Source organism: Thunnus albacares, chromosome 3 (assembly GCF_914725855.1).
Source record: "Thunnus albacares chromosome 3, fThuAlb1.1, whole genome shotgun sequence".
Taxonomy (NCBI): Eukaryota; Metazoa; Chordata; class Actinopteri; order Scombriformes; family Scombridae; genus Thunnus; species Thunnus albacares.
Genome location: NC_058108.1, coordinates 14,354,862 through 14,643,219, shown reverse-complemented (window position 1 = coordinate 14,643,219; position 288,358 = coordinate 14,354,862). Strand labels below are relative to the sequence as shown.

Genomic DNA, 288,358 nt, shown 5'->3' with positions numbered 1-288,358 from the left:
TTGAACTGGGAGAATGAGTTTGGCTAGTGTTTGTGATGTAACATGGAGAATTAGGTGAGGTATGTTTGTAATGGGGACGACTAATGAATAATGGCAAAGAAAAGAGGGAAAGAGACAAGGTAGGGAGAATAATGAATAATAAAAATTCTAAGTAATAATGATGAAAATGGAGGATGTGAGTGCTTTTAGTCATGTGCAAAGCTCCTGGCCAGCATTCCTGGGAGGGGGTGAGGGGGACCAGTCGACAGGCTCCAGGGACAGCAGTAGAGGGCAGGAGAGCAGGGTCCATCCTGGAGGTATAATCCAGGGTAGGCCAGGGTGTTATTGTTTAAAAAATGGATGTGGGCGTTTTGTGGGAGTTGCTGCAGTGGGACACCCCCAGACCTGAAGGAGGGGACTGGTCCACTGCTGAACTTCCAACCCATGATTGCCCCCAGACCCGTAGGAGGGAGCTGGTCCAATGTTGGTTAGTGGTGGGTTTGTTATTTTTTGTTGTTGTTTTTTTTCAATTAGATTTCTCTGTCCGACCAGCCCAATCTTTGTCCTTATTATTTTATTTTATTTATTCCATTTCCACCTCTGGGTTAGGCAGTCATGCCTTCCTGCCTCAATGCCCGAAGGGGGGACTGTTTCTTGTTTTGTACATTGCTTATCAAAGCAGTGCACAGTGAACAGATGCTGATCTGAGATTAGTTGAGGAGGTTAGTTTTGCTGAATGCAATTACATGTCGACATTCCCTTATTATGTTTCCAGGGAGACGATACATCCTGATGTGGAGGAGACGTGTGTGGGAAATCAACACTCGTTCATATCCCCATCCTCTCTTCTTTGATGGTCAGTCATTGTTTGTTCCAATAATTGCTCATAAAGTGCTCATCTCAAAAAAACTAGAACTAGAAAAGTAAATATTATCCTCAGAGAAATCTCTAATGTTGCAAAGATCATTAGGATTACGTACTTGATGGATAATGGTTTTGCTAATGGAGTGGATTCAAATGAAGGCAAACTTTCTAATTGATAATTGATTGAGTGGTCATTAGGTGGGATGTAACAAAGGATGAGTTTCCAGCATCCAACTCCAGACACTATTATTGAACACATGCTGTGGTTCCCTCAAGAGGCTAATAGCACTGCAGTCCACCACACTGACAGCTCATTTAAATAGCCCAACCACTTGATGAACCCTTTGTGTCTACCTGGACGCTGCTTTGTCTTCCTTTTAGTGTGCCATTAAGTGCAGCAGTCAAGCTACTCGTATCAAAGAAGTGAGCCACGATCGCACCGACATCGGCAACAGCAATGTCGTCTGCTAAGGCTCAACTTCTTCCTCAAAGGCGGCAGACTGCTGCCATTGATAATTGGACTTAAGGTTCCCTCCTATTATGTGCTTGTCGAACAGCAATCTAATACTTTGCCATCTGTTTGTGTTAGTGTTAATCATATCTATTCTCCAATGTTATTGTTCCAGATGGCTTCCATAATTGCATTGTTTCTTCTGCAGATGTTTTATGGTGTGGTTCAGGAGTGCAGCCAGCTCTGGGTTGATAAAACACTGGAACAGTTAATGGGAAAATAACCGTTTTCACAGGCAGGTTCCAAGTTTTTGTCACTATTCACACAAACAGTGTAATTGCCACTAATGGGCCAGGGTAACCATTGGACAACTGGGGGCCATAATAGCATAGTTCCACAAAACGAAGGAGGAATCCAAATTTAGATTGTGGCAGTGTCTGGATCCACCATGGTGTGAAAAAAATGAAACTCTTGGCAGTCGGAATGTAGAAAGAGCTCCAAATGTACATTATGCAGGGTTTTCTCATTATTTCGGATGGAGGGAGAAAGCATATACTACAGCTGCAGTGATAGCAGCTGGAACAATAGCAGCAGGAGTTTCAGTTCCAGGGATTAAGTTCTTGTAGAGGTTCTCTGGCTGCTCTTTTTGTTTTACAATATATCAAGTTGCTGGAAATATCCAGAGCATACTAAATGAAACCAATTCACTCCTGTGACGGCAGTAGCACTCTGATAGTTGCCATACTTGGTAACAGATTTGCCATTAACTTGAAGAGTCACATAACCTTTAAGGCTTATGAGTAAAATACGAGACAGTGGCTGTATAGATGCCTCCACAGTGAGATGCTGAACCGCAGCCTATTTTCCCTAATCGCCTGTGTGAGCACAACACTGCTGATTCAATCTGAATTTGACAAATGTTGCTGACTAGAGGACAGCTCTGGCATCCTACATGGCAATTTTGAAAACGGCCTCATTTTCCTGCGCCATTGTCTGCATGGCAATAGTGTCTGCGATGAACTGGAATCACATTATCATGCAGATACCTGGGCATCAGCTGTGCTATTTGAGATGCCGCCAGGGGAAATGAGGGTCACTGAGACTCCCCCAGTCTCTGATTCATCTGCTCAGATGAGGCAAAGGTCAGATCATGATTCCAGCTTATCAGCAGAGCTCCGGCAACAGCCAATCAGCAGGAAAATTATTTTAGGAAAAGGTGTGAAACAGGTGTAGGAAAGCATGCAGAATATCAATTTCCACTTTAAAATCTAAAGTGTATATCATGCAATTATTATTCATCATTCATAATCAGGAATAATTAATTCTGTTTGTTGTGTAAATACTGTCACTGATGTCAAGTGGGCTTCTTTTGGGGGGCAGAGTAAACTATCAGCTCAAAATACTTGATGAGGATCACTGTGAATCAATAACAGTGGGTAATTTTTTGTTTTTTTTTATATATAGCAGCTGATTACTGCAACCAAAAAAAATGTTTGGAAGTTTCCACATTTTCCACATCCTCCTTTAGGGGCTAACTACTATCTTCAATAAAAGTTTGAATTCAGCACATTTCTCTGCTTACGACTCATTATTTAATGACAATGAAATTGTAGCTATTATTGTCCCATTCAAATAGCAGGCAGTGACAAAAGAAAGTGGCAATACAATGCTAATCTCACGGTGAAAAAGAGCAGTCATCTCGTGTTAGGAATCTCATTTCCTTTGTGCTCTCTGAATGAAACCCCGAATCTATTTAATTAAATCATGTATAATTCAGAACCTTACAGCCCCATGTGTTTGTGAGAGGCACAACTGCTGGAGTCGGCATTACACTACATACAAAGGCGGGTGTAAATGCCCATGTAGCAGATACAGTTTTCATTACATTACTAATGAAGCTGCAAATGTCTGTAGGATGAATGAAGCTGACAGTGAGGAGGCTGCATCAGCGTGGTCAACTGAACACTCACATGGCCCTGACCTGCGTGTTATACACTGTCCACACATAAGCACAGACATTACAAAAGGCCATCGATACTATGCAGGGAACAAAACACACAAATGTTGCCTCTGCCCACATGTTAACAGACTGTCATATTATTCATCTGCAGGGGAAGCAGTCTACTTACAGCCCCCCACGTCAAGGTTTCAGACCTTATCACAGAACGTGGCAGAATCATCTGCAGGCAAAAAAGCCAGTGAATAATAGCCAGGAGTAGCTTACATGAGATACAATGAAACATGAGGTGATCAGAGTGGGCTGAGGAAGGACAGTAAAATGAAGTGGTGCAATGAGGAGCTGAGTATCTGCGATGGTTCAGGGCACATGAAATGGAAAATAACTAATCATTGGCATCATAATAGCCCCTCAGAAAGCGTGTTTTGTCTCCATTTGGAGCAAAGCAGGTTGTTTAGGGGAGATTTAAACTCATGCAATGTGCTGTATTATCCATGAGTTACTGCTTGCAAATATAGGACAGACGAGCAGGGAGAAAATCCAAGGACTGAGCATAACATGATGCCTTACTCTTACAGAAATTTTAGGGGCCAGAGTGCTCTAATCTATTATACATGCCATTATGATTAGAGACAGTATTTTGGGAAATCACCAGCTGAACTCAGAGTATATTTCAGCCTCTGTGTGTGCCGAATGGCCATGTTTTTTTTCAGCCTTTCCTTTTAAAAATCAAAGATTTTTTTTTAATACCTTCACTGGATTTGTCCTGACTCAGCGTTTTGGTTTCAACAGCTCAATGACCTGCTGTATTTGCCTTTTCTTCCACCAATCAGATGAAAGAGCGAAACATGCTTACGGCACCGCTTTTAAATCACTTTATCGTACACTACTTTGAGAAATGTCAATACAATTGTTGTCAAAGTAATGTAGTTACATGCTTTTTGGCCTGGAAACAAGTGAGAACAAAGTAACACTAGGGACTAACATGAAACATATATTGTGTTTTTTTTGTTCCTATTGCTGTTGCTGCTGCTCAGCTTTCTGCTGAGGGAACATTCATTTTGAGTGATAGTGGTATGGGGGGTGAACTCAGGGTCAAACCTTTTTATTCATCACATTAGGTTAAAAGCAATAATGACAATTTTATAATTATTGCTCACAATGTTTGCCATAAATTTCTTGGAGGTAAAGACATTGGCACTTATTTGATGAATTATTAATAGAAATTAGAAATCCATCAATATAATTTTAGAATTAGTGCTGTCCTTTTCAGTTCACCAGTTGAGCCATTATGTGTTGAAAATGCCATCCATGTCTTGGAGACATCCTACAATCAAATTAAACTGTCTAATAGCGAAGATGAACCAAGATAAACACCGTCTATAACATAGTCTACAGATAGATTTGCTTGATTGGTCAAATAAATCATTCTAAATGTGATGTATGACTGGTTCCTCCCTGTAATATATTAGCTTTTGGAAGAATTTCTTTTTTTAAAACTATTTCACATTCATATTTACTGTTTATTGATCCACACTTTATTGATTGTTGCTAAACAGCTGAATTAGTTTAGGTTCTGTCAAAAAAAAAAAAAAAAGTTGTTGACTCACCATTCATTTGTAGGAGCACTCGCAATCGGATTAGTACTGACAAGGGAGAGGCCAAGTGTTTTAATGACAAAATATGGATTTTTTCAAATTGAGTTTACATAAATCAGTAGATTCTGTCAATGGCTTTAATATCATAGCTATGAGAATATTCCCTGTACCAGCTCAAAGTGCAGAGGAAGAAACAGCTTTGTAGTATGGAGGCTTTTATTCATACACTGAGAGCCTTAAGTCCCTGCATGACACTGAAAAGCTTCTGCTTTTCATAGCACACTTGCAGGACCTAGCAGTAAACACTAAAATTGATTGTTCCCACTTGATCATATTCAGATATTTTCCCACATTCAAGGCTGTAAGTCCTGTGTCGTCTCATGCACACATTGTCTTCATAACAGCATCTTCAGCTTTCCTTGTTAGTAGCTGCACTGTAACTGTGTAACTCAGATTTTTGCTAATACTCAGCCAGCTAACACTGACATTTGTTTAACTCCCGCTCCTGTAATGTTTCACAGGTCCTGTGCCATATTTAAAATGCATATTCACATAGAAAGAGATGGTGATACATGGAGAATCCACTATCTGAGAGGGTGAAATGTTGGCAGGTTCTAAATGAGATTATTAGCAGCGGGATCATTAGCATACACAAACATGGAGCCTTATTATAAGGCAGCTGGACCACTCGAAAAGTGTGAGACTTGGTCTGACCTCATTAGTGGGAGCATATGGGAGGCAGGCCTGCGTATCAGTGCAGTTATCCAAGTTTCAGTGTGAATGCCCAGCGTGATCTCCACACTACACTATATGGGCTCAGTCTAATGAATATGCATTACCAAAAAAAGGCTGGAAATGGGTCTTATTTGGCTCATCTACTCTGTTTAGCACTTCTCTAATCTGCAATAATAGCCCAGGGACAGGGGGCTATTTGTCACATAATGTCTGGATGCCCTATGTTAGATGCTTGTTTGTCTTGATGTCGGTTGTTTGTTATTTTGGCAATGTGGGAATTTAAAACTGCATTAATTGATTTCTTTGGCCACTTGCGGGCAGTGTAACAAACTAAAAACACAACATCTGACAAATGATCCCCTTATGAAATTGTTGTGGCTAATTTGTACACAACCAGCACACATGGAGCAAAATCAGCATTCATTTGGAGTTGTGTTTCTTGCCAAATATAAGTCTATAAATATTCACTCTTCTGTTACTGAAGCTCTGTTTTGGTCCTTGACAACTTTTGAGAAAGGTGTCTGGCTGTGTAACTGCTAAAGATTTACAAGCTCATTGCTAACTTTGTGTCTTTACATTTAAGTGCTGGACAGGTAGCGTAAAGTGGGTTTATTTGAGCTTTTACACTGAACTTTCATGCTGAGCTGGAAACAATAATAATGAGAGTGGAGTTGTTTTGTAGGCCAAAACAATGACCTAAGAGGCCAAAAGACTCTGTAGAGCTGAGGGGAACTGTAGAGTTGGTTGATCATTGTCTGTGGTATTGTCATGACGAGCAACACCTTATATACTAAATTTAATCCTATAATTTAATCCTTTTCTAATATAAAGAAAATATGGATTGGGGACTCTAAGAAAATTATTTGGAGGGTGGATGGTTCTGAAAATGGAAAGAGTTATGTACTTTTGTCTCTTCTCTTTTTTCTTTTTTTTTGGTTTACTTTTTTGAGAGAGCACTCATGTGGCTTTTATTCCCACCTTCCATTGTAGATTGTTATAACACAAGATCAAATAGTTTCAAATGATGGCTTTAATGGGTCATGAATTGGTGCTTTCCCATATACAGAGTACAACAGTTCTGTCTCTATCCAATCACAATGAACTAGCTACAGTACAGGACCAATAGGCCAGTTGGAGAAACACGGAATGTACTGGATTTTTATGGGTATTTGTGATGATAAATTATCTCTACCAACAGTCCCATCTCACGTAAAAGGGAGAAAAAAATGTCACATGAAGTTAGCCCATAATATAATTCAAGCTCAGCATCACACATTGCAAACTTTCTCTACTAATGGGTGAAATTAAACATGAACTGTTTACAGTCATGAATGAAACTAAGAGTTTACAGTGATCTGAACACTCACACTTCTTCTGTTTCTGCCACAGTTAGCTTATCTGTAACCAGTGCTGTTAGAGCTTTTTTTAAAAATATATAACCTTGTGCTTAAAAATACTTATCAGCCGCATATAAAAGAGCCCACCAGTATCATCGAGTGAGAGCATATGCTGCACAAAGCACTCTTGCTGTCTTCCGAACACTGCACTTTAATTTACCAACATTAATTAAGGGTTCAAGCCTGAAGGGCTGAAACTCTATTGTTTTTGTGCTGTTTTATTATTATTTTACTTCTGAAATGTTTGCACAAATTCCTGTGATCCAGTAAATATGAGAGACATGAGATTTTGTCCATTGATTGGGAGTTGTGTACAAGTGCTGTCCAAGAAATATGACCCCAATCGGCCAGATGGTGGCACTATAACAACAAATTTTACGTTTTGGCTTATAACTTTTGAACCATAAGTCTCACAAACAAAATTGTTCTTCACCTCGATTCTGTTGGTCCAGATGAATCTATCCATATAAGCCATGCCCACTTGCACCTAATATATTTTTTGCCATTTTGAATTTTTAAAAAAAACCATTTTTGACATCTCCTCCTATGCTGTAGGTCTGATTGCTGTCAAATTTTCTGTGGATCATTATTGGACCAAGTTTATCAAACTTTGCATAAAGATTGTTGATATCTTATTTAGTTTTTAAAATATTGACCAATGAACTTCAAAAGGGTGTGGTTCAGTACATAAATAGACCAAAGTCATTAACTATTTGGTCAGTCATTACAGAACTTGCAGGATATGACCTCACAAGAAACCTGAAACATACCCTGAAAATTTCATTCAAATCAACCACTAGGGGGTGCTACAAATGTAAAAAATGGCTGTGACATGACACAAATCAGACTATATATCAGAAATTGTTTGTCCAATCATTACAAAACCTGCAGGATAAATTTCATAACAATGTTGAACCACGTGTGTAAAACTATTTTGAAATCACTCAATAGGGGGCGACACCAGTTCCAAACACGTGCACGGGCCTGGTGCAAATTTGGCCATAAATCAATGACAGTTTGTCCAAACATCACCAAACTTGGTGGATATTTTTAATTAAGCTGTTGAAGCTTTCAACTTCTAATGGTCTGTGTTGGCTTGAACCCCAGAATCGCAGCTTGCCTCTATATTTAACATGTGTTTTGATGCTTAGAGGTGTGCTCTTTGAAAAACATCTGGATACTCGGGCATGTAATTTGTTTGATTATGAACAATTATGGACAATCAGACAACGGAGCTCATATACATCAGAAAATATTGATACTTTCTTCCAATGTGAAAGATAAGATTTAGCTTCCCTTCCTAGCCCAATAATATACATACAGTCCCTTAGCACAGCTGTAAATTCAGTTTATTGTTGCTGATTAAATCTACATGCACATATCTATGTAGCAGCTACTTATAGCTCCTCTGGTTAAATATTTACTTAAATATTTGCACCAGTATAATCTAAACTCCTACTGTGCACCTTCAATGTATCACAATTTAAGTGATCCTGGTCCATCTTTGTGCAGCAGAGATATAAAAAGCAGAGCACATGATGGTAAAGATGATAAACAAGGTCATCAGGGCCACACAGAGAAGTAAAAGAAATCCTAGTCCTATTGAAAACATGATATACGAGGCCCTTTCTGCTCTGCTCATCACATCACTAAAGTAGTCAAAAAAGAGTTACTGCTTGCCAGTCCAGTGTGTGTGTGTCCAGTCCTATATGTAATTCCAGTCTCATGATCCTCATGGGGTGCTGTTAGTTAGCCATATTACTGTCAGCTTACCTCTGACAGAAACCAAGAGAATGACATACAGGAAATAAGCCTTAGAGTAAAGGCAGGTCATTTGGGAAGCAAAATGGAACTCCTATTACTACCTGCAATGTTAAACTGGCAGACATTTCCAGAGCGATCATTGCCGGGGTGCATAGCCTGCAGAATATGGCACGAGGTGCTTCGATGTTAGAGATTTCACAGAAGGGCTTTGATGATGCCCAGGGCTGCAGTGCTGTCAAGAACCCCAGGGGAGCCAGACAGAGGTGGGAAGCTTTTCGAAAGGTCGAAAATTGCAGGGGAACTACTTTCAAGGTCCCTAAAAATCATCTGGTAGAGAGTGAGGCAGGGTGGAGCACAGAGCATTCATTATGTGGTGCAACAAGTGTGACATGAATACATTTTCGAGGCAACACTGGCTCTAGTGCATTTTTATAGCAAAAACTGCTTCTGCTGGCTTTGAAGCTTGACTCTGTCACAGATAAAAATATACAAAACTCAAATCCAGATGAATGTATAGTGAGATATTGATAAGAACAGTCTTAGATTAAATTAATTAAATACACATAGTAACAGGTGTGCTTCTCTATATCCCTTACTCTCTCCCTCACTTCCGTTCACCACTTTGCTGACACACACCATAGCTCATAGCTAATCATTTCCAAGGCCATGATTTATAAGCCCCTTTTGCTAATAAAGACTGAGTAACAAGCTGTCAATGAGAGCTCAAGGTTATTTATGTCTCCAGTTAAGGCAATGTTTCCTCCTCACCAGGACAATAAGACCCCCTTGCCAGTGATATTTGAATCCATGAAGCATGGATTGCTTACAGTTGGTGCAGCATGACAAGCATTTGTTTGCCCAGATAAGGATGATTCATTTCCAAATTCACCAGAAATGCCCAACTCAAAAAAGGCTGCATGTGTAGAAAATGGTCTCAAAGGCGCAATTATTATCATTTATTTCTGTGTTGAGAATGGTACACATTGAATTGGAGTCAGTGTTAATTACCTTACATTAAAATATGGTTTGTATGAGGAGACGGAAAATTTAATCTGCTGCTCATGTGGATATCATGTGTTGCTCTCTGTGGTCAGCCCCTGTTTCCTGTCACAGCAGTACTTTCACCTTTAATGTAGTAACAAAGCATGCGCTACAGGAATCAATGCACTTGTCATTCACAACTGTGGTCAGATCAGTAGAAAGGTCATGAAGCCCCAAAACGTCGATTCCCCATATAAAGTATGCAAACCATCCCCCCCCCCCCCCCCTCCCCCCCACCAGAGCAAGCCTGAGAATATAACCTCTCCGAAGCTTCCCATTATGAATTCAGAATATGTCATGTCACCTGTGTCGTTTCTGGCTTGGATACAGCTCTGATATTCATTACTTGTCATCTTTATGATTCCAGCAGTTAATAATAAAAAGGGTTGCTGTGGAAACGCGACCAAACAGTTTTGTGCCATTTAACAGCATACGAGATTTATTAGTATAATGAACCCTAAATGGCATGAATTCAATATTAGCATTCATCTTTCATTAAGTTATGGCTATGCTAAATGAACTAGCTAGGGGCAGTTGAGAATTCTCAACTAGACCTGCATTGTATTATTGTAATTAAATGCATTTCCATAAGGTACAAGGCTCGTTTTTTCATGATTGCAAGAAATTAATCATGAGTTATATTAATGGCTGTACAACAGGCGTCAAAGCGTCTAAGCAAGGTTTAAGGAAAATGATTCTCAGTTGAAAAAAGAACACGAAAAAGATACCATATGGCTGGAAGGACACTTGCAGTTCTCTATATTTGTGTGCTGTTTTATATCTCGTCACATATCCACACCACAGGAGAAGTCATACAAATAAAGGGAGGCCAGGCTAATGCATCATGTATTACTCTAATTCCTCAGTGATCATGCCATCAAGAATGTGTTGCACTGAAATCCACATCTATTCCCCCCTATAGATTATAATTGTTGAAGACTTCCCTGGTGGCCATTATTCATCCATAAGATAAACATTAGACTGGTGCAATCAAAGATAACAGTAAAAAGATTTAGATCTGACTCAGTCAGTGGGCAGATAAAGGAGTACACTTGCAGCTCACAGACTTCCTGCTCTGAATTCAGTTATATTCATTTGTGCGTGTGTTTGTGTGTGTGTGTGTGTGTGTGTGTGTGTGTGTGTGTGTGTGTGTGTGTGTGTGTGTGTGTGTGTGTGTGTGCACGCATGTTTTAAGTTTCAATGGAGATCTTGGAACAAACAAAAAACACAGCAGAGAGGGGAAGAGTGGAGGAAACATGACTGGAGGCCTCAGGACAGGAAAGAACAGCAGCATGTTAAGCTGCTACATCATCTTATTCCTAAAGGTCATGTTAGAGTCAGTGAGAGTCAGTGTGCACCATCTCCTCCATCACAGAGAGTTATCCTATGCAGAATCATGCTTCACAACAAAGCTAAGCTGTAGAACCATATTCTATCACATCCATCCAGATCATTAAATGCGACTAACAGGGTCTTTTATTTGACCACATTTGATTATCTGTAAAGATAGTTTGCTGATGTGCTAAAAAATCCCACAGTTTCTCTTTGCAAGAAATGTAAATTTAGAGCTTAACATATAATATAATTATGTTTTTTTAAAAGAGCAATTGTTATGTAGGAGCTTTGTTAAAGGTGCACTATGTGAGATTTGGACACCTGCACCAAACAAATAGTACTGGGTGCTACAACATTGTACTTGGATGCTACAATGACTCACTATTGCCCCTGAGGTAGAAAATGGTATTACAAGACAGGCCAGGGCTAGCTGGTTAGCATAACTTCATTAGATTTCTCTGCAACACAATACATAGACGTCTTTGACATAACATCAAAACAGTTATTTCTTCACATTATGTTAATTATGTATAATTTTAGTTATTTTTTTTAATGTTTTAACTAAAATTCTGGCCCAATCCTACATAGTGCACCATTAAAGTGCATTTAAAAAAACATGCAAACAAACAAACAAACAAAACAAAACAAAAAAACAATTATTATCTACCTCCTACAAATGGAAAGATGTACTTATAAGAAAAAACACACTCTTGCTCAATTCAATAGGCTGTAGTTTTGCTGCTACAACCTTACTTGGTCTGGAAGTTTATAGTGACCTTTTAAAAATCTATGTTTTAGCATAGATACAAATTTTAATTGTTTTATCAACAAGATAAAGTCAGTCAGTTGTTTAAAGACATGATCACAAATTGACCTGACAGAGTGACTGAAATGAGACCACAAGCAGGAAACAACAAACATGTCTACTTATTTTATTTTACCATTGAAATATTTATCTGGGTTACACTGAATACACTTAGTGTAACAATAGCACAAGTAGATAACAATCATAAAATCAGCAAACTGACTCTACAATAACAATTATACAGCAATATCTTTGTAAGAGATAATGTACAGCACTCATTTCGCAATAATGACCTGCTCACTGTACATTATCCTGCTTATTACACAGCTATTTACCAAAGACATCAATAATTTGACACAAAACATTGATTCAAAAATGATTTTATTGCTTCTGAAAAAAAAGTGTGTTAGATTCTACGGTTGGAACTGCCAACGTTAAACTGAACATTTCCATTGATGGTGTAGTGAGACAATGTGAATGGGACTACTTTGGGAATCTTGATATTGACGTTTCTGTCCTCATTCATCTCTACGTTTCCTTCTTGCCAGGGCTTTGCAGTTGACACACCTGGAAATACAATTGCTACTAATGTTACAACTGGTAACAATAATAATATTATCACTACCACTTATCACACTCCAGATCTGCTGCTCTCGCCTGGATTGGAGGACAGGATCATCCTCCACTTTTCCCTTTCTGTAGTGATTGGAGGCCAGTAATTGTTTTGCCACAGGGTGTTGCAAATGAGCTGTTGGCAGTTTGTAATTTTACCGGACTTGTTTATGTGGATTGATATGATTGGATGTAGTCCTCCATAGTCTATGATCAGAACTGTGTCCATAGCAGTTCAAAAATAACAGACTGTAGAAGGCCATGTAATAACTAAAGTTTGCTAACACTAGCTAACATTAGCCACCACAAGCTACTGGTCATACCAGACCAAGGCAAACTGTAACAGCCAAACCCCTGAGTGTATTGAACTGATTTCTAATGAATTCAAATTTTTATTTGTAGGAAGAAAAAACATGTTTTTCCTTCTTTCCATAGTTTCATAGTTTCACTTTAAGTCTGAGAGAATAACCCTAATAATATGATAGTGATGTCATCAGGGTTACCTTGAGTTGGGCTTGGATTCTTCAAATTTATGACAGAGTTGGCTTTTACAAATTTGGACACGGAGTTTGAAAGCAGATAAGGTCTAACAAAAACATGCTATTGGTTGCATTATGAGAAATGTAGGATCCAGCATTTATTGGGACCAGTGTTACTAGGGACAAAAACTTTATCAGCAGTATCTGCTGCTTCAATTTTGAACATTCTTTTCTTATTCTTTTTTTTTCTCATTGCATAAAATTGCAAGTTCTGAAAGTTGTTTTCAGAGCTGCATATGCCTTTTGTTTCATTCAGAGACATGTCTAGAGTTTCTTGAGTGGAGTCATTTAACATAAATAGCCAATTAGGTTTAACCATAGGCCAGTTCTTTTAGAGTTTTTCATTTGGGGGGCATTAACTGGTGCAGTGGAAACACAGGCCTATATGTTTTGTTTATTTCTTTTAATTCATTTAGAATTAATTTACATTGTTAAGAACTGTATCCAAGGGGAAAAAACGGCATCAACACACAATTTCTGTTCAACTGCCAACCATTTGTGTCTATGAAGAACAAATCTGTTATGGTTGCATGGGCTTAAATTGTGGAATTAAAACATTAAACTTTATTTCTGGTAGGTTTATTAAACCTAATTTCAGCACCATGCACTCTTCATATAGTATGGCACAACCATGGTGTGCCTGTCCTCATGTGGGGCCAGTATTAGATGTAACAAGAATATATTACATCAATAGGGATTTACAGGAGCCTTGTGTTTATCTTGTTATCTACAGCAGATTTGTAAAAAAAAAAAAAAAAAAAGATATCTATCTATCTATCTATCTATCTATCTATCTATCTATATATATATATATATATATATATATATATATATATATATATATATATATATATATATATATATATATATATATATATATGGTCGGATGGTATCGAAGAGAGGGAAGGTGATCAGGACCGAGGGGGTTGAGCTACCAGAAGGCAGCATTGCAGATGTTCAGGACAGCTACAAATACCTTGGGATCCCGCAGGCAAACGGGAACCTTGAGGAGGCCGCAAGGAAGTCAGCCACAGCCAAATACCTACACAGAGTAAGGCAAGTCCTGAAAAGTCGGCGCTGAATGGGAAGAACAAGATACGGGCCATCAACACATGCGCTCCTCCAGTCATCAGATACCCTGCTGGTATAATAAGCTGGCCAAAGGAGGAGATAGAGGCCACTGATATCAAGACAAGAAAGCTCCTCACAATGCATGGAGGGTTTCATCCCAAGTCCAGCACCCTGAGACTGTACACTAAGCGGAACGAGGGAGGCCGAGGACTGGTGAGTATCAGAGCCACTGTCCAGGACGGATCAACCAACATCCAGGAATACATCAGTGGTGCCAGTGGTAATTGGAGCACTGGGGGCTGTGACCCACAAACTGGGAGAGTGGCTCCAACAGATTCCGGATACAACATATGAGGTCTCTGTCCAGAAGAGCGCAGTCCTAGGAACAGCTAAGATACTGCGCAGAACCCTCAAACTCCCAGGCCTCTGGTAGAGGACCCGAGCTTGAGGAAGACATACCACCACCCCCCATGGGAGGAGGGTGAGACCACTATATGCCTACTACTGGTCTACATCTTCATAGTTGACTCATCGGTGAAACAACAGATAATAAGCTCTGCTATGACAGCAAAAACAACAGGTATGTGTAAGGATATTATCCAATTATCAAATATGACAGTGTCGTTAGAAAAAGCACTCTATATGCCCTGTGGAAATGAGCATGTTTTATGCTGCTCTTGCTTTATTAATATGATATCATCTATGTATTCTGATTAGACTAATGTAATCAGGATTTGATTAGGAACACTAACCACAGCTGGAGTGCCTATTAACAAGGCGTTAAATAAACATGAACATTAATGTCACACAGTTAATGTCATCATATTGGTGTGATTTAGTAAGATGTCAAGGAAAAAATTTTCAGCAGCTCTTTATTTAAATAACAGCATATATGCTAAGTGTTGTTCTAAGAGGAAGAATTGCATAATATCTTTCCACTCGGATGTTACACATTGTGCCATTGTCCAGGATACCAGCGGACCATGAAATTAATACACAGTGATAAATTATTCATCATTCCAGCCCCTTTTTATCTATTACATCTCAAAGGAATCCTTAAGTGCATTCATGTTGACAATGCAAAACTGGACACTGTGTGGTGGCGCTCGTTTGTTTTACTTTGAACACCAGCGTTAACAAGCTGAACGTGACATGTTAGATTAATTATGCTGTAGTGAAAATGACCCCCAGGGCTGTGTGTGTCATATCATACTTTCCGCTATGTCCTGAGGCCTTGAGATACAGGCTCCCTCTTTACCTGAGAGAGACATAACCGGATTACTACCCTCAGGCTGTCTTTTGTTCATCTCTCCACTTTGCAGAAACAAAGCCCTTAAGAGTGTGGGAGGTCACATAACTGATGTCTGTTTTATGGAGGCCAGTGGCACAGTGAGTTGTACCTCTAATGCAGAACTTACAATGGTAGTAGAAGTTTGGTTCTGGGGTAACGGTACTACTTTTCCTGTTTATCCAGAGTGAGACAAACTCTTGAATGCCTTTTTTTTTTATCCATGCTGGTAGCACATGTGACTCTATAGGGATAGGATTGTTGGTTGGATAGCAGTCCAACTTTTTGAAGAGTGAAATATCTTAACTGCACGGACTACTGTATCATAAAACTTTGTGCAGATTTTAATGGTCCCAAAGGATTAATAAAAGATAAAATAAAAATTAATAATGACTTTTGGCGTTCTTCTAACTTTATAATTTAGGGCCACCGACAGGTAAAAATTCCACTTGTCTAACACTTACGTTCATGACATGATGCCTCTCAGCTAGTGATAGTGAAATTAGACTTTCTGAAGCCCTGAGGCTTTCCAGCCATTTGTATTACCAATAGATTCATTACTCAAAGTCCATTCAACATAGTGCTCACTACTTACACCTACTGCTAATCATGATTCAAAACAGATGCTGCTGCTGTAGTGTTGTCCAAACATTACTGACACATAGTAGCAAATTGCAGTACTGCTGTAAAACAGGGCTGCCAACTTTTGACGTCAGCTTGGAGTGAGATTTGCTCCCAGGATTATGAGCTTTATTCTTGGTAAATTGACCGACTCAACCTCTCTGTGGTCCTATGAACCAACACCTTTTTCATAAGAGTTTTTCTTTGTGTTTAGTAGGTTGCATTTTTGACATACACTTCAGATATTACACATATTTTTCTTCAAAACATCGGATAAGAAAGATCTATGTTCCACACCAAGTCGCTCCCATCATCCGACAGTCCCCACTTTGGTCTCTCAGGTCTATCCAAATAGAAGTAATATCTGAATAAATTATCAGCTTCACCGGAATGCGCATTGCAATGATTTGTTGTTGCACCACACCAAAAGTGTGACCTGAACCTTGTCACACTCTGCGCCTCAGGCTGTCTGAACTTAATAATAAAAATAATAAAAAAAACTTCTGTTCCTTCACTTAAAAATAACAAATTTTCAGAGTAAGAGGAATGTCTTTGCTTTTAAAGGAAGTAAAGATGAAAAGTTAGTGTGAGAGAAGCCATGTGTGGGGTGAGATCATGAGATCTGTGTCAACTGTGTGAATCTCATGCCTCATAGATATCATGCACCACTCTTACATACTTCTCTGCCACTCCCAACTTCCTCATACAATACCACACCTCCTCTCTCAACATCCTATCATACGCTTCCTTTAGATCCACAAAACACAATACAATTCCTTCTGACTTACTCTATACTTCTCCATCAATATTCTCAAAGCAAATATCTCACCTGTAGTGTTCTTTCCTGGCATGAAACCATACTGCTGCTCACTTATCATCACCTCTCCTCTTAACGTAGCTTCCACCACTCTTTCCCATACCTTCATGCTATGGCTGATCAACTTTAATCCTCTGTAGTTACTACAGCTCTGAACATCACCCTTATTCTTAAAACTTGGTACCAGTACACTTCTTCTACACTCCTGACGAATGCTCTTGCTTTCCAAGATTGTGTTAAACAATCTAGTTAAGAACTCCACTGCCATCTCTCCTAAACATCTCCATGCCTCCACAGGTATGTCATCTGGACCAACTGCCTTTCCACTCTTCATCCTCTTCTTAGCTGCCCTCACTTCCTCCTTGCTAATTCACCACACTTCCCGATTCATTATCCCCCCATCATCCAACATTCTCTCTCTCATTTTCTTCATTCATCAGCCCCCTCAAGTACTCCTTCCACCTTCTCAACACACTCTCCTCGCTAGTCAGCACATTTCCATTTCTATCCTTCATCACCCTAACCTGCTGCACATCCATCCCAGCTCAGTCCCTCTGTCTTGCCAATCAGTACAAGTCCTTTTCTCTTTCCTTAGCGTCCAACCTCTCATACAACTCACCATACGCCTTTCCCTTAGCCTTCACCACCTATCTCTTCGCCTTTCCATCTGCATCTCCTTGTACTCTACTACTCTACTTTCTTTATCTCTCTGGCTGTCCCACTTCTTCGCCAACCTCTTCCTCCATATTCTCTCCCCACCAAGTCTCCTTGTCTTTCTTCCTCTGTCCAGATGACACACCAAGTACCTTTCTAGCGGTCTCCCTTACCACTTCTGTAGTAGTTACCCAGCCATCCGGCAACTCTTCACTGCCACCTAGCTCCTGTCTTAACTCCTCCCTGAACTCCACATAACATCTGTTCCTACCATAGACCATATAATAAAGTTGGACGTAGTGCGGTCTGACATCACCCGTTGGTTTCACTGGAACCCATTTGACACCTAAAGTTTCAGTTCATGGTTGGCACTATCTTTTCCATTTGAAGCCAGGACCTTCTACATAAGGAGTATGGGGTGTTGCCCTTCACGCTCTGGAAACGTCCCACTAACTCGGACCAAAGCTAATGCTAGCTTACTTGGAACACTGAGCACTGCACACTTGGGCTAATGTTAACTACTTTAGCTAAATTGTGCTAACAGGGCAGCTATCATAACAACTAACATTAAACTTAGTGAAATATTGCGATAATAGTCTGACTCAGTGCGAGTCCCGGAGCCAGGGAGAGCAGAAGGTGAGCCAACTTTCAATCACAGCTATCAATCAACGCCCACAAGATAGACATCAAAGCTATCATAAGTTTTTAAATCTTATTAACAAAGAAATAAGTTCCAAAATGACCACCAGGACACTTATTAGAGGGCCTGGATTTAGCAATTAAGACCAAAATGATTCATTGATAAAAATGATTGACTTTGAGTATTTCTAGAGAGAAGTCAAGGCTTTTGTATTGGGGTCAGTTGGAGTATCTAGTGGCCATCAGTGACACTTTAAGGTACTTCAACATTGGCTTCAGCCTCAAACTATGGCCGTTTGGTTCCTATTGATCTCATAGACATCCAAATCATCATTATTAACAACATTATCTCACTCTGGATAAAAAGAAAAACAGTAAATTTCCCCCCAAACTGAACTACCCCATTTCAGATAAAACTGACTAGAACTCAAACTCACATCTAAAACATCTTAAAATCCTGCTCATGAAAGACATGTGGCATGCAAAGAGGATCTTCAAGTTGTTTAGTCTTGAGCTTTATTTTAAGATTAGAGGCTGCATAGAGAGCATGAGAGAGAAAATACTTAGATTAGCTACTTTGTTGAGCATCCATCCACTGCACATCATCAGGATTTTATATGGTGTTGAGTCATATGTGTTATGAATTGCATGAAGACGTCTGCTGGAGCAGTGATCAAACAGAATAGACTTTCTGCATTACATATAGCCATAAAAAGAAATCATAAGTAAGAAAACTTTTCTTCCTCTTCTCAGTTCTGTATCAAACTCACATAGCCCCTCAAATCATTTCAAAAGGAATCTATCTAATGTATAAGTGTGGAAGTTTGATAAATTTTAGGTATTTGAATAATAGGACATATTTGTGAACATTGGCACCATAATGAAGACCTTCAGACCTGATATGGATAGAAATAATCACAGCTTTTTCCAGTAAATGGGTATGTGATGAGAGTAACTCTGTAATTTTAAGTCAAAATTGAAATTAATTTGTGAACTGAGAAATGCCAATACCCACATTTTACCATGTGCCATACAAATAAATTAATTTCAGTGGTACATGGTGCAGTCTCCAACAACAGTGAGTGGTGTGATGTCAGGTTTCAATTAAGAAAAGCCAGCTGTATCTCTCATTCTTCCTCCCTCCTCCATGTAAAACTCAAATTTGGGTTTACACTCTCTTTTTCTCCGCTCCAATTATTGCTCTGCCAAGTGAGCCACCAAAACATAGTCTTCTTTGTCATTACAACCAGAGTAGATAATTACAGGTTTGTTCTCCAAATTAAATTCTCGAAGGACAACGTATTTCTTTCACTCAAGAATCAGAGAAGGCTGACATATCAGATCCCTGTGTGATCCCTGTAGCTTATCTGATAAGATTCACACTGCAGTGTGTAGAGGACAAGCCTTGTGTCTGCTTGATTGTAAACAGCCCCACAAGCAATGGCTTGAACTTTTCACCTGGACAACACAATGCCCAGGACACTCTTTTCTAAGTGTGGCATTAGCTTTTACAGCTCACTTCAGTATTAGAAAGCAATTAATCTAGCCAAACATACCTGTGGGTGTGATTCATAGCCTGCCTGGCCTTGGATGGAAAATTGACCCTATAAAAAACCAACATGAAAGTCCTTAACTGTGATTAGATTCAACATGGCTGTCCACTCACTACACTCTGGAGGATTATTCACCTGTTGGCTGGAAAACATTTTTGGTAAATAACTATACTGTAATCGAAAGGTGCCTGGTTATTTTTCTGTTTTTGCAGTGATATGCCCATCTCTCGCCACTTGAAAAGTGTCAGAGGCTTAGGGGAGCTGTTTATTCAAAAATCTTTTTCCTCTTGGTTATGAACTTTAAAAGGGCCACAACTGGGAATTTGATTGAACTAACAGCTGCTTTTATGCTGCAAATAAAGATGTCTGTACACAATGGCAATGATGGACAAACCACTGGCCCAGACACTCGATTATCATTCAAGGATATCTTGCAGAACAGCATATTCAGTCTAGACAAAGTCATCATAAACTCCAAACCAAGGTTGTCCTAAAGTCAGTGGCAAGTCACTTTTGCTCGACAATCACTGCCAGCCTTAGCAAACAAAGTGTCTTATCCTGGCCTCATCTGAATGACATGGAGATAATTATCGAGGTGGGCCTCATCGGAATTCATTAGAAGCCCCTTTCTCTATGAGACAATGTGACTATTATGTCAAAATCCCTGTCAGCTATTTTTATCATATCTGCTGCAGATCTAGTTGTCAGTGAATTCATACGGAGGTAATTACCTCACACACTTTGGAAAAATAGGGTGGAGACTGACAGATGGAGGGATAGGAGGTTTGGCACAAACCAACACCCCAGGGTTGTCTGACAACAGGAGCGGTACGCAGGAAAAGAGTTAAAATGTATGAGATGAAATCAGGGAGACAAGGAAATTTATGATTACTGTGTCACCCTGAAGAGAGCTGTGGAAAGCTAAATGTCAGCAGCAGCAATGAGTTTGATTAACCATGTTCCCCGGAACAAAGCTCAAGGCAAACTGTGTGCCACTGCAATCCATGGTGCTACACCAGTCAAATAATTTATTACCAGCTTTGGAAGAAAAAAGTCAAACCTAATACAAGCTCCATGCAAGTTGCCCACAGGTGTGAATGTACTATAGTTGTCTGTCTGGTAACCTGTTGATAGACTGATGACCTGTCAACCATGGACGTATTATAACTGAACTCCAAGATGGCATCATCCATTCCAATGAAGGTTTCTCACCAAATACATATGGCAATAGAGTTTCTGTTTTGCTCCTGTATTGTGTGACCAACAATACATGTGAATTAGTGTTGCTTTCCTTAGCCTCATCCACTTGTCCATTGGACATTGGGATGACACCATATGCATAGACACAGCTTTTCTAACCTCTGAGAGCATTTTAATGTTAATATTAAACCTTAATTGTTTCTAAAATAAAGAGTAATAAATGACCTTGTTTTATGATGGAAAATGCTTTTTGGGGTGGCATGCATTTTTTTTTAAAAAACAGGATAAGTGATTAAGAAAGTGGATTGATGGATAGAAAAACAAACACAATAAGAGTTCTCAAGTATCATTTTGCCAATTATGGCTGAATATCTGACAAAATAATCTTCACATGTTAACATGCAAGCCTTTACTGGGGCTTTTGTGGCCTTCTTCGGCCCTCTGATATTTTATCTATATAGCACATATACAAAAAAGTAGCATACTATCTACTATGTACAAAAATGATGCAAACATTAAAAAAATAGCAGAAATAATTTGTTTTTAAAATAGAAATAAACAAATAAAAATAACCAAATAAATGACAATAACTGTATTGGCCGGTGGCCGATCACCAGTGTAAAAACGAGTGCTACACAGTGTTGCATTATGGGTTACTTATAGCATTATTGTTGCTCAGCTAGCGAGCTTCTTCAAGTCTATTTATAGTGTGTCTTTTAAGGTTACTCATCCCTAAAAGTGTTTTGTGAGCTCAGTTTAGCCTGCAGGAGTTTCTGAAGGTTTGTGTAAGCTGTTACTCTGCCATGAAGGAAATAAATTCATGACGAGAGGAAACGAGTCCAAAGCATCTTCCAACATCTTTACTGCAAAAAAAGGATCCTTAAGCCAAAAAATACTGCTGTCAGAGGTGATGAGGGGCTCAAAAAGACAAAGAAAACTAACTGCTGGAGAAAATAATTCAACCGCTCCCAAGAACCTGACAGGGGAGAGTGTGAGTGTGTGACTGATAGACATAAATGTGTGATTTATGTTCTGCTTTAATGGTATTATTTCACTTGCACAAGAGACAGACTTCAAGGATGAGGACCCTGTTCTCCTTGGATTAATATTATCTCAGGGAAATTTTCCCAACCAGATGAGTGTGAAAGTGTATTGTATCTTCAAGAAGTCTTTTTCCAAAAACAGGTGTTGGAAAAGAGGGCGTCGTCTTATAATCAGGGTCACCTCGTCCGTTAAGGTTATTTTGTCAAACCACAGTTGCCACAGTTAAAAATGAATGGTCAACTATGGATGAAAAATTTCATTTCTGGCTTGACCTATGTCATATAATGAATCCTCACTGAGCTTTCAAAATGTTAAAGTGAAACTGAATTTAATAAAGCAATACCAGATTGCTTCTGTTTGACCTCTGCTGACACTATGATTAGATTTTAGAATGTTATCAGTTGCACATTTGAACAATTTAGCATAGAACATCAGCACATTGATATTATTTCCCCTTAAAGCCACTATGTGCAGAATTTAGAAATGACTGACTTTGACACCCAGTAGTAGTAACAAAAAAGACCCAGGGACACTGAGATGAACGGGCTGAAAGCAACCATTTGCCTCATTTCTCTTCAACCAAAAAACATATGCCATCAGAATAGTTTGAAATATGTTATAATCACGTATAAAATTCTACATTAATGGCTTCAATGTTTTTTTTAGGATCTTGTGACACTACGCAGTGAAGGACAGAACAAAAATAATGGCCTTTTACATCAGTAACAGAGCAGCCAGAACTCAAATCTGCTGATTTTCATAACACGCGAGGGGAAGAATTGGTTATTCAGGTCTATTCCATCACATCCTTTCCATCACCAGTCAGGTGCGACAGACTTTTAATTAACCTGAGTGACATCGAATGATCACATTTATCATGTAGACATTCACCGTTCGCCCAAGTATTGTTTGAAATGGAGCGGTAGGACGAGGGGAGACGGCCGCTCATCTACTGTTGTATGTCTCAAAGCAGTGAGACGATAAGCTAATGCTAATGTTTATTACTTAACATATTACTTATCAGACATGCTTTAGAAATGCACTCTCTAGGATTCATGCATGAATTAGTTTGAATACCCTGTTACATCAATATCAGAAAGATGCATATAATCATGATCACATGGTCCCAGAGGGATCATGTAATATTTACAGAGATGTAAGAGTCATTCACAAAATGCCTGTGATTGTGATATATTTCACCAGAGCATAAGAAAATGGTTAATCGATAGGATTATAGTATGAAAAATTTCTTAATGCGCTTTCACATCAATATTATGCATAGAATTTGCTGTACGTACCAATCCACCCGGTGTAATCCCTCCACTCCCAAGACAGATACGAGTGCGTCCATTTAATCAACCGGTTGCAGAGTAGTCTCATCATAAACAGCCTCAGCTGCTCATCCCCCGGAGTGAACGATGCGTTCCGATCTCTCATGCCCAATCAAAGCATCTCGCTCTGGCTCAACGCCAGGTAAGATAGTAGCCCAGCCTGCCAGACAGCCAGCCACCCCAGCCTGCAGAAGCCCACCCGGTGTTAATTCAGTGCAGAGACCAGCCTGGCAGGAGCTCTGTTTGAGAGATTGATGATGCTGCTGTGTTTAATTACTTTTATTTGTGTTTTTGGCAAAGGGATGTCTTTGAACTTTTTTTTTTCATCGCCTTGTCAGAGAAAACCAATCACGGCAACAAGGATTTACAGACCTGAGTTTCATCTTGTCTCCCTCTCTTAACTACTCATCATTTGTGTATTAAGAAACTCTACACTGAAAGGAAAATTTCCTTAGAGAGCACTAGCAGATAGACAACCGGATAGACAGCCTAAGTGACCTTGCAGTGCATATTAGGGAAACTGTTTTTCAATTTCATTTTGTTTTTGAAGTGTTGTGTAGGGAAACCCACTAGCAAAACACACTAAAGACACCTTTAGGCTTCTTGGGGAAATGCCTGGAATTGTAAAGAGGCACTTTCTTTAAGCATCCCCTTGGCTTAATGGTATTTAACCTATGTAGCATTTATAAGCAGTACATAAACACCTAATAATTTATAACACAATATCAAACACTACAACACTACAATGATATAAAACACATTTTTCAGTGAAGCGGTATAAGTAGTTAATAAATGTGTGATAACAGTTTAACATAGCTGCAATCATATTATATGTAATGATTTATGATTACACATAGGAACAAATCCTCACAGTATAGGTTATAAAGCATGTATTAACTGTTTAAACATATGTTTAAATCTTTACTGTGCAATGTCCCGACATTCATTACTACTGGTGTTAAGTGAGCGATATACTATCAGGTGTTACTGGGTTTCACATACTGTACCATGTATACCAAGCAGCGCGCTGTTCAATGATTCATCACTCTTTAATCAATCAAGTTATCAAAAGACGGATCTTTATGTGGCTTGACTGCAGCTGAGAAAATTCTTATTGTGAGATGAAAACCTCAGCGAAGTTTATATATTAAACACTCTACACACGAGGCAACAGCTGCTATTAAGACTGCTACTGATTTAGTTAAATCTCATGTGTAAATCAATTAAGCCATATGCATACAATGTATCTAAGAGATGAATGTGACTGTTAATGTATAACTGTCAGGTTTTACAATTACATTGTGTTATCTAGCATCCATTAAAGAAATGAAAAAATGTATCTGCTTATAATTACATTATGATATCTTATAATGTGTTACAAACCATGTATTAATTGTTTATGTGCTGTTTATAAATTATAAATATTGGGCATTAAAATAAAATGTTATGAGTTTAACTTGTTTGTAGAAAAGAAATGCAACAACATGATGAAACAGATTGAAGACAGCTGTTTCCCAGTGGGATGGGTAGAGTTAAACTGAGAAGAGATATGGAACATGTAACTCATTTAACAGGAGATCTTTGACTTGATGTGAGTCTTTCTTTCCTGATGATAGACACATAGTAGTATTAGCAGTGATCAGTCAACAGTCTTACAAAGGCGCTGCCCAAAAAGTTGGACAGATGCCTCAAACTATCATCTTCAATCATTGTAATCTGAATTCCTTTCCATCCTGCCAATTTGAGTGAAGTTGTATGAGAGCCCTTCAAATATTCAGACCCTTCTTTGGATCTGATGCAGTTAGACATGTGGGCTCACTCGGGGTGAACGCTGCAATATTTCACCGAATCGATGTTCTGTTCCTCAGGTTATGATGCTCTCATCAGTTCTGAAGACAACAAGCAGAAACAAAAGGATTATAGTCTCACACACAGAGAGATAAATAAGATATTGCCCCTTTCTTTGGTGTTTATTTTTAGAGCAGAGGAGTCGACAGATTGCTTACTTCACATGAGAGTACTGGCGCCCCCGGGGTAGCTCGCTTCTTCTCTCACAGAGTTGCCATTTTAAACCAAGAGCAATCACTGTGAGATTCCACTGCAGTGTGCCACTGCTCATCCAGCTAGACTGGCACCGGAAAAATAAAAATCCAGAAATACCAGACTTGGACATGAATTATACCTTCTGATCCTCTCTTAAGATCAGATGAAGACCAGACTGAGTATCACTGTCCTTTAATGAAAGAGTGACATCGTACAGCAGGACTTTGAAAAAGTTGCTGGTAGCTGGTGGATAAGTAGTAGTGGATGTTCACTGATCTAAGTGGAAAAATTCATTTGAGCATAAAATATAATCTTAGCCTGAAAAGGTACAACTTAACATATTTTTTTCATACTTTATTAGTGCTGAATTTTCGGATAAATATTACATACTAATGGTCTTTTCACTATTGAACTTTTTTCACCCAATAGGATATATTTAGAATGCAACACTTCTTAATTTCTTAAGTAAAGGCGATTCACCTGTTCTCTTTGCTTCTTTGTTTTTGCTTTATTAAATCTGAGCGGAGCTTCTGATGCGATTCATCTCAGGCTTCTGAAGCTCCGTGTGTTTTCCCATGACAGGAGGCATCACCATCGCATCATCTCAGGAAACAACTCTTCAACCTGACGAATCCATGTGGTATTAAAGGTTGCTGTGTGCTTCATTCCTCAGTGAAGTGGATGGATGTCTACATCTTACACACACAGAGAGTGACAGACAGAGAGACAGTCGTTCAAACTCTGGCAACAAACAACCACCCACATAAACCTTCATGCCCGCAAGCAGTCTTCTTGCACACGCCCAAAACACATGCATTCCCAAACCCTCAAATTAACTAAGCATAAAAGAGAAAAGTGACTGATAATCCTCCTATGGAATGTATTTGAGCAAAATGGTGACTGATATATTCATCTAACTGCACTCATTATTGTTTACTAATTGTCTGGCAGGACAAATCATACCTCCCCCACAGTAACTGTTTGGAGTGTGTCTCAAGTGATCACAATGTCGTACGGTGACCTATTTCTCCGTCTTCTTGTGAGCATCATCCTGCAGTCTCTCACCAGTAATGAAATGCAGCAGAAGAGACAATTTGCAACAGATTTATACCTTGAGGGCACAGCCACCCAATTTCAACTCTATTGTTTTGTGCCCAGAATCAAGCCACTCTTTCCTTAGCTACCTAGCTTGACGTTGTTGAAGAGCTGAAGAGCTTGGAGCTTGATTGTAAAGAAGTGCAGGTCTGTTCTGGGAGTATACTTTCTCCCCTCTGTTGGTGATTGCCTGGCACAACCTAAAAGAAGTGAGAAATACAAGTTGAAATGTAATTCCAGTTGATGACTTCTGGTGCTTCACACTGTGTTCTTTTTCAAAAGACCAGCGCCGTCCCCACATCTACCCTTTATCTCTCCCCAATGGGAGAAGTCATCATTATCTCAACTTGTTTGTCTGTGAAAATACAAGAGCTGCTTGTTCTACAAATGGTGCTGTGGTCCAGCTAACATATGCAGTGACAATTCCTTGTATCTCCGTGACAGGAAAATGAGCGTATCTCCCGGTGCTGAATGCAAAATGTAAGCCTGCCTCCCTGCAACCCTGGCAAATCAACAGAGAGGGCATTTGATTTACAGCATCACGGCAGATGCACACATAATAGACACCATCAGCATGTACGGCATCACTGTGCGCCTGCAGCTACAAAACAGACAAATAAACAACACCATGAGCAGTGGCACTGTGTCCAGGCTCACAAATATGAGCAAATAAACAATCAGCACGAACGGCAGCATTATTTTGGCCCTACACGAGCTCCACCATGCTGACCACTGACACAAAAATACGGACAAGGAAAATTGAGGCACAGCGACATGAAGTCCAGTACTGAGCTCCAGGCAAGAGGGACATGGAAATATTCCACATACACGCAGCAGTGCCAGCACCTGCAGCACTGCTTCAGTGATGAGCTGACTTATTCATTTTTAACCAGCTTCTGATGTCAGCTTTGAATAAAGAAGTTACATCACAGGATTGCTTAAAGGAAACCTATTCTGCTCATTTCCAGCTCTATGTTTTTATTCTGGGAGTCCAATAGAGTAGCTTTGCGTGTTTCACAGCTCAAAGGCCTCCTTATTTGTCTCATACTGTCCCTTTATTTAGCCCCTCAGTTCAGCCTGTCTCTCTTAACAGGCAGTTTTAGCTCCTGTCTCTTTAAGGCCCCCTTCCTGATGAGCCCACTTTTTTGTGATTGGCCAGCTTTCTGGAAGCTGCCATGGGGCAGCATGTATCAGAGTGGTGTTAAGTTACCGCTGATGAAAACCCAACATTTCCTGCTTTTGCCGCTTCATATTAAAACCTTTTAAATGACTGAATTACAAGAGACTTTAATTGTGAAGAATTAAAAGGAATTCACTGAATTAGTAGAGCTTTGTTAGCGGTGCTAAAAACTGGTTGAAACAACAACATATGGAGATATTTGGAACTCTTTGTTAAGCAGATCAATTAGAAATAATGCAGGGCGGAAGGGTACAAGCAGAAATAGCCACAGTGATGATGATGTTTGATGAAGAGCTGCAGACGACCAGCACCCCACCAACAGGTAAGCTACTTATTTTACTTTGCTCTGCTGTATAATGGAAAAACACTCACAGCATGCCAGATCAACTCGAGACATGACTCGGCATGACTACCCCCAAAACAATGGAAAAACACCATAATGTTAGTGGAGCAGAGCAGTGAACTTCCATGCTGTGTGTGGAGCAGATGGCCATATAAAGAAACCCGTCACAATCAGACATCAGCTGGGGCTGAAAGTTGAGAAAAACACTGGAAACTGAGTGTTCAGAGCAGTCTGAAGCCAGTGCTTTTTGCTCAAAGGGATTACTTCTACATACTTAACCTCATTATTTGACACTTTGGCAACTTTTAACATGAACATCCAACATTGTTACATTATATTTATGACTAAAAATAAGGAAAAGCATAATAGGTCCCCTCTGAATACAAGATAGAGGGTTACACTCACAACCTGTTGAATGTGGCTAGGAAGTGCCAGCACCACTATAATGTGAAAGCACCAGACCTGGTCTTGCAGAGGGACTTTGTGTCAAAATCTCGTTTTCAGACATTAATTGTCTTAATTTAAATTGAGCTCATTTGTTGTAAAGCTGTGTTTTATCAAACTGCACAAACTGAGGGCAGGGTAGTATTATTCCATCATAGGAGTACTGTAAGGCTGTAACCAGCAATTATTTTCATTATCAATGGGTCTGACAGTTATTTTCTCAATTGATTATTCACTGTGCAATATGTAGAAAATAGTGAAGAATGCAGATCATTATTCCCTGAAGCCCATGTTAACATTCAGATGACTTTTTTGTCTGACCAACTGTCAAAAACCCAAAGATGTTGAGTTTACTACCATGGAAAACTGGGAAAACTAACAAATATTCACATGTGAGAAGCTGGTACCAATGAATGTTTGGCAAAAACTACTTAAACAATTAATCAGTTATCAAAATTGTTGCAAATTACTTTTCTGTCAATTGACTAATCAACTAATAATTTCAGCTCTCGAGTACTACCATATATAGTGGGGGTAAATAGGGGCCCAATAACAAACTTTTGTCCCATGACCCCAAATAGCGTTAACCTGCTCATGGTCTTTAAAGGTAGAGTCAGTGATTCTGGAGAAAGATTGTTCAATACATTTTTTTGTCAAATTCAGTGAATATCTCCTCACGGTCCACTAGCTGTCCCTTCTTTGTGTGTGCTGAAGAAAAATCCTGTGTTCATACACAGCACTGGCTCTGTAAATGGCAAACACAGTGGCTCGGAGTGAGCCACACAACACTAATCCAGCCAATCAGCAGCAGAGGGTGTGTATGCTCCTGCACAGAACAGGGGTAAGTCATCAGAGCAGCTGTCTGTGTGAGGACATGACAGTCTCCCATCTCCAGCACCTGCTGAATGGTGACAGCCAATTCACATAGAAAGTGTTTTCTCATGGAACAGATATGCTTCTGTTTTATTAAATGTATCAACCATTGACTGTATATAAAAATGGACATTATGACAGCTCCCAAAAGTGAAGCCAAAACATCTTTTTAGGTAGTTCTTGTCACGCTGATGTTCAGGTGCTCATTTCTCTGATAAGTTTCTTTTTAATTTAACAATTTAACATTTAACAATATAAAAAGGGTGTGTGACATCATGAGTGACAGCCGTGACACCTGCTCTCAAGCCTCCATCAGACAGTGGGAAGGCTGAGGGGGCGTGTCCTGCGAGCCATCATGCTGCCGCCCCACTCAACTGCACAGACTCTGGCTCCAAATGATGTCACACAAGCAAGATGGCAGCTCCTGGAAAGGAAATATTTTGGCTCCACTTTTGCATAGTGGTAGGTGGTGGAGACGTGTTGTCCATCTTTATATATAGTCAATGGTCTCAATCCACACTGAATCTGAGAGTGTCTCACAGAGACCCCCCACATTTTTTTTTACACTTTGAGTCTGTTTCTGTCATGTTTAGTGAAGCATAATCTGAGCGGGCAGCTGTTTAAATCACACAGATATCTTGCTGTAAATGTGTTTTCAACTTATTAACTATATCAATGAATCAATAAATACAAACACTGTAGATTTCTGCTCGTGGAGTCGACATGTAAACTATTTTGGTTCAATAAATTTCTGCTGTCAGTCAGCTTGGTGAAGGCAGTTTGGCTGGCCAGTGTCCTCTCAGCTCCCCAGGAGCTGCAGCTGACAGGCGACTGCCTCTGTGGACAGAGAAACAGAGAAGCTGAACACAGATCAAGTGAGAAGTGGGGAGGCTGTAAAGAGGTGAAGAATGTGGATGGACTGTTGTGCTCACGAGACATTTTTTTTTCTGCTTGTGATAAAGTGAGAGGAAGATAAAGTGAGTCTACAGCTGACACATCGCTCTGGATTCCACCATATTTCTCTTTTGGTCGTTGCCTTGACAATGCGCATCCATGAACTAGTAGGGCGGAGCTTCTGAAGGAGCATGAGGGGAGGGGTGTTCCCTTTAAAGAGGACCTATTATGCTTTTCCTTTTTTTCAGTCATATATCTCTCTATATAAAGCAAGGAATCTTTGTCTGTCTGTCTGTATGTAAGTTTGTCTTTCACATATCTTGAGAAGTGTTCATCAGATCTACTTCATACCTGGTGGGTGGATTGCTGGGAAAACGAGGAAGTGCAATGTCGATGTGTGAAGTTGTTCAGATGAGCGATTCTCAAGAAATATATAAAAATACCTCACAAACAACGTTCCTCACACATGGGAACTTTGTTTGTATGCTCAAGACATAGTGCAGGATGTCTCAGGCATGTTTTGAATGGGCACTACAGTTCATCCAATCAACTCCAGCTCAGTTCAAAATTGTGGTCCCCAGATATTCTGCATGTGAGGCATTTAGGAAGCATTGGTAAATTGTAGCGTCTACTGATTGGATGCATGTGAGGCATTTACTGAGCATGGGTAAATTTGACCATCTACTGATAGCCTGCATGTGAGGCATTTAGGGAACATCAGTAAATTGTAGTATCTACCGATAGTCTGCATGAAAGGTGTTTAGGGGCCGGACACAACTCTGTATATTGAGAAATTGGCCTGGTCTTGACAGGCACGTTTTGAATGGGCACTGCACTAGCATATTGTTACAATGTCGGACGTTCATGTTAAAAGTGGCCAAAGTGTCAAATAATGAGGAAAAGTATGTAGAAGTAATGTGAGCAAAAAGCACCAGCTTCAGACTGCTCTGAACGCTTGGTTTCCAACGTCTTTTTCTACTTTCAAACCGAGCCGATGTTAGCTTGTGACGGATTTCTTTACATGGTCATCTGCTCATTGCACAGCACACAAGGTCACTGCTCTGCTCCACTAACATTATGGCATTTTTCCATTGTTTTGGGGACAGTCACACTGAGCCATGACTCAAGTCGAGCTGTTACACTGTGAGTCTTTTTCCATTACACATCAGGGCAAAGCAAAATAATAAGTAATAAGTAGTTTACCTGTTGGAGGTGTACTGGTCGTCTGCAGCTCTTCATCAAACATCATCATCACTGTGGCTGTTTCTACTTATACTATTCCTCTCTGCATTATTTCTAACTGATCTGCTCAACAAACAACTCTAGATATTTTAAAATCTTGTTATCTTAACCTGTTTTATTGAAGAATAGTGGCTGCTAACAAAGCTCTGCTAATGTGGTGATGACTACATTTCATTTCCTCTAAATTTTTCACAATAAAAGTTATATTAGTTATCTAGTCATTTAAAAGCTTTTACAGTGGAAACTGCTGATAGTGATCATGTCCGTCCAGGTCAAAGTGATCACTATAAGCGGATAATAATTATAACCGATTTTTTATTCTTTTTCTTAATTTCTCATGCAGATTACCATCTAATTGATATTTGTATATTTATTACATGAATATTAAGTAATGTAAATGGGCAGCACTATTTACTGAATTTAACTGACTGTTTCAAAATACAGAACAACTGTTTAAACGCTTGTTTCGCTGCTGCATCTCATTGGCTTATTTCTGTCAGTCTGTCATAAGTTTCAAGGAGATTACGTTCAAGAATTCAATGTGTATGCGTCACCAGCCCCAGGTCACCAGCTGGCAGCAGATGGTTGTGCGTTGTGCGTGTAGACTGTGTGCAGGAGTGCCACAACAAGAAAGTTGAACCAGAATCAACTTTTGGAGAAATACAACCTGTAACGCTGTACAACCCTGCCATGAGGGAAGACAAAAACATTACTAAGAAGAGGGAAAGACATTTATAAAGGGCCAGTATAAGATAAATAAGGAGTATTTTGAATTGTGAGTCATGGAATAAAAATATAGAGCTCGAAATGAGCATAATAGGTCCCCTTCAAGTGTAAGCTGATATGATGCCAGACACTGGAGTAGGCGGTGGAGTAAAGTCAGCAGGAAGAAGATGGAAAATCTCAGATGATATCAGAATTTGTCAATGAAAGACACTTTGACAGTGTGGGATAGAGGAAGTGACAAGAAGGATCAGAGCAGGAAGATATAGCAGCAATATCCCCACAGAGGAATGAAGACAGAGTATCAGAAAAAAGCTACACTAATCAGTGTTTTTATATTTACAATAGGTAAAAACACTACAATAAGTATAATGTGAAAGATGTCGCTTGTAATTATCCACAGAGAATAATCACTTTAATCTACAGTTCCCTTCAGTTTAAACGAGTGTTTTAGATTATTTCAGCTCATTGTTTGGTGTAATTACCCACTTGCCTTTTTTCAGCATCAACAATCAACAATTTATTTCATACTGAAATCAAATATAATTCACATAACAGTTATCTCTTCCTGTTAGACAGACAAAAGAAAGAATTAATGCAGGTTTAAAGTCACTGTAAATGTTATGTGATCAAATTATTCTGTTGGAATATATTTTTGTTAATAGAGAATTAATACTTGTGAAATTGATGCAGATATGTGGCATTGCTATAAGCCACAGTGTCACAATGTACATATTCATGAACATTTTGACGCATTCTTAAAAAAAGTCTCAACCCAATGTAAATGTAACTCAAAATGTACATAATGTATTAAAAGTAAAGTAAATGTTGTAAAAATGATAAAGCCATGCACTGTTCTAATTCATGTATGATATGATCGTATACAATGGCTCAAGTCAGTTTTAGAGCGAAAATAAGGGCTGGTTTCAATCAGTCCAAAAGATAAACAGCAGGACACAGTGAAAGCAAGGTGAATCAATACGTCTAAAAGTGCCTTTGAGCAAGGCATCCAACCTCAACAGCACAACACAAAGACTTAGGGTGAAGGAGGCAGCTTGTGGGTGTAATTGAGTGAATGTGTGAAAGTGAGGCTGCACATATCCAGAAAACAGCAGAGGACTTTCTTACAATAAGAAAAGGTTAAAGGGAAAATATTAGTAAGACTTTTTCTGCCTCACAACACAAACAACCATGTTATATCTGTGGGAGATTGATAGCATTTGCTGATCAATAACAGTGACTCAACAATCACTTTGCCAGGTGCTGAGATTTCTGCCTTTCAACACTTTACCTTCATACTCCTGAGCTGCTTTAAACACACACTCATTCTGGCATTTTCAGTTTCTAATCAATGCAGGGTGGGGCTGTCAGTGTCAGGCCGGACATTACATCTACACCAGATAATAAGCCTTATTCTCAACCTGCAAAAAGCAGATTACATTGTAATATTGTTTATACTTTCCTTAGAGATATTACCTTTTTACTGCACATTTCTGTTGGAGCTGAGCTCTAATTAGCCTGTAGTTTCTCTGTTCTCACAGTGTACGTTTGTATCATTTACAAGCCACTGTGAGCCATGGAGGTTGGCCATGTATTCTTGCAAATAGTTCTGGTTGCATAGCAGGTTATCTTATGTCATGGATAGTTTAACAACAGTTGAAAATTTTGAAGGAAATAATAAAGTCCTACTTGAGTCAAATATGACTCCAATATTTATAAAATTTTTATTTTTTATTTATTTATATTTATAAAATATGAAAATAAATGATAATGCATTTTTTGGCATCAACCAAAGGATTTAAGGGGTTTTCATGGGCCTAATAGATAACAAAATTGTTATCTAAAATCTGCTGATGGAGAAGCCTGCAGTCTTTCAATTGTGGTGAAAGCATTAGAGTGATCAAAGATATTTAACTTTCATCTAACAGCAAGGATTTATTTTGATTGTATCTACTGTTGCTTTATGTAATGATACACTGTACCATTACATAACTATGGATTTTGATTGTGATCAGTTGCATTTGTGGAGTTTCGTTCGTATTTAGCTCTTGAGAACTACAGTAGGACATGGAGGACATTTTAACATGTGACAGTAGGAAAAGCACAGGTGTAAATGATAAGATGAATGACGGCTGATCTGTCATTTTTCACTGAGACACTTGAATAGAAGACATTGTTAATGTTATTAGTAACATCTGTGCTTTTCCTGCTATTACAACAAAATGTCTGCTGTGAAAAAGGCCTATAGTGAATTGCATTTCCTATGTGTACTTGCATTGCATAGCACAGATGTGCTTTATTTAATGCCTTTAATTCCCTTTTGTCAGATTTTTTGCACTGTTGAAGGTCTAGAGAATAAAATTTTGGGTTTATCATTAAGTACACCAACCAGTACCACTTTATTTTGGATTTGTCATTTCTGAATAAGTTTCCTGGAAAGAATTTGGTACTACTTATAAAGGAATAGAGACAGTATATAATTGGTTCATGTAACATGTAATACTCCTATTTTTCCACAGGACTGAGACATGGCAGGAGCAGGCATTGCAACATATATGCAGAATAAACAAATAATGAATGAATGTTTACATGGGTTTAAATTGATTTTTTCATTCAATGATATTCCTATCTTCCCTAGAATTTGTACCAAATGACATATTTTGAAGAAATGTCAGTGTTTTTTGTTTTTTTTTTTGCTTTTTCTTGCTTTTTTATTTGCCCTAAGCACTCAAAAGTATTCATAGAAAATTAAAATGTGATTAAGAATACTGTAATAACAGATGTAAAAGCGTAAAAAACCTAAGCAATAACCACTGATCCTACTCAGAGCTATTAAACACTCCATGCTACACAAACATAGTTAAACAAACTGGAGTGCAGCTGAAACTTTTCAGAATACCCCTTGCCAGATCTGTTTGCCATTCTGAGAAAATGTCAGCTTGTTGAGAATATGTTTACCCAATTGGGTTGCCCGTTACAAGCTGATTAATTAAAAGCATGTTTCTAAATCCCAGAGACTATGTTGTGATCGGTCAACAGGACTATTTAAGAGAGTTTGAGGGAAGAGGTCTTAAATTGTCAACGTGTCCTTGTCCCAGCCAATGGAGGGATTAAGCAGGGGGATCAGGGAGTGTGTCTGTGCATGAATCAAAGCCTTGTTCAAATACAGACGCACTGTTCTGATTTCAAATGAGACAGAAAGCACCAACTACTTTGATAGTATAACACACATCCCCCTTTTGTAGTTTTCCAAGGACCTTGTGGAAAGCCAGCCGTCACCAAGCAACAGCTAGTGCAAATGTAATATCTTGTCTTGTTTGAAAATGTAACTTCACAGATGATGAAGAAATAAAAAGATTCTGCCTCATCTAAATAAAAGATTGCTTTGATTCTGACAAGTCTGACACCACAAAAATAAAGTACAGCACTGGTCTGTTTTACCTGAATACCTAATTTCCCATAGGGCGATCGATAAAGTTTCATTGTACCCGTTATTCAGTGCCTCTGTATTTTAACCGTCTCACACATGTCAAGCATGCTCTTACTCCCACAGAGTGAAATACTGGTGCTGCGTTTAAATGGAGCACAATTTCAAGGGTCAATTATAAATCATTCAGTGAAGTATATAGAAACATTTTATCATAAAGGTATAGTATGCTGGTTTGCTCTATAGATCTACGTTACATTTAGTTAAATGTCTCACTACAATGCACTTGACGTCTGTGTTCTGTACTCCTACTCACCTACAACTTAGGCTGAGAGGAGCTCTTTTGTGAACATTGGACTGAATAATGAAAATATAGCTGTGGGCCACTAATTTCTGTTGTAATCATAAAACTATATAATATCACCCTGGAGTGGTGCTTTGCTGCAAAATCCAGTGAGCGTGCACTGAACTGAAACATACAAGACTGCCCACAAAACGATTCCTCAAATTGAAAGCGACACGGCGCTTGGTGGCCAATCAACTTCAAATGTTGTCTTATGATTCTTTTTGACAATTTGGTTGTGACAACTCACCATGATATCTGTTTTAGCACTCTGCCACCTGATTGGTTATTGACGTCTGGTGATTAAAATGTCCGGTCTAAGTCTCGTCTTCCTTTCTCAGGCTGTCATGTTGGTAGCGCCTGACCAGTGGCTCCTTCCTCCATACAAAATGGACCACGGCTTCTCGATCAATTAACCACCGCTTTTAAGGGCATTACATGTAATTGCATGTAAATTGGGTTCAATCCTATTTGATGGACACCCCATTCACCTGACCCATGTACATCTATATAAATGAAATCTAAATTCTATGGCTTTATTTGACACTTCTATTACCTGTGTGTATGAATCAATTACCAACTGAATGACCTTATACATACTGTATGGGCTCACACAGTGGGACGTCCACATGCATATTTAACTGTATGCTTTTATTGATGATACAACACATGCAGCAGAATCACCATTAAACCAGAGTGTTAGTACTCCTACTATATTGATCCTGGGCGATGTAACCTCATTGAACGGCTTAGTTAGGCATCTTAGAAAGTGTGAATCAGCAAAAAAAAACAAACAAAAAAAAAGGTGTTGTGGGAGAAAGTAATTGTACAGAGACGGCAGTTGGCCTGCTTCTCCGCCATGATTCTCACTTGTTTATGAATCCTCAGGGGTGTAAAGGTTAAGAACTGTCATCAGATTAGCCATTGATTTCAATTAGTGCTGCCTGCTACTAAACAACCTTTGTCTGTCTGCGATCACTGACTTGTATTGATCCTCAGGCTTGTTCCATTACATTTGATTGCCACTGGCCCACTGTCAGTTCTGCAACCCGATTACCAGTCCTCCTCCACTGCTCTCTGCATGCAGCCCAGCTCCAGCAGCACATCCAGTCAGATTCCTCAGGACTGAAAGTTTACACAGTAAAAGGCTGCTAATAAGGTTAGGCTATGCATGCTTTCATACAGGTCTCAGAAAGGTCAAATTGCGATGCTACTTCACGGGAATAAAAATGGGCAGAGGTGTGTTTCACTGCAAGTATCAGAAGACAAGGCAGGTTTGCACAAATAATACAGCTGCAAAGGCAGAGCTGTGAATAACAAATATTTTTATTGTTAGGATTAAATTATCTGTTTATTACAATTCATTAATTAGTTTTGTGGCTCCCTGAAACAATAATTTGACTTTTTTAAAATGTATAATATTAGTGTGTCCAGTTACATTTATTCAATTTGTATAAGTGTTTTGGTCAATTCATATTTTGGTTAAAATACTACTTTCCTGAAAGAAAATTTGGTGTACCTACCCTTTAAGAGGAAAGCACAATCCCAGAGACATGCTGTGTTTGGGCTAAAGGAGAAAGTGTGCCTGTAGTGAACAGTTGGCATTGTCCGATGTTTCAAACATAAAGATGAAGAAGTTCTTGGCCGTTCATTTTGATGGAACAATTATCGTTTAGTTAATTTTCAAATTGCAATATGGTGTCTGTAAATTGCCTGTTTTGTTCAGCCAACACCCCCCAACCCAAATACATTCAATTTACAATGACATAAAACAGATAAAAGCAATAAAGGTTCACCTTTAAAAAGCTGCAAACATTGAATGTTTGACATTTTTCCTTGACAAACACTACAGAAGTTAATAGTTAGAAATATCAAAAAACAGAAGAACACATTAACGAATGAGGGTTAAAAAGTATAAGTGAATAGTTTCTTGAAGGTTTTCTGAGATGATGTAATGAAATCTATAAAAACTTCCCAACAAGATTAAGTAAATCATTTGTGAATTCAACTGTAACACCAGACAAGTGCATCAAAATCACACAATTCTGATGAACGCTGGGCTATGTTCAATGCCAGTGTTTTCAAGATTCCTGTTTTCTGTAATATCTGCACATGGCAACTGCAGTGTTGTTAAGGTTAGAGAAAGAATGTTGTTATGGCAAATAAAAAAATAGCTAAGGTATGCATAAAAGACAGATGTGCTACACTACATCCACCACCCCAACCTCTTTGCTCTCTGCCTCTCTACATATAGAGAGGCTGCTTCCCGTGCTGGTATTGAACGATGGTATGGGACGTAAATTGTGAGTTGCATAATCATCCAACATGGATGTCATTCTTAGGGGCACTCGGCTGATGAATTTAACAAAATCTACGGGATTATCTGATCTAAAGTACAGTGTATTATGCAGATACTATTTATTGCCTGGCAGCAGCAGCCTTGCTAAATCAGACCACAGAATTACTCAAATACACAGAACACCACCATCCATTCTGACTTCAATGAAACGCAAAGAGGCAATTAATACCTTCAAAATGCCTGTTAACTGTGAGTCTTTGAGTTTATTGATTCGTTTAGAACCATGAAGTATTATTGTTTGTGAGGGTTTTGTAAAACAAAGTGCTGCTCTTCAGTCACAAGGAACCTTTTTGAGTTTTTGTCTTTTCTCTCAGTGTAGGACTATGGGCTACTTGAATGGCTGTCACATTATCAGTCATGTAAGGAGATCATGAATCATTCAGTCCATCTTGATTGAATTTAAGAAATGTCTAGTAGGGTTATATTGAGTGCCACTCAGGGACATTTTCAGGGTTTTAATCTTACTGGCACCCAGCCCGCTGAGGATGGGAGGAAGAGATGATAATTTCAGTTCCAGGAGCAGCTCTTCTCCTGTGAAGAGATTTCTAAACAATATAGAAACATGCTCATTCACATTGAAATTTGAATGGAAGGAAATTTGAACATTGAAAGGCCAGAGGAAACTTTACAGAGAAACTTTTGGTCTAAAAATGTCCAAAATAGTTCATACATTCAGTGGAACCAATTTGTTGGTGGGAGAATTTAAAGGCTCAGTTACTCAAAATATCAAAAACAAAACAATCTTTACAGACTTTTTTTTCAGTTCTAGCCATGAAGAGAGTTTAAGTAGATACAATACAATAGAGGTGAATGGATTTATATTATTTAAATGAGTTTATGCAAAATTATGTATATTATACATCTATTTTATTCTGAAATTGGTTATCATGTTTTCCATAATAATGGTGCCTTTACAGATAGTGACTTGATATTTCAAGATGCAGTACTCAATGTTTTTATGTGAACAAAGGACTGAATCACTATGTGTAATGAGAAAGTGGTCACTCATAGTGACAAAATGCTGAGCTTAAAGATGCTGAAAGCTCCATAAAGCTATCAGCATCTTTAAGCTCACTGTTTTGTTTTACTCTCACCGCTCTCATTAGCATAATTTTCTGATGCAGCTGGCAGCTGTTTTTAGCAACAAAGCTCTGATAACACCAATGTAAGCTACCTGCCCAACATCAAATGGCAAAAATACAAAGTTAGCAACTAGCTGGTGAACATATTAGAACATTTTAGCAGCTAAAGAGCCAGATATTTCCCTCAGGGGCTGGTGAAAACCAAACCAGAGACAGAACATAAAATTTACACAAAATTGACTGCAAATCAACTCTAATTTTGCTTCATATCAGCTGGATTGTGATTAGGCATCTGTTTGCTAAAACCTTCTCCAAATTACCTTTATAAGGTAAGAATATGTCAAAATTTACAGCGCTGGAAAATCTGCTAATGAAAATTTAATGGTGGATAATATTGTCTTTGCCACTATATTACAAAGACTGTACAGTAGTTCAGTGGTAGTTAATTCCTAAGTCTTGTCTTATTTAAGGCCCCAACAACCTCCTCGGATAAGAAGGTAGGGCAGCCTGTATATAGACTTTGTGAAGTGGACTACTATGGGTACACGGGAGGCAAAACTGGGATTGTGGAAAGTGAGGGAAATATGTATCCTTTACAGTGGGCTTTATATGATATTTGTCATATCAAGATGTGTTTACATTAGTAAGATGGACTGTGAGTATTTACAAGCTGGTATATCCGTGTGTGGAATAGTACTGGTGGGATCAAGAAGGAAAAATACAAAAAACTGTGAGATTTAACCTCACATCCACTTTTTTCCCACTTCCACAGATAACACAGAAGTAAAATCATAATCATGAGTAATTGTGTCCACTCACATTCAAACCTGAAATCTTAATTTATAAAATCAAGATGGTCCGTCCAGTAGCCATTTTTCAAGGCTGATGAAAACCATCCAGCAGTGCCCCTGCTGCAGCATCAAGAATGGGAACTCTGCGTGTTTTGCATATTTACAATAGGTAGATCTCAAAACACAAAACTGGTGGTTCTGACATTGGTCAAGCAATTTAAAGACAAAAACTGTAAACTTCACTCTGCAAAACAAAAGCATTACTGTCATGAATCCAAGTGTCCAAGCCTTTCTCCATCTCTGAGCAGAGAAGGATCAATGGAGAGTCACTAATTGGCTTGTATTTTTTGATGTCTTCCTCTGACATTTAGCTGCCGCACATCCTCTCTGCTTCGTTTATCAGTGCTGCAACGACAGATGTATCTGTGTCACTAGTTTAGCCGCATTGTCGGAGTACACACACACACACACACACACACACACACACACACACAGACACACATACAAAGCAATAAAATAATGAAATAAATGAATGCTACATATAAAAATAGCCACCCTACCTTAGTTATTTTCTGAGTGCTCATTTGAAGTAATTACTCATTAAAAGAAGGCTGGGTGAACCAGCGTAGAAATCAATTACAATATTTTTTAGCCTCTGCTTTTGTTCAGAAATACTACTAATGAGCTGCATGGATTCCTTCTGATTCCAGTCTAGGCCATGCAGGGCTTAGCTTACTCTCACTTTTCTCTTTTCTTGCTGCCTCTCTCCTCTCCTGCACATGCATTCTCACACACATTCACACACAAAACAGTTCAAAGCTGCAGGATTCAAAGCCATTTAACAGCCAGTTCCAATCCAGAGAAACCCCAGTATTTAAAAGCAGGATGGCTAATCAGGGTTTTTGACTTTGGAAATGAATACAGAGATGGTGTAAGTCACACCATACCTCCTTTATCCACCTTTTACAAAGTATAAAACACTGAGTGGATCCCACTTATCTACATTCTCATTAATAAAAATTCAATCATCAATACAAGGCTTTAATTAACCCTGCTTTGTTGTGAAACAGACATGCTCGGTATTCTGAGGAATCCTCCCTGGTGGCGCTGCAGCCAAAAGTGACAGAAAGTGTCTGCAGCTTTAGAGGACATCCTCAGTATGACTGTCCATTCAGTTCCACCAAATCGATATCCTCAATATCCTCATGCAACACACAAAAAAAGATGAATGTTTTCATCCATATTAAAGCCCTCTGAAAAGATCCCTTTGGGGGGAAATAGTTCACCTCTTCAACTCTGCTGGGGGAAAGTGGTTAGTATTCTCTGTGATAGATTATAGGCTCTATCATCTTCCCCTTGAAAGGCAGGCACACAGCATGGTAAGGCAAGGCAAGTTTATTTGTATAGCACATTTTCAACAACAAGGCAATTCACAGTGCTTTACATAGAACATAAAAGGGATCAAGACAAATATAAAAGCAACATAAGGCAAAATAAAAAGACATTAAAATACAATTAAAAAGAGTTAATTAAATATAATTAAATAAAATTAACCTAAAATAGAATAAGACAGGTATAAAATACAAGAATAAAAGTTAGTGTAAGAAATGAATAATTATTTGATTTAATAAAAGGCAGTAGCAAACAGAAATGTCTTCAGCCTTGATTTAAAAGAACTGAGAGTTGCTGCAACTGTCAATCGATATTTTAGAGAGACCTATAAAGATACCAGTACAGTAGTCAAGTCTACTGAAGACAAACACATGGACAAGTTTTTTCTCAAATCCTGCTGAGATAAAAGTCCTTTAATTCTTGATATATCATTCAGGTGATAGTAGGCTGATTTTGTAATTATCTTAACATGTATATTGAAAGGTCTGAGTCCATGACGACACCAAGATATCTGGCTTGGTTTGTGGTTTTTATCATTACCAACTGAAGCTGAGCGCTGACTTTTAATCATTTTTCCTGGGCTCCAAAAACAATAACTTCATTTTTATCTTTGTTTAATTGAATAGAATTTTGGCACATCCAGTCATTGATTTGTTCAATGCACTTACTCAGTGCTTGTATGGGATTACAGTCCCCTGGTGATATGGTTATGTAAATTTGTCGTTTGCATAATTATAGTAACATATTTTGTTGTTTTCCATAATATGAGCTAATGGGAGGATGTAGATGTTGAACAGAAGAGGCCCCAGGATGGAGCCTATGGGAACTCCACATCACATTTTTGTCCGCTCAGATGTGTATTTACCTATAGACACAAAATAGTCCCTGTCCTTTAAGTAGTGTTCAAACCAGTTTAGCACTTTAGTACTTTCCAGTCGCTCTGGTAATATGTTGTGGTGGACCGTGTCGAATGCAGATCTGAGATCCAATAATACCAAGACTGAAATTCTGCCACTGTCTGTTTAAGTGGATGTCATTGAAGACCTTAACAAGAGCAGTCTCAGTGCTGTAGTGTGGTCAAAATCCTGACTGTAAGATATCAAGACAGTTGTTTGTGCCAAGATGGGAGGTCTGATATGGGCCTATAATTGTTCATTGGTGAAGTGTCTAGATTGTTCTTTTTTTTAAGAGTGGCTTGATGATGACAGTTCTCAGGGCCAGTGGGAAGAAACCTGTGAGAAGAGACATGTTGACAATCTGTAATCTGAGGCCATGCAATTAGAAACATTTTTGAAAAAGCCTGTTAGCAGAATATCAAGGCAGCAGGATGAGGATTTCAGATGTTGTTTATTGTTCTCCAAGTTTTAATGGTTGATAGGATCAAATTGTGTCATGCTATTTGAATTGATTTTAAGTGGATACAAGGACAACATATATCCTGAGCCTGGTATGGAGGCACTGACTCTGAATTTTGTCAGTGAAGGAGGAGGCAAATTCATTGTAGGCCCTGGTGGATAGAGTTCAGGGGCTACTGACACAGGAGGGTTTGTTAGCCTGTCGACAGTAGCAAACAAGGCACAAGCATTATTATTGTTTTTGGCGGTAATGTCAGAGAAGTAGGACCACCTTGCATTTCTCAGTTCCAAATTATAAATGCAAAGTCTCTCTTTATAGATGTCATAATGAACCTGGAAATTTGTTTTTCACCACCTGCATTCAGCTTTTCAACACTCTTTTTTCTATTCTGACCAGTGTGGCATTTCCTCATGGAGATCTTTTCTTATCAGAGACAGACTTCACCTTAGTAGGTGCAATGACATCAATAACATTAATAATTTTAGAATTTAAACTATCTACAAGCTCATTGACTGAGACCCAAGAGATGGCAGGTGTGGAAGAGAAAGTCTGAAATATTTCACTGGTATTTTCAGTGATATACTATTTTGTAATTTCTTCTGTTTGAACATTTGAGTGCATGGAGATAGCACTCTCAAAGAAAACACAGGGATGATCAGTCACCATAACCTTAGAAATGTTCAGACCCTTGGAGATGATTAAGTCCAGAGTTTGCTCTTGTTGTGTGTGGGCTTCATCACATGCTGAGTCAGTACATAGTTATCCAGACCACAACACAAACAGTCCCTCTGTCCTGGGGGTTGTAAACATGGATGTCAAAACACAGATTATAGGCAGCAGTTCAGTGAGGTCATCAAAAAAGTTTGCACAGTATTTAGGTGGCCTGTAGATATTTAGAAATATAGCTTGAGAGGAGAAACTCAACTGAAGAGCCACATATCATCATCTTCCTAAAATAATGGCCCATGTCAGTTTTTGACAAAAATGATTTTTTTGCCTAAATCATCTCCTCATGATGCTGGCTACCTCTGGTAAAATCGCCTACATTCTCAGTTGAACAGATCATGTGATTCTACCCCTGCAGTATAATGGCCTATGTCAAGAGTGTGACTAAATCGTCATATTGCATAGTTATTTAGTCTTTTTAGTCAGCGTTTTAGTCAGCGAAATAGCTAAGTCCATGAAGCTAGCATTTAGCAAAGAGTGGAAAGGCTCCAGAATCTGTTGCTGTTACAAGTGATAGGCTTAGTGAAAATGACAAAGTATTACTTTGTGTTTTTATTTAATGAAAATCTCACCGGAACATAATATTAGTAATCATAACATCATTTGACCCGTATTATAGTATGCCTGTTGTGCAGTGTCTAGGCCGCTTGTGCACCCCTAGTGGTGCTTGATGATAAAATCATTGATTAAACATGTTTTTCCTGCCAAAGACCTGACATTTAATAAAGCTAAATTTAGTGTGTTAAAAGCATTATCTGCCCAATTTTTGCAACAGGCTGTGGCTGACAAGGAATAGATGCTAAATTTAGTAAATTTGCAGAATTGGTTGAGTGTTTATTGTTTATTAGCACATTCACCCTATTCACCCTGACATTGGTCCCTATGTGCACTATGATGTTTTTCACAGTTGGATGTGCAGTCACAATATGCAGGATTCTTGTAGATCTTGTAGATTTATTACCTGGTACACAGCCCTCCTGTTTCTTGGTTGTCTTGTTGGTGCTGTGTTAGCATGCTTTTGTCTACTGTTTTGAATCCATGGCAAAGCAGTGTTGTTGTCACATAGTCCATTCACTTCCACATTCACTTCTAACCAGTGAATTTTGGTTTCCAGCACCCTGCTAAGTTTGTGGAAGTTGACCGTGGAGGAGGGGGGCATCTCACTGCTTGTGCTGTTGGTAGGCCACACTCACATAGCAAGCAAGCAAGCAAAGATTATTTATATAGCACCTCTCACAAACACCAGTTACAAACTGCTTCACAGTCAAAGAAATAAAATAAAATAAAATCAGAATAAATAAAAACAAAGACACCGGATAAAATATACAAGGAGACCAGATAAAATAGACAAATTAAGATAAAATAGCACATACTACCTAAATGCCTGTCTGAACAAAAGAGTTTTTAGCTGCTTTTTAAAAGAGTCTACATTATTCAAGGACCTTGGAACTTGATGGAAGACTATTCCAAAGCTTACGGGCTGTCGACTGGAAAGCATGATCTTCCTGGGTCTTAAAATGTGTACGAGGTAGACTTAGAATGCCCTGGGTAGAGGATGTAAGAGCTCAACTGGTGGTGTAGGGGTGCAGAAGGTCCATAATGTACTGTGGAGCCTGGCCATGTAGGGCTCAATAAGTGAGCACCAAAATTTTAAAATTATTTCTAAAATTTACTGGAAGCCAGTGCAGTGAGATTAAAATAGGAGTTATATGTGACCATCTGTTGGACTGTGTTAAAAGCCTAGCAGCAGCATTTTGGACAGTTTGTAAGTGGTGAATGAAAGATTTATTAAGGCAGGTAAAAAGAAAGTTGCAGTAGTCCAAACGTGATGAAATAAAAGCATGAATTAACATCTCCATTTCATTTCTTGATACCGCAGACCACAGTTTGGCTATGTTTCTCAGGTGAAAGAAACATGATTGATTTAGCGTCTTAACATGCGCTTCAAAGCTCATAGATTCGTCGAAAATTACACCAAGATTGCGCAGGCAAGACCAGGAAGATAACACTGGGAAGATAGCATAGTACAGAGGAGGTCATAAAAGTGTTGAAAATATGGCAATAGCCTACTTTATCTAAATAAATTACAGTTCCAATGGTTTTTAAGTATCCAGGACCTGCTGCTCATAACTTCTAGCAGAAAAAAACAAGAATATCAGCAAAAGAATGCAAGCAGAAACGAGAGCAAGCACCAAAGCATCTGCACTGTAAGAAAGCAGGAAGTAGTGGTAGGGATGCCACAGTATTAGATAAAGGCTTCTTGCTGTCTGGAACAGTAGTTCTAATTTGAATGTGTTTAAAAGTGAGAGTGAGAATAGTCTGTGAGCTGGTTAATGAGCAGATTGGTAATGCATTTATTGCTGCTTACTGAATATGGTACATCTAGGCCTATTATTATGCATCAAGATCAACAGGGGCAGGCTTGTTATTCTATTAGTTGTTCATTATAAACTCCCTATGACATCACCGTCCTATTAAAATTGTTACCTGACATAACATATGCTAATCACTGTTACCCACAGCACCTTGCAGGACCATGAGTTCATGCATGGTTGACCACAGTTCAAGGTGAGCACCTCACCCCTGCCCCATGCGCCGCTGTTGTACCACCAACACAAACTTGAACTGACATAGCTGAAAGAGTTCAAACACACATAATAGGCTGCCATTTACGTTGCCATGCTAGGGTAAACATCCCTTTTTTGGAGGTCAATAAGGTCCGAGACTGCCCCTGTAGAAAGTTCAAGTATTAAACTCAGCTGTTCAGTAGCAAAGATTAGTCCAGCATATATGTCACAAGCTGCAGTAAGTTTGTGATTTTACATACTGAACAAGAGGAAAGTTTGATTCACACTCCCCCAAGTCTATCAAGAGATGTTTACGCCTGGTTGCTTTTAATACATCAGCAGTGTGGAGCTACAGTGGGAGGATTTTTGCAGGTGTAGGGGAGGTGTAGATTTATGGCTTATGCCTGCCACATTCAGTTCTTTCTCTAGGCCTGAGATTAACCAAGTTCTAATGTAACAGCTCAGACATGACTGCATCTGTATGGGATCAATATCTCATACTTTTGTGAAATTGAGTTTTGGGAGCACAGAGGCGAGGTGTGGAAGACTGAGGCACTGGAGAACTTAACTCCAGTGAAATTTCAACACAGAATTAAGAGTGCTGTTTTCTTTTTTCAGACTTTACAAATTGCTTATGTACAACATGCTTAGCATGCTAAGATGGTGATCACTGTTATAACACCAAACAAGCAAGATATACTATGTCTTTCATTACTACTTCCTAATAGTGCCGACTTTATAAAGGGTTTACAAGCTGAAATTAATAGCTTTGTTAATCGATAAATACTCATTTGGAGCAACGATTTTAAAAGTGTGGGGTTTCTAGAGGTGGGACATGAGCATAGCAACCTCCTGCCTTCGAACCCTGTTCCAGTCTCAACATGCCAAATCAAAATGAATGCCACGCATTTAGACAATTTTCTCTACTGTAGTCGTAACCACTGCCTCAGCTTACCATAAAATAATTACTGAGACCATATTAGTGTGACAACTCAGCAGAACTTATTTAGGGTCTGGTAGCAGTTTACTACTTACATACAGTTATTTGTATTAACTGCTGGACTGGAGCATAGCCATCCTTATTATACTTAAGATAATCACAGAGTATCTTTATCCTACTTCCTCATATACCTTATAGACATGAAACCAAAGGAAACTTAAACTTCTATCAAAATGAAATGGATCGTTATAGATGCATAACGAATTGAACCCTGGTAACAAATCAGTATCTTCAAATAATTGGCTTAATAACATTAACAATTACAGGTTCATCCTGAAAATGTATTATGATGCCCTTAAAACTTAAAAAGTCCTTTCTGAGTCCATGGACTAAAAAACACTGTCTCTTTTAGTAGGAATCCAAAGGGGTCCTTTAATTGTCTTTAACTGAGAAATTAAATACCTAAAGTTGTCCAAATACATACATATATGTACAAACTTCTTGCCAAAGTCCAGCTAGCATGGTGGCTAATTAGTGATTAGTAAACTCACGATTAGCGATTAGAATGCTAATAAACATTAATTTGATTGTTAAAACTTTACCATAAGACAGACAGATGTTAAACATCTTAAATATGAATGCTCACCTTTGTCTGTGACTATTTAAAAACCACAAAAGTAGTGACTTTACAAACCAAATTTGCCAGCTGTCTATTTATTTCATAGTCTATTTCATTTATATTCAATGACTAATGTTAGCTGAGCTGACACATCACATAACAAGACAAAGTTACAAAAAAAATTCTACATTACTTTCTAGTTAAATAGCCGTTTCATACCTCTGATCTGTTATTCTCTAATCTGTTATCACAGGAGCACCATTTCTGAATGCACAAACGTAACTTTACTATCAAGCCCCCAGGAATAGCACATAGTCATGTGACGCTATTGGGCCCAAAAAGACTTTTTTTCCATAGACTAACATTGTGAAAGAGACATCCGTAAATCAGCGGATACATTTTTTTGAGCATCACAACCCCCGCGAAATGACTCATCTCACTATCAGAATTTGATTCATTCGGTCTGATCACATTTCAAAAGCCTAAAAGAGCCACACAGTTGAATTGTTTTATCCCCATTCAAGTTAGCCGGAGGGCTAAACCGGAAGTAGCCAGCTCGGCCAATGAAAGCCACTACTGCACTTGCTCTATGGGCCCAATGATCCCGGAAGATCCGGGTAATTTTATACGTGGAAGTCAAACTTTTTTGGTTTCATGCGCCACCAGTTCTCTTTATACATCCATGTTTACTATACTTCAACTGTTTACTCATCTGACCTGGTGGGTTGGCTGTGATTGGCTGGATGGCTGTTCAATCAATCTAACATGACCAATTGGTTTTCATGTATGGGGAACTCAGTTTCATTTCATCAATGACTACCCCAGGAAAAATTGGGGTGGGGGTGGGGGGGTGGAATTATGTTTCTGTGAAAGTGCAGGTGTCACAACACCCATAACACCCACGGCTGTGACACGCCTGCTTTCTAGTCTGTAAACATCATTTTGCAACCATGGTCACATGAAAAAAAAAAAAAACTTGTAAAAAAAAAAAAAATTACTGTTATTGCAGAAGTGATCAGTAGGTTGAGATCATCTTCAAGATGGTTTGTGAGTTGAGACTGAGAAAAGGATAAATACTTGTTAAAACTTATTAAAGGTATTAGTTAAAGCTACTACTGTGCTTCACTGCATCAAGACAGCAAAAGAGCATCCTTACCTTCACAATAACTGTGTGGTATGGCAACACCTCAGATGGAGAGCTGGACTGCATCACCGATCATGGGCCAGGAGCTACAGTACCATCACTTGCTCAAATTTGACCTATTGGGCTCAAGCAGGTAGGTCCCGGTCTGAAAAGTGAAGTGCCTTAAACCTGCATTGTTTCTAGTGGCCAGCAGGGGGCGACTCCACTATGTCATGAGAAAATGACCCTGCTTCTCACTTGATTTATAAGCCCAGTAAACACTTTCCTAACAAGTTTATCTCTATCACTAGTCACTTATCACTAGTTTCAAGTCTTCTTCAATAAAGCATGATGTTCATTTTGTAAATTATGGTCCCATTTTAAATAAAATAGATGATAAAGTAGCATATGCTTTGGGCGTGGCTATCTTATGATTGACAAGTCAGTACCATGGTGACAACGTTGATTACATAACATAACCATGGCAAAACCCTAGATTCACAGAGTATATTTCACAGTGTGTTTTCAGATGACTAAAGTTAATTGTAACATTTTGGTCGCCTAAAAAAGTTGTTCAGCATTGGTAGTGATAAAAGACCCTTTAAGAGTTGGCTGTTCAGTTTTTCCAGCAAGTACATTTTGTTTTAATGGTTTTAGGTGATCCTGGCGCCAGAGGAAAGTATCTGGCCGGGTGTTTGGTTTTCGTGAGTGGGCCTCAACATCCCAGCCCTTTGCCTAATAAGTTCAAGTGCCATAAAGTCCTAATTGCCACAATAAAATGAATCACCAAAGTCCAAAAACAAAACTCATACAACACTGGCAAGTGAAGCCTGCATGCATCCTTCTGTCCACTCACAAGTGGGCAAGCATAAGAATATTGCATGAGTCAACCAATAACTGCAGGTATTACATTTTGTCCCTACTTTTAAAATGTCTTCCTCCTTGTTTTACGTGTGGCAGAGTCCTTGATAAGAGTGGTAAAAATCCAGGGCTCTAACATTGTCACTTCCCAATGATATGTTAAGTCAAGCATGATTCCATTTTAATTTAACTTGTTTTGATCGTTAGCCATGGCATGCTAACCTCAACTAGCCTCTTTCAAACCTCCTGCTCCAGTATTACACGCTGACAGTCAACAGCTGCTTGTCGGTTTCTGTTTCAGAGCAGAGATATAAATAGGAGGACAGATTTTTTACAGCCTACGTACTATTGTCTTTTCCTAACTGCTTTTCCTGGACTTAGACAGAAAACATCACAAGGTCAAGAAAAGATGTGAAGGAGAATTCATTAAGTACTTTGGAAAAGACAACTGCAGTGCTAAGAGAATCTGACTGCACTTACATTTGGCTTCATAATTATGCGACAGTGGATGTTATTGACGTGGGTCTGTTGTGGTGAAACTACAATGTTCCATAGATGCACTACAAAAAGCACATCTTAGATACTTCGTCCCGTGTGTTCTTATAGTGTTGTTTCATGCAGGCTATATAAACATGGACAACACATTGAAACAAGGGTGAAATCTTCAGTCAGTCTTTGGGGGGGACCATATGGGTATGAGGTATATCAAATTAAACACACATAGCCAAATTAATAATGTATGCTAATATTATACATATACTTTTTTTGTAGATTGGTGTGAATGTCCAGGTTTATACAGTGAAACAGTTTATTATAAAGCAGCCCTTCTCAGGATGAATCCTGAGCTTCATCACAGCTGTTCGGGCATTTTTATTTTAAATATCTAAAAGTCCAAACTCTCTCTCCTCTGCAGAGTTTCCTCTGTCCTGTCAAGTAATTACAGTTTTCAGTTTTGCTGTTTAACCGCACTGTCTGTTGTATCATTACTGTACTCATGGAAGCGTTTCCATACACTGAACGCACACTCTCTAATCATGAAAGTAAATCATTAAAGGAATAACATTTTGTTGTACAATAAGTTAGTTGTTGCCTGATTGGACAGATAAGCTTATTATTATACACAGACAGGAGTTTCAGTGTTAATGTGTTCGGGGACTTGAGGGTCAGTTCTTCACGGAGGTGAGCTTTTTAGTTCCTCAGATAGACCTGACATATGCTTTCATACCAGTCCATTTAAAGGGTCAGTTCAGCCTTAATCCCTCTCTTACCTCTGTTTTATTTGTCCAGGTTTGGAGATTTTTGTTTCTGGGATTTTTGCTTCAGTGTCAATACTGTGGCTCCTTAATGAACATTGTTAGTCAGGTTACTATAGGTGATCTCTGCAATTTTTATTATGGGTAAATCTCTGTGCTAAAACAGCACTGTTTGCTCCCTTAACTCCTGAATCACCAGAGGTGTTGTTATTAGTCTCATCCACAAGACATTGTAATGCTATGTACACAATGGTACAGTTCATACTTAGTTTACGGTGCTGAAAGCATCCCCATAAGAGTGCTTTTTTCATTTATTAATATCTTTATTTTTTAATGCATTGGGGTTTTATTGTTTGATTATGGTCATTTTATGTGTTTATCATTTGGTTTAACTGTATGTGTCTGAGTGGTAATGTTATGTCACCATGTTTGATAACAATGTATTTCATTTGTTCAACCAAAATATTAGATCTTGCAATAAATCCCACATGGATTTTAATGTTGTTGTGCTCTTGAGCAATGTGCTTCACCCCAAAACCTCTACAGGGGCGCTGCACTGCACTGTATAAAAACATCATTGTAAACAAGACAATTGATCAAACTCGTCCTTTCTACATTTTCTACATTTTAAACTTTGTCAACATCAAATGCAGTCAAGGCTGCAGACAAACATTTTCACTGCTGCTACTGCATGTCAACATTAATGAGAAGAGCTGTTCTGATTAAACATTTAACAATTTGTAAGAATACATCATCCAGATGGCCTCCACCTACAGCCCAAGCAGCAGCAGCAGCACCACCACCTCCATCCCCAGCAGCACCACCATCTCCATCCCCAGCAGCACCACCTCCACCTCCATCCCCAGCAGCACCGCTATCTCCATCCCCAGCAACACTGTTGTCAGCAGTAGGATTATGTGTCCACCAGCAAGTCAGGGTGGCTTGCACACACTGCGGCATTCAAATAGATAAAAGGAACTTGCTGGTTCACATTAACAGAAAACACAAGCAAAGAGTAACTGATGTTTCAGCAAAACAGCACCTACCAGGCCAATGCATTGACGCCAAAAATGGGTGCATGAGTGCAAGCATCTAAAATCATTGCTCCTCTACCACATCCATCACTTTGGAGGAGGAGTTCTGTCAGAAATGGTTGATATTTGGGGACACAAGGAAGCAGAATTGCTATGAACAAGGTTTGTGTCCAAAAACATGTTTGTTTTTTTTTTGTTTTTTTTGTTTGCAATTTCAAGGCAGAACCCCTTTGTGGTTTCACCAAATTACAACAACTGGGCACCTTGGATTGGACCGAAAACGAGAGAGGGGGGACACTGTTTTAAACACAGAACATGAAGGGTTTCATTTACCAAGGCAGCCATGGCTGATCTCCAAATGATGGAAGAGAGGCTCCAAGATGCACTAATTCATCTCAGGGTAATGCTCAAAAATGTGCCTTGTCCTAAGACTCCGGGAGGAAATGAAGAACAGGTTGTCTTACAACAAGATCTTGGAGAAGATCTTGGGAGCTTCAGGTAAGATACATGTCTTTTGCCAAACAGTTGCATCTTGTTACTGTACAGTGATGAAATAGTTCTTCAGCCAGAAGAATGTAATGTTTGTAGCATAATATGTTGTAGTCTGTTCTAACCATAACCCTAACCTTTAAAAGTAAGCGTACAGTATAGGTCAGCATTTGTCACAGGACTTAAATCAAGGACAATACTAAATAATACACAATGTAGCATACAAATTCATCTGTGGCAGTTATTTAACATAGTAAGTTGTACTATATCATTACCTCAGTTATGTGTTTTCCATAGGTGGTTAGGCAGTTGTTATGTGTCCCTGTGCAGTGATCTACTCAATAAAATTTAATTTAAGAGTAAAGAGTCCCAGAGACTATGCTGATATTTTGCTTAGCTGGAAGCACTTCCCAAACATTGCCATTTATGACTTTGCGAGGGAACTGGCAACACACACCAACTTGAGGGAGCTTGAAAGTTTGCCATTTAGTCCAAATGAGGGGCAGCTGGCTGAAGCAACTGCAGACAATCTGCAGTTGGTTGCTGATGGAAGACTAAAGGTCAATTTACCATGGCTCAAAAGCAAGAACATTGATACTGATCCAAACTGCCACCCGATCACTGCATCATCTGATCATTACACCCTGTACAATATTTTCCATGAGAAGAATACTAAGGATACTAAAGATGCATTTTACTTTTAAAGGATTGCACTTGTCCCAGATCTGGCTGGCTGGGTCAACAGCCAGTGTACTGAGCAATTATTTGCCGACATGAGGAAGAACAATTACTTTATGAATACCCTCACGCCATCTGAACACATCTTTATGATGCAGAACATATAACAAAAAATGCAATAACGAAACTAAGGCCAGTATCCAGAAAATGGTGGGCAAGGACATTCAACTTCAGTTAGATGACAATGGGTAGCTAGTAATGGGTAAATTAATTTGTCTGCATTCACATTTTCTCTCAATCATTTAACATTGAATGGTCATCAATATTATTCAATATTATTATTATTTTTTAAGGCACAGCTGTACAGCCACCACTGAAGCAGATGAAACACCACAACCCAGAGAGAAACAGAAATCAAAGTATAATGAAATGATGCCCTTGAATTTAACATTATGTAACTGCTTAATGTTGAGGAATATTTCTTGATAACTTCCACTGCTTTTCCCACTGCCGCCTTTTTCATGTCAAGACATGTAAAATTATTTCTTTTACTTGTGATTGTACACTACTTTCCTCACTATTTGCAGTGCAAGTTATGTGAAGACAGTAAAAATTATTTTATTGCCACATTAATATGGATCTCGTCCTCACACTTGTCTTAGCTCATCTGACCTAGTTCCAAGTGTAACAACAAGTCAGACAGATGAGCAAGCAAGCAGGAGGATATGGACTGTTGACCATCTCCCAGCACAACAGAATTTGGTGACATATACATATTACAATAATTTTCATAAATCATTCTACTGAATTACTGTTCATGTTTGTATGTTTTAATTAATTATTTCCCAATTTGTGTGTTTCCCTTTTTCATATAGCCAGAGATCTAAATAAGGATTGACTTCAATTGAGCTCAACCCAAACATTAACCAGAGGTGACTTCTGGTCTTTGGCCTTTGATGAGTTAGAGGCATTGGTAATGGTCCATTTCCATGCTTCACTCTGCTGTTGATGTGGGGTTGATGTGAATGCATCAGTTTTCATTAATATCCTTCCATTTCTTTAAAAGATTGCTAATCAATGCTTCCAACACATAGTTGTACTTGCAGCGTGACAGGTCAGTTTGGGAGTTTCTGTTGTGTTTGGTAATATGTAATACAACGATTATGAAAAATGTATAATGACCTAAACTGCACTATGTGTTTCTATCTTTTCAGGGCAAGGATGTCTTTGCTGTCAACAGTTACATGGTGGTGACCTGGTTGCCACCATTAAACAGTGATCCTCTGGCAGCTTTACCTGTTCATATCCTTTAAAATGTGTGGCACATACATTATAACGATTTGCTTTCTGAATTGTTAGTGCAGTGCACAGGAAATTAATCAAAATAATGATGGTTCACCATGATTCTCATTCCAACTCACAGGATGACGTTGCAACCAAGGACTTTATTTTCTCCCTTCATGGGAGTCAGGGCACTGGATTATATGTGTAAGATACCTATTTTTCAGGTGTAATGTATGTTGATGTAATATATTGAACTGGGGTGTCATATGCATTTATATGTTAACTTTGTATTTTTTCCCCTAGTGCTGTTTTTTTTTCTTTTTCTTTTTAGCTTGCCGTGCATATTGTAATATGTCGCTTGTAATGGAATGTCTTTTGTAAACTTATATTTTTTGGTTGTTATATCCATAATTAAAAAAGTGTGCATAATGGGCTCTCATTGTCCAGCTCCTAATGTCATGTTCTTTTACAGATCCTCAAGCCAAAGTCAAGGGAGGTTTTATTTCTAGACTCCATAAACCCTGTGGACTTTGGGCATGGGAGCTACATACAGATTTTCAGAACTGAAATCTAAAACCTTACAACAGAGTAGAAAATCATCATTGTTTGCATTGTAACAATGCAAATGTACGAAGGTAAGAAACCTCACATACTATGAAGAATTGACACAGAAAAAAAGAAGATTGATATGCTACAACATGCAGCAGACCCCAGATTACCCTCATATGATTTTCATTCGATTTCTCTTCATGATTACATACAACCTCAGGTATTGTAGAGCCCCAGCTACTTTGTTACTAAGTATCTTTCAAAATGCATCCTCATAGAAACTTCTGCGCACACAGCCTATCAAGCAAATTCAAACATCCATCCACTGATCATCAGTAAATGACTTGCTCTGTGATAGATGATGACCCCCACCTCCTTCTCCTCTTCCATTTTGTCTGTGTCCTCCTAATCCTGTTTATAAGGATCCATTACCTCTTCTACTCTTGCAGCATCCAACATTCCTCTCAAGGCCCCTGACAGTGATGGCTGATGATGAATCTATGACACATCTTGCTGTAACCTTCCAAATACAAGCAGCTTGCTGTACGTTTACAAAAATGGTTTCCTTTAACCCCCCTTCTTCAGTGAAACTTGTGGATGAGCAGGACAGGGTAGGCATTCCATACACATCGACAGCTCAAGCGTCCAATTTAAAGGGGAGGTCTGGGAGTTGAGTCTACAGCAAAGGGCCCATAATTGGCATCCTTCTTGTCTTATTAAGAGGGAAAGCACTGGGATGGATCCCCTAAGCCAGATCTTGGCCTTTATTAGAATCGTGTGTAAACACAACCTCACACAGAGACAGCTTAAGGCATTACTCATCACAGTATTTTGTTCTCAAGCAGCAAATTAAAATAATTAAGGATTGTAAATGAGACTTGTATTGGTTGCAGCATAATTCAGGTGAACATTATTTAATTTAAATTAATGGTATAAATCACTGATGTAAAATTGTGATGAGTAATTAGATTTTTTGATTGTATAATACACAATTTTTGTCATTTATGGTGAATAAAATATATATCTATAAAGTATTAATTATTTTTTTCATTCATGCTCAGCCCTGAAAGCACTTAATGCAGTAGTGTTTTGTGATGCCCCTGGACAAAGACAGGATTCATAGATTCACTGCTCCTATCCGCAGCCTCTTCTGGCTCAGTAAAGCGCGTTAGTTTAACAAGTTTGTGCCATTTTGATGCTCAAGGACTTAATCTCCCATGGGGAGACAACAAAGATCAGCTAAAAAAGTGTTCTCACTTCTCCTCACTGCTCCGTGATTCTCTTCACTTCCCTGCATTGTTCAGAGCCGTGCCGGTGGTGAAGATCTGCCGCCCCCGCTCAGCCTGCAGCTACCAGCAGTCCCACGGCCACCACAGTTCCACTCCACCTCTGTTACTGCTCTCGGCTGTGCTGGCAGCTTTTTTCCTCTTCATGAGCCCTATTTAGAATACGCTGACATGAGAACAAATTTGACAATTAGCAATTTGCTGTTTTATTAACTGTGCTGCAGTATCGGTGAGTTAATACTTCCTTCGCCAGCTACGAGGGTGGAGACCCTGAAAAGTCTCTGGAGAGGACTTGATGGAGATCGCACATGCACAATTCTCATGTTACCCCTGTGGTTTTTCTTAACAGCTTGTTTTTCAAATGGTGGCTGAATTAGCCCTATGAGCAAATTGTTGGGATCTCAATACTTATGTAATGTATACATCACCCACCACTCACCCACTCTGCAGTGTAGAAAAGCTTTCTGTTTCACCAGTAGTTTTATTATAGCCAGTGAAAGCATGAGATGTGTAAAAGTAGTGTAAATGTGTTACTATACCTTTATTCTTTTGTCCCTTGACACTGAGGATATTGTCTGAAGTATCTTCTAGTGATGTGGTGTCATTGTATTGTCTGAAACCACTTTTTGCATAATTCTGACAGTCAGGCCTGCAAAGGATGCCGGAAGACATTCAATTATCTAGCAGAGTGACTGTATGTGTTCATTGTGAGCCAGAAGAATGGACCGTGTTCTTTAGAGGAGAAATCCATCATAAGTAGGGATCTAATAGCTGAGTGTGTTTCCTGTGTGTCTGGGTGCTTGTTCTCTTCATAGAAATGCTGTAATTGACACTGTGAATATAAGAAATAATTGAAACTGCTCTTCAAAAGGAGTTTATTACAGTATTGTGCTGAATGAAAAATTCCTACATACCATGTAGCAAGTGATTCAAAAAGTGTAGTCAGTATGCATGACATTTATACGTTGGTCTAATATCAAATGAGATACTGGCATTATGGGCCATAAGGTGAAGCCGTTTTTCATTTAATCCTGTTTCCATATATGAGGCAATAAATAATTTTTATTTCATGATATAATGTGTTTACAATTACGCATGGTCAATGTTTATTCAGTACCTTCAACTATCATCTATCATAGTCATATACTGTATATTTAAGGTTAAGAAAGAGGCCTAGGGTCACACAGGTTCTGAGTGTCTTAGAAGAGAAAACAACACTCCTAAGGCATGTTAGTTGTTTTTTTAAGCTATAATGTATGGAATTGTGTGAAGGACCTTGTAGAAAACATATGTGCATCTGACACTATGCCGAATGGATGTATGGCAAGAACTCTGAGTGTTTTTCAAGATGTTGTGGGTGGACCGTTTACAAGGGATTACACCTTGTTTTCCTTTGTCTATCATTGCTTACTGTGTTCTGTATACTGTGACAATGATTAAACCATGCCTGATATAATAAATATTTGAATATACTTACTTGGTGGACCCCAAATTATTCTTTGGATGAGCAGAAATCACCTTCATTAATAACACTCCCTCACACTTCATTAAAAAGATGTATTGGTTTTGAGCGAGAAAATAAAAGTTTTCCATGTGTCATCCTGCAGTTTTTTAAACAAATTTTTATTAGTGTTTAAAGTTGGCAGTAGGTCTTTCCATGCGTACTCATATTTTGATCATGAGTAATGAGGCTTTACAGACCAATCATCACATGCTTCCTGCTAGACCAATCAGGTGGCCGCTTTTTGGAATGACATTTAAACCAGAATCCAAGATGTATGTGCCCTTGTTATCAACATTGAGTAGAAAAGAAGAGGAAATTATGGCCAGACCTCCTTCAAAAGTATGTTAAAGGGATTATAAACAATGCTATATGCATTGTGGGAAGGGTGAGAATCAGAGAATAGCAGAAACTTACAAACATTGTATAGAAATTGAGTTTTACAATGTTCCTGAAGGGTTTCACTCCACTTCTGGGCTGCAGTCAACCAAGGAAAATCTTTGTCAACTGAAATCGTACAATCTTCAATTAATTTCTCTATTTCTCTGTTTAGCGTCCTCAGGGTAGGCTAACCAATTGTTGCTAACTTTGGAGCTAACCCCCTTCACTTTTCCAGCAGTTGGGGAAACAACAGATGTGACTTTTCTTGGTCTTGAGAAGCTGCAGCATGTATTCACTGTTACACTGTCATTTGTACTGTACATTTACTGCCAGACTGACAACTTACTGCTAAACTTTTCCTCTGCTCTGCTCGCATTCACTATGACTTTTCTGCCACTCGCTCCTTCCCACTCGCTATGCACACATATTACACTCTGCTCTATTCCTTAACAGAGCTACGCTATCAGGAGTTTCTCAGGCAACAACACAGAGGTTGACTCACGTATTGGAACAGCGCCACACAGAGGCTCCCAAACACTATTGATTTCCAAATGAATGAATATTTGGCGTTAAAAAATATTGTTTTGGTCTGGCGGGAGTGCTCGTTATAATTATGGGAGAAACACTGATTCAGTAAATGCTCAGTAAACGTTGAGTACAGTTAGACCCAGCAGTCTCCATTAGTTTGGGTGAGTTCAAAGTTGTGAAAACAATGGCGGTGTTTTGAATACACCCCCGTTTTCACAGGTAATTTGTTAGTCTGTCCCTCCTGCCGCAGGAAATAATGGATAAATCCTGGAAGGCTATAGATGTAGTACTTTTCTCCTTATGAAAGTAACACAGCAATTATTCGACCAATGAGACTTTGGTTGGACAAGAGCATATTGACCAACTAATCGACCAGTTGACCAGGAGACTACAACCTTACTCAACTTACTACAGGCGTTTCATAGACAAAAAGTGCTTGGATGTGGCTGAGAAACGGGTCCCACAACATTCTGAAGCTCAAGATGTGCAATGAGGTGAGTCTGTCCTGTTGGGTAGAACCTCAACAAGTGAATGTCCAAGAAAGAAACATAGGTCCAGGACGGGCCTGCCAGTAGCTCGTGCTGGTCCTGTGCTTCCTGCCTTGTGCATAATTTGTAAGAAAATGGGCAAGTACAGGACAGGCAAATGCCAGAGGGATTGTCTGTCACAGGCAGAAACGTTGTCAGCAGGTAGGTAAAAAAACAAAAACAAATCGTATTATACATATTATTATATTGCATTATCAATTAATAATTACAGTAATAATTCCCTCACATTATTGCACATTTCAAAAGTAAAACATTGACCAGCTGCATAGTCTGTATATTGTCTGTCTGCAGACAAAATCTTGACTGCACAACTCTTGGCACAGTAACTCAATATGATAAAATGTGTAGTGGTGCATGAAGGTAGAAGAAACTAGAAATAATTTATTGCAAGGCAATAAATTCATCAGCCATTCGCAATTAGATGGATTTTCTTTCTGAAGAATAAATAAAAAAAATCCTCTCTAATTGCTTGGTCAATTGCTTTTAATTCAATTTGCTACTATTTATATTATATTTAAAATAAGAGGCATTGTCAAATAGTTATAGCACATAAAATATCTTTTCCATTTTTAATGTGTTTTCTTTTCAGAAATGAGCCAACCTTTGATGCCAGCTACAAGATCTTCTGCGAGAGGATCATCTGCTATAGAATCATTGTAAACCAACTGGTGCGGACAATGAACCAGCTGAGAAGATGCTTCAAACTACAGGTAATTTACTGCAAATACCATGAGTTTCTTTTGCAGCTTTGGAACAAATATTTATGCAGAACAACTTTTCATGTTAACTTTTTCTCACAAAAATGGCAAAATAATACAAAAAATATACAGATTTCACATTTCGGGACATTATGCAAATGGAAAAACAACCACAGATTCTGCACTGGCCCACGGCGCTCTGCTAAGGAAGTGTCAATGGCTTTACTGACTGCCTGCCTGACTGACTGATGACGATGCCTTGTGACACCATATATATTTATTTGTTGACATAAAATTGACTGTAAATATGTAAAAAAAAAAAAAAAAAAAAAAAGTTAAACCAATTGCTGATATTGCAAAGATGATCATGTTAGAAATTCAATCTGTTGGCATCAATATGGCTTCAACTCTGACCTTGGCCAGCTTGGCCAATTGCTTTGAAATTGCACAGGGTTATTTCAGACCCTGTAGTGGGTCTCTACCAAGTCCATTTAGTAGTCAGCTGAGCATGGACTTTTCAAGCATCATATCATATTTTATAACATGTAGAAGCTGATACATAGTGTATTTTAACTAAATTGGTTTTCAATGTGAATATCTTTGTGAATATCTGTCACTGTATTTTTATGTTGCAGGCAGGATAAATTGAAGAGAAGGTTGACCTGTGGTTTCATTCCCCCAACAAGTGCAACATGTGTGAGATGGTTTTTGTTGAGACACTATCTGCAGCTACGTTGATAGACAGGCTACCTCATCCATTAGGCACAGAAACAACAGTCAACTGAGGTAAACCAAACTGAAAGTGACAGCAAAAACACCCAAAGTACAACAGCTGGTCCACAAAGACCAACTTCAGGGGCCTCTATCAATACTACAGAGGACACCAGGACACTTTATAGTGCGGCACTGATATTAAAGATTCTTCTTTGTGACTCTCCCAGTATGACGTGCCCGTGGTTGCCCACTTCACATGATTTAAATATGACCCAAGCAAAATCTGCTGTGTCACTCAAACTGTACAGTGTTCTTTCGGGTTCCTGTGTTCACTCCATGTGTCTGTTAATTCCAGTTCTTCTTTATGGTTGTTGAGCCTGTTAAGTTTTCTGTCAGTATGGCTCTGTGTTCCTTGGTTGCTATTCTCCTCTGTTCCACCAGAGACCTCCTCCTCTTTCCCTGTTATGTTAAGAAGGCTTAATGGAGTTGTATCTCTGTAGGACTGTCTTGCATTATTAGTTAGCTTGTAGTGTTGTGTACTTGAGTTTATGTAATTCTGAGACAGTTTGATATATGCTGGGTTGTGATTATGTGGTATTGTGTTTTCCGGGTTTTGTTTTTCTCTGTTTTTCCCTCCTGTGTTCCTCCCCAGCCTGTTTTTTCCCTCCACACCTGCCCTGCATCTAGTCTTGTTAGCCCTGCCCTGCTCTGTGTTTTCCCCAAACCCGCCCTGTATCAGCCTTGTCAGCCCTGCCCTGCTCTCTGTGTTTTCCCCCATCAGTTCAGTTCAGTTCCTTGTCTGTTCTCCTGTTTCGTCACGTCCCTCCCCTCCCCTCCCCTGAGTTTCTCCACCCATCTCCCCACCTGCACCTCATCTCCTCGTTAGTTCAGTTAGTTTTTAAGTCCTGGTTTTCTGTTCAGTGGTTGTTGGATCATTTGTTTGGTTTGGTTGTCTGCCTGCACTTCTGTGTCCTTTCATGAATAAATACATTCTTCAGTGCCTTTTGCCTGCCAAGTCTCTGCATTTGGGTTCACCTGCTCTGCAAATCATGACATACAGTCTGATTTCCTGGATTATAGGTGCAACTGAGGAACCAACACTGGCTCACTGTGTTGATATTCCAGTTGATTTGAACCTAAAAGTGATGATATCTATTTGTCAAGACATTGTGTATCTGGCATCTAAGGGCCAGAGGCAGACACCTAAATCATTGTGTCTTGGTCTAACTAACAAAGCTAGTGTCTAGACTACTAGCCTTGCCAAAATTCAATTAGTAAAGAGCAGAGACAAAATACTAAAGGGATTCTCAAAGAAGGCTCCTACAATAGTAGTGTGGGACAATACTGACTTTGGGGAGGGGATGCTTTCAGGTCGTGGAATTACCAACCATACAAATGTGCAATGCTGCAAAGTTCTATAGTTCATCCTGTGTCAACAAAATGCAGACAACCACCACAGAAAGGGAAAGTGAAGGGAGGTGGGGTAGAATTTTGATTAATTTCAGTCATCTTTGGCCAAAGTGTGTGTGTGTTTTGTTTTTTGTTTTTTTTCTTCCTCTGATTACACAGTAGCTACTGAAAATGCTGATTACCATATAAAATATCAGTGTTTTGCAAAATTTACCATTTGTATGTTTAATTTTGCTTGGTGCCAATCACTGAAGTTCAAGCATATTTTCTGCAAATTTCATGGTCTAAACTCACACTTGATTATACTAATGCATCAATCCTTGTCTCAGATGTCTCAGCTACTGAAGAGACTTTCAGTAGCTATTAGATGTTGCGGTTTCTGACAAAAAAAAATACAACTTAATGTTTACTGAAATGGATTACCAATCTCCACCAATTTAAGTACTACAATAATTCAACTTTATATGCATGAGAGCAATGGTACCTATAAATAAATCACTAGAAATATTTGTAGTTGACTATATTCAACAAAAACACATGTAAGCTCCTGTAAAACTGCATTTACTGTGGGGACATGGAATTTTTACTCACTTATTCACTTCAGTTTGACATGCTTGTTACAAGCCGTTTAGACAACTGTAACTCCCTTTTCACTGGCTTACTTAAAAAGTCTATAAGAAAACTACAGCTAGTTCAGAATGCTGCAGCCAGAGTCTGGACTAAAACAAAGGAAATGGATCACATCACCCCACTGCTTAAGATACTGCACTGGCTACCTGTATCCCTTTTAGAACTGATTTTAAAGTTATTTTTTACTTGTTTATAAAGCTTTAAATAACCTTGCTCGTCCCTACATCAGATATTTTCCTTCATTTTATGTTCCAGCCAGATCACTGAGGTCCTCCACCACTTCTATTTTTTAAATGTTCCTTAGTGAGGTTGTCTTCTATTTTTATTGAACACACTGCCTCTGGATATTTGAATGGCAAGCTCTCTTAGTATTTTTAAAAGAAAATTAAATACCTATCTTTTTAAATCTGACTTTCAATTTTCATTTGGAGAAATGTTATAGTGTTAGCTATAGCTATATATAAATAAAGTTGACTTGTCATTTCAAAACAAAGCAATACCTGTAATTTATCAACGTTGTCATGAAATCTGTTTGACTACAGTCACATGCGTCTATGGATCTTACTTCCACCTCATCAAGCACTGTAACTGCTACATGCCTCTGAACATTTTGGAAATTATTAATCACCACTTTATTCTGTTTTTTTTTTTTTTAAAGCAACACGTGACTTTTTTTTTTCATGTTAGCCGATTTCTTTCTTTTTTTTTTATTGGTGCAATATAATATAACCAAAAGACATAGGGGCATAAGACAAGGCAGTATGAAAGTGTTAGAAAATACATTCATTAAAGTGGAGCTGATTTTTATTTTTGGACTCCACCAGAGTAGCTTTGCATGACTATGATGGCCCTTTATGCAGCCCCTCAGTTTGGCCCCCCTCCTGATAAGCCCACTTTGTTCTGATTGGCCAGCTTTCTGGACGCCTGCCAAAAGGCAACTGTATCAGAGTCCTGTTAAGTTACTGCTTATGCAAAACCAACATTTCCTTCTTCATATTAAACATTTTAAATGACTAAGTAACAGGAGACTTTTATTGTGAAGAATTTATAGGAAATGAAACATGTTCATCACTGAATTAGCAGAGCTTTGTAGCGATGCTATTCTTCCATGAAAACAGGTTGAGGCAACAAGATCTTGAAATATTTGGAGCAGTTTGTTCAGCGGATCAGTTAGAAATAATGCAGGGAGGAAGCAGAAACAGCCACAGTGATGATGATGATGTTTGAAGAGCTGCGGACAACCAGCACACCTCCAACAGGTCAACTGTTTATTTTACTTTGCTCTGCTGTGTAATGGAAAAACACACGTACACAGCGTACCAGTTTGACGCCAGTCATGGCTCAGTGTGACTAGCCCCAAAACAATGGAAAAAAGTTATGAAATAATGTTAGTGGAGTGGAGCAGTGAACTTGCGCGCTGTGCGTGGAGCAGATGACCATATAAAGTGAAAGTAGAAAAAACTGTTGGAAACCGAGCTATCAGAGCAGTCTGAAGCCAGTGCTTTTTGCTAACAGATTACTTTTACATACATTTACCTCATTATTTGACCTTTGGCCACATTTAAAACTAGAACCACCAAGGGGTTATTTTTACCTCCCTGGCATTTTCAAATGCATGTAACTGTTAAAATAAAACCCTTACATCTCTCAGTTCATCACTTTTCCTAAAATAGGTTTAGTAGTCATCTAGGGGGTGAAAATCATGTAGAAAAAAAATTATGATCATTTATACCTTGCACTGTTGGTGTCATTTTTACACCTCACAGAAACCACTGTATAATGCCATGCTCACGTTCGTGCCACATCTGGTTGTTTAGCAACATCCATTGTTTGGATTTCTTTTGAAAGGCATGCTGCCATATCATGAGCTAGAGCTAGCTAAATTTGATAGAGGAAGAATTGCTGTGTAAAATGCAAGTGCGCATAAAACAAAACAATGAAAATGTGCATGATGTGCCTACGTGCAGTGTGTGGGCAGTGCACTGTGACAGTCCACAGCGTGTGTGCCAATTGTGAGGAGTGTACATGTCTACGTTTTTTGTTGAAAGGGTTGGCAAGACACAATTTAATGACTTGATAAGAAAATACCTGTAAGTCTGTTGCTGTATACACCAAGAGCTTATTTGGGAGTTTTCCAGACACATTCCTTCATCATCTCCTTACAGTTTTCATACATAAACTTGACTCTGTTCTTGACTGTGTAGTTGCTGTGGCAGCTTTGACTTACATATTGGTGTTCAAGTTTGCTGTCTGTTATTGTTGCGATACCAAGTGAACAGAAATTTAAAACTGTATTTAGTTCAGGCTTATTTCATCTCAAATTATATATTGTCATATCTCCCAACCCTACTTATGAGCAGTTATTTTTATGCACAACGATAATTTGGCATTACTGCTCCATTAATGATCCATAGGTGAACAGATGAAGAATGCTGCCAAAGCACTGTGTGTGTGTGAGTGAGTGAGAGAGAGAGAGAGTGCTCTGTTTCTTTATTTCCAGTGTAAAATAACACTTTATTATCCAAAATTTGCAACAATTTCTGCAATAATTAAATTATTTAAATGTGTTAATTATTCTATTTTTGTTATAGTCTACAGTTCATTAATTTTTAAAATGTATTTGACCTTTTTGATCTGTAATGAAATAAATTGTAAAATGAATAAATAGCGAGCGCTCTGTTTCTTTTTTCCCTTAAGTGTAAAACATATTATCCAAAATTCATTTTTAAATTAATGTTCTTCTTTTACAGTAATTGACTTATTTAAATGTGTTAATTATTTTGTTGTTTGCTTGTTTGTAACCTACAGTCCATTGATGAATTTTAAAATGTTTGACCTTTTTGATCTGTAATGAAATAGCCTAAAGTAATTGTGATGAAATAAATAAACCCCATGAACTGAATTTTAGTTATTCTGTCAAATCTTACTTATTATTTAAAAAAAAATAGATGAAAATAAACACTTCACTGCTTCAAGAAATGGCATCTTTGCTGACGCTGTTGTGGCAGGGGGTAAAAATGACTACCCTGCAGTTCTAGTGTCAATATGAACATCTGACATTGTAAAATTTTATATATATGGGTGTATTGTGAGCATGTTTGTCAAGGGGAAGACTAATGAGTAATAACAAAGAAAAGAGAAAAAGAAACAAGGTAGAGAAAATAATAAATAAAGGTAATAATAATAATGAAAATGGAAGATGCAGGCGATTTGAGTCCTGTGGGGTCCACTCCAGAAGTATAGTGGGGCAGGTCTGGTCCGAAGTTTGTTGGTGGAGGTTTTATTTTTTCTTGTTTTTTTTTTAGTTTCTTCTTCCAACCAGCCCAATCTTTGTCCTTTTTTAAAAATGTATTAATTTATTAATCTCTTGTGGGTTAGGTGGTCATGCCTCCCTGCCCTCATGCAACCCCTGTTGGCCCAGCCTACAGTTGAACCCATGTCATGGGGTCTTTAAAACTAGTAAAGTCGGTAACTAAAAAATATGGAGCTTCTAAAAAATGATCAAATACAATAAAACTCTCGAAATTAATACAATTTTGTTATTCATTCCATAGAATGAGTGTCATTAAAATGATCTTTGCTGTTAATCATGAAAGTGGTTTGTCAACCAACCAGCATGTGCCAAATGTTGTAGTACACATTTGGGATTTGAAGTTTGTCCACCAGCTGTTTCCATGTTGGCAAGCTGCATCAGTGCTGCATATTACTTTTGGACATTAAAACTGTTATTATCTGCTGACATTTAATCTCTGTGGATCTTTATAAACTAGTGGAGAGGAAAAAGAGAGAGAGGTGACAGATACAGTAGATCAGGAGGGCAAGAGCAGGAGGGAGGGAGACAAACAGAGATGGCTGCTGGAGGAAGTGGATATGCAACGCCTTGGCCCCAGATTTTGATCTAGAGGACTCGTGTCAGAAGCAATGACATAAATGATGTATCTCTGCAGACCCATCAATAACACCCAAAGAGGGCCTAATGGAGGTATAAAACTCGACAGATAAGAAGATTCGCATGGAGCTTTCATAAATCAGCCACTCAGAATGACCTATATAAAAGTGAACAGCACTGACAGGCTGCATAAATTACAAATGGACGCTCTAGGAAGTATTACTGTTATTGTAATTATCATGAAGCTCTCAGACACCTTAAGCACATGTATTAAATATCCTGGTAAAAACCATGGGGTTTTACTGCACAGGGATACGATTCATTAATGATTTATAGTCTCACTGACGCATCTTTATAATACAGTAACAGACAGTCAGTTCGATGTATGAAGAGCTCCATTTCCTGTTATCACCTATTGTTTTCACTGAAATTAAGTTCTGCCAGGCTGATCAAACAGTAAATCGTATTATATGCATTACACATACTGTATACTATAGTTTTTTCCACCTGACTTGAAGCTGTATGTATTTGTGTGTCTGCGAGTGTGTGGGGGTGTTTGTGCTGTCCTTTGAGTTTGACCTTGACCTGGTAATGACTCTGAGCTAAATATCAGCAGAGTCCATTCCATTTTGGAACCTCCTGCCATTTAACATGGAGAACGATAATAGCACTAACCTCCTCAATCTAACCGGAAAATGACCTTTCAAAGCCCCACATGTTTCCACAAGAAACAAGAGGCTGATGATGAATTGCATAAGTGTGTACCCTGCCTTCATGTTGTATAGCTCTCAGTGCCTATTGCCTCAAGTCACCACTTATGCTACACTCCCACTATGTTGGCGTGAAAAAGAGGAATTGGAAACCCTCCTGTTAAACCACTCATGCAATATTCCAAGATGGAATAGCCATCTGGTCATGCCATATAGATGTAAATTGAACAATTTTTATTGTGTTTTATATATATGTATATATTTTAGTGCCTCATTAATACATGAAACCAGATAAACAAACAGCGTTAACTGTATTAGTGTTTAAAAGAGTACTCCACTTATTTAGCATTGCACCTCTATAACAGATATCATCTTTTTTATTCCATGCATTCTTCTTCCTTGGCAAAATCTGATATGCAACTCAACTGCTTTAAGTTTGGTCAGAGATTCTGGTGTGTTATGCTAGTAGTGGTTAATGCAGCCTTAAGAAGATAGCCTCAAGTAGAGATGAGGAGCGGGTTACAGAGCTCTTTCTAACTAACTTTTTAACTAACACAGAAAACAACAGGCAGTGCCCTTGGTGTATTCAAATCAGGGATGTTGCAGTTATGTGGCATGTGCTGCAACCATTTGGCTACCACTGCACTACCTAGTAACTTTTTAACCCATTTCTAACTCCATATAGCTATTTTTTTCATTGTCAAACTTGCACTCTTTAGGCCCAATCAATGTTTCCTCAAGTTACATCACTTAAGGCAATTTAGACTTTGCGTATGCAGCTAAATATTATATTCCATTTCTGCCAAGTCTGTTCCGCTAGATGCCACTTAAATTGTGAATTTAATGTTGTGCTAGTCCTCAAAGTGAGCATTGAATTTTAGACTTTTCTCATGCTTTTTCATTTAGTTTATTATTATTATTAATAACTTCTTTTCCTATTTTAATTTATTATCAATAACACTTGTAATCATTTTCTTGCAAGGATCCCAGGAAGATTAGCGGTAATTCAATCAACAGCTAATGGGGATCCTAATAAAACAATAAAAACAACAAATTCTATACACTGCACCTTTAAGAGTTCAACAAGTGCAGCTGAGTGAAACAAATCGCCTGCTAGCTATAAGTATTAACGGTGATGAAGCTGCTACTTCAAAGCCACAGTGTTGTCTGGAAATAAAAACCTCCAGCCATGACTCAGTGATCATAAAAAGTTACAATTAAACTACATTTTCACTGGATCAGGAGGGCATGGTTTTAGCTGAGCTGTGGCGTGTAGAGCCAAGCCAAGCCAAGCTGTGATCATCTGCATCACCCCCTGCAGCTCCCTCCCACTAGAGGATAACTGTGCTGACCAGTGATGTGCATCATGGTCTATGCCCTGGATGCCACAAAATATGTGGTAATGTTGGTGACTAGAGTCAATAGTAGACTTGCTATTTTCAGTTTTCAGTACTTTTTGTAGTTCTGGAGTAATATAATAAGTTGCTATGGTTTGAGTTTTATTTTCAGTACTACATTGCTGTTACTTTCATACACTGTTACTCTTGTGATCATCTCCTTTTGACCTGCTGCCAACTGTCATCGATTGTTTTAAATCTGCATTCATTTTTGTGGCCACTTTGGAGCAGCAAAACAAGCTATTAACATAATACTGAGTATCACTTATAATGTTGATATGGTGAAAGTGTTAGCAAACAGTGGTTTGTATACACATTAAGCAGACACTGAGCAGCATTATTTGCATTTATTTGGACTCATATTTGTGTCCACCTGGTGAATGTAAGTCTGAATTAAGTCTGAAACCCTAACCCTTTTAATAACAAATGATGTTCTTTAAGTAAAATTTCCTTAACAAAATATATTTTAAGATCCAACTGAAAATCAGCCCCAAAGATTATCACATGTACACACTGATAAAAAAAAAAACATGTTCTGGTGTTTCCACCATGTAACTACAAATTATTAATTTAATAATTAATTTAATAATTTCTCTTCTATATTATGAATATACATGATGTATAATGTCAGTTGACTGTGCATTAATTACAGTACTATGCTCACTTTCTTTATAAAAAATAATGATTTGTTTCTGTACATGCTATTGACATTAATCCATAAATACCTAATAGAATAGTTGTGCTTATATAAAAGGGACCAACAAATAAGAGCTTGCCTATGAAAGTTTGAGAGAGTAATGAAGGGGACATTAATTTAAAAAATTAAGACCAACTTATTTATTTAAACACAAAGTTGGGATAATATTCCAGATGCTATCTGGATCTTTTAGAAATATTTTGATCCAGTTAATTTTGATAATATGGTTGAATGAGGAAAAGTCCAAAATGTTAAGATGCCCCTGTGTTAGAGACATAGACATAACCCCCTTTTGTACCTTGTGTTGCTTATTTTTCTAAAGAAAGTTAAAAGGTCTAAACAAGAGGTTTTATGTTTGGTGACATCAAAGGAGGAAAAAACATAAGAGATTCTTGTATAATGGGCTGTTCAAGCGGCCATCTAAATGGTTACTTTCTCACCTGAAAAAATATTAAAAAATAAATGACATATTAACAGTCCTACAGCAAAATTTACAATAGCTCTGGCCTGGCTTCACCATTGCTGCCATTTGGTGCAAAATGTACTTGGCCGTCCCAAGCTTCAGCCGACCAATGGTGTGACTTTATCACTCAGCTACTCAGTCAGTGAATCAGTCAGTCATGGACAACTGTGGCAATGATGATGATGATAATAATAATAATGATAATAATAATAATAATAATAATAATAATAATAATAAACAACTTTATTTATACATCACTTTTCAATACAAAGTTACAAAGTGTTTACTTGGCTGAACCAGGATTAAAACATTTCAGGACTGAGGCAAATAAAATCAGGGAATTAAAATAATACAAAAATAACATGGAATAAAATCCCCAACAATAAAGATTAAAAAAGGGGGAAAAAGACAACAGTAATAATAAAACATGTTGGACATAAAAATGATGTGCTAGAATTAATAAAAGGCTTTTTAAAAAAAGATACATTTTGAGAAGTCATTTAAAAGATGTCACGAACCTGCAAGCCTCAGATTTTTGGGCAGGGAGTTCCAGAGCTGAGGGGCTCTGACTGCAAAAGCCCCGTTACCTTTAGTCAGAGCCCTGCCCAAGGATCTGAAGCCATACTCTGGCTCATAGGGGAGCAGCAATTCAGAAATGTACTGTAGCTGGGAGCTGATCCATGAAGTGCTTTGAATGTGATCAGTAAAATCTTAAAATCAATTCTTTAACTTAGTGGTAACCAGTAAAGAGAGGCTAAAACAGGGCTGGTGTGATCTTGTCTTCCACTATTTGTTAAAAGCCGAGCAGCTTCAGTATATGGCTGGCTCTGCTGTTATAGTCCAGCCAAAAACAGAGTTAATAGCAGAAATATCTCTCCATTTTTCTTTCAGTGTCTTCAGAAAATTCATTGAGATCCAGGATGTCCACAGTTCCACAAACTTTTAACTGTCTCTTTCAACTTTCTCTTTCCACTCATCATTCTTCCTTTCATATTTTTATATTTTTTTTCCTACAGTCCTTGTCTTGCACCTGCAGAGTTTCCGCTTCACTCCCTCTTTCAGTCTCATGAAGGTTCATGACCCTGTCAGACTGCTGAGAGACATGGTGGTGTACACCAAACAGGTAAGAAAAACAAAACTTACCTGAGAACAAACAGACACATTGGACTGATGTGAAAGTAAATGTGGACTGTGTGTGCTGTTGTTTTGAGTGTGTGTGTGTGTGTGTATATATATATGTGTGTGTGTGTGTGTGTGTGTGTAAAGCTAATTCTTATTAACCGTGTTCCTTCCTAGGGTGGCGGCTGCTACAGCCTTGTCAGTACTGTCATTAAAAAGAGGGGAGAATTAAAAAAGTTAAAAGAAAGTAAATACTTTCTCATATGGAGGATTTTATTGTTTGTATTTCTTTGACTCTCAGTATCAGTGCAAATGTTTTGGGTGGAAATGAGGGTCAGACTAACTTTTATGGTTATATATAAATTTGATTTGATTTAGTTCTTTTAATGTTAGACAACAAATTAAATGTGGTTTATTTACAGGCTGTTTTATATGAAGATATTTGTGGCCATTACAATTAAAGGAAATATATGCTCTTTCACAGATGTTTCCATCTCAGTGTGAAATAAACATGGACATATTCAAATAATATTCACTGTTTGCATAGCTCTACAGAGGGTCTTAATAATAGTAGTAGTAATAATATATAACACAAGGTTATTTAAATGGATGAATCAACGTTGAAACATTGTAAGACTAAAGGGTAAAAATAAATCTGGTAAAATAAGCCAATTTAAAAGTACAAAAATGAGAAAAAAAAACCCAATACACATACAACTAACTGATATTGTAGAACTGGAGAAGTAAAAAAACACAGACAAAAGTTGTGCCTAATATTTATCCAATCCAATCCAATACACTTTATTTATATAGCACAATTTTAACAAACACAAGGTTTCCAAAGTGCTGTACAGCGAGATAAAAAAAACACAATAAATTGCACAACAGAACACAATAAAATGATGAGGGACACAATAGGATAAAAGTAATAAAATAAGATAAAACAAATAAAATAAATAAAATAAAATAAATAAAGTGCACTGCTCACACAAGGTGCAACATGCTACATGGTGTCAAAAGCCAGAGAGAAGAGGTGGGTTTTAAGAAGAGATTTAAAATGAGACAGTGAGGAGGCCTGTCTAATGTGCAGTGGCAATCCATTCCACAGTTTTGGAGCTGCAACAGCAAATGCTCATTCACCTCTCAGCTTAAGCCTAGCTTTAGGCACTGTCAGGAGCAGCTGGTCAGCTGACCTGAGAGAGCGGCTGGGAGTGTAGGGGTGCAGCAGCTCAGAGAGGTAAGGTGGGGCTAGGCCATTCAAGGCTTTAAAAGCAAATAAAATAATTTTAAAATGAATCCTAAAATGGACGGGCAGCCAGTGGAGTGAAGCTTAAATAGGTGAAATGTGTTCATACTTGGTTGTGCCAGTTAAAAGACGTGCAGCAGCATTTTGCACCAGTTGCATTTAAAAAATGCTTTTAAAAAATTAGAGTTGGTTTAATAGGTGCTTAATAGGTCCTGAAACCTCAAATCTTCAGGCACGGAGTTCAAGAGCTGAAGAGGCCTGAGCAGGGGACCAGTTATTTAGCAATATGGTCAGGAATCAACTCATGATGCGCTTTAAATGTAATGTGTAAAATGTTGACATTAACTCTATAACTGATATGGTGAGATATGATCTTATACTCAATTTCAGAGGGAAACATTGTGCTTTGCTGTGCTGTGCCGTATTGGCAGACTGAGGTGATTAAACGGTTCAGTTGAAGAGAGACTGTACGATAACAATGGCATTGCTAAGCAGAGCACCTACTCCGATTGGCTAGAGGTGTGGCCCCCACCTTCACCCCAGCCAATCAGAATATGATCTTATGAATAATGCAAATTCCCTTACCTCCCATGAACCAGACCAGCACATACGGGTACTTCGCAAAACATCATGGCCGCACCCCTTTCATGGAGATAGAAAACCTCAGATCCTATAGATGTTAAAGCAATTTGATGAGTGTTTAACTGAGAATTTTGACAAGTTTGTATGCATTCATTTTGTGTTAAACAAACCTTTGTTTTATAGACATGTCTAGTAATTATTTTGCTACCTTACCTGAAACTGAGCGTTCACAATACCTTAATAAATTAAGGTTGATCAGTCAGCTATGCTGTTGCTTATCTGGACATCTACACGTGTTTTTTCAAAGTTTAGTACTAAGGCTTAACTAGCAAAAACTAATTATGTTACTTTCTAAGTTATAAAAGAATGACATTACGAGTTATTTAGTGTTTCCCACACACGTATACATGGGAACATACATGGGGACACTGGGTCCCAAAGCTCCCCCTCCTTATCTTGTCTCTGGATAGCTTAAAACCATAAAGCTCTCCTTTTTGGATACCTTTCTTTTCCAGAAAGAATGGGGAACAGGAGATCTAGATTTGTGTGTTTATTTGTTTTACAACCTGCTAAACAACAGCTTTTCGGCATTTTCCTGCTTCTCCTGTTATGTGAAAGTGTGATTCTTTTCCCCAAGAGGGGATGCAGCCTTGGTGCTTGATGACGCAATGCTGGTCTGGTCTATCTCAACATGGAATAATGGCTTCCACTGGACGTGTAAAACAGTATGTAGCAGTTTATGAACCAGAGTCTGATCCATGGATGTATAAAGAGAAATGGAGACAGCATTGAAGGCGGGCCCCGAAGCCAAAAAAGTTTGACCTCTTCCACATAGCTTCTGCATCTGTGGGGCCCATAGAGCAAGTGCACTAGTAACTTCCACTGGCCAAGGCGGCTACTACCGGTTTAGCTCTCCGGCTAACTTGAATGGGGATAAAACAATCCAGTTGTGCAGTTCCTCTAGACTTTACAAATGTTATGGGATGGAATGGATCAAATTCTGATAATAAAATGAATCATTTCTCTGGGGTTGTGACGCTCAAAAAAATGTATCTGCTGATTTACAGACCTCTCTTTCACAATGTTAAGTGTATGGGAAAAAAATTTTGTAACATCCTGTGACATTGTAATTACACTGTTTGGCCACTATGTCAAACTGGCTTCAAAGCCCAGGGCTGTTCTTGGGGTCTTGGTCTGATCCTGAATGAAGGGGAAAAACCTGCTGTTGCACAGTTTAGATTCCAACAGGATGTTTCAGAAAAGTAAGATTGTGTCTAATTTTCCTGACAAAGTAGCCAGAGATCACTAGCTTAGCTTTAGCACATTTCCAGTGTCCTGCTTTGCTCATCATCCAGCTGGGACGCAAACTCTGACTACAGAAGTTACGTACACACTCAGCATAGCACCGGGAGGTGGTGACTGTTGGATGTGACGTAGTAATGAGTTCAGCATCAACACGGCCAGCTCTTGAACCGCAAATTTCAAATAACTTAAAAAGACCAAGGAGATAGATGTGCCCACCAACACTCTAGTTCCCCCCAAAGCTCATTTTTCTTATTTTCCACAGTACCAGCTCTTTGACTTTGTTTCACAGTGCTCAAGTATTTTTTTAATTAAATTTTTGTAATCCTTCTTATTTTTTTTTGAATAGATGGAAAACATTCATTATCCCAAAAACCTCCCAGTTAGCTCACAGTGCAGAATTAGCTGTTAGCTTCAGAGACCTGGAAGAAACGCTTTGTTTAAGGTCAGACAGCTCCCCAGCACTCCAAAGACAGTAGAAAAATGTATCATTACAAATGAAATTATTACTTTTATGCATATATACATACACTGTATCATTTTAATTGTTATGTGTTCAAATTCGAAAAATGTGAGGTGCCACCTGCTGTATAACGGGTTAACCACAGTTAAATGCTGTAGCCAATCAAAATACATGTTCAACAGATATACATAAGTTGTGTGGCTTGTTCGTAAAGGAAGTGTGTGTGTGTTTGTGTGTGTGTGTTTAAACTTTAATAACAACCTTGTAATATACCAATACAATACAAATAATAGCACAAGGAGTATTGGAGAAAAAATAAAAATACACTAATCACAAAAACACAAGTAGAAATAAAATGTACAATGTAAAAACATATATAATACAGAAACAAAGGGAGACAAATAAATAAATGCAACTTATTTAAAAAAGTGAATAAGCAAAATTGCAAACCAACTTAAATCATCTGGCAATATTGTCCACAATGTTTCTCAAGAAATGAGATGTCTTTAAAGCTTTTTTTTGTTTTTAGATACTTAACAGACAGAATGTTAACTGCAATCTCACTCTCTGCCTTGTTATTATAGATAATAACATAACATGGTGTCAGAATTAAGCTTGCAGAAGATATGTGAAGTCACCCGAGGGGAGGAGAAGGATGCGCCTCCATAAGACAGTCATGGGAAAAAAAAGTCGACTGCAAGTCCTCCTGTGAGAACAACAGAATTAACGAGTGGCCAAATGGACTAAACAAGCTAGAGGTGTCACCAAAGCAAGGAAAGAGTAATTGTTGGCCAACCATAAAACAAGTGAAAGTAAGCCCAGCTGAAGATAAGTTGGGGAATTACACAGGAAACAGTTGTGTGAGGCTGTGGATAACTCAGACAAACATAAACGAGCAAATTAACAAAACTAAGTGACAGGCAGAAAAGATAAGCCTTCCAGCACATGCAGCAGCAGCAGCTCCAGCTAACAAGTGAACCCACCAGGCAAGTTTGATTTTAATAATGCAAGTGAATGCCCAAAGTGGAAGAGATGTTTCGAGCGTTTACCCCTGGATAAACAGACACAAGAATATCAAGAAAATACACTAATCTACACTTGAGGGGATGAAGCTGAGGACCTATTGAATGTCTTACCCTTAAATGATCAGAAAAAAGGAAGGAAGGACCATTATTTTTGAGTGTGCACAGTTCAAGAGGCGCTATTAAGAGCTAGGAAAAAGTACTGAAACATTTCTTATTGCTGTCCATAGCCTAGCTGAGCATTATGCATTTGGAGATCTAAGAGGAGAACTGACAGGATTATTGATGGCCTAAGAGATGTAAAAATTTCTGAGTCATTGCAGTTAGATCCTGAACACACATTAGTGAAAACTATAGCCAGAGTACATCACAGTTAGAAAATAAAGAAGCAGCAGCCCATACTACATGGCAGCTTACATGAGAGGCAGTAGGAGAACTTTGATGCAATAAGTGAAAGGTGACAGACCCAGAGGAGCATAAAAGGACAAAAATACAGCTCACAAACCAAGCCAGAAAATAAAAACAGAGCCACAGGTTGTGGAAGATGTGGAAATGCAACAAAGCACCAGAGGAGGGATTGCCCTGCCAAAGATGCAGAATGTTGCAAGTGCAAACAACAAGGACACTTTGCCCGGACATGTCAATCAGCTGTTGGAATCTGTGATATCATAGAAGATTCTGCAGACTATGGAGCAGAGGATGTCGCCTTTCTCGGAGAGGTGGTTATTGAGCTTGACAGTGTTGAACATGATCCAACTAAGTGTTTACTGTGGGATATGTTCAAAGTGTGTGTATGTATATTTCCATCGCTGTATATCGATCAGAAACAGGTTTGCACTGCAGTTTGCAGCGATGCATTTATTGATCAAACAGAAATAAACAAGAAACAGTAACTCAACCAATGACTAAGAGAATAATGAAAATTGATTGTGGCCAAACACCTAAGGTGATTTCAATTTTTTATTCAGATATAAGTGCAGGGAACAACTAGCAGAACTTCCATGGCGGACCAGAGTGAGTCAATGAAATGATTTATTATGTAGAACTTCAATTTGGGACAGTTGCTGTTAAGTCTGGGACAGTTGAAAGTAGAATTCAGGACAGTTGCAGGACACTGAGGAAAAAAGTTAATTTCGAGCCCTGCAGCTCCCTCAGTTACTGTGTGTTTAAGGCTGTTTAATGACGAGTGTGAGCGTTTGTGACTGTGATCAATGCTTTGGTGATTGCAGTGGTTATGCAAACTGAGCGTTTCAATGGAAAACGCATTTATAATTTTTCAGAGAAAGAAAATCCAACAGGTGTGCATAGTCTCTTGTGATGATCCTGTGTGGCTGATCAATATCGAATAATATACACCACAGTCCAGAATCTAGTATGAGGAAACAGCAGGATTTTCAGAATGCTAACATTGCAGATATAATGAGGCTTTCTGTCCTATGCCGCAGTCAAACAGCAGGAATTATATGCAAACGTTGCTTTTGTGAGGGGTGCTTCTGAGCTTTTAACCCATGCTGCTGGTTGATAGCTTGGGACACATTCAGTTAATTTCTCACTACCTGTAGAGGTAACTTTGTGTAGTCTGCGTTAGTGTTATCACTGCTACTAGCTACTGTTTCTCATTGGAATATGTGTCATGATAGCTAGCAAGAGCTAACAAATTGTGACAGTCAGAGTCTAGTGGTTCTACTGCAGTGTCGAATAGTGCCACAAGGTGGTGCCTCCCTTTGTTATGTTAAACAGAGACCAGGGGTCCGTTTCACAAAGCAGGTTCAACAAACTCTGAGTCTAATCCTGAACTCTGAGTTGATCTACTCTGAGATAGGAAACTCTGAGTTTCTGGTTCCAGAACAGCTGATTTGAGTCAGTTTAATCAACTCGGAGTAGTTTCACCTGGAGTTAAGCGCGTGCACCACAACTATAAAAAGCCAGCATCAATGGAGCCCCGATTCAACGAGTCACCATAGCAACGGGGAAGAGGAGGGCTGCGTTTTTCGCCCCACTAGAGCTAGAAATCTTAATTCGCTCATACGGCGAGTTTGAGCATGTTTTCAGAAAGAAGTGCAACACCGCAGCTGCAAAAGAGAGGGAGACGGCGTGGGAGAACATCGCTGCTCGGGTCAATGCGTAAGTTTAAATGTAGTCCTTTGCAATCACAATGATATTACAGAGGAAAACTGCTTGAATGGTCGCCTATTAATTTATTTCATTTAGGTGCAATGCCGCAGGGGAGAAGCGCACTTGGCAGCAGTTTAGGATGAAATATAAAAACATTGTTCAAAAAAGTAAAACCTCGACATAATCTCATGGGGGTACTTCATTTTGATCATGTTTTACATTGTAAAGTAAATATTAAGTGGCTGTTTGACTGTGCAGTTGTTTTATCCCCAACATAATGCTGGTTTCACACACATAAATGTCTTCTCATCTACATCACGTTCTGTTAAATAATTAAGCCTATTTAAACTAACACAGACTTCTATTCAGCCAACAGAAAGAAGGCAGATGCCTTCGGGTGGTGGCCCAGCACCGCCACCTCTAACGGAGGCAGAGGAGCTGGCCCTAAGCCAGAATTTAGGAAGGCCAGTGGCTGGCTCCGACATTGTACAAAAAACTTCCGTTTGCAAAGAAACGCAGCGCAACACACAATATCTGCTGCAATGTGAGAGCATGACTACGATTGGTAATGTTGCAAATGTAAGGACGGATTAGGTTTTGTATGTAGATGATGGACTGTGACATGAAACGGTACCGCTCAAAAAGATAATTGTCTGGAAATGCTATAACATCTATGCACGGTCTGATAACCATCTCTCGACGAATATTTAATTCTCTGCGCAGTAATGCTGCACCTTCATCCACGGGATCGTTATCAAAAGGACATGCCATGTTAGTGAAAAAGTCGCTACTTACTGTGCCTAATGGACTTCTAATATACTGACTCTGATTTTTTTTAATGATTTTTTTAAATGACAGACGGCATAACTAGGCTACGCCAAAACTCACCTGCTGACTGAATGAATGAGGAAATCAAATGGAGTGTGTGGCTCTGAAAGAGGGCGGAGACTGAGAGAAACTTGAGGTTCATTGAGAAAAACCTGGTCCCGACCAGGTTAGGTTCATAGAGTCTGTTACTACGGTAACTGACCGAGAGCTTAAGTTACCTCTCTCTCTGTGAAACAGGCTAGAGTTATCCCTCTTTCTCTGGTTTGAGTTACCTCCCTTTTTGAAACGGAAAACTCAGAGTTTCCCTCATTTCAGGGTTAACAGACTCTGAGTTTTCACTAAACCTGCTTTGTGAAACGGACCCCTGGTGTCTTAAAAAGTTGCAGTGTGGAAATCTCCATTCTGTTGTCTGTCGACTCTGTGCTAACCTGCTATTCTGTGGCTCCTGCTAACTAGCTACATACTGCTAGTTCTCTCCACCTATACTAGTCACGATACAAAATGTCTGTCAAAGGATGTGTGTATTTAAAAAAAAAAAAAAAAAAGTTTCAGAAATGCAGGGATGAGTTTATCATACAAATTCACTTCTAAACATCATTTTAATGGTTTCCAACAAGTTGCTTTATTTCTAAATATTGGAAATGTCCATGAGTAAGCTATCAGGATGCTATGGCGACGTATTCTTTGTACCCCCATCTAAAAAAGCCAAGTAGAAGGCAAGAACCTTTACCTGTGTATGACTTAACAGCCAATCCACGTAGAAAGCATTTTCAGGAGCCTTTTTGACATCCGTAATTTACACATCTCACATAACTACATGGAGATACATTTCCATTTTGTTACATGTCAATTCGCACAGACTCCAAGTAAGTCACCCCAAGACAACATTGTTTTTCAGTCTGTTTTTTCCCCTGGTGTGCTTAGTGAAGCATAATCTCCACAGACAGCTGTTTAAATTACATAAATCTCCCACTGTTTATGTGTTCTGAACTGATTAACAATATCTACATATATTGATTAATCAAGGCTACCAGTGTGGCTGAGTTTACCAGTTTCACATTCCCTCCGCCTGCTGCAGTAGAAATAAAATCAATAAATCAAAACAATTTTGATTTCTTCCTGTGGAGCCTACATGAAAAACTATTTTTATTCAGTAAATTTCTGCTGTCAGTTAGTCTGGTGAAGAAAGTTTGGCCGACAGCTGTCCTCTCAGCTCCTCAGGAGTTGCTGCTGACACACAGCTGGTTCTGTGGATGGTGTCAGCTCAACAGAAGTTGGAGTCGGTGTGGATTGAACCAAGGCCCAGGAAATGTGCCGGGCTGTGAAACCAATTTGACATAGTGGCCAAACTGTGTTATTACCAGGCCCAAAAATCTTTTTTCATATACAATCATGGGAAAAGGAGAAGTTGTAAGATGGCAGATAAATTCTTTTGAGCCTCACAACTCCTGTGAAATGACTTGTTTCACTATCAGAATGTGATCCATTCAGTCTGATCATAAAGTCTAGAAGAGCTGCACGATTTCTTTACAGTGAGAATTTGCTTTTTTGGCTTCATGCGCCATTGAGCAACTTTTGTAGGATTGAACGGCGCCCCAATTCCAAAGCTGTATCCAGTTCTTATTATACATCCATGGATTGAACATTCAGTAGCGCTTACACACTGCTCATGTGTCGCTTTTAATGTGGATTCCCAGTCAGAGTGTGAGGCTGTGGTCATGTCCTGGAAGCAGCACATACCAGTGCAGACCCATAAGTCTCAGTAAAAAAGATTTGTTTGTTAATTTTTTTCCAGCACTATGACAGTTTGGGTGAATAATCAACCTTCAACACTAATAAACCTTCAAAGGTGAGCAATACCTCTTAGCTGCCATACCACTCATGCCTGGATCATGGTTCCTCACGGTATACAACTGCGTGTACAGTATATACCAATCATATGGAAATTTGACATTAATGGTACTGTTATTTTGTTACATGTTGATACACTTTCACTTTACTGACAGTTTCAGCTGCTCAGGGATTTAAAATGTCAACTGTCTAGTCAGAGGCCAACTTCTTCAGCTACTGCTGCCTTATCGTCATTATCTCCCACAGTGGGTAATGCATCTTACTGCAGTATTCATTTTTAGCAGCACTGCTCATTTCCCAAAGAGGTTGGAAAAAAAAACTTTATGGACATGCCTGGAACTAGGGATGCACGATATTATCGGCAAGTCATCGGTATCGGCCGAGAAAACCTCTAAAATAAAATATTGGCATCGCTGAATTCTGCCGATTATGAGAGGCCAATATGTCGCCTTCCCCACCGCCACCTGACTGTGCTTCCCCCAATGGATTGTGTCACCCCGAAGGTCCCGGTGCTTCCTCTGCAGGCTTCACCTCACTCAGCTGCATGTCAGACCAGCTGCTTCTTCTCATTTTAACCTGAATAACAAACCAGGACTTGGTGCTCTGGTTGGATCCACATGGAGAGCCGAGGCTAACGTTAGCTGGGAGGCTAGTTGGCTGTGCTTCCCCCCGGTCATGCTGCGGCTAATGCTCCGCTAGCCTCTCAGGTAACGTTAGCCCTGGCTCTCCATGTGGATCCGACCGGAGCACCGAGCCGCGGTTTGTTGAGCCCCAGGGGGGGGGTTCCTTCGTTTTGGTTTATACTGGCGGTTGGCAACCAGCGTATTAGGTGCATTACCGCCACCTTCTGCTCCGGAGTGTGGAGCAGAGATTAACTCTTTAATCCTGTCTGTCTAATAAACTCAAAAGAAAACTCTACTGCTCCACCCACTTGGCAGATTCATTAAAGTTTCAATGCTGAGCTCCTGAACTCCAATCTTTCCAAGTTCTTCCTTCATATATTGTCTTTCTTGATACTTAGTACAATCTATGCTTGCATGCATAACAGTCTCCTCAGCCAGTTGGAAAAAAATATGTGCATATATTGGTATTGGCATTGGCAATCGGCCACAATGAGTTGGAAATATCGGCAGAAAATCCAATATCGTGTATCCCTACCTGGAACCCTTTTTCAATTAAAAAGCTTTTGCAAATGTACAAAAGTTTTTCTCTGTAAAGAATGCCACCTTGTATCTCCTCCTTGTCCTCTAACTTGAGCAATCAAGTGCAGCTGACTGGGAGAACAGTTTTGCCCTAAACTTCTAAGAGGAGAGAATGAAAGAGTTGTGCACTCATGACGGCCTGGCTAAGAAGTAGTTCGTCCAGCTCTGTAACAAGATCTGTCCATGCCTGAGCAATTGAAGAGGCAGATGTTCTTGACCAGTCAGAATGTGAACCATGGCTCTTTACACAGAGGAATTAGGAGTGATGGAGGGAGGAGAGGGGAAAGAAGGAAAAGGGAAAGAGATGTAATTAGGGAACAAGCCAGTGAGGGAGAAAGAAGAAACATCGATGGGGAGAGAGAACAGAGGAGGAGAGACAGAGAGACAGTTCGAGCTGAAAATCATTTAGCGCTAAGCTAAATGCCAACTAAGAATAGACTTTGAATCAATCAAGCCCAGCTATCTGGCTGGAGAATTAATATATCCCCTAGAAAGCATTGCCGTTCCCCTAAAGGCTGAAGGAGTGCATGTGTTTTCTAAAGCCTCACTGAAATTTCCAAACCATGCTTGTGTAGACAGATCACTTTCATGTTATGTGCTACAAAGATCAATGCTTTTAAAACAACATCTGATAAGAGAGTGACAATCAAATATACTTTTTAAGGCCACAGCAACCAAAAGAACCTTTTGATAAAAAATGAAAAAAAAGATGCATCAGCAAGAAAAGTACATTAAAAGCCAACTTGTATCCTCATAAGCGGAGCACTTGCTTTGATGCACTTCCTCCGCTACAGGTACTGTGCTTTCTCCGGAGGTTTGACAGCTTGGTTTGGTCCCTCTACATCTCTTCAGAGTTGGTCTGATCTCTTGTAAGGGAACGTAGTGACTGTGTGACAAACGCGGCCCCTATAGGCATCCGTCCTCAGCAACAAAGACTCCATTTGAACAATAGAAGGGAATACAGGGTCTGTCTGTTTCCCTTCATGCATAGCTGCATTTGTAGTTAGCCTCAGTTTCTTAGCTTATTATATGCAAAGAAATGTCAGCAGAGTTAAAAAAAAAAGAGAGAGAAAGAGAGAATCTAACAGATACCCATGCTGTCAACTGCCCCATGCATTTTGCATTAAGCTTCTGCGATAACTAGTTCACTTGTTAATTGACAGTATCTAGGTAAAAAACATTTGCACTTAGCGTTTTCATGCTTTTAAGAATGTGAGAAATTGTTGCCTAATTAGCTAAGAGATTTTTCCACTCAATGAAACATTCATCAGAGAGCTCTTATTATTGTCAACCCAGGTTTTTAAAGATAATGGCTTCAAAGACAATATTCTTTCTCCCAGCTTCAAAGACGCATACAGAAATGTGGCAAGAGTTTACATAGATTGCCACCATGTGCTTTGAAAAGCCTGTTTTTGCCATTGATGATATAATGGATGTCACGTGAAACTCTGTCCTGCAAAAATCCCATGTCCCCATTTATCACTCTTAATCATTTCCTGCAGATTTCTCAAGACCACATTTATTGAATGCATCTATCTTCCCCTCGTTGAGGCTGTGGACAAAGACGGATAGCCCCGGCCGCAGGATTTAAGGACTTCCCAAGCCCATCAGAGCACGGCTGACACTCCTTAATTATTCTAAATTCTAAAGCTGCTTTTCTCAAGCACATATTGTTCCAACCTGTGCACTCACATAACCATAGATACATATACTCCACAAGGGTTAAGTTTCGGGCGAAGGCAGGCTTAGGATTTGGAATTGAGAAAAAAGGCACCATGTTTATTGAGTTTCAGCTGGTATGTGGTAATATATCAACTCAGATAATAAGCGGCTTAAACGTGTAGTTTGACATTTTGGTAAATACGCTTATAAGTTTTCTTCCTGAGAATTAGATACAAAGATTGATACTGTTCTGAGGTCTGTACACTAAATACGAGTAAGCAGTTGGTTTACATTAGCATAAAACTGGGAAACAGGAAATTCTTGTCTGGCTCTGTTGAAAGGTAAAAAATAATCTGCCTGCCATCACCTCTAAAGCTAACTAATTAGCCTGTTATATCTCATTTGTTTAATCCATACAAAAACTAAGATGTAAAAAGAAGAAGTTGTGGTCTTATGGGGAGTTAGGTGCTAAGTAATTATTTCCTGGCTGGGTCAGTGACTTACTGGGCTCTTTGTGGTTGCCTGGCAACCAGTTCAGAAACACATTGTTAAACTGCAACCTTTTTTACATTTCCCTTTTGTATGGATAAACTATACATTAAGGCAAGGTCCTGCATCATTATCTGTCTTGTCAAAGTAAACATGATGCAGTGATACAGTAGATTTTTTTTTTTTTTTTGCCCAGGGGCCCCATAATGTCTCGATCAAAATCTGATGTACAGCTCAGAAATCATCTATACGTCCCCACTGCATCCACTGTACTGGAAATCTATCATTTAAATGTGGTTAACCTCATGTTTTAGATGTGTAGGGTCTCATACGCCCTCTATATACAAGACAGAGGCAGGCCTGCATGCAGTCATCAAGCCTGAAAACCTATAGGGACTTTTACAACCTGATAACAAAGAAACGGCATCAAGTTGAACAAAAGGAGTCCAAAACAGACTTCAATTCCCATCATGCTTTGCTCAACTCACACACAGGTGCAAAATCCAGCAGACTCAAACTCTTGGCTCCCATTGGACGAGACCCGCCAGAACCCACGAGGAGTCCCGCTCCTCGACCATGACGTCACCATATAAACACCTGAGACGCTTCCAAAACTATGATTCCATTTGTGGCTATCGCTACCATAGGAAGTACCCCGTATATATGTTAACTCTAACTAGGCTGCACAATCTCCACCTCACTGGGCGAGTAGGGATTCTCTTTGTGTTCAATTGAATATATTACTTGATCCGAAGAAGACCGCTGTACAACCTAACACTCTCACCCCTTCCTGCAAAAGTGAGGAAGGAAAACCCTGCTTTTCTTCAACTGAGTCTCCGCTGTTTCTTCGTAACCCTACCGAGGATTGTCTGTCATAAAACCCGCCAACAGAGTGAGAAGACGGCACCATCATCATCCAAGTTCCGAGGGACCAAGCTGGACCCGAAAGATGGACTGAAACACACTTTAGTCACTTCCTTAAGTGATACAAGTAAGAGGCTTAAGTCTGGGCAGAGACAGGTTTCTAAAGAGTGTGTTATTTTAAGCTTTATTGTTGTTGTTGTAAAGTTAACAGACTGTGAGTCCAGTTATTGTTGCTGCTAATACCATCAAAGTATTATTAATGCTTGCTGTTTGTTTTTGGTTGTGTTTATCACACAAAGTTGATTTGTGTTTTGTCCATCTTCATTGGACAACTTTGTGTTACTTTGCCACCATGTACGAAACCAGTAAATTGGGTTTTATCTGTTAAAAGGCCAGCAACCGCAGTGGACGGATCACAGTCCATTCACTGCATCTCTGAGTGATAAAAAGCAATTACTGTGTCTCCCCGTGGCTGCTAGGATGTCTCTATGCTTTTGGTGCTTTGACTCCTTTCTCCTCTTACTAACCACACATATACACACTCCTACACACACACACACACTCACATTTGGTCCCCAAGCTATCTTATTGTCAGAGACATGTTAAGCCATTAGCCATTGACTCTGTTGAAATCTCGCAGTCACCTACTCTGACTGGAAATCTTGCGTGATGTATTCCCCCACATGGGTCACATCCGCCATCTTGCTCCTCCTCTTCCTCTCTTGCACACACGCACCCACACACACACACACACATCTGCATGTGCCATATGTTTGCTTGTTGTTTATAGTTGCTTGTGTTTGATAGTAGATGGTAGTTGGATGATAGATGTTTATTGATTAAAGTCCTATTGTTTGTTAATTGATATTGCTAATGTTATACCTTAAAGAGAAGTTGTTTTGTTATTGTTTGTATGTATACTGTGGTGGAGGCTGGTTGAGAGAGTCAGTGCTCAGATTCAAACCTTCACTGTTCACCTTATCAAAGTTAATATCTCTCAGATATTGATATTTTTAAAGTAAACAACCCTTTTTGAGACTGCATCCACTGTTTAGTTATTGGTCCCTGACCCCACAGTGGTGCCCTATTATTAATTCTTAGTAATCATTTTTATTGGTGTTAATAATTAATAATTACCTTTGTTAGTCATTTATTATTGCTGATAACCAAACCTGCTCCTAGCCAAGCCCCAACAGACATGCTAAGAGATGTTAACAGCTCCACAGTCAAGAGTGCATCTGAACTGAGAATTTCAATTTATGAAATTGGCCTCAGATATTTTGTAGATTCAGATTTTACAGTACAGGTCTTCATCCAGATTGACCATTTAAAAAACGGTTCCACTGACACCACTAGTCATTGACCAAACCATCAAACTGAATACCCTCTGCGTAGTTTATAATGACTTCCACTCCATTATTCATGCATCATTCCCACGCTCCCTGTACACAAAAATCTTTTCCTGCTGCATGTGCTCAGCCAGAGGTCACGACCCTTGTTATAGGATGCAACTGAAAGACTTTTTTTGATGCCTTGTAGTGAATTAGAATATCTTTGAAAAGTTTTTTTTTTTTCCTTTAGAATGTTGGGAAGTCCTCTGCTGCCTTTGCCAGAGCACTGCTAATGCTGTGGAGAAATACTTTACTGTTTCGCCCGCAGTACCATTTCACTGTGTAATCACCTAGCTCATGAAAATTGCAAAGGTGGTGAATAATTTAAAGTGGCTGCGTTAAAAATTATGTGTTGTACGGTGTCATAACGATGGTGGTCCAGACACAGGGAGGAAGACAGTGAAGTAGATAAAAAGAAATGCGGGTGAAACATTTTTCTTTGTCGCTCATTTATAGTGTTCACATTACATATTCTTCTGTTTCCAACATTTCTTTATTGTTACTTGAGGGCATGTTTAAATTGCAATGAGGACCGACCTGCTGTTTAGTAGCAGAGGAGGGGAGTGCACCTTACCTATGGCATTATCCATTTTAATAGGCCATGTAATTGAGCACATGTTCTGCACTGGAGAGGAAACACAAAATGTTGCATGATTGACTCAAAGTACAACAAACAGCAGTTTTAAGTTAGACTGTTTGTCCTTGCTAGCTGTACAAAAAACCCAGTGAAGGACGGAATATTGAACTAAGCTGTTCAGCCACATGGGAGATCTGCAGTGATTTTATTTGATTAACTGCAATCATGAAATCCCAACTCACCAGGGTCTGCTCCAGCAAAGCCCTTCATGAAAAAAACACCAATAAATATTGCTTAGTCAGGGAGAGAATAAAGACTGTTATTGGTGCTGATGTGTTTGTCTCCATGCTGTTGTGTTGCATGTTAACTGAGCGAGTAATGAGTGATTTTACAGCAGTTTATGTAATGGGCCTATGCATGTGCAGATATCAAAAGCAGTGAGGCATTCCATAATAAAGGATTGATTAAAGGAAAATGTATTGAGCTTGTGAAGCATGGCTCAATCATCTTTATGCAGTCTAGTGGGTCTGAAATCTTCTTCATCTAAATCTAAGTCTGTCTAAATAAATCTAAATCTTCTACTGCCTGAGTAATGCATATGATTATGTACTTAGATCTCCTGGAACTGGTTTGCTTGCTGTTCCTAGAGTTAGAACAAACAAAATGGAGCTTTATTTAGTTACTGTTATGTGCCACACTTCAACAATTTATGAGATGATCTCAGGCATACATACTCAATAGATGGACTCCGGAAAGAATAACAATTTAATCTGGGTTGGGAACAACTTTTCACCGCAACCTGACCCGGACCACTTTTAATTAACACATCGCTATCAAATCATCTCATCTGTCATCATTCAGCCACACGCTAGTCATCACAGTTAGCAAGGCTGTTGTTGAATGTAGGAGATGCTAATAAAGTAAAATGGCTTATTCAAAACTAGCCAATACAAAAGGCAGGGTTGACAGTGAAAAACATGCGTTTTAAAAAACACGGAGGCAAGATCCACAAAACTGAACCAGTTAATGTCCATGTAAAGCAATAATAAATATGTGTTCTGTGTTTGTCACACTACAGAAAATGTGTAATTAACCACCCAGCAAAATATGAATGATTAAAAAATTTGCAAAGTATATAAAAAAGGCTTCAAAATTGTGGAAAAACAAGCAGTATTCTCCACTCTTAAATGCTGAGGGCGTGTCTGCTGAAGATGCTGAAAGCACAGCTCAGCTGAACAGCCTCTGAGTTAACAACGCTCATACCAAACTCCCATATAAAAATACACTATTTAAAATGGACCTTGTTTGTAGGTTTTAGGTAAGTGTAGTCAGGTTAAAAGATACATCATAAATATGATTAAAAATAGCTATTTTCTAAAATATTACAAGGTTCAGTGGAATAAATAAGTTTAAAAATATACAGATGTATAGTTATAAATATTTAATTTTATTTTGAAGAGTTCATGGAAGTAGTATTCCAGAGTAACTTTAATACTGGTCATTCATGGGTTGATGTGGGTGGGATCAGGAGTAGAGAGAGAGAGGAAGTAGAGTGTGAGTAAAAGTCATGTAACTTGACCATGGATGTATAATAAGAGCTGGATAGGGCGCCACCGGTCAGCCTTGCAGCCAGTTTTTCCCAGTGACCACTCGCGGTATTGCAGCGAAAAATCCTCCTGCGGCCCAAAAAGGATTTTCCCCATAGACCACCATTGTAAAAGAGAAGCCTATAAAACTGTTGACAGGACGCCTCGAACTCTTATGACTCAACTTATGACTCTTTCTATTATGAACGTTTAATCCATGGAGGTTTTATGTTTGTAAAACTTTCCTCAAGCCGAGAAAAGCAATTTAAAAATCCATGACGTCATCACAATGTGAAGTCCATGGGCCGAGTGTGAGCTCGCGGGCGGGGCCAGCGAGGGAAACACTACTGCGCATATTCAGTGGGCCGCACAACGCCGAAGCAAACCCGGAAGCCAGAAACTTTCTTTGGCGTATGCGCCAGGCGAGCAATTCCTATAGGACTGAATCTGAAAGGGCACCTTTTTTAGTCCGGTATCCAGCTCTTCTAATACATGTATGTATTAGCAGATGTATTAGATGTATGCGCAGTGTTAACAAACAAATGTGTAGCTTGTGTCTGAGATTATCTACCTGACAATCTATGCCGGGATACTCATGCTACATATTTTCTGCGAGCAGCTGAACATACTCCTACTCGAAGTTTGTTGTACAGTTGTTCAAGTTTGTTTGTTTATTAGCTCATTAGCCGAACGTGTGTTTGTTAGCATTCATTAGCAAAGTGAATGGACTCATAGCCACTATAACTAACACAAGAGTGATTTATTAGCATTCATTACCATAGTGATTGGACTTATAACCACTGTGTAGCTAACCCAGTTTATGCTAAATGCTTTTGTTCATCGTTTTCGACGTGGAAACCCTGAGGATTTACCGGACAGTGCTATGAGCTACTAAGTCATCGCTCAGAGAGACTTTTCACTATATGGGCCGGACCCGCCATCTTTGCACTTCAGTGTGTATCCTGTTCTTTCCCGGAGACCGAGGGCTGGTGTAAACTCCATCCTGTCCCTTACCGTAGACTGTGAGGCTGGTATAAACTGCATCCTGTTCCTTCCCAGAGACCGAGGCTGGGAGAAACTGTTGATTGGAGTCAGACTTCATGACCAAGGTACCACATTTTATTTTGTTGCTCTTTGAGTGAAGCGGCCAAATAGTTTTGGCTAGTATTCACAAGCATCGAATCAGGCCTGCAACGGGGGTTTATTTTATTTTATTTCAAATACCTGCCGGCTTGTGTGTGTGTGCTTGGTGAATGTGGGCCCACAAATTTTGATATAAATTTAAATCAGAGGAAATCTAAATTTCACTTTGAGAGTATTGTTTTACATTTGAAGAGAGCTATCGCCATAACTCAGTTATTGAAAGAGACAAAATATTATTTCCTTGTTTATATGGGAAATTTGCAAAAGTAAAAAAGAGAAGTTCATTATTTATAAAACTAGAAACTAGTTTTGTTTAAAGGAGTGATACACCTATTTCATGCAGTAGTCTAATTCATCAGGTAGATTACAGTGCATAGATTTAATACAAGGGTTGAATAAGAGTGAGCCTAATAAGTCTAATACAGTTCATTAGCAGTGAATAAAGGAACCCAAGACAAATGAAATAGTGTATATAAACAAAAGAGAAACATGTAAGCAGTATTTATTATACATTAAGTTGGCGAAAAGTTTTGAAGACAAGTTAATAGACCAAGTCTGCAATTACCCACATTTGTACAATGGTGTCATCGCTGCTGCACAGTGACAAATATGCTTGATGTGTTTAATTTAGGGGCCTTACATACCATCTCAGATCTCAGAATTAACAAAATAGTAGCCTCCTCGAGTGTCGCCATGTTTATTGTTTACATCATGCAAATTCCTTGGTGTGCCCTCTAGTGGAATCCTCCAGTAATATGCAAAGTACATAGACAAGTATGTCAACAATTCCGTTCATGACACAGCGTTTGTCTACACAAACACATGGTTGAAAAGAAGCTAAAAAAAAAAGTGAAAGTTTGACATTAGAAGAGAGCATGGATAATCATGGATAAGGGAGAAACACACTAACATATAATATGCATGCTGCTACACTGAGACACCTTTTACATTTTTTACATTCCAGTGACACTACACAGTATATATGTATATTATATCATGCAGTATAAACTGCAGGAGCACTTTTTAAATTTTCACATAGACAAACTCAAGAGGAGATTGCACTGAGGTGAATAAGCTAGTGAAACAGGGGCTAGCCCACAGGTGGGGTCAAGAATTTGGCTTTCAATGATTCTTTAAAGTCTTATAATGTTATATTTTTAAAATCACTTCTGTTATTCCTTTATATCTTTTTTTTTTTATCAGACTTGCCTTACATGTATATATGCTGTATGTCTGCGTGTAGGTTTGTTTCTTTTACATCCTCTTTAAAAGTCATTCTAATTATTTTTTCTATGTGAAGCTCTTTGACATTGTCTGTTATGTGAATTTGCCTTTGATTGTTTTGCTTTTGCTTCATTTTAAAGTTGTATGTTAAGCATGTAAAGCACTTTGAATCTGTCTGAGCGTAATGAGCTGTGCCTTGCCTACACAATAACACTTTAATTAATGAATGTTTCATATGTTAAACTTTTGGAAATGTACTTTTATACATGACTATTGTAATTGCTGTTGCTACGTGACATTATTTTCTACTTAAATACATAAAACATACTATTGATTGATATTATATATAGTCCTACTTACAAGGGGAGAAGTGGGTTAAAATCCCAGGCAAATTTATTAATTAAAACAGCCCCAAAGCCACAGTCAGGGTGTCTTTCAGCAACCTTATTGCTCAAGTGAAACTGCCCAGTGGCCAAGAGATGCTTGGCACTTGGCAGCCAGGTGTAAAAGTGTGTAACTGTGCGGAACTGAATGTGAAGCACAGCACTCCTCACAAAAAAAAGGACGCAGTCAGCAAAGCCCACAGCACAGTTTAAAAAAAAACACATCTGAAAGTCCTTAAACTCTCCCCATAACGTATAAAATCCACTGAGATGAATTTCTCAACTGTGTATCGTTGTATCACACACTAGTTTAGCAGCATAACAAGTGCTTCACAACAATTCAGAGTTATCTAATTAGATAATGACCTTTTAATGTTTCTTGCTATGCTGTGTTTTTCATGTGACGGTGTCATTGGGAGGTTTAGAGAGAAATCTTAGCAGACACTGCACTGCACTGATCCAGTCACTGTGCCAGGAGTTGTAAATGCCATCACATTAACAATACCTCCAGGGTATAGAAAGTCCCCTGCATCTCTATGCAGCATGTTTGTTAAACACTGAGTGGTCACATCACTGCTGTCTTGTGTTCCTGACTGCTCTGGTATCATATCCAGGGTGTTTAATAGTGTGATAGCCACAGCGTCACTTTAATTATTTTGCTGTAATGAACTCAAAGGATTGCCTCTTTATCAATTCACTACTCAACCAAGCCTGCTTAGATAGTGGATTTTTCCACTCAGTTCAGTGGCACATCACATCTGCACACTTTGATTAATTTGGCTTTTATAGCCATGAGACACCTGAAATATTGTCTCTGACATATTCTGTTTAAACAATGGCTTTTTTGTGATGTATGTCTCAATCAAAATAAATTATGGACCATTTCCTACTGAATATGAAGTGTGTGAGGGTGTTTTAAACAGTATTCATGCCATTATCATTTTTCAGAGCAGGTCCCCCAGACTCATTCATAAACATACAGGATTTTAAGTGCTTGTGTTTTATACTTAAAACTGCAAAATATCAAAACGCACTTGTCATTATCCTGAGAATGGACAACATGAGAGCTCTACCAGCAATCTTCTTTGCTCTTGTTTTCTTATATCCATTAATTTTAACCCAAGGTCATTATTTTCTCAGAAGTTTCAAAATGATAACTTTTCTATTTAATCTTTCTTCTACATTTGCCCTCTAGTGCGCACCTTCATCATTCATCTTACAGAAGCTAAAAGGTAACATTTCATTGCGTACAGAGTAACAATTCAAGGAAGGCATCTCTGTTTTTATCAAAAATAAGTAAATAAATAGAAAACGGTTGCTTGAGAAATGTCAGAACATGGACTTAAATTATTTCATATGTTCACTACACAACACTTTGGTAACAAACAATGTTGTGATGAGCTCACTAAAATATACATTTAAAGCCGCACTGATCTTTATATTGATTTTTATATCATCAATGGGTCAAATGGCTTAACGTAATGTGAAGGTGGTTGGTCATAGAGATATTCCCACCAAAACCAACTACCTGACTCTGGAATTCCCCTGAGCTCTATGGAGTCTTTTAGGCTTTGTTCAGACTGCAGGCAAATCAGATTTGTTTGTCAAATCAGATTTTTAAGACAGACTGTCCACACTGTTATTTGCAAGTGATCAGCTTGGGCTTTTGTGTCCAGACATCACCAACCTATCTGCATGGGTTGCTTTAGTAATGATGTAGGTGTGAGTAACTACATAAGCTGGTGACGCGGCTGGTCAATGCAGAAGCATGAGAAATGGAGATGCATCATCCTCCCAAAAGTGCCAGCAGACAATTTATTTTAGCATTTGTCCAAAGACTGTTGTTCTCTGTGTTGTCCTCCATACTGCTCTGTTAGTAGCTGCATAGATTCTGCTCAGCGGCTCTGATCCACTTCTGTCAGTCTGGATTTGACATCATCATTGTGTGTCGTGTTGCGAGTGATGCAAAAGACACTTTGAAATCTGATGCGAGCTGCCAGGACGTCCAGACTGAGATGCATCTGTAGAGATCCAATTGGAATTGCATTTCAAACCACCTCTAAATGTAGCGTGGATATAATTTGCAAAAATCGCATTTCATGTGCTTTTTGCTGCCCAGACTTTCTAAAATTGATCTGGATACAGGCTGGACATGACATAAAATGGACGTGGGCTGGCAGTCTGTTCTTGATATTGTTTTGGTTTTCCAGCCTGTAATCTCCAGTCTTATCAACCTAATTTCCAGCCGCCGCAGACAGCCGTTTTTAGTGAAAAGGTTTTGATGGTGTGATAGCTGCCCAGCACCAAACAAAGTTAGCAACTAACATGCGAACATTGTGGAGCGTTAAGCAGTTTAAGAGCTACATATTTCCTTCAGGAGTTGCTGGAGACCAAAACAAAGCTAAAAGGAGATGGGAGATTGGGATTCCTAAATTTCAAATGAATGCTAATATTGCTCAGTGTTAGCTGAAATAAAATAAAATAAAAATAAATAAATACAGAATAAAAACACAGTTTGTTTAGTCTATCATATCTCCCCCTCTTAACAACCTGTAAGCCCACACAACACTGTGGCACAGAAAAATAGTGACCTATAATAACATATGTGTAATGTTAGACAAAATACAAAAGTTACTATATAGGTATGGAGGTACAGTGCTTAACCACACTGGTCAATAACAAGACTTTCCTGGTTAAACCTGCGGTGCAGAACTTTTATATATACAGTGAATGAACATCCGTTACCCTTGCCAAACGAGTTCACACAATGCAGATTAAGCCAATCATGACCAGGTAAATCTCTCTGTATTTCACAGTATTCTAGAGTTTTTAAATCTGGTGTCGGGTTTGACATTCCCATGCTGGCCGGATGAATGCATACTGCGCGAACTCTACAGGCAGAGCTTGCGCACTAGAGACTTCTGCCAACCAAGCCAGCCAACTTCCAGTTAGCCCTCTGCTAACTTGTATGGGGATAGAATAATTTAATTGTGCGGCTCCTCTAGACTTCCAGACACTGATAGTGACACAAGTCATTTCGTGGGGGTTGTGTTATGCTAAAAACAATTAATTCACCGCTTTACAGCCTCAACAGTAGCAACGGAGTAGGCTATGGTGGAGCCTATGACATAAGCACATGTTGACAAGTCCCACACTCCAGCTTTAAGTTTTATGCCTATTGGGCCAGGGGCCCAACATGTCAGTGGACAGATGCACTCAGTACACCCTGATTGTTAGATCTGGCCATGTTTGCAAGGCTTCCTGCTTTTGAATATATAAGAATATCTTTATGAATGAGAACTCTCTCTTGTGTTCTCCTCCATTGATGCAGTCAGCTCTGATGCATTCTTACTGTGTATTTGGCTAATGGTGATCACTTCCTTCCTGTGGACTGTTTAGGGCCCTTGCCTACAAAAACATGATGTGTTGACCACGCAGCCAGTCTGCTGATATATCCTATTCTAATAGGAATGACAGATTGACTGTTTTGCTCGCTGAAGCCCTTTTATAAAGCCATAGATTGCAGAGTAGAGCCTCTGCCAAAGCCACAACTCTCACCAATAAATCCAGTGGCCGACAGGGTGCCTATTTAGTCATAAATATGCATGGTGGACTCAATTACTCAGCGTGTTATATACGCACAACTATCCTGTCCATAGTTAACTGTGAACCCCTTTCAGAAACAAGCATGTTATTTATTTGACTCAGGTGAAGGAATCTGAGGTGCAAGGGTAATTGTCACCAGTTTTGGAGTGATTTGTTTTCGTGTGGTTTCAGGGCAGTAATGGCTTGTGCCATCTTGGTGATTGAAAACAATCGATTCTACTTCATAGGACAAAACAGGACAACATGCACTTTCCCACCATCAGTGCATTCATTGAATCTTTTTTTTCACTGCTCTCTAAGTGAGTTTATGAAGAAAAGTATTGGCATAGAAATCCCCAGGAACACATAGAACAGATGTGTCCTAATATCCAGTCCAGCATACTTCCAGTAATTATGGCCAATATATCTGTTACAGCAAAGATGGAAGATGTTGGGGGTTGTCTAAGAACATGTCTTTTTACAGGAGACAGAAATTGTATTTCAACTGTTTAGCCAGAACTATACAAAGTGTATCCCTACAAACATTCAGCCTTCCCCTTTCTAAGAAGATGCAAAACGTACATGAATTTTAAAAAAGTTGCCCATAATCTGATCACCCATATCAAGCACTTGTTAACAAAGTAAATGCAGGTAAACAACAATTTATTCTTCTTCTCCAAAGACACCAGACATAAATCATAAACACAGTAAGATTCTGTTGCCTCTTCTGTCATTACTCAGCGACATCTCACATCAGGGAACAGATGCTAATAGCTGTTGAGAAGTGAGACAGACTGCTTATTAGGCATGCTCAAACTGAACTAAAAGACCACCCACTGTCTTGCAATTATTCTGCGGTCTCTGCCTCAAATTACAGCTTAATTGAACTTTTCACAATCATACCATTGCAAACTATTCCCCGGGTCAAAGTTGACTGGGTGGCGGAGGGTACTGAAACTTAAAGACATCATTAGCACGGCTCCTCTCATAATTATCCTCTTAGGCTGGTGGCTCTGCTCAGATGTGAGGTCAATTACAAATATACTTATTTGCATGGAGGTGCATGTTAGCGGGTGGTGTGCAATTTCAACCTCAGGAACAAAGGAATCACTCAGCCAACTGCAGTGAAAGAGAAGGTTCTCACAAAAATTAACAAATCTTGATCATTATTCTGCCAAAGGAGAGGGGAGAGTGTTCAATGTTAAAGTAGAAGTGATAACACAATCTTCCTCTAACAGTCAACTCACAAAACACACCCTTGTTCAGTTCAATACACTCAGGAGGTCTAGTCTGGCAAGCCTGGTCTCTTCAATCTGCATACAAATAACATGACTTTACATTTTCAAATTACGTGCAGTGCATCCGCCAAAGGCTGATTTTGTGTGCAGGTGATATGCCAATCCTTCCCAGTGAAGTGACGTCAATATAAAGCTATTTTCTTTTGTTTGTTTTTGTATGAAACAAATAGTCATATAAAACCCACTACTTTTGCTTTGCCAAATAATGTATTTGTATTCGGGCACACCCCTAGTATATAGTAACAAGATCCAAATGTTAGTATGAAAATACTGATTAAAGCAGCTTTAAAGCAAATAACTCAAGAGAATCTTGGGAAATTACTCAATGCGCCATTACCCTGTAATTGCCACTTGTAGCCACAATGGCCGCTCTTGAGAGAAAGTTACATAATCACACTTTAAAGTAGAATCGCTGTACCTGTGATAGATTTTTAGTGCACACTGGTCTAAGGTTTGAGGAGGAAACCATAAGTGTTCTTATGCTATTTGTAGTGGATTGTATACTTTAACGGTGCGTTTTCTCTTCAAGGACCTCATGCTTACTCAAACAACGTCTCTCTCTGTGACAGAGAAGTGATGTTGGCTGTTTGAAAGAATGTCCTTGCCTGAAGCATCAGTGAGTAAAAAAGAGCCTGATCAGTCTTTTCAAATAAAAGCTTGGGATCTTCTGGAATGACATAGTTTTCCACATGTTCATGAATAAGTCATCTAGAACACAACCACTTAGGTAAACAGATCACCAAGATGAGCTCCAACTGCAATAAGAGAATTGTAACAGATTGTTCATTTCTAGTCTACTGACTCCTTATAGAAGACGACGCTACGCATTGCTTTCCTTCTGAAGGTCGCAGGCATTGAACATCCAGCACAGTGGTCTGAAAATGAGATTCATTAATAATTATCGTTGCCTCACTCCAAGGATACTGGTAATGTTCCTGAGCAGCAAATATTAATATTTCAGACCCAGTAGGAAAGCTTTTAAAGCAGTCACTCATTTGGCCCTTCAAATGGATTAAGACAGATCTTGTTCTCCCTCTTACCTTGCTTTTCAGAAACTTTTTTCTTTTACATTTATGGCTGTTTTTGATATGAGAACTCAAGATGTTAGCAGGAAGCCACAGTGACAGCCCAAAAAAATGTGCTCCCACCACTCTGCTGGTTTTCTTCTGGAGGAAATGAATAGAAAAGCCAGCCTGATGAATAGAAGCTAATGGTTTATCTGTGGGTGAATAAAACCTAGTGAATAAACAGCAGGTGGATTCGGTTTCTGCTCCAAATATTAGAAGCACAGCTGATTATGTGTCCAATCACCAGCACTTTATGGAAGAGTCATTTCACCCCAGCATGCTGTTGAAAAGGAGGGAATGTCTAGGAGGGGAGAAAACATCTCAGAAGAATCTGAATGCTTCTGGTGAGAGCTGCCTTTGTGTATGAAATATGCACATTTCTTAAACCGCATGAATGAAGTCACTGTGTGGTGAAATGCCTGTTTCAATTGACAGAAAAATCCCTCCTTCTTCCGCTGTTGTTCACACACAATTACAATTTCAACCAGCCACAATGGCTGCTTCATTGGGCTATTAGGTATATTGCTAGAAAACATCAGTTGGAGGCACTTATATTTGCTCTAAGTGAATTAAGCAGAGTGCAATAAGGATTCTGATAAAGGATTGAGACTTGGCCCCAAAAGTGCCATTGGAAATTGTGCAGTGGGGCATAAACTGCTCTAAGATAAAGTCCAATGTGAGGGGAATGAATAAGAGCTACTCTTTGCTAACAAGTAATCTCTATAGAGAAGAAGTCAACTTCAAAGATGTGGTTAGGAAGTGCTGGACAGGAGGAGTTTCTCACAGGCTGCTCACACACGTCATGGAGACTCTTGTTTGAGATGACAGTATTACTCACGCACCATCCACATTCATTTTGGGAGATCCCTCACTGTCATAAGTTTAGGGTTTCGTCGCCATCTTAAAATGGATTATCCAATTACTGCTTTTCAAATGCCTCGAAAATACAAGGCAGAACTGTGGTCCGGCTCAACCAATTTGGGACACTGCTTGAAATTCAATTCATGAATTGGATATGGAGTCCTAACTAACCACTGGTCTATTTCTGTAGGCTGGGTTTTTTTCTTTTTGCTTTGTGGAGGATTGGCTTTGATTTAGGCTGCAGTCTGTATCTTAGAAACTCATATTGTTATGGGTGGACGGTTTGCAATTAATAGCAGGCTGAGACACAAACATGCCAAAAAGTGTTGGAAATTGAAGGATGCTGAACTCAGATGTTGAACCCCTATCCATGAGCTCACGGCAAACTGATTGCTCCTGACCCAATGTCTGCTCTCTGCTGTGGATGAATACCAATAAAGTATATGTTACTGGGAAACTTATTTATCTGGAGTAACTTTCCATTTGAGTCAAACACGGAAAAATATAAAAGAGCCATTTACTTAATCCCCCACAACCTCTCTCTCCCATTCTTTCTTGCTTTGGCTGCTGTTTTTCTTTGACTTCCTTCCTCCTTTCAGCTCTTACTTGTTCATCTAGAACCCTTAAAACACAAGCTTTTTGCCTCTACATTTATTGGGCTGCTTTTGTCTCTGGCTCTCTTGTTAGGAATGGGAACATTTTGGCTCAGGAAAAAAAAGCACATCGCTGTTTGTTCCACTGAGTCCAACTCTTGTTTGTGTTAATGCTCTAAAGCTTTTTACTGGGCTGAGGGTAACCCTGGGTGCTGAGCAAGGGAGGGGGAACAATGTTGTAAAACTTGTGAAAAAGAGACTTTATGAGTCAGTGTCATGGTTCCATCAAATGACTGAAATAATATGAACCAGTGGCTTTGGAGAAATAAGGTCAAACAAGGACTACATCTGAGAAGCTAGACAGGCCACAGACTCTAACTGCATTTTAAGAATGATCAATAAACATGTGCTGCAAGCATGCAAGTATATGTATGTGAAATAAAGACTGACTGAAACCAACGAACTGCCTCTGGAAAGGCTTTCAATTATGCACTTTTTACTATGTTAAGTTTCTGTGAAGCCAGAGGGCATATTCTCTGCCATCACTTTTGCATACAAGAACATTTTCCTGTGATTTCTGAAGCTTTACAGCCTTGTTGTGTATTCATAGTCCAACAGAGTACATACAAATCAGACAGCTCAGGCCTGCATATTGCCTTCTGCAACATCCTCAAAAAATCCATTTCTGCTATTGGCAGGACATTGATTCCCTGTGAATGGATGGTGAGTCCAGGCGAGGACAGGAGATGATGTGGTGTGAGATGGTTACCGCAGGAGACACACACACAGACACACACACTCACACCAGAGAACCGGTTGATAAGTGTCTGCGAGCCATGTGGGCCCTGTCCATTGCAGCACCATTAATCCAATACAATATGTCTGCTTAATGCCGTGTGCCGTGAGGAGAGGCAACACTTATCATCTTTAATGTCTCTGGGAGGACATGGCTGGGGAGGATCGTTCCCAAAAAAAGGGAGGGTGTAATCAGACTTCAGTTTAACAGCGTAATTTAAGGGGTCGTTTCACCCACATTACAAAAAAACATATTTTCTCACTTACCTCTAGTGGGATCTAGCCATCCAGATACTTTGGAGTCATTTGCCCAGATTTTGAGGTGTCTGTACGTAGCTGTAACAGCACAGTTAGAGGCAGCAGACTGTAGATTACAGATCTTCACAGGTCTCAGTTCCATCCCAAAATGGTCAAAATCTGGCTGGTTTCAAATGATATCAGTGTGAATTGAGTCAGCTCAGGTCCCCTGGTATTGCCTCAGTCTCAGGTCTGTGTGTCAGTGTGTCTCAAACACCCACAGATCTGATGGTGTTGTGCATCATAATAATCACAGGAGAAAACTGTGTTTGTGAAGTGACAAAGTAAGTGTGCACTGTGAAGTGTGAGGTAAAATGATATGTATTGCTAAAGAATTGTATTGTTGCAACTAAACAAGAAACACTACAGTCCATCAGGCTAGCTAAACTGACTTCTGTCACTGGACAGCACAGAAATAATAACTGTAATCTAGAAAAGCCAGACTAGAGGTGAACTCAAGAGCAACCAGAAAACATTAGCACAGAATATATATATAGTGTATCATAGGAAACACAACACTGTCTCCAGAAGAACTTAACTGGACAATTCCTCAAAATGCCACAAGTTCAATTACAATGTTTTCTTTTCCTTCATTACATCCAGTTACAATGGTTTTAAAAATCTTGCCTTCTCCAATATTTGCACAAGGTAATTGTGGTGTGGTTAAGGTTAGCCAATGTGGTAATGGCAAATTAGATTTGTTTAGTGAACACTTAAATTTAGAGAAAGATCATGGAAATGTTTAATAAAAAGTCAAATGTTAATTGCAGATCTGTGACTGAAGCCAACCTCCACACCCTTACTCTCCATCTTGCTACAAAGAGGACACACTACTTCCTGCATTAGGAATTGAAATTGTAATTGTAATTGGAGTTAAATTGTGGAATTGCCTACTGTGGATGTAATTCCTAAAGATTCAAGGCAACAGATAAAGTCAAGTAATTTGACATGGTTGGTCATTAGCTAGAACTTCCTGCTATTTTCTGCTGGCGGTAACCTCCCCCAGTGATGCGGACAGGAGGAGCTACAAGGTTAGCTTCATGAGCCGCTTACAACCACAGGATCAGGACCTTGGAGAGCACTTCTAGAGACATACAGACCTGCATGCTGACATTTCAGTATAATATAAGTGAACGGAATCTCATTTGTAGTTTTCAGTTTGGGTTGACTGACCCTTTAAACACTGATATCATAGCAAATACAAAGATGTCTCTGCTGACGTAATACAAATTATAATCAAACTCCAACAAAGCAGAATAATTTGAATTGTGAGCAAATGCATTTATTTCATTGACAACCTTAGTATACAATGAAATGACTTCAGTGTGATTTATATGAAGATGAAATGGTGGGAAAACTGAGATAAGGTTGATTTAGCCTCAGGAAATACTTGCATGTTTTAATTCTTGCAGAGGGAGACGGAATGAGGCAGAATAAGCAGTTTGTGCTGTAATCACCACAGATGGGTCATTATCAACATACGAGAGTCTGACAACCAGTGTTTTTATATTCAGCACACATGATCAGAACACATGATGCAACATGCGTTATGTGCAAACATTTGTCTAAAGAAGACATGAAAATCTTTAAACCAAATGTGTGACATTAATTCTATAAACTTAACTTGTTATAGCCTATAGATATTTTTCCTTGTGGTAAAATGAATCACCTTTTGATGCACAATCTGCCCATTTTATTCCCTCATGGCAGCATCCTCTGCTGTGAACTAGAAAGCAGCCAGCTGTTGTGGTAGTCTGTGGCCATTTGTGTATCCCTTTGTGCTACTAAGTGCTCATCAGCAATCACCATAACCTCCGATCATTAGACACAGAGAGCTGCAGGGCCGGTATCAAAGAGATGAACTTCCAGCCTTGTTGTTTCCACCAGTTACGATGATTCCTGTCGTGTTAGACACTCTGGATGCTTGTTGGGACAGAATTATACTGTTAAACATGATGTCTCTCTCTCTGTTTTTTTTTTGTTTGTTTTTTTAAGCAAAACATTTAAATATTCATGATCCAGGGCAGGCTGCATGTTTCACCTTACAGGTGATTCTCCATCTTGCCCTCAGCTGGTCTGTTGCATATAATAAATGCACAGCCATCATATTATCCTGTAGGATGTGAGACCAGCTGTAAAATGCATGCAGATAGAGACGTGTTGTGTAAAAATCTCATGTTCCTATGAGAGCTGTGGAATTTTTATTGCTGTTCAATAAGTCATAGAATCTGCTATCTCTGACATTGCACTTAATTGAGAACATATTAATATGTTCCAATTACCAGAAGCCCCTGTTGAGACCTTTAACGATTGGATCTAAACAGGTTCATCATAGGTAAAATAAGTCTGTTTCATTTGCAAAATTAAGCGATTTACTTTCCCTGAAGGGAGGTTGGGTGATAAAATCTGCATCAGAAAGGGGGGAAAAAGCTATGAGGAATAGCTTCTCAGAGGATGTGTCTGTGAGAGGAGAAATAAAAGAGCAGCAGAACAAAATGACTGTGTTACTGACTGCTTTAATTATAGCAGCCCATATGGTGGAAAATAACAAATATGGAGAAAGACAGCGGCAACATTACCCTCCATCTCTCAGTCTGGATCCTCAGCTCCTCCCCCTTGCGTGCGGGGCTTCATTTGATCAAATCCTTCAACTTGGACCACTTAGGCTCAGTGCACTTTTTACAACACTGCATTTGGGCAACGCCACAACTTGCGCAGCAGTTCCTTCTTCCACAGCCGAGCGGCAATTTACACCCCGAAGAGGCAGAGAAAAGAGTGGGGGGAAAAGGACTTCTTGCATCCACAGCATCCTGCTCTGCCGCCAGTAATGGAGAGGGAGGTCATATTTTGCCTAAAGTGGCACAGTGTGCTTTGCTTTTTGCTTTTGATGATGGTCTGTTTATTTCAAGCCGCTAAAGCTGAGATAACTTGCAGGTCATGCCAGCCTGGAAATAAGTGGCGTGCGCAGGAATTACTGCTGAAATTTGACACACATGAATCCGCAACAGGATTAAAAGGAGAAGTTTTTGGACATGAGGACGGGGCAGGGAGATCCGGGGCTGCAGGTGCCGAAACTCCGCGGCTCCGTTGCGCAGCTGGGTCCGCTGAATGCGCTCCAGATCGGGCGGAATACACTGAGCAGAGGCTGGAACGGAATACTGACAACCTGGGCGCAAAAGATGAAATCGGAGGAGAAGGCGAGTTTGCAAAGATGAAAGTTTCTCATGTCAAAATGAGTGGTCAGGACCAGACTAGTGATGATGCAGGTCGTGCCTCTGCCACCCGGTACAGAAGGCGCGCCAGGAGGAACAGTGATGATAGTAAAGTCAGATCCCCCGGTTCAGCCCAGAGTCAAGACCCGGGAGAGAGCATCAGCTCGGCGGCTGGACGCAGAGTGACGCGCTCTGAATTGCGTTGGAGCGGAGAAGAGCGGAGAGCCGCCGGCAAGCAGGAGGAGCTAAAACTTAACAGTTCTACATTCGCCTTGACTGGAGATTCATCTCACAACCAGGCTATGGTGCACTGGTCCGGCCAGAACAGCAGTGTAAGTGATTTATGTCCACTTTAAGCATTAAGGCCATATGCGCGAATCCACAGTGGAGGGACATGTGCGCTTGAATTAGCCGTCAGGTGGACGCACAGTCCGCCAGAGAAAGGAGCCAAAGCTCTGTCTGACGAGCCGCTTAAGATGAATGAATGTGTGTGTGTGTGTGTGTGTGTGTGTGTGAGAGAGAGAGAGAGAGAGAGAGAGTCCAAATAAGAGGTACAAGAAGCTCACAAACTCCCACCTCTTTAATTTAATTGCCATCTTCAAGTTATCAGCTGAAACTGCAGCTTGTCAGCTGTCTTTAATGAAACATTTCTCACATCTGTTTACAGTAAAGCACATAGTTAATACTTCACTAAAATCTGAGTGTATTTTAGTACAGAAAACCAATGTCTATGGTGTTATTCAATAATATCAACTGAGATTAGAGAAAGTACAATACGTTGTCGACATATTAAAGTTAGGCCTATGCAACAATGGTCTGGTTTTATGAGTTAGTTATAAGGGGGGGGGGGGATCATGAGCTGCCTCAGTTTGAGAGCAGCTGAATTGATGTGGGGATAAAGCTGTTCATGTTGAGCATGGTGCATCTCTGACCAGAGGGCAGGATTTTCAAGTAGCGCTGTAGGTTGTGAGAGAGGTTAAGCAATTTCAGCCGTGTCCTTCCTTTTCTGAAGCCAGCTTTCCTGAGCCACAGGCCTCAAGCGCCTGCAAAGTTTTGAGCTGAGAGAGGCCGCTCTTCTCAGCCTCTGTGCTTGTTGAGTTCAGATATTTTCATGTCATAGCAGGAATGAGACAGTCAAGGTTTTGTCAGTGAAGTTGTTCCCCATGAGGGAGGGAGGATATTTTCATGTTCTCCAGCCTCTGCAGCAGATAATAAGTTGCTCAATCATTTGCTCTGTATGTTGTGCTCAATATGAAGGTTGAGCACATTTCCAAATCAGATGACCAGCAGCAGCCGCACCAGGACTGGGTGTTGAACCTAAATACAATCTTAGGTATCGACTTGTCTGTAGCACCAAGTATTTAGCACTGTCATGGACAAAAAGCTGACATCGAATGTCAGATTTGTAGTCTTTCATCAACATTTCAGATTTGATGTTCGGGAACATTGATTTCATTTGAAAATTAAAAAAAAAAAAAAAAGTTTTGTAGGAAAATCAGGTTCATATTTCCCAAAGAAATGTGTTGCAGAAGGCGCTGTAGGATGCAATCAAGATCATTTTATTATAAATTAAACTACTGATTTTTTTTATTCATCAATTAATCACTTAGTCTATTAAATGTCAAAAACAATGAACAAATGCTTATCACAGTTTCTCAGAGCCCAAGGTGATATTTTAATGTAGCATTTTTTTGTCCATCCAAGAGTCTAAAATCCAAAGATATTCGGTTTACAATGATGTAAAACAGAAAAGTCACCAATCCCTATTGGAGTACGTTTGGCATTTGTGCTTGAAAAATGACTAATTGATAAATCAGATTGTTTCAATTATAAATTGTTGTTCAGGTATCAACTGAGACCGGAACTCAGCTCAGTATTAGTACACTAGTGTTGATAATTTTCAAATGATGTAGCCCTAAGCTGCACATGCATGGCCAAGGTTTTCTTTTAATGATTATCCACAGCACAATGTCAGCATTACCTACTTATGTGGGTGTTTTCACATTAGCGATGGGTGCTGCTTTTGTTCAGGTAAAAGATTAAATCAAACGTGTTCTTCATATGAAGTCGGCTCTTACAGGCACATGTGCGACGTGGGGTCACGCTCCTGGAATTTATTATAATTGTGCCAACAAAAACCCAACATGAGAAAAAAGGAGTAAAGTCGGTATTAGAATCCAACCAATGATGTCTAAAAATGTCATATGCCCGATTACTCAAAAAAACGTCCACTCAGTTTTGCAGAAATCTCTATGTGACTCCCTATGTCTCTGTGGAGTGTGTGCATATCTACCTATACACTGTGGCTGGCAGTGCCTATGGAAGTGTCATCCATAGTGCAACACATTTTATCACTTGTTTTACCAGCTGCCTTTTTATGCAGCATTTTTGTTCCTTATTTATGGACAACAAATTCTGGATGTAAAAGCAGAAAAAAAGCAGATGCTAATGCTTTGTCTTGTGCTGAATCTGAGCATGAATCAGAATACAAACAGGCTTTATGTTGTATCCCAAGTGATAATCTAAGCCTAAATGCATTTTTAGATTACTGCTTTAAACTTTAATTAACATGGGAAGAAGGAAAGTCTTTAGGCAGCTTAAGCAAAAAAAAAAAAGCACTGGAGCACAGTTCAAATGTATTCATTTGCTGCAAGGACTGATATCTCAACATGACTGCTTCTCTTTCAGAGTTTAAATATAATTAGCATGGACTGAGAATCGAAGGCAATACAACATAATAATCTTTTTTTTTTTACTCAAAATCTGCAGTCCTGTAAAAAAAAAAAAAAGTGCAAGTGTTTGTCCTCAAACTTCCATTCTTCCGTGAGTCGATGTCCCGACTGTTCCACAACTGCACAGCTCGGTGTTACACCCACACCACTTAGCCCTGTCTGTAACAAAACCAATTACAGTCAAACACGTATCACCAGCTCCCATGCCCTCCACTCGCTTCTGACTGAAATTCCATCCGATGCCTCAGGTGTTTCAGTGGGCTTGACAAACTACTGTAGCTCATGACAAAAAGTGACCTTACACCAGAAGCAAGAGGGGAAAAAGTCCTGAAAATATCAGAAACGCTTAAGAGGATTTTCTCCATTTTTCGTTGTTCTTTTTGCTTTTCTGCTTCTGCCAATTTGTGTTTACCCTTAAAACGAAGCAGTCATCACTATTTTGTTTGATTTTGTGATGTGAATAGATGCTACTTGTGTAACTATGAAAAATTTGCCCCTATTCTTTCAGTTGGTGCGAACGACTTACTCAAGACATGCAAGAATAGAGGGTCCCACATTAAATATGTAGAGTTGTTGCTATAAGCAGGAACAGACATCTTCGGTCTTTACAGTCGGAGCCGCTGTATAAATAAACAGATGAGTCAACAGCATGCCACGGAGCTAAAGTGAAAGGGATATAGATAAGGTCTCCACTGCTCTTAATATTTAACCTGTAAGGCATTTACATAGCTTGTCTTTTAACCATCCCACATTACTGGAAGCCTGGATGTCAGATTGGATTAACTTGGATTGAAATATGAGCAGCACTGTAAAAAAAATTAAAAAAAAAAAAGTGTGTTGTGTTTACATGCTGTTCCTTTTAGCCATGAAGGTTCTGAGTTCACTTTGGGCAAAGTTTACACTGTAAGACCACAAACTGAGCATGACCCAAGTTTTTAAAAACTGACTTACCTGTGAAGAAAATGTGACCCTTGGTTACACTTTATTTTATTTATTTATTTATTTATTTATTTTTTTACCAAACTGTATTGTTAAATGTATTCCAGGATTTCCTTTGTCTCTGCCTGCATCAATTAGTGATTTCCCTACATTTTCCAGAAAGACATTTGACAGCTCTCAGAGAACTGGAGTGAACATTCTGCGTTCAGCTGTGTAGGTGGACAGCATCTTATTCAAAACCAGGACTGTGAAATGGTAGATTTTTAAATCGCTTTAATATTTATCCAGAAATATCTGTCGCTTAAGTCACTGTAATAGTTATCCAACAATATCCATCGTTAATTTCAAGTAACTGAATATTTTATGACATGTAACTCAAAAACATACACTCTCACTGTGCTTTACACTACCAACATTTATTTATAACTGCAAGGAACACTGCAAACTAAAGAGAACCTCAATAGAATGAAAATAATAAAAATAAAAAAGACTTAATTGCACAAAAACAGGTTACTATGTATTGTCTGCTATTTTCATTATGTGCCTAAAAAAGTTGCTTTAAATACACATGAACCAACTTGAATAACTGTAATACTTGACATTTCATATAGAGGCTTTACTGTGCAAAAAAAATTGCAAATATGTAACATTATTTTGTTGTTTCATGGCATTACATTACTTTCTGGGTAGGTTAGCAAAATGAGCTTTTCTGCTAATCTAGCTATCTATGTAATGTGTGAGGGACTTTCTTTTCTTGTGCCTCCAAGGCAGTACTTCCTCTCTGGATCTCCAACAAGTTCATTACCTGGTAAAAGAAAAATACAGCTGCCCTAAAATTAAACCCAAATTGCGATAAACTGTAGTTTTCCTTAAACCGCATCATGTACTAAAAGGAGTCTAGCATGATTAAAAGGAATTTAAGATTATTATAGCTTCATTTCTTTAAAGCCACTATGTGTAGAAATCTATGTGATATAATTTCTCAGTTTATTTTGATGCCATAAGTGTAGATAAAATTAAAAATTCTGCTAAAATTTGGTGCAGTGGATATATTGTTTTCAGACCTTTATTCTCAGTGTTATTATTGTGTAATGCTGTCTGCCACAATGTCTTTTTTGACAGTACCAACAAAGTCAGACGTTTTTTAAAAAATTCTACACATGGTGGCTTTAAATTAAACCAATGCTTTTGCCAGACAGCAACTGTAAGCAAATCAAATCCCTAACTCATCATGTGTCAAGATTTTGATTAGTAATGCAAAGTCTATCTCTAATCATTGAACATTCAAAATGCAACGTTTTCATTTTTTCATCTGACCTTGATGGTGTCACCACACCACAACATTCCTAATTACAATCATGGAAACAGACAGAGAAAGAAAACTGATCAAACAAAAAGGTGCTGACTTCTTAGAACTGGCAGAGCAGCGTTGAGATTCTGAGAAAAAAGGTTACAGGAAAGCAGTCTCAACGTGGGGCCTGTGGCATATTGCTCAGATGGATGAAAAACATGCACCGGGACAGCATTATTTACATTATGAAATGTCAGGCATTAAGTACTTTGGTCTGTCACTCACATGGATTCAGGCTGACATATTGTCTATCAGCCTAAGAAGTTTACTCTTGAGCTTTGATAGCTTCCAGAGACGTAGGACATGTCCTATTGGAATTCGTCCAGTAAAAGCAAACAGAAGCAGATAAATTATAAAAATGGAACCCTACTGAGACAACAAGTGTGCCTCAGTTTTTCTTGCACAGACACACGAGTAATATATCAAAAGATTTTGTCACCAATTAATGAGGAGCTGATCACATGATGCTCTTTGAAGCGTTGTGAAAAACTCACTCACATATGCTGTCTCAGTTGACAGTCTCACATTACCTCTCTAGCTATTGAGGGAATTTATTTATGCTTGTGTATGCGTTCTAATAACCATGGCAACCCCTAATTTACCATCAACCCCCCGATTTGTTTCACCAAAGTCACATTTCTGCTGTGCGGTGGTATTCTCTCTACACCATCAAGCCTTCATAATTTGCTCAGTGTTAGAAATTTGAGGGCTGTCAACGCCACATGGAGTTGTAGGACGAGCAGTAAATTGAACACATTTACAACCTGCTCATTCAAGATGGCAGAAATCAAACATGCAATTTAGAACAGACATATGTTAAACTGACAAGGAGTTGTGCAGCATGGGAAAGTAGTTAGGATGGAGGACAGTACAACTCAATCTTTGATATGCAGTGCAGTATTATCTGATAGCTTGTGGAGTTTGTAAAATGTTTGACACTAAGTATAAAAACAGTTCATGTTGAAAAAAAGCCAGTGAATTGGACAATTACATTATTTTTCCATCTGATTTTTTTTAAACCACATGAATAGAGATGCAATGGCACGCAATGCATTATATATATATATATTTTTTTTTTGACCAAACTAACTCTAGTCAATATTAGCTAAAACTTGTCCGGAACTCATAAAACTGCCAATCAAACAGAAATTGCAAATACATTCCATTTTTATTCAGTTTTCTAAATAGATATTTGGTTGGCGTTCTCTCTGACCAACATTGTCAGTGAAGGTAAGGCAGCATTTTGTGTATGTTAATTATTGAAACTGATGAATTTCACAGCTGTAAATACAACTCTTCTACAGAAATAAACAGGAATCTGTTTACTGTTTACAGAGTAACTGACCTGTAAATTTCTTTGGCATTGAGTTTCTATTGGTTGTTGAGAGGACACACCAATCGTAGTTAAGGCCTGTCACTTTCAGTTAAAGGGAAAAAGAAACCTAGCAATATACACACATATATATATATATATGGATTTCAAAAATGCGATTTGTTGTGTTAACACCATGTAGATTGTGTTTTGCTTTTATTTTAAATATACATAATTATAGAAACTCATTTCTACAACTACTACCTCCTGAGCTCTTTCTTATTGCCTTTACTCTAAACCTCATACCATATTCTGAATGTGGTGACAAAATAAAGGAAATCCATTTGATGATAGCCAGACATAGAGTTCTCTTTAGAAATATTCCTTCATCACAACTGAGCAGCTTTCCTGAGACACCTGCTCATCTGTATGTGTTCATTTCTAACAGCACAGCCAATCATTTCTTCTTGAGGACTCTTCTTCTTCTGTTGAGGGGATGTAACATCGCTCTAAGTAGATTTAGTTACGTTTGATACATGTATGCATGTTCTACCGATATGCCAGTTCTCCATCTTGTGTGCTTTATTCTCTAAAATCTGTGTCCATGTTTCATTCTGCCACTTCCCCTCTCTCTCTCCCTCCACCTTGCTCACATGCACCTTGAGTCTTGACCACACTTATCCGGTGTAATGCTACAATCACAATGTGAGCTTCCAAATCAGGTTGTGAACATCCAATTGCAACGCGAGCAGAACCTAATCTGTGTGCTTTCAGACCTGTTACTTAGCACATCCTGCTGAGATGGGAGAGTAAAAAAAAAAAAAAGACAAAAAACACACATTGAAATAACAAACATACCAACAAACCGAAGCCAATGTGTGGGCTAAGCGATCCTTCGGGTACGTGCCTGCAAGTGATCAGGCAGGCGGACGCGTTCACGCTCCACTGAGCAGCATTTACTTGCCATCAGGCTGCATATGAACATGAACAAACTAGTTTCCCAGTCCCTCTCTCTTCATAGAAGCAAAAATCCCACATGAAACACTCACAAATAAGTCATTATTTCCTTTAGTCTGAAGTTTATAAGCTGTAAAAGTACTGTCTCTGGAGTCGTGCGAGTCTTCCTGTAGACAAGCACTTGACAAAAAAACAAAAAACAAAACAAAAAAAAAAAAACACTTTGTGGGTAATATGTCGGGGCACTCTCAGCCAAGCCTGTGAGGCCTCAGGAATGCACACTTTATTTCAGTAAGTGCCCTCAGGTGCTTCTGAGTGTATCGCTCCCATTGCTCCCGCCTTTCTGTTTCTCCCTCTCTTCCTCTTAAGTTTTTTCAATCATGCAACATGGTTTTCCGCTTGTGTTTTTTTTCACAGCCCACTCAATTTGTGGCCCCTTCAGTTTACAGTAAGCAGGGAGAATTTGACATGTAGCGTGGACTATAGAGGGCCTCATGAAGGAGGCTAGTGGTTTATGGGTTCCCTTGTTCTTCAGTTTCCTTTTTTATACATGGTGTACCTCCATTATGCAGTAATAGGTAATATTTTTTGTCTTACTCATGGCATTAATCATTTTGCTGAAGGGGTGGGGGAACAATAGAATGTTATCAAATCCAAATCCAGTAGCAAATACACTTATCAAATCAGGATCGTCTCAAAACATTGTTGAATCTATTTAAGTTTAGCTTTTTAATAACAAATGTTCTGAATAATTAAAACCCAAAAGAGTCAATGGATATCTGTAATCACATTTTGTTGGCTGAGAAGGCAGAACCACTGCAGTTTTGATTGGTTTCCACAGCATGCACCTGTACCACCTGTAAATGAGATAAACATCATAAGATATGACATGTTGATTGTCTGACAAATTGAAATCACAGGTGCAGCCTTCTTACTACCTTATTTTATTTGAGCTCCAAACACTGGATGCCCCAGTTCTGAACTATTAAGTTAATGAAGTTGATCTAATAATATGATACGTATGAAAGTTGAACCAGGAGATCCTGTCTAAAGAAACAAGAGGTAATGTGCTAGGTTGTCAGCTCAACTGCTTCGCTTGAGAGGACTTACCATTCTGTAGTTCAAGTGCAGTCCACTCGTGTGTAGAGTTAGGGCCTCTACACACAATCAGTAGTGGAAGAGAAACGTCTTTAAAGAGTTAAAACAGGAATAAGAGCGTTCCTCGCCACTGTGGATGTGCAGGAACGTGGGTTCATTTACAGCTTCGCTAGCTTGTTGTGCTACATATCAAAACCTCTTGACTTTGTACTGAAGTTCTTTGATAAATTTATAATGTAGCACAAAATCAAGAGGTTGTGATATGTAGCACAACAAGCTAGTGAAGCTGTAAACAGAACCACTTTCCCACTCATAGTGGTGGAGTTACTATCTTATCAATGTTTTTACTCTTTGGAGCTGCTTCTATACAAGCTATGGTAACCACTGTCTTCAGGAATGATGGAACATGTCACCCAGTGCAGCGGTGTGACTCATTGACGTGTTTTTAATAGTTTTTGGACAACAACAGAGGTCTACAGCACAGTGGAATAAGATATATCAGGCTTTGGATACACACAGAATACTCGTAAAGCTTCATTTATACTCTCAAGCGGATGCTACCCACAGACGGGCAGTTGCTCTGTTTATACTACCTTCTGGGATCCACTTGGAGGACGCATTCCACACATGCACAGTAGATCTCCTTCTACAGGAAGATAGTGTTGTGACTGGGCAGACTGGTGTGGACAGGTCCACATGGACACAACAAATTGCAGGTATGCATATGTCCACACAGAGCCTACGCATACACCCTCTGATGATGAAATTTGCGTCACACAGACCCTTGTGGACTCGCGAACGTGGAAATTATAATTTCAGTTTAAGTAGGATGAGTTCATTGTTGCTTCGGCTCTGCACATGAGATTTGTTGACAAAAAGAAAAAATAGAAAATCACCAGCCAAATCCTTTAAATAAGTAATATGAATTAGCTAAAGCTGCTATAATGTGCTCATGTCAATGTCATTTCAACCCGACAAAAGCCATTGTTAGCGAGAAACCTGCTACTTGAATGTTTTCTATATTGTACTTGGCCACTAAAAAAGAGCAAAGAAGGATAAAATGATTTGATAAAAGATTTTTTTTTAACACATCTGGGTATTTAACAAAATGGAACCCAACCTTAAACTTGAGCATATACACTGCATATGGCTGTGTGTGCATCTGTGTATACGTTAGCTACAGTATATGTACTATATACCGCAGTGCCATTATCTCTTCCCAAACATCAGTACACTGTATTTTCTGCAGTGGCCTGTGACATTACTGCAGCTGCCCCACTGCCCTGTCATGTGATTGACACTTTGATGTGAATGATGGTGATTGAGGTGATGGGTGTATGGGAGCGCAGCATGCTGCACACTATTAGGAAAGTACTGAAGCGCGGCACAGAGGCTGAACTGCAAGGTGCACGTTCACAGATCAGATTTCGTTTGGACATTGGTGACAGTTAGGTGAGCAAACGTAATTTATACACAACCCAGAGTGTATTAAGCAAGAGCAAAGAGTTAAATTTACTTTTGAAAATGTGAGAAAGTCAGATTTGCAGGATTGAGTTCATGGAAATATACCTGATAGCCTCTGACTGCAGATTTTCAGTCTGAGGCAAAAGGATTCAATTGCTGGTCATGGTGTTTATATGTTATCTGCTTCCTGTGAAACCTCTTCCTCCTTGTAGCAATTCAGATTGACAAGGATGATTCTCGCAGCTATTGCAAGGCAGTCAGAGGTCTTCTTTCAGGAGGCAGAGAGTCCCATCTCACCCGTTGATCAGGTTCAGAATTGCATGGGACATTTCTGTGCCACAAATTGAATCTCTGGCAATCTGTAAACTGCAGGAATGTGTCTGAAAGTGAAGATCAAAAAGGGCTTTTTCAAGAGCCAAGCACGTTGACTGAGAGAAGCAGATGAGATGGCCGGTCAAGTTAATTGACCAAGTGTGGTATAACATGGAGACACAGAAGGGTAGAAATAGGTCTGAAAGACCCTGAATTACACAAAGAAGAACAGGAATTGAATCTCTCTTTTTCCACATGCCGCGTGTTGTTTTTGATTAGCAGCTGCGTTTTTTCCTTTCCTTGTCTGCGTATGTCACAAAATAAGACTCAATAAGACCTTGTGTTGCCCACTCATGCTCTTGAAATTGACATGGTGCATACTGAATACTTTGCGCTCAAAGTGAAAACAACAGAGCCTTTTCCTTTTTCTTTGCCTTTACAACAGCCCACACACTTCCTGGCTCTGCATGTGCAGATGACCCAACATAGCAGTGCACAAATCTTTTAATGAGTCCCTATTCATTATGATCAATGCATTTCCCTGCTTCCTTTTACAAATGCGATTGCTTGAAAAAGTACAATGCAAGTAATGTTTGGTAGGACTTCTGCTGAAATGTGTTGTTAAGATGTTTTTTTCTGTTATCTTGCTGGGTGACGAAGCTCACACAGTGTTTATTTTCCTTGTAAGCTGCCAAGGTTCTTAAGGGCTGGTCTAGGGCATCCATTGTGGGTGCATGAGTGTGTATGTATATGTGTGTGTATGCTCTAGCAACAGCTACAGTACTGCAAAGTAATTTACTAACTCTCATCAGCCAAACAGTAAAACTAAAATGTGGAAATCACCTTTTTTTTTTAGTAAAGTCTGCTGTATTGAATATTCATAATCTGCATTCTATTAAGATCATTAGAAAAGTTACAAATAATTGTCTGTTACACAGTCTTTGTGGTCTCTTTTAATTAAGATCTGTGAAACATGACTGTAAATTCATCAAATGCATGACATTTAAAATGCTTATTTCAGTGTGTGACTAATAGCTCTGTTTAGTGGAAGTGCATAATGCCACATTAGTGCTGCAAATCAACACAATGAATTTTGATTGGTAATGTGAAAGTCAGAGTACAAAGTACAATCCAAAAAAGATACCTAAAGCTGATCCTGTAATTATGATGTCTGTTGATGGAAAGCTCAGACGGACAGTCTTCATAGGGGGGTTGATCAGTTTTACAGCTTTAATAGATATTCCCTGTTGATTGCAGAGATTCAGCACAGCTGAGTGTCTGAATGCACTTGACTGCTGGAAGAGAATCATCTGACAGCTTTAGTGTTTTACTCGGTGCACCATCTTGCTGGAGGTAAAACGAGCTAAGATAATGATGTCGGATGGAAGGAAAAACCCTATGAACCCTGGGCTATTTTCACTTCCTTTATGTACTGGCTTATGTTTTAGCTAGGCATGCCATATATTGGAGTTTTCAGGATCAGAATGGCAACACCAACCATTGGTATAATACTTGTTCAAGAGCACTTTATGAAAACAACAAACTGTATGCCAGTTTGAAATTGAAATGTATTGATAGTATAAAAAAAGAAACAAAGAAAAGAAACCTAATTTTCATGAATTTTTGTCACTCTTATTGTTCTGTCTTGTTTCTGTTTTGTCTCCACAGTAACCATCATGCCTTGAGGGGATGAAAGCAGGGTATAAAATTTTGCCATGCTAATTTCTGAGTATGCAGTTTGCTCACAGTGGAGAAATGACAAAATAAAGTATACCGTAATATACGCAATTATCCTTTTTCCTATGATGCATTGCACAAAGGAAATGGAGGAACTATTCACTCCTGCAAAAACCTTATTTGGATGGTGGTAAAATAGATCTGTGAACACAAACAAAAACATGTATTTAATCTTTACTGTCTATTTGTGAAGTTAAATTGGAAATGATCTTCCAACATACCAATGAGATTTGCATGCAATGGCTTATGTATTATATCATTTAGCAAAAACAGTATACAAAGACAATTAGTATGGAGTACATACCGTACACTGTCTGTATGTAGTATGAAATTCAGACCTGAACTCCCTCTTTTTTTTTTTAGTTTATTCACATTAGTGAATGTGTTCCACACAGAGTCATGCTGCATTAGCCACCAGCAGTTCCTGTTCGCTCTGTTACCATGGATGTTTAGACAACAATCACCTGGTCAACTAAATTTGATGATTTATGGGTCAGGTGCTAAAGGTCAAAAGCTTGTAATTACAAATGACCCCTTTCTCTTACTCTACAGTTTATAATAGTCACTAGTCTCTGCTTCCTTTGACAACAACTCAACAGCTTTGTGACAGGTTATGGTGGTCTGTATTTGACAATTTAGTAATTTATACATATTTATTTATGAATAAATATAATACATTGTGTGTGAATTATGAATAATTTATGTATAAATATATTTTTTAAAATGTATTTTGCTTAATTCTGCTTATATAAATGAACAGCTGAAAATGTGTTGACTGTTTCTCAAATTAAATTATATCATATTAAATTTGCTTGCTGGAAGTGTCCTCTTCACTCAGTGAAGTATTTGTTGAATAATTTATATTGTGCTGCCACACACGGACCCCAGCTCCTCCATGTCTATTGGTTGAGCTCAATGGGCCTCATGCATGAATGTTTTCTTATTTTTCTCTTATATTTGTTCTTGCACAAAGCAATAAGAGGAAAATAAGAAAATCCTACGTGGGATTCAACAACAACTCTCTTAACTGCCTGAACTTGTTGTAAATTGCTCGCTTCAGCCTGATGAATGTCACCTGTTCATGAGGAGGTGCACATACATAATATGGGATTATTAAAATAATCCATGCCCCTAAAATTATCATATAAGGCTCCATGTTCCGCTCTGTATGATGGCGAGTTTCATTCACAAAAAGTTCGTAAAGAGTAAAAACACAATTTATAGACCTGCTTTCAGGAATCACAAGACAAACACATAATAAATTCAGGAGTGACGGTAGGAGACCTGAAACAATTAAAAAATATGATTCCAGCCAACATGTCATCAGAGCAGCTCTGCACTGTGACAGAAATAAAGAAGGAATGATTTGACATGAAGTTAAATCTGAAGCAAAGCGCTCCATGATGGGAGGCGGTCATGTGACAGTCACAGAGATATTAGAGGAGAATATTATAGTCTACAGTAAGTGATGTTACACTGTCAGCTGCAACACAACATGATACTGGATGGAGACCTACAGAGAGACACAGAGGCAGCTGCTACAGTCAGAGAAGTTTCCAACAATTACTGAAATGTAGAGTTGTTGCTGCTCCAAAATATGGCTGTAAAAATCATATAATCTAAAAATCCTTTCAGTAAATTGGCTGGACCACTCATAAATTTTGTTCATACCTAAGAGAGAAATTTAAGTAACACAAATACCACAAATATTCTTAAATCACTTGCACATGCATTTTAAGAACAAATTTGTTCATACCAGTGCTTCTTGCATGAGGCCCATTGTTTTTTCACTTCTATGTTGTGCTGCCATCCCATCAAACCACTCTAAATATCATTCTGTGATATGTGATGGTAAAAAATAAAGCTGCATCTTCAGCAAGTCATACTTCATGAGGTGTCTTGTTACTCAGATTGTTTAGTTAAGGGTAGCTGAAGAGGATGTAATGAGATTGAACAACAGAGCTAATAGAGTTTGATAATAATATGGATGCATTAATTAGAAATCTGTGGAAAATGACACTGCTTCTATAAACTAAATACATTTTACAAACGAGACAAGCATTTCAATGACAGGTGTGAATATTTTTTAGTATAAAAACTGTGGGCAAATCAGCCTGTCCTACATTCCTGCTGGCTTTTGGCATCAGCTCTGCATGAACAGTCTTCAGCTCTTTTCTGCCATTGGCAATGCCCTGCAAGAGGTGTCCGTGTGTTTTATGAACCAAGAATACTTGCCTAGAAAAAGAAGTCACTTCCTTCTTTTTGGCAGGCCCCATCTGTGTATAGAGTCATCCTTGAAAAGACACACTGGGGACAGATGAAGACATCTGGAGATACAGTACCTGCCACATCTGCTAATGTCTAAATACATTTAACTCAACCCTGCCATTACCAAGTGAATTACCATGTATCCCTTGGATGACGCTTTGATCGGCCCTGCTCCTCGTGTCACAGCTCTTGAAGCCAGCATTCAGCCATCAAAGCCCATTAGACAGCAGCAAAGTAAGGCTGTTGACACTGCAGCTATAGTGGCAGCGCCGGATAAAAAAAATATCCATCTGCTATTAACAACTCAGAAAAACCTGCAGAGACATCTTTGCAAGGTAGTGCATCCAGTAAATTCTCAAATATAATAATGGGAAGCATTTAAATAATGGCCGGGGGTATGATAGGCACAAACAAATATAGTTCAGGTAAAAAGCAGTGAGGAGGGATGAAATTACCCACACAGTGAATGCAGCATAACATTTTCTTTATCACTAATTCTATCACTGCAACAACATGGTGGTGTCATACTCACCACTCCGCTGCTCTGAGTTTGTCTTTTTAACAGAAATACTGTTTTTATTCACTTTTTAATTCCACTCTCTTCAGCTTTTCCGTTCTTTTGATTGATATCAAGCTAACATCAGTAAAAGTCAACACTTCTTTCAGATGTTTCACATTAAAATCCTATTAGGAAAGGATGTCATTACATGCCATTTCAGCCCCTGGAAGGCTTTTAATGTGAAACATCTGTGAAGGAAGGATTTGGTTTTATTGACAGTTACTTAACAGCAAACCAAAAGCAAACAAACAGCAAAGTAGAAATGGCCATAGACATGCGACATGCATGTGAAGCATCACTGTTGTACTGATGGAATTAGTGCTGTGGAAATATACATTATGATGAATTTATAAACATAAACAAGAGGTAATGTAGACTTGATAATGATATTAATGTATATACTGGATATATCTACTATTAACAGCTCACAAAACGTGCAGAAAGAATATCACTTCTTTGCAAATTAGTAAATGCTGTAAGACCAGATAAAGGCTGTGGATGAAATAACTTGCACTCTATTTCTAAATTTAGCATAATGTACATTTCCACCCCAACTCCATCAGCACAAAAAACAGTCATCATTCTCATCAATCTGCTGCTCTGAGTTTCTTTTTTTAAAAGAAATACTGCCCTCATTCACTTATCAGCTCCAGTCCCTTCTACTTTATTGCTCTGTTGCTCACTGTAAAACTACTGTCAATTAAACTGAATCAAAATTTCTTACAAATGTTTCATATCAAAAGCCCAGTAGGAAAGGAATTTGCCTTTTGAGTTGCTGGAAGGGTTTTAGTGTGAAACATGTGTGCAGCAAGTGCTGAGTTACACTGACAGTAGCTTAACACTGGTTTAAAAAAAAACCCAGCAAAGTAGAACCAACTACAGTTATTAATCAGAGAATGAAAACAGTATTTCTGTTAAAAAGAGTGGTAGGTGTGACTGTACTGATGGAATTAGTGCTGTGTTCATGTATATGAAAATGCTGAAATGTACAAATCAAACAGGTAAACACAGAGGAAGTGTTGTTATTAACAGCAAAATTACAGCAGGAGACCATCAGAAAATGCTGACATGTTTGTTTTATTATACTTTATTAAAGGATGATAAAATATATTATTATTATTATGTAGATTCTAAGTTGGACCCACTGGATTTATAATCGCAGCATTATCATTTATCTTCCATCTATCAGATGCCATGTCCACAACCAAACATTCAATGGCCCTAAAATAAAATTTTGGAAAAAAAAAAAAAAAAATCAGGGTTGTCATTTTCATGTAAAGCAGTGGAGTTTAGATGGCAGGATGATAGATTAGAGAAGTATAACTGACTACATTAGGCATATTCGTATTTCATCTCTTCCTGGTGGACACTGGGAATAAAGCGATCAATTTGCATTCATCCACTCAGTGGTGAATGAGTCCAGGGGGCAGCGGGGACTTTATAAATGGGACTATATCATAACAGGAATCCTGTCCAGGGCTGAGATGGAGAGAAAAGAAATCAACCCACTGCAGATTCAAAAAAAAAGGGTGGCCGTTCCGCCTAATTGAGTTCTGTCTCCATGCGTCATACCTTTCATACTTCTTTTTGCTGTCAAGGTAATGCACACACGGTCAAAAAGACACCCAGAGTTCAACTGTGTGAGAAAGGGTGATACTTCATGTGATTATCATTGTGTGAGCGGTTGTAGGCACTTCACATCTTACTCACTGCTTGCCCGGGTGGTGTAATGTGGAGGTGTGTGAAAGTGGGAGGCAGATGAGAGGAGTAGTTTGGTGAATTCAGGACACTGCCTCTAATATTATGAGAATCTAAAGGAATTGCTTTGGCATAAACACAAATAACAAATCATTTATGACTACATAGATCTGCTAAATTTGAGCAAACGGCAACCATCAGTGGTGTTTTGAGGTGATTCAGTAGTTTAATCATCATAAGATTAGGTGTTACTACAGAAAAATAAAGTCAACACTTACCTAAGCATTCCCTGACTCAAACAGAACCTTGTCTTATCTGTGTTACACATACTGTGATAATTTTCTCTGGCATTTTGTCTGATTGTATCAGCTCATAGGAAGTGCTGAAATCATTTTGCAATACAAAAACAATTATTTATTCTTATCAGTGTATTTTCAGTTCAAAGCCTTTTCTGTTGGATGTGTGAATAGGAGCATTAGCCCCCTGTAAACACACAAACCCTTTAAAGGATGTCTGCTGATATTCTGTAATTATCTTAATGTCAATAAATCCCATGAAAAGACCAAAACCAACAATGAAGTGATCCTACTGACAAGTAAACTGTCAAGTTGACTCTGTATCTGAAGCCTGATATATCTTATTCTTCTGTGCCATAGAACCACATTGTTGTCCAAAAATGAACCCATCAATGAGCCACACTGTACACACACACACACACACACACACACACACACACACGCTGTAGTTTATTTTGAGTCAATCCCACATACACCATCCTACTGCTGTAAATACTCCCAAATGCAACATATACACAGTTTAAAATCATCCCCAACAAATGCACTATTTACTCCTGTTCAAATAATATTTGTGAAAATCTACAGTGCCCAGCTGTTTAAGGAGGTTTTTTTTTTAAGCCTTTTTTCAATATAAAATTGTGTAGTCATTACCTGTTTTTATAGTTTTACATCTTTAGCAGGAGCCAGTGGGCTTCAGTGCCACAGATGGGGCAGGGAAGTAGGAAAATAATGAGATGGCAAACACACACACACACCAATAAAATATAGAATATCGCCAACCTTATACTTAAAGTCCTCTAAAAAAAAAAAGCAGTTGACAGACAAGTACAGAAGCTTCATTGACCTGCATTTCCTGACCTATGGCCCATCACTGCCAAAATTCATACATTTTTATTTGAGGATTAATCCATTTATGCTTAATCTCTGAAAAGCTTCCCCTTTTTCAGTTACATGGATGAGTGTGAGATGCATATGAAGCTCCAACAGAGTTACCCTTTGAACTTCCTTTGCTCCATTTGGTAACCTTCCAGCCAGAGGGCCTCCATGCTGAGTGGGCCCATCCAAATCAAAGTGGTATCTTTCCATATCTGGCAAACTGCCAATGCATGTCTTGCCAGCTTTGCCAGGTGCCCGTGGCCCTGGCGTAGGGGCCAGAGTCAGGTAGGACTCCTCAGGCCAGATGGCCCTTCCATGGGGCTACATCACTCAGCCCTCCCCCTGAGCCCTTCTGGAGACCACAGGGCATGAAAATGAAGAAATCCTAAAAAGGCAAAAAATGTATGACTATCACCAGCATGAGATTAAAAAAACATGAATACATACTGTAGCTGTAGCAGTTGCAGATGTACCGCATATCCCTGACATTAGATATATTGCTCAGTAGAAATGTTTGGGCTTAAATCAATACAAGATGAATGAAAGTTCTCTGAACATAGATCCTTCTCAAAGCATATTATGGTTCGGCCAGGTTTGAAATGGAATGACAGCAATTCTTCACACAGTATGGTCTATCATGACAGATTTAAATTCCAAGTCCATCAATGCACTCTACCAGGCCATTGGCCATGTAGCCTTTTTCAACACTTCTGCTGTGCTTGATTGCTGTAAATCTAGAAAAGGAACAATCAATGGTCAAATGACAGACTGCATTGCAGCATAGCATGCTGAGAAAAGTTGGGGCTTAAAGCGAACTGGCCACTCTCTCCACACAATGAACACTTCCCCTGCAGGCCCATACAAGGTCAAGGTTACTGGCAGAAGAAACTGTACAAGCATATCTATTCACTTCATATCTGTAAAAAGCTGCTCACTCTGTGGCTCATATGAAACATCCCCGGGGCTGAGCACAGCCGAGCTGTTGATACAACATTATCTGTCTGTGGATGGAGATTGTGAGTCCTGATTGGAAGTTAGATGGTTTTAATACAAATTTAAAGATTTCTGAAGGTGGTAAAGAATATTAAAAGTCCCAAATGAATTAGCTGAATTCAAATGCTAGTATTAAGTATAAAAAAATATTCAGTTTTTTGCTTTTTTTCTATCTGTTAATAAAGTCGGAAGGTTTCTTCTATTTTTTGAAGTTTAAGTTTCAGTCTCAGTTGGTTAGCTTCTCACCAGATCAACAATAGCTTTCAACAATCAACATTATTCTGGTGCAACAAAAGTCAACCCTTAAAAATAAGCCACTACCCACAACATGGCACCTCTCACATTTTCTCAGTGGTGGAGAAAAGACAGGAACAGTATTTGCTTTGTGTTGGGGTACTTCCTTACATCTCCCTCTCTCCCGCCCTCCACTGCTTCTTTTTCCATCTCACTCTCTGCTGTCAGATGTTGACTGAATCAGGTTAGAGATGGGAGGTGCAGAAACAGAAGCATTGCTGATGAAAATGACAATGCATCTACCCTGTTTGGATATTGAGATGCACAAACTTGCTCCCTTCCCCAGGAAAACATGAGCTTATGTAACCTGTAAAAAAAAAAAAAAAAAAGGACCTGGAAATGTCTGCTGCAGGTGTGCAGGAGTAATTGGAAAGGGACACAGATTTACACATGGATTAAAAACTTACAAGCAATGACTATTAAATTATTTATGCAAGTCTGGAGAGATTCATTATCTCTAACACTTACTAAATCAAAGGATATTGTAGTATAAATGTTCTGATTTATAGGCAGCACCGAGACAAAAAGTAATAGCTTTGCAGATAGTGCTGCAGTGACGGAACGCTTTTATTTGATCTGACTGTGACATTTACTGATTTGTTATTCAAATAAAGTCTGACACAATGAGAACAGATAGTCTTGACATTAAGGAGCTCTATCTGTCTGCCTGTTGTCTTCAAGACACATTCCTCTACCTGTTTTCAGCAGTATGCTCACCTTATAGTTGGATCAGGCTTTATCACCTCTCAGAATAACATGATAATTATGTACAGTGCATAGCAGGTGGTGTGAGTAGCAATATAGCGAATGTTAGTGTTAAATATTCGTGGAAACATGAGCTGTAATCTGTTTTCTTCTGATTACTTCTCTCAAGGTTTTTAAAATTAATTTAACACCCATGGTCAGACAGTGTTTTATTAATCTATTTTAAGTAGTTTGGCTCTGGAGATGGCAACAGTCTGTTAGACTGAATATATCTTGACAATAACTTGCTATAAAATTTTACACAGACATTCATATTCAAATTTTGCAATAAGTATTCAATGGATTGCTGTGGAATTGGTTGCACAGATTCATGGTGTCCGGAGGAGGAATTGTAATAACTTTGATTTCTTGACTTTTTGTGTGGCTTGATCATCTGATGAATATTTCAATATGTATCAACATGCTAGCATTATCATTGAGAGCATGTTATCTATACCTATCTTACGCCGGCGCAAATGTCTTTGTTAGTTTAAGACCGACGCAGTTGTCATTTTCCCGTTCAGTGCTCACGTTGTTTAAATAGCAAATGCACTTGTGCCCATCAGAGCGCTGATGGGCATGTTGGTCTTAAAATGAGGTGTAGTCTGGCGCATTGTTGGCGCATTGCTATTTTGAGGCAGCAGAGAGCGATTGTGTGATTGACCGACAAAAATCTGGTCTGAAGTCAATGGCGCAATGTTTCACTGTTATGTTAATGGCACATTATCATTATACTAATGTGTACCCACATAGGCGGGAGGACAACACGTGTACACTGCTTGTTACACACACATGGACACACAGCAGCGCACAGACAAAAGATTACAAATAAAAGGATAACAATGTGAAAGATTATTATTGTGTACATTAACATATTTTTAAAAATACATGTCATAATGCTTAGTCATAATATTTAGGCTATCAGAATTAACTAATTGTAGTAATGACAGATAAAATAGTCTAATTATTTGACCAAATCGTGTTGATACATGTAGGTATTTAAACAGACAGACAACAATGGATCAGACACAGATCAACTCTCCTGCTGCATCAATACATGATGACATGAGGAACACATGAGGAAATAAATGAGATGAAAACAATGATTAAACTAAAGAAGGAAATAAATCTGCACAGCTTCTAGCTGCTGCCAGCAACAGGATCAGAACCTTAGAGAACTGATCAAGTCCTGATAACTGTGTTGATGATTCTTTACATGAATAAAATTAATGATTTAATTTTTGAACAATATTTAACCAATATTCTTTAACATTTTTGAGAGTACAGTGATCAGGTTTCCATACTTTCAGCAATTAAAACCCTGCTGATTTGACCTACTACTCCATGACTGAACAAAACGATTTTAAAGAAACAAAAGCTGTAATTAAAAAAATAAACCTTTTCAAAAACCAAATGAAAATACATTTGCAACAAATTAATGAACAGGATCTTAAAATAATGGTCTGGGGCTGACCACGGGAGGGTCCAGGAGCAGCAGAGGCCAGTGTACTCGTCATGGATTGTGAGCTTTCACTTTGCACATGAGCAGATCTGTGTCCTCTGCAGAGAAGCACTCCCTCTTACTACTTGGCACCTGGCTTTTTAAGGGAATGGGAGATGACACTCTGATTGGTTTATTTCATGTCACACCCATGATTAATTAGGAGGCTATAGACAACCCCTTTGAACCATGCGCCTGGCGCTGCGACCATTTTTTCCACCGTTAAAATAGCGAAAGTGGATTTGGACACACCCTAAATGCACTTACGCCATGCGCCTCAGACCGTTAGCTGTAGATCATGAAAATAGGGCCCTTAGTCTTGTAATCCCATTCAAGAGTCACAGAGGACATGAAGGGATGGAGGGTCCTGATGACAAACATATCTTAACTCACACCAGTTTAGTTTCTGACTGGTAGTAAACTCACACAAACATCAGGAGAATATGAAGCAGGAACAAAAAAAACAGGGCTGAGATTTGAACCCTGGAGTGTTTTGTTTTGAGGTGCTAATAGAGGCTGACCTCAAAGTATAGTACTTTTTCAGTAGAAACTAAATTATGTCTGTATCATCAAGTATCTAAAAGCTATTACATGTACATCTTTCAACTTATTCTGGCAACATATGTTTTTATTTGTGAAAATATTAGACACTCTGGTGAAAATTGGTGCAGACTCTGTGTTGCTTTCAGTCCATTCATGTCAGTGGTCCCTGGTTGGATCTGAGGTGTTAGTGTCTTCTTTGATGCTGGCGCTTGTACTAGTGCTAGTAGTAGCTTTGGTAGTAGCTTAAAAATTTTAAGTACCAAATATTAGCAACAAATGGTTGTTTAGATTCTTAAAGCTGCACCAACTAATAATTTTTATATTTAAAAAATAATCAAATACGCTACCTGCTCAGCACCAAACAGCTGACAGACAAAGTTAGCAACTAGCTAACTGAACATAGCGCAACATTTAGCTTGTAAAGGGATAGACATGTTGATATAGACCAAAACAAGGCTAAAAGACCTAACCATGATGGCTATGAAACATGACTATTAATGAATGCTAATGTTGCTTTGCTAACATGTTCACCCTGACAATTCATATGGTAATAAAATGTCAAATGTGTTCTCAGCTTGTTCTGTGGCCCAATGTGGCCAACAAAAAACAACGAATGTAGCTTTAAGTGTCATTTTCTGCAACATGCCACAAAATAATAAAGGGCAACATTAAACATTCAGGCATTTCATTATAGTCCATCTTTTTGAATAAAGAAAAGAGGAAAAGATATTATTCAGCCAAGAAATGAGTTTTAGGACCAAGACTATTACTAACCACCAAGCCTCCATACCTCCTCCAAGGTCAACCATGAGCACAGACATAATCAATCTTAAAAACATGGTCTTTGCTTTGTCAATCTAACTAGCTTATTCATACATCAAACTCTTAAATTCAGTGAGTCATGCTGGAGAGAGGTGAGCTTCATCTGGGTTTTGCATTTTTTATAAGTACATTTTTGGAGATGAAAGTGAGTGATTCATTGAAATATGAAAACAAAATTATAGTACATTAGTGCATTCTTATTCACACCATAAAGTCAAAACTAGTCTTCAAGATAGTTCCACCTGCATCGCTAGCAGCAGAGTTAACTCAGAGAGAGGTATCCTTCCTCAGCAAGCTCTGAACAAAGTCTAGACTTGTTTGAAGCCGTCTATTTTTATCTTGGGGAGGATTTTTTTTTCCTGTTATCTTCAGGAGACTTTTTTCTGTTTATATGTGCTTTGTATGCAGGAGCTTCCGTTTCTCCACCTGGGAATGTAAAATATTGCTGGTTTGAGCACTTTTACTTCATCTCATGGTGGGAAATTTGCAGCTCAGCAGCTTTTTTTTAAAGCGTCTGTTTCAGTGCCACCGAGGCACATCGATGTCTTTGTTTCTTCAGGTTGCTACTTTTTTTTTTTTTTTTTTTTTGACTGTCCTTAAACTTAACTGCTGGGATTCCTTAAGCTCGACATTGTGATGGGGCAGCCGGGTAGAAAAAGTATTGTGCCTAATGAGATTTCCTTGTGCTTTTCCCTCCGCCTGGGGGCTTCAAGAGCCCCGCTTAGTTCAAGTGGAGGTCTTATTACCGTATTCCTCAATCGAAGGACTCCTTCAGATTCACACCTCAAGCAAATTCCATCCTGTTTGATCCCTTAGCACTGCACTGATGACTTGATCTGAGAGGAAAAAATAAAAAATAAAAAGTGCTACACTCTCAAATGATGAAAGATGGAGGCATGCTGTGTCTACCAGCACTTTCCAGGTTTTTAATTGCTGGAGAAATGAGGATCAGGTCATAATGACGCAGGCATTGTGTCATTAGATAGAATAAGGAATTTTCTGTCTTGTCAACCAGAATCCATATGGAAAGGATAATTAGAGTAGCTTTAATTAGTATACCTTTCAATGACAGATGGCAGCGTCTTGCTATGTTGCTGATATCCAAAAGGTACATTTTTTAAAACTTGCAACTTGTCCTCCCAAGGTTTCATTTGTTCTATAATTAAGTCTCAGTTTTTGTTGCATTTTTATTTTGGCTTCTGGCTGTTTCATGGAGCACACAGACAGACAGCGGGTACAGCTTGATACATTTTGGGACATTTCCTCTATTTCTCTGACAGTTTGCTGTCTACATACAATATAACCCACATCAACATAGCTCCAGTTTCTGCATGACTTGTTAAGATTATAACGCTAATAAAACAGATATCTCCAGCATCCATGAGGGTGTTGAACTTGGCTAATGGAATTCACAGGGGAGGAGAGTTGAGGCAGTTTTTTCATTACCATCAATCATGGAATTGTTAATTTCAGTGATTAATGTTGGCTTCAGTCTCCTTTGCTATTTCTGCCTGTCTTTATACACATATTTAGCTCATGTGGATGGTTTCAGCCAAAGCAATGTCACAGCAAGGAGAAATTAATTTTTTTCATATAAATTAATGTTGCAGAAATAAATGTGTTTGAATAATTAGTGCAGAATTTTAAGCAGTCTTCATTAACAGGGCGTGATTTAAGACTTAATGATGAATACAAAATGAAATATCTGTGTAAACTCTAGTTTATTGGGATGAGTTACTGATGGGTAGGTTGTAAAACTGATTTTAAATTCAAACCCTTAATTTTCAATTCAAGATGTTTAACTTGATTTGTATCAGGGTCAATGGAATATACTAGTGAGTACAAGTGATGTAACCAAATACAAATACATTATTCAGAATAGTGAATAGATATTGCACTGTGACCAGCTTTTTAGTTTGTGAAATAATATATATATATATATATATATATATATATATATTTAATTGACCTTTCCCCTGCAGCTAACACAATGGCATGATAAACATCCACACATCAGCTTAGAAAGATTAAAAAAAGACACCTCTTATAACTTCAAACTTCGCCTTATCACCATCAGATTTGGATGTTTCTTAAGTATCTACATCAATCTAGTAATTGCTGTCTGTACATCCGTGGATATAGTTCGACTGATGTAGCACAGGTGTTATTTTTACTTCATGATAACATGTATAACAGTAGACGGGAAAATGACGAGCTGAAGATGGGAGCTATCTTAAAAGGTCATGCAAATGTATAAGAGCTTTTCAAATTATTGTCAATAGCTTGCTTTTTTGTGTTTGTGTGGGTTACTTCAAACCAAATTTATTTTCACATGGATCTCCTATTTTATTCACAATCTCCATTTATTTATTTATTCATCATAATGCAATATTGCCTGATGAGCTATTATATTTGATTTTCTTATGCTTTTTTATCATAGATATTTATTATATATATATTATTTTGTATATTCTGTGAGCAGCTAAAGTTATACATACTGTATCTTAAGAGTGTAAATAGCATAATAAACACACATATAGGTACAGATATTACTAGTGTAACCCTTTCACTACCAGCTCATTTTGTGTTAAATACTTAAGTGACAAAATGACAAAAAGATAACCCTTACATGCATAGGAATGACAATGAAAAAGACATTAACTACAGATAACAGCTTTAGGGTGCTTATGATTTGGTTAATACTGAAGATTTCTTCCAAAGGGATGGAAAATATAGCATTAAATGCAGAAATACCTCTGTGCAAAGATAACATTTCACAGCCACCGTAAATCAGACACCCAAGTACAAGTTTAAATTTCAGTGTGAAAATCAATGAACACCAAAATAAATTGGGCCCACAAAATGTGTATACAGTATGCGAGAGTCTATGTGGCATGTACATTGAAGCTCTAATGATTGAATCCATGCGGCCAGAGTTCCGTTACTTTCAGTGCAGCACCGTTCTGTCCAAAATAAATCCACAGTTGTATTGTTAAATATAGCCACAAGCAGCAATGAACAGCATCCAAGCACAAAGGGCAGTCTGCGACTTAATATGACCTTCAGAAGAATTTGAAAACATGCCACATGCAGGAATTGCCACATGGTTGGCAAGTTTGAATTGGAACCCTGGACCTTTGTATCCCCACAGAAGGTGACTTACTGTCTGCACCACTGAGTCATGGCTTCCCACTGCCCTTCTCACAACTTGAGACAATGATATCACACACGCAAAACTGGAGTATTTTTGTCAGTTTAAACTTAAAACGCTTACAATAGTGAAAATGTTGGAGGGAAAATTCTGAAAAAATCACATATCATCCCGCTGGTTTCGGGTGTATGGTCAAATATTTTAGTGAAATTTGTTTAAAAATTTGATGAAATAGAAAATGTTGTGCATACAGTATAAATTACATCAAGACATTGAATATCACTGTGGACTCACTGTTGAACTGATCTGAAAACCATTTGAAAACACTTGATATCTACCATCTAGAGAATGTCTGTGTTAATTTTGGTAGCAATCGAATGAATACTTGTGGAGATATAGATGTTAATTGATTTAGCATATTTTGAAAAATATATAGTGATGGACTTCTGAATTGACCAGGTTGCAGTGAGGCAAACCTTTGTCACAATTTAGTGAATGTACTGAACAAAATTCAGCTCTGTAGGACATATATTTAGATTTTTTGAAGTATGGAATGTGAAATGTCTGGAAATGTAGATTCATTGTAATAAGCCACACCTACTTTAATTGATCATTACGCATCACCCTAGATCATGAAAACTGAATTTTGTACAAATCCATTCAGCCGATTATGAGATATAAACTTTTTGCATTTGTGGTGCCCCCTAGTGACAGAATATCACAGGACTGTGTAGCAAAGCTTGTGCCTAGCATTTGAATATGTGGACCAAGCTTGGTTACAATAGCTTAAGCCAATTTTGATTTATGAGTGTATTTTTGACAGGTGTCAAAAATGTATAACTTCAAAATGGTATGGAATATCAAAAATCTGAAAAAGTACTTTTTCCAGTCTGGTCCAGATATGCTGTGTACCAAATTTGATGCTGATTGCTCAAAATTTGTAGGAGTAACAAAAAATTCAAAATGGTGTAAATGGGCGTGGCTTATAGGATAGATTCATCTGAGCCCAAAGAATCCAGGAAAAAAGAAAAACAAGAAAGAATTTTGTTTGTGAGACTTGCGGTTTAAAAGTTACAGGCCAAAACGTACAGTCTGTTGTTGTAGCGCCTATATCTGGCCAATCCTTATAATTTTCTTATTATACAGATTGGCCAGTAGGGGGTGTTGTTTTCAACCTATCTGTTGAGTTTAGGAACTGTGACTGTTTTTGAGACCCAGATACTTTTATGGTGGAAGAACGAGAAAAAAACCCAAAAACAATAATAATCCTAATAGATACAATAGAGTTCCAGCAATTAACCAAACCCCTCACTTTGTATGTTGCCATACCTACAGTTGACTTTTGTCAGCTGACTTTTTACTTTATCCGCTACCCACTTGTCCTCTTCACGCTACCATCTCTTCCTTCTAATGTATTCTTTTTTTTTTCTCCTCCTGGCCCCCACTATTGGCTGAAACCTACAGTAATTACCTTTGATTAAACTTGAGAATATTTATCTTTAAAGAAACAGAATAATTAAACCCCTTCTTAAAAAAACATTATAAACTACAACACAGTAAAGCAACACACTTTATAAAAGAAAAAGGCTGCATATTAGTTTTGACAGCTTTCAGAATTTAAGGAAAACATTTTTTTTAAATGCATATAAAGATATAAACAAAATGAAATAGTTGCATTGGAGGAAACACACATACATGGTCTTATACCAGCGTATTACACTAGTAAGTGCAAACTGTTTGCATCTCCCAACAAGTTCTATAAATTAAATGTATCAAATATTTTGTGTTACTGCCCTTTAAAACGACAGATAAAGGCATCAGATCAGAAAATGCTTCTATTAGCAGGACCGTATCACTGTTAAGAATGCATCTGTTTCATGATATGTCAACACTATTGTTAAAGATCCCCTTTAGATCTGTTTTAAGAATTACAAAAATACTCTGCGTGGAATAATTATAATAATAATTTGTATCTGATAGACACTAAAGGTTATCCACAAAGAGATCAGTTAGCTAGTTAAAATTTCTTAAAGTCACATCTACTTCAGCACATTCATCTAGTATATAGTATATAAATCGAGTATCGCAAATGTATCTTCTGTATGTTTTCATGCAGACCTGCTACATACCTTTTGTAAATAAACAGTATTTGTAGCTGTTGCTTCTCGTTCCCATTACTTGCAGGAGATGTAAGTATGGTCGAAAGCATGGCCTTGGCATATTTAAGTGACAACATAGAAGTTGGCTGATGTAGAACGATGTGATGTGAATTATGCATAAAAGCACTCTACCTGAACCCTCCGTCACCTAGTCATCGTTGTTTTCGTGTAATTACAGTGCAGCAATGCAAAGAAGTGTCACTGCAACATTTCCACGGCGCGGCCTGATATACTGTGCACTAATGTTTTCCAGCAGTTGTTTTTATCAGATGTAGACTGAGAAGTTGAAGTAGGAAGAGGCAGCTGTTATGATCTATCATCAAACTTCTCCTCCTCACACGCAAGCAGAGAAGTGTGATTAGCAGCGTCCTGTTTTGATTCACAATTAGACATTGTGTGTGACAAATCGAGAAATCGGATGAATTGGAGAATGAACAATTTGCAATCTAACTCCATTCAGCCACAAATTGGACAGTCATCTGTTTTCTTTTGCTTTATATTGGCAAGTTGCAGTTTTTTTTCACCCCTTCCCTTGCGTGGGGCTGATAATCCAGCTTTTTGCTGTCATTTGAATATCATGTTTGTACTGATCCCCGCAGTGTGCAACTATGTGATGCTACCCTCTGATCTCCCCCCAAGAGGACCATAACTCTCTTTATAATGTCAGTGGCATTTTTTATTCTGACTCCAGCCCGTCAGCCCCCGGAAGAGAGGACAGGTTGTGTATATCCATCAGTCATTGTGTGTAGTCATTACATCCAGCTAGACATCAAACAGGTAGGAGTTTCAGCTCTGATGTGCACCATATTGTAATTTGTAATTCTGTTTCACACCTTCTTGTTGCATCTGGGAAGATTAATGTTGCGCCATAGCTTGGTTTAGATTGCAGCTGTACTTACATGGAAACTCTTTTTTTTCACTCTCATTGCAGAATGATGAGAATCTTAGAAATTAAGTAGAAAACTTGGATGAAGTCAGCATATGACATATTTACCAAGTCACGGTCTAATATGCTGTGTCCCCAAATGGCTTTTTGTCATAAAATATTGACTGAATTATTGTTTTATTAAAGCTCTTGATAGAATTAAAGCAGTTTCGGTTATTCACTGCCTTTAAGCTCATGAGGAAATATAGCAGATTACAGTATGAGGAGGTCTAATTTGTGGTCTGAGCCTCACAGCATATGTGACAATGGGTTAAGAAAATGCATAAATGCACACACATCTGCAATCTTTAAATTAAAATGGTGAGACTTAAGACTACTTAGAATAAAGGCTGTTTCATTTCATCTACGGAAGGCATTTTCTTTGGGTCATGGTGGAAATGAGAAGAAAATGGTTTCATCTCTCTTCAGCTTGTATAAACAACATACAGTGTATCAGGGCCACAGGATAGAATGATGGACTGAATTAAGTATGTATCCATGTGCACGCTTTAGGAAACCACATATACAGATTAATAAACTACTCCTTCGATATGAGCGTCTGATCTTCAGAACAAAAACAGGGAATTTTAATTTTGTTTATTTATTTTTTATTACCATAAAATAAAAGTGTGTATTAACAACCATAAACATTTACTCAAGTGCTGTACTTAAGTACAGGATTTACGTACATCCATTTCTGTTTCATGTCATTTTGTAGTTCTATTTGAGGCAATAATGTACATTTTACTCCTAGATTACACATGCAAAACATATAACCAGCTTCTAAAATATGATGCCTTTTTAAAGATTTTCTTCTCTGAAAGTCTATTAAGTAGTTAAAATGTCCAAATGTCAGCTGCTCTAATTTTTATATTAACAATGGATCAAATGATTGTGGATAATATGAAAGGGGTCTGTTGTAGAGAATTATGACCTGGCTCTGCAGCCCCTCTCAGCCCTACATAATGTTTTAGCATCTTTCTGCTCATTGTTGTTCACTGTTCAGTCTTAGCCCTCTTATCAACATTGTTTCCATTTGCAGTTGAACACTACCGGCTCAGCAGACAGAAAAAGGTTACTAGCTAGTGAAGTATTTAATAAGTTAAAGAGCCAAATAATTTTTTCTCAAGAGATCCTGAAGACCAAAACACAGCTCAAAAGAGACTGAATATTGGACATTTTGGATTTTCAAGGTGGCTCAGAAACATGACTTCAAATGAATCCTGCTGTTGCTCTGTGTCTACTTTATGTGTAAATAGAAAGTTGGTTGCTAACATGTTGTCCATAACAATTCTAAAAGGTGATAATGAAATATGTTGATCTGAATGCATGTTGCAGAATGTAATGTTTCCACCTCATGGCACTATTACTTCCAATTTAGCAAAGGCCTACCAAATGCCTTAATAAGTGCTCCTACACATACTGTAATAGATTGACAATCAGCTGGCCAAGGTTTATATTAGACACTGTGCAATGTGAGAACGTAATAAATAATGCTTGTGAGTTAGAGTCAAGAAAAAGATAGATAAAAGCACCTGAAGAAAAATCTTGTGTCTACATCTTAGAAAAAAGGTTTGAAATGGTCTAAGACTGGACTTGTTGAGTGGAAACATCTGAGTGCTGGAGGAAATACCCTCATCAACTACCCCTGAAGGGCCTTTGGGTGAGGCACCTAGCTCCCAACTTTTGCACCAGATCTGCTCTGTGGATAATAATAAAGACTCTCTGACAAATGTGAGTGTGAGAAGAGTGCTGCTTATGATAATCAATATACTGTCTGTCCCATGAATCAATGAAAATGTGAACACAGGTGGCATTACTGGTAACATCTGAAGACTTTCAAAGGCAATTTCTTTTCTGTCTAATACTTTCTGTGCACTTTTCAGAGAAAGAGAATCAAGATTTTTTTTTGCACTGTTCAGTTTGAGTTTGAATGGAGGCCCTTTGTTATCCCTGTTAAACACCTGGCCCAGACAGACAGCTCTGTGCTGAACTGAAGCTGATTCTACTTTGGGGTTTGTTTTTCCTATCAAAAGGCTGCAGAGAAAACAGCTTTATGGAGAATTGCATTACTCTGCATAATTACAACACATTATGCGCCATCATTTGTCATCCTGTGCTAAAAAGCTCATCAAACAAATGTTTGGTCTCTCAGTTGTTACTTCATTTGTAATAATATCAAGTTTCTTTTCAGATGAGCAACAAAGTCTGTCAAGTAATTTGTAAGGATTTGGTCGTGTTCACACAAAGGGAATGTAATGTTTTTACTTGGGTCTCTGCATAAAATTCATCAGCTGAAGTATATCTATGCTATTATACTTTAAAAGGTACTGAAATATCATCAATGTGCTGATAAAATAAAAATCTGCATAATCTTTTAACTCTTTCTTCGCAAAAGCGTGGATTAGGTGCTGGGAAATGTCTGGTCTTCAAAAGGAGGCCTTTTTTAGAACACATTCATTAAATATGATTGTGAGTGTGGCATGTATGAAATTGCAGAGATTTCTGCCAACACTTTCTCTACATCATGTTAATATATTCATAAAGCTATCGTATTTAAAGAAACAGTTCATTATTTATGGACCAGAGTACGAGTTGCGTCAAGTCAAACGCTGGAGTCTACAGCTTTTTACATACTTCCTTTCTAACTCTTTTTTAAGGAGTACTCCACTGATTTAGCATTGCACTCTTATAACATTGTCAGATGGACAAACAAAAAATGATCAAAATCGATGCAGCAGACCCAGAGATTTCTTTCTATCTTTTTTTGATTCCTTGCATTCATCTTCCTTATCTAAAGCTGGTGCCTACATTACCCACAAAGCAACATCACCACTGACAGTTTGGTGAGATATTTGGGTTTGTTTTGTTTAGTAGGGACTAATTTAGCCTCAAGCAGCTATCCTCAAGCAGAGATGATTTCTGGTAACCTCACTTCTTTCTGACTCCACACCTCCAGATTTGTTTCATTTTCACACAGCCCCAACCGACACTGACTCAAGTGACATCATTTGAGGCAATTCATCAGGCGTTGCACTATTCCCTCAGGTGCCACAAAGGGCTTTATACAACTTTTTTCACATATGCAGTAGTACTCCCCAACACCTTTAATCTAGATTTTTATGCATAAAATCTGTGGAGTTCCCTTTTAAGGTTGTACTTTAACCAGAGACACAGAATGCTGGAGAAAATAAATGCACGCTTCAATTGACAGCACTACACAGTCCGGAGGCCTTTAAATATTAGCATTTGGTTTCCTTACATATTCCCAATGAGTATAGATTCAACTAAATGAAGCCCTAAGTAACAGTAGCTTTAGCTGCCATTGTTAAATCTGTCACTTGGTGCCCAAGAGATGCAGTGCTACAGGCCTCAGCTAAATTTGCTGTCTGTAGGACTCAGGGAAAGTGGGAACTGAGAGCAACTCAACCTGGGGCTTCTGGGCTTTTCACAAGGATACTTCATATGATTGATGTGGATTTTCTTTTTGGTGAAAATTCCTGTTCACCTAAGAAATCCGAGAACAGTCTGTCCATGGGGTGGAACAGACTGTCATGGAGGTTTTTTTAGTGGACAATCAGTGGCACTGTAGGACTGTACAGTGAGCTTTGAGTTGCTTTGAGACACTCTTGGGAACTTGGTTTGCTTTTGCTGTAAACTTGTGAATTTCTGTATTTTTATTTGAAAACATGATGGAGTCATTTTAATCTAGGATTTTTTAAAGTCGAATTTACAGTTCAGCTTGACAGTTTGTTCTTGACCCTAGAAACAGCTGTTGACAACACAATCCAAGCTCAAGGTCCTTTTTCCTTGTTCATTAGTTTTCAACCATATAACATGATCTTCATCTGCAGATTATTTCATGCAAATATGCATTCTGAGTAGTCATAAAGGTGCTGACAATCTCCAGTTCCATGATAACAGAGCAAACTCCATCTGCTGATGAAGTCAAAAGCTCCCAAACCAGCAGATTGTCTTGTCAGCTGTTAAACTTTAATATGTTGTCTGCAAAACATAAATATGTAAATGGCTGCACTTTTGTCCAAAGCACTTTACTTTTGCTTTTTCACTTATTCACACATTCACACACAAACTCACACATCGATGGCAGTAAGCTACCATGCAAGGTGCTGGCCTGACCATTGGGAGCAATTTGGGCTTCAGTATCTTGCCCAAGGATACTTCGACATGCGGATCCAACCGCCAACCCTGTGATTAGTGGACAACTTGCTCTACTTCCTGAGCCATGCCCCATTTAATATGTATATGTTAAGTAAATCAATATAAATTAATATCACAAATTATGCCTAAAAACTTGGTTTCAAATCTTAAATATTTCTCAGTAACATTAAATGTTTATGACGAAATAAGCAACAATCAAAGTTATGGATTGGAAGGAAACATTTTTAGTCATTATGTATTAAACATAATACATAATTTTTTAGTGTTTTGATTGAGGGACCTGCTAGGGTTCCCTCAATCAAAACACTAACAAAAGGTGGAGTGTGATGACAGTGTGAAATAGCGTGGGATCATGGGAGTTGTTGTCTTCATTGTTAAACAACCAGCTTCTTCGGGTTAGGATTACTCCAGTGTTCGTCATTCAGGATGTTTTTACTGGGAGCCAAATTATCCACAAAGGTCTCTTCCTCTCCAGAACAAACGGATCCAGTTATTGAAACAGCTGAACACACTGAATAACTGTTTCACATAAAATATCAATGTTTCTCCAATGATGTTCGGCAAGCACCTGACTTCTGGGAGGGGCTGCTAGCCAAGCTGCTGCTAACATTTGCTCAGCTTGTTTCTCTGATAACTTAAGATCCAGACGTTCAGATGACTAATATCCTTCATCCGGTTAAAGGATATAGTTAGAAATGACCAAGATCTAAAAACTTTATCAAAAAAATGTGGCTTAAAACTGAATAAAAGTCTGTTTATAACTGTTTCTGTCAAACAACCACAATGCCAACGTATTATCTTGTGTGCGTATACTCTTTGGTAGACGCCATTGTTGCAAAAAGCCACAATGCTGACATATTATCTTGTAGATGTATACTCTTTGGTAGATGCAATTGAAGTGGACAAACACAACACTGACGCATGCATCTTGTGCGTGTATACGTAGGGGCCCTATTGCTAATAGTGAGACGCTGATTGAGAAAATGAGTTTTGGCTATCATGCCTAAAACTAACACTCTACTCGGCCAAGTAATTGCTGAGTTTTGGGAATATGATATCACATGACATCACTATAAATAAGTACAAAAACTCAAGCAGTCAGACAATCAGACAGGTTTTAAACAAACCAACAGATTAGCCAGATTTATTTATAAGAGAAAATGAAGGTGAATGGTAAAATTATAACCCACACTTTGATGAATGTTGTAAACAATTGAGAGATCATATAAGACATATAAGTTTACACACTGACCTGAAGTTTGACTTTGACTCACTGTATTTACTGTAGTTGTGTGCACTTACAGTTTTCCTGTGGAATGAAGAAATAATCCTCGACACTGTTGGCTTGACCACATGGCCTCTGTTGTAGCAATTTCGTGTGTTCCCAGACCTCAGCACTATGGTGAGGATTGGGAATGTCCAATGTTAGAATAACCAACAGAGATGATGGTATGGAAATAAAATCCAAGTTGTAATGAAATGACTGACTATCTGTTTAAAAGTTGGATCATAAAGGGTTGTTGAACGATAGTTTCTTTTAACTATACATTACCTGTTGTGTTTGGAATAATTGCAGCATAAATGGATATAGAATTTTAATGGGATATGTGGTCTGTAACAACGTTCCAAAACCTCTTCTTATTCAGTGCCAGATTACCCTAGATCCCTAGGCCTTTCATTTGTCAGCACTAATGACCACAGTTCCCTCCCTCTCGCTCTGCTGTTGTTTTACCTGTAATAATGGATTGATTTGTGACTCTGAGGCAAAGCAGCTGTGAGTGAGTGAGAGAAAGTTTGCATTAAACTCATTAAAGTTTGTATTATCCAGTGTTTAGCACACTGATTATGGCAAAAGGAGCCATCTGCTTGGGGGAGCAGGGCTCCCATCACAGCTCTGTATAATTTACCAAAGTTTGTTGCTCCAGTTAAAAATCAGAAACGCAGAAGGTTAGCCGAGGTTTATGTCAGTTGAAAGGTGTAAGTGTACCTCAAGTGAATGAATATTATGTAGATGATGTTTTCATGGGGTCCTCCTTGGTGCTCTTCTTGTGAGTCAATTAATGGAGTTAGCTATTAATCAGTTCCTCAAAATTGGATTGGCTTGCTGAGAAATGAGATTGACTTGTTTCTCATTAAAGGGCAATATGGTCGGGCTTTCCTGGAGGCCCTTTCTCTGGATGACATTTACATATTTCTCTTAAGCCCTGTTAGCATTCTGCATTGTTATCATGTGTTCATGTGTTTTTTCGGGTTATGAGTGCAATCTAGTTAATTTTAACACACTGTCTGAAAGTTGCTGTCTGATACTTTAGTTTTTAATGAAAGTACCCTGACCAAAAAATAAATCAAATAGAAATAGAAATAAAACTTTGGTTTTAATGACCAATGCTGACTTTGGACATTAAAAAAAAGATATTGTCTTGACAAGTAACCTCTTGAGGTTGTGCAAATAATGTCTCTAAAGCAAAGGTGGAAGTAGCATGACTGTTTTAACCATAAGCTAGATCTTTCCCAAGCCAAAAAAAGTTTTAGATGGCTAAACCTAACCAAACTTTATTGGGGGCAACAGAACAAGCTGTAAAAAAAAACACTGATTTGTGAAACTTATAAAGTTCTTATGGTAAACATTAGGGGTGTAACTGTACGCGTATTCGTCCTGAACCGTCACGGTATGGACATTACGGTTTGATGAATGCAGTTGTACGAAGAATATGCTCTGTGACCCAAACAATTACTGTCAAAATAGTTTAATAATCCACTCACTCTAACATGCAGAACAATAATTCTAGAGCACGAGTTCCACCTGGAATGTTTTGGCAGTGCATCACTAGCATGCTCATGGGTATGTTAGCCGGCTTAGCCAAGGTGGCTTCAGTTACCCTGCTGGCAAAATGGCAAACCATTAGTTAAAAAATATGAAGGTAAAAGTAGTGGTTTGGTCCCTCTGACTGATGTATTATTATATATGACATCATTAGATTATTAATACTGAAGCATCAGTGTTAGAGCAGCATGCTACTGCTAGTTTGAACTACTTTATATACAGTTAGACCATGAATTGGCATAAAACAGCTGTCAGCAGGTGTCCTGACTCCATAAAGGTTGTTTTCCTTTTCCACTGCAACAAAATGAAACAGTTTACATTTTTCAAAATGAAAAACCAAATTGTTATTTTCTACCTTTCTTTTTTCCCCTGTTGTACCAGATCATACCAAACCATGACATGTGTTGTGTCGTTAACTACAGATGGCAGATAAGAAAATGCTCAAATGAAACATATTTATAACAAACAAATAGGTTGTTGGGAAGGTAATGACAGACATCTATTTTAGGTAGGTTGTTTAAGGACTTATGAGGTTAGAAAGGAACCGTATCATTCTGAGGAAGATAGTAAAATAGCACAATAAACTTTTGATTCTGTAAATCTGAAAACTTGATTTAGAGTAAACAAATTTACTGATTGGGCATTGTTCTGGATTGGTGATTACCTAAATTGAATACAATCTGATATGCAGCAAATGGGCAGACTGCTATCATCACAAGAAACATAATTAATGATGAATTAGGGCTCATTTCTGTCTTTGAGGAGTCTTTGTGGAGTGCTCAGGGAAGATGTGTTAGAATACAAATATCACAGCTTCATTGTTTGCCTGCACCTCTGGAATTGCTGCAAAGTTAACTAAAAAGACTTGTGTTGTATTTTCAGTCACCTTCATTTATTTAGAAGTCAATTTTACTGTCTGATTTAAGTGCCTGCTCCATTTGTTTCAGCTAATAAAGACAGCAGCTTTGTAGGGATAAAGAATGTTCATTACCTTTCAAAGTTCACTGGGTTTTTATCTGTCCTGTTAAGAGGGTTTTAAGTGCCTTGTTAAGTTGCCCATTAATTCAGCCCATATTGATTTCACACGGCCGCTGGAGGGCTGGCCAAATATCATATTTTTGAAAACTTCCTCTTGACTCTGTAAAATGCTTACATGCTAATTATTTTTGAAATGTTGGACCTTCTACACCCTCTTCTAACCATTAGTGATCAATATTGCTGATATTTCTCTGCACGTGGTCATTATTTGTGTCACTGCCGCAATTACCACATGGTAGGTACTGATGCAAAGCCTTTGCTTGTCTCCAGGGTTTTACACGACATTAGTTAAACCTGTGACACAAGATTTAGCCCTGATTCTCTGCTAATTGTGCAGGTTTTCATCATGTGCCCGCATCTTACTACTAGTCTGGCTCCCTTCTCAGTGGATCTTTCAGTCAATAGTTTTCTCAGGCTGTGTTTCATCCTGCAATTCAGTGATTTTTTTTCATTCAGACATCTTTTCACCAGTTCGATGATGTCCAGTCACTTATTCCTGACACCTGCAGCGGTATAACAATCCAGTAACAGACTATTCCACCGTGTGCTCCATGTGTGAGACAAAACTTTTTTCTGTAGCACCTATGACAAGCCAGAATAGATCAATGACAAACACAGTCACGATTCACAAATAGTTTCTCCCCTTCTCCATCACAGGCAAGTTTCAGACAGCATTGTAACAGCTGTAACTTTCTCCATCCCCCCCCCCCCCTTCATTCTCACAGATGAAAGTTTCTGTCTTCCTCTTCTCCCTGCTCGCTTGTCACATCTTCTGGCTGCCATAAATATAGACACAACTTAAGTATTTTCTAATGCTATTTACATTCAGCCCTATCTATCCCTTTTCCTGCCTGTCGGACAATGTAGACAATTATATGTACGTCTGCAAGCGATGCTCCACGCCTCCTTCACATCCAGTGATGTAGAGACAAATATAGAGACTGGTAAACAACAATATGAGTTTGCACCTCCTAACTGAACCCACACTAATATAGGTATAAAACAATTACATGTATACTGTCAAAATATTAAAGGCATGCATCTTTTTATCTGACTCTAGTTTCAGTATCCCACCTTGATAGCAGCTGAACTGCTTTTCTACATACATTTTGACACACCATTACTGACCTATGCAGTGCAGCCGCAAGTTTTATTTTCCTTGGTTGGCTTGTTTAGTCTCCCACATGGTGTGTATTTTTTTCATTTCCCTTTTTTTCTATACTGAGTTGCATCATCTTCTGCAATCCCCTTAAATAGGAATTGTTTCATAAAAATACAGTTTAAAAGCTTTATTCAAGAGCTTGACTGATACTAGATTTTTGATGCTGATACAAATATTGATATTTGAGAGTTGAACACATCCAATAACAAAACCTATTGGTGGATATTGACTGTTTAAACCAATCAAAACGTAACATAAAGATTCTGGATAGAGATAGAAATTCAAAAGTCATGATATGTACTGAGCGGGATATTTACAGCAAAAATAAATTTGTCAGTCCTCACTTGTGCACATATTCTTTGTATTTTAATTGATATACAGTAGCTAAAATTGGCCAATAATATGAGACAGGCCTATGTATTGGTTGGACTGTATATGCAATGGCTTAGTTGCCAATTGTGACCATAGGAAGTCAAATGGGCCATTGAAGAGAATTTGAATATATTGGAGGTGCTGCTGGATAAAAGAGGGGACTCACAGATAGTAAATGATGTTCCTGGGTTGCCAAGTTAGTGCTGTCACATCAATATGTTGCCAATGCTCAGTCTTTTTATATGCTGTCACAATTTTATGAAGTTTTCCACCTTCATGATAAATCAGAAAGTGAGTCTACAGTACAGAATGAAACCGTTTTTGTTTGGAGAGAGGTTCCTCTCTAAACAGAGATCTGCTCTTCCAAAACAAAGGGAACCTTTGTCACAGCTTGAATTGGCATACCTATTCACCAAACTGTGCTCATTATAAAAGTCTTTTGATCAGTCTGAGCTCTGAGCAGCTATGATAATAACACACAGTTCACTCTGGTTTCGAGCTTAATTAGCTAACAACCCAGATGCTTCTCAGTTAACTGGCCACAGCACAGACCAAGCTGCCCCCCTCATGAACCACAGGCTAATTGATTGCTTGATTAGAATAAACACACATGCGATATGTTTGGGATAATGTGGGCAATGTCAAAATAGCACCTTAAAACCCAACTGGCTGAATACATTTGCTTATCCTGCTGTGACAAATGACTCCCAAGTTACAGTACACAAATAAATGCAAGAAAGATGTGTCTCTCCATGTGTCAGGTGATGCACACATGTGAAAACATTTGTGAATTTTGTGAAGATTTACAAAACACATTTGTTAATCTGATTATTTGTGTAAGGTTCATATTACTTATTACTTACTTAATTTAAAAGAAAAAAATTGCCCCGTTATTGAAATTTTATAATTTTAAGTTAAAAAATTCTCAGTCAGGGTTATGGTTAGGGTTATGGTTAGGGTTATGGTTAGGGTTAGGGTTAGGGTTATTTTACCAACCAGAAATCCAAAGTCCATCCTGCCGTTCATGATTAATCCAGGGGCACTGGTGATCAGGCTGGCAGCCAAGGATTCTGCCTGAAGAACCTTCCTTACTTCAGGAATAGACCTCTTTCCTTTTAACCACTGAGAAGAACAATGACCTGTCTAAAGTGATTGATCTCCCTGAACTGGCAGCTGGACGACATATTTCCATTTCTTCCCCCTCTTCCAGCAGAATGTGCAGGGAGACTTATGAAGGTCAGGCTGGCAGGCATCATTCACCAGTGACTGCCAGGAGTATTCTACACACACATCAGTAACATTTTTAGCCTTTATTGGCATATAGACAAGTGTGTATTCACAATGTGTGGCACTGGGTATAGATTACCTCATTCCTTGTTATCCAGCCTTCACTTGATTCACTTGCAGAGGACTGTATTTTTTGCGTTGAGTTAATTTTCGATGAACTTTGACCAATAGAGAGCTATCTTGACAATGCTGATCTTTGAAAGAAAGGAGAAACAGAGCGCTGAAAATGAATGGAGCTACTGTAGCTCATTAGCGGTGTTTTCACTTTTATTTGACCCTAATTTAGTGCAAACTGCACTAAATTACTATAACTCGGACAGTTATGAGAAAAAAATCAGTGGCACAAATGCCTTTTGAATAAACTGTGCAACCTTATTGACCAGTTAGCGACTGAGCTAACTGTATCAGTCACTAACTGATAGTCAACAAGCAATCTGCCTCAGAGTGCTAGCATGTTCCCAGCTGGCTAATGTGTTACCAGTTAGCTTGCCAGCTAGCCTACAGTAGTTTGTCAGTTACTAGTCATTATGTCACAAAGTTTCTCAAACCACACATTTCCAGTGGTGATGTGCTTAGTAACTAAGCACATTTATTCAAGTAGGCTACTTAAGTTAAGTGCAATTTTGAAGTACTTGTACTTTACTTGAGTATTTCCATTTGATGCTACTTTTTACCTCCACTCTACCACATTTCAGAGGAAATATTGTACTTTCTACTTCACTACATTTATTTGACAGCTTTAGTTACTTTTTGGATGAAGATTTGACACCATCAATAATATAACAAGCTTTTAAAATACAACACATTGTATACGCCTACAAAAAGCAGTGTGTAGTCAGGGTCACATTTCAGATATCTATGAGTTGTTAACAGCTCCACCAAATAGTGTTTTTTCCCTCTAAATTTCTCACATGGTTTCATTTCAATAAATGTTCAAATGATCCAATATTTCATCAAAAATCAAAGATTAGAGAGAAAGTCCAAAAACTGAAAACAGATTTATGTATCAGAACTTTGTTTTTTTCCTCTCCCATTAATCATCTCACAACCCCTCAGATTTATCTGGTGACCCTTTGGAGGGGCCTGACCCATAGGTTGGGAACCACTGGACTAAACTAGCTAACTGTATATAAAGTAGTTCAAACAGTAACACACTGCTTACACACTGATGCTTCAGTATTAATAATATAATGATGTCATATATAATATCAGTCAGAGGGACCAAACTACTACTTTTACTGCTATACTTTAACCACATCAAGCTGGTAATACTTATGTACTTTAGTAGGATTTGTCATGCTTTTACTTGTAATGGAGTATTTTTACATTGCTGTATTGGTACATTTACTTAAGTAAGGGCTCTAAGTACTTCTTCCACCACTGAACATTTCACAAAGATGTGCAGATACATTTTGCTGTGCTTCTTTCTGATGGGAATGGACCTTAAAGAGAGACATAATGATCTGTAGAACACATTACACTTAGTACTGTTGGTATTTTCTATTGTTAGGGTGCTTATGTGTATGTTTGCCTGCAGCTCTGTATCCATCTATGAGTTGTGCCAGAATCCAATTCAATTCAATTTTATTTATATAGTGCCAAATCATAACGAAAGTTACCTCAGGGCACTTTTCACATAGAGCAGGTCAAGACCGTACTCTTTAATTCACAGAGACAGAAGATAAAAGCTTGGCACTTGGCACATCTCATCCACTTTGGCAAATCAAATCACTGCAAAAACTAAAACTCAAACTTAAAACAAAAAAGTCTTAAAGTTTATTTTAAACATTAGTTGACATAATGATAACTCAACTACTATGTGCCCATTCCTTGTCTTTATTTGACTCGACACACAATTAAGTAGTTAGCTACAAAAGGCTTTCATACAGCACATACTGTACTGTAACACTCATACAGTATTGTCCGCATGATGTGCAGATAGTCTTTTGCTTAGTTGTTGTATATGGTGTCAGCTAGTAGCATGACAGGAATACTTATACACAAATGCATGCTGTAAATAAAGACATTTGAAGTTAATATTGTTGCTTTTACTGTTATTTTTCCACTCTATCAGTAACACAGAGAAACCTTATTTAGTAATTTAGACACACTTTAGTAAGGAGCATCCATGTCAAAATACATGAAAAAGGGGTTTTTATCATGAGAAAAAACCTCCCCAGTGCAGTATGCCCTGGGGCTTCCCTTGCTGGTTGTCTTTGAACGGCTACTCATTAGCCCTGTGGAAAACTCTCTTACGCCAACACTTGGTTTATACTCTATGTGAAATTCACTGTTCATAAATTGTTTAACGCATAGGCCTACATAACAATTGTTAAAATCAAAGGCTTACTCTCCAGGTAAAACACTTAGCACATAAACAATTCAGAAAATGTTTTCAGGCTTTGAAAAAAAAAAAAAAAAAAAAAAAAAACTTTTGATTTTCTTCTGCTAAAAATGTGCAGCTGCTGCCTCCGGACCTATGAACCTCTTTTACAGGAAAATGGCATTGATGCATGATCATTCCTTGGTGGAAATGATTGATACCACACTTTGGAAGGACCAAATTGCCACAATTTGTTTAGATCCTTGGCAGAGAATATTTTGCATTAATAAAACATTATCAATCATTAGCATGAAACTGTGTGTGAGTCTGTGTGCAAATTAGTCTCCCATTTTAGCCGGAGATGTGCTTCTCATAAAAACAAAAACACATATGTCTTGTCATCTGCAATCCGCCCAAGTCTGGAAATTTGAATAAGCCAAATAAAACGTGGTAGTGTGCTTGAGGCTCAGTGCTTATCATGTTTCTAGGAGGAGTGCTCACAGCATAACTGAAAAATAACACCTTTACCACTTTTTACTGGGAGTACAGTCTATTATCATTGACTGTAATTTTTCACAGCACTCATTCGCTATGATTACACAGTCATGTGATAAGGAGAAACAATGTAAAAGACTAAGACGCTGCCAGTGTTTTTGTAATGGAGGGGGGTGTAATGAGGTAAACACTGTGGTATTGTGATGTATTTATGTAATGACTGCATACAGCATCAACACACAACACTGAAAGCCAATGTAACATGGCTGCTGGCTCTGCTGTGGAGGCGTCAGTTTAAAAAAATGTATGTATGTGTGTGGAAGTAGTTTGATAACATGAGCCTTCAGAAAAAAAGAGCAGAGGTCCTCATCATAACACAAAACACTCCATCATCTAGTACACAAGTCGCATCAGGACAAGTTTACAATAAGGATAGTTTTGAAGATATATTGTCAAAATTACCTTGCAAAAGTGTGAAATTATTTTAAGGCCATATTGCACATCCCTAGCTTTTACTCATGCAATAGTTTCCATGTATTCAAAATTTCTTACACTTAAAAACAGATGACAGCAGAAAGTCTATAGTCTAGTAAATAGATCCAACCTACCAAAACAACAACAGCAAAAAAAAGACCAGAGGTCTGTACTACGAAGTAAGTTACAAGCGTGTTCATGTGAAAGAGGTGGGGTTGTTAATTATGAGTGACATCATCACAATCATGAATGAAGTACTTCATATGATATGAGATGAAACAGTGATACCAAGTACCTGCGTAAAGATTCTGTTTTTGGGACAAAAAAAAGTCATATTCAACTAAATGAAATGTAAATAAGCCTGTAATCATACAACAGAATAAGAAGATGTAGAAACACTAGAAATAATTTCCACATATTAAAAGCAGGCTAAGGTTTAAAATACATGTAGGAATTATCACTGACCTATAAAAATATATATTGCTCCCTTTGTCACTTTATTGTAAACACACGACTTTTCTCCATGATGACTTTTTTCTCTGAAGTTAACCTGCTCCGGAGAAGGTTAGCTGTTCAGCACAAGTTGCCATGGTGATGGCCAGTTAAACCTGAAGTTACCTCACTAACCCAAAGCCTGCTTCATACAGACCCCTGGTTGAGAAGACAAATGAAAGTAAAGTGGAAAAACACAGCATCCCTGTTGTTCACCCCTCCACTCCATATTCTTCACTCTCCTCTGATAAATATAGAGGACTAGGCACGGGTAAAACTTCAGAAATAATTAGTCTCTGTAGGGATGAGAAATGTAAACCAAGAGGACAGAAATGATGAGCGAGGCAGAGACAGGTTTTTATTTTTTTCCATCGCTGGGCCCGTTCTATGCCAAGCCTTTTTTCTTTATTCCCAGAGAGCACAGACATCATTTTGTTTCTCCTACCTGTGATATTTGGCTCTGTTTGCTCTGATTTAACAACTGTAATTATTACAGCAACCGCAGAGTTTTTGGGGGCACAGCGGAAACTGAGATTCACTCGATTTGTCTGAAACCTGAATGACAGATGAAAAAAAAAACTACTTAATTTTAAATACTACATTCAGTATTCTCCGACATGATGTGCTACTTTCTCACTGAGTGACAAAATGTGAGATCTTCTAAGTCTTGCTTCCCTGGGAAGTAAAGGGAAAATATACGCTAGCCTGACACAGCTGCCTGACACACCTGTGACAAAATAATCCTGACACTTGAATATGAGCTTGAGACAGAACTGTAAAATATGCGTTTAATGATAATCTGCAGAATTAAATATTCAACTTTCTTGAAGTAAACAGTGATGTTTACATTCAATAGCTTGTCCCACTTCCTGTCTTCCCAGAGATCCGCATTCTCTTCCCATCACAACCAAGCCAATATGGAGAATGCTGCTGTCTGCAACTTGGCAGTCTCTCTGGTCCTGATGCTTCCCACATACAAATTAAATAGACAGTATGACATGTAAGTAACTGCCATGCCTTCGCCTTTGACTTTACTCTCCCCAAGTCTGTCATACAGTCTTATCTTTGAAACTGATACAAGCAGTACTCACCATGAGGTCTTTGGCAGTGGATCCCGCAGAGGAACACCACTATGTATCATTCCCTTATGCTGAGACACTAGAGTGGCAAAATAGCCTGCAATCTGGCCCAGTGTGGAAGAGAGGTAGTCATGTCTGTTAGAAGTATTTTTAAAGGCCCTTCTTGTCACAAATCACAAGGACCCATGCTCTCTCATTGAGTTCTTGGGGCTTTTAGAAGAATCCTGCTGAGTCACAAAGGATTGTACAGAATGAACAAAATTTGGGGAAAAACAGATTAAATGTATTTTCACACCACAAACGCAGAGTTTGTTAAGTTTTAGAATCTTTGTTTCACTTTCGTGATGTCTTCACGATGGAGGAGAGATTAGAAACATATGTTCCTTTTTCAATACCCACATCATTTCTTTAAGCATCTTTCCACATTTATAAAATTTGAGCCTTTTTGAAGGCAATTTCAACAAAGTGTATGAAAAATGTACAAGCCTCAGTTCTGTAATACAGTCTCGTTTTGTGTGGAATACAGAGCTACCCACAATCCTATCAGCCCCAGAGAGACCCCTCTCAATGGAGCACCACTGACAGTTTCCAACAAACCAGTGCCTCCATCCACTTCAAGGTATTTAAGATAATGTCTGGGTGGAGATGGAGAGAGAGAAAAAAAGGGGGAAAGAGAGACCGACAGAACACTTTCTTTTGTTATCAACCATGCCTGTGGCTGTATGGGATTTCCCATGAGGACTGGAGTGCAAACAGACCTTATGGGGAACTGAGTGAACAAGCCTCCTGCAAAACCAGTAGGGCTGCTGCGCTCGGTATCATGGGACTTCAAACAAAAACCTATCTGGACATCGCTTACCAATCAGCCCCTCAGAGAGCTTAATTTAATCAACACATGCTGAGCGTCCTCCTTTTTTTTTTACTGCTCAATTATATTACATTAAGAATGTAAGATTTCCATTCATACGTCTTTCCCCTTTAGACCTCATCATCGCTTTAAAATCAGATCATCCTGACAAATATAATCCCTAGTTATGTTCAGGTTTATGTACTGATGAATTTAATGGTGCCACATTGTTACAAAATTGGATCAGAGATTTCAGTCTTTCACTATGTTCCCATAAGTCCTTGGCATATTGGAAAGAGCCTTAACAGGCAGGCTACAGTTAACACCTTGTCAGCAGTAAAGGATTCCTTCTAATCTATTTGATCTCATTAAAATGCTCTATAGCATGCAGTCGTGCTACGGCCGGCTCTCTACAGCTGTCAGTCTTCAAAATGTATTTACAGTATGTGTATGCCAGATTTTAGGTGAAGGGGTCGATATTAGGAACGGGAAGAGGAGGCTGAGAGTGGTATCGGTTGAGTTATTGACTCAGCCAAGGAGGCGTATGTTTTTCCACCCTGTTTGTTTTCTGTAAGTTGGAAGGGTATTTCAAAAAATGCTGAAGTGATTTTCCATTGTAAATTTTGCTTATACATTAACTCCTTAAAACCATGGTTTGTAGGATTTTAAAATGATTGCTCAATCCACGCCGCCTCCCCACCTCCACCAACCAGAGATTTCCAACACAGGGACTCTGTGATAATGTGTTTAAGGCTCCATTGGACTGCACCAGGTTTACTGGTATTGTCTCATTTTTGTTTTGGAATAGATTTTGCCATCAGAAAAAAAATGGAGTTAAATGTCAGGCATAGAGACAAGATCCTATTTTGCTGGATTCCCTGCGTCAAGGCGATTTTTTCAGTATTGGCCATTTCTAAGATTTAAATTTTGCAAAGCAGTTTCACCAGTGCTCCTACAAAGTTCTACTATGTAAATTTACTTTACAAAATTTGATGCATTAAATATTTGGATTCTATTGCCATGTGAGTGGTTCTGTTAGGCTGTACTGGTCATTGTAAAGAAGAAAGAACTGTTAGAATAAAGATCTTTGGCAACATATTGTATAGAGAAGGGTTTAGAAGTCTTGTATTGGTGTATGACCAAATTGAATGTTTGTCATTCCAATCTGTCCAGTCATGGCTAAGACTAAAAAACATAAAATGTTAATCTCATGGCACTATTTGAAAAGTCAGGGCATCCCCAAAGTAAGGTGATGGATGTCTGCATCCAATCTCAATAGCTGAAATATCTGATGCTGTTTTCCCGTCAGCCAATCAGTGTGACTGTATATCATTCTATGTATTTTGATGCAGATTCAAATCCAGATCCAGATTAAGTGTTCTAAACATTTTTCTATTATTAGAATAACATTGAGAGGAATTTGCAGCATTACTGGAGGTATACACTCTCTAAGTGCTTTCTCATTTTAATAAAGGTTGTATATTTGTGCCCTGGTGGAAATCACAAGTGCGTATATGAAGTATCTTTAAGAGAGTACTCTAATAAAAAGTCCTTCAGGTAAGTTGCAGAGACAGCAGCTTGGTGCCAGTGGGGAGAGAATGACTTTGGTGTCTGGCAGAAGTCCCTGGTCCCCCAATGGGATGGGATAGAATTTACATAACTAACATCTTGATTTGCTGTAAAGTGAAATTAGGGCCTGCACTATGTTCAATTAACTCCACGGATCTTCTTGTAATTAAAACTCAGCGGTCTCCCACTGTTCAATAAGTCTGTGCCAGGAGAGAGAGAGAGGGGACAGAAAGGTGGGGAGGGAGATTGAGAGAGAGAGAGAGAGTGGAGAAAAGATAGAAAAAAAGAGGAAAGATAAACTGCTGCTTCATCATGTTTTCATCAGATATGACCTTGGCAGTCATCATGGTGAGGGTGAAGATATCGTTGGAGAAGAGCCACACTATCCATAAGTTGAAAGTTAATGTGAGAAACATCAGCCATGGTGGCCCCTTTATAGCACCCTTGCCAGCTGTTGTATGGAGATCAGTGGCTGCGTTGCTAGCCCCTAATGAGATGCTTCTCCTCAAATTGATTACATAGGGGAAGGATTACATTTGGCTGTATAATGCTAAGTACTTTTGCTTTTAGGTTAACTATTTACTATTCCTTCACAAGTCCCTTGCTCTTTGGTAATTGCTGTAATGCCACCATTTAAGATGATGTGGGACTAAGTGCTGTGTTTTGTGTTGTTTGTTATCCCTCTGGAAGGATTACACAAAGTACCAGTGAACCTATTCCTCAATAATCACCTCTTTGAATCCTGTTTTCGATTGTTGGGGAGTCATAATGAGGCATTAACTAATACTGAGACGTGCTGCAGTGCAGTCGTACGGCCTGTGTTGCGATTCAGTATATATGGCTGAAACACTTGTGTCATTATGATATGCTGCTATTCTAAAACCGCAGCTTAGCTCCCATGCTTTTTCTTTTATGCATGTCGTTAATCTTTATTATACGTTTACTTGAAAATTGCAAAGTGACACAGAGGCAGCGTCTGTAGTCTCTCCTTTGCCTATACAATGCATCTAAAGTGGCTGTTTTGTGAGATCAGTTAGAGAATTTTAACTAAGCCATAATCCCTAAATTGATCAAATTGCCTCAAAATGTACTGTAATGTTTAATTCATGAGCAATAACATGCAGGTAATAAATCTGAATATAAGAGAAACAGCCCAAACCTTCTGTGACACAATGCTGCCTGACTTTCAAGATCCTTTGAGTCGTTTCTTAGACTGTGTGTTCGCAAACTTTTTTATGTTTCAAAAAGATGAAGGAAAAAAATCAAGGCATTATATTACTTGGCTAAAGCTAAAGGAAAATCTTGCATCATGCATTTTAAATGTATTTGCCACATTTATTTCATTCTCTTGACACTTATTTTTCAGTAAGTTCATGAACTCATTGAAAAAATAAAGTACAATGATGTTGAGAATATGATCTTCCTGAGAGTGTCTGTTTAGTATGGAGCTAAAGACCAACTTGGTCATGTTAATTTTGTGCATGTTCTGCTTGCACCTGCAATTTCTGGTCCAAGCTATCACCTAATATCCCCAGCTTACTATAAAATGGGCTGCATATATTACATATACATTAAATGCTTCATGCTTTCTTTGGAAATGTGCTTCCACTATGTGATCTCTGGAGCATGCATTCTATTTATAAAAAAAGCAAAGACAAAACTGCTAAGGCGGTTTATGCACACAGGGAAATAATCCTTTTTCACGTTAAAGTCCAACTCCTGCTAATTGTAAAGAGCAGCAAAGCGTTGATTCTACAGAGAAATGGTTAGTGTAACAGCCAGCCCGTTCTCATTCCCAGGGCGTTAAATACTGATGCTTTGTCACGTCCCTTGGTGTCTAATACTGACACATAAGGCACCCCACCCTTTAGCATATGTATAAGACGCACCAGGCTTTCAAGTAACTCCAATGTAAACCCATTGGTGTCATTATTAGATGCCATGAGACTAATGACGTCTATATAAGATGACATTTTCCTCCTTTGCTTAGGATGAGGCAGGTTGGGTGGATGGCTAGATACTTAGATGGTAAAATGTGGACTTTGCTGCAGGAGACCACTGTTCGCTTTCGCTTTCAACCGCAAGTGTCACGTTTCCAACATCAACTCAGGACAGTTTTTTGACTTTTTTGTTGCCATAATGATGTTTCAAGTGATAATTTTAACCCAAACCACAATCTTTTCCTAAACCTAAACAAGTGTTTTTTTGTCCCTAAACCTTACCCACACCAGTTGCTCTGAATGTGTAATATTGCCATGGATGGGTCTACATTGGATTTAATTGAAAGCCTGGTGCGTCACTATACAGACACCAAAGGGTGTCTTGTGCATCTGCATGAGACACCAGAGGGGCGTGACAAAGCGTCAATATTTGACGCCCTGGGATGAGAACGGGGTTGAAACAACATATAGCATACAGGACAGTATCTTTTAAAGGATTGAAGGCATCAGATACTGTGTTGGCAGCGTCCGTCCACTCGGGACTGTTAATAGAAGCGAAGCCCCGCTGTGAAGCACTTCTTGTGGATATCATAGATTTGCTGACAGTAATGGAGGCTGTGTGTGGTGGTAGGGAGCAAAAGGCAAGAGACCGCTAAATGGCCACACTGAGGCATTCTTTTTTGAAAGAGGTTTTTTTTTTCTTTTTCTTTTTAATCACAAGAAAAGTTAATCCTCAATCAATGAAAATGTAAAGCAGTGGCTTTTTGTTGTATGTGTGCTGATAGAAGCTTAAAGGATCACTATTGAGGGGCTCAGACCGCATTTGCAAGTGCCTGGCACGGCTCCTAGTCGTGTCTCACCCGGCACACACACAAGGAAAAAAAAGGCTTCCTCTCTCATTTTTGGAGGCCCCTGAAATGGTGGGGAGGGGCATCTATTAGTGCCCTACATTTTCTCCAAATACTTGCTCATGAGGGCAATTAGAAATGATTTGCCTGATACAGTAATGAAAAAATCCTGTGTGGTTAAAAAATGTGTTTTTGTACTAAATCTGGATCCTGGAGCATGTTTTCCATGGCCTCACTGTTGAGGAGTTAGCAATACATATTAGCATCGAATACATAATGAATGTAATTTCAAAGGCTGCTGCTTTGTATCATACTTCTTCTCTTTTTTCCTTTAATGTCTTAAGATCAGGGGTGTGCATGTTGTTGTTGTAGCCGTACAATTTTGTTTTGCTGACACCAACAAATCTGCTAAGTCATGAAAATGCACTGCAGCCTGTTATGGTAATACTTTGTCAGCTAGCGTGTCAGACCCTGATAAGGAAAGTTGGGACATTATTCACCCTTGAATCTTTATGGCTCTCACTAAGCAGCTCCCTTTTTAAGGTCCCTAAGAAAGGCTGCATCAAAGGGAATCAGGTTGTGGAAGAATAGGCAACATTAAAGTTGCATTTATGCATGCTTCAAATCTCAGTGTGCACTGATGATAAACTGCAGCTTAAATTTGGATATGTGTTTATATGGGAGATGCACAGTAACCCCTACATTTCTATGTCAAAGTATTTGTTAACACTTTTTTTCACTGCTTATTATTTATCACCTCTATTCCCCGCTGCTTAGGGTTTTCCCAGACTCAGACTCGTTTGCAATGGTGATGGACAGCTTGATGGATGAGATCGGGCAGGAGTTTCTGTGGACTGTGATGTTTGCGGATGACATGATCTGTAGTGAGAGTAGGGAGCAGGTTGAGAGGAGCCTGGAGAGGTAGAGGTATACACTGGAGAGAAAAGGAATGAAAGTCAGGAGCAAGACGGAATGCATGTGCTTGAATGGGAGGGAGGACAGCGGAATGGTGAGGATGCAAGGAGTAGAGGTGGCGAAGGTGGATGAGTTTAAATACTCGGGGTCAACTGTTCAAAGTAACGAGGGGTGCGGAAGAGAGGTGAAGAAGAGAGTGCAGGCAGGGTGGAATGGGTGGAGAAGAGTGTCAGGAGTGATTTGTGACAGAAGGGTACCAAGAGTGAAAGGGAAGGTTTACAAGAGGGTAGTGAGAGAAGACATGCAGGTGGTTGGCGCAACAGAGGAAGATGCAGAGGACAGGAAGAGATGGAAACGAATGATCCGCTGTGATGACCAATAACGAGAGCAGCCGAAAGAAGTAGAAGAGGGAGTGGGAGTAGGAATAGCAAAAAATGTCCAGATATATTTTTAGAACATCTCTGACCTATGCGATATAGTACCCCAAATTACATTCTGTGTGGGTGCTTACCTACAAGATGCTAGAGCATCTTACTGATGCTGTATCAGTGGATTCACATTTGGTCCACTATAAATCATATCTGCCGTGCCTCCAAGAACACCTCAAAGCTAATACAAATTTTTCCACCTTGACACCGTCGTAATCAGATTCGCCACCTGTTTTGTCTAGCTGCTGGGACATTTTTCACCTCAGAGACACATAATTATGCATCACCTGATGCTCTTTTTGTGACAACTTTATGGAATTGTTGGAAAGGTGTCCAAGATTTGCATTAGATTTTGGTGGGGATATCATGTGTGCTTGTTTATTGTTTGCTTGTGTGCTCAGAGGATAATTCACTTCATTTTGATGAAATTTACAGGTTTTTTGCGTGTGAGCTGGAAACTGGGCCTTTTTTAACCCTTTAATGGTACTCTCCACGGTTTAGTAGAGCACATTTTGAGTTGTGATATCTTGTTGAAAGAATTTTTGTACGTAACTCATTCTGATTGAGCATCTCTAGCACTTAGCTGAAGTGTGTTAGGTGCATTGCAATTTTTAGAAACAGACTTCTTCAGGTGCTTCCTTTTGTAGGGATGGCAATGTTGGTCGGTTGGTCCACCACTTTGGTCAAAACTGCAATATCTCAATATCTCAAATGGATTTTGTACAGATATTCAAGGTTCAATAGACAATGAATCCTACTGACTTTGATGATCCCCTGACTTTTCCTCTAGTGTCTCAATGAGGTTTGACATTTGTAGTTTTTATTGAAACAATAATGGATGGATGGATGAATGGATGATGTATGGATAGATGGATGGATTATCATGAAATTTGGTACACACATTAATGTCTCCTTAGGATGAATTTTAATAACTTTGGTGATCTGTTAACTTTTCATCTAGGACTATCATCAGGTCAAAATTTTTATTTGTCCAATACTTTGGTTTACGACCAAAAACCTACAAAACTAATGACATTCACATCAGCCTCACCTATACTCTGTCTTTAGTACTAATTAGAATATGTTAGCATGCTATCATGCTTCACTAAGATGGTAAGCATGCTAACGTTAACATTTAGCCTCACAGAGCAGGTAGCTGTTTAATCTGAGAGGGCTTACTGAACTGAATTACGTAAATGCCTTTAACCCAATAGATCACCTTTATAAGAAAGTCAGTATTGCTATCAATTTATACAATGCAAAGGTTACTGCCTATAAACTGTTATCAATATAATAAATATTGATTGTTATGCCACTGTATATGCGTTGAAATAAAGACATCAGTAGTATTTTTTTGGACATTTTTTTGGATGTTTAGATTCACCAAAAGCCAAAATTGACAAAAAATAGACATCAACCTCTTCACTCTGATCACTGGTGGTTGTGACACTGTGTCCAGATTCAAGTGTACAGGAAATACTCAGTTTTCTTGTGTTTGAAGACACATCAGTTATGGTAGAAAACAGGATCAGTCCCACAAAAAAACAGTTGTACTATTGCAACAAAACATGATAAGCAGGTCCGATCTCATTCTATAAGTACTGCTCTACATATTATTAGATCATTAGTTATTTTTGTTTGTTCGTTTTTTTTTTACTGGATTTTAGACAGTGCTCTTGTCCATGAAAAGGCATCTGGAAGGTGCCAATCAACAAACCACAATGTCCCCGGTTTACATCCGGTCAGGGACTTTTGTTACATGTCATTCCCCATCTCTCTCTCCCCCTTAATTTCTTGTGATCTCAAATAAAGTCATAACACACAACCTTTTTCAAATTTCACTTCATTGAGGACACATGTTTATTGGAGAAAGTGTACCTTTACTATAAGTGGACATTTCAACTGTTTTGTAGAGGCTCAAAATAATATATTAACTATATATATACTTTTATATATATCAAAAAACGGGTCAGTTGAAATAGTTTTCTCAATGCCTAAAGAAACTACTAACTACTAAAAAAAGGGCCGCATCAGTTATGTTCACACAATACATCATCAATTCAATATTTAATTTGTAGTTCAACAAAAGTTACCCCAAACTTCAATATGAATGTTTAATTTACACTTTCACTGAGCAGATCAACAAAATGATCTCCTTTACCTCTGCACACAACACTACAAACATCAAATTAAATTACACCCCCAGGTGCAAGTGTTGTTTTTTTGTTTCTCAATTGTAGTTATTTAGTACTGCCAAAGATCAAAAATAATAAATAGTTGCAAATGTAACAAAGTCAGAAACAGAGAATTTGCTCATTTCTTGTGGAGTTAACCTGTGATTTCCAAATGGTTTTTGGACACAATGTTGCTGGTAATGTTACAGTTTTTCCCATGAAACAAAAAAATGAAATGTCTAAGGGGTCAGCTTTTCAGATGTAGAATCATTGTTCAGAGTGTGTCAGTGAGTGCATGCCAACAGTTAGAAAAAAAAAAGCATGCTATAAATTGTTTTGGAGAAGCAGCCCGTAGAATGCTTTGTCAGTGCCAGAGCTTGGTGAAAATTGAAGCAGAGTGAATGTGTCTGAACTTAGACAGATGAGATATCAAATTGGCGGGCAGGAGTGTGATAATCAGGGAATTGGAGAGGGAAAATTGCATCAGAATGGAATCATAAGCCTGGCCAGAAGTGAGGATTTGCTGATCCCTGACCTTCTGTTTCAGAGCTGAGGATTTTAAGTAATGAGATCTATGCAGTCAAACAACTCCACTATCAGACTGCTAGACTTCGTCATACTGGGGAGAAGCGTCTGCCTGCCGCTACACAAAGCACAGCAAATGGATTTAACACATATTTAGAAATGTGCTGTGGCAGCAGTGAAAGACAGTAAGAGTTATGAAGAGGAAGAATGAGGAACGGAATGACATTTTGTTGCAATAAAGAGACATGATGGTATAATGTGCTGAAGGGCTTTCATGGTGTTAAATATGTCTGTTACAGTAAGGCACCTGAAAAAAGGCATAAATGAGATTTTCTGTAGTGAATTCAAATCAAGTTGCAAAAGCACTAACTGCTGGTTAGCTCTTTCAACTCTTTCAGTATGTTACCATCTATTTTTTACATAAACAAGCATGAATCATGTGAATCATTTTAGTGAACCAGTGAATCATTTAGAACACCTGTAAGGTTGAAATTGGTATGCAGTGCAGCCGTCGTGATCAGCAGGTTGTGTTGATTATTTAAATAAACTAACTGAAGGTTTTTCTGTGAAGGTAAAGCTCCTCATTCATTCACTTTAATATTATCTGTCTATTCATGGACATTGAGAGCAGTTTAGCAATAACTGAGACACAATTTACAGTAATACAGTAATATGACTCACTCTTCCAACTGTAAAACTCCAGTTGAACATCAGTTCTTTCTCTCATGATCACTCACTAATTACTCCTTATGTTATTTTGGTTGGAAATGATCCCGAGTTAAAAAGAGAATGTTCATCAGCCAGGCAGCATTGAAACCCTCTCATTAATTCTGCCTTTATCACTGAAATGATTAGATTATGTTTGGTTCCAAGAGGGTTAAACAGCTTGAGATGTAGAATTACAAATTCCTTTGCAGTCTGGAGAAACCTTTTCAATGACATCATTTAAATCAGATAATTAATTTAAATGATTAACTTAATTGGACTAATTTGGTTCATTATCGTAGTTTCACAGATTGTTTGTGGCTGGGCGGGGCATGTTTTCATCCCAGATGTGTTTCTTATTGATGAAAGGACCTTATAGATAATCTTATGCATTTACACACAATTTTAAACTAAGCAGTAAAAACAGAATATTCATCTAGATGCTGAAAGAGTGGGTTACATTAATTTGCTCAATTATCTGTGACATATAACAGTAATTACATCTAATAGTAGTTCATATCTAAGAATAATAATAATTAATATTACAATAACAATGTATTATTTTTATCAAATTATATTTTTTCATCACATGCTTCTAAATTACATACAGTATATATAAATTACGTTTATTTTTTTTCAATTTTTTGTGATGATACCAACCTCAAATGGTCTCTTTCAGTATCTATAAGCAGAGACAAAAGGATATGTTACATACTTGAAAACGTTAAAATGTTGGACCCTCTTGTTAAGTAGTTTTATTTATGTCCTGACAGAATTGTATTGTATATAAATATTATCAGGACTTAAAATTGTATTTTACACTTTTCAAGGTGCTATATTGAAATCAATAAATTAAATCTTGACTTGATTGTATTATACAGGTAAAATCTTAACTTAACAATCATGTTGCTTGTTATCTGATTCATTGATGTTATTGCACCAGTTGTTGCCACTAGTAGTGCTGCCACAAAATATTGTTGGTCCGTGTTCTGTTTGTATGTCATGCACGAGCACCATGATGGATTTAAAATACTTAATGTTTTATGAGGAAGGAAATCCACACACATTTACGAGGCCTCAAGAACATACACAGGGTACCTTTAAAGCAGCATTCATTTAGTTTTTGGCCACTATGGGGCAGTAAAACAAACTGCAAACATAACTTTGACCTACTATCACCTTGTAAAGTTGTTGTGGTGAACATGTTAGCAAATAATTGCCTATTTACATATAGGCAGACAAAGGGCAACATTAACATTCATATGGAGTCATTGTCTGGCCACTTGATGAATGTAAGTCCAACATTCACTCTCTAGTGAGTTAGCTTGTTGCTACACATTGTCTGTGGGTACTTTGGTGTTGGGCAGGTAGTGTATTGTAGGTATCTCTGATCTTTTTTGCTGAAAGCAAAAACACTTTATGCTGAGGCTGGAAATGAGGTTGATGAGAGCAAAATTTGCAGGCTGGAAATCCAAAACAATGAGCTAAAAGAGGCTTAAAATCTCTGTAAAACTGAGGGGAACTGAAGAATTGGGTGATAATTCATAGGGTTCATAACTATGATCAACCCTTTAACATTACCCATAACCATGATCAATTTCTAATATAAAAATATTGGTAGTGCAGCTTTAAAGACAAGGAATCTCAGTCAAAGTAATGTTTAACAGAGCATCTCCTCTGAAGGAGTAAAGCCTTACATATTGAAGGGAAAACAGATTTAAGTAAAGGACAGAACAATGCCCAAATAACCCCAAGCCACTGATGAAAGAGCAAGCATTACAAGACACATGGATATCTTCAGGCTTCTCATTTGGCCCTATCATATGTAGCCACCATAGAAACTAGTGCTAGAGATCCTTAGAGCAATCATACTGTGCTATGTTGATGGGCTGCGCTCTGCTTGCTCCAGTTAGCTCTTGCCTGCAGCTCACCACAGAAGTCTGCCTAATTCCAAACATCAGTGTAAAAAATGGGCCTGCCCTGCCATTGAATCTCTGCTTAAAGAGATGGGGATGATTGGATGGAACGGTGGAAGACAGTGGAAAGAAACCTGCTCAAACAACTAGAAGGAGAGGTGCTACCTTAAATGAAATTGGATGGAGGGAGAACGAGGCGCAACACACTGTGAAGATTGACTCTAGATTGCAGAGCAGGGTGTAGATGTGGTAAGACGGACAGACTGTGAACACAAAGAAATCAAAGAAAAGGTACAGACTTCCTCTCCATCTTTCACCACCTACACTCCACAAACCTCCAAGCTTACTGCTCACCATCCAGGAAAGCATTGACATTTTCAACCCCCAGAGCAGTTGAGTCCAGTCTACTGCGTGAACCGAAATCCTCCTTACTACAAACATGTAACCAAAAAACAAAGTGTAAGGATGCAGTATAACATTTAAGATGATAACATATAAACCCTAAAAGATATATTTTTGTCACAGATATGCAAAGTCCATCCTATCATGGCCTGATTAAGTGTTACACTAAGAACTGTTTTTGTACTGTACCAACAATATCTATTGTTTATTTGTTCATCATTTCTCCCCTAATGTAATCTCTAATATAACATTATCATTTGACCCTATTTTCCAATTGATCTTTTTATGTTTCCTTCACACTTTCCATAATTGGCTTGTATTTGCATGGGTACCTGTATAATTTTGCCTTGTATTTAATGTGTGATTAATTTAATATTAATGTTGTTTAGGGTTACAGCTCTTTCAGCAGACACGTTGAAAATAAAACAAAAATATCTGTACAGATCTAAGATGCATCCCGATGTGGACGTGGACAATTCTGTGTTGATTCACAAATGTCAAAAATCGATTTTCTAAATGGTAGTTAATAACACGATGTTGACGGAACGAAAAGGCGAAAATCAACTGTGAGGGCAGTTCAGCACCCGGACAGTATGGCGCGCACATGCTTGAGTTCATCTTCATAAAAGGCAGCAATTGTAAGCATTTTTCGATTTAATGAGTAAATAATTACCTTTGTGAGACAAATGCGAAGTACGTCGTGAACTTTCTACGCCGTCACTCAGAGACTAACAAATTCCAGCAGTAACAAACGAGACTGACTGACACACACTGCGGCACAAACAACTTAAACCAACTCTGAGGTGAAGAAAATAACTTGGTGCTCAGTCTGCTTCACCTAAAAAACCCTGCGCCCACTCAGCATCTTGTACAATGATGGCTTTGCGGCGGAGAGGCTGCTCTCTACTGCTGACATGACGTTAATACTAACACAGCAGAATACACTGCCTCCTGCTCATTTTGTTATTCTCATACAGGCAGGAGACTGTAAGATGCTTTCACATTAATTAATTAAGTCATTAATGCAGTTAACTTTTTTAAAGTATAAAGGCTACTGACCATTTATTTCATCTGCCAGTTAGCAATCAATCAATCAATCAGTTTTTTATTTATATAGCAAAAGTCATCTCAGGGCATTTTTCACATAGAGCAGGTCTAGACCATACTCTTTGTTTCATATTGTATTTCAGTGGACTAAGGACACCAGTAAATGACTCACACAGTGTAATAGAGCAAGAGACTGAAAATAGACCCCACTCCCCCCTTTTCTATTCATTCAGTCGAGAATCGATACTGAATTGAATCGGACAGTAAAGAAGATTCCCAAAGATTCCCACCCCTACTACTCAGTGTGATGTATAACTGATTGATTGAGCCCAGGAGGTCACTCAACATATCCTCTAGGAGCTGAACAAAAGAAGTTGGGTATGTCATCATTATGAGCAAATCACACATGGCAGCAAAAACTAAGATTGTCATCACTCTTTGTAAAGAAAGAAGACTGATAGTAGAGTCCAGCTGATAATATCATGTTAGTCATGTTTCTGCATTGCTGGTATGGATGTGCCACACCTCGAATTTGGGCAGGTGATACTTTTCACTGAGATCATTGATATTTGCAGTTTGATTACAATTACACATCATATGATAATAATGATAATAGAGGACAGTAACAACCAAATTACGGTACATTTTCTCTCAGCCATTGTCTGGGCTACAGGAGACCGGAAACATTGGCCAGGGGACAACGAATTTCCTCTTTGACAGTAGGTGGTGATAATGCTCTCATTAATGGAAGAATAAGAGTATTTAACTAGTACCGTATTGATCCTAATATGCATGGTCGCAGTATGAGTACCATTGCTGTCAATCCACCATCACTTCTGCTTGGTAACTTTTTGACTAACATTAACTTTGAAAAGATAATCTCAATAGTATTAGCCCCACAAGGTAGATGTTTTGCAGGCGTGGCAAACTTAGTCTTAAAATTAGTCTTAAACTGTTGGAATCAAATTTATTTTTATTTACAGTAAAATGACTATACAGTATGTCATGAGAAAGGTCTCACTCACACATACAATTTTTCCCCAACTCTGCAGTTCCCTTCAGCTCTACAGAGCACTTTAGTGTCTTTCAGCTCATTGTTTTGGTTTTACCTCCCACAACTTTACAGTTTTGGTTGAGTCTCAACGTTCTCATCCACCTCATTTCCTGCAGCAGCAGGCAGCTATTTTCAGCAAAAAAAAAAAAAACTGAGATAAACCCACTGTACACTACCTGCCTAGCACCAAACAGCAGAGAGACAAAGCTAGCGACAAAGTGATGAACATAGTGGAGCATTTTGCAGCTAGAGAGCCAGCCTCAGGAGGTGGTAAAAAGCAAATCATACATCCAATTTCAAACCTACAGGGTGAGGGTGTTTGATACTAAAACATTTAGCTGTTGTCTACCTTGGAGGGGTTTATTGTTTTGCCCTAACCAATCAATACTGACTGGTGTATCCATCAAGTCAATGTCATTTTGCGTCAATGAGCACAGCATCAGAATTGTTTGATTTGCTGAAAAGATCTGAGATGTTGGTGATGAAAAGAAGCAGAGGTCTAGAACCAGACTCTCCCAGTGAGGAATTTAGGTTTTTAAGTCTGTCTGAGGTTTTGCCGGCTGCCAGCCATAGGACTGATCAGTTGTCCAGGAATGGTACACTTTGAGGTGAAGTAATTGCAAGAGATGTGCAGGCCCAGACACTTCTTTGACATTTCTGTGTAGGACATTATCTGTGTTTGCTGTGGGATCTGACAATTTTGGATTTAAGTGCCATTTTTCTTAAAGAGTTGAGGACATTCCTGAAGACATTCTCATTGTCACTAAAAAGCTTTCAGACATTCAGAAATTTGACTGCTCGGTCTCGCTCATGAGTAACAATTACCTCCTCCAGCAGTGAGACAATTTTGAATTATAGAAGGTAAATATGCAGACAGTAAAATTGATTAGGCAATTTACATGTAATTGCTGATAAGGCAAATTTGGTGAGAGAATGAAAAGAATTGTGATGTTGAGCCAGGCTCTTGCTCCATTAGGACAACAACAGTAATTACATTTTACTGAACACACTGAAGCTGAAGTACAATAAAGCCACTCCATTCATATTTCTCTGACCTCAGAGAACATTTGAAAATGTCATTTACTCAGCAGAAATGTGCAGATTTACCGGGGATTGTCAAAGCCCACAAATCAATCTGCTCATAACTATTTGACAAATTAGGCAATGACCTTTCTCAGATTCACTTTCTGATTTTATCGTCGTCTAGATAAGTTTCATTTCATCAAGTCTGCATCAAAACTGACGGCTCTACTCCTGCGAATCCAATGCATTAATCAGACAAAGGCACATTGTCTTATTCAGAGCTTCCAGTCATTTTACTGATGAGTCTACAACAGACATGGTTGGTTATTCTGGAAAATATCCAGGTCTAAACTTGTCTTTTCATCCCACTGCTTTATTAGTAAAAAATGAAATGATTGCAACAATGTCAGATACCCATGTTTATGGATCTTGGACTTGGTCAATAAGATATTATTGAGAAAAACTTAAAGCTGCTTATACAGTCAGCAGGTAATTCCTTTCTCCATAATTGGCCACTAGCTTCCCTGAGGACTCCTTCCCTCTGCTGGTCACTGCATTCTTTTCCAGTGAGCAGAGGTGAGCCGAGCCTTTGTTTTGTGGCTGTAGGAAGCCACAGTAAGCAATAAATTTGCTTGCAGATAACATAGTGGAAAGTTATGGTTTACCAATAACTCTGCGGTTTATTGCTTTCTATGGTGGGGCAGTATTTAGAGTTTGCTCCTGTGCCCTATGCTTTGCAATAGACTCCACATTCCCCTCACAGTCAGACCCTTATTAATTTATGCATTAACTTGGAACAGGTCCAGCTTGAAATTTCCAGTGGCATCCACTCATCGGTGCAAGCTCAAATGATACCACAGTAAGTAATTGGGTGGTGTTCGGAATACCATTAAAAACTATAAAGCAGCTGGCAGAAGCAGGTCAACAATCAATCACTCACGCTTCTCAACCACCAGGCCTCCACCGACAAGAACACGTTTCATTACCTTTGAGTTATTTTTAATAGAAAATTGCCTTTGTTTGTGTCAAGCCCATTATAAGCCTGGTAATACAATATATCATTTGGTTTTGACCCCATGTATACAAAGCAGCACATTCGGTACCATGACCTAGCATTAAGACAGGACTGAATTGACGCAATTTGCATCAAAATCTGCACCCCTTTGTCTCATAATCATCAGATTCAAACATTTTCTTGAGTAGCAAAGTATTCGATGTGGTTGTTGTCTGTACAGTGTCAAAAGGAACAACTAGCAGCCAAAGCAGCATGGCTTTTCATGATGTCATGTGCCAAAATATAAATAAATGAAGCTGTTCCACTGGTGTTATTTTTACCTTATGATCTGATATTTAAGCCTGGAACTGTGTGCAAGATGGAAAACTGAGGAGCTGAAGTTGGGGACCATCTCAAAAGTGCATGCAAATGGACAAAGTTTTTCTCCGTTTAGACACATCAGACCAACTGGGCCTCCTCTCATTTTACACATACCCTCAAGTTTTTAAAGAAAATCATGAAATATGGCCCAGTGCATATATGTTTAGTAGTATAAATGGCACTAAAAAACTTCATGCAGAAAATTAAGCAGCTTATTTCTAACAATTTCTGGTATAAGCCATGAATCTGAATAAAGGCACAAATACAGATATTTTGTGACATAAACAGATACATCAATAACTTCACATTACACACCTCATGTATATCGCTCACATCACATTCATTTTTATTTCAGAGTAGCCTAACTTATCCAGAAAATAAAAATATAGGCATGACAAGCCCATGATTGAAAGTTATCTTCCACTTAACACACATGCCTGCACCAGTTTTTGTATTTCACATCACATCCGGTACATGCATGCATAATTTCCTGTCAGTCTCTTGTGTACAGGGATGGAATTTAAATGCAGCACAGGATTGAATTGTTGAAAGGCAATTACACAATGCAAATACATTGAATGGGCATTGTCATAGAAAATACTGACCATAAATAGCACCAAATATGAGGTTTGATATAATTAATATGTTAAGGATTATAACTTAAAAGGCCATCTTGGGAAGTGAAGACATTTTTGATCTGCCATATAATGACAGGAGTGCTAGAAGCCTATTAGTTGTATTGAACTGAGTTTCACACTGAAGGCCTCTGGTCGTTTGCGGCATGCTGACAGGCCTCAGTGGATAGACATTGATCATGTTTACTCATGTCCTCTATATTAACCTGCAGGTAATGACACCCATGCAGATCAATGCTTCTGACTGCACCATCTACAAATGGATTCTGTGGTTAGAAGACACTGAGCTTCTGCAGATTATACTTACAGCCTTTCCACACCCACCTCGTTTGGCCCCAACTTTTCAGTGTGATGTGTGACCAAAATTACTGTGTGAAACCTCCTGCAGACCACAGTCCGGAGTCGGTTCGTTTCTAGTGTGAAAACATTTTTTGGATGGTTCAGACTTTCAGACCAATTACAGGATGTTCCAGCAGGCCATTGCCAGACCCGGAAAAAGAAAAGAATGAGCCGTGGTAGTACATGAGGAGAGGAGGAGATAAAATTTGTAATTAATGGAAAAAACTCATAAAAATGCAGACACTTTCCAGGTATTTTCAGGGAGGATGAGAGAGAGAGGATATAAGAAGACGAGAGAGCAATGCCACCTGAAGATGAAGAGACTGGAGTATATATAGTAGAATATAATATAGTAGTAATGAAATGAATCTGTTTATTCATTTGTCTCCATTGATTCAAACGGCAAGAGAGGGCTGGCTGCCGAATTGACAACACGCTTACGTCAGATGCACGCCATCTACAAACCAATCAGTGTCAAGTATAGGCAGACACAGCCCATGCAGGTGATGAAGACAGGACGTATCAAATGGTTCAGACTTTCAGGTGTGAAAAGGCCCTTAAAGAGATAAAAGCAACTCAGTTCCTCTGATTCACCTGCTTTCCTTTCACTTCCATTGCTGCCAAGCTTGCTCATTTGTCCTTGGATTTATTCCTCTAATAGGGGAGCCAGCATTCCTTCTGCCTCAGCTTGTACATGCACACTGCAGCCAAGCTCTGTGGCTCGCTTGAAAACATGGCCTTGAATGACTTCCTGTGTGGGCTGGGTTGAAGTCTTGGTCAGGACTTGTATCATGAAGAAATGAATCAAACGCCAACGGTAACTCAACTTAAGTGAAGTCTGACAGTTTGGTTTTGACCTTCCTGACTAAACGGTGTGTGCTTATATCTCTTGTTGATGAGAAAGCAGCAGCTGCACATACTGTACAGTATATTAGGTGATCTATAGATTACTTTGTGTGCAGCATAGTATGTCGTCCCATTTGATGCTCTTAACAATTGTGTGGGCAGTGATACAGCTAAGTACATGCGGAAAAAAGGCTGCCTTCAGGCTCCCGGGGGACGGCGCTTGATCATCTCATTACTGTGGTGTTGAGACAAGGTCACGACCAACGTGATTACAATTTACATTCCTGTATGATGCCTTCGCCTTAACAGACGTGTCAACTTTCCTCCTTGAAAGGCTGCTCGTCTTTTGTCTCATCATCTATCTAATTTTCTATCTTCACTTTAAACGCTGTCAGGCTCTCTTAACACAGATATCCCTCACAAATGAATTACACATATAATGCTGGCATTCGCAAGAGAAATTTACACAGTGCTTTGATGATACAGAAGGAGACGTAGGCAAATAACAAAAGAGGGTCAATGTCAGTTCTGCAGTGTTTGTCTGTGTTGATTAAGCTGTAGTGCAAGTAAGGTGAGGCGGTCTGAAGAAGCGCTTCTTTTTTCATCGTGGCCTTGTCTAATCACCTTTAATCAAATGCAAATGATGAGAATAGAGAATCTTTAATTCAGAATAATGGGAACAAAGGGGGAGAGATGGGAGGAAACATAAGAGCTTGTTAGTTACCACCATTAGTTTGCTCTCCAGGCAGGTCCTAAGGGGGCTTCTTTTAATCTAGCATTGCCTTGGGCAACAGCTACCCAGCCCTAAAGCATCCAAACTGGATGAAATTAAGCAAAATCAATGGGCCTTAATTCTCTTTGAGAAAGTTGACAAATTCTTTTTTTCCTCTGTAACCACAGCTTCTTGGCTGGAGATGATGTTATTGTAAATTCCTTTCTAGGCCTATTAAACAATTAGCCAACCAGTGGTACTCTTGACAATGCCAATTTGAATAATTTATCTACACTGGCAACTATATTCTTTTGGTTCAATTTATCACAGATCTAGAGTACAAACAGTATATAATAGGACATTTCAAAGCAATCTAAAATGATGACATGGCAGAGATCTCCCTTATTTTCTGAATTAATTTTGCAGGTCCAGCAGCCTCTCCAAAGTATGTATTCTCTCTTCAATACATTAAAACTCCTGATTCTACTAACACCGCTTGAGGACAAATACATCTATCTCTGGGGCAAGGCAGTGCCTTCAGCAGTTCTCACAAACTTCAGGGAAGTTGATTGTCTACCTAGTGGCATATGAATCCATGATTTTTATTTATCAACTTGTATGACAAAGATCCCTGCGAAACAGGAAAAAATTGATACACGTGATTAAAATTCATATATTCATTCTAGTTTGTTCAGTGATCAGAATAGGGAGAGGATATTTCTCTCAAACAGGATTTTACTTTCATGAGGTGAGTAACCCAGTTTTGAAGTTAAGCAAGGTTGTTGTTCAGCTTTTCATTCAGTGCAGGGAGCACATTACGCACTCAGAGCGATGTTCCATTTGTTATCAGCAGGATGAGTGTCCATGAATTTCTTTTCAATAATTGTGTCAAGTGTTATCTCCCCCTTATGACAAAGTGCTAAACAGTGATTTATTACCTAAATATACATTCTTTCCAGGCACATCACTCCTTTAAAGCTTTGAAACTTTTTTCACTGCTGAGACTTGTGCACATACAAACATGGGCGGGTACACAAAACACAGTCAGCACAAAAAGCACTCATATATCTTTCACATGGACTATTGCATATACATCTGCATACATTCCCATACATACTATATGTTTACACTACAGTTTTTTTCTTGTGCATAATTCATAGCAAAATGCAACAGTACACTGAAGAGGAGGGCATATAACTGTCATACTGCATCATATCACAAAAAATGAGTTTTGCATAATCATTCTGTACATTTTATCCTTTATATGCATGGTGCTTATTTCTACTAAGTACCTCGTTAATGTCTTCCTTAAGCCTTTCATGTTTTGAAATGCATTAGTAGCTCCACACTTGAAAGATCAGCTACTTAATTGCAATAATTTTCATACACAGAAGCCATCCAAGATACTGTGGAAGAAAATCTACAAGTTGCAAAGTAGGTTAACAACCAATTAGGAGCAGCAAATAGCTGCAGATCAAGGAAGAGACTTGCTGTGAGTCCAAAGACTGCATCAACCTCAAAAACAAACAAAACAAAGGTGACAGGTCTGCATGGATCAAACAAACAGCATAAGAAACTGCAGGAAGTCACAACACATTGAGACTTCCTTAGTATTCCATACGCATCTCTACAAACATCACACGTCCAAAAATAATCTGCTCCAATGGAATCGAAAATAGAAAATGTATATTTTTTTTTCTGTTATCGCAAGAAAAGAAAAAAAAAGTGGAGAAATGTGATTTTAATCATTTGACGTCAACATAACACACTCCACATCATCATGGATGTTTAAATCTACAGCTTCTTTGCGTTCTAATGAAGACTGAGAGAAATCAGGCTAAATGAGGCCGCAGACGACTGATTATTTACCGACTAATAAGCAGCCCGACATTAGCATGCGAGGTGCATGTACCCTTCCTGGGACATGCGCCTCTGACAGGCCTTGATCAATTTTGGATCCCAATGAAGACATATTATTTTTAGAAATGTGACAAGTACCTGAAAACCCTCTTTCCCGGGTATGCTTCACTTTTATATTAACGATAGGCACAAGTGGTGAATTTTCCAAAGGAAGATGTGACAGGCTAATCCACAGAGAGAAGTGTTCCTAGCTCAATGATCCCCCATGAGCCTGACAGTTTGAGGTATTTGGAAATGTCGGCAGGTAAAACTTGTTTACATCATTATATGTGTGTATCTTCTACGTGAGTCTTCATTATGGAATGAAGTTATTGATTAAAAAGAAACTGCAAGACAATTTTCAGTTTCATTAAATGCATCTGTGTGGCAAGAAACTATTTTTTTTCCTCTGAATGAGCATCGTCTTCTGTGCTCAGATTATTTTCTTTTTTTTTGCCTGTAATGAAACAGTGCAAAAAGATCTGTCCCCTGGAGAGATCTGGTCTCACGTGATTACAAAAATTAGATGTGAGAAAAACAAATAGTTCATAATGCCCTGCAGAACATGAACCAAGCACATCTCCCTGTTTGGGAGCTTCAGAATGTGTGCTAATACTCTGCATTTCATATTTGTTTATTCTGCCTTCTTGAGCCTCCGGAAATGGTAATTGTTGTTTGTATATGCATGTTTGAGAATTTTGATCCATGATGATATTTTCTCTCCTCCATCCAAGGACAATTACCAAACAGTATAGGAGATAACAGTGTTTGCTAGCAGCAAAGGCATACTTTTGATTAAAAAGAATAATGGGGAGATATTTTAAACACCTAAAGCTGTGCAGAGACACAGTTGTTACTGATCCCCACCCGGAGCTGAGGCTTCCCTTTGACAGATATCACTGCACTTTTTCTTTATACATTTGGAAAACTCCTGAATAACTTCCAGTTTTTATTTCTCTGAAACTGTTCGATTTATCCTCCATCATGTCCGCTGAAGCTCCTCAACTGATCAAAATTGTGGGTTTTCAATAAAGGATAAAACTGCATCTGATGAAAAAAATGGTTTCATGATGCATCTTATTTGCTCCAACACCATGCGCAGTACTAAATAAGCTCTTAATAATTATGTAACTTAATGTTTCTGTACAGTTTCACAACATTTCTTTTAGTGCTAAAGAGAATCAAGCACTAACTAAACACACATTGTTGTGTTTAGAATTCACAGAAACAGTTGAAACAGGAACAATAATACAGTAACTTTTGGAAACCATCTGCAATGGTGCATAATGCTGTAGTGCTTTGGGAGGCAGCAGAATAAGCTGTGAGCACTTTTATTATTTATTGAAAAAATGTCAAACCTTTTAATAGGGTCATATAGCTCTTAATTAATTTTCTTTTACGTGCTATTTGTCCCCATTATGGAAAATTCTATTAAGTGAGTAGTTTTAGCCCTCCATTTACATATAGAACTTATAATAATAATAAATGCTATATTATTATAGCATGTTGTGCAGTTTAAAGCATAGACTCATTTTATGATTATGGAATTACTGATTTTCCTCAATCAAGGTCATATACAGTGTCAATGTATATATATGTATGATATTTCTCTATAATGTTTTGGTGTCATTTGTTTTACACTTCTGTGCATCTTCATTTATTGAACTGGGTTGTATGGCTCTTAATATATATCTCTTGTTATATGTTATTGGTCTTTGGCATTTAACTATTGTAATTTTTGTGTCCCTGGAAGAAATGGAAGAAAAACAAAAAACATTTCCATTTTTTTATTTTTGTCACACTAACTTGACACCAAAATGAACATTTAAAATTGAAACAATATCGCAGTCATTATTTTTATTATATAAAAAGTGTCTCTTTAACTATAGTTTTTGCCATATTTCCTTTGTCCCTAAGCCAGATTTTCAACATTCAACCTTGCTTAACTTTGAATTTAATAATGATGTAATAATAACTTCAAATACAAATGACACTCAAATGCATACTATAATGCATTATATCATGTTTTTTAAGATATATTGATACTTTCTGGTATTTTTCACAAAAAGAACACCTGTTCCTTGGGATCACTGTCATTTTCACCACACTGTACAAAGTTTGGTTTTTTTTTAAAGGTTTGTATACTTGCTGACCAAAGCAACAGTCATGTGACAGGGGAGCACATGGTTGAAGAACAGAGTGAGTAGGGATGGGTATCGTTACGATTTTATCAATACCGATATCTGTATCGGTTATTGATACTACTCTCCACAATTTGGTTCAAAACAGTTAAATTAGAAGTGCTTAAACCTGATGCTAACTATGTCTTGAGTGAATAACGACAGACTTATTTCTATAACGATTAGGGCTGTAGTCAACCAAAGAAAATCTCCCTTAAAATCTACCTGCTCTTCAACCAATCAGTTGGTCGATGGGGAAAAAAAGTGATGTTCATGTAATATAGTTAACAACCAAGTTAGCCTTCTGAGCTAATGCATGCTAACTACTGGAACTGTGTGCACTTCTACTTTTCACAAGCTGTGAGCACAACCTTGACATTATCTCCTTATAAGTTGAGCTATAGATATGGCAAACCTGTTAGAAAAACAATCGCCTATTTACACATCTATAGTGATGTTTCTGGTGATCTGACCAATCTAAATCTAATGCTTTTGTATCTCTTGTTTGGTCTTCACCAACTCCTGTGGGAAATATCTGACTCTTTAGCTGCTGAATGCTCCACTCTAATCACCAGCTAGTTGCTAACTTTATTTGTCTGTGTAGTTTGGTGCTGGGCAGATAGCAAAGATTGGTTTATTAAAGCTTTTTTTTGCTGAAAACAGCTGCCAGCTGTGTCTGGACACAAGGTCAATTAGAGTGACAGGACCGAACCAATCTGTAAATCTGCGTGCCAGAAAACCAGAACAAATAATGTAAATAAAAATAAAAATGTTGATTAGTGCAGCTTTAAAAACCTAAATGAGGCTTTTCAAATAAGCAGCGGACGCTCAGAGGAGACCCCTTAGCCCTCTTGTGTTTCAAACAGTGGCGTCACTGTACCACCGCACCTGGCTGAAATGTGACATTTTTACTGCACACTAACAACCATGAGCTGAAACAAATTCTTACAGGTGGCACTTACTGCTCGGTTTGAATGTGCAGAGAGTTATGGATTGCAGCTATAACTTTTTATTAAGCAACTTTCCACCAGCATAACAATGTTCTTCCTGTTTGTTTCTCTTGTTATCTTGACTTGAGCTGACAGGGATGTCTGGTGATCCTGAAGTTACTGTTCTAAGCTCCTTTGACTCTATGGCAGCAATAGTTTCATCAGCGGATATCAGTATTCGACTGCAGTCCTGTTGTCATACTGTACATCTGGAATACCATCTCCTCTCTTTTAGTTAGTTTTCCATAGAAAAAATTCCACAACTTTTGTAACTCACTATTGTAACAAGCGTTGGCAGTTGCAGCACTTGCATTCAAGGCTAACTGCATGGAGCTTATAACTGTGGTGTTTTAAAGCATCTGTTAATCACCGAATCTCTATCTTCAACTGTAACACGTGACCACCAGCTACGTCCTGTCTCATCCTGATGCCTTTGTGCTATTTTGCGCATCTTCAAACTGTCAGAAATGAGTGTGTGTGTGTCTGCCTGTCTCTGCTGGCCCTAATGGAGGGGAGCCCTGCCTTATCGTAGTATTTACAGTATAAGAAGCCCGTGGGCCTAATTGGCATGGTCAGTGATGGAGCATATGCACTTTCCAGTGGGAGCCCATCTGACAGGGCCACTCGCTGATGACTGCCCACATAGTCTCCATATGCGGCAGACAGAAGGGCCAGTACACACACTGCCCTTCAACTAATGAAGCCAAGTCACCCAGCTTATACCTCAGCCTTTTAGAGGACTTTACCCAGACTCTGGAGCCAGAGCGCTAACTTTCACAGTGTGCACACACACAAACATATACACACAAACCATAAGGGGCAACAGAGTTGTAAAAGCATAACTGCTCCCTCGCCTTCACCTACATCCAGACGGATACACTGACCCACACATACACACGCGTAAACACACAGCAGAGTGACACAGAGATGTTAAAAACATAATTGCACCATTACCCTCACCTTCACCCCTTTCCCTCCCACGTACACACACACACACACACACACACACAAGTAGGCTCACAGCAGAAAGTGGTGTTGAGATGTGTGGGGAGACAGAAATAAGGAGAGGTAGCGAGGGGTAAAAGAGAGTGAGGGAATACAGAGAAAGAGAGAAGCTGCGTGGTGCGAGTGTGAATTCAGCCTCCAGCTGGGCAGCTAAATGGACTTGGTCAGTCATTAGCATGCAAAGGTCTAGTCCGGACATTTAAGGTTATTCATTCCCCAGGCTAATTCTCCCCATGCTGAAAACGCCTGCTTACTTCCTGAATCGCTCTTAATCAATGCCTTTTTACAAGCTGTTGTTGTTGTCCTGGTGGTTATTTTCCACAACACATCCTCGACAACACTCCAAACCCTGCCAGCCACGGGTTGGCCGGGTGCGCTGCACGTTTTGAGTGTTTTGGGGGCTGCAGATGTTAGTGCATACTTAATAAGCCTGATCACAGGAGCCCCAACCTCGCAATGTAATTCCGCTACCCAAGGTGCATCTGTTCTGCTTGTACTCACAGGAACCTCATGCTGGTGGAAGTGTTTCACAAAGTCACACAAGTCATACAGTGGCTCGGCTGCTGGAGGTATCAAAGCCAGCCAGGCCAAGGGGAAACAATTGGATATTAGCCATGCCCAGCGTAGCACATGACTTACAGGCAACAAATATAAATAGTAAAGACTCAGGTTGTTTATTTTACTTAATGCACTGAGAAATATCTGTGCGCATCGCCCACCTTGTACATATAGAAGTTTCCCCGATGGCAAAGTTGGAGATAAGGATGTACCAGGGCATCACGAGCAACACATTATGTGAATCGACGTTCTTCCATCGGCAGCATCTCCTCTTCACCCACATCATATCATCTGACCATTGTGCCAGAGGTTACCCACAATTCACAGGGGTCATCAGATAATTGTCAAAGTCATGAAGAAATATCCCCAGGGATTTCACACAGTGTTATCAAAATGAAACATAACTCATGAGCAAGAGAAGTAAGGGCACTACACAACTGTTATAAAAGACTATATTAAACTGAAACTGCAGCATTCCCTGTGAAGATTTTCTTGCCTCTTCTGCTTCTTATCCATTTCAAATACACCTCCAGTCACAGAGTAAATAGATTGTGAGTTTCCGTGCTGCTTTACTTCTTATACGCTTGAAGCGAAATGTGATGTTTCTGCCTCTGTTTTTCCCTTAAGACTTTGGCTGACCCACTTTCCCTCATCCCATATACCTTGAGGGTGTTAATGGAATCAGGAATATTTACAGTGGAGTGTTTAGAATCAGTCTGATATGATTAAGTAATGAATTTGAGACAATTAGTGGGGATCACATTAAGCAATGTAATGTATGGTTGTACATTAGAGGAAATACTGTTGAAGCTTTCAAAAGCTCACATCATTGTGGCGTGGGTGTAGATCCCTGGTGTTGAAATGAATCGAGTTTCATTCCGGCAAAGGAATATCTGCATTTCAAAACATTAACATCTCTTGTTACACACAAAAGTGAAACTAATCAACGTAAAAGACAAAATTCCACAGTTGCTACATTTTAATTGTTTAAAACTTACAGTAAAATGTCAGTTACAGCATGTTTAGCTTCTGTAATGTGATGTTCTGTATTTCAGAGTGAGAAGGAATATGAGAGTGTTGTTTAATTTCAAGAGGGGTTTTATTGAATCATCCAGAGATTTGGTTTGATTTCTCAAAAGTGGGAATGGCTTAGGTAACATGGACTCTATAACAGATCTATAAAGATAGGTCTGTTACCCTCCACCCTCACCCACATCACAAATGTATATCTTTATGCTTTCCTCTGCGCTTCTCTCACTGGGTTTCAAGTGGGCGGTGCTCAGTGGGAAAAAGTTAAGCGCAGCAATCAGGATTAAGCAATTTTTGTATCTAATTCTGATGACAGTTATGTTCTGATCAAACCACACCCTCACAGTTCTGAGGAAGCGCATCAGCTGTGGTTTCACTGTTAAACTTGAGGAATTTCCTGCTGATTTAGTAAAGGGTATTTGATATTTTCAGATGCTTCAACTCTCACACACTAAAAAGAACATGGAAAATGTATTTTTTTAATTGAACTGTGTCTGTGCAGGATATTTTGGTTTTCAAGGATTTTTACTTTTATCTTACTTACCCATCTTGTTTGAAGGTTAGCCTAGCTTAGCTCAGTCCCTCCATGCATTAGGAATCAAGCAGCAGCTCTTCTCAAAAGATTTCCTCCAGACATGTCTTAAGAATTCACTATGCTTTGAGTCATAATTTCTGATATGGGCTTTCCACAAGAAAAAAAAACAGACAAACAAAAAAAACCTAAATTACCTAATTAAAAATTAAAATATCTACCTCCGTTCCCTCAGTGAAACACAAAATCTATGAATATATAAATATTTTAACTTCAAATGTTTAACTGCTGGACACAATATGTCTCCTACTTCACCGTCAAGTCCATTCTTGGTTCAAGTTTCACACTTTCACACTTGTGTAAGTTGCATTGTGATGTCACAAATCATGCTCATAGGTACATGTCTTAGACTCAGATTAAGGTGAGCACAGAGAAACTTTCCACTTACAGCAGATGAATGTTAAAACATCCTTCTAGTGTCAAACTCTGCACATCCATCATTCTTCACAGTGAAGGGACTTTAAAAAGCTTAAATGTTGACAGGCAGTCTGACTAGTGATTTTCAAATTTAAAGAACAGTATACAGTCTGTAATTTCACATTTAACTACACAATAAGATGACATCATACATCTGATCTGCTTCTATATGCAAACATGAATCTGAATTTTACTATTAGGAATGCATATGTACTTCCTTAAGAAAGATTAAATTAAGCACTAAAGTTAAATGATTAGACACTCAGCGTTAGAAAAGGTGTATTATCCCTTTGTGTAAAGGCTACTTGATCTCATAGACACTCATGAGCTAAGCTAACTAGCCTAATCTTAATGGTCAACATACCCTCACACCTCCAATCTTAGATGGACCCATGAAAACAACTTGAACCTTGTAAAAAGAGACCCATTCTGAAAGAAATGGGTCTAGTTATACCTAATCTGAATAAACACTTGGAAGAAGACCCAATCCAAAATCAGGTTGAACCAATAGCGAACAGAAAGAAACCTCTGTGCTTGAAAAAATGTAGCAATGCATGTGATGAAATAAAAGTTTGATGCAGCCCAACATGGGTCCCAAGTTGGGTATTGGTTACTCTAACACCAAGTGAACTCATGAAGACTTCTGTTTCCACTGTCTGACTGCTGTTTGTTTTCCTTTCTGTCAATTTTGTATTGATACTGTTTAACTCGCTCATCAGACTTTTGATCAATAGGCCTGTGTATTGATTGCAGTGCTTGTTTTGTTCTGCAGGTGATTTTGATGCTGACCAAATTATTCGACTTCAACCTCAACAGTGTGACAGAGAGTTCATTATGGAGGTAAGCTTATCACACTACATGAGCTCATGACATTTTTAGAAAAGCCTCTGGCAGTTATGAGTTTGACAACAAATTGGTCAGAGAGACTAGTGGACTTAGCTCTATGTATTTTTGATGTTTTTAATCCTCTGGTTTGAAATGCTCCCAGTGCTGCTTTTAGGAGTAAAGATTCCCAATACTCGCATGGATGTCATAATATGAATTAATGAAACATTCAAAGCTTGAAAAAGAGGCAAGAGTCAAAGAGAGATCTCTCAAATGACGAGTCTGGATAGCCGACTCCGTCCTCAATCGGTTTTAATGTCTGTGGGCACCAGATATCCCTCACATGAAAGTCACTATCAACGCCACTAGAGCAGGCAGTGTTATCCAGCAAATTACCTTGACCAGCCTTGAACACAGCGTAGCCTTGCTTGGAGCAGCAGCCTCGTTTCTGATGTAATTTTGGTAGATGCCTTTTAGGAAGGAATGTGGTTGCATTAATGTCTCACAGAAAAAAACTCATAACCAAAGATCTATAAAAGTAATTATAAATATGAAATGTATTTTTCATAATTACTGTTGCCTATGAAATATATTACCAAAGACATGAACACCCCTCTTTAGGAAAAGATTCTTGACCTCTGACGGAGGAACAAGGATAAATAAAGATCAACTACATGAAAACAAATTTAAAGAAGACAGTTGCAAGGATGGTTTAGCCTCATGGTGTTTATGTTCTCTGCATTTTTTAACTGAAATAATTCTCAAACCCAGCGGAAAAGCCATCTGATGTTTTATGACATCCATCTCTGTAAATTGCATGTAACTAGTGCAGTGCCCATTCAAAATGTGCCTGTTCGGAACAGGACGATTTCTCAATACCTACAGAGAACAGTGCCCTTCCCCTAAATTCCTCTCATGCAGACTTCAGGTAGACGCTACAATTTACCAATGTACCCTACATGTTCGACAATTTTGAGCTGAGTGGAAGTCGATTGGATGAATTGTAGTGCCCGTTCAAAACGTGCCTGAGACATTCTGCACTTTGTCTTGGACATATGTAACAAGTTCCCGTGTGAGGAATGGGAATAGCGTTTAACTCTCTAAACTTTTTCAATTCATTCTCTATGGTAGCTCTCATCACTAAAGATGTAATCCCATCTCTGACCACAATGTGGGTTGCAATGGCAGAGTGGTGCTGTCTGTATTTCCATTTGTTGACTCCACGGGGAGAAGAAGAAGCAAATCAACATTATTTATGAGGTGTTTTTATATATTTCTCGAGAACCGCTCATCCAAACAACTTCACACATCGACACTGCACTTCCTTGAGTCCCCAGCAATCCATCTGCCACGTATGAAGTAGATCGGATAACGGTTCTCAAGATATGCAAAGGACAAACATAGATACATACAGACATACTAGAGATTCCTTGCTTTATATAGAGAGATAATTGGCCATAGTTTGTAGTCTAAGTGAGAGTAATAGCTGGTTTGTGACAGATTTTTCGTTACAGTATTGTTGCAGTTGGCACAATCAGATGTTGCCAGTGAGTGGCATCTCTTTTCTCTTTAAACACCACTATTTAACTTCTTTGAACACTTCAGATTTGAAGCTCTGTGATTTTTTGAATTGAATTTTGAAATTATGAGGGCAGAAGTCTAAAGCTGTTATGTGGGCGTTTGTTCAAATTCAATGAAAATATGTATAAACGCTGAAAAACTGCAAATGGAAAAAAACATACTTTTAATTAACTGAAATAAAAAAAACATAACAAGATTACACAAAAGACTGTAAACGTATAAAATGATGCACAAGACCAATGATAGATCATTTCTAGTTGATGCAATGGTGCAGCCATAAGAACATGGCATCTTGGGTTTGTTTCACTTGGTATAAGCATCATGTAGCTTTGATGAAGTGTTGAAACAAGCTGATACTCATACTGCATGTGATACGGTGAGTGTCACTGTGGAAACATTTTTTTCTATATATAAATTCAAAGAAAGGTAAGGGTTGCTTTAAAGGTGAAATCAAGAGTTCTAGAAGTCAATACTGGTTTTCTCTGGGTATTCATATTGTATGTTGCTTCAGTGTGACAGCATGAATATCCACTTCAGTGCAAGTGGCAGCAGGGCTGTCTAGATTAATCAAGTAGTCCAAGTGATATGGAATTTTAAATTTGTCAAAAAGGTGTACCTGTGACCTGACGTTTATAATTGTCATTGTAAATTTCTACATTTAATTGTGAGCCTTTAGACTCTTTTGAAAGTTTTTGCATTTAATATCCTGCTTGCAAGCTTAATTTTCCAAGTTGTAAGGAGAACAAAAAGGCAGAAAGTCGTGTTTGTATGTCTGCACACTGATAGACTATTGACTCATTTATGTAACATTTTGTACACAGTGCTTTAAAGGAAAAAGTCAGTCAGACCTTCCCCTTCTTTTCAAGAGTTAAGATACATCACGAAACATCAACTTAGCCTTAAAGGCACCCATGAAGGTGTTTCAATTACTCCACTTGATTAGACCTCAAGTCTGATTGAGACATTAATAATATTGGGGGATCTTAACCTGGACTGGCTCTCTGACAGCTCTTACAAATTAAAAGAACAGTGCCTGGAACTTAATCTTTTTCAGCTAATAGACAAACCCACAAGACCCAATTTCAAAAATCCTCCTAACTCCACTTTAATTGATATCATACTTATTAACAGACCATACAAATACCCTGCTTCTGGAGTTTTTGCCCTTGACATTACTGATCACTGTCCTGTCGCCTGTGTCAGAGACACCAAAATAGCTAAATTGCAATTTGAAATTATCACCACAAGAAATTATAAGTATTTTAACCTTCAGGATTTTTAAGGATTTGTCCATCTGACATTGATAATATCTTCTCTATTCCTGATCCTGCCGTGGTGCTGGAAGACTCTCACAATCTTTTAATGTTATTGCAGACAGACATGGCCCTTATAAAAAACATAGAATTAAAAACAGATACAGTCCTTGGTTCACCCCACAACTCTCCAGTGCCATCCACAACAGAGACAAAGCCTGGTCCAAGGCTAGATCCAGTGGCATCCCTGAGGACTGGTTAACCTTTAGGCAACAAAGAAACATCTGCACCAGCATGATTAGGAAGTCTAAATCAAATTTTTATCAGTCAGCTCTCTCTGCCTGTGATACTTCCACTACTTGGAACACTATAGCATCTCTTAAGAATTCATCATGGTTGCATCTCCCACCAAAAATCAAGTATCTTGTCATATTTCATGGTTGAAACTTTTAATCTCCATTTCCTCTCCTCTGGTCTTTTATTTAAAAATATGTCTGCAGATTCATCTGTAGACAATTACCATATCTGTCCAACAGAGGGTGTCCCCAATGCATCAGCTTCTTCTGACTGCAAATTTTCTTTTAGTTTGGTAAGCAGTGCAGATGTTCACAAAGCTCTGCTTAGGTTAAAAGCATGCAAAAACACTGGTGCAGATAATCTTGACCCATATCTTCTTCATCTAAGTGCCGCCTTAATCTATCTACATTTAGCACATATTTTAACCAAACCTTTTTAACAGCCATGATTCCAGCTTTGTGGAAAAGTGTCTTGGTAGTAGCCTACCCTTACAAAAAAGTGGTGATATCTCGGATCTCAACAACTACTGTCCTACTACTATCTAAACGTCTAGGGCTGTAGTCAACCAAAGAAAATCTTGGTCGACTGAAATCGTGCATACTCTTCAACTAACTGATTAGTCACGGGTGGGGATGTAACGGGACAGAGTGCACAGTGAACCCAGCAGTCACACATTTCTCTGTTCTCTATTTCTCTGTTTTGACCCATTATTGCTGACTTTGGAGCTAACCCCCTTCACTTTTCCAGCACTTGCGGAAACAACAGACGTGACTTTTTAGCATTTATAAACTGACACACTGTAGTCTGTACTGTACATTTACTGCCAGACTGACAACTTACTGCTAACTCTGCTCCGCTCGCATCCACCGTAACTTTTCTGTCACTCCTTCCCACTCGCTACGCAACATATTACGCCATATAATGCTATATTCCTTAACAGAGTTACGCTACCAATAGTTTCCCAGGCAATGACACAGAGGTAGACTCACGTACCAGAGCAGCTTTGCACAGAGACTCCGAAAGGCTATTGATTTCCAAATGAATGGATATTTGGCGTAATTTTTGGCAATAAAAAAATTCTTTTGGCCTGGTGGGAGGTCTTGTTGAGAAACACTGATTCGGTAAACACTCAGTAAACTTTGAGTACGGTTAGACCTAGCAGTCTCCATTAGTTTGGGCGAGTTCAAAATTCTGAAAACAATGGGAGTGTTTTGAATACACCCCCGTTTTCACAGGTAATTTGTTAGTCTGTCCCTTCCACCGCAGGAAATAATAGATTAATCCTGGAAAGCTATTGCTGTAGCACTTTTCTCTTTATGAAAGTAACAATGAGACCAATGAGAGTTTGGTCGGACGAGTGCATATCGACCAACTAATTGACCGATCCGTAAGTTTTGTATGTTTTTCTGACATTACCCAAGTTGCCAGATCATCTATGAAACACAATCTACTCTCACAATCTACACATGACATACAATTTCAACCCATCTGTCACCACAACCTGATTTAAGGGGCATGTGCACAGCTGCTCTCTGCACAGGCAGTCTTCCCTCCTGTCCTCCTCCTCCCTCTGCTGCTGATGTGATTCACTGCTGCAGGTACCGCTGGTAAAGAGGGGCTGGTTTGTCTCAGCCAGCAGCTAAATTCACAAGAATTTGCCAAATTTTAAGATACGTGGCAAACTCAGATAAACAGTTAGACTTCATACAGACAGCTTTCGTGTTATTAGCTTAACCGGCACACTGCGGTTGTAAACCATACCAGTGGTGGATGGGACACTGTGGCCAAAGCAGTTGAAAATATCACATTTCTACATGTTTATGCTTGTTGAACAGGTGGTTTGATAGAGTACTTATTGGCTTTTTACTCACGATGATTTTGTTGCACTTACAATAATGAGTGTAGTTGTCGTCAGCTTGAGTAAGACATTATCTCTCGCTTCACCAACGACAAGAAAAACTCCCTATTTTGAAACATAAATGGCAGGTATGAAATGTGAGTGTAAATGGTTGTCTGTGTCTATACTATATGTTAGCCCTGTGATTGACTGGCGATCTGTCCAGGGTGTGTCCCGCCTCTTGCCCAATATCAGCTGAGATTGGCTCTAGCTCCCCTGTGACCCTCTAGAGGATAAGCAGTAAAAGAAAATGGATGGAAGAAAATGGATGAGTCCAGCATGGGTAGGCTGATGCATAAACTCACCCTATAACCTAGAAACAGCCAGGGGGAAACTAACAGCTGGTAAGTAGAGAGTAGAGATGTGCAGAGAGCCCAGTATTTGTATTTGTATCTATATTTTTTGAGGCAGCAAAATTATGTATATTTGTATTCGAATATAGTGGAAATAGGTGTAAAAATTCAGTTTTTGTGTTTATTACACTTCTTTTTTTTAGGATATTAAAGTATAATCGTATACTGTGTAGAGGAGAACTTCAGAAGTGATTATTGCTTTGCACTATTAATTTATTACCTATTTTTACAACCTAACTTTGTGGAAAGGAGAAGGGGAACAACAGGTTATGGAGAGTCCCTTGAAAGCACTTCGCTTGTGTCAGTAGCTCAGCTTTATCTCCGGGGAACCCCCCCAACTCCAGGAGTGATGTCCAAATAAGGAAATGTGTGTTATGAAGCAGGTGGATGTGACTCCCCTTGTTGAGACCTGCTGATAGACAGTGGAGCAGAGGAGAGAGATGGAGATAGCCTTGTAACCAATCCATGCTGGTATTTAACATGTTTTTTCTCTCTTCCTGAAAACAAATAATTTTTAAAGCATTTGTACAAAATAAGTGTTTGTTAAAAACCCACTATTTGTGCTTTGCCAAGTATTTGTACTCGGGCACACCCCTAGTAGAGAGTAGAGTCTATCATTTAGACAATGACACATTTAGGTTGTTTTGGCTAGGTATATTTGATTTGAAATGAAACAATGACTGAAGAGGAAAGTGCTGACTTACAAAAACAAAACCACAATGATTTATGATGAAGAATTAATTTCATGGTACCAGTATGAGCTATTGTACTGTACTTTCATGTGTACACTGTACAAATATTAACCATCTCTTCTAGTCATCTGGTAGATTAAAAGACATTGCTTAAATCCAAACCTAAATTAATGTATTAATTAAGTGTCTTGGATTTGTTACTTCTTGTTTACAATTGTTTGTACTGATATCACATATCTTTGTCATACTTTGATAAGATGTTACATCCATGAAAAGGTCCAGGGGATGAAGGGAGTAACAATAAAGAATTACCCAGATAAGAAGGAGGAGTGGGAAACTGAGATGTATAAAAATAAGAGAATTTATTGTACAATATATAAATGTGAGCAAAATATAATATCTTCAACAAAAAGTTAGCCTCAGAGAAGCCGGTCAACCTATGAAACACAAACAAACAAAGTTACACAAAGTCATACGAGGAATCAAATTCAACCCTCCCTACAAGTAAGGAGTAATTTTACCGATCGGTACCAAAACCACACAGATGTGGTTGACACACAGCAAAGCTGTCAAGTAGCACACACTGCCCCGACTGACACTCTCCTCAGGCTTTTAACGGCAGGTGAGCTGATGAGTGAGAGCACAGATGAGCCCACTTAGTAATCACTGGGGCAGGGTGCACCTAGAGTTTGTCACAGCATCAGGGCTGTAACATAAGATGTCTGGCATTAATCTGTGTGGTGCCTCTCTGGATCACTGCACTTTTTCATACAGAAGAATTAGGCCAGGCTGTGTATGTAATCACTGATTAATACTAATTATAAATTAATTTATTATAAATTTGTCAATGGCTGTAAAGACCGGTGTGAAAGCTAGTCTTGGTAGGTACAGTTAGGGACTCAGAAAGCAGACATGTGTAACCCCAGCAAAGCCATTCGAGGTGAGCAACATCCATGATCTGTTTATTGGCCACATCTACAGATGTCTTCCCTGGTGTCTCATAAGCTCTCTACTCTGGTCCTCTGAAAACTGTAATAAAAGAAAATGTTTTGTTAAGTTTAAAACAGATGTGAAGACTGCATGAAGAAAATAAATGACTATGAAGTTAATCTTTCCTCTTTACTTTGATGGTGTTTCCATCCACAGATGAACAGTATAAGAATTGTAACATTAGTTTTTACTTGTAACTAAAGTTCTCCAACTTTAGTGGACCAAAGTGTCAAACTGTTTTCAGTCATTGACTGTCTGAAGTCTGTCATCCCAGAGGACACTTATATCTCCCCTTGTTATTCTACACCAGGCCTGAACTACAAACTAGACCTTTACCTTCAGTCTGATTTTCGGTGAGTGACACACCTGTTCAGCTGGACTGAGGTCCAGTGAATGACAATACCAGTCGAGAACATCCAACCGCTGGGTCATAAAAAACTCTCCAGCTACAGTTGCTGTATACTGAGGATTGTCCTCCTCCTGCAAGGGTGTGGCCAAATACAAATATGTAATTCTACAAAGCACAAATAGTGGGTTTTTTTTTTCCGAATATTTGTTTCATACAAATATTTTTAAAATTATTTGTTTTGGGTAAGAAAAAAAAAACATGTCAAATACCAGCACACAGGTTGGTTACATCACGATCTCAGTCTCTCTCCTGTGCTCCGCTGTAACGTCTGTCAGCAGGTCTCAATGAGGGGAGTCACATCCACCTGCTACATGACGCACATTTCCTAATTTGGACATCACTCCCAGAGTTGGGGGTGTTCCCCAGAGATGAAGCTGAGCTACTGACACAAGCAAAGTGCTTTATAGGGACTCTCCATAACCTGTTGTTCCCCTTCTCCTTTCCACAAAGTTAGGTTGTAAAAAATAGGCAATAAATGAAAAGTGCAAAGCAATAATCGCCTTTGAAGTTCTTTCCTACACATTACACGGTGTGTCTCTGTGTTATGGGTGTATAAATAGGTAGAGGTCTGTCTGCCATGAGGCGATAAGTAAAGTTTTAGCTCAGTAGTCAGCGCAGTCACCTATGATCTGGGAGACTCCAGTTCGAGACCCGGTGTGGGGATCTCCTTTACAAGGTAGTTTATTCATGGATACTTATTGTAACACTTTAATTTTCTAAAATTAAAAGCATAATAAAAACAAAAACAAAAACAGGATTTTTAAGCCTCTTTCTACTTTTATTTGAATACCAATACAAATAATTTTGAAAATGTTCAACTAAATGTGCTTTCAACAGCTAAAGGGCTAACATTGTTAACTTAGCATTTCCTGCAATAATTTAGCTCACAAGCTAACATTAGCTAGTTAACTTTCATACTTAACGTTAGATTTTGTTTTCTCTTAGGTTATAACAGATATAGTAGCTACACAATAACCAATAAGTATTTTGTATTTAATTAAACAGTATAATGTCAATAACTTTAATACTTGCCAATAAAGCAAGCTCTGGATGGTTGGTCGGGAGCTGTATTTGTGGTGAAAGTGACAACGCTGAAGCCTTGTTTGATTCTATTGGCTGCTGGAGGAAAGGGGTTGGGTTTCTGTTAGAAGGGCTTTCCAACAGAAAGCCCTGAAGGCAAACTTCTCCCATGTGTGTCTTGCAGTCACATGATTGGCAAAATTATCAGCGCTAATGCACCTATCTCACTGTAAAACCAAGTTTTTACATTACTGTTTGCATGCAGATTGAACAAACAAGAAACAACATGTTAAATTGCGAGCTTCAGAGGTATTGGCAGGTGTATTTTTGACCTCTGGCGAGAACCAAGCTAGCTGTTTCCATCTGCTTTTGGTCTCCAGCTCTGTACTGAACACACAAACATGAGAGTGATATAAATATTCTCATCTAAATTTTGGTAAGAAATTGAATAAGCTAATTTCCCAAAATGTTATTTTTGAAGTGCAAACCTTAATAGATTGAAAATAGCATATAACAACTATTATTTGACTGTCAATCAGACTAATTAATACTACATTGTAAAAAACTTTTACAAAGATTTTTACAGTAATTAACTGGCAGCAATTGACAACTTACTGTAATTCATTTTACATTAAGTTACTTGTCAATTCAACAAGATTTTAATTACCTATTGTAACAAACATTTAAATACCTCTTAACAGCAATCTTAACAATCACAGGGAAAATGCAAGTAAAATTAATCTAAAAGAAATAGGATGTGATATAAAAATCTTGATGAGCAATACCTTTTGACCATACTCTAGCGATGTCATTGTTTCCTCCTGATATTCAACTGTGAACGTATAGCAAGATGTGAAGATGGCAGCCAAGGTGGTGATGAAGTCAGGTCTCCATCAGCAGCATCCATTTGGTCGTACACGGGATCTCAGGTTTAGGTTCTCTTGATGAATAATAATCAAACACTGAATTAACAACAATTCTATCACCTTAAAGTACTGTTTTCTCTTTGAAAACTAATAAACTTACACAACAGAGACAATATCGTTTTTGAGTTAGTACATGAGAACAGATCTAAGCAGATGACTGCTGAGGTGCTTGTGGTTAAGCCAAAATAAATATAAAATATAAATATAAAATATCTAAAGACAGGCACATAGTATAACAAGCACAACTGCCACAAGAGCTGACTAACTTGGCTTTGTCTGTGGATTTTAAACCTTACCCAAGTGGCAACCTCTTGGGCAGTAAAATGAAGCCAATGTGGAAGTGCCAAAAACTGCAGTTTCTTGAATGGCCACTTGAGGCTGGCTCCAAAAGCGAGTCATTCCCCATAGACCCCCATGTTAAAATGCCCAACTTTACAGCAGAAATAAACATGTTTACAGCCTGGTACAAAAAACGGTTTTGGTCTCTGTAGCTAATTTCCCCTTTCATGACCACTGTATGGGGGGAGAAGGGAGAGAGTTGCTCCTGCTGTTCTGGACTGACGGCTAACTTTAACATTTCTCCTCACCATGCTGCAAGAAGTGCACTGTCCAGACTGCAAAAAATATCTGTTGAACAGACTTCTTTGTGGTCTCCTGTATCTTCCAGTGCTCATTTATGAATGTTCAGAGTTTGTTGCGTCCTTAATTTCAGAGTACTCAGCAGTTAAATGTTAGCTGGTGAAGTCAGCAAGCTGTAAGATGTCAGAAAGTCCATCTATGATACCGTCTGACAACTTTACACCAAGCAAAAACAGACAAGAACATGAGCACTTGTAAAAAGAAAATCCTTTAAAGTAAAAAAAGATAATGTAGTGAACCAAAGAGCTGTTAAATCCCAAACCGGCTGCAGTGAAGTAAATTGATTTGGCGCCCAGACTGACTCAGTAACGCTGTTCAAATTTGAGATCACGTGATGTTTTTCTTTGGCTCAACCAATCAGCTCATGACTTCACTGATAGTCTGACAAATGTAAAAACTGAAAGAAACAGCCTGCAGAAGCATGAACAAACAAGGCCATCTTGAAGTATTTGAATTCATATGAAAAGAATAATTATGTCAAACTAATATTTAAATTATTTAATCTGCACCATGAATTTGAAGGATTAAATTTGAAGGTATTACAAAATAATCTTCAAATTAGTGATTTTCTCTACAAAAGGGAAAGCTAATACCTTAAATAGAGTAACATGATGGTGTCTGCAGTAGTATCAATATTACTGTGATTTTCTACAGTACTATAATAGTTACTGTGATTTTCTATAGTAACATACAGTTACTGTGATTTTCTACAGTAACATACGGTTACTGTGATTTTCTACAGTAACATACGGTTACTGTGATTTTCTACAGTAACATAATGGTTACTGTGATTTTCTACAGTAGTGTGTTCACTACTGTGATTTCTACAGTATCATTATGATTACTGTTTTTAGGCCCAATGCACAGTACTATATTGTAAAAATATTCACGGTAATTAACTGTGCAGAAACACAGTAAATTACTGTGGATTTCACAGCCAGTTTTTACAGTGTACACATTGAGGTCTCGCATTGATACTCTGTATTAAGACAAAAATAAAACAAACAGAATTGTATATTTTAGTAAAAATATATTAAAATAGTCATTCACACGAAAAATAACAGGTGGAAATTGACAATATAACTCCAGGTACAGATACAGCTAAAATCTTAAACTGAATTAAAAGATAATCACCCTGCCTCTGTAAAATAGATGGAATTAAGTGTTCCTTTACCTCTCTCAAGGTACATAGTGGTGCCTCCACATTTTCAATTCGGTGTTTTATGGTGTGTTGGGAGGAAATTTGGGGATTTGGGTGAAGCTACTGTGACAAAAATGAGTTATTCAAAATGTTTTTGGATTTGCTGCTACTTTCTGCCTCCCCTGCCACATTGAATACAGTAACTTAATTTATTGTACTTGCTATAACAATAAAACCATCTGCAAAACCCAGGCTGGTATTGCATCATCAAATTGTTTGCAAAGACAGCCAATCAATAAACTTTTGAACAATTTTGGAACAAGCATGTAATTTTAGTCAATTTGTCTCAAACCAAGAGAAAGAACCTTTAAGTGAACTACTCTTTTGGATTTTTTAAATAATAGTCTTGACAGGTTTACTTGAAGTTTGACAGATATAGAACTGCCTCTAATTGAGGAAAGTATTTCCAGATTATCTCCTCCACTGCCCTTCATGGAGATAAAAGGAAGCAGGTTTATGCAGCAAACAATTCATGGTCTTCTACAGAGGCTGCCGCAATTCTTAAGCTCTCACCCACAGCTATGGTAAATGTACCATTATATGACTGCACTTACCTCATAGTGGCCCTAGTGAGGCTATTGCTCTGTGTCTCTGGTGATGGTACAACATTACCCCTGTAATGATGCATCACGCTTCAATCACATCATTATAAATCTGATGCCTTGAGGAAACAGAGCTTCTAGTAATGGATGGATGATTAAAGGTGCATGTGGAGCAGACAGACTGACAGACAGACAGATGAGTGAACAGATGATATACGTTTTGAGAGAGTAAAGAGGATAATGACAGTTCAGAACATTAATTGGCGATTTACAGGTGGGAAGATAGAGCAGCAAAGCAACAAATAGCTGCATTTAAGATAGCCAGTTGTTACAGAAATCCAACACTACTCAGGGAGAGTTTGAAGCTAAACTGGGCATCTCAGTCTATTGTGACCCCAAATAACAGCATGAGGTAACACCTTGAAATTTTTCTATCTAGAAATTATGTGACATGATGTGAGCTTGCACAAGTCTGTCAACCTGCCTGTCATTGCTTTATGCCAAAGGACATTTGAGGCAAAAGACACATTGGTAAGCATTGATATAACTAGGTGTTTTTCAAAGTTTTCACTCCAGTTACAGGCTTATAGTTACTCATGTTTTGCAGGGACCTAAAACTAAGACCTGTATCAGGTCCATTCCTGAGTCTTTAAAACCCAATCCAGCTGAACATAACTGATACTCCCAAATCTGAAACGTGAACCTGAGCTCAGAGAATAGTTTTGCCTTATTTCCTTCATTTCTGACCATTAGCTCTCTAAGCTAATTCTAAGCTTTATGCAACAAAAAAGCTCAAACATGTCAGGCCCTGACTAAGTTTTAGGCTGGGTAGTAGAAATCCAAAGATGTGTTCAGACTGAAAATGAATCAAATTGTAAACAATCCGGCCATTGCACACAGTGTCAAACAAAGTAGGCACAAATAGATTTGCTCATTTGAGGCGAAGACACATCAGTGCCAGTTAAAAACCACATTATCAGGTTGAAAATTCATGCTGATCCTGAAACTGTATAGATTTGCATTATAATCATGAAGAGACTATAAGAAAATAACAGAAATTAAAGCTGCAAGCAGCGATGATCGGGCCCTCGCACCCTTGAGCACGTCGGGGCACAGCGCAGTCAAGGGGCTTCTGTCACGGGCAGATGTCTTCAGGCCCAGGCTGTTTTCAGACAGTGTAAGAAAGAGATAAACATCATCTCCTTTGTCCACTATTTTGCCTGCTGCTGGGGCTGCTTCCTTGAAATTTCGAAGGGGGCGCTATGCAGCCAGTTTGCATCACTGACTGAATATTGTCATGTAGACGTGTTCAGGCCTGGACTGTTATCAAATGTGAAGTTTCAGGCAGATCTGACCATGTACACCAAAGTTATAGCAATTTCCTCTGTAATGGCGAAACATCAAAACTCAACGCCATGCCACAGCCACCCGCTTCAACGTTATCTAAATCTTTTAATAACTTTTGATCACAAACTAGTCTAGATGACTCACACTGATTTTGAAGTCGTTATGATGAATTCTGTAGGAGGAGTTTGTTAAAATATAAGACATGCGAAATCGCCACATGATACATGTGTGTACCGATTTTCATATATATAGGTTTAACGTGGCGCGGGGGCTGCTTCGTTGAAATATTGTAGGGGGCGCTGTAGAGCCACTCTGCCACACTTATGCCAGCCACCGATACGATATTATAGACTGTATGACCTGCCATGTGTGTGCAAATTTTTGTGAGTTTTCAAGCATGTCTTGGCCTCTAAAAACAGCTTTGTATTTTGTGGCGAACAATATGTTGCCATGGCAACAGCTTTTGATGAAAACTCAAAGGCTTCAGGAGTTATCATCATCAAGGTCTTACACCTTGGCTTACCAAATTTTATGTGTTTCTGACTAACCTGTTAGGAGTAGTTTACAAAAGAGTGGCGCTTAAAACTCAGATGATTCAGATCCAATATTGACACATGGATGTGTTCAGGGCAGGACTCTGGGTCTTGTAGGATCATGTATGCCGGAGTTATGGCCAGTTCAGTTTTCATGGCGAAGGATCGAAATTCGCCACCCGGCCACACACCCTTAGCAATGTCGAAAACTCACCGTTTTTATAACTTTTAATCTCCCAGGTCTGTAGATCACACTGACTGAATTTGAAGTCGCTGAGGTCAAATCTCTAGGAGGAGTTTGTTGAAGTATGCTTGCTGGAAATGGCAAAATCTGAGTCAAAATGGCAACTTTGATCCAAAATGGCTGACTTCCTGTTGGATTTAGGGTATGTCTCCAAGAGACTTTTTGGTGCGTCTGATCATGATACATATGCATACCGAATTCCTTTCCTCTATGACAATCTGTATCGAGGGGCTCAATTTTCTTAATTTTCTAGGTGGCGCTATGGGCCATTTTGCCACGCCCATGTTCGAGACCTATAAAATATAAAATTTTTCGCCACTTTTGATGTATGTGCAAAGTTGAACAACTTTTGTGTGCATGTTTAGGCCCTCAAAAATGCATTTGTTTCGGAAGAGAAATAATAGAGAAAAATTCCTTGAGTTACAATAGGGCCTTCGCGCTGTCAGTGCTCGGGCCCTAATAACTGCAGTTCTGTGTGAGATCTGCATATGCTTTTCTAGCTAGATGTTAGTTGTAAATAAACAAACAAATAAATAAACAGGAACTGCAGAATCATTGGTAACATTTGCACAAATAACACAAGGCAAAAATTTGACACAATTAATATTCACTACATGTCTTTTCTAGGCATACCATATATTTTTATATCAGTGGTAACCTACATGTTCTACTGTAAATTTCACAAGAAAGTTTTTAGCCATTTGAAATAGTTTTGCTTCTTTTGCCTGTGTGTACATATCAGTGGATAGAGGACTGTCATTGATCCAGGAATATAAGAACCATATGACTGGTTGATTCTTAACTCTGTCAAAAAAAAGCACAATATTAGAAAAAAAAAACATAAAAAAGTTCATATTCATAGTGATGTGAATATTTGAAGAGTTTTGGCACTACAGTTCCCATCATGCTTTGGGAGATGCAAAAAAATATAAATTTGGAATGGAGTCCATGAGTAAGCCTAGCCATTGAAGACTACAATCAACTGGATTATTTTCGATTATGAAGAAAAAATCTAAATACAAGGCAAGATCTGAAGTTATAATGAGAACTTTTTTATTTATCTTTAATGGGCATCAGAGATTTGTCACTTTCTGTACAGAATTGTGCATACAGGCATATATACTGTACATATATAACATCAGATTGTACTCAGTAACTTGTCTATCAATGAAGGTGGGATGCCCTACACTGTTGAGATCTTCAACCTTCCTTTTTAAAACATACTCTTGTCTAGTATAGCTTTAAAAATAGAAGTTTGCCCTGAAGGACAGCAATATGATGGAAGGGGATTGCGACTGTGGAGGGAGGGAGGGAATGAGGGAATGGTATGAGTTAGACTGCTACTCAGAAGATATACAGTCTGAGCGTGCTGAGGGTTTCATAAATTCATCCTGGAACACTCAGCTCAGCTGCCATTTGTCCAGTGTCTCAAGCAGTGCTGTTGGTATTTTTCCGTCTGCTAATGCAGCAAGTGACCTCATGTTAACTATCCCGAGATGCATGCAGCTCTAATCCTCCGAGCCATGATTAATCAAACCCCCATGGAGAATGTAAATGCTATGTAGTAGCTGCCTATCAATGTATAGTAGACTCTGGAAATTATAATTGAAAGTCTATCTAATAAGCCTTTTAATATGTGACCGCAGACATAATTCTAATCTATTTCAGAGAAGTGAAAAGTTCAGTGAATGTGAATTAAGGAGGTTTTAGGCTTTCAGTTGAGTGTGTGTGTGTGTGTGAGTGTGAGAAAAAGAGGGGAGTGTGAGACAGAGAACAGAAGAATAAGAAAGAGTGAGTTTTCAGATGTAACAGGGAATAACTCTGTCGTCCTCCTTGCATACCCAGAATCCATTTTCCTCAGTGAGCTGTATCACTCTAATAGGACTGATATCAGCCTTGTGTGCTTGTACAATGTTTCAATAACTCCCCCTTGCTTAATCTAACATGTGGACCTACTGCTCCCATCGAGGCAACAACCTCACAATGGATTAAATCAGAGCAGTGTGTTCTGAGCTGCATTTTACACCCATACACAGCCATTGATTAGCCCTTAAAAAACCACTCGGCAAGGCAGACAGCTTTCACTTAGAATCATTGTCCTTGAGAAACTATCATTTTCCATTTAATGTAACTTTCATCTTCCTGGGATCAGGTGACGTTGGACTATTTTATTGGTCTATGCTGAAAGTTGCTGTGACACTAAAAATAAGTCATTGGCCCCTAAATCAAGCGAATCTGTGACAGGGGCAGATCAATAGCCTGATGATTTCATTGTCCCATGGTCCGGGGTGTTGATGGTTTTGCTTCTGATGAATGCTACTGGACTGATCCAGGAGAGTTAGCCCGATGCCAGTGTATTTGCTCACCATGGCAACTAGCCTGTAAAAAATCTCAAAGGACTAGTAAATGAGACAAAATTGCCAATGTGCCATGAATATTTCTGTATTTTCATGGGTGTTTTTAAACTTCAAGCATGACGCTCTCAGAAAAATCTGAACGCTTCAAACAAGACCTTCAGTCTGGATTTAACAGCTATATGGAAAAAAGGTGGAGAAAATAAAAATTATTCAATGTCAAATGATTCCTTTATTTGAAGTCACACAAGGCATTCTGCGGCTTCTTTTGCTGCATTTTTAAGATTTGCATGCTTTGGGTTTTTTCTCTGTCTTCATGTGAAATTGGAATAGCTCCTTGATTGAGCCTCAGGCCTCTCAAAATAAATTAGACCTGACAGCCCAGATAGGTCATTCAAACTTTCAGTGATGGTCTGAAATGCTAAATTTCAACCAAACACAAATTTCGATTTAGTGCTTTGACCAACATTTGAATATTGCAGCACTCATTCAAAGCTAGTCTTGATTGAACTGTTTAAAGCTGGCGTATGATTCTTTTCTATGTAAATGAAGTTTAAGAAATTATGAAATGCCTCTGCTTGCCTGTCATGTTGGACAAAAACTACCACTCCAGCTCCGAGATCAATGTTATGTGTTGAGTATAACCCAGATGGTGGCATGAAGTGGACCCTGATATATGACTGAATATATAATTATGGCAATTAGTCATCTTAATATACAGCAGATGAAAGCTGGAAAGTATTTACTTAAAGAGAAATGTGACACAGCACTATCATTTTAATCATAATCTTACTATAACTGCTGATAATTTATTTTTTATCCACACAAAATTGAAATTCACTAATGCTTTTCTGTTTTTACTATTGCATTAGATGCTTGAGTGGACTCTTCTCAAGTAATAATATCACAGTACTGTGGAACAAAGATATACAGTTTCCTCTAACCTAACTTTGGAAACACATCTTCTACATCAAACTAATCACAAAAACTTTTGTTTCTGCATGAATGTACTCCCACATAAAAACGTAATTTTCAGGTATTTCAGCCAGTTGCTGTATGCATGTTAATAAGTAATTGCTGCCAGTATCTGTCGTCCACAGCTGCTTTGAGTCTTTATGACAGACCTCTGTTTCAGTTGATTAAAGCCCTACAGCTCTCTGAAGGCAGTAGAGCAGATATGTGAGTTGTATCTGTAGACTCTAATTTGAAAACTTACATTTACACACAGTGATTCATTATTAAATCAATGGACAATCAGCACCAGGCTGCTGCAAAATTAACACACAAACCTCTGGCCAGTTTTAACTGTATTCTATCAGGTTGCACAATGCAAACCATTGGGTGTTGGAAATGGTGACATCCTGGGAATACACTAGACATTGTCCTCTTTCCAACCTGTTGGGCAAAACTATAATCCTAACCCTAGCCCCTAACCCTAACCCTAACTAATTTTTACTTAAATATATGTAAAATATGTAAATTATATACACTTTTTAAATTTGATTTTATATGATAAATCAGATGACTGAAATACACTACTTGGCCAAAAAATATATGGTCAATCAAACATTACACTCACGTGATTGTTGAACATCTCATTCCAAAACCACAGGCATTAATGTGATGTTGCAACAGCATCCACTTTTCTGCTTTCCACAACATTTTGGAAACTGTCTCCAATATCTTTGTATGCTACAGCATTAAACCTTCCCCTAATTAGAACTAAGGGGCTGAGGCAAAAATAAGCAACATGGCATCAGACCAAAAGGACACAAAAGTATGTGAGTTCTTCTCATGCGCCTTAAATCAGTCCTGTAATCATCTGGCAATTCAAATCTCTGTAAGTTAAAAACAATATACAGTAAAATACTGTCACAATATAGAAAGAATCATTTACAATATAATGCTCTCATTTTTCTTCAAAAATAATTTCAGATGAATATGCCAATGTAAGTATTACACACATACAGCAAGTGTTTCAGTGTACTCTAAAAAGGTGTTACTTTGGTGCAATTGACAAAAAAAACACAGCAAAAAGTTGGGTTTACGTTTTTTTTTATTTTACATTTATTGTTGCACAATTGTGCTTGACTCTTGAATATACTGTATTGTCTGATTCATGAACACAATCACTTCACTTCTTGGCAATCTTTCTGTTTTTTATCCACATTTTCTTGTTCCACTTGTTGCCTCCTTATTCAACTAGCCTCTTTACCATTTCTCTGAAACAGTTCAAGCTTTTGAACTGTGGATCCTTGCACTGTTGAATTTAAGTTGTTTACATTTCTGCATAAATGCCACCAAAACTCCCTGTACTGTACAGAGTGTTTATCGCACCTGGCAGGTGACGAGTTTCATTCCTATGCTGATATTTTGTTATGTGTTGTGTGTATGTACTATATGGACTATATGTTGACGTGTGTGCTAAACGATGTACTTTTACTCATTATTTTACTTTAAGTAACTGTTTAATATTCAGTCACAGCTCTGGTGTAGGATGTGTTGTTTGTGTCCATTATAAATACACCAGCTGAAGTCACTACCCACTGACCGTAATGATGTGGCCCCTGTACTCCTGCTGGGACTCATGTTGCTGCGTTGAGCACAAAAGGGACTTAATTACGCTCTTTCCCTGCTCACACTGAATTCTCGAGGGGACTTTTAATTGCAACAAGTTATTCATCAAGTGTTCATCAGACCTTTCTGATTAAATTTCAGGTCAACTGACTACGGAGCGACGTACCAGAAGCTGAATGACAAAGTAGGAGCAAAGACAATACTCAGTTATTTGTACGTGAGCCCTAACAACAAGAGAAAGGTAATGTTCTTCTTTTGTTAACTTTAAATTTAATATTTGTCTTGATTGTGAGAGTTGCTTTTGTTTTCTCCTCACTGCTGGTTTGATTCACAGTGTGCAAAATCAAATACAGGCAGACATATTGATGTTGTCTGACTCATCGACTCTGTTTGATGTCCGTCTCTCCCTCTGTCACTCTCTGCAATGTCAGTAAGATTAATTAAACAGTAGTTCATTTATTAACATCTGGTATCCACCCAGGCAGTTAGCTGCCTGCAAAGAAAGTACTGTCTAATTTCTAATATTAATGGATGTGCCAAAGTTTCCTTTTATTTTATGTCTTTCCGGAACTAAATCAATTATAGGCCAGACAAAGGGGATGAAAGACAAGAATGGGTTCATATTCACAGACACTCATTGCCCCCTCCTGTTCCAAAGTTTGGGTCAAGTAATGGTTGGAACCATCTTTCTCTGTTCACTCCACGGTTCCACCTTCCTCACTTTACACGACTCTAATCAGGAAGGGTCATTTTCTGCGAGTTAATTATTATATTATAATGAAGATAAGATGCAACTCCACCTCAGTTCAGAAGCCCAGCCACCCACCTGATCCAGTTAGGAGGTCTGTCATTGATTGGGACATTTCAGAGGTCAGTTAAAGGTGACAAGCCAGCCGATGACACAGAGATGGTGAGTGCAACCTGAATACAGAGAGCCACTTGTGGCTGCACAGGGAGGCTGGAATGTCTTTAAGTTGTTACCAAGTTGTTACAATGAAGATGCAGTTTTACTCAATATGAGAGATGTTACAGTGTTATTCTGTGAGAAATATGCAGATAAATATACATTTTACAGTAGAAGAGAAAATATCGAGTACCAAACCTTTCTTGCTCAAATACAGTGCCTTCTATGTAGAGGCACCTTCGTCTTATTTACCGGTGTTGACGCATGTCGATTCTCCAGAAAAGTAACAAATCCATCACATTCTTTTCCCAGACCTTCCTCCTTCCCTTCTGTCTCTATGACCTAAAGTTATGCTTCTAGTTTAGAATTCAATACAGCCAGTATTTGTCACATTTTACACTTTTAGATGATCAATCTTGCAATTTGCCACATGTACTTCTGCTTCAGTCATGTTTAAACAGTTAATACTTTTTGACTGGCGGCCCTCACCCTCACAGCTTGTAGTCTACTTTGGTTGATGGGTGGGTCAAGTGTTTCAGGTTTTGAGTCTCTGCAAAATTAAATTGAGACCTGAGAGGAATCAAGTCCAATAACACAGGCAAAACTTTTGCATCTTTAATTCAGACAAACAGAATGTTATTGACTTAAAGGCTTCATCATGTTGGAATTTGTGTCTGTAACTTTAACCCCTAACTCCCGAGCACTGCATTTTGCACAAGAAGCAGCCATGCAGGCAGCTGAGTTAGTGGTAGACTGAAACAGTGCAGTGTTAAAAGAATGCAAGGATTTTTGTTGGTGAGGGTGTGTACCATTAAGACAATGAAATACAATCCAGGAAGGCCGGTTTGAGTAATAGATGCATGCATTTAAAGGTGTATCAGACACCAAAACACTGCACAGTGGTTTGTAAAACTATGAGTCAGGATTTTACAGTGGTATCATTTGAAAGTGTCCCACCTTGCTGTGAGAAAGCTGCACCTCTGCTGTAGTTGTACTGCATTTGAGGTACAACCTATGATGTGTTACAGTGTAATATCAGTAGCTGGCACTCAGCTTAAACTCAATTTTACACAGGTAAACCCACTACTGCACTGTGGTTGTTCTACTGAAGGGCATGGGTTTTTATGTCACGTCGCACTACATTCAGATTGCTGTTAATTGAACAACCAAAAGAACAGATAACATGTTGGGCAGGTAACATTCAACCTGCCATATAGCTGAACTATATGTAGCCTTACAATTCCACAACATGCTGCTTTTCCACAGCCATAATTATTGTCATTACTAATGTCTTTGTCTTCCCCCAGTAATAAAATATTTGAACATTTTAAAGGTTTTGTTTGATCCAAAACACATATTCAATGTCCGTCACAGTTGCACCGCCGGAGCTCTCTGCCTTGGTACCCCTGCTGTGTCAATAGAGCGGCCCCACTGCACTTTTTACACAGAGGTCTTGTGTCAGTCGGAATGTGGCCTTAGCCAATCCTACTAAATTTCACTTTTTATACATAGTTAATATGTGTTTTTGCTGCAAAAACTAAATGTGCCTGTCCTAAGGGAAGAAGGGGAGTGTGCTCCTTCCTAATGCTCAAGTAAACCTGGAAATTGATGTTTTGAAAGTAGCAATTAAGAGCCAGGTAGTTTTTAATCAGAGGTTTTCTCAGCTGGTTGGGAGTTGAATGAGGTAACAGAGGCAACAGCTCTGTCTAGGCTTAAAACAAGATTAGAGGCAGCACATCAGTAAATGGTGAGTGTTAACCACTTTTGTTGGGCTCAGGTCCATTTGGGTCAATTCGCTAACATTCCCCTCAGAGTCAGGCCCATTAGGGTCAATTTGGGCATTTGTGGGTTATTTCTGAATAGTCTCTTGTCCATGTACATTTGGGGTACATGTAAGGAAGTGATGAGGTCAGGAAAAATGTCTGGATCCATGAAGACCTCTTCTTCCCTTGCCTTGTTGCGTCTGTCTGCTGGAAAGAGCACAATCAATGGCAGTTTTTAACTTTCTAGTTTTAAAAAAACCTCAGGTCCCTCTTCTACTAATGATCACTGATACTCACTGAGACTGCTATTCTCAGATTTTGACTAAAAACCGGGCAAATAAATGTAAAGTTGGCTTGGAGCAGAGGTAAAGGAAAGAGGTAAGGCCTCAGCCCTTGTTAGATGGAAACTTGAGTCTGACAATGTAAAGCTGAGCCTTAGGGGGCAATATACTCCATCAGAGGTCAAACAGCTTCGGAAACCCCCCTCCCCCCATAGCTTTCTGATATTATTAGGAAGGCTTTTGTAGGGCCATTTCTATAACCTTCCAAAACCAACAATCTGACATTCACACCCTCTTCACGCCATGATTGGTAAACGTTGTGGAGGTGAGAAAGTTGTCAAGGTTTTCACTTGCCTCTCTAGCTCTCTTTTTACATTCTTGACATATATCAATTTCAGTCACTTTTAAAGTGAACAGCCATATGCAACACTAAATGCCTTCCAGGAGAGACTGTCTCCCTCTCTGTGATGGCTGACTTCTCATTCTGCCTCTGAGTGTAGTCATTTGGAACACTTTTAATTTCCAATGTGGTCTCCTACGTGGTTGGACAACATGTTGTACGAACTGGTTCTGATCGACAATAAAACGACCCTAATACAGCTGGGGTGCTATTGGGCTTAACATTAGGCATGCTAACGTGCTATGGCAAACCTACATTTAGCATGTTAACATGCATCTTGCCATGTTCATATTATGTCAGTGTAATTTCCAGTTTCTGACATGTTCTTCAAGGTATTTAAATTCAAAGTCAATGGCTATATTGTATTAAATTGTTAATACACAGTATTTTTAACAGACTAAATACAATTCTGGAATCACACAATTACCTTAAGTTGTGTAAGACGTTGACACTCACAATTCCTCTTCTTCTTCAATTCTTCATCCATCCCATGACATAATTAACAACAATTATGTTAACGCACTTATGTTTTGCGTAATGTTCGTATACAAATGTTAGTATGTGAACTTAGGAAGTTCACAGTTAGCATGCTAACATGCTAACACACACATCTCTTCCTATCTCTCTCCATATCGCTCTGTTAGCTACTAGACCCACAAACAGTGAAGTGTGGTTTTATATGATGGGTGTGGCTAGCTACTTGCTACTTTACTCATTGGATGAACTTCTGTAAACACGCCTGAGTGCAGGATGTGTCATCAAACATTTGAAACAGTTTTACAGGAAGAGAAAAGACAGGGGTCTGTGTCCGACATCACTCCCTATTTACTATATAGTGCACTACCTTTACCCTCCGCCAGTTTATTTAAGTGTCTGAATGCTGAGTTTATAAACATATCCACCATATATGGAACGAAAACAGTAGTATCCATGGCATGTACACTACTTTCTGCTAACAATCCCACAATGTAATGCTCCACATTTTAAAGATGTGAAAACTACTACTAAATCACTCTACAGCTGATGGTGATACCACAAAATGACGAAGGTTAGTTAGTGTCCGAAATCTTGATTTGCTGCTCACTATTGAGTAAACTATTCAGTGTCTATTATATTGGGGGTAATGAATGAGTGAATAAGGGAGTGATTTCAGACACAGCCAGAGATTTTGATGTAAAAATACCCTGATACTGATTTTTTGACACATATTTGCATATAACAAGAGATAAATGAACAATTAACTGGTAAAATTTCTTTTTCATTTCATGGGGCCTTTAACATGTGTACATGTAGTACGTTAACATGATAATGTTTAAAGATCCCCTCCACTAAAAATGTGTTTTGCTCCTTGTTCCTACAGTTGGATGTTTGAGCGCCACAGTGCAGAATGGTGGATGTGCAGACTTTGACACTAGAAGGCTGTTTTCACATTCATCTGGAAAAAGTGGAAAGTTTCTCTGCGCTCATTGAAAATCCGATTTTAATTGGTGGGCCTACGAGCTTGATTTGTGATATTACAACTAGTTTGGAAGGCAATCCTGGTCCAGTATTCAACTGCAAGTGTGATGTGGAAACTTGAAGCCTCCAGTGCACAAACACTGAGAATGGACTTTACAGTGAAGTAGGAGACATCTTGTGTCCAGCAGTTAAACTTCTGAAATGAAATATATTGACAAATCAGGGGATCACCAAAGACATTTAGCATTTATTGTGCAGGTGGAAGAACATTTACTAAGCAAAAATTAAACACAAGTAAAATAACACAGAGAATCAGATATGGGAAGCAAACACACTTACATAAATGAACTTTTACAGTCTCCCTGCCCACATGCAGTAAATTCCAAGCACACATGCTTGTGAGGGAGGGTAGCAGAGACTGGAGGTTCGTCACTCTTGTTGTCACCCCCGGCATGGCGCCATGTGACCGCTGCTGGTGGCAGACAAAAGCCTCTCTCTTCACCCAGCAGTGGAAGTAAATCAGGTCTTTGTGGCTGCGGGGGGATAGAGGGAGTAAAGCACTGGAGGACAGAGGGGGAGACAAAGAGAAACAGCACAGAGAGAAACAGAGTGAGCAAGTGAGCAGGACATACGAGAACGGGAAAGAGACAGCAAATAAACTGACAGAGAGCAAGTAAGCGTGGAAGAGTGGAGATAGGAGCAAAAGAAAAAAAAAGAGTGATAGAGCACTGTTGAGAGAGAGAGAGATGTGGCCCAGGGGTCACCCATGGAGAAAACAGACCGACAACACAGCAATTACATCAATTTTCATATTGTGGCTTTATACAGAGGCTGTACCTAAGAGGACACATCTCGAGCACACATTAGGGGAAATGATTTTGGGTTTTAGCCTGAGACTATGTGTGAGGGCACATTATTACAGTAAATGCTGGGGATGGTGAGTACTGGTTAAAAAAAGAAAAAATCAGATTGCAGTCTCATACAAATGGGTATTGCCTAATGGTTTGAAAACAAAGAGGAATTTTCCAGGGGAAGCGTATGAGTGACAGATGGATTCAGTCTTTACTACTTTACTCTCAGTCTGTGAGTTCTTTTTAAGGAATACATAACTGCTTTTTCTCATGAATGTATTGACTAAAACAACAATTGCTGGCCTCAAGTGTTTTCACGGCAAAGGCTTCAATTGTGTTCACGTGTGTGTGCTTGCCTGCGTGCATACATGCACAGTGTTCAAGCACAATTACAGCCTTGTGTGGCTCAGACGACAACAACAGGCAGGTGGGTGGAATATGAATTCAGGTCACATGAGACCTCTTCCACTGTCGAATTTCAAAAACTTTTGTTGATTGTCTCACTTTTGGATACAAGTGCAGACTTAAAAGTGAACTTTAATATTTCATATCCTCAAACTGTCCTCAAAGTGACGAAAAAAAGTCTAGTAGAAAGACAAACAGAATCCACTATCAGGAAAAAAAAGAGTAACTAAGAGAAACTTAGAGGAATTTCAAATATTAATACTCTCCATTATATAATATTGATTCCTTTCTCTGCAGTAGTGATGAGTGTCACCTTACTGGAAGGTTACGCTCAATATACATTCATCAAGTGTGAGAACAAGCTGATGATAGTATCACCAAAACACCTTACTTCTTAGTTCATGCTTTTTAATTGTATTTTTTGACATATTTGCCTTTATTTGGACATTTTCCATTATAACTGAATTTATTCAAATACAAAAATACAAAATTCATTTGCATTTAAACATTATCAAGCCAATAATATAATCTAGTGCTGTCCCTTCTTAGCCAATTAGCTAATGGGGGTTTTCCATACACATGCTGGCTTGGCTTGACTCTGTTTGACTCGGTGTGTCAGCCCGGCGCTGCAGGGATTTGCATCTCCATTACAACAGGGCTAACCCCTTGAAGGTGTGTCTTTAACTGATGATGCACTTACTCAAGCCCCCAGGAAGTGCGGCAGGCCGTTACTAGTTGTCAAGAGAGTGACTGTAAAACAGTGGATACATTTCTTTGAGCGTGGCAACTCCCATGAAATAACTAGTTTCACTATAATTTGATTTGGTGTAACTCGGTGCGTTTAGACAGGTAGTGGAAATGCAAATCAACACAGCATGGTTTGACTCAGCATGACCAAAAGTGCCAATGGAAAAAGACTATAATAGATCATCAGGGTTATGGACGAGCAAGACATTTTTAGCTGATGAGTCGTCATAATGGTATTGGAATGTAGGCATGAAATAATATGACCTGGATCTACACTTGTCATGAGCAGACTGCATTGAATAATGAAGAAAAAGGAACAAAAATGAAAGCAGTGCATTAACAAAGTCAAAATTTTTAAACAGTAATAGCAGATGGAGATGCAGATTGGACTCAAAAAAGTGATGCCAAATTAGTCAAAAATACATATCTTAAATAGATCTATAGATCTATCATATTAATATATGTATTATATGTATACATAATATATATGTATATATGCATATGTATATACTCAAGTCAAATTTGTTTGAATTTTGTTACTTTACTTTTATTCTGGGTTGAAGCTAGTTTCCTTGGATGCTACAAGTTAGGCTTTTCATAGCTCTCTGAAGCTGAATGCACCAGTTAAATGGGGCACAGCTACTTTCTTGATCATGCTGTGAATCATAGATGTGGAGCAGCTCCCTCCAAGGTTCTGGTGGTTTCCTCAGGTGCTGTTGCAGAGGAGAGGCTGTATTCCCAACTGTGTGAAGAAAACAAAGTTTGTTGAAGTCTGAAAATGGGTGTAATTGTTGCACACACATGCAGCAGGACAGGTCATCTGCTTTGCTCACGCAAATGCAGAGTCATTATTAATCCTTATGATTTCAGTCCTGGCTGATCTACATGAAAGCTCACTGTGGCTGCTCCTTGTTTCATTAATTATTATTTAAAACTGATCTGCTGTCAAAAAATGCAGAAAATGAATGTTGTACATGTTGTACATGAATGTACAAATACATCACATTTACTTCTCAAGTTGAATGATTTTAATGTGAAGCTGCAGCAGGATGCTCAGTTTGTGTAAGCAGCAACTTAATACAGCTGACACAGTGTAAAATGTGAATACATTAAAGAAAGGCTAGAAAAAAAGTGGCAACCATAAACAGCACCAAAAATGGGGTTGGTTTTCATGAAAATCTTGAGGATTATAACTTTAAGCAGAGGATGTGTAACAGAAATAAAAGGTGTTGCTTTTTCTAGTTTGTCTTATTTACTCTAATTCATGGGCTTTTTTCACTATGACATTTTGACATGTCATAGTAGGAAAAGCACAGATGTAAATAATAAGATTAATGATGGCTGAATTCCATTTAGATGCTTCAGTTTCAGAGTCCTCGTGTTGTGAATGCTGGCTTACTGTCACACTGTCATGGCTGTTACTGGAACACTTGAATATAACAGAGCTGTTGGTTATGTTATTAGTAACACCTGTGCTTTTGCCAAATATGACAAGTCAAAGTGTCAGCCTTTAAAAAGGAAAGCTAAACACGGAGAACATTCGTAGGAAACTATGTCAAACCTATATTTATAAGACTTAAAAAGTGCTGAAGTGTAAAAAACAGGTTTTCAAAGATTTTGTCTTAAAATACAGCAATTTTCATGCAGAACAGAAGAGAAACTTCTTTTATGTATTTCACCGGAGTTAAAGACAAATACTCATCAGTATGCTGAAAATTTCAATTTGTCAAAAATATAATTCTGACATCAGTATATTAACATTATACTTGATATTATATATCAAGTACAATACCTAATGAATTGCTTGACATTAAAAACTAAGAATAAATGAATTAAGATAATGATAAGGTATTAATAATAATTCAGTTTCCTAGAGAACAGAAATACAGTACACTTAAAGGACTCAAGGGGAAAAATATGAGAGCTTGATTGTGATTGTGTTTCCTTTGAAATGTAGCTAAAAGCTTGGCCACCACATACTGCTGATAAACATGTCTGATGAATTTTGGCAGCGTTGTTTAAATGCTTTTAAGGGTAGTAAATATAATTTGTGTTATTTGTGCGACAGCTTCATAGTCCAGTTGTGAAGAGGACAGAAAGACTTTGTTTAAAAGGAGAATTTCCCAATTATGTAGAGTTGATAATCAAATTATTTAGTCCAGATTTTATGTTCTGACAAGCAATGAGTCATTAGTAATGACTGGAACATCATTATCACATATCAGAATTCATAATAATATCTCCTAACCTCTTTTGGTCTTTAATAAGCAGTTAGAAAAACAACTTCAGAGATTTCTCCATCACATCAACCAGTGGATTGACCAGATTTATTATATAAATCGAAGACAGCTCTAAACTGAATAGATATACTGCTATTTCAATGACAGCAAAAAGGAAGAGATATTCCCCTTGACGCCAATTTCAAAAGTGAAGATGGTCTTGGTCTTTCGTTCATCTGCAGTCGTCTTGTCGAACTCTTTGTTGAGTTTGAACTTGAACCCAGCATCATCCACGCTGATCACCCCCTCATTTAGTTATTAATGGAAAACTAGTTCAGTGCCCATTCAAAACGTGCCTGTTTGGAACGGGCCAATTCATCGTCCTCCATTATTGCTGCTTCAGCGCATATAAAAATGAATACTGTTGATGTGAGGTGTAAATGCACGAACAATAACATTCTATTATACACATATGTTAATTGCTGCATTTAAAAAATAAAATACATAACAGAGAGCTTTTGAAAAGATGTGCATCTTAAAATGAAGCGTTATTTTCTGTAGTTTTAGTTTGGATCATTTGAGTGGATGGACAGAATCTTAGGCTACTTACTACAAAAGATTAGTGCTCATATGAGACACACTGCTTTTGAACTACTGTGGGAAGTAGCCTAAGAGTCTGTCCATTCTTGATTAAAAGCTCTGTTTTCGCTGTCTACTCTTGCTGATACTAAAAGATGACGTGAAAACATTGCACAGATTGGTCCTCTTGTTCTTTGTATGTACTGCTGCATTAGTTTGATGTAATGAATGAATGAGAGGGAGAAATGCAGAGGAGGAAAATAAAACAGAAACTAAGAGCATCTGTCTCCACAGTAAATCATCTATTGAGTGTTTGATGGTTGTTTATTTGTGCTGTGAAAGAATCAGAAAATAATGTATTTCTTTCATTGGCGGGCTTTGTCTCTCTCACAGAAAACTTTCCACTGCTGTCTCTCCTCAGCAGCCTGTCTCTCTGTCACTCGCTCCCGTTCTCAGTTCGCTCGCCTTTCCTCTCTCTTTATTCTCTTGTCTTTTTTAAAATGAGTCTTGAAGCCGACAACAAAGCCTAACTTAACTTAACATTATCAAATGAAGAGAGATGTACTCCCCTCATCTCTCTCATGGCATGGTTGTATAGATCTTGCTGATTGCTTGTTTATTCAAAGTTTATTAATATTAAACAAGTTGCATGTACAAATTGTGAGCTGTGAATGAGTACATACACCAACAACATGAAAGAAACTAACATTCTTTTATACACGTTTGTACATTCTGTTATAAATAATAAGTACTCTGATAGTACATAAATGTTCTTTTCTCATTTCAAGTAAAATAAAGGCTGCATTTAAAATTAAAATAACGGTCATCCTAAAATAAAATGGATTGATTATATTGGGCTCTTAGATCGTTCCTATTTTCTGTGCCTTCATTTCGGATTTAAGTGGGTATATTTGCTCTAAAAGATTTGTGCTTTGTCTGTAGTGGCACTTCACAATCACCACGGTCTCAGAACAAACTGGTTTTGAACTGCCTGTGGAAGTATTTCCTTTGTTTTACACACTCTGAGCGCTTCCTATGCTCAGCCATGTACCTTAACGCTATGCTTTCTGTGTACACACAGGGTAAGAGTGTCCATTCTTGATTCAGGGCTCTGTTTTTGCTGTCTACTTCTCTCTTTTTAGAGCACTTTTCTCTGCTTTGTGTCATGACTTGTCTCTGGTCTCTCCCTGACATGCTGGCTAAGTGTGGAGACGATCTGATGAACGGAGATACGCGAAGGACACACATGCATACAAATATTCATACATACAGAAATTCCTTCCTTTAGTTGAGAGATAAATATTCAAAGAAAAGGTAGAATGCAGAAGAAATTATTTGTTTTAACTGTGTGCATATTTTCAACATAAAACATTGTATGAACTAGCCCACAGCAGCAGTGCTACAGAAAAATGATGGAATTATTGATTAAACAGGTCAAGTGTCATTAGGACACATGCTTGCTTACTCCAGACATACCTGGAGCGATACCAGCTGGTGCAGCAAGGAGCATACTAGCAACACTTCCTTTACTGCACAGGGATAAAACCAAGAAAATGGAGGTGAAGTGTCTTTCTGTCCACCGGCTTTTAAAGGACACGATGAATGCCAAATGAATCACAGCGAATCAGCCATGCTTTGCTGGCTGGCCGCGCACGCAGTGGTAACACAATCGAGGAGAAACTAACGTATGCGGGGGGGGTGGGTAGTGCTAGGAGGGGACGCAACATCTGTCAGCCCTGAGGCACAATCTCCAAATGGCTGCAATGAGCGGAGAGGCAAGCGCCCTGGAGCCTGAGAGAAGACACAGCGACAGAGGAGGAGAGACAGGCTGTGAGACATAAATACAGATGGACAGAGATGGAGGGAGATAGAGACAGGTTGACAGAGTGTGAGACACAGAGATAGAAAACGAAGAGAGAATCTGAGTTGTACGGAAGATAGAATGGGTAAGTATAGGTGAGCTGTGGGATTCCATCAATATTCTTTTTATGTGTCTTTATGGGACATGGCCCACAGCATGGGAGTGAAAGCCATACAATTCAATGCTTCTGACACTGCCAGGATAAGGGACCTGTATCCCACTCCAAAAGCATTAACTTATGCTAATGTAAAGTGCTCTGCATAAAAGCATCCACCAAATGGCATATGTTGTTATATTATTTATTAATGATCACTGGGAAGAATTCATTTCACTTGCTCAAGACAGATCAAGATGTCTAATCTGGGAATGCTGCTAGTTAATTAACTAAACATATCTTGTTTGTCTTTTTCTCCGTTCATTCATACATAATGAATCAATAGCTCTGTGTTTTCACACACAGCCTGCACGCCTTCCAACTTATGTACTACCATAAGGAGTTGCTAGCTTGCTAGCTGAGATGGAAACCCAATTACACTGAAAGGCGGAAACTGACATGTTACTGTTTGTCAGGTCTGACAGGGGTCTGAGTGAGCTAAAATGTCAGGCAGTGTTAAATTGGCCCTGGCTTAAATGCCTCAGATCAAGAGACAGGAGTTACGTTTAATAAGACGGATCAAACAGTTGAAAGCACCTGGTCGATGCAGTGGACGAGGCAGTGAGGAGAAGAGAAGTAATAATTTTGAATTTGTGTATCAACTATTTTTTCTTTCATGTCCTCAATTTAAATCCACGTAGCTCTATGGAATTTGATAGCTATGGTTTGACATGAATATTCATGTGAAGGAGAAGTGAGAGTGATTTGATTTGCGATGTGCTGTCAACGCAGACAGCTTGCTAAGTTAACACGGTTCCACATAGATGCACAAAGGCCGTCTTGTACTGGAGGGCTACAGTTAACTCTTTAGTAATACTGCCAGTCTCACACTTATGTCTGTTAGTATTAGCTTTGTAATTGTTGACCATTTTATTTAGTGGCAGCTGACAGTAAAGGACAGTGGCATGGCTAATGTTATCTCCAGATGTCTATGATATTAAACGATCAGTGTCATAAGCAACTAGACATTTCATGCAAACACTGACACAAGATGCAGAGTATACTATGTCAAGAGGTAATTAACAGACAAATATCTTATTCTTCTTGTAAATCAAAATATTCTCAGTTTGGTTTCATAGTAATAAATAAAAGGAATGGGGTGGTAGCATCAAAAGCCCTTTTAGTCCACATACTGTTCCTTACACCACACGGTCCATTAACTCTTATTGACTTCCAGTGAGTATGACCTGAAAGTGCAGGTACATTTCCCAGAGTACAAATAAAGTATTTGATGGTCTCCATCAGACTGGCTGAGCATGTAACACTCACAAAAGTCCAAGATGACCTGGGATGAACGTCACTCATATTCAGTCTATGCATTTGTTTTATGGATAATTAACCAAAGCAACTTTTTAAAGAGCATGTGAGAAAAGTAGTCCCAGTAAGATGTCCCTACAATGTGATATTAAGTAAGATCTCAGTTAGTCTGAAACATATGAATGTGTTCTGATGTGATGCTTTTACCGGTTTAAGCTATAATATGTAACTATTCTGCATTAAAATGTCTAAAAACAACTAGACTTATGTTATATATGTTGCTGAGTTGTGTACTTATTATCCCAAATGTTTCCAACAATTTTCAAACCCAGGTAACGTCCGTTTCATTTGGTCGCCTGTCAATGGCGTCATAACCCCTCTACCAAAGAGTATATGTACACAAGATGCATGCGTCTTGTTTTGTTAAGTTATCAGAGAGCTGAGCAAATGTTAGCAGCAGCTCGGCTAGCAGCCCCTACCAGTTGTCCTTGCCTGCTAAACAGCGTTAGAGAAACACTGATTTTTAACATTAAACTTCTTTATTTAATCACCGGGTCCGTTTGTTTTGAAGAGGAGGAGACCTCTGCGGATAATTCGGCTCCTGGTAAAAACATCTTGAACAATGAACGCTGGAGTAATCCTAACCCGAAGAAGCTGGTTGTTTAACAATGAAGACAACAACTCCCATGATCCCACACTACTTCACACCATCATCACACTGTGTCTTTTGTTATTGTGGGATTGAAAGACCCCTAATGGCTGAAATTACATATAGTGCGTTTAACAGCGCCTTCCAAAACTTTTACAAATCAAAAAAAAAAAAGTTTTCTGATCTGCCATCCTTATGGATCAAGCTGGATTTGTAGTTCTGCGTTAAGGGGTTACAGTTCTTTATCATAAATGCACTATAAATCAAACTTATAACTTACAACTATAACTTATTTCTTCCCAAAACATTATTAGTTATGTAATTAATGTCATCGGAAAAAAACAGATTATTATTATTTTAGGAAAGTTACAGTTAAAGATGAACGATTGAATAAAGCATCTGTGAGATAAGACAAAAAGTATACCTCTGGGGTCTGCAGGTACCCCAGTCATTAGGATTAAGGTTTAAAAAATACCTTAAGGTTAGGGAACCATCATTTGGCAGTCAGCTTTCCCTCCTGTCCTGCCTGATGATATGCAGAACTGCAGTTCAATCAGTACTCAAAACCAAATTAAAAAACCTGTAAAAAAAAACTACTCAACTCTGTAACCACTGAATCTAAATTTAATCTCATCGTCTTCTCAAATAATCTTGCTTTGAACTTGACAAGCTTACATTATTAATTTCTAGTTGACATTGTGGGTGTATGTGATGTGCTGTTGTGTGTCGCTTTGTATTTTGTGTAATGTGTCCTGTGTGTTTTTTGCTTTGTACTGTTTGCTATTGTGCGGTTCTATGTTTTAATGGTAAGAGACTGCAGATGAAAATTAGCTTTAAAGCTAACTCTGGTGCAGTGCATCAAATGTTAACATTTTTGTTTAAAACTGTACATTGTCCCAATAAATACAATACAGATACAAAAAATCATCACCATGGTTAAAAGGACACTATTTGGTTATGTAAAGCAAAGTTTGTAGTTATGGTATAAAAACAAAACAAAACAAAAAACTAAGTTTGGTGACTGCAGAGGAATATGTCTAGAGTCATAACTCACAGAGCTTTAACATTAATATCATAATATGTCATTTTTAGGAATTTAAACAATTAACGGATGCCGTTGTTTTTCTTGTGAGAACATTCTCACAACTGCAACTGCAGTGTTTAAGGGGTTGGTTCATACAAATCACAAAAGAACATATTTCTCACTCACCTCTAGTGGTATCTGACCATGTAGATATTTCAGTTTGATATGCCACACTTCTTAAAATATCCCCTCTCTGCTAATCTAGCTTAACTAGGATATGAGATTCTGAAAAGTCATTTTTGCTGTTGAGTTTCTTTTAAAATATCTTTTTTCAGTGATTTGAACACCACAACTAAAATCCCACTCACCTTAATTCACCATAAGGGGTAAGTGAGAAAATATGTTTTTGGGGGATCCTTAAAGTTTTCTCTGGGTTCTTCTCTTGTTACAGTTCTGGCTAAAGGGGCTGACAGTTTTATGTTGAGATGTTGAGACCTTTCGCTGGTCCAGCACATGTTTACGACTGACATTTATCAACCTCTTGTGTATACTTTACTCTCTCCTGGCTAGACCTGCTCCCCATTTGACTGCCCTTTGGCTTCAGACTCAGTACTTCTGGCTTAAATACAACCCAGAGCAAACTCTTCCTTTTCCCTGAGCCCCAGCTGATACGGATGTGAAATAATCCACCATTGCTTCTGTGGCTTGCAGGAGCATTTATACAAAACTCAGAGAATCCTATCCCTTTTATTATACATACAGTGTGCTTAATCACACATAAAAAAAATGCAAAAAAAAAAAGCTAGATGTGGTCTTTCAAAGTGTTTGGTCCTTTATTTTCTTTTCATTTTCTGTTTTTTGTTGCCAGTTCTTTGAGAAACATTCACAGCACCTTGAGATGTTTGAGTCAGAGAAGAGCTGGAACATTCATAGTGGCAACATAAAAACATGTCAAAGGAAATATACACAGCACGGTATGCTTCAACCGGATTTCTCAAACATACAGTTGTTAAATATGACAAACATGAAGAAAGCACTTCTCAGATAGTGGGATAAATGTGAACTAGCCATGACCCCTTCGTTGTCCAAGCTTAGCTGGACTCAGTCACGTAAAATTGATTTCAAATAAAAGATAGATGCTAGATCTTGGGTTCTTGCTGATTCTGTGAATCCCAGCTCAAAACTGTAACCTCAGGTGGAGTATTTCTTTGTTTACGAGTTGATTTTTTTGCACAAAAATCAAGACTAACAGAGGGGTGTTCCATCAATGCAGCTAAAGAAAGCTGCATTTACTTGAAAAAGCCTGGCTTGAATAAACATTGACTCTCACTTAAGGATCAAGCCCCTTCACTAATACAATTTAGCCGTGTCTAGTCAACGTTAACTCGTTAAGGCTTGAATAAACTTGCATTGTGTGAGTACATAAGCAGCCCAGAACAGTCGATTGTTGAAAAGAAGATGTCACAAAAAGTAGGGAAAACTAGAGTGGTGTTCTTCTCAGCAGCTGAACAAACCCTGCTGATGGAACTATATGAAGAATATAAAGGAGTCATCACCAAAAAGGGCAATACTGCCGCAATTAACAAGGTGAGGGAGATGACTTGGCAAAACATTGCTGACAGATTAAATCCGTAAGTTTTACAAGCCTACATATGTGGGGGCATAAAGGTTAGAGAGCTTGTGATGGGAAAGTTGCTGGTTCAGTTCCTCAGACCAGCAGGACTTTGACACATTTCTCTTTCGCAGGATGTCCGTTTGATCTACAAGCTTCACTGAATGTTAAAAATTAAAAAGTTGCAGCTGGAGATGAAAAAACTGGAGAAAGATATAAGTACAGTGAAAACCATTTATAATGATCACGTTTGTCCAGCTCAAATATCATTATAAGCGGATGATTATTATAACCAAATTTGTTTCTCTTTTTATTTGCTTAGATGAATATAAAGTAATGAAACGGACAGCTTCACTACCTACTAATTTTATCGACTGTTTCAAAATACAGTACAGCTGTTTCAAACGCATTTTTGAAGCAGCCAGAGTTCTGACTTTTGTCAAGTTGCTTCTTTTCTCTAGCAGCAAAACAGTCGAAAATGATCCTTTCCTTAGATTTCTTTCCCCCTTTTTATTGTCATAAGCTTCAAGGACACTACATTTGTTACTGAGAGAAAATGACTTTCTTTTTCCTGTCATGATTTCAGTGTTCACGCAGCAGCAGCCTCAGGTAGCCAGCCAGAAGACTTGCTGCCACCGTTACCGCCAGTTACTGCAAGGCAATAATGGGGCTGCTGCCCCTTATCATGGGAGGAAAGTTAAAAAAAAAAAAAAGAATTATCATAGTTTTAATTTTTTTTCCCCATATGTATGAAAAGACCCAGAATGAACACTGTAAGCAGACTATTTGATTACTATAGGCAAATTATTTAAACGGCATGAATTTTATATAGGAATGAGGAACTCTGTTGTGAGCTTTTTGATCCATATAAGCAGTAGGGATGTGCAGAGAGCCCAGTATTTGTATTTGTATCTATGTTTGTTGAGGCAGTTTATGAATAAATTATCTTACAAAGGAGGTCCCCGCACTGGGTCTCGAACTAGTGTCTCCCAGATCATAGACAACTGTGCTGACTACTGAGCTAAAATGAAGTGCATCGCAAATGTGCAGACAGACCTCTATGTATTGATACACCCATAATACACAGACAGCACACCATATAACGTGTAGAGAAGAACTTCAAAGGTGATTCTTACTTTGCACTTTTCATTTATTGCCTATTTTTTACAATCTAACTTTGTGGAAAGGAGAAGGGGAACAACAGGTTATGGAGAGTCCCTTGTAAGCACTTCGCTTGTGTCAGTGGCTCAGCTTCATCTGTGGGGAACACCCCGAACTCCAGGAGTGATGTCCATTTTAGGAAATGCGCGTCATGCAGCAGGTGGATGTGACTCCTCTTGTTGAGAACCGTAACCGGAGAGGCTGACATGTTTTTTTTTTTCTTTCCAAAAACAAATCATTTGAAAAATATTTGTACAAAATAAATGTTGGTAAAAAACTACCATTTTTGCTTTGCCAAATAATGTATTTGGATTCGGGCACACCCTTAATAAGCTCACTGTATCCATGATAACTGTAATCTGTGTAACTGTGATCACTATAAGCTGTTTCCACTGTATAAACTTAAACACACCAGAAGGTCATGATTTGGACTTCATTTCATTTTCTTTTTGTCTTCACAGCTTCAACAAAAATGAGTGAGTGGGTGAATGAATGAATAAATAAATAAATAAATAACTTAAAAAAAATACTGGGACATTTTTATTTCTATAAATTATAAATGCTAAGCTTTTAATTAAAAAGGTTCACTCCAAAACCAAAGTGACCATGAGTAAAATGGGGATTAACTGAAAGAGGTATTTTTGTAAAGGTCTCTCCCTCCATTTAATGTTTCCAAACACAGACATGACAAAAGTGACGTGAGCGTGAAAAGACACTTGATGGAGTTTGTTTCTGCCCATCGGACATTCTTTGACACGCAGCTAAATTAAGCTCGACAGTTAGCCTCCTACGGAGCAAGCTAGTTCTGCGGTATAAGTTACCTTGGTTACTGAGCAGGGAATCATATAAGCCACAGTGATGGAATGGAACTCTCACGAAAATTTGTGAGGCTTATCGAAATAAGCCAGGCTTTTCCTTTATCCAGCTTGATGGAATACCCCTCAGGAATCAAGTGAAACCAGTTTATTAACTTGTATTAAATCATTCCCAACCAAGTTACTGTCACTGTAAAGCTAGAAAATTGACTTGCCCCAGAGAGAATAAATCTCCAGCTCTTTCCTTTGTTCCCCTTTTTGAATGCTTTTTTCCAATCTAAACCCGCTTAAAGTCTGGCAGCAAGTGAAAACGATTTATTGCAGGGTAGGCCTATTGCAGGAAATTAGGCACAGATTTATAGAGAGGAGTCACAGTTCAATTACTGGGTGACTGTGTGAAATAGAAAATAAGAAGCTAATTTCATTAATATTCTATCTCTGAGTATTTACGGTCCTGCGGTGGCGGAATTATTCCTTACACATATCTTAAATGTCCTCTAGCCTGCACATACGCTTCATTAACCTTTGTCATTTTCAACCTTTTTGGCCTCATAATTTACAGTCTCTCATACACACACATGCATGCACCCACACGCACAGTCTACTGGTCCAAAGAGAAAAATGTTATTCTGTTTCTATAACTGTGTAAGTGTCAGTGTCAGTGCTGATAAGAAAAGTTTTATGGTTAATTTCCCGGGGATGCTGATCAGATCATTCTACTTTAATGGGAGGAATTTGCCTTGATGCTTTTCTTTTCTTTTTTTCATTAAAAATAATTCTGTTAGACCAAAACTTGTTTGGTTTACAATGTTTCAGCTCCAGTTTGACTGTTTTGAGTTCAGTAACATTACATTAATGAATGCTTAATTAATGCTTAATGAATGAAGTATAGATATGATTGATTAGCAATCTATACAAACTTGAGTTCAAGATGAAATTATAAGTAATATTCTGAGTATCACTGTCATTATTTTGCAGATGTGACATTAGAGAGCAGGTCAGCTCAGAATGGCTCGTTCAAATAGTACAATTTCGTCATGTTAAAAAAAAATAATTATGAAGTAGTAAAGAGAAACTTTATTCTTTAATGGCCCTTAAAAACATCTCTTATGCCAAAATTCTCAGCATGTCTTAACTTACTGTTTGTCAAGGAATTCTTAACTCAAGGTCCACTTACTAGATTTCTGTAGAGCTTTCAATCATGCCTTTATCAGCTGATGAAGTTGAGAGATCCAAAAAAGGCAAGCAGTGGATGTCGCTAATAATTAAGAAAAGAGCTAGCAAGTGGACCTTAACACTGTTTTGTTAAATTAATCTCTTCAAGATGCTAAAAATTTAGATAATGATTTTCCATAATAGCCCTCTTAAAAGTTGCACTTGGGAGCAGAACAACTCCAAAACAAGCCATATAAACTTATTGTAACATGTAACAAATAATTGTTAGCAAACAATTGTTCAATTACATGTCGAGCAGACATGGAGCAAGATTAGTTCATCTCAAGCTATGTTTCTGACCACCTGAGGAATGTGAGTCTGATATTCACTGTCTTTTTAGCTCCGCTTTTGTCTCTACTGACAGAAAAATAACTAGAGCTGTTAAAAATTTCTGAAGCAGCTAAACTTTCATGCTGAAAACAGCTTCTTCATGTGGGAAACAGAGTTCATAATGCTGAAAACAAGCTATTCATATTGCTGAAAACAGGTAAAAAGCATTGTAGAGTTGTGATAAGTGCATCAGTCAGGCCACTTTTCATATTAAAAACTTACTTAAAAACTTTATTAGTTGAGCTGCAAAACGATTGTGTCCCTTAAATGTTGCATGACTGCAGCAGCCAATGCAACATAAAATACATTCCTACACACAATATGGATAGAAAGCAATATGCATTTTCTCCACTTATATTTTGCTTTATTTGAACTTTATGAAGTACATTTTTCAAGTTTTTTTTTGAGCATGATTTCTCTTTTTTTTCATAACGTGGTGGAATCCAGTATCCTTATTCATAGCCATGTGTTTATATTAGCATGCTGTGTGGCCTGGGAGGAGCCTGCACAAAATTAATTTATGAGATGTCATGTAAACATCAACATGCAAACATCAGATTTTGAGCCTCTTTTGCATGCAGGAAAGCTGCATGTGAAAGCACTGAGGGGAGGGAATGACTGTAGAATGCAAACGAGGCAAAGTCCCCATATTTTCACACCATCATTTCCTGGAACTGAATAACATTATGCTATAGGAATCCTTTCTGTATTGTGGCATCTGTTCTATAGCCCTTTTCCCTTATTTGTTTATGATTGAGAAGGTTATAAAAGGTTTTTTTATAGAAGAGAACAAACCAAAAACAAAGCCTCTTGCATTGTAGTAATCTCCATATTGTATTTACACACCTCACCAGGGTGTGTTTATCCCCATATTCTGATGTATATAGTGGAATATGCATTTCTGTAAGCATGCCGGATCATATAATGTCTCCCATTCACCAGAAACACATCAGCCAATCATAAAATTGTCTGCTATTCCAGCTGTGTTGCGGTTCCAGGGAGTGAGCAAAACATTAATTGGGATTTGTAGTTCAGACAGCATTTGAGTGCATTTGATTGGATTGGTCAGCATGTGGCTCACGTATGTGGCATTATATCTGCCGTCTGTGATTGATGAACTGGTGTTAGTGGGTCTGCCCACCACGGCTGCTGTTACCCAAGCGAGTGCTGACAAATGACTCACTAGCATGAGAGACCAGAAACACTTTGCCATACGGTGCCATACTGAGAAGGATATTGACTGTGAGAGCAGTGTGTATTCTCATTCTCTCTGCTGTCTGACGACATAATGGGCACACAGATATTTTCATGCCAAAGGCCATCTCTAAACCAAACGTAAGCCCCTTTGTGCAACGAAGGGACACTACTTTCTCTGCACTTACATAACAACTTTCAACAACCTGTTGGCGACAAGGGCATCGCAAGAACCTCAACAGGACTCCAGCACAGCTTGTTGCGGCTTTTATCACGCTTATATTTATTGCACTATGCCTGCTTGCGGACTGCAGATATTTTTCAGAAATAGCAGCATGAGGGACACACTCTAGTTGGGTTTCTATCCACATGTTTTTATGCACAATGTTTTCACGTATCCAAAAAACAAAACAAAACACAAAAAAACCCTGTGTGGAAATGCTGAAAAAAATCTCAATATCTCAAAAACATTTTAGTCTTCGCTGTCATATTTCCATCATGTTTTCTACATTGTTTTTCACCACTTGAGGTTTGACTGCATGGGGTTCTTAACTACATCACGGATGATGATGGGTTTATGAGGAAAATAAGTGCCAGACTTCTTTGCAAAGTGTGCAAAGGCTGGTTAGATGAATTTAATGACATTTTTGCAAAGTTTTGTTTACCTGCCCCCCAATACACTTCACCTGTTCAACAGTCTTATGACTAGTTGTTGGACATATATTGTCCTATTGTCCTATTAACATAATTTTATACTTGTTTCAGTTTTAGTATAACTATTTAAACTTTTAAAGGGTTACCAAACACAGGTATACAAACTGCCATTTGCTCATGATGTGTTTGACCACCAAATCTGATTATTAAATATTTTTAACTTTAACTATTATCCTGTATAGTCAGCACAGTGTAAATGTAAAAGGTTGACTAAATATACATGATTTGTCGATTTATCATGTGTCAGGAAAAAAAACAAAAACTAGTGCCAAACACATTTTTGTTTTACCTTTCATTTACCTAGCTTGAATCACTGTTGTGTTATTCAGTTGTCAAGGTAACAAAACTGACATTTATTAATAAACTAATTTGAATTATTATCAATTAATCTCAACAGTCATTAGTCCAATAGTCTGCTAAGAAAGGTGTATTCTTGGTATCAAATATTGATGTCGATGAAATTAACAATTGTAATCATTTCTAACATATGTTAAGGGTAACATTGCTTCATCATTATGCCTGATTCTACTTGTTTGGCCTTAGGTAATTGTGACTTGGTTTTTTTAGGGAAACTAACAATAGAATATGCTGACCAGCCATTGAGTATGTTCTGAGTTCACCTCTAAAGGATTTTATGTGGGAACATGAGCTCTTTGTATATGCATCATTATAAAATGGTAATACCAGGGGCAAATATTTTCCAGTACCGGTTGTAAACATCACTCATGAGCACACATACAAACAGTTGTATGCAGCATCACTCATAGACTCACATGAATACATAGATCACACACCCACAAGCGTGCCTTTCCAAAGACTCTGCTACTGTACACTCTTCTAATGATATGTGTCTAGAGGTCCACTGATTCAATTATATTTGCATCTGATATTATCAGGAGATTTCTTTGTGATTTTTCTGGGGACTGTGCCAGAATTTGGCAAAAAAAAATATATATATATATATCGGCCCTCTAAGAAAAGAAAGGAGCTCATGGGAAATTAGTGCTTTCAAGGCCTGACTGAGCATAGGCGGCGAGAATGAAGAGTGAGACAAACAGCAGAAATCTGAATGATGAGGCACACACAACCACTCCAAACCACACATACATTTTCTGCAAGATGTATCATACTGATTATATCATCAAGCCCAACAGATACAAATTAGTATTAGAGATATGGCATCATCAGTGGAAAACTGACTGTGGATGACAAGTTTTTACATGCTAATCTGCAGTCAAAGTTGTAATAATATGCTTTATATCTCAATATGCCAGTCAGTCTTGATTGACTTGTCTCTGTTTTTTTCTGTCTTAACACGTGAGTGAAGTGCAAACATATGAGGGAAGAATTCAGCATAGAGAAAAGAAAAGTTTTCCAGAACAATCAAAGAAAAAAACACTTGCCACTGCTTTTTAAAATTTTGTTACTACTGTGTGCAGGTTTCAAATTAGATGGAACATGTCATAGTGCCATCGTCCCTAATCTCTCATCCATCTGTCATTTTCTCTTCAGATCATGCTGCTAACTGATCCGGAGGTGGAGAGCAGTCTTCTGATCAGCTCTGATGAGGGAGCCACCTATCAGAAGTACCGGCTGAACTTCTACATTCTCAGCCTGCTCTTCCACCCTGAGCAGGAGGACTGGATTCTGGCCTACAGCCACGACCAAAAGGTGAGAGAACGGGCAAGGTTAGCTTAGCAATCAGTTGTTCAAAGGTATGAAAAGAAGCTAAGAGTTAAGTCAGATAAGCAACAACAGTTCAGTGCCTCTGAACAAGCTGGATAAATGTGAGATCCTGTTACACAAGAGTTTGGCTCAAAACACACAGTCAGAGTTCATGAAGTTTATTTGAAGGATAAGGGTGGATTGTATAATTCAGGTAGTTGCTGGTACAGAAGGCCATTTTTCTACAGGAAAAGAAAAAAGGGATGAAAGGTTTAAACTTTCACTAATCTTATGAAATTCTGTGTTGAGATGGCAAGTCAAAATGATGGCTTTTCAGTCAATGTTAAGAGAAGTCAGTGTTGATTTCTAAATGAGAATCACTACTTCATGATTTTAACTTAAATCATAGCTTTCTAAATTTTGATTTAGTAAATCAAATTTTGATTATAAATCAATTAGTTTGATTTATAATCTTATAATTTCAACATAGTATGTTATAATTTTGATTTACAGCTCAAAACTTTTATGTATATCTTATAATTTTGACTGAAAAAGTCAGAATATTTCACTTAGCGAGTCATAATTCTGACTTCTTGGGCTCTATCTTATTGTTGGACTGGTGTTTTCCTACAGTGCACTGAGGTTACTTCCTCGACTTCATTGGTTTGGCATCTTAGTGACTTGCTGTGCACCTCAGTGGGAGGAGAGGTGCAGTAGAAGGTGTGCCATTGTCTATCCAGCGACATAAAGCAGACTCTGGTGCCAAGAATGAATGCGTATTGAACATTTCACTGCCTGCCTGCTCAGAGCAGGTTGAAAGCTCAACACTCAACTTCTGTTCCATAATATTTTAATCACTCTATTTGGTAAAGGCACACCCATAAAACCTTTCTGTAATCAAACAGATACCTTTATTCATGTTTTGCTTGTCTTTCCACTTTCATTTTATATTCTTCAACCAGCTGACATGTGAACACAGAAAAAAATTAAATTTTATTCTGAGTATGGCATTAATGCTTGCAAGACAGAATTAACATTAGTGAGTGTAGATTTTTAACAGCATCAGTCATCTACAATAGTTAGCATCCTATACTCCTTCACACTGATGACTCTCTTTACAGCCATCTCAAGGTATCACTGTTACAGTCTCTAATTGAAGTGATGTTGTGCACTGTCAAATCACAACTACGCATGGTAGAGTTACATTATGTGCAGCATCATTGTGGTCTAATAGTTTATGTCACAATATGAGGATGAAACAGGCAGCAATTTTGTTCTCATGTCGTCTACAGCTATTGTCAAAACTCACCAAATTAAGTTTTAGAATGAGTTCAGAAAGCAAAAAAAAGAAATCAACATGCATTTGAAATTCTACCTTCATTTAACCATTTTACCTTTATTGCAGATGGTTATTGTATGGCCATTACTAGCCATTATGGTAGAAATTAAAGGACCAGTCTATAAGATTTCTATTGGCAGAAATGGAATATAATATTCATTGATTCAAGTATGTTTTAATTAGTGTATAATCAGCTGAAAACATGAATTGTTGTGTTTTCATTACCTTAGAATGAGTCCTTTATATCTACATAGGGAGCGGGTCCTCTTCCATGGAGCCTGCCATGTTGCGCTGCCATTTTTTTTTTTACAGTAGCCTAGAACGGACAAACCAAACAGAGGCTCCAGAGGGCCTTTCACATTTTTTTTGGGTTTCACTGCCATCATTTGTTCTCCGACACACTTGGAAGGGGGAGAGGTGTATTCAGTTGGTGGCAATCTGCAACCTCACCGCTAGATGCCACTAAATCCTGCATACTGGTCCTTTAATTGATTGATTGAATTCATTGATTTTGGTACAGGACTACTCACTAGTTTGCTCAGTTACACCCCATTTAGATTATTTGGGTCAGTGCAGTCTAAGCTGTAACCTTGATACTACTACAATGCGTGAGGTTGGTCACAGCAAAGCTTTTTTTGCAATTAAAACAGGTTTATGGATTAAATGTTGTTAAGTTTATGTTTAGGCCTGTCCAAAGCTGTATAACATGCTAAACAATATGCTATATAGCTAGATATGTACTTAATCATCTCTATACTATATATTATATACTATATTTGGTACAAACTGGAAATCAACCTTGTGGTTTAGTAAAACCTTCAAGGAAATCATTAAAGTGTTCTTTTCTCAAAATGCGTTTACAACCCTTGGATTAATAAGAGACACAAAATTGAAGGTAATACAAAAGGATCTGCAAAGTCCAGCCAGGGGCAGCAAGGGAGGAGATGAAAGTGATAAAGGTACATTTGCGTTGGCCATTAGCAATTAGAGAGATGCCCAGCAGAACTTAAACCTTTACCTAGCCATGTTAAAAACTGTCATGAAACCCTGCTAACAGACAAACAAACGAAGCTACAAACTTAAAACATATCTTCCTTGGTAGGAGTAAAAACATACATGACAAAGGCAAGAGGGTTAGTGCAGTTCTAGCGGCTGTATGTCAGTGCCTTACCACCCACAACAAATAACCAGCCTATCCTCTCAAGAAAAACAACAGTATAGATCTAGATTATTATGGCCTGGGGCAGTGACGGTGTTCAGGTGATATCAATATAAGGTGACTTCCTTATCAGAAGGCGGCGGGTAGGGGGGATGGCTAGATAGTGGCTTGGTTATATAGTAGATGGCAAAAAGTGGCCTTTTCTGCATGAGACCAGTGTTTGCCTCCTGCTTCTAACCAAATAGCTTTCTGCACAAAAGACACCATGAGTCACCGTGGCTCGGGTGTCCAAGCCATGACCTTTTCCTAACCGTATCCAAGTGGTTTTTGTGCCTAAACCTAGCCCTACCTTAACCACAGCGTTGTCACACCATAAAACATCATTATATTATAAAAGGGTCCTGTGGGTCATTCTTCTGGTCCACATCCGTCCTCTAGAGGGCACTGAAAACACTCTTATAGGTTGTTTTGGGAGTCATTGGAAATAAACCTATTCTGTCATTTTGGTATGAGGATGTTTTGCAAATGACAGAGCTGCCCAGTCTTTCAAGGATGATTGCCAATGCTATGACATTTTCAAATAAATGTTTAAAAACTAAACCCTTTTAAGAGGTGTTGTTTCCTTATATTCCAAATCCTCATTCCAAAATGTTAATCTTAATTGGGGATGTAGCCTTTTTACCAAACATGCATCATTGTTCTCTGCTGATGGGGACCCATTGAATGTATTAAGTACCCTTTATATTTTTTTGCCCCTTCCCCTCAGGCAGCCTAAGTCTGCCGCTGGCACTGGGTATAATCCTTCACACACGCACACACACTTTTACTACATAGACCTACAGTTTGCTTTGTGATGATTCTGAGACTTCAGCTGTGATTCTAAATTACTAGCTACGAATTACTCTGACTGCATGCGGTGTATGAATAAATATAAAGAAAGGTCTGGGTTTTCAAACTACTCTTAAATTAAAATAAATAATAAACCAATAATCCGATGGTGTTTATGGATGTTTAAGGCACACCAAATAGTTCTACATTATATTATGTACTAGAAGAATTATGTATCTAATAAGAATATTGAGGGTTTTTTTCCCTGTTTTTTGATGCGGAAACAATACTTGAGCAGAAGTGATGCTGCTGCTCATAGCAAAAATTCCATTAATCGCAAGGATTGGTGGTTGGATCTCTTCCTGTTGACATCTTGAAGTGTCCTTGAGACATAATGCTCAAGAATGTCCTTCTTTACTCCTTCTTTCTATATATCATTTCTTACTCAAGTAAAATAAATCGTAGACTTGTCTAAATACTTCTGATTTTTACTCTTATATGCATCTCTGACACATTAGCATGGGACAAAAAATATATTGAAGTTGACAGATATTTTGACATTTTTTTTGGATGTTATATTAAAACTGGCTGTGATTCATTACCTGCATTTGAGCCGTTTGTTCACTCTCTGTATGTCAGGTGCTGACTCACTCACTCACCTGCTCTCTCACTCATGCACTCACCTCCTCACCCATCCACCCACTTGCTCACCCATGCCCTGTACCTTGCACACATCATCTCCACCCCAAAACTGCTTCTCTTTCAATTTCCTCACCTCTTTTTGGCAGTGCTGCTGCATTTGTTGATTGAGAGACCTTTGGAGGTTGTAAAAGCTGTGCCGACCCCTTTCCCCATCCCCACCTCCACCCCCACTCCCACTGTCTCCTGCTCACTGCCTCTTCACTGTCACTTGCTTGGCTACATACTAACTTGCTGTAGGAGGATAATTAGTCAAAGTGATTTCCTGCCCCCCCCTCCCGCAGCCTTACTCCCTTTCTCCTGCATCTGCTTAGCACAGCTTGGCATGGATGTCATGGAAATCTCATCACCTGTGCCATTTGTCTCTCTCTGTTTGACATGGGAATATACATGCATGCCATACAGCTTGAGTGAGTATCATCAACCCAGTCTTACATCAACTTGTGTAATACTATGTTGTTAGTTTTGCAATAATGGCTGTAAAATTGTGAGATGCCTAAATTTTTTTGGCTTATTATTTTCTATTGGCCTGTGTGCACGTCATGTGACTGTCACGTTTCTGTCTGCTCAAACAAAAAAAAAGGCTGCCATTCCTTTTATTCTCAGTGGAAAATGCAATATTTTAAAGTAGTTTTATCATTAAAATACATTTTGATAACATTTTTAGGAAGAGATGTGCATTTCATTTTCATAATCTTCGTTCAGTGAATGCATATGATGTTTAGTTTCTTCAGTTATTATGGGGATTTTTGCAGGCTTTCTATCATTGCTGTGGTGGTTGCTATGGACGCTGCTATCGCTGAAAACATGTAGTTGCATGTTGTTTGAATTATTGTCTTTATGTTGTGTAGTTATCTGAACTGTTACGTTATTTGTGTTATTTTGTGTAACTGTTGGATGATGTTCTTTAAATCAAAAATGTGGATTTTAAATGCAGAAAAGAACTGAATTTGAAGCTTTACAGGCTTTGCAAGGACCCGCCCGAAAATATCTTCCTCACTGTCACCGTGTTAAGGTTTTCTTTTTAAAATTTCTCAACACAAAAACACGAAAGTGTCCTTGATAAGACAGCAATACAATAGGTTAATGTTAAGGCCAGTTTTAAATATTTCTCCTTTAATTGTGGGAAATAACTTTTTTTGTCAGTTTTTGATAGCAGTAGGCTACGGAAGGGCATTGTGTTACAGGCAGATGTGGCACTTTCCACTACTGATTTGGGTTGTGGGCTTCAAACCATTTATAATTGCTGCTGTCCGCTGCAACCTGACTGCAAACGCCACTATCTCTGTTAAGAAAGGCTGTTTTATAGCCTGTGATTGTTAAATATGAAGTTGCTCATTTAATTTTAGATTTCTAAGACTATGTGGCTGAGGATATTTAATATGAAATCATGTATCTTAAAATATACAATCTTCCTCAATTAATATTGAGACATGTCATCCAAATAAGTAGTCCAACACTGTGTGTATGTGTGTGTGTGTGTGTGTGTGTGTGTGTGTGTGTGTGTGTATGTGTGCATCAATGCCACATTAAGGACGGGGTTGTCTTTACATTTCACGCTCATCCCTGCACTTGTCACTTGTCACATATATTTCATTAAACTTGATTTTAGATTGTACATTGCATTCAACCATTACTATTACATAAATTAATAATTATTTATGCACATGTCACATTTAACTGTTGCTTTTGTCACCCTCATATATTTCATACACTTCATTTCTTTGTCCATAGTACAGTCCATATTTCCTTTGTACAGTCAATATTTCATTTCAAGTTTTATATCTCATTTCAAAACTATTACTGTTACATTCTGTAAATAGATTTTAAAATTTCAATTTAATTTTAATATTACTCTGTTTATTTCATTATTATTATTATTATTATTATTATTATTATTATTATTATTATTATTATTATTATTATTATTATTATTATTATTATTATTGTTGTTGTTATTATTATTATTATTATTATTATTATTACCTTACTTTTGTCTGTTTTTATTCTACTGTATGCCATGCTGACATAAAATCCCAAAATCAAAAATCATAAATATACACAAAATTTTCAGGGTTGTGTAAATAGTACCCTAACCCTAACCCTAACCCAAACACTCCAGGCCTTCCTCCAAGCCTGTAGTAATGCCCTAGATTGTCAGCAGCTTCTTTTATATATTGGGCCTTCAGCTTGCTCTCTGAAACTAGGCCTGAGATGGCTTTTATCCATAAAATGAGAAAATTAAGTAGAGCTAAACTAAATGCGTAATTTGAAAGGTCTCGACCTGAAGAGTAACATATGTCAGTATGAATATTCTACATGGCTCTTGCTTTGAAATACTGACCTTTAAACCTTGACCTTGGTGCATGTTTGAAGGCTTATAATTCAGTTACAAAAGGGGCTTCAGGCATGGGACCAACTGTTATGGAGAGCTCTGGACCTCGACTATCATATGAGAATAGTCAACAGCTGGGGGCGCTATCACATATGGGTAAAATATGGTTAAAATTAATTTTCACCCATTTAACAATTAGGTATTTAAAATTTGATTACACAAGTGTGTTTACCATCCCCTTATACTCCTCAGTGTACTCTCAAGTCAGTATTTACAACTTCCAATTCTAGGAAAAACACTAATTCCCTAGAGCCGCGCCATGAAGTATGATACAAATCAGCACAACAGTTGTGGTTCTTCTGGTTTGCAATGTAGGGTTGTAAATATAGGCTGTAAAAAGATATATCTACTGAATATATCAAATATCTAGTACAGCCAAATGAGTAATTACACTACATCTAGATGATCTATGTTAAGAAAAAGTAAAGATATTGGTTTATTTCAGATATTTTAGCTAGTATTCTAGAAATGGGGCTTTGGGTTGGTGTTCAGTTTTGGCGGGAGTTATGCAGCACTTCAAACTGTGTTCAGGAACTTGTCTGTTATTGATTCAAAATGTTTGTTCGGTCCGCATGATGCATATATTAAACTGCCTCCTGAATGCTTACCAATATGTTAATAATTGCAGTAGATTAAGGGATAACTCTGTTGCAATTAGAACTGATCTTAGAGCGATTGGTAAAATACTTTGAAAAGTCTATGTTAACCGTCGGGGAAACTGATTTGGTGCCAGGAACAGCACTATTTCTGGCCATAACATTAACCTGTTGTATTGTTGAGTTATCAAGGGCACTTTCATGTCTTTGTGCTGAGAAATGGTAAAGATATAATTAAACAAAAACCTTAATCTTTATGGGATGGAGAGACTGTTGTATCATGGATGCAGGCCTACACTTCACCCTTCAGGATAGAATAAATAAATGCAATTAGAAAATAAATGTATATAAACAGACAGAGTCACATTTTTGTTATCCACTAATAAATAATTGTTTACACATTATGCATGACTGCTCATGCTTAAAATGGAAAAAGTCCAGTCTGAAACACTGAAACATGCTTTATGCCTCATTAAATTCCAGCTGTAAGCTACAGAGTAAACAGATTTGTCATTGTGCTTTGTCAGAGAATGCAGGTTAGTTTGGAGACAAAAAGGACTTAAGTGAGTTTATCACTCTGTCAAGGTTGTTGAGTTACTGAAGAACCAATAGAATATGTAAAACAGGTCAGTTCACCCAAATTATGAAGATAAAAAAAACAAAAAAAGGTCTCACGTACCTTTATTGGTATCTCCATGCATAAGGCTAGATAACCAGCCAGGCAAAACAGCCCCAGTTTCACTGTGTGTTAGTTGGTTTTGGTATTTAATTAATTGCATGTTTATTGAATTAGAGTCCTACATTGTTGCCAAATCCTGAGGGCCCTGTGTCAAAATCTAGCTTTAAAACTTGGGTCATTTTAATATATATTGTGCTCTCATTTCTCACATTCCTAAATTAAGTTGTGTTTAATTAAATTACCACAAACTAACTCAGTGCTTTTTTACCTCATCATGACCACTCTTCATATGTTATATTCTTAATTTGGACATGATTGGTAAGCAGTTCAACCAAAGGGTTATTTTCATTTTTGGATTGTTACATTTGAAGGATTTTAAGAGGCCGGAAGCAGTGAAAGTGTTCAGTATTTCACAAGAAAAAAGTAAAATTTAGAGGAAAATCTTGTGCACAGTCTAAGAGGCTAATCCAGCCATGGCCGCGTACAAAGTTTTTGATTTATTATTCATTTATTTGAATTTTTGATATCAATTATGGTAGCTATACCACAGTTTTCATTATCTAGAGTAACTGGAAAGTTGTTTCTGTAAAGACTTGAAAATGTAATTAAAAAACCCTTTTGAATATGACACTGTTTTTAAGTGAACTAACCCTTTAATATTGCAAAAATAGTCCTCTCAAATCTCTATAGAACGATCTTATTTTTATGGACAATTAGTTCCATTACACAGAGATTTCCCATGCATCCCCAGCCCCTTCTGTGTAGTGTAGTGAAATCACAGCAGTCCAGTGATTTACTAGTGAACAATGGCTGTATTGAGACCACCCGCTTCAGTCAGGCTCCTCTCCCCATCTCCCCCTCCCATTCACAGGCATGTAACAGCAATGTACTTTTCTCTACTGCAGGAAAACCTGCACCCTGCTCATCTTTAATTACATTTCCATTCTTAACTTGTAGTTCAGTATGTGTGTGTATGTGTGTGACAAACATCTGTGTAAGGTTTCTGCAGTAATGGGTAGTCGTGTGGGAAGGGAAACAATTGTGCTTGTATCCCTAAATGTCCTTAAGCCACGTTATTCCTCTGCAGTGTTTGAATCTTATGTAAATTCTAATCTAATTTAGTGGATTCAAATAAAGAACTTGTACAGTGTGTGTGTGTGTGTGTGTGTGTGTGTGTGTGACAATGTGAGACAGCTTGTCTCCCACTCGTCGTTACACTGCTGCAGTTAAAAGGATGACTGAGGTAATAAGTAAATCAACGTGTGAAAACAAACCCAGAGAAAAATCATGTTCAAATGCATATCATTTTGAGGGCAAACAGCATGTGATGGCAGAATGGCTTGTGTTGTACGAAATGGTAAATTTGATCGGCTGTTAAGATGGTATGTGAATAAATACTCACTGGTGCTTGCTTGTCTTGCTACAGCTCTACAGCTCGGTGGAGTTTGGGAGGAGGTGGCAACTGGTGCATGAAAGAGTGGCTCCCAATCGTTTCTACTGGTAAGTACAGAGTTTTGGACAAGTTGTGAGCAAGAGAAAATGCATAAGCTAGATCTAAAATTGTCAGTGAGAGTTTTTTGTTTTATTTAGTTTAGGGCTGAATGATTTGGAGAAAATATGTAACTATTATTTTCACAATCATTATTTCAATTTAGACAGTGGTTATTTTCTGTCAATGAAACATTTTGAATTTTTACTAAGCATAATCACAAACTTTATATGTTTTGTTCACATAAAATGAATGATCACATAAAATTATGCATTTACTTTTTTTACTTTTTGTCCTCCCAATATCCTTTTTTTTTTTTTGAAAACAATCAATTGGAAAAATAGTCAACTTCTAAGCAATTGATTCATCTCCATAAATTCCTAATAGCTTCCTTGAAAGTTTCCTGGAAGAAATTTTGTAATTTGGTAGTGTTTATGAGTAAGATAGAGAAACTGTTCAATTTGCACACTTTTAATTAATTCATGAATAAATAATATAAGCCAATGTAACTAGGTAGGTTACATTGGCTTGGCATTTGGCTGTACTGGCTTTTAAGATGCCAGTATATTTTATGAGAACAGCTTCGGAAACCCCCTCCCCCTACACCTTTGTGACATCTGAATTGGGTGGGTGTTAGCTGCTTCTGAAACAGACAGTCCTACATTCACACCCACTACACACAGTGATTGGCCAGGTGTGTGGATTTGCAAAAATAATCAGGGGTTGAATTGTTTACACAGCTACTTCTGTCATTATTTTTATTTGTACAAATAAATATAATACCATAAACGCCTTCAAAGAGAGACTGTCTTTCACTATAATAAGTGTTAAATTTATTTTATTTGACATGGATATCACAATAGCATTGGAACTGCAACATACAATTATGTACAAGCACCAGATGCACCTGTCCAACACCTGTCCGCTTTTTTAAAAAGTTTAAGTAGAAAAAAGAAAAAATATATAAAAAAGGAAAATAAAAATACACCCACAAATACATATACAAAAATACAGTGGTGTGTATACAGGGGTATTAGGTGTGAGAACATTGTTGTTTGTCTTTTAGCCATGATTTAACACCTCTCTTGAAACATTATATTGTGCTGCATTTTCAACTCAGTGGGTAGACAGTTGTATAGTTTTGCTCCTTTAACAGATTGTCCAAATGAGGTTTTGCGTATTGCAAATTACATATCCTTCCCAGGAAATTTTTAGAAATTAACTATTAGTAAATAACAGACTCATTAAATAAAGCATTACCAAATAAAACAAACAAACAAACAAACTTAACATTTTCCAAAACTAGTCATAACATTCAAACTGGTATTTTATATTGATAACAGCTATTGTTGCCTTCATATGGAAATAATGACAAACTGCTGGTAAGGTGTTTAAGTTAATGCTGGTTTTCCGGGTAACAGTATGAGCTGCTTCACAGGTTCAAATCTTGGAGATCAAGATTTAGAGCTATCAAGATGATAATTAGATGAATTATATGATGAGCTTAAAGCTCAAAGCTAGGAGGAGTATTGTCCAGAGTAAGGGTTGTCCAGTTCTTGAACATCATATATTTCTTGCAGTTATCTGTTGCTTTGTTGCTATAAACAATAATTGCATGACAACTATCAGTAAAACTAATGTTGAACTCAAAGCCAAATTCTTGACATTGTAAATGTCGTGGACAGACTACTCCATTGCCTCGCCACAAAGTGAGGAACACATAAGCTGGAAAGGTTTTTAAGATTTTCATTATTCATGTGTCTGACATGCCTGATATTCATCTGTAGCAGACAGTTATGGGATCGACAGTGTTCAGCTGTGGAAAGAGGCTTCAAAATCAGTTTTGGGTGCAATTGCAGTATTGTTTTCCTTCGAGATAAAATAAACCTTTGTCAAGTTTGAAGTTTTCTGTCAGCAAGACCTTTAAACCCAAATTATGGCATCATGCTCCCATCTGGACTGTTGCATAGTCATTGCTTTTATTTTTTCAGATGAAGACTAAATTGCTAGATAGTAGCTAGACTTAAATTGTTACATGTATCTTTATGTTTACGTTTATTTTATTTAAGAAGGGACAATGCACATTAAATAACATGAACACTTTAAAATACCACTTTTTCTATGTGGTATTTTATAATTCCCTCTGGTAGTAGCACTGATAGATGAGTTTTGATTTTGTTTAATGGATTCATCGAGTGTAGGGGAGGCCAGACCATGAAAAATTTTATACACAAGTAAAATATCTGATCTATCTGTATCTAATATCTATCTATTTGATCATGCTTTCCCAGTTTAAAAAAATCATATTTAGTTGCAATTTTACAATGATGATATGAATTTGACTTTTTATCCAATGTCTTCAAAGCCAGTTTATGAAGTGTTTCTATTGGTTGTAATGTGGTCCTATCTGTCTGTGTCTAGCTGGTAAGACTATTTTATGTGTGAGAGAATCATAAAGTAAATATTTAAACTCATACACTACTGATAGTCCTCTCCCTGCTACTATAACATCTGGGTCTGGATCTCTATTTGCAGACTTTGAAAAAAAAACATACATACATTTTTGCTGACATTGAGGTGTAAACATGAATTTGTTAACCAATTAGAGATATTGACTATTAAAGCTGATAGTTCTTCTGCGGCTTGCTTCTTGCATTTAGCATGTAGATTCGACCATATCATCAGCATACATCTGACAAGTTACAGTAGGTGGACAAACTTCAGGTAGGTCATTAATATACAAACTAAATAACAGAGGACCCAAAGTGAAACCTTGAGGTACACCAACATAATTATGAGGTTTTATGGTCTACAAAAACACATTGTATTCTGTCAGTAAGGTATGATTTTAATCGATTTCATTATATTTGGTGAAAAATGAAACTTTGACAACTTATGTAATCAAAACCTCATGATTAAATGTCTCAAAAGCTTCCCTTAAATCAAAGACAAAAGCCCCTACCACGCCTCCCTTGTCCAATTTGGTCATAATATTTTCCAGAAGAAGACAATTTGTAGTTTCAGTGGAATGATGTTTTCGAACCCAAATTGCATAGGTTGCAATGAGAAGGAAGAAGCATTCAAATGTGATATTAGCTGTTCAGAGATACATTTTTCTGCAACTTTTGAAACTGCCAGAAGGATATTGATGGGTCTGTAGTTACTAAAGACCATGTATTCATCTGATTTGAACACTGGTGTAATTATTGCAGTTTTCCAGGCCCTTGGAAAAAGTCCTTCATTAATGGACCAATTAACAACTTTTGAAATAGGAGGAATGAGTGCCTCCTTATGGGTTTTGATAAATACTGGGTCAATCCCATATACATCATTTGCCTTTGAACAATTAAGAGAGGATATAATTATATATGCTTTGGAATTTGTCACTTCTCTTGGTTTTTGTATCATCATGTAGAGAGTTTTTGTATCATCATTGCTTCCAGGTCCCCCATCTTTTCTTCAGCAAAATGGTCTCACCAACACCACACAGGTGCTGTCTGCAGTGGTAGTTAGCATGTCTGGCCTCTATACAGTAAATAAAATGTAACAAAAAGCTTTCACCTCAACAAACTGCAGAGGAACTGTCAGGGTAGTAACAAGCTGGGCAGCCAGGAGTGAAGGGAGCCTGGAGGGCTGATGCTGCAGAAGCTGTCAGAGTTCTATTTTGGGACTCACACTATGCAGTAGGTGTGGTGGTAGCCCTGGTAATGAGGCTGCAGAGGGAGCTGACGTCTGCTGTACATGTGGCCACCAAACATGTAAGGAAGATGAAGAGTCGTAAGGTGATTTGAGATTTAGTCAACCTGAGTAGTGCTCAGTCACACAGTGCAGGTTGTTTGTGTAAGGCGCAAACTTGAACAAACAGAGCTTCCACCTAATTCAGCTATAATCAGTTTGCGAGTTTAGCCAGTGCAGCCATGAACTGTTCTGCATATGACATTACAAATCTTTACAAAAACATCTGGAGCTGTCTGTATGTGTTTGCTAGGCAACAGCTCCATCTCATGACTAAGTTCTGTTTTTTTCCCACCTGTTCTAACTCCAAGTCTCCTCACACAGATGTGTGTGGTCTATGTGTGTCCTGCTTCCCATCACTAAGTGGCCAAAATATACAAGTTTAAACAAACCATATAGCTCCACTAATTCAAAGAGTTGAATGGGTTATTCAGACTGAATGGATTATTCAGTTAAAATGGAAATGTTCTTTGGATAAGTAGGCCATCCTATTCACAGCTGTGTTTCATCTGGGAAATCACCAATAGTACAGTACCAATAAGTATAATGCTATGGTGGTCTCTGTCTGTCTCTCACTGTGTCTGCTTCCCATTCCCCTCACACTGACTCTTTATGTCTCTCCCCATGTAAGTGCTTGCTACCTGTCGACACACTCTTTCTTTCTTTTTCTCTGTCCCTCTTTCTGTGTCTCTATACCTCCCTCTTCTCTCCCCCTCCATGCGTGTGTTGCCTTTGCTTCTCCTCTGATCCTCCAGTCTTTTTAATACATATTTAATGCCGTAATGATTATATGCTATTCCATCTGCGGGCATCCCTACTGTAGCGAGAAAATCAATGGCTTTTCCTCTCATTATGATGTCAGGAAATGTCTCTCTCCATCTTTCTGGGGTAAAAAGGACCTTCTGGGGGCTCTGAACATTTACATCACAGTAAACCTGAGTCCCCTTTTCCTCTTACTTTAAACTGCCATCCACAATGAAGACAAAGACACAGTAATGCCTGCAGCCAATGCTGCTGATGTTTACCATGTCACAGCACTTGACTTTACCTCTCTGTAGTTATAAATTTGTCTGACTTTGCAGCATGCAATCCCTCAGGTCAGACAGCAACTTCGGTAGGTGGCATCTGCCCGAAGGCAAAAGACCAATGGTGATGTTCCTGAAACACATTTGTCTGCCTTTCAGGTCGAAAATGGGTTTGGACAAAGAGCCAGGCTTAATTCACCTGGAAACCAGCATCTCTGAAGGACGTGAGTAATTGAATTCCGAGTTCAGCGCTCCATTCTCTGGTGTCTTTGTACAGTATTGTGAGCATTGTGCTAAAGTAGAGAGGAATTGGGAGTTGTGTGGACAGTTCTGCTGAAGGGTAATGCAAAGGGACAGCGGAAATGGCCAAGTCCAGGGACACACAATGACAATGGAGAGAAAAGTAATGCATATATTAGAATGCTTTTAAAAGCAAGTGATTTAGCTCAGTGGCGCTCCCCATAGAGAAATATCACTCATCCTCCTGAATGACAATGAATACTGGGATATTGTGGGTTGATATATGGTATTTGACTTGATTTGCTTACTGAATATGATGTCAGAATCCTTAAAAAAAATACATACATTCTCTTTTTCTCAATTATTATCTGGTGGAGCATTTTATACTTGTTTCATATATTCACAATCAACATAAAACTTTGATTAAATTATATTTACATATGAATGTTAGTTTACTAGTCATGAAGTACTACTCAGTTGTATAATGTCCCCTGATGATGTCATCAGAGGGTTATCTCGAGTTCTTTTTTTAATTTATCTCTGGTGAGTCCCCAAACTTCATGAAAGTGCAACACAAAATTCCTGAAGTACCCCTTAATATTTACTGTATTCTTTTTTTTTCACACAGTTTTCAAAAAGACTTCAAAGGTGTCCATGCCACCTTTCTATAAGAACATTCTCTTTGACGCCAACACAATAGAGAAAAGCCAATCACACAAACACACATAGTAAACATCAGTTGTGTCAGATGATTTGGTCACACAGCCAGAGACTATCACTATCGATCATGTGTATGTGCAAGAAGCCGACACATATTTGGCAGAGGCTAACATGTGGGGACAGGCTCTCTCCCAGCACTGCGATTAAAGGCAAAGAAAGCAATTGGCCTCTCTGGTCATCTGTCTTCCCCTCCGCCCGGCTCCTCCCTTACTGGGACCACTTTATTGACACGAGTAATGTAGGAAGCCAAAAAGGCCACTTGGCTCTGGGTGAAGGCTGCCTTTCTTCATTGGCTAATACCACTGCCAATGCCATGGCTTGACGTGTGTGTATATGTGTGTCTTTGTGTGTGTGTGTGTGTGTGTGGGAGCAGAGGCGCTGTATGTCACCTGCAAGTTGCAGAACTGCACAGATGCCAACAAGGGCAAACCATTCCCTGGCTACATTGACCCCAATTCTCTGGTGGTGCAAGATGAGTATGTGTTTGTCCAGGTAGGTAATTGTCCAGTTTGCTCAGTGAAAAACATTTAGAGTGTGTATGAGGCAGAAAGTGTGAGGATTTTGTAGGAAATTTCCAAGGTCAATGTGAGAGAGGTACTATTACTACAGCCTTATGTGTCCCTTTGGTGTGAAAAATGCTTTATCTGTGTTTTTTATGTCTCTAAAATGCTTTTACCCAATGGTCACCTTAAGGTGTCAACTGCAGGGAGGCCAATCTACTACGTGTCTGCTACAAGAGATGTCTTTACACCAATGAAGCTGCCAAAGTACACTTTGCCCAAGGTAAACATTACAGACTGAATAAAATAAAATTAAAATGAAGAGATACTCATAAGATCTTAATGAGTAACAGTACACATAATTATTGGTGTTCAGGAAGTGCCCATGTCTCTAGTTGGTAGTGCTGGAGTAGTATGTGGAAGTTTTCTGCATTCAAAGGCAGTAAACTTCCAGCTCTGTTAGGTACATGAGCTAAAGTTGCAGTAAAGCTCCAGTTCATCGCTGGCTCTGCTTGACACTCTTTCTGTTATTTATTGGCAAATCAAGGCCAAAAGTAACTCTCACAGTGTTTCCAGAATTGTTATTCCGTGCTGCTCCATGTGCGCATGGCCTCGCTTGTCACGTCCCCACTGACAATTAAACATGTTTTATTCAATCAAGCCCTAGGCGCCCCAGTTGCTGTCGGCTCACTGCAAGGTGTTATTGGCACAGTCAGAGGCAGATGAATCACACAACCAAACAGCATGGCCTCAGCTGCATAATCTCTGCCCAATAAGCCTGACATAGTGTTAATGATTGTAGTATCCTCTCAGTTAAAATATGTGAGTAAAGAAGATGTAGAAATGCTGATTGTTGAATATGATTAAGGTGGCAGGAGTGTAAGAACAGTATACAATCTAAAAGTTTTTATATTTGTTATTGAGCCATAAGAGATCATGTTTTTGAGTGAATGGGAAAATTAAAGCTTTCACAAATTAGGGTGTATTATTAGATGCTTTTTAAAATTATATTTATTTTAAATAAATGTCAATGATAAAAAATATTTCATACTTTTTACAGTAGGTGTATTCAGAGCATTCAAGAGTGTTTTTTTTGCCTTTTATTCACATTTTTTCACATTATAACCAGATATTTTTCATGTTATAATGAAAATTTACAAGTTTTTTCATTAGTACTACATACCAACTTATTACATTTTAATAAGAAACTTTTTTGTGTTTTAACCATGTATCACTTTATCTTGTATAACCAATCTTTTTTCATTTTTATTATCATTAGTATACATCAAATTATTTCTTTTTAACAAGAAAGTTTTATTTCACAATACCAACCCATCTCTTGTTTGAAACAAGAAGTTTTTTGTTATAACATGATAAAATGGTATGTTATAACAAGAATATGTTGATATAATAAGGAAAAGATCCAGTCGATGCCTTAAAACGCAGTTGAGTGGCATTGTTACAACAGCGTAGAGCTGCCACTGTGCTGCGACAAACTGAGCAAAATGTATTTGCTTTGCACAGTTTGTAGTTATAAAAAGAATATTGACCCATTTTAACAAGATTCATGTTATTAGAACATACCAAATAATTAACTTTTAACACTATTCTTGTTGTAATAATATATTACTTTTTGTTATATCAAACTTTTTAAAACTTAATTAAAATTTTACATATATACTATATTACACAACACCATGTATCTCATTAAAACATTGAAACCTTTCACCTTACAACATGATAAGTTGGTATGTTGTTATAACAATAAACAATATGTTGTTGAAGTAAGAGATAGATCCAGTCAGTAGCTAAAGAGAAGACATTGTTGCAGCAGCTTATTGCCATGACCAAAAGTATTTGCTCAGTTTCTCATTATAACAAGAACATTTTCTTGTTGTAATAGATCACATTATAACAAGATGTTTTAGTTTTTAGTGACATATTTTTCTTGTTATTTATATATACCAAGTTACTGTTTTCATTATTACACAAAGCCATAACTGTAAAACCGTATTTCATTCGAACACGAAGCGCTTCTCGATATATATATATTACACAACAGCACTTGAACATTTAAAGGTTTGAGTCAATCACTTTTATGTATTCATTTCATCACAACACTTGGATTCATCATTGCCTTTGCTTGTCTCCCAGGACTTGCATGTGATCAGTACGGATGAAAACCGTGTGGTGGCAGCCGTACAGGAATGGAACCAGAATGAAACCTATAACCTGTATGTGTCAGACACATCAGGGGTCTACTACACTCTGGCTCTGGAGAACGTTGTCAGCAGCATGGGCCCAGAGGGCAACGTCATGGTTGACCTATATGAGGTAAACAAACATTGATATCTAACTATGATTCCATGGAAGGGCAGTTTTTTATATGGAATTATATAGTATGTTGTGGTTCAAGTGGCAAAATATCACGCTGTGGTGGAAGTAGAATGACAGCTTTACTTTTGGATTGGTATGCTATAAATGGGGCCCTTTTTCTCCAAGACTGTGGTATTAATTTTATCTAATTTCTTATCTTTAAATAACAGCATCAATTAAAAGCCTGCTTGCCTGGCCTGAAAGTTTATAATGCACACGTTCACACATTATTGTAGATCTTGTAGGCAGAGATGATGAAATGTACTTGTTTTGTCATTTTGGGAATGAACCGTGCTGCTTGTAGGCCTACAGTCTTCAAAGCACATTGTATGAATACGAAACAGCTTCAAAGTGCTGACATCAACAAAGGCAAGAGGGGATTGTGCCAGGGATATAGATTTTTGTGAGGCTGAGATTATTTCTTTCTTTGATGAATAACTGCAGATATTACTTCACAAAATGCACCTAATCCAAAACAAAAAAAAAGGTGCATTAGGGCTAATGCTGGGGCTCTGGAACTCTGATATGCACAGTATGATTCTAAAGACTTGGATAAAACGATATCTATGAATCAAATAATTAAGCTGTTGATTATGCTGCTCATGTCTTGCTGTGGCCTTGCCAATGGAATCAAATCCACTGTCTTGATTGAGGTCGCCACCCAAAACGAAGGATATGCTAAATCTCTCCTCCAAGGGGGATTGAAGTATCTGTCAGTTACTAAAGTGGAGTTTCATTGCCTGATGCGACTGTCACTGACTCAATTCAGTATCCCTGAGCTATTCCTTGGGGCCTCCAACAAGGAGTCCGATTCATTTAAGAAACACATTGATTACTCGCAAGTCCCCAGACGGTCGATCATTCTCCACTCAGTGTTTGTGTCTGTATCTGGTTTTGTCGGGAATACAGAAGAGGTAAGTGTGCATGGTTGCGTTGCCCTAGGGTATATGATTTGCTTTGCAGTGCATTGCATTCATTGTCACCATTGTGACTGGAAGACATGGAAATACTTTCATATCCTTTGGACGTGTGAAGTCTGCATTTGTTGTCATTTGCAGATATGAGCTGTTTCCTTTCTAATTTTCACAGGTAGCGGGAATAAAAGGTATGTTCCTAGCCAACAAAAAGACGGACAACCAAGTGAAGACGCACATCACCTACAACAGAGGCAGAGACTGGAGGTTACTGCAGGCCCCAAGCAAAGACCTAAGAGGCAACAGCATTCACTGTGTGCTAGTGAGTGTCTGCGTGCCGCCTTCATACAAGCTTTTACATGTGTGCGCTTCCATCAAAGAGAGGCCTTGACAGGAGTTGACTGATCCCAGCAGCAATGAGAGGCCGAGCTCAGAAAGAGCAGCGCCCGTCAAAGCTGAGTGCTCTGAGCTGAAAGGTCAGCCATTTTGATTCAGTCCAATAAGCTGACCTCCCATTTAAGAAACACAGAGAAAGAGGTGTCAGGAAGAAAAGCAATCGCTTCTTTTTTGTCTGTCTTTCTTCCTGAAAGCCTCTGAAAGTTGACTGTTTCTCATAGTCAAGTAGAATTGACTTTTCACTGACTGGCCAAAGTTAGAAAAATATGGAACATTTCAAAGTTAAGAGTACAGCTGTATATCATTTAAGTGCAGATGTGGTGTTTGCTGATGAAGCAGATTCACTTCAATCACCTTCAACTAAAAATCTGCATACATGATGACAAAAATGATAGTAGATGTAGATTTGATGGTTTGTGTCATTGCTGCATTAGCACATCCTCTGTTAACATGAATTTATATACAAAAATAATCGCCCTTTTTTTGATAAACCAATTAGTGATTCTGTGGCATGCCTCGCCTTCTACCCGTATTATACAGTCATTTGTCTGGAAATGTCAGAGTTTTAATAAACCCCTAAACAGCCCGTCACAACATGGCCTGCACCACTGGCATTTTGCTGGGTCGTAATGAGAATTGTGTCGGTAAAGGTTAACCCAATCAAAATTAATGGTGAGACCAGCCAATGGGGAAATGGTGTTTGTGATAAAACTTGACTCAGGAGGGTTGTGCATCCAAGTCGCTACAACAGCCGTTTCATTCAGAAGTGTTTTTTGAAGGTTTTTAGTGATAGCGTTGGCTCAGTTTGATAGTTTTGATAATTGAGTTTGTGATTTCTTTCCTGCAGCCATACTGTTCATTACATCTTCATCTTCACGTGTCTGCAAATCCCTACACATCTGGAAACATAGCCAGCAGAGACTCAGCTCCAGGGATCATTGTCGCATCAGGTGGGTGAGAGGGAATTTTTTTGGAGTGACATGTTGTTTCTTTCTCTTGTTCTGAGGGGCTTTCTTTAAAGACAAAGCCTTTTATGACCTTTTTGTTTTATCTGTTACATAGTAATTAATTGAATTAATTAAATTCTTTGTAGTTTTGGGCTGATAGAATAAAACCTCTGCCAGGTGCTCACAGGTTATTTTTAAATATACTTTTTCTTCTTAGAGTTCTCAAGGTTTAGTTTTATCTGTTATATAGTAATTAATTAACAAATTATTTGTGGTAGTTTTTGGCTGATAGAATAAAACCTCTACCAGGTAATCACAACAGGTGTTTGATTAAATACTTTTTAAGGCACTGGATTAAAACAGACTTTCATTTTATGATTAAAAAGGGAGTAAGAAAGAAAGTCAAACTAATAGAATGTTAAGTAAATGTATCTGGAAGTGAGATGGCCAAATGAATTGTGCATTGCATGGTTTGCTTAAATTTAAATAATTAAAAGAAAACAAAGGAAACATAAAAAGACACATTTTTCTTTTCTCCAAGTCTCCAAGCAACAACATTTACAATTGAGTAGGGTAGGTTAGGATTAGAGTTTCTTTTCTCCATCCAGTGTTATAATATCTTGAAGAGACAAAGACCACAAAAATCATTTAGAAGACAAAGCCAAAAGAAATCTGCCTCTTTCAGTAAAAGTCTTGGCACTTAACATTTCAGTGCAGTGAGGTTCCCAATAAACACACTGCAGCTCTCAACACTGTGTTTCTATGGAATTACATTTGGCTGTTTGCAGTTTCATGCTCTTTCATTCTGTTTTCAGTTGTTTGTCCATGTACAGCATCTGTCTACAACTCCCACAGGTATTTGACAACATGCATGTGCCACCTCACCTTTGAACAAGGGCAAATGACAGGACAACAGAAAGCCAGAGGACCAAAAACTCTATAATCCTCATGGTTTAGCCCTCAGAGCATCAGTGTTTCTGAGAGTGCAGGAGAGAAAGCAAAGACTCTCATTAACTCAGTTTGGTGTAATCAAAGAAATGTTAAAATATGAGATCAGCAGCCCCCCAGGTATATTCACACCTCAGTGATATTTACTCCTGCATTGACCCTCACTATTAATAACGCATCAACACATGCCTCAGGTGCCCGGAGAAAGCCAAACTTACGCAAAACACTTGTGAAACACTGAATGAAACAGGTTTCAGAGAAGTGAGAATAGAAAAAATTGACAGATTTTGTTTGTTCTTTGTCATTAGTCCAGCCAATTTTCCTTTTTTTTGTTTGCTTACAAGTTTGTAAAAATAATCTAATTGTAGCTGTACCTCCCACTTAGAAGAATAAAATGCAGTAAAGGAAAACTAATTTTTTTTTACATAAATTACATTAAAAAAAATACTTTTGTTTTTCTCTTTTGCTTTCAAAAAAGTTGTTTCCTTTGTTACATAGCGATAAGTAACAAAAAAGTGTAAAAAAGAAAAACACAGAAAAAGTTTTGATCAAGAGACCATCAGTAGCTCCACCAACACAAAAACAAAACCAGGGAAAACCGAACCCAGGATCACTTACCGTGTGCCACCAAACAATCATCCAGTGACCATAATTTTCCATTGAAGATAACTAACTAAATTCAATTTTTAAACAATTAGTAAATGGAGTCACTTAATTATACTATCATTTCTAGTCCCAATCTGTAGTGTTCATTTCAACAGTAGTTTTTTTTTCTTTGTCTTTTTGCAAAGAAAATCAAGTAATCAAATAATTCTGTTGTCTAGACCAAAACATAATGGGCCCTATCTTACATCCAGCCGAGCAAGCGGCGCTAGTTTAAGACCGACGCAGTCATTTTCATTTCATTTTCCCGACCAGCGGCCACGTCGTTTAAATAGTAAATACACTTCTGAGCACCCATTGGTCTTAAAATGAGGTGTGGTCAGGCTCATTGCTATCTTGAGGCAGCAGACAGCGATTGCGCTATTGACCAACAAAAATCTGGTCTGAAGTCAATGGCGCAGTGTTTCATTCTTATTTTAAGGGTGCATTATAAAGACAGTAATATGCACCTACATGGGCGGATGCACAACGTGCGTAACTCTGCCTGATACACACAAACGGACGTGCAGCAGCGCACAAAAATGCAAATGATTACAAATAAAAGGATTACAATGTGAAAGATTATTATTGTGTACATCAAAATATTTTTAAAAAATACATGTCATAATGGTTAGTCATAATATTTATCAGAATTAGCTAATCGCAGTAATGACAGATAAAATTGTCTAATTATTTGACCAAATCGTGTCGATACACGTAGGTATTTAAACAGACGGACAACAACGGATCAGACACAGATCAACTTTCCTGCTGCATCAATACACGATGACATGAGGAACACATGAGGAAATAAATAAGATGAAAACAATGATTCAACTAAAGAAGGAAATAAATCTGCACAGCTTCTAGCTGCTGCCAGCAGCAGGATCAACACCTTGGAGAGCTGATAAAGACCTGATAACTGTGTATAATGATTTTTTACATGTTTAAAATTAATGATTTAATTTATGAACAATATTTAACAAAAATTCTTAAAGATTTTTGAGAGTACAGTGATCAGGTTTCCATACTTTCAACAATTAAAACCCTGCTGATTTGACCCTCGGGGGAGGGAGGGTCCAGGAGCAGCAGGGGCCAGTGTGCTTGTAATGGATTGTGCACTTTCACTTCTTGCAGAAGCAGATCTGTTTCGTCTGCAGAGAAGTGTTCCCTCTCATTACTTGGCAAATGCACCATTATAATAGCAATCTGCCAAGGTGCAAGTGCACCTGGTTTTTAAAGAGAATGAGAGATAACACTCTCATTGGTTTATTGCATGTTACGCCCAGAACACACCACACATGATTAATTAAGAGACTAAGGACAAACCATGTGAACCATGTGCCTGGCGCTGCGGCCATTTTTTCTGCCATTAAACTAGCAAAAGTGGGTTTGGACACACTTTAAATGCATTTGCAACATGCGCTTCAGACCGTGCACTTAGATTATTAAAATAAGGCCCTATGTCCCTGTGTCTATGATGATCATTTACACTGCACACCCCAAAGTGGAGACTTTAGAGTTGTAATTTGCAAAGACAAGAACATGTAAATGAGAATAGTAGTATTTCAGTAGTATCAGCACATCCAGACATATACAAATGTATTTTCCAAAAAATGTAAGAGTTTCCTCCATATTTTGTAAAAGGTGTGAGGCTTTCCTTTGATAGCAAAGGTTAATTTCTCTAAGGCAAGACACAAGAGAGAAGTTTTTCAGCCACTGACTGATGGAGGGTTTTTCTAGGTTTTTTTTTTTTCAAAATACATATCGTATGTTTAGCTTGAAGAAGAGAGAAAATATATTTTTTTTCTTGGTGTTATTAAGCCTTGGAGTCATAGTTTTGGACATTCTGGTAGTTTGGCTGAAACAATTTGTTATTATTTGTGATAATGTGTCAAGAACATCTCTCCAAAATTCTTTGATCCTTGGGCAAACCCATAAATAGTGAAACAGTGTGCCCTTTTCAGCACTGCATTTCACATTGGTCAGGATTATGGGCATCAGAATGGTGTAGTAGGGACAGAGTTACATAAGTATGCATCATCCATTTGTACTGCAGGAGTCTAAATCTGGTGTTAATAGTTTGAACCTGCTTCATGGCTTATCTGCTCTCAATCATCTTTTGCTATCTCTGTATTCAAGCCGTTACACTGAGCAAGTCCCCTATTCTCTGAGGACTCCTCTGACTTAGTTTTAAGTAGGTTATAGATTAATGACACTTGATCATGACCGCCAGAGTGATCGCTTTTTCCAACATGGGAAGAGGTGGACATAGAAGTGAGTGATCTAGTGTCTTTGATATGTAACTCCTAAACTGCAGATACTTAAAGAAATGTGTCAAAGGGATATTGTGTTTATTCTTTATAGTCTCAAAGGTCAGAAATGTGTCATTATTGTATAGATCACTGATCTTGTTGAGGCTTTTGTTAGCCCAGAAGTTGAACCCAGGATCAGGTGTTCCCAGCGTAAATCTCCTGTTACCCCATACGGGGGGAAAAGAGGATATCTGTGGGTTTGCACCTAAATAACTTTGTACTTTGAACCAGACTTCAACTGTGTTTCTGATAAAAGAGTTACGCGTTCTCTTTTTTAGCTCCTTTGGAGAGTCAGGGAACAAATAAAGACTCAGTGGTAATGGAGTTGTTGTACTATGTTCTATTTCCACCTAAGGTATAGAAGTTCCCTCCAAAACCCAACACACTGCTGCTCTTATTTGGGCTGGCCAGTAGTATCAGGAAAGATTGGGTAGCTGGATCCCTTTTCTCTCATAGGGAAGGTATAAAAGGGACAAGTGTAATCTTGGTCTCCTATTGTTCCAGGGAAAATTTTTTTATAATCTTCTTCATTTATGGAAAAAATGAGGATTGGGGGTTCAATGGTAGGGATTCATATAAATACAGAAATTTGCTTAGGATATTCATCTTGATAATATTGATATGTCCAATCAGGGATAAAGGTAGTAGCATCCATCTATTGATAGGATCTGTCACAGAGGCTATGATTGGGTTGTAGTTCATTGGAACTAGATCTTCTGTTTCAGGAGTAGTAGAGTAGTAGTATTAGTGTAGCTAGTAGTTTGCAGCATTAATCAGTGTTAAAGTGTTTGAAGCAAATTTACATTGTCCCAACCACTCATTCAAATCCACTATTCTGTCACTCTTCATTGGCCCTGCTGATGTCTCCTGAAGCTAGCAGTTCAAACAAGTGCAGCTTTGAACTGCTGTGAGGGTCATCAGTTAAGTTGGGAGACTCAGGGAGACTGAAGTCACTGTCCTCGCTTTCAGTGTCAGCTGGTAAAAAAATGGCGCTATGGGTTGCACAAGTGTAATGCTAAAACAGTTGAAGCTATAACAGGGTGTTAGTGGCTTTTTAGAGGGTGACCTCTAAACTGACTTCCTCTGGTTGAAAGTTTCGAGTCTGTTGCACTCTGACCCCAACGAGCATTTGGTTTGGTGAGTGCTGTGTTGCACATGTATAGGTACATACCCAACAACATCATAGCACACTTTTACATCACTGCAGCGAGGCAAGAACATCAACTACTGGAGGACAGCAAAACAGAGAATTTCAGCTGATATTTAGTTGCTCTCAGTACTGGGAGTGTAAAGCAAATTTTCTCTCAAAGAGGGCTCAGCGTAAGGGACAACCATGATTCTGAAACACTTCGTACTCTCAAGCCCTGTGTTTAACCACCTGGCACCAATTACAGGCTAAATTAAAGCAATTACAGCAGTCTGCACAGCATTAGGGAAAGCACTTCTTAATATGGTCAGAACTGCTGAAAGATGAATGTAGTAATCTGGATTTATTGGTTAATTTGGGAGTATGGGCGAATGTTGCACTGCACAGTAGATCTTCAGGAGCACTGTAATTACAACCTCAGTCTGCAGCTACAGGCTGGAGCCCCCTGCTGTAACACCACTGCCATTCTAAAGGCTCTTTATAAAATTTGGGATTTGTTTGATCTTAAAAAAGAATCAATTCCCTGTGTTTGCATCATGCACTTTCCCGCCTCAAACACTTACTGTAGTTTGTCTCTTATCTTTCTGTGGATTGTCACCTCACCTGCAGGCTCCATTGGCTCTGAGCTGACCACCAGCAATGTCAGTGTGTATATTACCTCGGATGCAGGCAACACATGGAGACAGGTGAGGGTACTCTTTTATTTTGATCATGTCCTATTGTTTAAGTCAAACTCAAATCTGGATTATCTTAAATTTTTATGTGATTAAACGCTGCAGTTTTTGTGCATATTTGACTACTTTTTAAAGGATGATAAAATCATTTTTGGACATATTTGTGTAAACGGCGTGTAAACTTCAAACCTCTGGGTGGGCTTTTCTAATTACAGCAATTGACAAATATTTGACAGCTGGCGTTGATAGGATACGTGCTCTCAACTTCTGTGGTGCGCTCCTAACAAGCACACATAGTGGTAGTTATATCAACATTTGATGTAATGTCTACCCCTTTACAACATTCAAAATTTGGGAGGACCCATCATACTAAATGTTGCCAAGTTTCAGTGAACCAATCAGAAACCAGTAATGTCCATTACTAGGTTTGCCCTGTGGTGCTTGGAAGTAACTGACACTTCAGATTCTCCCAGTTCTGTGGCTGAATACGACCAAGATGAAAAATAAAGTGTTTGGTCCAAAGACACACCTCTGGACTGTTGTTTCATTAGTATAATAAAATTTTAAAAAGTAGCCAAAATAATCACAAGCCGCCCAAAACCATTTTTACCCACCTATTCAAATAAAAATAGGGCCAACTGCACAGGAAATTCACTAGCTTGCTAATGTTGGCACTAATTCACATTAATTAATATCAGATCATGTTCTATCAACACCTGTTTAGTCATTGGCAGCTCCTACACACTCAGGACATTGTTTGTCCTACATTCTAGAGAAGAGGGGGGTCTAGGTAGTGTTAGCTGTCAGTTTCATGGGTTCAGTAGTGGTAATGGTAAAGACCAGACTGTCAGAAGACACTGCCATAAGTAGTCCTGTGACCTTATGTGATGACATGTGATTAGAATCACAACATGGAGGAACACAGGGACTGAAATCAGAGACAGGGGTAAGCAACATCGGCCCCCTGCTGGTTAACTGCCTGTGTGACTGTTAAGGCCAACACACAAAGGTGGCGTCACTGAGTATCATGTCAATTGACTTGTCATATGCCACAGATATGTGTTGCCCTTTAGAATAGAAATTATATCACAAATTATTTTTAGTGCCTGCCCACAGAGAAATATCAGTACTACCATGTCAGTCATAGAACCAGAATATATACACATACACATCAGCAGATATGTTGTATGAATGATGTGTGTACTATTGATGTTACAGAATCACACCTGATAATTAATTTTTCAAATGACATGCCCAACTAAATTTTAAACACTAAAAACTAAAACAGCCACTCACTATATGGAGCACCATGAACTGACTGGCCTGCCATCCTCTCACTGAAGATCACTGACCCTCCTCCTCCTCCTCTCTCTCTCTCTCTCTCTCTCTCTCTCTCTCTCTCTCTCTCCCCCTCTCATATAGCATTTTAATCCATAAACACTAGCCATGTTTCTTTAACGTCAATAATCAAATGAAATCTGAAGAGTAATTTAATTCAGTCACTGCGTACAGTGCAGGTGGGTGGCCCTTACCTCATTTGATCCTGGCATTTTCAATCTATGGGGCTTGTTTCTAATTAAACATGGCAATGAAAAATAAGAAGCTGACGTGGCAAGGTTTAACCATGATGTATACTGTGTTTGTGTGTGTGCTGTGCATTATTACTTTACTTACTTGAATGATACAGTGTGGGTGTGTGTAGATGTGTGTTGCACACATGTAACAAGCCACTGCAGAATGAGTGCTCTCTCTTTTTCTTTTTTTTTTTTTTGTCCCTGCAGATCTTCGATGAGGAGTATGCAGTGCTGTATCTCGACCAAGGAGGAGCCTTAGTCGCAATAAGACACACTCCGCTTCCCATCCGACACCTGTGGTGAGTCATTATGACAGAGACGCCATTTGTCACAGCTTGACTAATTCCCTTGGAGGAAGCTCCAAGTCTTAAGTTAGTCAAACAAAGGCAAATGAGCTTGTCTTGGAACAGGGTTGTGATATTATTCTAGTAAGAAAACTCACCAGCCATGGAAAATTCTGCTTTGACAATTGTCATTCAATTTCACCTTTCCGTGTTTGAAGTCATAATGAGTCTAGCTTCCACTGATCAGTGTTCACTGAGCAGAGCGCCTCAGCCCTGCGCAGAATATGAAATAAAGTTGTTAGACAACTCTCAGGGTCATTAGCTTGTGCACACAGTCAGGAGATTAGTGACGGTCCCTTGTGCAACGGCTGTTTATGTTCCCAGGTTGAGCTTTGATGAAGGACGGCAGTGGAGCAAGTACAGCTTCACCAGCACACCTCTGTTTGTGGATGGAGTGCTGGGAGAGCCCGGGGAAGAGACTCTCATCATGACGTGAGTGACAAAAAAAAAAAAAATCTATCAATCACCCTGCATATATCAAAGGAACAACAAATAGCCTGTGTGAGTGTGTGCATACTGTGTGAGTGGTCTCCTCAGCCTTAACCCAAGCCTGCTGTTTGCATCCATATCTAAGCCTGCTAGATTCAGCATTCCTGACTGCCTGTTTTCCTTTTCATGAATAAAAAAAGATTTCTCTCAAGGTCTACCCAACATCAAAACTGGCTGTCTCCAGATTATGATCACAGGAGATCAATGCTTTGGCAGCCAGCGACAGCGTGACTGTCCATTTGAAGAACATGAAGGAAAATGATCAAAATGATCAAAAAATGCCTGAGAAAACAGACAAGAAACTTTGGTTTAAAAAGTTTTAATGGCATTAAAAAGTGGGAGGGGAAGCAGGTGTAATTCAATGTGTCCTCAGAAACCAGATTTATGAACATTCCTTTTGTGTTCTTTCACATTTATTATTAGAATAGCCCAGAGTGCATACATATGGTATGACACAGCACTATCCCCTTATTGCAGCAGAGATTTAGGACTTCTGGATGGGTTAGCAAAGGGTTCCCACAGCCATTAGATCAATGTTTCATGACACCTGCCATAAATGACAGACTGACAGTCAGCTCTATAGTCAGCTCTACAGGAGAGTGATGGGGCACAGCTGGAGAGATGGTGAGGGAGAGAGGGAATAGGAAAATGCACAGCAATAGTCTCAATGAGATGAAAAAGATAGTTGGGTAGGGGGGAAGGACCAGTGAAAAGACAATGCTGGCAGGTTTGCACTGAGAATAAGTTATCGAGCACAGAGCCTCTCAGCTGGCAGACACACCATTAGTTTTCATAAGACCATCATGCACTCTTTTCTTATCAATTTGTACTCATTTTTACAGCAAGTGCCTGTTATGGTCGGGTGCCTCAAGAGCTAATTGACAGATTGATTGTGATAAATATGTTGTGGTATGGATGGTGAGGGGGGTCAGTGCAGAGAAACACATCCACTCAATTTAGCTGGAGATGGAATATTTATCTGGTTAGTCTCATAACCTTGGATTCTGTTTTACTTTTTGACCATTGTGAATATATGCATATTCATTCTGATATAACTTTCCTAGGAGAAAGCTAAAGCTTTTCAATAATCACATATCAGTTCAAACTTATTGGACAAAATATATATCATATACTATAAGTATAAATCAAATCAAATAAAACAAAATAATATGTAAAGAGGTATTATTTAGTATTCCAGGTCTAATCTATAAAGCATGGTGTTATCCTTTTTTTTTCTTACAAATCCAAAAGACCAAAACCATCAATGTGTTAGTTCATGTCTTAACACTTTATCGTGTCTGTGGCAGTTAGCCCCAAGCCCATTCATCCCTATTTAAAATGTAAATCCTAAAAATAGGCCACAAATGTATAGAACATTTCTTGGAAACATTACTCAAACAGAAATAAATAGTGCTTTTGTTGGGGGCTATGTTAGACCACAGATTAATGCACATTTGGTGCTCTAGTGAATATTCATGACAGCAGAACGGTGTGTGTGTGATTGACTCAAAAAACTGCGGTGCCTGTGTTCATGGTAATGAAGGAACATGTCCCCAGTGCAAAACATATCACTGATGTGTTTTAATAGTTTTTGGACAACAATGGGGCTCTGTGGCACAGAGGAATAAGATATTTCAAGCTTTGGATACACACACACACACACACTGCTGATCAGTCCATTATTGATTTTTGTCTTCTCACTGTCATCATACTGTCATTTTTTGACAGTAAAAACAATATAAAATGCCACCAGCCTTTTCCTTTAACACCATTTAGTCTTTATCATTATGTGCAGTGTGTTTTGTATGTAATGAGCAGCAGCATGCATGGTTCTTTTCCAGGATATTCGGCCATGTCAGTCATCGCTCGGAGTGGCAGCTGGTGAAAATAGACTTCAGGTCCATCTTCAACAGGAGGTGCACAGAAGCAGATTATCAGACATGGCACCTACACAACCAGGTATGATCCATGCCAGCACAGGAATAAAGACTAGATTTGTTGATCACACATCCCGAAAAATCTTTTTTGCCAGTTGGTGGAAAAAATCTACACCCAAAGAGATTTTACTGTGGGAGCTCAATAAGCAATATGCTTTTAAATACAATGTTTTTGACAACATGTGTGAGGGACCGAGCTGGCAGGCAAGAGGAGTTACAGGTAGTTTTTCAAAAAGGGATTTTATTTACCCAAAAACAGAAAACAACAATTGATGTTCTAGGCCCATAAAAGATGTTAACTAAACAGAACTTAACTGATGCTATATCACCTAACAAACTGAACACCATGGGGTAACACACTACTAACTGTACTACAAATAACAAAAAACAGGACAATTCCTCAAAAGGTTAACTTATTTGAATATTAACTAAAACCTAATATATTCTAAAGAAACAAACAGAATATCTAAACTAAGAATTACATTCCTCCCCCTCCCCTGACATGGTGGGCATTTGATAGAGTGCGATTGGCCACTTCCTGTATGTGTTCCTGCTCAGGCCTGGCAAGTTGTCCTCCTGCAGCAGCACCCCCGGCACTGGTAACCCAAGAAATGAAAATGAGAACAACTTAAGACAACTTAACTATAGATAAACTAGAGTGTTGACTGTACAAAAGTTAACTAAATGTGTACGCTAAAGAACTAATGTACTGTCAAAACTGCTAAATAAAGTATGATGATATGTAGTATGATGTATAGAACAAAACCTATATGTCATGTCAGTCATTTGTTTGCGATGTGCCCAAGATAAAGTAAACTAAATTAGGCAGAAACAAACTACGAAGGTAAACGATAGGGAAACTAAGGCATGAGTGCCAGAGGATTACTGACTTTTAAATCAGTTGTTTGGCTATGAGTTCGGCCATCACAGTTGGAATTACAACAAGTTGTACATCATAATTTTCAAAAGTGGTCTGAGACTAAAATGTTTTGATGTCCAAAATCCCTCTTGTGTTCCCTCATTTAATATCCCATGTATCAGTGCTGTAAGTAAAACAAGGAAATCGCTTGTTGGTTGAACTAGACACAAACTTGCTGAAACATGCAATGATGAGGGGTTGCAGGGATCATGTAATATGCTGGTTATGTTTTCATTTTATGTTTATTTATTTGTTTAAAAAAATATATTAGAAACATTCAGGTTTCTGTGCCTTTTGTGGCTGATTAATTGGTTTCCTTTGCTTTTTTGTAAACTGTTAACATGGGCACTGGCAGTTAAATTCTTTTATTTCATGTTACTATATGTTATGTTATTATGTTATGTAATGTAATTAAAAAATGGTTAAAAAATATTTTTGCACCATTGCTGACCAGGATGGTTGCCAGGATTGACAGGATTTAGCCAGAAAATAGAAAAATAAATAATGAATAAAAGTCCTCCAAACACCACCCACACCTCAGAAATAATCCATGAAAAAAAAAATCCAAATAATTAAAACATTTTAGAAATGTATGTCTCTTGTGCTGTCTTAGATTATGGATGCATCTCCATTCTAAGGCCCTAAAGAGGATTAGGAGAAGTTACAGCTTAATGAGCTATTATTCCAAAATAAGATGCCAATTTCTTCTTAGAAAATGAAATCATCTAAAGCCTGGTCTGTGGAGCTCAGCCTGTGAAGCAGTGTGCCTTAAAGTCAGTTTGAGAGGTGAGAGGTTTAAGCAGGGCCTCTTGATCAAACGCCAGGCTCCATCGTCAGATAACGTGTGATCACCGACTGACCGTCTCTGCTTTAAGCCAGGCTGTGTAGTGAGTGGACTAAATCTGGATGTCTTTAAGTTCCCAAAGCACTTATGCAGATTTTCCACCAATTCCTGCTGATGCTCTGCGTGAACAAACCCTAACCCCCACCCCCCCTCCCGCATACATTAAACCTGCCTGAGAACCCCTCAACCTGGTCAGGCCTGAAGCCGAGCCAGAGACTCAGAGCGCTCCTTTATTCATGGCCCAGATCTGTAATTGGTTTAGATACCCATATGCTCAGAGCTGGTTAATGATCAAAACATATAGCATGGAAGACGACAAGAGTCCAAGCCAATTACATGGCTAACCTGACTAAATGTAGAGGTTCTGTAGGTCCTAGTCTGCTTCAAAAATAAACTTCTTCAAAACAGAGAACATTGTTTGTCTTTTAAGACCACGGGAAAAGTTAGGGACATTTTCAGGAGTTGGGAGTCTATTTGTGGACACAGCTAGATTTTTTGAGCATCTCACTAGTGACACCTAATGCACAAAGACAGAATGTTCTGGTAATAGAAACAGCAGCAGTGTAGGATGAAGGATGCAGTGAAACAATCTGGTGTTGTCTTCTTACCTTTTTTGTACTCCAACTGATTTTATATTCACTTCCCACACATAGATACATTGCTAAAAATGGATTGGGTGCTCGCAGCTTTGCAACTGAAGTCCTTTCTTATTCGTTCATCTCAATTCTGTGCATCACAACAACAACGAAAAAAAAATCTCTAAAAAAGAATTCAAGCAACACATTCTCCAGTGTGACACTTGCGACGGAGGAACAGTTGTTGAGTTTAGCACACCACACAGTACCAGCCTGCAAATATTCACCAAACAGGAATGCACAACGAGCTGAACGGTGCCTTTCCCACACAGTGTGATGAACACATGGTTGGTTGCATCGTGTAAATAATTTATGGTGGCAAGTGTGACAGAAACAGCTCATTTTTAAAACTCTCTCTCTGTGTGACTTTCCTCTTGGTTCTTTTTTAAAAATCGGGCCCGCAGGGTGAACCGTGCCTCATGGGAGTGAAAAGAATCTACCGGAAGCTGAAGCCCACATCAAGGTGCGTTATGGGAAAGACGTACTCTGTGTCGATGACATCGGGTCCCTGCGACTGCACAGAGGCTGACTTTGAATGGTGAGCTTTTTAACCGTCACATATTCAGTCCCATTTATATCCCCACTGTATAGTAGTTAAAGGGGAAATTTTAATAGTACTACTCAGACTGCTGAATAATGTTGTCGGTGGGTTTAAAGGTTTGTGAAGTCTGAGAAAAGGACTTAAGCTTGGAGACTACAAATTTATAACACAAAGCCTTTGTTACAAACTGGGTGCATAGAGTTTGGAAGATTTTGGTGTTTAAGAGGCAAAAAGGGGTTTAATGAAAAAATGCATTTGAGTTGCATTATGCAGCTTGACCCAAACTAGTCTTGTAAAGTCAGGACATTTAGATTTTACTCATTCTTTTTTTTTTACGTGTCTCTTGTGAGTCCTCTATGGTAGGGCAATAAAAATGTTGGAGTACTCCTTTAAGTGATCCACATGTGCAAACAAATCATCATAAAATTGTAGGTTTCATTCCCAAAATTGGTTGCAAGGAGTAAATTTAAGGGTAAACATCCTCCTGTTTCAAATATAATATGTCATAATATAATAACATGAAATCAGTAATTGTAACAACTCTATATTGATAGTTTACTGGTTTAATATAACACTAACAGCAAGTACAAAAATAGTTCCCACATTCAAATCTATCAGAATGCTCTTTAATCCTTTTTTTGTCAGTGTCTGTGTTGAGAATGGGGGAGTTTCAACTTTGTCTACTTTCATGTGCAATAAAATAAAATCGTTTAACTTGAAGACTGACACTGTGCCCCAGTCGCATAATACATACTAATAATATGTGTATAAGCTATGTACTAATCTTCATAGTATATTGTTTTTACTGTTAGTAAGAAGAAATCAATACACAGTAAATTATGCAATATGTGTGCTGATGGACGTGACTCAAACTGCAAGTTTGTGATGCTGATGCCATTTAAACTCCAAACAAAGAGAAAGCAAAATGGTTTTGTAAATATCTCATATAACAGTTGTTTTCTGAGATCTTCTCACCTAAATATCCATTGTTTCCTGTTGACGATGTGCTGTAAATCTTTAAAAAACACAAATCAGTATTTTCAGTTTTTAGATGAAGTGAAAAATGATTTCCTAAAATAGATGGGCTCTGTAGTTTTTAACAAATGTTACTCAAACAGGAGTCAATACCACATTTGTTGGGGACTATTTTCAGCTGTGGATTAATAGCACTAGGAAAAATCAGTATTGTGTATTACATTGTGGGACAATAGTGTGCATCAACACCACATTTAAAAAGAATATTTAGTCTGCATACTGAAATCGTTGAGTATAGTTACTTGTGTCACTTTTCAGGTTTGACCGATGAGGATTAGCTAAAAAGTTTGGAGGGTTATTTAGTGTAACCATGTACCTTGTGTAAATATAAAACACATTTGATATTGCTTCATGTCAGGTGGTTCTTAGCCATCAGGTCATCCATTACAATCATGGAACATACGACTTGTCAAGTATTATCCGTTACATATATACATTCAAATTCTATATGAAGCTTGTATAATCGTACACCCGAATATGACTCTTGCTGTGAGCTGTTCGGGCAATTATAAGCCATTATTCATGATCCATATAGACACACACACACACACACACACACACACATAAAAAAACAGAAATGTCATAGACACGTCTGTGATCTTTCAAGTTGTTACAGTAAATGAGACACATTTTGCATTTAAATAAACTGTAGATAAATACAAGCTCTATGTATGTGTTTGTGATAACCTTTTAAGTTATAGAAAAAAAATAGTTGAGTAGATCTTTATATTTGCACACTGCAACATTTGACAGAATTGCATGGAACTAACCATTGTTTGGAGGTCAGGAAATTGTGAAAGTGGCTCGATGGGGATTATTAGACAGACAACAAAAGTGAAAACAAATAACAGAGGTGACATCTTATCAGTTGTAAAAATACATTGGCCATATGTCCCAGGGTTTAAGGAAACTGGGTTTAAATGAGGGATTTAAAAGATAAGAGATAACCATCATGGAAAAACATCCTCCAGATTATAATTGTAAAGCAGCTCTGGGAGATTTTTCATTTCCTTGTTTCATTTCACCTGAATGTGTGCTACCACTCACCGCTTGAAGAAAAATCATAATTCACTGCTGCTTTTGTAGCTGCTGCTAGTGACTCTTTATATTACAGCTGCAATTACAGAAAATGCTTCTCTACTCGCAGCCTGCTTTCTTTGAATTATCAGCACCAATGTAGCCTTTTCTTTCTTTTCTTTTCTTTTTTCCTTTCTTTTGCTTTTGCTTTGGTCCCAAATCTGCAGGTCTCTCAAGTGAGGCAGTTCTTGGAATAAGCACCATCAAAACCATAAATCACCGAGCCTAATAGCTTTCATTAACAATCACAACACTTTTGCATCTGTGTGCATGTCGCACTAATTGGGGCAATTTGTCCCTATCATTTTGGGGACACAGCGCTGCTCTGCCTTTTAATTTGTAGGACAAACAACTCATGGGCTGTGTTTAAAAAAAAAAAAAAAAAAGAAAAGAGGAGCAGAAGAGCCATACTGTACATACTGAAATGGCATTACGTTAACATGTTTTCCACAATTCTTAATCATTGTTTTATTATCCAATAATTGTAAAATACAGAGCAGGTGTTTTTCTCTGTGTGGAATATTCTATTATCTTTTGTTTGATTTGTCTGTGAGTAATATCAATCATTTTATAAGTATATGTCACACTTTGAATACTCTGTATCTCATTTTAGAATTGAATTTCCCAAACAGAGCCTCAGGACTATTTGCATCCATCTTGGCTGTCAGTGTTTCCTCTGCAGCCCCTGATTGGATAACTGTTTGTGTTCTGTCTGCTCGGATCATCACAGTGATTATGGCTACGAGAGACGGACCGATGGCAAGTGCACCCCCGCCTTTTGGTTCCATCCATCAGCGATGTCCAGGAGTTGCACCACAGGGATGACGTTCCTTAACAGCACTGGGTAAGCATAAGAGAAGAGCAGACTAGAATCAGCATACAGTCTCAATAGTGATTTGCAGGCATTGGGTAAAATGTATGGTGCATTTGAGTTGAATAGCTCAGGGTACATTAATTAGTTTCTCTGGGACAATGAGGACATGCTAAGGGAAATGTGGGTGGAATAATCAAATGTGCACTTTTCAAAACAGTCATGAACTAGCATATAAACTACTGTTAATAATTAGATCTACTGTCAGTGAAACAGTATTTTTAAGTCATGTCAAGAATTTGAAAAAGGAATGAACTCTCTTTTGATGGGTTAGGGTTAATATAGAAGGGTTAGGGTTAGGGAAGAATATCTGGTATTGTTAGTGGTGCTCCATTAATCATATTATTATTAAGTATAGATGTATAAGTTTATGGAAACACGTATGATTCATATTTTATTTTTTGTGGCTTTTCAAAATACACTTAATATGTATGCATATTTTTTCACTATGTTTGCAAATTTACCTCAAATGATAGGTTGACAATTTTTCAAGTGTGTCTTAAAACAACAGTCAGGTGTCCATATGAACAGTGAAAGAGGTTTTCCCCACTGTAATCATTCCTCCTGTCCATACTGGCATTCAAAAGATCCCCTTCAAATGTGCTTTCAATGTAAGTGATGGAGGACAAAATCCACAGTGTGTCCACACAGTCATTTTGTGCAAAAATGCATTGAAAATGATGGCTTCAGCAGTCTGCATTAGTAATATCAAGTCTTTTTAGCATCAAATTCCCTCTTTGTGTTTCCTTGGACAGTGTTTCCCTGTTGAGCTGTGGTGGAAGTATAGTAACAAAAAGAAGGACTTTGGCACTGAAAGACTGTAATGTTGAACGATATCTACTTGATTTGACTCATTTGGACACTGAAGCTTCATATTAGCTTCAGATAAACTTAAAAAAAAATTTCATAGAAGGAGGACTGTGTATTTTGTCCCCCATCACTTACATTGTAAGTGCATTATCAAGGGATCTTCAAATGATCATCATGAACAGCAAGAATGATTATGACAAGAAAAACATGTTTCAATGTTCATTTGGGCTCATGACTTGTTTAAAGACAGATTGTGAACCCGTCCTTTAATCAGGGGCCATTCTTTTGAAGATGTCTGTAGGAGTCTCAGCCTTGCTCTCTGTTTCAGAAATATTGACATTCTCTCCACATTTTAGATTTCTTGTCAAAGGGCACCCTCTTTATGTTCCTGCTAACGCCTCTCCACACAGAAACAGCACTAACACAAAGATGAGCAAACCTTTCTCCAATGTTAAGTGTTTGCTCTAACCTATATGGAGAATCTATATGGGCTGTTACCATATATTGTGGAGCACGGCAGACAGAGTAAACACAAAGCTTAAGTGACTAAAGTGTAATTGTGGTGGCACAGTCTCCCATTTTCTATTTGAAACAACACAGAATGAATTTTAACAGGTTGGTTGACATATCCATTTCACTTCACTCCATTTCCATTCCACTCCTCTTGTGAGTTCTAGCCATACAGATTGTTTTAGTTCTATTTGTCCAACTTTTGAGATATCCATCTCCAATCCAATCCAGTTCTTTCTGCAACTTCAATACAGTGGAAAAGATGCTCACAGCTTTGACAAATTTCATTCAAATATGTTATCTGCAGTAACCCTTTTCAGAAACAAAGACTTGCTCTGGATAATCCATGCTGTCTGATGTATATGAATGCTCAATCAATCATATAAACATGTATAAACTTTTGTGTTTTTCCACCCTTAGATACAGGAAGGTGGTCTCTAACAACTGTACAGCTGGAGTCAGTGTGGAGTACACAGCCAGGAGGCAGCAGTGTCCCATCCAAGCACCTAAAGGTCTCCACCTGGTAACCAGTGAGGGCACGCTAACGGCCACGCTTGGCTACAATGTCACTTTCCTAGTTTTCCTGGAGGAGGTGAGCCTTTTTTTCTGCTTGCTGAATTTGTGTTGCACCAAGTAAATGTCATTATATTTATAATGTGAACAAAGGTGAAATCTGAATTATCTGTATTTTCTACATAACTCAATGTTAGATAATACAGATTAAGCAAAAAGGACGCTTTGCAACATCAGAATAACACCACATTCCCATTTAGCTTTCTGCTAAATAAAAAAGCATAATTTGCAATTTAATTGTTAAAAAAATGTTTTTTTTATTATATACACCAGTTGGTGGACCCCTATCTAAAGTACAGTGATAACCAAACAACTCTGACTCTGTCGAGCTCTAGGAAATCATTACATATCTTTCCCTTAGAAGAAAAATAAGTGCTCTGTGCTTGTTAAGTGCAGTCCAACGAGTTACTTGAAACCTGTGTGACTCTGTGGCTGATAAGGGGCCAAACCTGCAGATTTCCTGAAAGCATTTGTACCGTGCAGGGCGACGGGGCGAGGACAAGCATCACACTTGACTTTGGAGACGGCCACGCTCTGACATATTCCAATGTGAGCTCTATTGAGGATGGGATTAAACATATCTACAAAGCTGTGGGAATCTACCGGGTGACTGCCACCGGGGAGAACAGCCTCGGTTCAGAGACTGCTATACTCTACCTGCATGTAACATGTGAGATATTGAAGCCTTTTGTAAGATTTGTGTATACAAATGTGCGTATGTATTTATTTTGATAAGAGTTTCTCCAATTTTTGTACTCATGTATTCAGCTCTACTTCTTTTTGCTTTCCATGTTTTTATCACATTCAGTGGAATCGTGGCTGTCAGCTTGTACACAGTGTACCGCGTTCTATACTTTATCTCTGAACATGCTCCCCACCCATAACCAAACAAACAAGTGAGATAGAACAAATCCCATTACACTTCCACTCAAGTCAGCTTATGCTTCATAGCCGCTCGGCCTGCAGAAGTCACTGCTGCCTCATATGTAACAGCACTGACCACCCCTGGTGTATTCGGGGGTGACAGATGTAACGGAGCTGACTTATTGATCAGGGAGTGCCACTGCCCCCACCAATCTGTCAATTCTATGCGCCAGCCGTACAAATAGAGCCACCGCAGGCTCAGGAGTGGCACGGATGAAAAATAACACACAGATGGCAGTCAACAGTCCCAGCGCAGGAGAATCTGAACAAACTCACTCTCATCACCCACCTATAAACCTTCTATAAACCTTCCCCCTTTTTCTTGCCTAACACGATAAAGTTGCATCCACCCCCTTTTTTTCCCCTTTTTTGCACATTGTGGCGCAGTGCATCGAGTTCACCTAATGATGTATCTGTGTGCCTGAGTAGGTCAGCTGGAGTATATCCATCTCTCAGCTCCCTTTGTGGCGGTGAGGAATAAGGAAGTGAACCTAACCGCTGTTCTGTGGCCCAGCCAAGTGGGAACGGTCACCTACATCTGGTGGATCGGAAATAACACAGAGGTACTGTACACTCAAGACTTTCCCATTTCTCCCTGGAATTTTACTTCTGTTACACCTTTGCCCATTTGCAATTAAGTAGGTTGCGGACTCTTCTCCTCCAAAATGTGAGAATCATTACTTTGTTGACCTGTTTTTGTGCATTGAGGTTTCAAAAATGGTGGCCTTATTAATCAGTGTTGATAAAAATTGCAGAGCATGCTGACGTATCAGATACACCAACAAGCTCAATTACTGATAGCAACTGAAGTGTATCCGTCATTTATTCTTACCATGAACTCCTCCAACTAAGGTCTGAAGCAAGTTATTTCAGGTTAATGTGCCCAAATTTTAAGATATCTCTGAAATTTCTGCTGCCATCTCAATACAGTGAAGGTAAATGGGATTAATTTTGGGTTCATCAAAACGGGAAAAAATACATTTTAAAAACTTAACAGCAATGTGCCCTATAAAGACAATGCCCCTGTTACTCAAGATCAGTGTTGGGAAAGTTACTTGGAAAATATAATCAATAGCCTATAATTACTATAATAGCCTAACTACTTCAACAGTAATTAGTTACATCACTTGTAACTTTCTGCATCAAAGATGCCTTTAAAACAACCCCAAGGCCAATGTAGATATAGGAAAACAGACATTGTGGTTTAACAAGCAGTGAGGATAGGATTTGGAAGTACACAAAGAGATGGAAAAAGAAGCATACTTTAGTTTTAGCTCAGGAAGAGCACTGAAGTCATGCTTACATCAGCTGGTTGACATAAGCTGCTACATTTATGCTTCACGGTTAATCAGCTGTTTGTTGATTTAACTAAGATTTAAAATTCATGCTGCTCAGATTCTTTGAGAGTTCCCTCAAAGAGCAGAGCCTTGTCTGCTAAATGTAGCTCTATAACCTTTTGATGGTAATAGACGGTAAATTAATGGTCAGTTCCTTGACCTTACGTGTCTCTTTACTGAATTTATATCAAACCCAGCATACAAGCCGACCTGAAAAATGTCAAAGTAAGTAAGCGTTACTGGGATTAGGGATTATTGAATTAGAAACTGCTACCTCCACAATGCTAGTGGAGTTTTAGATAGAAGCGGCTGTAAAAAAACAAACTCCATCTCTCAGGACCAGCAGATGCACTGAATGTAGAAATGTTCCACTTTCACTATCTGTCTTCATAATTGTAATTGTGTAAATGTATTTGTTCAGCACCAACAGGGGCCTTCCACAAGGACATCCAGTTATGTCAGTTGGTAATAAACCGCAGCAGTATTAGCATCTTATAGCTATTTGAAGAACAAATGGAGATGTGAGCAACGACAGGAAGGAGCTGCTGGTGTCACACAGGGAACTCTCTGCGGGCCCCGATACTGTATGCAGCACAGCGCAGATTGCTGCAAATCTCTCTGTGTATGCTCATGCATGTGTGTGTGTGTGTGTGTGTGTGTGTGTGTGTGTGTGTGTATTTGTGAGTGTGCCAGCAGGCTGACACCTCTGTAGTGTAAATAACAGCAGTGTGAGATGTTAACCAGCCGTTGATAAGGGTCTCTCACGGGAGCCGCCAGACTCTGACTCTCTCCCTCTCCCTCGCCCTCATCCTCTCTTTCTTTCTCCCACTCTCTCACCCCCAGCAGCCAGTAATCACCCTAGAGGGAAGTGTGGCATGCACGTTCTCCCGGGAAGGCATCAATACAGTCACTGTGCAGGTGTCTGCAGGGAATACTATTCTGCAGGACAGAAAAACCATCGCTGTCCATGGTGAGCTGACTCTGTGACTCTCCCTCCACTGGGACTCTGTAGCTCTGTAAACACACTGACAAGATGTGTCACCACAATCTACTAAATAAGTTACAGATGATTTGCATTGATGACAGAATCATTATTAAAGGATAATTACAATCGGGTACTTATTTTCATAGTTTTTACCATAATGCTTATCAGTAATAATAATATTTTACTCCCCACAAGGAAGTCTCTCTCCAAGACAAGGAAGGCAGGAAACATGAGCAGTCAGACAATCAGACAGGTCTTAAACAAACCACCAGGTTAACCAAACCTATTTGAAAGAGAGATCAAGGCAAACAGTAAAAGTGTTTGTTGCAAACATCCATCACAGTTTACAGACTGACTTCCTGGTTCAACTTTGACCTACTGTACTTATATCAGTATTATTCAAGACTCTTGTTACCACATTTACAGCTCTGCATGTTGAAGCACCTGCGGCCCTGCATCACCAACAGGTCTCTACGGTCCTCTGATCATGCTTTGCTAGCTGTTCTTTGCTCCAGGCTTAAAACTTTTTTTGAAATTTACTTCCTTTGGGCTTAATATCTGTTGACATGTTTAAAAGAACATCTCAATAATAAGAATAATTTACTTAGTTATTATTAATTTTTTATGACTATTACTTAGAAATGCACTGACCCAACAATGATTGGGGTAACACTTTATTTTTAACTACTCTTGTGGGAAACCATAAGTGGAGGCTGGTGTAGAAATGGATAATAAATGTCAATATAAAACACAGCTGTAATAATATAAAATATGACTTCATAGAAGAAGTTATAATTGCTGGCAAATAAACACTTAAAATGTCATTATATCTGCTTATAACTACATTATAGTGTTTTATAAACATTTATTAAATGTTTATATACTGCTTATTAATGCTAAAGTAACTGATTTATTAATCAATGTCACTGTGAAATTCAGTGATCCTACTATCTGATACTTTCATTCAGTCATGATGGACGACTGACTCAGCTGTTATGTCACAGCAATCCCTGGTATATAATGTATGTGAGAGAAATTTAAATAGTATTTATCATTTAATGTATTTCTTCTATATATTATATATGTTACAAAGGTTTTCAAACTAAAGGGTCAATCTTTGTTCTCAATTCAACGTGATAGTAATGACACTGTGGTATAAAAAATCCTACTACTAGGCTGGTTGAACTCTTCAACTTGTTTCTATCTGAGGGTTCTTTGCTGATCTTTGGGGTTAACTGGAGATATCTTTGCCTTAAGCCTATTTGTCTTAGAAACTGCATAGATCATGACGTTCCTAGACAAGCTAAATTTGAAGGATGTCCTTGTTTGAAGTTATTGACTGACCGTTAGGTCACTGTGGGATCATCTTATAACCATACTTGTTTATAAGAAGGTGTAACAGTTTGTGGAAGTGACCATTTAGGAACTTTTTAACTTTGCTTCTGGAGAGGCATAAAGCTGTCTGGTTTATGTTTGCAATCTTTAGAGAAAGAGCTGACTTTAGGGAAAGGGCTAGCTGAGCAACATGCTTTCTCTCCAAAATTACTAGATGATTGTATTTTTGTTTTGTGTTTTTGTATTTGGACATTTGTATAATTATTACAGATGGTGTAATGGGTTGTACATTGTCTATAACTTCAATTCAACAAGTAACAATATTTAATACTTTCTTTGTATAAAATGTCCACGACATGTGCCCCATTTATCACTATATGGCCAATATTGGATTGGTTCTCAGTTTCAGTTTATTTTATGTATTTTGTCTTTTTTTTTCTTTTTTTCTTTTTTTCTGATTGATCTAAGCACTTTGTTACATCTGCTCTTGCATCATGCGGCTAAACTGTTGGTTCGGATTGCTCGTCTGATTGCTCGTGTTTCTTTTAATGTTGAACTACATTGTATCAATGTCGCTGTGTTCCCATATCTCAGCAATTATTTTTGTGAGGTATGAAAGGATTGCCTAAAATAAGGCCCCAGTTGAAATAAACCTGAATTATCCTTCAAAGATGATGGTATCAGACAAAGTAGAATTCTGTCCACAAGAGCTAACTCTAAAGGCTGAACTCTGCATTTGATGACAGATGAAAAGTAAAAACATCTCACATGGATTCATTTTTTTCCCTGCAGAATATTTTCGATCTCATCTGCTCGCTTTTTCATCAAATCTGGACGACCACAATCCTGATGTTGCAGAATGGAGGCTGGATGTGAGCCGAGTCATCAGAAACTCTCTGATACAGGTAAAGCTCTTTCAAGTCTTTCCATGGAAACCATTGCTTTTCTCGGGTAAATACTGTCAGCACTTGACTAGACCTCTGACGGTCTATGAGGGTAGCATGACCTCCCCGAGGCTTTGAGACATGAATCTGACTTTTATGATGATAAATGACAAGGCAGAGGGAGAAGAGGGGGAAAAATATAGTTCAAGTGAGTTCAGGGCCATACTGTAACGAGGTTGTGGATGTTGAAGTGTACAGAAGAATAAATGTCAGTATGTGACCTGACCTGAAGGGATGCTTGGAGATGAGTGCTTTGCAAGATGTCAAGTGTAAGACATGATTCAAACCTGCACAGGACACGTCAGGTATAGATTTTACCTCATTAGCTCCTGTTTTTTTATAACATCCTTTTAACATCCATACTTTTTCATTTCCAGGGAAAAAGCAATCCGGTTCTTGCATCATATTTTCACACTTTTTGATCTTGCAAAATCAAAATTGATGCCAAAAATATACCCAACTCTTCAGTCTTCAGTGAACATGTCTGTTTTGTTATTTGTTATTGACATCATTTTTTCATGACAACCTCAGCCTGGGAGGCAGAACACACACACACAGGCACACACATAAACACAAAAAAAACGTTCAGATGAAAATATGACATGATAGCTTAAAACATTCACATTCACAGCATTCACTGTGGCAAATTCATGAAAGAGCTGGAACGAGAACCAGCCACTCTTGCAGAAAGTAAAAACATTCAGTAAATTATGTGCTCTATATTTGTCAGATGTTGGGTATAGGGCTGGGTATAGTTTGAAAATGTACTCTAGTGTATGGATAGATTATAAGATGATTGGCACAGACACCCCCACCTGTATGTAGCAGCACAACTGCCCTCACCCCAACCACTCACTCATAGTCACTTTGTGTCTTATGAAAGCCTACTGGGTTTTTTTGTTGTTGTTTTTTTTCTGGTCCGTATTATGGATGAGCTGATAAACTTGTTGTATTTTCCTCTTGGTTTGGTTTCTTTTCACACAGAAAAAAAATTCAAGCAAATAAAATGCACAGTTACTAAAAAACATGAGAACATTCACTCTGCTCATTGGTCAGATGTGTCTGGGGTGGGAAACACAGGAAGAAGTTCCCGAGGAAGGTCCTATATGTCAAATCTAAAGAAGGCAAGATACCTCTATTTGCAGCAGCTAGAAACTATTGCCTTCACTCATCCAATTCATAGTGCACCTGGCTACAGTAGCCATTAAGTTCAAACTTTGCCTTGTAGCTGGGTTAGATCAAAGTCGGATCACATTCCCACCACAAAATATCATTAATTTGTGACCGGACCAAGAACACTTCCCCTAAAGGGTCCTGGGGTGCGTGTTTTGATTTGCACCCAGTATGATTACTGTGTTCAGATATGCTCAAAGGAACCGTACCAAGGGGGAAAACAAACAAGGGTCCAATTTAGCCAGACTGAGCAATGCAGGTTTGAAAACGCACTAAGTGACATTTTCCAGGTTAAACATAAGTTTGCACAACCCTTGACACCTTATCTCAAACCACTGAGCTCTTTAAATGTCTTTATCTCTTTTTCCCCACTAGGCTACAGGCGTGAGAGAGGATCAGCTTCTGGTCACCGTTCTCCCAGGTTTACCAACAGCAGCAGAGTTTTTCCTTCTGCCTGACAAACTGTTGACTGAGGGGAAACCAGAGAAGAGCTCTGCTCATTTAGATCAGGTGAGAGCACTGTTGGCAATATCTGCTGCTCTGTTTGCCACCATGTTTGCAACAGAGTCATTCCTTTTGCCAGCCCTAGACAGTATTTGTGTAGGCGGATGGATTTCACCTTGTTATCCTTTCTCTAATTCCACCATGCACAAGTTTGAAACATTGTTTCCTTTTAACTGTTTTGTGAGTCATGGAGGATCCTTTATTTCTAGCAGCAACCTGTCCAGTAATTGGTCCCTGAAAAATAACCCAGAACATGAGTTCCTCCTTCCTCCAGCAGATGTCAGTATTGGTCTACTGGAGCATGTCGATGTTTTTGTGTGAGTCTAATTCTAGAACACGCCCGAGGAATCTCTGCAATAGACTCATCAATAAGCCTGACAAGTATTAACAAATTATCAGGGGGAATGACTTTTAAACTCCCTCAAGTCACATCCTGTGGGTGTTGAGGTGAGAGGGAGGCCGGAGTCTTGAAGGAGTCTGAAAAGACAGACAAAGAAATTGTCATGGTTGATCAGTTCACCAAATCACTGGCATATCAAGATGGACTGAATTAGCTCTGCGCCTCACGTAACAGATAATGACTGATAATAATGTTGGATCTGCTCACCGTGGGAAGAATTCCACAGGCATGTGTGGAGAAGGAAACTGGGAAGGAAATCAATTTGATTTTCCTCTTGCCTCCCCACTCACACCTGGTTGATCTCCTGGAAAGATCCTCTCCCCTACAAGCCAGCAATAAATCTTCATTCAAGGTTGGCATCTTAAAAGTGTAGAGCGCGCTCTGCTTATTAGAATGTATAATAGATTTACTGACCCTGGTATACAGTGGGAAAAAGTAATTAGTCATAGCATAGTCTAAATTTAAACTGCAAAGAAATATAAAGTGAGGAAGAAGGACTACAGAAATTACTCATATCACAATTAATTTGGCAAATGAGGCAGATAAGATAAATGAAGTCTCAGTGGAGGAAAGAACGGGATCAGCAGCAAGAAAATGGAGGATTTGTTTAGTTATTGTGTCTTCTCTTTACAGCTCCATATATGCTTGTTTCATGAGTGCAGATTAGATAGAGAAAAACAGTTTTATGATATTGGTATGTCATTTAAAAAGAGGCATATTTCATTTTCAGATTGTGTAAAAGGATCCAAGCCTCAGGATAGAGATTTTTAATTGTGTGAGTGAAAGAATCTATGTGGGGAAATAGATTAGGAGTGAGTGAAATTGGACTCTGGCTTGCTATAGTTTACCCTCAAGCCAGAGTAATCTGCCTGATTTATATCAAAGTTAGATGTTCTCAGTGCAGAAGGTTACTTGCCAGTCTGGAAAGCAGAGATCAAGTGAGGCAAGGCAAGTTCATTTGTATAGCACATTTCAACAACAAGGCAATTCAAAGTGCTTTACATAAAACATAAACAGCATCAAGACAAAATGTAAAAGCAACACAAGGCTATATAAAAAGGCATTTAAATGCAATTAAAATGAGTTGAATAGAAAATAAAAATAAGCTAAATAGAATAAAACAGATAAAACAGGAGAGTAAAAGTTTAAGTGCAGTGTAAAACATTAATCAAAATCCTCAAATTTGATTTAATAAAAGGCGGCAGCAAACAGGAAAGGCTTCAGCCTTGATTCAAAGGAACTGGGAGCTGCAGCAGACCTGCAGTTTTCTGGGAGTTTGTTCCTTACATGTGGAGCATAAAGACTGAATGCTGCCTGTCCATGTTTAGTTTTGACTCTGGGCACAGAAAGCAGACCTGTCCCAGATGACCTGAGAGGTCTGGATGGTTCATAACATAGCAGCAGATCAGAAATGTATTTTGGCCCTAAACCTAAAACTATATCAGTGCTTTAAAAACCACAGCGGCATTGTAAAATCAATTCTTTGACAGACAGGAAGCCAGTGTAAAGACCTCAGAACTGGAGTGACGTGATCCACCTTCTTGGTCTTAGAGAGGACTAAAGCAGCAGCACTCTGAATCAGCTGCAGCTTTCTGATAAATTTTTTTAGAGACCTGTAAAGACACTGTTACAGTAGTCAAGTTTACTGAAGATAAATGCCTGGACAAGTTTTATTAAATCCTGCTGAGACATAAGTCCTTTAATCCTTGATATATTATTCAGGTGATAGTAGGCTGACTTTGTAATTGCCTTAATGTGGCTGTTGAAATTCAGGTCTGAGTCCATGACTACACAGAGATTTCTGGCTTGGTTTGTGGTTTTTAACATTATTGATTGAAGCTGACTTTTAATCATTCTTCCTTGGCTCCAAAAACAATTATTTCAGTTTTATCTTTGTTTAATTGAAGAAAATTTTAGTACATACAATCATTGATTTTTTTCAATACACTTACTTAGTGCTTGTATGGGATTATAGTCCCCTAGTGACATGGTTATGTAAATTTGTGTGTCCTCTGCATAATTATGGTAACATATTTTGTTGTTTTCCATAATCTGAGCAAGTGGGAGGATGTAGATGTTGAACAGAAGAGGCCCCAGAATGGATCCTTGAGGAACTCCTCATCATTTTTGTCCGCTCAGATGTATATTTACCTATAGACACAAAGTAGTACCTGTCCTTTAAGTAGGATTCAAACCAGTTTAGTACTGCACCCAGAAAATCCCACCCAGTTTTCCTGTCGCTCTAGTAATATGTTGTGGTCAACTGTATAGAATGCAGCTCTGAGATCTACCACTGTCTGTGTTTAAGTGGATGTCACTGAAGACCTTAACAAGAGCTTTCTCAGTGCTGTGGTGTGGTCAAAATCCTGATTGGAAGATATCTATATTTATTTTTATATATTTAGTGCCATTAAGTTGTTCAGTTGTTGAAAAACAGCTTTTTCAATGATTTTACTTAAAAATGGGAGGTTTGATATGGGCCTATAATTGTTCATTAGTGAAGTGTCTAGATTGTTCTTTTTTTAAAAGTGGCCGATGACTGCTGTTTTCAGGGCCAGTGGGAGGAAACCTGAGAGAAGAGACATGTTGACAATTTGTAGAAGATCTGAGGCCATTCAACCAGGAACATTTTTTAAAAAGCCTGCTGGCAGAATATCAAGGCAGCAGGATGAGGATTTCAGATGTTATTTAATGTCCTCCAAGTTTTTATGGTTGATCGGATAAAATTGTGTCATGGTATGTGAATTGATTTTAAGTGGATACAGGGACAACACATACCCTGTACCTGATATGGAGGCACTGACTGCTTGTCTAATTTTCTGAATTTTGTCAGTGAAGACGGAGGCAAATTCATTGCAGGCCCTGGTGGATAGAAGTTTAGAGGCTACTGACACAGGAGGGTTTGTCAGCCTGTCGACAGTGGCAAACAAGGCACGAGCATTATTATTGTTTGTGGCGATGATGTCAGAATGCCTGAAATATTTTACTGGTAGTTTTTTTTTAGAGATCAGTGTTTACCATGCATAGGTTCTACTTGGGGCAGCCTCCGCGAAGGCACGGTCATCTCTATTTTTGTGCCTAGATCTTGCAACATCCAAGAGCATCTGGTTGGTCGATCTCAGGGAGTATGATCTAACTGGAGTATGATGAGGCAAGAGTTCCGTTAGATAAGGTGGTGCCAGCCCATTTAAAACCTTAAAAACAAGCAATAAAATCAATCCTGAAAAGGAGAGAGAGCTAGTGGAGAAAGGCCAGTACGGGTGTTATATGATCATGCTTTCTTTTCCAGTGAGAAGACGAGCACCTGCATTTACATTACTGCTCTACACCGACATACAAAGAATTACAATAGTCTACCCAAGAAGTAATGAAAGCATGAATAACTCTCTCAAAATCTTTGGGAGAGAGATTGGCCTTTACCTTTGCTAAAAGTCTTAACTGAAAACAGCTAGTTTTGACAACTGAACTAATCTGTTTATCAAATTTGAAGGAGCTGTCAAAAATCACACCAAGATTCATTACAAAAGATCAATTGTAAGAAGCTAAAGGGCCAAGAGTATCATCAGAGTCATCCAATAGGTCAGGTCGTCAAAACATAACAATCTCAGTCTTATTTTCATTAAGACTGAGAAAGTTTAAATCCATCCAAGTTTTGATATCTTTTAAGTAGTTCAGCAAAGGCTGTATTGAATCTTTACTTTTTTAAATATACACAGATAGATTTGTATGTCATCAGCAAAACAACTGAAAGAAAAAAGAAGATGGGGCCCAAAATGGAGCCTTGAATACCCCACATGTAAGTGGAAGAATATTCACCTTGGTGAACAAAAAACTCTGTCAGGTATGAATGAAACCATTTGAGGGCGGTACCTTTGATACCTATGTACTGTTCAAGACATGATAAAGGGATTCTATGTTCCACAGTGTCAAAGCAGCAGTCAGGTCTAAAAACACCAGAAAAGCAGAGTTCCCTGAATCAACAGTGAAGAGAAGATCATCAAAAAACTCTTAAAAGAGCTGTTTCAATACTGTGGCATGGTTTAAAACCAGACTGCAACTTTTCATAAATGCCAAGGTTATCTAAAAATGTTTGCAATTGAATAAAAAAAATACTCTCTCCAAAACCTTAAACAGAAAAGGTAGCTTAGATATTGGCATCTCTTTTTAACAGTTTTAACAGTTCTCTGGTATTTTGATAAGCAGTCCCATAAAATTCCTAAGTAGACTTAGAGTTTGGACCAACAATAACTACACAGTCAAAGTCAATACAGATTATAGACAGCAGTTCAGTGAAGTTATCAAAACAGTTTGCACAGTATTTAGGTGGCCTATAGATATTTAGAAATATAGTTTGAGAAGAGGAATTCAACTGAGGAGCCACATGTTCAAAAGAAGCAAAATTTCCTTAAGTTATCTTCTTGAATTGGAGGGCATCATTATCGGTTGAGTGCCTCCTGTTTCATAGCAGATTCACCATTCTTTTTCTATTACCTATCAAGACAGGAATTGAGAAAGCTACCAGCACACTGGGCCCTGGCTTATCCTGGGAATATTCATGAGTGCCGTCAGCTTTGTAGCCTGGACCCAGCAGATATCAGTTAGAGCCTGCTGTATTTTAAACACAAATAACTGGAGATGCTGTGCTTTCAGGCTGGGGAGACAGAAGATGATTGTTATGACATCATGGCAGGGAGGGAGGGGCTGGGCCAACACTGGCAGATGTGCCAACACTGGCAGAGGACTTAAAGCCCATGGTGGAAGTGGATGGCAAGGGGGGTTTAGGGGAGACAAAATGGGAGTAGGGCGTAAGGTAAGTTTGGTCCCAGCAGTTCTTTCATCTGGTCAGTGAACTCCAAGAGGGGGGAGGAGGGAGAAATTGTGACTGGAGAGGAAGGTGAACTGAATGAGGTTTGGGGGAGGGGGATGAATCCTCACAGGTGATTGTTGGTAAAGGGAGTGGAGACTCTTCTTCTTGGCTCTGATGTCTCTTGTGTTTAAAGCTCTCTTCAGGTGGGGGCTAAAGTGGCTCTCAAGGTTTCTGCTGCATTGTGTTATGTCTTCTTCTTGTTTTGATTCCTCTTGTCTCCTGTCCTTGGTAGAGGGAACAGATGGGTGATGCAGGAAGTAAAATAGGTTAGAGATGAACAATTTTACTCCTGACTTGTTAATGCAAAGTCCATCTGCTTTAAAAAGATGTTTGTGGTCCCCACGTTACTGTGTAACATGTAGGGAAAAATTTCAAAGGCAATTATCATTTATTGCCTACTTTTTACAACCTAACTTTGTGGAAAGGAGAAGGGGAACAACAGGCTATGGAGAGTCCCTTAGAAGCACTTCGCGTGTATCAGTAGCTCAGCTGCAGTGACTCCACACCTTGAGGGGTATTTGACATGTTTTTTTTTTCTTCCTGAAAACACATAATTTTTAAAATATTTGTATGAAACAAAAATTGATAAAAAACCCACTATCTGTGCCTTGCCGAATGACGTTACACCCCTAGTACTTATAATACTATACTTGCTTGTTACGCTCTTTTCAAGAGGGCAAAACACAATTAACGCAACATTAATCTGACTCAGGTTCCCAACCTGCTTTGGGTTGTGATCCCTTAAAATGTCCACTTGCCATCCTCCATCGGTTGCATATAACTGTGAGTTCTAGGCAGTTCTACAGAGGGATGATTTCTCAGGATTAGGAGCGAAAGTCTGAACCAGTTAAATTACTTTTGTTATCGTTAGTCATTTCCTGACCCCTCAGATCTATCTTGTGACTCCTTGGGGAGGTCTGGATCGCCAACCTGGTAACCACTGGTGTAGTCTTGTGGTAGTTCTTTTAATTTGTCCACCCTTTGTGTTCTGGCAGTCATTCACAAACTGACACAAACTGACTGCGGGCATTTGAACAGGAACACCCTCAGAAGTGCTGTCAAGGGCAAGTGATATTTGGACTCAATTATTTTTCAGTCTGACATTAGAAAAATGGATGAATCCATGCAAAGATTGATCAGAGCTAAAAACAAATTTGCTCTGAAATGTCAGAACAGAGTTAATAAATGATGAGTCAAAAGCAAAGACAGATGAGTCTGAGGTTTGATGATCTTAGCAATGACCTTTCTCAGGAGTTACATTAAAGGGGACCTATTATGCTTGTCCTTATTTTCAGACATATATATAATGTCACAATGTGGCCGACATGTCAAATATTAAGGTAAATGTATGAAGAAGTAATCACTGTTAGCAAAAAACACCAGCCTCAGACTGCTCTGAATGCTCAGTTTCCAATGTTTTTCCTACTTTCAGCCCAAGCCGATGTCGGTGACAGATTTGTTTATGTGGTCATCTGCTACACACACAGTGCGCCAGTTCATTGCTTCACTTTGCTAACATTATGGTGTTTTTCCAATGTTTTCGGGGTAGTCACGCCAAGCCATGACTCCATTACACAGCACTGCAAATTAAAATAAGTAGTATACTTGTTGGAGGTGTGCTGGTTGTCTCCTGCTCTTCATCAAACATCAGCATCATTGTGGCTGTTTCTGCTTGTACCATTCCTCCCCCCATTATTTCTAACCAATCTGCTGAACAAATAGCTCCAAATATATCCATATGTTGTTGTTTCGACCGTTTTTTAGCACCGCTAAACAAGTTCCACTAATTCAGTGAATAAAAGCCTCCTGTTATTTAGTAATTTGAAAGCTTTTAATTTGAAGCAGTAAAGCAGGAAATGTTGGGTTTGTGTCCAAACTTTACACAACTCTGATATGTAAATCTGGCCAATCAGAACAGAATGGGCTCATCGGTGGGTGGCTTAAGGGCAGGAGCTCAAATGGACTGTGAAGAGACACGATGTATACTGAGGGGCTGCATAAAGAGTCAGTATAAGATAAATAAGGAGTTTTTTTAGCTTGAAATTAGCATATTAGGTCCTCTTTAAGTTTTTTTTTGTACACAATGAGTTGTGTTGAAATCATGTCTCCCTCTGTATCCACCAACAGCTCTCTGAGGTTTTGCTCAGCGCCTTGAATCAAAACCTTGTCCAGTTCACATTGCGGCCAGGGGTCCAAGTCACCGTCTACGCAGCACACCTATCAGCAGGTAAACAAATATAGCCATGTGTAGAGCTGCCCAGGAGGGCCTTTGTACTTCCTGTAGTAAGTGGGACAGAACTTAAAGCATGCAGAAAGTTACAAGACTATCAGGAGACCTAGATACAGTGGACAGCTAGGTATATTTTTATTATTTTTGCTGCCCCCATCAACTAATAACCCCAACCCTGTGTCTGATTGGCTCCCACCATGTAGCTACACAGAGACATTCAGAGAGTGAGCATCGTTACAAGTATGTGTGCCTCTTCCTATTGGGGATGCTGCTACTGTCCTAAAGGGGCTTATAAGATAAAGAGTAAGAGAAGTCCATACTACTGTATATTAAAATGATTAATATATGATTTACATAGGTGTCATTTATTCTTTACACTGCTCATTGCATGATTCAGCTGGTTGGGAATACAGTTGTTGTTAGTTGTTGTGTTGTTTATTCTGTGTGCCTCCTGTCTCTCTGTCTCTGCAGCGCCCCTAGTGGACACCAGTGAGAACCACAGTGGCTCTGCCATGCTAATGCTGCTATCAGTAGTGGTTGTGGGTTTAGCTGTATTTGTCATCTACAAATTCAAGAGGTAAAGTGTTCATGAAATGTCATGTCTATAAAGTCATCACATTGTGCGTGATAGGGAGGTGGTGAAAGGTGTCTGAGCATGCCAGGGGGATCCTGACAGCTCAGTAAACAAAAGCTGCCTGCGAGGCTACAGAGAAGGTTGATAGCTGCCTGTCAAACGTCTACGCCAGCGTACCCACCGTTCCTCAGTGGAGAATTGGCTTTTTCCTCACACATCTCCAGGGATCCTGTGGAAATTCTTTTGTCAGGTCAATCTTTGCAAAAGAAATGTCAGTCAGTCTTCAGTTGTTATCAATATTAAGCCCTTTGAACGTAGGCAGTTGACCTTTCTGAAATGTTAAATTATGTCTCCTTGCCAAGGTGCAATTTCAAGGGAAAAGGGCACAAAGGGTCATGAAGATTTACAGACAAGCAGAGAGAGAACAAAACTTCAGATTTACAGACTTTATTTAGTAGTTGTGGAAATGCTGACATAGAATAGTTGCAAAGAAAACAAGCAATGTTGTCTGGTTGATGCAGATAATGAGATGGTTATACATACAGTAACATATCGATGCACTGGCTGTGCCCTTGCTCTCTTTGTTTCAGTTAGGCTGTTCTCTTTATCCCTTTGCCTCACTGTAAATCTTTCCTCAAGGAAGATCCCAGGCCTCAACGTCTATGCGCAGATGCAGAACGAAAAAGAACAAGAAATGATGAGTCCAGCTAATCCAACAGAGGCCACAGAGTCCTCACAGCAGGACTTGGTGCATTCTTTGGAGATTCTGGACACAGAGTTTAACTCACGGCCCATCGGTAAATGTCCACTCTGGTTTGACTTTTGTGTGTGTGTGGCATTTAATTTTTTTTCCTCCACTGCTTGCCATATTTCATTCCATTGTGATCATGTGCTGATTGTTTCATGAGACTCATCCTGTGCTTTTTGTTGTGTGTTTCTCAGAAGTGAAATGGTCCGGTCAAGGGGTGAACGAAAACACTAAAGCAAAATGAGTATGATGAACAGTACAGTTGTTTCTCAGTAGAGCAATTAACCAGTTGATGAACACTAATGCTTTTAACCCTCATCCTACCAACATATTTAACATACAAGAGCTACCGACTGGCGCCCTGTACTACTGTAAGGACCAACCATCATAGCAAAATGTTAACTTATTTCTTCTCAAAACATTCTAAGCTATGTAATTAATTTCATCTAAAAAAAAATATTATTATTATTTTAGGAAAGTTACAGTTAATTTGCATATTGTATAAAACGAAAAAATATATACCTTTCTTTAATACAAATTGCAGATTTATCCCAGTCTTTCCACAAAGCCTTCAAAATGACTGACAGAGTGACCCTACCCCCCTGATAGTGTGTGATACTTTAAATTAGGACCCATGGCAAACATGAACTCAGTAAACAGTTCCATCTATTAAAACTGCATAGATGGAATTGAATGCTTTTGACTGGGGTCCCCCAGGACCCCAATACATTGGTATTTTTTAAAAAAGCACTAATTGAAACAGAAACAGAAGGCAATAACATAATAATATTTTCTTTAAAGAGAAGAAAATAACACCCATCATAAATAAACAGTTTAAATTGAAATAAACGCACCCTTCCTCAATAAATATATTCTGCCTCTACAGCCTTTTGGTCTGATATGACCAATAGCTTATGGTAGCTAACAAAATTCGGGTAGATATTGCTTGTATCTGAAATTACTGAGTAATTTCACTGACTCTAAGCATTTACCATTATCTTGTACTTCTCACTTGTGACCACAGTGGCTGCTGTTCAAAAACATTTGTAATTTAAAAGCTGCTTTTCTGTTTTCATACATCCTTTCTCATCCAATTCAAAATTTGCTCCATATTATTTATATCGTCTAACACTTCTACTCTACTAAGACTTTGATGGCTGTTAAATAAACAACTTTTAAGTTGACATATCTGGTAAAATAATCTTTAAAGCTGCACTAATCAATATTTTACGCTGTTAATAGTAACTAAAGTCATTCTGTAATGTGAAAGGAGTTGCTTGTACTAACAAACCAAATAAAATTATTATTCCCCAGCTCTACAGAGCCTTTTAGCCTCCTTTAGCTCATTGTTTTTGTTTCCTGGCCTCCACATTAAACTTTCATCAGCTGATTTACAGCGACTGAGATCTACTAATCTCCCTTTGTGCTACCTGGCCATTACCAAACTGCAAACAGACAATGTTAGCAATAAGTTGATGACCACACTGCAGCAATTTATACAGCTTTAAAGTATCTGTAATGCAACCAGCTAAATGTTGTAGATCTGCATTAGCTTTCAATATAAAATATCCGCTGATACCTGTTTCTTTCCCTGCCCTGTTTTCCCTCAGGATGTATGAAACCTCATGTACATGTGAAATTCTCCACAGAACTCCCCACGTACATCGTCTGAACTGGACTGGATTACCACTACAGCTGCGTCATGGATATTTTTTACCATTTGGGACACAATGGTTTTGAGCTTTATACCTGTGCATGTTGGACCCTGCTGACACATACTGTGCTCTGTTAAAACCAGAAGAAACTGTGTACAGGTTTTTAATTTCATTTTAACATATGTCTGATTATATTAAACATTTTAAAAATTCCATCTATTTATACAAGTCAGATACATAATCCAGAGGGAACGCCAGCATGAACTAGAGAGGAGAAAAAATGTAATAAGCAACAGTGTTTTGGTTTTGCTTACATATCTGAGATTGGTTTGCTGTTCTATGAAGCTAACAGCAGTAGTGTATTATTTATTCATATGAATATACTTTTATGAAGTATGTTATTGAAGTGAATTACACATTTATTTTGTAAATCATGAATGTCTATGTTAGAAATTTGTGTATTTTAATAACAAATGTCATACTAAACAGAAATGCTGTTATAAAATATGAATAGGGTACTTTAAAGCTTTTGGTCCATTGTCTCTTGGAAAGCTGATTTATGGCACAATACACATTTTCTACTGAAATATTTCTTTTTTTTCCGATTTTAATTTATTAACAACAGTACAGGGTTTGGTTTTCTGGATTAATTTAAATCTTGCTGTTAATCTAATGCTTCTGGTACTATTTATGATACATACCAGTTTGTAAAATGTTTTGTGCTTAAAAATAAGAGACCACTTCATAGCTAAGGTACTACAATGCACCTTCTGACTGAAAGTGATCCCCAAATATCACCAGGCATTACTCATTTTAGGAATAGAAGAAGAATAGAAGAAGAAACATGGGGACTGGAGGGTGGGGGTGGGGGGGGCTATCCCACAATGAAAAGGATTCCAGAGTCGTCCTCAGCCTCACCCCGATCACAGCCAACATTCCTACTAGAGGCAGAGTACAATTTATCAAGGCTCAGATTTAAGGTGCCAATTGGAATGAGATACAACTACTTTGCAGGAGAATCCAAAGAGCATGGCAGCAAGAAAGAGAGAGACAGAGAGAGAGGGGTTAAGAGAGATGGAAGAGTGCTTTTTGGGGACGTGACACATTAAGGGCGTTCTATTGGACAGAATAAGAGGAGGCTGACTTCTTGAATACTTAATGTGGCCAGTCAAGCTCAAGGCTGGCTAAGGTTGGTGACACATTTAGGCTAATGTCCTGCCTCGCTCTCAAGTAGCACCCATCTTCATCCCAGCTCATTATGTCACTCTGTAGGAGCAGGAGAAATAGAGCGCAGATGCTACCAGGCTACACGGATGGTTAGCTTGTTCAGAAGACTGTTGAGCCCTGTGGTACTTTGTGTGCCAAATCTGACAGATGTAAATGCCTGATTGATGCCTCTCAAATCTTTTGGGGCAACTTTTCCGGATTTGTTTTTCCTCCTTTTACTTTGTGGAAATGTGAAAGTACAGTATGGAAGGAGTGTGTTTTTTGTCATCCTAGGATCTACAATTGTTCTGTCATAGCTGTACAGAATTTTCCATAGCAGATGCACTTGCACTGACAAACCATGTAGAAACTTGACCATACAGAGTGCTGATGATGAGACACTTTCATGCAACAGCTGCTTTGCATAATTTGACTTATAATAGCAGTTAAGACCCACTGAACACGAATGAATATCTTCTCAAGGCATTGTGGGATATCAGGCCATTCAGGACCACCACAGCAACAAGCAGTTGCTTTGGGCTGTATTAATTGCAACAAGCAGTGGCAAAGGTGATGTAATGTGATATTAGCCATGTTAGCAGCATGGCACTAGGGATAGCAATATCAGTTGGTCCTATCTCAACAATTGGATGGATTTCTATGAAATTGTATCATCAGGTCAAAAATTTGGTACATGGTGCTTAGACGATGACACAATCACTTTGGTGATGACCTGACTTTCCCTTTAGCACCACCTGCAGGTTAAGGTTTTCACTGATCCAGTGAAGTATCTCTACATCTATTCAGTGGATTGGCAGAACATTTGGTACAGACATTCATGGTTCTCAGAGAATGAATTCCACTGATTTTGGTGATTGTCTGACTTTAACTCTAGTGCCACCATAAGGTTGAACTTTATGGTTATAGTCGCCATAAGATTTGCTACATACATTCATGTTCCTCTTAGGATGAATTGTAATAATTTTGGCATTCCCCAGACTTTTCCTCTAGCACCATCATCAGGTAAAAATTTCAATTTGCCCAATTTCTTCATGACCAAATACTGGCAGGACTAATTACATTCCCAGCAGCTTCAGCTGTATTTTGTGTTTAGTGCTAATTAGCAAATGTTAGCCTGCTAAGACATTAAACTAAGGTGGTGAAAATGGAAAATATTATACCTGCTTAGCATCAGCATGTTAGCATTGTCATTATGAGCATGTTGATGTTAGCATTTAGCTCAAAGCACAGCTGTATGACTCTTATGGTCCTCCGAGTGAGTCCTCGCCAACAAGTGGCATAGTGATACTGACGATGCTTTCAAACATACAGATAAGAGGGCAGACAGTCTCTTGTCTCCTATAAGCCTAAAGCTTACATATCGAGCTCAGATCAGATATTTTCCTCAGTTGCCACTATACCAACACAAGACAAAATAGTTAATTTCCCTGGCAATGTGTTTCCTCATAGTTCTTCTCATTCAGGTACCAATAACTTGTTAAAGTTCATCATAGAGAAATGGGAAGCTGTACACTGCAGCATTTATTGGAGTACTTATAAGTAGTTAAGTTGGAATAAAAAAAATAATAAAAAGTGCTTCTGTTTCATAAGGGAATCAAAATGTGTGCGACCGGTTGTCTCCAGGTATTTGATCCTTTGCAGAATACATTTGCATACAGTTGAACTGAACTTACACATGCAGTACTGCTGGGTGCTTCTTGAGCCTTTTGAGTTGCAGTTGGTGGCGTCAGCGTCACGTCACATCTCCAGTGTTTGAGTCCATATTTGTGAATGGAGATAATAAGTCTAAAATGATAAGTCTAAAAGAATTAATATTTCAAAACTGCATGGTAAGATGATTTAGGTAACAGTTCTTCTTCCATCTTCAATTTCCATTGTAGCTCATATGTTTGGACCGCACCTTATGTGTGCCCTATCTGAGGTTGCAGGACAGAATTTGTTGTCAGCTATGAGGTGATATATCTCGTTCCATTGCATGGTGTATGACGGCAATTTTACATATTGGTGGTTGGAATTTTGTAAATCAGTGAAATGTCTCCAAAATGTAGCACTAAAATAATATTTGGATTCCCTGTGCTTAAGGAAATTTAAGTTTGTTTGTTTTTTTCTTTTTTTTTTTTTTTTTTACAGGTTTTGCAAAATTAAGAATGTAAAGTTGTATACTGAGAGGATTTAGTTCATGTTTCAGATTTAGAAAAGAGGTCCCCACCTCTCTCTGTCTGGCTCTGATTTTAACAGTTTGATGGAGCCACATAGTAGCCTGTAACCACAGAACTACGGTCCGAAACAGTGGAGTGCTAATCCTAAAGTCAGCTGCAGGGGACAGGAAATTACTCTGCCAGACATGATCAGGAGGTTGGTCATGATAAAAGCAACCTCTGTGTTTTAGTTTCAGTGGGACGAGGACAGGTTGAACAGACAGGATATACAGCTAACAAGAGGTATCTTTGGCCTCCTGGTTAGGACATGCTGTGATGTGACAGCACACCGTATCAATATGTAGACTAGCTTTGAGCTACACTCTCTTCCTCTCTCTCCCTCTCTCTGTCTCTCTATCTCGTCGTTCTCGCAGAATTAGCAAGATTATTATTTTTGTAGAGAAATAATAATAATAAAAAAAATTTATTACTGTACAGCTTTTGTATAAGAACAGACGGTAAGGTGTTACAGTGTTTTTGTTTGACCTCAACTGTGCTGTGTGTAATTGTTTTATGCATTTACAATCATATTTATTAAATGGAAAGAAGTCTGTTAACTGTGCTCTCATTTTCTTACAATATTTGTAAAGAAATATGTATTTGCGGAAGTAATATTCAACCTATAAAGAAAACAAATCAAATGTGTTGGTATTTTCTTCTACACACACATACAGTACATATGCATTTACATTCATTTAACCCTCATCCTACCAACATATTTAACATACAAGGGCTACTGACAGGGTCCCTGGGGACCCGAAAATAAACCACTGTAAGAAACAACCATAATAGCAAAATGTTAATGTATTTCTTCTCAAAACATTATTAGCTATGTAATCAATGTCATCTGAAAAAAAAAGATTATATTGGGAAAGTTACAGTTAATTTGCATATTGTGTAAAACGAAAGTATATGGCCTACCTTTCTTTAATACAAATTGCAACTTTTATCCCAAATACAATCTTTCCATAAAGCCTTCAAAATGACTGACAAAGTACCCCTATACTTTAAATTAGGACCCATGGCAAACATGAACTCAATAAATAGTTCAATCTTTAGGTGGAATTGGGTGTTTTTGACTGGGGTTGCCCAGGACCCCAATACATCAGCATTTTTAAAAAGCACTAATTAAAACAGAAACCAAAAACAATTATATGAAGTCATTAGGAACCAATTGACGGACAAAGTCATGAAAAATTGGAATGACAGTGTTACAGGCCTAGTAGGTGGCCTCGAAAGGCAGAGACAGGAGGCAGATGGCAGTTATAAAGAGTTTATTGTAAGTGAAGGTGTGGGACAGATGAGGAGGCAGATGATGGGGTAGATGAAGGCTGAATAAGTGTGGCAGGCAGGTGGGCAGAGCCGGGCTGGAGTTCAGGCAGCTGGAGTCTGGGTGGAGAGTGCTGGTGATCCTGGACAGAAGAAAAACGGGTTAAGAACATGGCAGACTAAACTGAAAAAAACAGGATACAGGGTCAAAATGTCTGAAGAGCTGGAGATGGGACTAACTGTGTAGCTGAGTCTACAATCCAGCGCTGACTGACTGAACCAAGGAGCATAAGTATGCTGATGACTCCAATCAGTGACACCTGGGCAGCTGAAGCCAAATCCAGCAGCGTAGGCTGACAGTCATTAAGCCACAACCTGCACAGAGAGGGGGAGAAAGACTAGGAGGCAGAGGGCATGACAGACAGAATGAAACACATTTTAGATATGACAAAAAATATACCCTTGGGGTCTGCAGGTACCCTAGTCAGTACAATTAAGGTTAAACAGTGGTGATATATTTCTATAGTGCTTTCAAAGAATCAATAAACTGTATTATGGAGCCTTTTCTGTTAGAACATTGATAAAACTATCTATTACAACTACCACTCATGGTTCAGAAGTATGTTTGCCATGATGAGTTCCAAAAAATCTGATATAAAGTAGATATAAAGGGCATCCATGTGATCTCACTGTAAATGGAAGTGTCCATTGGCCATAGATATGTCAGCAAGGCAAGAGTCACATTACAGACAGCCAAAGGCATCCGTAGGCTACTTTTAGATACCTTTGCTAGCTATGCTACCATTACAGCTTACTTAAAGCAATTTTCTACTTATTTTTCCTTTGCTGAGGAAGGGGTTGTCTTTAGCTTTTTGCAGGACTCTTAGATAGCAAGAAAGGGTAGAGTTAGGTGACAGTGCAACATTTTGGGCACTTTTTTTTTTACTGTCCCCAAATGTGATCTGGCTAATCTGATTGCATTCTGATGCGTATTTACTCTGCATATACCTTCATCCAAATGCAGAAAAGATATCGAGATAGAGATTGCATCTTGATACCAAGTGTAAATGGTGTTTTAGATTTCTTTCTTCCCAGTATTGCAGCTGTCACCATATAGTGCAGCTATAGTTGGATCAGATTTCTTTATTGTCATTTCTCATCACTCACATACATGAAACAATATTTGCCCTCTGCATTTGACCCATACACACACACACTAAGAGCAGTGGGCAGCTGCAGTGTGTCGCCCAGGACCAACTCCAGTTCTTTTTGCCAGTGCCAGTGGTCAGGCGCACTGACAGGAGTATTAACCCAAACATACATGTCTTTGATGGTGGGATAAAACTGGAGCATCCGGTGGAAACCAGAAAGGATGTGGGATGGCCTGGGTTTGAACCCAGGACCTTCTTGCATCAGTGCTAACCACTGAGACATCGTGATTAATGGTGATTAGGGGGGTTGTATCACATGAAAGGTGATGTCAAAACCTCTGGACTAAGCTCCTAGAGAATCTTTCACAGTCTTTCACCCCCCAACCTTTCTTTAGTGCCACTATCAGGTCAGAAGTTCCCTTTGACTGATATTTTGATCCATGACATACTACAGACAGGTGACAAATTAAAGAAACAGTGTATGATGAAAATGGTGAGAATCATATATGTCCTTCACAGTCACTAAATCTAAACCCAAAAAATTACAAATGAAGCAATATCTTTTCTAAGACACATTGTGTTTATTTTTCCTTTGATTTGAGGGTATTTTAAATAGGTACTAATGACATGATCATGGACTTTGTTGTGGATATTCATAGCTTTAGAAACATGAATGTTATTGGTGACACTTTGACCTCTCCTTTAGCACAACCATCAGACCCAAATTTCCACCTGCACAAAATGAAAAAAAAATCCAAATCTTGGCATGAACATTGCTGAGCACATTCATTTTCCTCAGAGGCTGAACTCTTTTCATTTTGGATGGAACATTAACCCCATGTGTCACCCTCATGTCAAAATTGTACACAAAGTATGTCATTAGCTGTTGAACAAATAATATGAAATATGCTGGGTACACTCATGCTCCCAAGTGGGTAAACCCTTTTGAAAAAGCAATTGGCTTTTGTGTGTGTAATGAATGTTGCACTGTGGCCCATTTCTAGAACTTCAGTGTTTATCACCAAATTGTTAATGACAAATCTATTTATTGAATAGCACCTTGCCAAAATGGTTAGCCAAAATTAGTTCATGGTGATAGTTTTGGAAAGTAATAGAATATTGAATTCAAGCACATTAAATAAACTATTCTGGCCATTTTCCCCTTGAATTTCATAGATAGTCTTACTGGGAAGCAACCTATCAGTAAACTGACTGGAATAAAAAAGTTAGTTTAGTAGTTTATACCAGTTTGTCAAGCAGAAGGGATACCCTCATAAATAGGGATGAGAAACTGAGATGGAGTCATTAAAGATGAAGATGTTAATTTCAGCCTGGATATAACCTTAACAAGTTTCAGTGCAGAATATAATGATGCTGAAGTGAGTGATAGTGCATAAAGGATAAAAGTAATTATAGCTGGCTCTGTTATTTATGCAGTTCCTAAAATAGCTGAGGTTGGAGCAGTCATGATAATAATGATGATGGCCAAGGCAATGGCAAAACTAACACAAAGTGATTGTTTGACTGATTCATGTTGATGCTGCCAGTGTACAGTACATATCTCAGCTGAGGCTTTTAGGGAGGATATATCATCTGGATAATAATGATGACTGTGTTACTCATGGGAATAAGTCATCATAGTTCACATGATGCACATATCCAAAGGCTTCCATTGTCCTTAACAGAAGAGTAGAGAGACAGACCACAGAGCAGTGTTGTGCACTGATGCTATTGCCACTGACGAGAGTCAAGGGGCCCCAGACAGAGTGGTCGGGAAGGAGCGTTGGATGACAGACTCTTTAATCGTTCTTAGCCAGAAGATGCACAGGCGCCCAGGGGAGGGAGAAGATTACCAAGAGATCAATTCCAAAACAGGGCTGGCTCTGCTGACATCTCAAGGCAGTGCACTGCAGTGCCCCATGGGACCTGGCTGCCAATACAGGCTGGTATTACTGTGGATTTAGTGTGAAGGAGACTCTGAGAGGGGTGAAGAGAGGCTTTTGGTGGAGGTAAATAGGAGGAGGATTACATAAACTGTTATAGACTTCTGGTAACTGGTTACTAGCCTTAGTCCACAACATCACAATTTGATACAGACAAGAAATGAGAAAAATTTAGATATCAGGTATGGTCACGTTGCATCAAATCTTCTCAGCTGTTGTGAAATAAGGCAGTCACACTAGAGAGTAGATAAAATGAACTAGAAAGCACTGGGGGACCTCACCAGTCAAAAATGTTAAAAATGTTTCATCTTAACAGGATGTATGCATAAAAATACACATATCAATAGACAATCATTATGTACATGTTTTCTGTATGCAGAAGTGCCAACGTTTATAAGAAATTAGTAAAAATCTCAACTCAAGGTTCTCTTTCCAGAACTTTTAACCACATCTCACGGGTCTCATTAATGAATGGGGTTGCTGGCTCAGTTATCATCACATGTCTTAAGACAACTATGACCTGTGACAACTGAGGCCCTGTCCACATTAATATATTTTCGTTTTAAAATGCATACATTTACACCTAGCGTCCACACTACATTTTCAAACCTCTAAAACCGAGACTTTTGAAAACCCTGGTGCCCCTGTTTTAGTTTGAAAACGCCAATATTACGTTGTAATCTGCACTGGTGGAAAGGGAGAAACCTACAGGCCTGGTTCTACGAGGGTGCAGCATGCATCGCACTCTCAGTTGATGAGCTGCTAACTCAACGCCTCCTTCATAAGAAAAAAAAACAGAATATCGAGTTATAAGTGACCAGTCTGATGTGTGTAGAGGTGTGTGTGGTTATGCTGCAGCAGCCTGGTGTCATCAGGTGGTTTAATGAAGGTAAACACAGTGAAAGGCCTAACAGTACTGCGCTCTGGCGTGTTATTTCTCAGAGGCTGCATCAGTCCTGCTGCCTTCAGATGCTGCAGAGATTTAATGAACTGAAGGAGAAGCTTTTCCTACAGTTTAAAGCAGCTGTGAACAACATACACTGTAAAAATCATCACCCACATTCATTTATATATCAATGCAGACTGATTTATTGACTTTCCTTAAAGTCTGTTTGCTGCTATGTTAAGAAATGGGAGGCATTGCTGGGTCTGAACCTGCCCTGGCAGGGAGTCTGGAGTCTTCTGGTGGAAGAAGCTGGGTGGTACAAGCTGCCTACAAGATAGCAAGACAGAGAAAGAGAGAAAGGGCTGGTTTATGATAAATGAGCTTGACATAAGGCAGCTGATATACAGTCTGCAGGTCCTGAGTGGATAACAGGCTGCACTTGGTGAACGACAGTAATACTAGAAACAGAGAATAAATCTGGCCTTGGAAGTAGAGGAAATAACTTCCATCCGCCTCTGTTAACAGGAACAGTTAATCCACTATATATGTACAGTAAAAATTCATTCTCATATATTTTTGCAAAATTAAAGTCGAATCAGCAATCAATGCATTCATTGAGGAAAATAAATTGAAGATGTTTTCTCATAAATGTAATATAGCATCACACACATAACAAGAAGGCAGTCTCATAATTACACATACTCTCTGAATTACAAGATTTTTTTTTAAAGAATTAACATAGGTATGATAAGATCTAATTGTTATGCAGTGGTTTTTTCACAAAACTAAAACTTTAAGTTATTATTATTTGATACTGAAGTCAACCAACTTTATTGTTCTTTGATGAAGCAATGCACTCCACTCTCCACTTTTTAAATCCACAGAATTCACATAGGAGGAACATAAACGAAAGACTGGACCACAGCAGAGTAAACTCCACAAATTAACTTTGACTCAGTCTTGTCATCGCACTTCCATAAACTTCCAAGTAAAATCATTTTGGTTAAGGTTAGGCTATATTGATTTCCTGGATGGTACAATTGTTTCACTCTATTTTTAATATATTTTCATAAAGATTCACATGAGGGCAGTCTGAGTCATTTAACTAGTAATTGGCCTAAATAGTTCAACATCCTGTACAAGGAGACTGTGGATAGACAAAAACAAAACAAAACAAAAAAGCTGAGTTTGTTTTAGTCTCTATATGTTGAAAAAAATAGTACAATCGCTCTAAAAGCAAACTATCCTTTTGACCTCAAACTACTGTACATTATATAACTGTTCCCTCCTGCAGACGCATGTGCACCTGTGTTGTCTGTCTCATAACAGCTGAATTTAAAGCTGTGTTAAAAGTGATTTTCAGGTTAGAAGTGGAAAATATTCAACTTTTCTGACTATTCATGGACAAGGTCTACTATCTTTCATGTAGATCAGTGTCACACTGGGGACAAGTAATTCTTTCTCTTTTGTTTCAGTACTTACTGATTTGTTGGACTTTGCTACATGGATATGGCATTGAGTGCCAAAAGATGTATTTCTTTTTTCTCTACAGTTAAAATGATATTACTTGAACTTTCCAGATGTAGCAAACTCCACTCCTTGGTGAGAGCTATTTTTTTTTCATTCAAAACCATTGCTACAATAGCATTACCTTGGATATTTTGCTGACTGTTTGTGGTACCATCAGCTTATAATGACCCAAGAGCCTCTTTCATTTCCCAATACATTGCTTAGGCCAACTCTGATAATGTCAGATTCAATGGCCCATGACGTCATATTCAATTAAAAATGCAGCATAATGACAAAATCTCAAGCACTGCAGTAAATAGACCTAATCGCTCGAAGAGGGAAAACTCTGAGATCGAGGACAGCCTGTTACTTTAAGTCAGGGTTGTCAGTGTGCGTTTATATGTATGTGTGTGTGTGTGTGTGTGTGTGTGTGTGTGTGTGGTGGTGGTGGTGGTGGTGGGATGTACACAACTATGTGTATCTGTGTTTTGCGACAAGCTTTTGCAAGTATGTATGTGTTTATCTATCTGCATGTGTGTGTTCATATGTGTAAATTTGTGTCATTTGCATGTTCAGTGGTGTGTGTATTTCATGAAACTAGTGCAGTGCCCGTTCAAAACGTACCTGTTTGGAATGGGCCGATTGCTTATTATTTCTCGAGAACTGCATATGTATGTATCAACTGACAAATGTATCAATTGAAACGATAATGGATTAATAAATTAAATGCTTTAAATCCAGACAGAAACTTCACCAGTGAGACTAAACTGAGGTTGAACTGTAGAAGCAGTTTACAGCATTCCATTGGTTGATTCTGCTGCCAATCAACTGTGTCTGCATTCTTATTGGCTAGTTTTACTGCCTCTGCCTCAGTTTTTTTCTTTTGTGTGGCGCTCGTTCAGCAAGTTAGAGCCCAGAAGCTCCGCTCCGCTGTGATGTGATGGTGTTTATATCAAACAGCCCCCGCTGCACTCAGACATGGAGCTGAGCGGCTTGCTGTTCATTTGTTTATTCAAGTTTATTAAATGTGTTGCATATCCAAACAACTTCACACTCAACACTGCACTTGCTTGGGTCCTCAGCAGTACACACGCCAAGTGTAAAGTTGAGTCAGAGCCCAGAAGCCCCGCCCCACTGTGATGTGACAGTTTTTATATCAAACAGCCCCTGTTGCTGTTTGCTTGTTTATTCAAAGTTTATTAATATTAAACATGTTGTGTGTCCAAATTGCACCAAATTTGAAACTGCACTCCCTTGTGTCCCCAGCAATACACCCACCAAGTGTGAAGTAGATCGGATGAACTGTTCTTGAGATTATTATTATTGTTATTATTATTTCTTTTTTTCAGTGAGACAAGACCTAACAGGTGAAACAAGACATCTTGTAACACAGTGGGTGACTTGACAAGGTTGACACAACATATCAAACATGTGGGCATTAAGGAAATGTTATAGAAACAGTGAATAAAGTTGGGTTTTGAACATCGACTGTATGTAAAGATGGACGTAGTGAGGTGTGACATCAGAGTTGCAGCTCATGGTCGGTGCCATCTTTTCCATTTGGAGCCAGGACTTTCCAAATTAGGAGTGCTGGGTGTTGCCTCTCATGCTCTGGAAACACACCTTGCTACCTCGGACCCAAGCTAATGCTAGCTTACTGGGAACACCCAAGCAGGTAGTTCTGAAAAGTGAAGCCAATGAGGAAGTGCTTTAAACCTGCATTCTCTCTAATGGCCATCAGGGGGCGACTCCACTGGCTCCAAACAGAAGTCTATGAGAAAATGACCCCACTTCTTACTTCATTTATCACTTCAGTAAACAGTTTCCTAATAAGTTTATGGTCTCAATCGCTAGTTTCAAGTCTTCTTCAATACAACATGATGTTCATTTTGTAAATTATGGTCCCATTTAATTTACATATATTTAATGGGACCATATTATATTATTATAATAGATATATAATAATAATAACAATAAAAAAAACTCAATCGTTTATCGCTAAGATCCTAATACACAGCAGCTATATTTAAATGAGGCATTATAAATTATAAACAAAAGACTGACTTTGCAGTAAATAGAGTCAAACATAAGAAGTCTGCAGAGTCCTCTTAGCGATGGAGGGCAACGAGGGTTAGCAGGGACCATCCAGCCTTTATTTATGGTAAAAGCAGAGTTACAGAGAGAGGCCGAAGCTAACAAGCCAGCCCTCCACTCTCACCATCCCCTGAGGGAAGGGGGCACAGGGAGGAGAGATAGAGCTGGAGTCTGGGCGTCCATCAGGGGAACGTCATTTTGCTCTCCTGGGCAATTTGCATGCTCTAATATTAATTGCTATTGAAAATGCTTAATTTGATTAAGGAGGGAGTCCCAGTGGGGGAGCACGGCTCTTTGCAGCTGAAGAGTAGCGCCTTTGCTCCTAACCTTGTTACGCTGAAAGGCCACTGCTACTGTGTCAATAATGTACAAAACACACACACACACTGCCTCTTGGGTGTGTTCGCACATTTTTACATGAGTGTTTTCTCAGATCAGTGACACAATAGTTGCTGCATACTATATGATAGATTATATGATAGGAAAGAATTGTTTGGAAAAAAACTCACAAACAGTCACTGAGGTGCACAGACACTCGAGCTTACACATGTTAAATCAATCATTTGCATCCACTAAATTCCATTAGAATTTTTATTGGGTTGAAATATTGCAGATATGCACACGCACACAACAAATTTAGCATTTAGACAAGGCTGAAGAATTGATCACAGCGTTTGATATGGAAATGCATAAGCACACTGTATCACCTGCACATTTGCATTCTGCTGATCACTCCTTAATTCATAGCTGAGGTTTTCTGTACATGTTTTCCTTTTGGTATGCACCAGGCAGCTCAAAGAAATCTTTTGTTTTGACTGCAAAGAGTGTATTAGTCCCTTGGCCTCAGCATAAATAGGAGCTGACAATAAAGTATAGCCTACAGAAGAATTTACCATTGACTGAGAATGAGTAGAAGCACTGCTATTGTATCACCAGGCTGATTTACATAACTGTGCATCTGTGCAGAAATCTATGTGTGCAGTATGTTTGAGTGCAACTTATGATGCAGACGAGGCGATGCATGTGTAATTGTAACATCAATTAAACAAACTCAATTGAACTTCAAATTCTGTGTGGAAAATTAAAGTAACATATCCATCCAAACACATGCAAGCTTGCATTATGCAAACTTTCTCTTTGTCTCTCTTAGGTTTTGACCTCCGCCCATGAACATTAGCATATAGTAGCAAGGATTCCAGCAAGCTTATCTTAATGGTCTTCTTCAAATGAAACTCACAGCCACTGAGTTAAATCTTGAGCTCACCAGACTTACTTGGCAGATTATTGCACTGCACAGAACACCAGCTGATGAACTTATAATTCCTCTGAGGTTTCCGCCATTAATTCCTGTCATAATGCAAGAACACACACACACACAGTCGTGTTTCCATCACTTCAGAGGACATTACACTGACTTACATTCATTTCATGGAGACTTATCCTAACCTTAACCATAACCACTACATTCCTAACACTAACCCTTAACCTAATCTTAACAAAACTCTAAACTAACCTTAACTTTAAAATAAGTCTTCACCTTTAAATTAATAATTCATGTTAAGGAGACTTACTTTTTGTCCCCACAACATGACTGTGTAAACAGATTTATGTCCCCACAACATGAGGAATACCTGGACCACACACACACACACACACACTAAATCTCTACGTCTTTCATATGAAGCACTTTAGTCAGCCTGTGTTTGTTTTCCATGTGGACGTGACTGGTAATGCAAACAATGCAAATACTTTCTGAAACAGACAGTGTTTCATTAAAATTGCCATCAGAGGTGCAGACAATCTTATCTGGGTTTGTGAATGAGCTGTGGAAGATGAGGATCTCCTCTCTGATTCATGCATTTTAGGGGCACTGTTACAGAAGTGTGGCTGTTTAATAGCAACCTCAAAAAATGTGATTATTTTGACACTAATTGTGACTATTGTGACTGTTCCAAATATGTCCTCTGCATGCAGCATGTGCCCATATGTTTGTAAGGTATATTTATTTATAAACACTCACAATGTAGTGGAACATATACAATTTAAAATAATTCAAAAGACAGTGAATAATTTGGGAGCTTCAGTCACTACTGCTGTTTTGAGTGTCACTAAATTCTCAAATTTGCAGGCAGGTTGCTCCTTGAAGTCATTCTACACATTTTTTGTGATTGATCAGTTGTTTGTGGTTCTTAAATTATTTATCTGTCGTAACTATGAAATGGATATCAACGGATTTGTAAATATTTGTAGCCATGTGAAAGGGAAAAATGAAAACAAGCAACACATGCTGACAAGCAGTTGGATTATTATCCAACAACCAAAGGGACACAATCTCCTGATGAGCACAAATAAAACGCTTTCTCTGTGTGGACAAATTGTTCAATAGTGTCTCTATTGTTACCACTTTTACTTTAAATAGTCACAGAATTTTCCTATTCTCACTTGTAGAAATATTTACCCCAGAGATACTTTTGCCCTGTGCAGCCCAGTATGTTAATAGCCT

At 38.5% G+C, this 288,358-nt stretch overlaps 1 protein-coding gene across 4 annotated transcripts; it reads left to right on the top strand.

Moving 5' to 3' along the window:
- Positions 1–101,694: 101,694 nt before the first annotated feature.
- Positions 101,695–274,421, top strand: LOC122979262 (VPS10 domain-containing receptor SorCS1). 4 transcript variants are annotated; one of them, XM_044346580.1, is made up of 28 exons: positions 101,695–102,946; positions 175,815–175,882; positions 194,864–194,963; positions 217,828–217,986; positions 227,102–227,175; positions 232,084–232,148; positions 233,258–233,376; positions 233,578–233,667; positions 235,539–235,718; positions 236,850–236,996; positions 237,918–238,020; positions 243,679–243,755; positions 245,525–245,616; positions 245,986–246,093; positions 247,992–248,109; positions 250,890–251,023; positions 253,869–253,982; positions 255,750–255,921; positions 256,386–256,572; positions 257,256–257,389; positions 259,007–259,133; positions 261,276–261,388; positions 262,976–263,110; positions 270,499–270,598; positions 271,073–271,178; positions 271,815–271,972; positions 272,118–272,167; positions 273,534–274,421. In XM_044346580.1, the coding sequence occupies exons 1-27, from the start codon at positions 102,230–102,232 to the stop codon at positions 272,165–272,167; spliced, it is 3,747 nt and encodes a 1,248-aa protein (XP_044202515.1). In that variant the 5' UTR covers positions 101,695–102,229; the 3' UTR covers positions 273,534–274,421. The 4 variants fall into 4 exon arrangements, with proteins under 4 accessions (XP_044202515.1, XP_044202514.1, XP_044202513.1 ...); XM_044346579.1 differs by lacking the exon at positions 272,118–272,167 and having other exon boundaries at positions 259,010–259,133; XM_044346578.1 differs by lacking the exon at positions 272,118–272,167.
- The last annotated feature ends 13,937 nt before the right edge of the window (positions 274,422–288,358 follow it).

Excerpts from the sequence above, each read along its gene's own strand:
- LOC122979262 (XM_044346578.1), top strand. The coding sequence starts at position 102,230 with ATGGAGAGGGAGGTCATATTTTGCCTAAAGTGGCACAGTGTGCTTTGC. Across the intron at positions 270,599-271,072 it reads CGCAGCACACCTATCAGCAG|CGCCCCTAGTGGACACCAGT; the intron begins GTAAACAAATAT and ends CTGTCTCTGCAG. Across the intron at positions 271,179-271,814 it reads GTCATCTACAAATTCAAGAG|GAAGATCCCAGGCCTCAACG; the intron begins GTAAAGTGTTCA and ends TCTTTCCTCAAG.